A 288,358-nucleotide genomic window follows, 5' to 3' on the forward strand; every position below is an offset into this window, starting at 1 on the left:
TTTCTATTTGATTTATTTTTTTCTCTGATCTTTATTATTTATTTCCTTCTACTGACTTTGGGTTCAGTTTGTTCTTTTTCTAGCTCCTTGGAGCATAATTTTGGGCTATGTTTTGGTGCTATTTCTTCATTTTTAATGTAGGCACTTGTTGCTATCAACTTCCCTCTTAGAACTGCTTTTGCTGTTGCTATATCCCATAGGTTGGGATATGTTGTGCTTCCATTGCCATTTGTCTCAAGAAATTTTCTAAGTTTTCTCTTATTTTTTTCTTTAACCTTGGTTGTTCAGAAGCATGTTGTTTAATTTCCACATATTTGTAAATTTTCCAAGATTCTTCCTGTTACTGATTTCCAGTACGAAACTACAATGGTGCTATTCTGGTTGTAGACAATACTAGATATAATTTCAATATCTTTTAATTTGCTTAGACTTGTTTCGTGGCCTAACATATGGTCTATACTGAAGTACATCTCAGGAATGTTAAAGAAGAATATATATTCTGCTACTGTCAGATGAAAAACTCTATATGTGTCTCTTAGGTCCAATTGGTGTAAAGTTCAGTTCCATTCCAGAATTTCCTTGTGAACCTTCTGTCCAGCTGATATATCCGTTATTGAAAGTGGGATATTAAAGTACCCTAGTATTATTGTATTGTTATCTATTTTTCCCCTCATGTTCATTAAAATTCACTTTATATATTTATGTGCTTTTATGTTGAGTGCATCTACATTTATAATTATGAAAATTGTAAATATTCGGATTACAAATTACAAATTGTCTTCTTGATGAGTTGACTCCTTTATTATTAAATAATGACCCTTTTGTCTGTTATAACAGTTCTTGACTTAATGTCTATTTTAACTGATATAAATAAAACCACCCCAGCTTTTTTCTGGTTACTAGTGGCCTGTAATATCTTCTTCTATCTCACTTTCAAACTGTATTTATCCTTAAAACAAAAATGGCCTCTTGTAAGCACAATATAGTTGCATCGTCTTTTTTTAAATCCATTCAGCCACTTTTTTGTCTCCTAATAAGAGAGTTTAATCTATTTACATTTAAGTTTTTTAATGATAGGTAAGGATTTATTGCTGCCATTTTGTTGATATTGTTAGAACACTCTTCTTTCTTCCTCTCTTATTGTTCACCTTGGTGATTTGGTGATTTTCTGTAGTGCTAATTTTTATTTTTTTTCTCTTTCTTGTTCGTGTATGTGCTGTAGTTTTTTGCTTTGTAGTTATCATGGGGCTTACATAAAATATCTTAAAGTTATAATAAGCTTTTTTAGCTGATAACAACTTAATTTGGGTCACATCAAATATTTTATCCTCCTCATTATGATTTATAATAGGGTTACCACAATTCGCATCCTTTTGTATTGTATATTGCTTAGCAACTTATGATAACTATAGTTACTTATTTTTATCATTTTGACTTTTAACCTTCATACTAGAGATTTGAAAGGTTTATCCACCACAATTTCTGTCACAGAGTATTCTGAATTTGATTATGAATTTACCTCTACCAATGAGGTTTATTTCATACATTTTCATGTTAGTAATTATCATGCTTTCATTTCTGGTTGAAACACTCCCTTAGGCATATCATATAAGGCAGTTCTAGTGGTAATGAATTCTCTCAACTTTTGTTTGTCTAGGAAATACTTTATTTCTCCTTCATTTCTGTAGGACAGTTTTACTAGATAGAGTATTCTTGACTGGCAAATTTTTCTTTCAGCATTTTGAATATATCATCCCATTTTCTCCTGGCCTGAAAAGTTTCTGCTGAGAAATCTGTTGATAGACTAAAGGAGATTTTCTTCTATGTCATTTAATGATTTTCTCTTGCTGCTTTTAAAATTTTCTTTGTCTTTGACTTTTGACATTTTGATTATAATGTGCCTCAATATGGACCTCTTTGAGTTGAACCTGTTTGTGGTTTGAGCCAAATGGATCTGGATACCCAAATCGCTTACAAGACTTGAGAAGTTTTCCATAATTATTTTGTTAAATAATGTTTCTGTGCCCTTCACCATCTCTTTGTACTCTGGAATTCCCATAATGCAAATCTTTGTTTGCTTAATGGTATCCCATAAGTCCTGTAGGCTTTCTTCACTCTTTTTTTAATCTTGTTTTTTTCCATGGATTAGTTGATTTCAAAAGACCTGTCTTCAAGTTCAAAGATTCTTCCTTCTCCTTTATGTAATTTACTACCACTCTCAATTGTATTTTCTATTTCATTCGTAGTGTTCCTGAGCTCCAAGATCTCTGTTAGTTCTTTTCTATAACATCTTTTTGTTGAATTTTTCATTTTTATTATGAATTGTTTTCCTAATTTCATTAAATTGTCTATCTGTATTCTCCTGTATCTTACTGAGTATCCTTAGAGCATTGTTTCAAATTCCTTTTCAAATAATTCATATATTTTCATTTCTTTGAGGTTAGTTACTAGAGCATTATTGTGTTCCTTAAAACAGGGCACAGCTGCAATTTGGGCTCCAAGATACAACAGGGCACAGTGGTAACTCGAGCAACAGGAGAAATTGTCCCACACAGTGGTGACTCTGGACACTGGAGTGGTAGGATACAGCACTGGCTCAAACTTTGTGATGCCAAGCGTGGTGATAGAAAGGACCCAGGAATGGCAGGGTACAGCAGTGACTTGAACTCCAGAGGGTGAGAAGCAGTGTAACTATGGCCTAACTCAACCGCTCAGACTTCAGTGGGATAGTCCAGATTCATGGAAGCAGGCCACAGCAGCTGTTCAGCCCAGAGAGTGGGGTGGCACAGCTCGTCCAAGGCTCTGTTTCCCTGAGTGTAAGGCACCACATCACTCAGGTGCCAGGGGGTGTAGCTGCTCTTCTGGACCAGGCTTTAGATATCTGAGAGGTCTGATGCTATATGGGCTGAAGTGCCAGTGTCACAGCTACTCCCCTGGGCTGAAGCTCCAATTCAGAGAGGCAAGGTACTGGGTTGCTTCAAGTGCTGAGGGCACAGCTACTCTGAAAGGCACGTGCATCTCATTTCCAGGGAACAAGGTTCCTTATGGGCTTGAGTGTCAGGCTTTCAGCTGCTCTCAGGGCCAAAACTGTGATTCCCTGGTGGTGGGGAATCAGATTGGTTAAAGCTGAGGGGCCTTGACTGCTCCACAGGCTTAGGTACAGCTTTTCCACTAGATGAGAACACCTGGTCTCCTAAGGGCAAGGCACAGCATGGGCTTCGATGCTGGGGTCATGGCTGCCTCCCTACGCTGAAGCTCTGATTCCTGGGGAACAGGGAACTGAACTGGTTTAGGCACCTAGAGCACAGTTCCTTTGCTGGGCCTATGGTTTCAAGTAGTAGGTTGAGATGCAGCAGCAATAGGGATGGGGGAGGTAGAGTGATTCCTGGGCAGTATAGCTGGAGAATGTGGGGCAGTACTGTAGGTCTGTGTGAAGCCATAACAGCAGAATCTCTGGGATGGAGGGATGCAATGGCTACTGGTCCCTGGAACAGGGTACACTCTAAGAGGGGCTCTGGTTTCAAAATGGAACCGTGCAGTAGGAGGTTGGAAAACAAGGGGTAGGGCACAATGTGGGCTCCTCCTCTGGAGTAATGCAGCTGTGTGAACTCCAGGCAGCTCCCTAAACTGGACTCAGTGCCTGTGAGGACTGCAGGCTTCTCCAGTAGTGAAGACTGCAAGTGCCTGTGGTGGTGATGAGGGTCTCTCATCACCTTTTCCTTACAGAGAGAAGGCCCTCCTGGTTTCTGAGTTGATCCCAACTGGGGGAATGGGCTGGCAGAAGCCAGGTGTTTCAACCCCTTTTCTATGAAGCCATCTGAGTTTCTGTGCCCCACAGAGTTTCTGCCACTCCCTTGCTATACTTCAGCACTCTCCTTTAGTCACTCTGGTCAAAATGTAGTTATTTGTTTACTGTTTTGGTCCATTTTTGCAAGGAGGGGAATAAGCATCAAGCACCTTCAATCAACCATCTTATTCTTATTGGATAAATTTAAAATTACACATGGACATGATGTTACAAATTTAACCCCTGGGAAATTCTGATGCTGTTTTTAAAATAATAAGATATATAGCATTTTCTTTAATTTAATGTCTCCAATTATTAAATACTCCTGATTTCAGAGAGATTGATTTTTTATAAACATGCATCTTAGAACTGATGAAACTTTTAAATATAATGGCTACATATCAAAAGTGACATAATTTTTTATAGTAGCCATAGCCATTCTGACTGGGGTGAGGTGCTATCTCATAATTTTGATTTGCGTTTACCTGATGATTAGTGATGTTGAGCATTTTTTAATATATCTTGTATTAGTCCATTTTCACACTGCTGATAAAGACATACCCAAGACTGGGAAGAAAAAGAGGTTTAACAGATTTACAGTTCCACATGGCTCAGGAGGCCTCATAATCATGGTGGAAGGCATGGAGGAGCAAGTCACATCATACATGGATGGCTGCAAGCAGAAAAAGAGAGAGCTTGTGTAGGGAAACTCCCATTTTTAAAATCATCTGATCCTGTAAGGTTCATTCACTATCACAAAAACAGAGCAGGAAAGATCTGCCCTAATAATTCAATCAACTCCCACTGGTTCCTCCCATGACTCTTGGGAATTAGGGTAGTTACATTCAAGATGAGATTTGGGTGGGGACATAGCCAAAGCATATCATACCTGTTGTCGATTTGCATGTCTTCTTTAAAGAAACATCTATTTTGATATTTTTTCTTATTTTTAATTTTTTCTTGTTTTTGAGTTCTTTGAATTCCTTGTATATTTTGGACATTAAATTTGCCATATATATAGCTTGCAAATATATTCTCCCATTCTGTTGGCTGTCTCTTGCTCTGTTGATTATTTCCATTGTTGTGTAGAAGGTTTTCAGTTTGATGTAATCTTATTTGCCTATATGTGATTTTGTTTGTCTGTCCTTTTGAGGTTTTCTATTAAAAACATCTTTGCATAGACCAATCTCACAGAGCTTTTCCCTTATGTTTTCCTCTAGCACTTTTGTATTTCTGTGAAGGATGCCATTGGTATTTTGTTAGAGATTGTGTTAAATTAGTATATTGCTTTGAGGTATATGGTCATTTTAAAAATACTAATTCTTCAAGTCCATGAACATGAGATATCTTTTCATTTTCTGTGTGTTTTTTTCAATTAATTTTATTAATGTTCTGTAATTTTCAGTTTAGAGATCTTTCACCTGCTTGGTTAAGTAGTACTATCAAAAAATCAAAAGATGACAAGTGTTGGTGAGGATGTAGAGAAAAAGGAACCTTTACATATTGCTAGTGGAGATATAAATTAGTATGTCCATTATGGAAAGCAGTATCAAAGTTCTTCAAAAAATTCAAAACAGAGCTACCCTATGATACAGCAATCTCACTGCTTGGTATATATCCAAAAGAAGAAAAACAAGTATATCAAAGAGATATCTTCATTTCCATGTTTATCGCAGCATTATTCACAATAGCCAAGATTTGGAATCAACCAAAATGTCTACCAATGGATGAATGGATTAAAAAATGTGGTGTACATACATTTGGCTGGAAGACTATCCAGCCAAAAACAAGACTGAAATCCTGTCATTTGTAGCAACATAGATAAACCTGGAGGACATTAAGTAAAATAAGCCAGGTAAAGAAAGACATTGCATGATCTCATTCATGTATGAATGATAGAAAGTTATTTTCACCTAAGTAAAGAGTAGAATAATGATTACTGTAGGATGAGGAAGAATGAGGTGAGGGGCAATGGTGAGAAACTGAGCAATAGGTATAAAGCTACAGCTAGATAAGAGGATTAAGTTCTGGCATTCTATTGCAGAGTAGGATAGCTAAAATTAAGAATAATGCATTAAACAATTCAAAATAGCTAGAAAAGGTCCTTCACATCCCTTCTAAGTTGGATTCCTAGGTATTTTATTCGCTTTGAAGCAATTGTGAATGGAAGTTCACTCATGATTTGGCTCTCTGTTTGTCTGTTATTGGTATATAAGAATGCTTGTAATTTTTGCACATTGATTTTGTATCCTGAGACTTTGCTGAAGTTGCCTATCAGTTTAAGGAGATTTTGGTCTGAGACGATGGGGTTTTCTAGATATACAATCATGTCATCTGCACACAGGGACAATTTGATTTCCTCTTTTCCTAATTGAATACTCTTTATTTCTTTCTCCTGACTGATCGCCCTGGCCAGAACTTCCAACACTATGTTGAATAGGAGTGGTGAGAGAGGGCATCCCTGTCTTGTGCCAGTTTTCAAAGGGAATGCTTCCAGTTTTTGCCCATTCAGTATGATATTGGCTGTGCGTTTGTCATAGATAGCTCTTATTATTTTGAGATACATTCCATCAATACCTAATTTAGTGAGAGTTTTTAGCATGAAGGGCTGTTGAATTTTGTCAAAGGCCTTTTCTGCATCTATTGAGATAATCATGTGGTTTTTGTCTTTGGTTCTGTTTATATGCTGGATTACGTTTATTGATTTGCGTATGTTGAACCAGCCTTGCATCCCAGGCATGAAGCCCACTTGATCATGGTGGATAAGCTTTTCAATGTGCTGCTGGATTTGGATTGCCAGTATTTTACTGAGGATTTTTGCTTCAATGTTCATCAGGAATACTGGTCTACAATTCTCTTTTTTTGTTGTATCTCTGCCAGGCTTTGGTATCAGGATGATGCTGGCCTCATAAAATGAGTTAGGGAGGATTCCCTCTTTTTCTATTGATTGGAATAATTTCAGAAGGAATGATATCAGCTCCTCCTTGTACCTCTGGCAGAATTTGGCTGTGAATCCATCTGGTCCTGGACTTTTTTTGGTTGGTAAGCTATTAATTATTGCCTCAATATCAGAGCCTGTTATTGGTCTACTAAGAGATTCAACTTCTTCTTGGTTTAGTCTTGGGAGGGTGTATGTGTCAAGGAATTTATCCATTTCTTTTAGATTTTCTAGTTTATTTGCATAGAGGTGTTTATAGTATTCTCTGACGGTAATTTGTATTTCTGTGGGATCGGTGGTGATATCCCCTTTATCATTTTTTATTGCATTTATTTGATTCTTCTCTCTACAAACCACTGCTCAACGAAATAAAAGAGGACACAAACAAATGAAAGAACATTCCATGCTCATGGATAGGAAGAATCAATATCGTGAAAATGGCCATACTGCCCAAGGTAATTTATAGATTCAATGCCATCCCCATCAAGCTACCAATGACTTTCTTCACAGAGTTGGAAAAAACTACTTTAAAGTTCATATGGAACCAAAAAAGAGCCTGCATTGCCAAGACAATCCTAAGCCAAAAGAACAAAGCTGGAGGCATCACGCTACCTGACTTCAAACTATACTACAAGGCTACAGTAACCAAAACAGCATGGTACTGGTACCAAAACAGAGATATAGACCAATGGAACAGAACAGAGTCCTCGGAAATAATACCACACGTCTACAACTATCTGATCTTTGACAAACCTGACAAAAACAAGAAATGGGGAAAGGATTCCCTATTTAACAATTGTGTTGGGAAAACTGGCTAGCCATAAGTAGAAAGCTGAAACTGGATCCCTTCATTACACCTTATACAAAAATTAATTCAAGATGGATTAAAGACTTCAATGTTAGACTTAAAACCATGACAACCCTAGAAGAAAACCTAAGCAATACCATTCAGGACATAGACATGGGCAAGGACTTCATGTCTAAAACACCAAAAGCAATGGTAACAAAAGCCAAAATTGACAAATGGGATCTACTTAAACTAAAGAGCTTCTGCACAGCAAAAGAAACTACCATCAGAGTGAACAGGCAACCTACAGAATGGGAGAAAATTTTTGCAGTCTACTCATCTGACAAAGGGCTAAGATCCAGAATCTACAAAGAACTCCAACAAATTTACAAGAAAAAAACAAACAACCCCATCAACAACTGGGCAAAGGTTATGAACAGACTCTTCTCAAAAGAAGATATTTATGCAGCCAAAAGACACATAAAAAAATGCTCGTCATCACTGGCCATCAGAGAAATGCAAATCAAAACTACAATGAGATACCATCTCACACCAGTTAGAATGGTGATCATTAAAAAGTCAGGAAACAATAGGCGCTGGAGAGGATGTGGAGAAATAGGAACCCTTTTACACTGTTGGTGGGACTGGAAACTAGTTCAACCATTGTGGAAGTCAGTGTGGCGATTCCTCAGGGATCTAGAACTAGAAATACCATTTGACCCAGCCATCCCCTTACTGGGTATATACCCAAAGGATATAAATCATGCTGCTACAAAGACACATGCACACATATGTTTACTGTGGCATTACTCACAATAGCAAAGACTTGGAACCAACCCAAATATCCAACAATGATAGACTAGATTAAGAAAATGTGGCACATATACACCATGGAATACTATGCAGCCATAAAAAATGATGAGTTCACGTGCTTTGTAGGGACATGGATGAAGCTGGAAACCATCATTCTCAGCAAACTATTGCAAGGACCAAAAACCAAACACCGCATGTTCTCACTCATAGGTGGGAATTGAACAATGAGAACACTTGGACACAGGAAGGGGAACGTCGCACACTGGGGCCTGTTGTGGGGTGGGGGAGGGGGAAGGGATAGCATTAGGAGATATACCTAATGTAAATGACGAGTTAATGGGTGCAGCACACCAACATGGCACATGTATACATATGTAACAAACCTGCACGTTGTGCACATGTACCCTAAAACTTAAAGTATAATAAAAAATATATATATAAAAATAAAAAAAATCAGAAAATACGTTTTTGAATTTTCTCATCATGAGAAAATTAAAAATGTTTAAGGTATAGATATGCTAATTATCCTCATTTGATCATTACACAATGTATACATACATTGAAACATCACATTATACCCCATAAATATGTACAATTATGTGCCAATTATAAATTAAAGAAAAAATGATTTATAAGCTCTCAATTACATTATTTAAAACTAACATATTTTTCCCCAGGATTATCTATCTATATGTCTTTTCATATCAAATATATATATATATATACATGGTTTCTGTGTTTATCCCCTGTACATGTTGCCTCTAATACATATCTCGATTCTGTCTACATCTCTTCTTATCCACTCTTATCACCTATACCTGGGTCACAAACCAGTGTCATCTCTGTCTTGAACTATTAGACTGGCTACCTAACTGGTCTCCCTGTTTCCATTTTGCCTCCACAACCCATCTACCATAAAGCAGAAAACCTTAATTGGATCCTTTCAATAATCTCCCATTATCCTTACAATTAAATTTAAATTCCTCTCGATAGCTTACAGAGCTCTGAACAAATTTATATTTACTTGTTTCTCCCACCTTCAATTTGTTCCTCAGCCACTCTCACTCTCTGTATCTCTGCACATCATTTTAGCCTTTTCTTAGCTAATACATCAAGGTTTATCTCCTTAGAACTTTGACCCATGTGACTGACTCCTTTTACTTAGAGGGCTTCTCCACCCAACCTTGTTGGTGGTTGTATTCTCTTGGTCGTTGTATTCTCTTGGTCCTCGGTATCTTGGCTTAGATGTTACTTCCTCAACAAGATTGTCCCTGCCATCCAATTTAAAACAAGTTCTCTTCCAACATTCTGTCTCAGCCCTCTAATTTTCCCTCATAGCACTTTTTTTATAACTGTGAATAATACTTTTATTTATTTACTTACTCCTTATGATCTATCTAAATGGAGCTATATTTTATATACATATATATATAAAATAGATAACTATACTACCTATATGGAGCTTATCTATATGCTCCATATAAGCAGGGCCCAAGGCGATTTTGTTTAGAGCTCTCTACCTAGTACCTAAGAGAGTAGTTTCTCATAAATATTTATAGAGAAATGTATAATTTTGGATGCTATCACTGCTCACATTTAGCACATATATCCTTTTCTCTCACTATATTATACTCATTATTGAGCACCTATTTATCACAGCCAAGAATTGCACTAAAAATTTATATGCATATAGATAGATTCCTTTATTTTAAATAGCTAATATGACACGACTTCTTTTTACTATGTACTACCTTGCAATGAAGATGAGGCCCTACTCAACTTTAAGTGCACATGTGAAAAATGTAGGATAATTATAGCAACATTTGACTCTTTCATTTTCCTCCTGTGTAGTTTTGGATGAAGATCCATTTGGACTGCATTGGTACATGGCCATGGAAGACATGAGAATAGGAAGTAAATGGAAAGAATAAAAGCCCAGAAGTAGACGCTTTGTATTCTAATCTTAGCTCTATCATTATAAGGATTTAAGATTTTGGGAAAATAATCACATTTCTTTGGTTCTCAGTTTGTTCTTTCTAAAATAGGTTTAAAAAAATGTTTTTCAAGTCTCAAAAAGTATTGAAATTCTGAGACTAGTTTCATGAACTTTTCAGTTTGCTAATAATAAAATAATGATTGTCATTGTAGTAAAGGCTAGCATTTATGGAAGATTCATAACATGTCCAGCATGATCTCATTAATCCTCACAACTTTCAGATGACAGTTTTACTACTGGTAATTCTTTTACAAAGATAAAGAAGCACAGAGATGTTGAGTGACTTGCGCAAGTTTTCATATCTCTAAGGGATGGTCAAGCAAGTGGCCTCATCTCGGACCCCATCTTCTTAATCACTGAACTATGGAACATCTTCTGTAACAGTAATTTTACTCGTAATTGTACCCTGCCAAGGGTGTTCCTAGGATGCTCAGAATTAACCTACAGGGTTACTGGTGACCTGCGCTCTCAGAAGTGTCAATTATACGTATGTGTTTATCTTGTTATGTCTCTTCAGAGCCTCAATAAGGGGAGCCTAAGCCCACTTACATCTCTTCTGTTTGTTCTCTGTAGCAGTGGTTGGTTGGTTTATGGATAAACTAGATCACATCTGCCTGGCAGGCCTGCCCAGCAGGTCTGGTCCACCCCAGCTATTTCTCAGATGTCTTTATTGATTTTTGCATTGCTTTTGGCTTGTTTTCAGCACATCCCTTTAGTGTCTTACTTGACAGCCCTGTGGCCTATTCACTATTGAATTGTTGTTCGGGAATGTGCTCACTTTCCCTGCCTACACAATAGAGCTGACTTTCTACAGTGCTCTGATCAGCTTGACACTTTAAAGGGGTGATCATATAAATGTGGTAGAAGTTTCCATGGCCATGATTCAGTAATACCTAGCAAAATGGGTCACAGATTGCATCTAAATTAACCAACCTATTTAGTTCAATTAATAGGTATAATTGAGTATTTACTATCAGGCCACCAGAGAATTAGGAATACAGTGATAGATAGATAGATAGATAGATAGATAGATAGATAGATAGATAGAGATAGATATATATCCCTTAAAGAATGTATAATATTTCATGCGAAAATGTTTATTTAATAAAGATCTTAAATAACTATTAGGACAGTGTAAGTTCAAGTGCTGGAATGAATGTTATAAACAATGTGTGCAGTTGGAATTTTTAAAAAGCGTATGGCCATAAACAGGAGTTGATGGTGAATGCTTAATGGAACATATAAGGATATTTGGCCTACTATAGGAAGTAGTTTAGCACAGGGTTAAAAGCATGAGGCGGCCTAGTCAGAAGCCTAAATTAAAATCTGAATTCCTCTGTTCACTAACTGAATGGGTTTGGACATGTTACCAAATTTCTATAGATTCCAGTTTAATTACTTGTAAAATGAGAATGGTAGTATTTACCTTATAAAGTTGTAATCAAGAATAAGGTGAATAATATATATATACACAATTTAGTGGTGGAATATAGATTTTACCAATTGCCATTGGCTTATATTATAAAGAATGGATAGTATTTGCATAAGAGGAGGGGCTGGGAAAGAATTTCAGAAAAGGGAATAGTATGGATATGGCCAGGAGCTGGGAATGAACACAACAGATGCCCAGGAAGGAGATAAAACCTACTTCACTGGAATCTATAACAGTTGAGTACCCTTAGATTCTCAGATACTCTGTTCCACTATCTGATTTTGGACTAAGAACAACACTAATGCTGCTGTAATTTACCAAGAATTTCACTCTGTCTACAAAAAGAATTAAATACTATTCTTACTTTGAAGCATTGATTTTCGTCTATGTGGCACATTGCTCCATTACCATTCCTGTCAGTCTTCCAAAAGATGCTCTCACTTTCTTAATACAAGTTGTTATCTCCCTGTCAAATGATGCCTCAATGCAAGAACATTCCCAAGTTTCACCAATACAGATACAAGTTTTAGTTTTGGACCATTGATAGGCTAGTAACCCAAAGGCAGGAAAAACTGTAATTTGCCTCTGCCTTTTACCTGGTCTATGGTGCTCTGAATAATTTCTTTTCATTTTCATGAGATTGTCTTTGTGTCCTTTACAGTGCATTTTATCAGCAGCTACAATGAGATGTGCAATGAGAGAGTTAGAATACATTTGAGCCTTTCCATAAAGGCATGGATGAGAAACAGCAGGCTTGCTGCATAAAAGGCAGGGCTGAACTGCAACAAGCTAATCTCTTCATATTGGAAAATTACTCCTTCTTTCTTTTTGGGAACAACGGAAAATTCTTTCAAAATTTCCATGGAGTCTGCAAAATGGAAATACAGTCAGACAGCCTGTAAGAGAAATAGTGTTGATGTTTTCAGAAAGCTAATGTGAACAACTAACCTTTTTATCTGAGAAACTCATAATACCTCCAGAGAGTCACATGGCTAGCAGATCCTTCCAACCAAGCTTTGCTTTAATCCTTTCTAATGCTTGCAGCATCCCTGTTCTGTCAACATTATTCCTCTCTTTTGGTCCAATGCACATAGAATGTGTGGAATCCTCTGTACAGTTTATGTTGCCAGGTATTCCATGCTTCACTGCCCTGCACCACTAAGCAATCTAATTATCCCACACTAGAGGTATTGTGGCAAAGGAAAAAGAAGGGTACTGCAAACTGTGGTGTTTTGGTGTGTACAGGCTTAAAGAGAGAAAGAGGTAGCAAGGTTTAATTGTTCTCACTCATACAATATAGAGCTTCTTGTGAGCACAGATAGTTTATCTGGATGGTACAGAGAGCATTTTGCAACTTCTGACTTAATATTCAAATGCTTAAGACTTGCACATTTTGCCACACATAACTCTGTCTATGCAATAGCAAAACATTTAGAGTAAAAGCAGAATGCAAACAAATCATCTAAAACTCTAGGATTTTGGAGATATGTAACAAAAGAACCATGAGATTAGGTGAAATGTTTACATTCCTTTAGAATGTGTCGGCATCTCACATAGATCCTCTGATGGCTTAGCAGAGTAAAAGACAAAGAGCAGCCACCTTCTTTAGTTTCTAACCGGTAAATGTCTGCCTGCAATTTTTTTTAGGCCTTAGAAGGCCTCAAATAGACAGAGCCAGGGTATGGTGGGCTCCATTTCACTCTCAGGCACTGACAGCGCTCAGCCCACACAGAATATCTTAATGCCACAGCAGTGCTCAAAGACCAGAATGTGATTACAGACAATGGTAGAGAGACAATGGATCACCCTATCTTAATGCCACCCTTGGGAATTAAAATCCCATATTTTTTTAAAAAAACCTCATTTTTAATAAAGCCAAACAGCCCATTGATAATTTCTCTTTTTTGCTTAGAACAGAACAACTTCTCAAATATTCTGTCTACAAGATTGAGAAGGACTGGTCATGCAACTGAACATTTGAGGGCATGTGAATATTGTGTCAGAATCTTTGCTTATGAAAATCTAATCTCTGCTGAGCCTCCAAACATAAAATTTCTGCAGCCAAAGAAGACTTGAAAATGTATAAATCATGACTTTCCTCCTAGATATTTAGCCACAGTGATGAGGTGGTTAGCATCCTATACCACCTGCATCCTAATAGGCTATAAGCTATTTTGGTTTTTCTGAGGCTTCACTGAAAGCAAAGAGGATAGATTAGCAGCATGCTCTATCTTTAGTATTCAGGACTTAGAAGAACTGCACTATAAGCCATCTCTTATGCCTTGCTGCCAGCACAGACTTGCAGGAGGATCCTACTATAATGAATAGCTTTAGAATAGTATCCAAAGTGTTCTTAAAGTAAGAGGTCACAGGCTGGTTAATGCCTGTGGTGCTCTTAACAGTTGTCTCCAGGTTCCTCATTGTTAGGAGTCCTGAGGTGATTGTAACTATGATAGTCATGGATAACACATGGAGCAGGTAGAGCTCATGCATGCCTTTTATGCTTAACAGCCATGCTCTTTGTTCTCAGCCAGTTTTTAACTGTGCCTCAAGATTGTCTACCCCTAGTTAGACATATTTTTTTCTAATGTTGTCTTAGTCCTAGAAGTGTGATAGGGGAAGAGCTGACATCTGGCAGCACAGATCCTTTGGGACTTATAAAACTGATAGATGTCATATGTAAGAAGCCTGCTTTGCATTTGACACCCAGTGATGTTATGAAAAAGTAATTCTTAATGCAAACTGAAAACCAGATTTTTAACATCCTTTTCAAAAACAAGTTGAAATTCTAAAACATCTCTCTTACAACTTCCATAAGAATGCTTGCTACATTCATGCTGCAAATAACATTGAAACATTTGTTGTATATTGAATTCAGAGAAGAGTTCATAGAAAGCAGACTTTGGGTTTTACCTAGAGCTAATCTCTTTTAAATTGATCTTAGAGTTTCTTGCCTTGTTTTAAACAGAACCTAGGGAATGGTTAGTCTGGAAAGAAAAAAATAAGATATAGTTTCTTAATAACCAGTATGACATTTTTATTGTTCACATTCACCCTCAGCTACTTCTTCTTGACACCCACAGGGTAACAGTGCTGTTTCGCAGATTCACAGTGGGGCACAAACAAGCTTGCATGGTTCTAAAGAGACACCTCTCCTTTCTGCTTCCTGGTCAACTCATGTAGGAAGGCCTAGAGCATAATTAGCGCTAATTAAGGAACCTCTCACTGTAGTGAAAACTCTTAATCTCTAGAGAAAGCAGAAGACGCCCTATAAAAATATTTCCTTCTTCCATCATGTGTTAGCTTCGTCTCGGAGCCACTTGACAATGGAGACCAATTGTGCAGAAGTATTAACTATATGTGCACATTTATCATCTAAATCTGCTTTCATTCAGCAAAGATGTATTGAGTGCTTATTATATGCTAAGCATCATTTCTACTACTATGGATAGGGGGAGAAATAAAAAAGAAAAAAATCTCAGCCCTCAGGTAATTTTTATTCCAGTAGAGGAGACAAACTATAAGCAACAAAAATAAGTAAAATGCAAATAATGCTAAATAGTGATAAGGAGAAAAAGAAAAGAGCCAGGCATATGAAAGCAGGAAATGATTATTAAAATTTTAGGTAGGATATTTAGGAAGAATCACTGAGAAAACAATTTTTGAGTAAATAACTAAGGGAAGTGAAGAAGCAGGCTGTATTAGTTCATTCTTGCACTGCTAAAAAGAACGACCTGAGACTGCATAATTTGTAAAGAAAAGAGGTTTAATTGGCTCATGGGTCTGCAGGCTGTACAGGAGGCATGGCTGGGGAGGCTTCGGGAAACTTGCAATCATGGTGGAAGGCAAAGCGGAAGCAAGCACGTCTTACATGGCAGCAGGAGGAAGAGAAAAGGGGGAGGTGCCACACACATTTAAACAACCAGATGTCATGAGAACTCACTATCACAAGAACAGCAAGGGAGAAATCTGACCCCATGATCCAATCACCTCCCACTAGGCCCTTCTTCCAATATTGGGGATTACAATGCAACAGGAGATTTGCGTGGGGATACAAATCCAAACCATATCACAAGCCATGGAATTTATCTGGAGAAAGAGCACTCCAGTCAGAGAAAACAGCAAGTGCAAAATCCCCAGGGCATGGCATATGCCATGCAGTATGTAAAGACAGCAGTATGCACAGGGCAGAGCAAGTGATGGCAGGTTGGGAGGAGAAGAGGTTAGAGGTCAGATTATGTGGGGCCCTCAGATCATTTTAAGAACTTCAACTTTTACTCTAAATGAGATGGGAAACTGGGAGAGGATTTTAAGCAAAGTAGTTACACGATCTTACCTACATTTTAACAATATTACACAGGCTGATGTGCTAAAACCAGACTGTATGATGATCAAGGCTAAGGGAACCAGGTAAGAGGCTAAGATAGAAGCAGAGGGGCCAGGTAAAAGCTTATTGCAATAAGAGATGATGGGTACCAGAGTGTTGATGGTATAGACTTGTGAGACAGGGTTGGATTCTAGATACATGCATATATATGGCTTTAAACAAACTTAATATTAGACCAAGCTAACAATTATCAGAAAGCCCTTTTAGACACTCACAGGACATGCAGGATATATGATGACATCTTCTGCAAACATATGTAGTGAAAAGATCTATATAAATTCATATACATTCCCACACTTATTTACATTCCCTACTCGGGTTGCATATTTATTCTTAGTTATGCCATTAAAAGAAACATCTTAAATCAAACAAATTTGATGACTTAAATTTTGAGTTCCTTAGGAAATGCATATTAGATATACACATAATTTTGGAATACATTTTCATATTTAAGTATAATTACTAAATGGAAATTCACCATTGGCTTCTAATACCCATAGTCTCTATACCATTTCTCTGCCATAATTTGTGGAAAACATAAAACTCTGGTCCTCTTATACCACGCCTGTCTCAGAGTATTAGTTTTTTAGTCTTAAACACAATGTTTTCAGACCTTTGTTTAGAAGTCATTGTTTGCAGAAGTGAGCTGCCTCACATAACATTACATTCCCTCCTCAGGGGACAGCTCACATCCAATGATGTCCATGCAGGGCACAAAGATACAGCCCTTGCTTTGATTCATAACCCTGAAGGGCCATGCCAACTCAAGAGCTCCCCATCGACTTGGCCAAGGCCACTGTTGCAACTGCATCATAGTTTATGTTTTCCTTCCACCTATCTTGCCTCTCTCAATCCCTTCCAGGTGTTGTTTCTAACAGCACATAGCCAATAAACCTACAGCATGCAAATCTCCATCTCAGAGTTTGTTTTCCGGAGACTTAGCCTAAGATATCATGACCTTATTTATACAACTGTTGCTTAATAAAATTGAATATTCAAACCACAGATACAGCCAAAGTATCAGCCACCTAAACATAATAACAATAATATGGACTTATCGAAAGGAACGACTGTTAACTAGTACTACTTAAATTTTAATTCTGATCTAATCTCCAAATTGCTTACTATATCAGTTCACGGTTTACCTTAAGAAAAATACTTTTAAAAATGAGCAACTAATCTTCAAGACAAAATGCTTCACCACTGTAAAAAATATAAGTCCTACTTTGCAGACTACAGCAAACACATATAGAGAAATAAAAAGATACGTGTCTTAGGAGTCAGAAGTATATAACATAATTACCTGAGCATGCACATATCTTGGAAGGATATCAAGACAGTTGTATTTGAAATTATTCTCTAACTTCCACAGCAACTCAACCATTAATGAAATAATGAGTGCTACCAAAGTCTTTTACTGAAAGGAAAAAATGTGTGTGTGTGTGTGTGTGTGTGTGTGTGTGTGTTTCAAGTTCATATCTGCAGGGTGTATCTATTCATAGGTGACTATGCTTTGAAATGCTCTCTTGGCTGGAGATTCTTTCATGAAGTATTTTAAACACAAAGAAATGTTGCCTGCTATTGGAGACCTCTGTATGCCACTGTCAGTTCACCTCCCTGAAAACAGAAGAGAGGTTTATAATATAATACACACTAGTAATGGCAGTAACTGTGATAATATATGACATAGCTATAGCAATTTTAATTATGCATCACAAAATGCTTTATATATGCATAAATAAATAAATGCAAAATTAGAGTATAGTGAGTTAAAATTATCTTTTTTCTCATTTGTTTGCCTAAAAGTACCTCAAGATCAGAAAGTCTCTCTCTCTCTCTCTCTCTGTTTCCCTCTCTCTCTTATTTTGATTTTGAATTTGGAAGTGATTTTTTTTCTTACTGTTTTTCATGAAAACTGGGTAAATATTTTTCTTTCGGAAATTGTATGATCACAATAAATCACTAAGATGAGACACTTTTAACAATTCTGAGAATAACAATGTGGGAACAGTTCATTCTTCCTATAAGATTTATCTTGTCATACTTGGAGCTAAATAATTTTATTTTATACTGTTAGAACGAACTAGAAAGCATCTTTTAAAATCACCTAATACAAATTACTAACTTTTCAGAAGAAAAATTGAGGCCCAACAAGATAAAGTTATTTGTTTAAAGGTTATAGAGCTATTTATGGTAGGATCAAAGCTAGAAATCCAGCAATTCTTCCTTTCAGGATAATAAACTGAGCACAGATTTAGCTTTTTCCCTCACAACATACCACAATGTAAAGGAAGTGATATAAGGAGAAGTATAATTTCATAATTGTTCTAGGAATTCAGAGAGTACATCAGCAGCAGAACAGAAATGTGGAGGAATTTTTAGAAGCTATAACTGGGCTTTTCTGTCGCTTGAATCCATCTGTCTTAATGTCAAGTTTAGCCTCATCTCTCTCCTGCCCTGTGCAATGAGACCACCTAGGAGGATCTTCCTGCTTATAAACAAGGGTGTGATTTTTCATATTATCTGCCTGCTACCCAGTAAAAAAATTCACATAAGAGTAATAAATAGATCATTCTGCCCATTTGCCCTCAGTGAATCCAGGTTTACTAGGTCCATTCAATGAAGCCTCTGAAACCACACTGCTAGGATATGGAACTAGGACTGAACCACACTGCCTACATAGTCCTGAACATAGTATTTGTTTCCATGGACTCAATTTACTTATCTGTAAAGAGCTGATAATAAGAGAACCTATTCTTTCAGCTATAATTATTTGCTGTTTTTATTATTGTCATTTATTTCTCTAAGTCTCTAATACAAACAATAAGCAGAATGTTTTAAATTGATGGGCTCTAATAGATTCTGAAACCAAAGCAAAGAGCTATACATTCTACAAGAGGTGCCAGAGAGGATCAGCAAGTATGAGTCTTGTTCCTCCACATAAAGATACTGAGAAACCCTGCACTAACTATAAAGAATAGGAGTAAAAAATGTAAAGATTATCAGAATAAGTAGTTTAAAAACTGTCAAAAACCCAAGATAGGACCACATATATACCCACATATAATAAGAGCTAACTATGGACTTTGTCTACAGGAAAAATTCAAAGAAGGATTATCTAAATCGGCTGATTTTTTTGTTTGTTTGTTTGTTTTTCCAGAGACGGAGTCTTGCTCTGCCGCCAGGCTGGAGTGCAGCGGCGCGATCTCGGCTCACTGCAACCTTTGACTCCGTGGTTCAAGCAATTCTCCTGCCTCAGCCTCCTGGGTAAGCTGGGATTACAGGCACGTGCCACCACGCCCAGCTAATTTTTTTGTATTTTTAATAGAGACAGGGTTTCTCCATGTTGGCCAGGATAGTCTCGATCTCCTGATCTGCCCTCCTTGGCCTCCCAAAGTGCTGGGATTACAGGTGTGAGCCCCACACCAGGCCAATTGGCTGCTAATTTAAGTGATCTGGGCAAGAGGTAGACACACAAATTTTTACCAGCTCTTTGGGTAAGTCTGAGGTTAAAGACTATTTTCTAAATTAATCATTCTTAAAGTATGGTCCCTGGTTTAGCAGCATCGCCATCATTTAGGAACTAATTAGAAGTGAAAATTATTTGACCTGTGCTAAACATGCTGAATTAGAAATGTTGGATATGGGGCCCATTAACTTGTGTTGTAACAAGCATTTTGGGTAATTCTGATGAATGCTTGTTTGAGAAACACTGCTCTTAGTGATATGGAGGCTCTAACTGGAAAGAGCCCTTATTAATCTGGGGATTTGGGTCAGAGTCTAAATGAAAACAAAACAAACAAAAAAGCTCCTTTGAAATCATTAGAAAAAAATTGAGAAGACTTTATGACCTTGACATAATCAAGAACTTTTTATATAAGACATAAGCAACCTAACCAATGAAAGAAATAGATTGATAAATTTAAAATGTAATAGGACAGAATAAACAGTTGGCAATTTGATTTTCTCACGTGCAACACACATGTCAGAGTCCATAGATACTTCACAAGGTTCCCTTATATTTTGGCTTTCCAGTTCAGAACTAGTTTGATTGATTACAATCTTTTCTTTTAAAAACTTCACTCAGCCAATTAATAGATTAGTGAAAATTTGACTACTATGTAAATAATCAACTCTTCATTATTAATTTAATAATGCTAAGGAAATGTTCTAAACATATCATTTAACTAATAATTGAAAGTGACTAAGTGTTTTGAATGATTTTCTGAATGTCACTTGGGCAAAGAAAAATAGGCCAGAAAATAGAGCAATTCAGGAAGACTAGATTGTTGATATTAATCTTATGAATTATGCAGAGGTTCAAACACTCTGCTACTGTGTGTGTAAAATTTGTACAGTAAATAGACATGAAGTTTACATGCTGTTGAGCTAAGGTGATCTTAGAGGCTAAGAACCAAGGAGACTGGATTTCTTCTTTTTTAGAAAATGAAAAAATATATGAGAAGAAATCAGTATTTACATACCTCATACACAGAATTGATTAATGTTAATGTCACTTTGTTAAAGATTAATAATAATATGGAATAACAAATAAATAAATCATAATAGATGAAGTAGAATTCCTGTTTGTATGGTCCTCCAGTTCTTACCTTCCCAACGTAAAAGCAACCTCTCTGCAAAATTACTGGAGATATGCTGACTATATCTCCAGTATTTATTTTCTTTTACCATTTAATAACATAGATACCCATAAATAATATATAGTATGTAACTGTTAATTTATGTTGCTCTAACAGAATGCCTGAGGTTCTTTCTGTTGCTATAAACAGAATTTATAAAGGAAAAGAGTTTATTTTTGCTCATGGTTCTGGAGGCTGGAAAGTCCAAAAGCATGGTGCTGGCATCAGCTTCTGCTGAAGGCCTCCTTGCTGCTTTATAATGTGGAAGGCACCACTTGGCAACAAAGGAGGCGAAGGAAGACAGAGGAAGGCCAACTCACCTTTATAGCAACTCCCTCTTGTGATAACTAACACCCTTAATTCATTAGCCCCTGCCATGAGAACTAATTAATACCCATGAGATGGGTATTAATCCCTTGATGAGGGCAGAGTCTCCATGACCTAAATACCTCTTAGTGGTCTCACTACTTGTCAACATTGTTACATTGAGGACCAAATTTCCATATGAGTTTACAAACATAGCAGTAACTTTCTGCAACTCATATTTGTAATTCCCTATTATATACTGAAATCCTTTTCATGTTATCCTGATACACTCAACTTTTATATAGCATCCCATTGTTTAAATGTGTCACTCTTTATCAATTACTATTGGTAAATATTTGCTTTATATCCAATTTTTCACAGTGCACACACATTTAATGCTTTAAAAACTGCTGTCAATATCTCTATGCAAGTCTTCTTGTAAATTAGGGAAAATTTTCTCAAAGTTATAGGTTTAAAAATTTAAGCTTGAGTTCTGGGCTATGAGCATTTTCAACTTTACTAGATATTGCTTAAAGGACTACATGGGAAAGTAGGCCCTATACAGTATTGTGAGCAGTGAACATTGGTGCAGTCTTCATGATAATTTGGCAAAATATACCAAAATTGCAAATGCGTGTAACCTTTGGCTGGGAATTCTATGTCTAAAGACACATTTTAACAAAATACTTCCTCATGTGTATATAAATGTGTTTTTAGAACATTATTAAATATAGCACTTTTCTAATAGTGAGTAATTAAAACAATAAAATTAGACATTCTTTGTAAAACTTGCAGGAGTCTGTCTTGCAGACCCCAGCTGCACGATGGATGAGACACGTACTCAGACATGGATATTCAGTGACAGAGCGGGCCAGGGGGCTACCGACACTAGGGGCTGAAGAGAGTTTGCAGCCCCTCCAAGCTGACAGCGCTTGCATTTATTTAGTGCAGATTTAATTGACAAAGGCTTTAAGTCAACACACCTGTGGGTAACTAACCTGGTTGCCCCCACCCCTGAGAGGGCCATCCTGCCCTCTGATCAAAGGTTGATTTTAGGACCACATGAGTAAACAAGCTATTTAGATAAACTACTCTACATTCCTTTGTATCTGTGCCCTAAGCTCTCTGGCTCCTGAAAAGAGAATCTGGCTGCCTTCAGCCAAACTATCTGAAGTTATGCAAAACTCCTCAGCCTTCCAAGAAGGTTTTCTTCTTTCTATTCCTATAATTTCTTCTGCCACACTGGCTGATCTCCCACAATAACTTTTTGTAATAAATACCATAGATAACATTAAAGTGGACAATCCCAGTTCCCTTATGCACCTATAAACACATGCTGAGTTGTTGAAGAAAAAAGACTGGATTTCAGGTCTGGTACTCTGTCTAACATCAATAGTTTCTCTAGTTATCTCAGGCCTTTAGCTAAATGTCCAGTGTTTTAAGTCATCCTCTCTCTACCATATCTACTCAGGATGATATCTGGCATCTGTGGAACTTATTGTGACCTCTTAGAAGGTAAGGGGATGGTGGATAGGGAGTTTTCAATAGGGTAGTTACTTTGGATGCCATTACTCCCCATAGTGAAGTCTCTACTGCATGTCCTGCTGGTAGAATTTAAAGTCCTGTGCTTCACATTTTTACAAAGACCAATTTCCTCTTTTGCTGTGGTGATCAGATGTCAATGCTCCTTGGCCCTGGAAAAACCTTCTGTTCTGTATGCTTTTCTTCCTCTGTCTCTCTTGTCCTAGACCGTATACCTCACAGAATCTATTACAAATCAATTTGCCTCTCTTTATTGAAGGCTTCACAGAGCCCCACTGTCTCTCAGTACAGCTATTCTCAGTCATTGTCAGGGGGCTGTGGGAAGTATGGATCCCATACATACCTGCCCTGCAAAAACTGAGAACGTCTCAGAAATTTCAAGTCTCAGCTTTCTTCTAACTAGACTGCACCATTGAATTTACTTTGATGTAATCACTCTCAGATTGCTAAAGGCATCATTTGAGACAATCTTCTTGCAAGGAACTAAAAAAAAGAATTCTTGGCACTTTTCTCAATTTACCTAAAACTCCTCTGACACTCCAGGTCAAAGTTCAAAGGAAGGGGATTGAGGTCCAAGTGCTTTATTCTCTTCTTCCTCTGCTTTGTAGGATCTTCATTCTCCATTCCATAACCTCTGTGTCCTGGTAGGGTTCTATTTTCTCTTAATTTTCCTGCTCTCCCTCTGTCAATTTCTCTCATTCCCTGGCCATGATAGGTGGCTGCACTATGCAAGACGCCTTATAATCTCAGTCTTTATAATTAGATTCTTGATACAACAAATTTAGAATATTCTCTGTATATAACGCTTGGCTTTCAAAGTAGGTGTTTTATTGTAAAATTCTATTTTGGAAGTCAGAAGCTGAAAATTTTCTCATTGAATTTTGCTGTAACAATTTATTCCACCACTACTCCCACATACACAGCACCAAGATGGGCAGAAGGATGCCTTAAACTGACTGCAGAAAACAGCATGTATGATAAAAGGCAAATGAGAAAAGTATCTTAACATGTTTCCACATATTACATTCATTTCCTCTATATATGCATAACAGCGGGTTAAGTGGGAACTTTCCTATAGCCCTGGAATTGTCTGCTATCATCAAAACTGTGGACGACATGGCTCTAATTACCTCACTTTCTTCACTTTCCAAAAAGAGACACCAATGAGTCAGAAACCTCTCTCGGAGTTTATTGAGGTAACTATGCTCTATTACTGCAACCACCTTACTACCCCCTCCTCAATCCCCCTAATACCAGCCTACACAGTGGAAGAATAAGGGAGAAGGAGCAAAACAAACAAAATTACTGGAGTTGGAAGAGTCATCAGAAGTGCAGACTCCATGGGTAAGAGGGAATGTTTATCCCCTAAGCAAAGTCAATCAATTCTATCTCCTTCTTTCTGGTCCAGAGGTAGACAATGCTCCCATACAAATTGCAAGATATAAGAATGAAAAGGAGGGGTATTTGAGCAGATCACACATCTCTCCCTATGTGGTAAGGGAGCAGAGAAAAGGGAAAGAAGAGCAAAGCCTATTCTTCCCCAATGTCCTCTCTATCTAAAAATTGGTTACAGATGGAGGCAAGAACATGTTTAAATAGGATATAAGATTAAAGTCTTCAACTACAGAGAAGACTGGTCTACTTTTATTTTTGTTTTTCCTTCTCAATATTTAATTTTAAAAATTGGAAATGACTAGAAAGTTTTGGAATCTACACAAGTTTTTATTAAGAAACTTGGCAACATAGTCTAGTTGATTGTTAATAATAGCAGAAAAATTAAACATTTAACATACATACTCTACTAAGCTTGGACTACTTAACGTCTAAATGTGCATAAAACATAAAAGACTAGAAGTAAGTATACCAACATATTAACAGATACTATTTCTTGCTAAAATTATGAGTGATAATTGTTATCTTTTTTTTTTTTCCAGCCGGAGTCTCACTCTGTCGCCTAGGCTGGAGTGCAATGGCGCAATCTGCCTCCCGGGTTCACGCCATTCTCCTGCCTGAGCCTCCTGAGTAGCTGGGACTACAGGCGCCCGCCCTCACGCCCAGCTAATGTTTTGTATTTTTAGTAGAGACGGGACCGTGTTAGCCAGGATGGTCTTGATCTCCTGGCCTCGTGATCCACCCACCTCGGCCTCCCAAAGTGCTAGATTACAGGTGTGAGCCACCGTGCCCAGCCGATAATTGCTATCTTATCTGCCTTTGTGAATCTTACGTAAGTTCCACGATAAAATTTAAAAGTCAGAATAAAGCTCCACTATTTTAAAACGTACAAATGGACAAAAGTGTTTTGAGGGTTTCAAGAGTATTTTTAGGGTATATTGCTTACGGCTTCGTCTTTCATTTAATTCTCAATATACAGAACAACAATAATCACAATTGTCATTATACGTTTAGAAATTAATATTTTCTGAACGAAGTGAAACAAAAGCCATAGGACTGATTAAAACTCCAGGTTATAGAGTAGAAAATTAAGAAGGGCTGCAACCCCTTTCCCTTCTGAGACTTGTGGAAGTTCCTTAAACTTTAAGGTAATATACCTGAAGGGAAACCTGAAGCTCAATAGAGCTTCTGTGACTGCTGGGCACAATTGCACTTTCCTATCTCCCCAAACTCCCATCTCATTCCCACTGCCTTCAAAGCTCTCCCCATCTCGGGCAGGCCTGCTGCCTATGAATAAATGACTCATGCCACCCACATGGCAGACAAAAGCCTCTAGTATCCCCTTTAGGAAGAAGATCATTAGTGCAATGTTTTCATGCAAGTTGATTATTCCCTCAGATCAAAGTGCATTTCTGTTTTAATAACCAAAGGGCTGTCCTTGATATTCTTACTATGGTGGACAGAAAATATGCAGTGATGCCAGGAAAAATTTTGATAATTGTAATTCCAAGGATATTATTTCTTTAATTATTATTATTGGAAGTATAATTATTTTCTGGAATACTGTGTTTCCAGATGGATTATTCTTTATCAAATACTTTTAGTTCATCAACTTTTTCACTTTTAGTAGGTCTTATTACTACCATGAAGGGGAAACAGGATGGAGAGGGAAACTAGATTAATGACTGAATTGTTTTATCTTAAACCCCAAAATCCTTTAGGCAAAGTTCTCAAGAGCACAGGACCAAATTCTTATGTAACTTATTTTTTTCTTCCTTATCTAATATCAATGTCTTTTTCTTTTAGTCACTGTTATTCTATAATAGCAAATTCTGAATCAGTAAATGAAAAAGTAGATTCCTTGCCCCTAATCTTATGAAACATAATTAGATGTTAGAAAGAAAATTCTCATATTATTTTTAAAAGATATAAAAGAGGAAAACACAATTTTGCTAGCATGAGTAGCTTTATTTATTGGGAGACATTTGTTGAATTAACCTCTTCTTTTAATGGACACAATAATTTTCAGTTGGATTATTAGATTGCTTTTGTATTAAGAAGTCCCTTTGAGTGGAGAAGAATTTAAAGTGACATTTTTTTTTCCACCCAATAATGACCCAGTGCAGGGAAGAGCAAAGGAACAGAGACTATGTGTCATTCCTCCTCTCCCACTCCCTGAACACATTCCTGAAGGCCCTGTGGCTTATGATGCCCTCTGACATGTATGTCCAGGCTGCTCCACCTCTTGCTGAGTCAAACTTCAGGCACCTGCAGGGTTACAGAGTTAACACCTGTATTAGTCTGTTCTCGTACTGCTAATAAAGACATACCCAAGACTGGGTAATTTATAAGCCTCACAATCATGGCAGAAAGCAAAGGAGGAGCAAAGTTATGCCTTACATTGCAGCAGTCAAGAGAGTATGTGCAGGGGAACTCCTCTTTATCGGATCTCATTTGACTTATTCACTATCATGAGAACAGCACGGGAAAAACCCACCCCCATAATTCAATTACCTCACACCAGGTCCCTCCCACAACATGTGGGGATTATTACAATTCAAGGTGAGATTTGGGTAGGGACACAGAGCCAAACCATATCAACACCTTAGTTTTAAGGTAGTTTTAAGGAAAGATACAGAGATTATCACTTCATCAGAAGTGGGATCGACAACATCACATCTCAAAACACCAGCCCTGGAAGCCCAGAAGGGGAGAGACCTCTGAACCAACAGCTGCTCCCTCCCTCTCTTGGTCATTCAAAATACTTGCTTAAGTTCTTTTCCCTCTACTTTAAACAAGCATAACAAGACCACAGTCCAGTCCTGGAAGAATTTTCCTGGTTCCTGCTAAACATCCTTTCCTTCAAGCCAGGTTTATCATTGCAAACCTGAAGGCGTATTATGGCAGGAGCATCTGCGTTTTCCTGATAAAGTACAATTTTTCATTTCCCTCGGATTTTATCATCCTTGGAGGTGGGAAAGTGCTGACAATGCAAGTTGATGACTAGAGGTGCTGACACTCTAAGTGCTATTTTTCAGAAGCAAAGAAGACAGAGGTCTAGGAATAAAAAATGTGATAAGGAAGAGCATATGGTCATGGCAAATGATTTGGAGACTAGGGAAGGAAGGAAGGCTTCAAGATGAACCAATATATCCCTATCTAACTAAAGAGAAAGATGAACATGTTTTCCCATTGTGTCTACATTTCTAGGAAAGCCTTGGTGTTTACATCCATCTCTAAGTTGGAGTACTGCACTAGCATTGTTGCTACTACTACTATAAAGCATAAAATAATAGTAGCTTTCATTTACAGAATGTTGATTGGTAGATCAGGTTCTTTACATGTATCATCTCAGTAATCTTTACCCATCACTATGATATAAGGATGACCCATTCCCTGTCTTCAAGAAATGGGCCCAGAAAGATTCAGTAACTTCCGAAAGACCAAAAAGCAAGTAAGTGACAGAGATAGGATCCAACATTACAACTGTCTGAGTTCAAGTCCACTATATGATGCTGCCCAGGCTTAGTATCACCAATATCACCAAACATTATGTAATACTTTGTCCTTCAGGCTTCTGAAAGGCAAAAGAGAATGCAAACCAACTAACAGACCTATCCTCTGTTTGAAACTTGCCACTATTGAATGAACATCAATGTCTTATTCATTTGTTATGGTCAAACCCCCTAAAGTCTGCCCTGCTTATGACTATGGTAATTAAACCTTCAGTCAAGACTTGCAAACTTCATTTAACACAAAACCTCTTTGTCTGGCTATGGCTGAATTACAAAGAACTGCCAGACTTCACTGTGATTTCTAACAGTTCAGTCAGTCCTCTAAAGTCAGTAGGAGTCTGAGTGTAAAAATCTCTCTCCTCCAAGATTTTAATAGTGGCATTGAAATTACAACCCCAGGCACAACCCACTCAAAGACATGAAAACCTGCTTCTCTTTCCCTGTGCTCTCTTTAACAAAAGAGATAAACCAAAGTAAAAACAAAAGAGTTTCATCAAATCACGAGTGAATAAGCCAAGTAATTACTTTTTGGAGAGCAGGATATGGCAAGTTGTGGGCACAATAGTCACATAATGTATTGTTCGAAGTGTAAAGTTCTAGGTTATGTCTATTTTTTAGGGGCATATATTTCAAGTTAAAAGTAAGTAGCAAATATTTTGAGCACTCATTATGTGCAAGATGCTGCACTGGTTTCAGTGAGAAACACAAAGCATAAAATTGTGTTTCCTCCTTCCTATATTTTTCATTTAGTTTTGAACTAATTGAAATAAACATTCCATTGATTTTACCCAAATAAGTCATTTTCATCAAAAAGTATTATTAAAATCCAAATTTAAGTGTATGTGTTAGAGCAAGAAAATAGAAATTGCTTCGTCTTTAATAGCTTTGAGACATGGGGGCAGGCAAAGATTTCTTAGATAGGACCCAGAAAACTTTAGCCAGAAAAGAAAAGAACAATAAATCAGACTTTATCAAAATTTAAAACTTTTGCCTATCAAAAGCACTATTAAGAAAATGGGTGAAAATATTTGCAAAACACATACCTAACCACAGGTTGAAACTACAAAGCATCCCCATAATTCAATAAAACAGACAAACAATCCAGTAAAAAGTAGGCAAAATATTTTAACAGAGACTTCAAAAACGAATATACAAATGGCCAGGGATAACCTAAAAAAGGACTCAACATTGTTAATCATCAGGGAAATGCAAACGAATACCACAGTAAGATAACTACATACTCATTAAGACAAATAAAATGAAGAAACTTGACAAGGCCAGGTGAGGATGTGGACTAGCTGGAACTCTCCTCTATTTCTGGTAGGAATGTAAAATTGTATAAGTGCTTTAGAAATGGGAGACCTGGAGTTTCTTATAAAAGTAAGCATATATTTAGCCTATGACCCAGCCATCTCACTTTTACATTATTTCCCTAAGCGAAATAAAAATGTAAGCCCACAAAAAATTTGCACAAGAATGTTCATAGCAGCTTTATAACAATAGCCTGACACTAGAAATAACCCGGAAGTCCTTTAGTAGGAGAATGGATAAACTGTGTAATATTCATATCATGAAATACTATTTGTCAATAAAAAGATTGAAATATTGATAATGCAACATAAATAAACATCAAAACATGTTGAGTGAAAGAAAATTTACAAAAAAGAACATGTATTTATTTTCTCATTTATAGTAAGTTCTAGAGCTTAAGCCTAGTCTATAATGGAAACAAATAAGGACAGCAGTTGCCTCTGTGACAGTGGTAGAGGGGATTGACTGGGAAGGAGCATGAGAGAACTTTCTGGAATGATAGTAGTATTCTATATTTTGATGATAGTGGTTTGGGTTCTGCAGGTATATGTGTGTCAAAAATCAGGGAGTATGCACTTAAAATATGTTTTTCATTATATGTAGAATTTATCTTGAAATCAAAAGACTATAAACAAATTTGAATTCTAGCTAAAAGATATTCATGCTGAAGTGTTTAATAGGAAGTACACTACTACCTTCAATTTACATTGAAATGCAAATAAAATGGGTTGAGGGTGAATACAGGGATGGATAGATAGGTAGATCTATGAAAAAGTATTATGTGTAATGAGGAAGGAATAATGTGTGTAATGAGAAGGGAAATGTGCATAAGGAGCAAGGAAAGAACAAGAAAAAGTGGTCAAGAAATAACAGCCAGAAGCACATCATTTCCTGTGTATTTAATCTCTCTCATTCAATTGTTATACAGCCTTTGTCATGCATTCAACAGGCATTTAATAGTTTCTTCTATGTAGCAGGCACTGTGCTAGATGAACAAGACACCCTGATTAACTTCAGTAAGTCTAGAGTACAGCGGCATTCATAGATTTAATATATACGAAAATTTTAATCTGTCACTATAACACAGTATTTTCCGTGTTTCTAAACTTGGAATTGTACTAGTACTCGGAGAAAGGCCAGCATTAACCAATAGTACCAATAGTACTATACTGTCAAAAGCAATAGACTTTATGTTGGTATATCTATAATTATAAATATACAATTATACTATAATTTATTATTATTAGGCAAAGAGGCAGGACGTTTTTTAATTGTGATTTTGATAGAATAGTTGGTCTATTTATGGAGGTAATGTGAGAAATATCATGATAAAATCATAAAAATTAAGGTATTTAGGTAATCTCATTTAATCCTACAGCTTCAACTACTATGACTCTTAAATGCATCTTTTTTGCTCAAAGCTCATTTCTAAGTTTCAAAGACTTGAAACTCATGCCCTATTAGACACTTATACCTCAAATACTTCAAATTCAAAAGATTCAAAAATAAACTCAATATGTTCCCCCTAACAGCTGCTTTGCCTTGGTAATTCTTAGTTATCCATTAAAGTCCTAAACTAGAAATGAGAAAGTTAACCTAAACTCCCTCTTTATACTTATTTACTATTAAACCAATAATACCAGTCAATCTCCAGTGCTATTTATTTTGGCTTCTAAAAGTCTTTAGAAGTTTATTTTCTTATAATGAAAATATCACCTATCAAAATTTGGAACATACAGAAAAACAGCAAGAAATGTAATCATTCATTGTAGTGGGTACAATGCTGTGAGTTTCTGCTATTATTTCTGAATATAATGATTTATAGGAGGTTTCTTTTCTCACTTAGCAAAATATAATGTAAATAATTTAGTACGCTAGTACCCTACTTTTTAAAATGTAACATTATATCATCGCTTTCAATCATGCATTTTGGTCTTTATAAACTCTATTTTTCAATGGCTACAAAACATATAATTATCTCATGTTCCAACTATAACCAACTACATTCAAGTTCACATCTCTTTTTTTGCATTATTGTAAAACTTATTTTAACAAGCCTTCTCTAAATTCTATAATCTACAACAGGGTACATTTGGCATTGATATTTAAAAATTATTATGTTGCTTTCATTCTTAAAAACCTACAGTGGGACATCTGCATCTAACCAAGATGGAACAACAAGGACCTACTTTACTGTTCTGCTTGAAAAAAACTAAAAAACTGGAATATGTATGTGTGTGTGTGTATATATATATATACGTGTGTATAAATATATGTGTGTGTATATATATACGTGTGTATATATATGTGTGTGTGTATATATACATGTGTGTATATATGTATGTATGTATATATGTATATATATGTATATATGTGTATATATACACATGCACATGTACTTATTGTAAAATATGTGTATATTATATATACATTTCTAAGATATGTAAAACATATTGTCAAACATTGCACATCAGACAACATAAGACAGTTATGCCAGAGATAGGGAAATCAGAATTTACCCTATGAACGCCTCCCTTTATTGCCTAAAGAGAGTTTCCAGGCTGTGGCACAGGATGGGGAAACCCAAGCAAAGCCTGGTGGTCTTACAAAAGAAAGCAGAGGGAGCTGAGAGTTCAGGGAGGTCAGGGTAACTGGGGTTTACAGAGTGGAGTATTACAGAGGAGAGAGCTGCAAAGAGAGAGGACTCTGGATGTCTGTAGAGGAGCCCCCATGAGTAGTTAGTGTTGTCGTGTTCAGTGTACGCATAGAAAGAAACCATCCGAGGCTATGAAAAGAATGTCTGAAAGGATAAAAGGGGGAAAAATCTTGGGAGCACACCCAGATCTGGGAATAGTTATTGTTTCCATGAGCCATAGTGGAGCAGGTAATAATTCACAGTGTAACAGGTAAAGCATTCCAAATGATTTTGTCTCACTAGTGGAAAATATAATAATAATAGAGTAAACATTAATCTGACCCTGTCTAACAAAGCAATACCCTAAAAATCAAATGTGTTCATATAATTGAATCATTACCCAGAACAAAGTTCAAGAGCATTTTTTATAAGAAAAATTATCCAACACCCAAAATGGTAAAAAGTACAATGTACATTGTCTAGTAATAAATTACCAAACATGAAAATAAACAGAAAAATATTTCCTGCATTGATAAAAACCAATAAATTAAAACATGCATTACAAAAATTATAGAAATTATAGGCAGGGACATTAAAATATTTAGTATAACTATATTCCATGTGTTCTAGAAAGTAAAAAAATGAACATATTAAATAAAGAAAGCAAAGAAACAGAAATATGAAAGATACTCAAATCTAACTTCTAGAGAGGAAAACTACAATGTCTCAGAAAAGAAAAACACTGAATGGGATCAAGAATAGATTAAAGAAAACAACAAATAAATAATAAAAAGAAATCAATAATACTGAAAGGCGGTTCTTTGAAAAGATCAATAAAATTCATAAACTTTTAAACAGAATAATGAGTTAAACAGAGTAAACACAACAGTATTCAAAACTCGAGATGTGACATCACTATAGAGTCTACAGATATTAAAATAAGAAAATAGTATAAACAAATACACACCAAAGAAAAATCAGTAACTTGAATAAAATAGACCAATTTATTTAAAGACACAAATTGCCAAAGTCCACTCAATAAGAATAAAACAATATAAATAGCCCTGTAAGTATTCAGAAAATGAATTTTTAGTTAAAACACTTCCCATAGGAAACTCCAGTCAGGATGGCTTCAGTGGTGGTGTCAAACAAACTTTTAGTCAACCAAACTTCTAAGGAAGATCAATTTTATACAAACAGAGAATTGAAGAGGAAGGAATATTTTCCAATTTATTCTAAAAGGCCAACATTATCCTAATAGAAAAACTGGACAAAGCTACTACAAGGAAAGAAAATTGCAAACCCAAACCTCTCATAAACACAGATCAAAAATTTAATATTTTAGCAAACCTACTTTTCCAATGTATGAAAAGTCAAATACATTATGATCAAATTGAATTTATCTTGGAAGAACAAGGCTAGTTCAACATTTGAAAATAAACGTATTTTACCATATCAACAAGTTAAAGGGGGAGAAAACATGACTATCTCTACAGGTACAGAAGAAAACATTTGACAAAATCTTATGTCTATTCCTCATAAAAACTCTCAGGCAACTAGAAAAGGAAGAGAACTTCCTCAATCCAGTAAAGGGCATCTTATACAGAATAGATCATACACCCTAGTGTTAAACTGGAAAACATAAAACTTCTGGAAAAAACACTGCAGAAAAATTTTGACCTTGGTTTAGGCAAAGACTTCTTAGATATAATATCAAAAGCACAATCCATAAAAGAAAATACTGATAAATTGAACTCAACATTAAGTAATTCTGTTCAAATGACACTGTCAAGAGAATGAAAAGTCACAAATTGGGAGAAAAAATTGCAAACACTTTTCTGATAATAGGTGTGTATCAAGAACATACAAATAACTCTCTAAAGTTAATAGGAAGAAAAAGAAAAGTCAATGAATTAAAGATCTGAACAGAAACTTCACCAAAGAAGATACATCAATGCCAAATAAACACAGGAAAAGATTTTCAACATCACTAGTCATTAGGAAAATATAAATTAAACAAAAATAATATATCACTACACATTTACTAAAATAACTAAAATTTAAAAAGACTGACTGTACCAAGTTTTGTGGGGGATTGTGGAGCAGCTTGAAGTCTCATACACTGCTGGAGAAACCATAAAACAAAACACTTTGGGACCGAGACTGACATTTTCTTAAATCACAAGCATTTATCTATCATATTGTCCATCTGTTTCATTCCTAAGTATTTACCCAAGGGAAATGAAACCATATTTGCACATAAATACTTACATAAGAACATTCATAGAAGTTCTATTTACAATAGCAACAAACTGAAAACAACCCAAATGTCCATAAAGAGGTAAATGGCTAAACAAATTCTGGTATATTCATACAATAGAATGTTATACAATATGGAGGCATATCAAAATACTCACATTCAGTGAAAAGCCAGATCACAAAAAAAAGTCGTAGAATTTCTTTTATATAAATTTCTGGAAAATGCAAACTAAGCCATAGTGAAGTGGATTATAGTGTGGCAAGAGAAGACTTTCAAGGATGTTGAATATGTTCATTATCTTGATTGCGGTGATGGTTTTATGGATATATAAATCTATTAAAATGTATCAAATTGTATATTTTTAAAGTATGTGGTTTTATTATACCTAATAATGATGTAGAAAAAGAGTGAGAGCGAGAAAGGAAAGAAAGAAATATGGAAGAAAGAGAAGGAGGGAGGATAGAGTGAAAGAAGGAACAAAAAAGGGAAGTAGGATGGAAGAGACAGTAGGGGAGAGAGGGAGAAGAGAGAGAGAGAGACAGACAGACCCCAATGCCTCCCAAGAACTTTCACAACAATAGCTAAAATCTTTGAATCACATTTGTGCCCTTTCAGGAAACGGCCTCTGTCTTCCCGTTGTCTCGTGTCTCACAATTATCTAACTCCTATCTATTTTCAATTCCTTTCACCTCATATTCTGTGTTCTAGTTCACATTATCTCAAAGCTTGATATCCCCAGTGACCCCTGCAACTCCCATTGTCTTTGAATGATCAGCGTTAGCTTTCCTTTCCCTGAGCTCCTATTCTAAGGCTGAGTTAATTGCTTCTCACAAATTCATAGCTCTGATAAAACATTCCTCACACAATTTGGTCACTGTTGACTTGTTGGTCTCTCTTTTAATTGAGAAATCCCTGAGGAAGGAAATTGTCTTGTCCACCTCTATTCTCCCAATATTTCATGCAGTACCTAGTACACAGTATGCACTTAACATAATTTGTTGCATAAAGGAATGAATATAATTATGCTAATGTATACTTCATCCCACTGGCGTCCTTTTAGTACCATAGCATATTAGTAGAAAGTCTCAAAAGTAGTCATAGCTATTAACCCAACATTTGTTTCTTTTATACTGGAATAAAAGGGGGAAACATTAAAACAATTTCCAAATGCACGAGACCATTCAAAAATGTTCATCATATCATGGAAAAACATTTCCCCTTCAAGGTTCATACCACCTCATTGTAGATTGATTTCCAAATAAATAGATTTCAAGGTGGTTTTTAAAATGGATGGACTGATTGACTTTTACCTGTTTGCAACAAGCACAGCACTAACAACAATAATTTGGTGGAGAAAACTGCATGAGAAGAGTTAACTGACTGCTTCTTTATTTTGAGTGCGGAGTACTTTCCAGTGAACTCTTGAAATCCAGAATTTAGTCTGGATTCTGAAATCCAGAATTTTGCTGTGAGAAAGTGTCTGGCAATCAAGAAAAAAATTAATCTAGTTCTCCAAACAATCCTCAGTGGGAATTATAGAGGAGTGAGGAGAATTCCTTTAGATGAACAGATGTTTTTATCAGAATGTTTTTCTGTCTCCACTTTGACAGTGCTTATGAACTAGTCACAAAATATGCACTTACTGCAAACAGGTACTTTGTTGCCCATTTATGATTAGGGGCCATGTTTCCTAGAATAGTCTGGAATAAACCCAGTTATACTGTTGCTGTATGATCCAAAATTGAAGATCAATATGAAAAAAGTTCAGAAATCTCATTGGACTGGATGCTAAATGTAGTTCATTGTGAAATGAACCTGATGGTACAGCCACTTAAGATATTGTTCTGTGTCATTTAGGTCAGACAATAGAAACAGAAAAAGAAATGCAAACAAAGAATTTTCCTAACCCTGTCTTTAAAATATAGCTAAGAAAACTGCAGTGACGGGGTGTGAATTTCCAGGCACTCTGGGAAGAGGTGAAAATTAAAATCTAGCTGCTTAATCCCCCCAGAACAGGTTGTTTCCATCTCCTGAAAAACACAAAGAAGAAATCATGCACCACATAAAGTCATATCCCTTTAAAGCTTCTGTTAGTACTAGGTTCATTTATTTTTCCCCGAGCAAGCATCCTTGGATTCAAGTGAAAAGCTTGAGGCATGTTTGGTAGATGATAATGAATGATGAAGAACCTAGCTAGTAAAGTCACAGTGGAAAATCAGAATTGTAAGTTTACTTCTACAAACATTTATTTAATAAGGACATGCACAGAAACCTGAAGGCAAAGTGGTTGATGGGAAACGATTATGATATACCTAGGGGCATCTTTCAACATCTATATCGAACTGATGGGAACTGGGGGAAAAAGGAACAGCAAATGAAATCCTCATCAGTCACTCATAGGAAACATGAAAAGTAGTAACATGAAAATATCAGACACCTCCGCCGTACACATACAGAGATAAAGAGAAGACTTCTTTGTAGAATTTTATTTTCAGTCATGGTAATAAATTTAGAATAACTGAAAAGACAACTTTGCCATCTGAAACAGCCTATTATATCTACCTGTTACCTATTTATGAATAGTTTTTTTAATGTTATAGCAATTCAACTGTTTCATCTATACCAGACATGATTAAAATATATAAATAAGGAACTTAAATTGCCCTGTAACGGAAGCTATGTAAGCTGTCACAGTTAAACTGCATTAAGCAGTAATGGTGTGTGTGTGTGTACCAATTACCACTTCTTTTTATTATGGATCATCTTTGTTCCTGAATTTATGTGTCTCTCAAATTATAGGGGAAAATATTGCAGAAATGACTCATGACATTAGGCTTATGTTCCAACAACCAAAGTTTAGAGGAAAGGTAAAAAATTTTAAATGCTAAAAAGCTTTTCTGCTGTGTCAGTAGCAATTCCAAAAGCCTGTACTTTTTGAAGCACTTATTCTTTGCCCCAAAGGGCATAAAATGGCAAATTCTGAAATAGCAGCACCTTAAAGATATTTTTTAGAAAGTATAGTCTCTCTTTAGTGGCACTATGCCTAGAAACCAGTCTTTCTTTCACCCAAAATCATGAGATTGAGGCAGGAAGGGAATAAAATGCTAGAACAGTCTTCAAACAAATACCATACTCTGAGCACCAGAATCAGCACTTTACATATTATCTTGTTTAATATTTGGAATACCCTAAGTTAAGTTTGATCACCGTTTTACAGGTAAGAGGACTGAGGCTAAGTCCATCTAGCTAAAGTTGACCCACTTGGTAAACAGTGATCTGAGAGAGAAACCCAGTCAGCCTGACCTTAAAACCTAGGGTGCTAACTCTATAGCCCTTAATTGATTCCAGGTCGTTTATGTTTCCAGTGTGGTTTTATTCTGGCAAGGCAATCAACAGATCAACTTCTACAGGAAGCCCTTCCTCACAGCTCCCAGATTGCACCTCTGTCTGCCGCCTCACAGTGCCCTAAGTCAACCTCAATCAAAATATTGACAACATGAAATTACAAAATTAATCCTCTCTAGAATATATAATCCCCTTGGAGGTTGAAATCACAGCTATTTTTGTATCCTACACAATAAGCAGAGTGTCCAGCAAGTAGGAGGAGCTCAACAAATATCTAGTGAATTATAACTGAAGTAAGATGATTGACTTAAATTTTCAAACTGTGTTCCATAGAACCCTAGGAATTATTTAGGACTTGCTTGCTGTGGCGGGCAGGGGGTGGTGGTGGAATTGCAGAGATAGAGTACTGACCAGGCAGGAGTTCTGGTCCTCATCATCAACAGAGCTATAGCCACCCCTGTTGCAACTGGAGCGCCTCTTCTTTAGTATGTTTTTCTATTGAACTTCCACACAATGCGTTTAGTTTGAACAGAGAAATATATGGCTAAAAAATATTTAAGACTATCAGAGTAGATGGTCACACTTTGATTTTCACAGTTCTACCACGGTTTTCTACTTTCCTCTCAAAAGTCCATAGCAAGATTCCAAGTAATCAAATGTATGCCAAGCAGATACGTGACTGAAGTTGTTGTGGGAAATGGGTGTTGCTGAGTGTGGTGTACTTGATTTGTGTAATGTTTCCAGAATCTCAGGAAAGAAAATTGTGGAACAATACAATATATGAAACTCATGAAGGTTTAGAATGTGGTCATTTGAGAAAAAAATTCCTCACCTGACTTTTAGGAATGTTAGAAGCACATCATGATGGAAAGGAGACAGGAGTTACCCCATGTTTGAGGTTAATAATTGTGAATTCTCCTGCAAATCATGGACAAAAATAAACTCTATTAAAGATTATTATGTGAGGAGGCATTCCTAGGATCCTTTCTTACCTTAGGTGGTTGAAATCATGCCAAATGGAATAGTCTTCAGGAGCAACTATCCCTGAATATTAAGATCAGGAGAGGGAAAAATATAGGCAAATAAGGAAATGTTTACCTCACTTTAATGTTAATATTTCTAACTGTGCAGAACTGATTAATCATAAAGGTGAAGAAAGCCCAGAACATGGCTGGAGTTTGACCAGGGAGCAGGGGTCCAACTGGAGCTATGCTGCCCATGAAATGATCTCAGTTGCACTGGCAATGGGAGCCTGCATTATACCCTGAAAATCTATGGCTGTGACATCATGAAGCAAGTGCCAGGCAAATGATGTGAAAGATAATCATAGACAGAGTCAGTTGTGGGCTGCATCTACCCCACAAAATCAGGGAATGGAGGGGATGTGTAGAGAGTTTATTAAAAGGTATGTAACACAGAAAAACAAGAATAAAGTCATGAGGAAGGAATATTTGAGTCAGTGCTGTCAGGAACACTTCTGAGCACAGGACTCCAGCCGATTCACCCACTGAGTCAGGTCAGAGCAGTTCAGCCAATAAGTAATGTTTTACAAATCCATTTTGTAAACTACCTGGAGGAAGCCAAGAACAAGCTAAACATGACCCTTCCTCCTCTAGAGTGTGTGTAATGTCCTGAGACCACAGCAACCTTCCCAGCCTTGGGCTTAAATTGCCCTAGCTGTTCTCACTCTCCCCGAGGGAAAACAGCTGAGATAGGGCCTTCCCCAGAGGCAGGTGTTGAATGAAGATTCATCTACAACATGTTTTTTGAGTACTGACATTTGAACATTGTCATCCACATTTTACACAAGAGTGATCATACAGAGGTTAGCTGACCTGCTCTGTTCCCAGACCAGTTAAGTGATAAACCAGGATGTGAATCTTGTTAGGTTCTGACTCCAGGAGTTAAGCCTCTGTTGATTGTGAAACAGTATCCTTGGATACCACATTGCCTCTCCCTTGTTAAAGTCTTGAGTATGGTTTTGCTTTGTTTGTTTGTTTGTTTGTTTTGAGATGGAGTCTCAGTCTGTCACCCAGGCTGGAGTGCAGTGGCGTGATCTTAGCTCACTGCCATCTCCGCTTCCTGGGTTCAAGCAATTCTCCTGCCTCAGCCTCCCAAGTAGCTGGGACTACAGGCGCCTGCCACCACATCCGGCTAATTTTTTATTTTTAGTAGAGATGGGATTTCACCATGTTGGCCAGGCTGGTCTCAAACTCCTGACCTCAGGTGATCCGCCCACCTCAGCCTCCCAAAGTGCTGGGATTACAGGTGTGAGCCACCGCACCCGGCCAGTTATGCTTTTAAATGATGCAGAAAGCTACAGAGCCAAGAGATACATAGCCCCACCTTTGAAGACTGGACAGCTTTGTGGAAATGATTTGTGCTAATGGAGCACAAGCAAGCTCACAGTGACAAAGCTCATGCCAGCAGAGAGTGAACAGCATAATACTGAACAGTGTTGAGAACATGGGCTTTAGAATCATGCAGATCTGGGCTCAGGTTCTGGTTCTGCCATTTAATCACTGACCTTGAGGGAGTTTCTTCAGTTTTCTTCATCTGTGAAAATGTTACGGGATCGCTATAAGAATTAACTAAACAAATGATGTAAAACTCACGGCACAGTGCCTGGTACATAAAAAGAGCTTTATGAATGCCAGCTATTATTATTAATGTTGCTATTATTGTATTTGCAATCATGTTTCCATATCACACATTTTTTTCTTTTCAAAGAAAACAAATTTTGCCTATTCAGTCCTTTCTTATGATCCCATAGGATGCAACAGAGAGCTTAAATATATTTTACAGATGATTACTTCTCACTAGAGAAGTTGAAATAGAACGCTAGTGAATTAGGAAATTACTTACTGTCATAGATATGTGCATGTACTAAGATATTAATATTCTAGCATAAGAGGAAGGTAAACAGACAAATGCTAATTTTCTTAGGAATGAAAATGATAATGTGGTCATGTAAGAAAATGTCCTCATTCTTAGGGGAAACACATTGAAGTATTTAGGAATGAGGTGTTTTGAGACCTACTCCTACAATATAGTCTCAGTGGGACTCCTGGGTTCTTGAACACCCTGGGAACATAGGCAGTAACAGGGTTTGCTTTTCATATTTTTTCAAGGATATTTGCATAGGGAACAGTCTTGAAAGACAGAGATAATGTCTTCCTCTGGAACAGAAGTCAAGCAGGTTTGTTTGCAGCCCTCTAACAACAGTTTGGGGCTCCTCAACTGTGACATTAAACTTCTGCATGCGCAGCATTCATGTGTGCCTGTTTTTGTAACTCTCCTGTAGAATTTGGAGGACAGGGGGAGCCAATGTGAACCTTAAGTTAGTGCTGCCTGCTGTGCTATAATAACAATTTCTGGTTTTTGACCCAGTAGTCATATGTCTTCCAGTAACATCCATGAAATTCGAGCAGACTAACTTGTGAGTTTTCAAATAAGATAAAATCTCACTCTTCACAGTTCTTAACACATACTTTCAAATGTTTGAGCCAAGTAAATGTGTGTTCATATGTACATATACTATATATAATATATATTTATATTATATAATAATATATAATATATATTTATATTATATAATAATATATAATATATATTTATATTATATAATATATATTTATATTATATAATATTATATAATATATATTTATATTATATAATATTATATAATATATATTTATATTATATAATATTATATAATATATATTTATATTATATAATATTATATAATATATATTTATATTATATAATATTATATAATATATATTTATATTATATAATATTATATAATATATATTTATATTATATAATATTATATAATATATATTTATATTATATAATATTATATAATATATATTTATATTATATAATATTATATAATATATATTTATATTATATAATATTATATAATATATATTTATATTATATAATATTATATAATATAAATATATTAATATTAGTAATATAAATATATTAATAATTAATATAAATATATAAAATAAAAACATATTAATAATTAATATAAATATATAATATATAAACATATTATATATAATATATAATATATAAACATATTATATATAATATATAATATATAAACATATAATATATAATATATAATATATAAACATATTATATATAATATATAATATATAAACATATTATATATAATATATAATATATAGACATATTATATATAATATAATATATAGACATATTATATATAATATATAATATATAGACATATTATATATAATATATAATATATAGACATATTATATATAATATATAATATATAGACATATTATATATAATATATAATATATAAACGTGTTCTATATAATATATAATATATAAACGTGTTCTATATAATATATAATATATAAACGTGTTCTATATAATATATAATATATAAACGTGTTCTATATAATATATAATATATAAACGTGTTCTATATAATATATAATATATAAACGTGTTCTATATAATATATATGAACGTGTTCTATATAATACATAATATATGAACGTGTTCTATATAATAAATACATAATATATGAACGTGTTCTATATAATAAATATATAATATATAAACATTATATATAATACACAATATATAAACATTGTATATAATACACAATATATAAACATATTATATATAACACACAATATATAAACAAACATATATATAATACACAATATATAAACATATTATATATAATACACAATATATAAACATATTATATATAATACACAATATATAAACATATTATATATAATACACAATATATAAACATATTATATATAATACACAATATATAAACATATTATACATAACATACAATATATAAACATATAATATATAATATACAATATACAAACATATAATATATAATATACAATATATAAACATATTATATATAATATACAATATATAAACATATTATATGTAATATATATAAATATAAATATAATATATATAAATATATATATATAGAGAGAGAGAGAGAGACAAGGTCTCACTCTGTCACCCAGGCTGGAGTGCAGTGGTGTGATCTAGGCTCACTGCAGCCTCCACCTCCCCAGCTCAAGGGATCCTCACCTCAGCCTCCCGAGTAGCTGGGACCACAGGTATGCACCACCACGCCCAGTTAATTTTTGTATTTTTTGTAATGACCAGGTTTCTCCTCGTTACCCAGTTTGGTCTCAAACTCCTGGACTCAAGCAGTTCTCCTGCCTGAGCCTCCCGAAGTCCTGGGATTATGGGCATGAGCCACCTGGCCCAGCCAGAACACAGGTATATTAACCTTAGCTATAAATCACTGAATTCTACACTTGAGCACATGGTCCCAAGTGGAAATTGAAAGAAAGTAGGCATCCCTGGAGTTTTGTGGGCTTGCAGGTATTGGGTGGCTTTTTGGGGGATCTCCAGCTGTTGCTTCAAATATGAAATTAAAAGAAAATCCATTCAAGAGGGTTTCAGCAGATATAAAGCAGCTTATAGTCTGGCTCAGCACTTAAAAAACATTCAGATAAGTATTTAACTAGACACATTATTTGCACACTGTTTTACCCTTTTCCTCTTACACAAGCATTCAGCAATATTTCTGAGACATTTAGTAAGGACCTATTTTGTGCCAGGTATCACAATACATCTTATAATAACCCTGTGATAAGTGGGTGGGAATTATTATCAAACCTATTTTGCAGCAGCACAAGGTTTAAGAATTTGCCTGACACTCAGAGTGACAGAGCTGGAATGTGGAATTATAATCAATCTTGACATCTTCCAGCAGTCCATGAATTTTATAAGACATAGATTAGCAAGGTTATTAGGGTCAACTTTATACTCTCTTTCTGAATTAGAAAAATTTAACCTGGAAAATGTTCTTTTTTGAACACTTTTCATGAAAAATGTTATTCATACTGAACTGATGTTTGCACTATTTCCTGATGAGAAATGTTCGTTTAAGGTGTACTGAATATTAATTTACTGAGGTCTGAACAGAGAAGCACTGAATTGTGTCTTTCGAAATGAGAGAGATTGTGGTGTTCATTTGTCTAGTCCAACTATTTTATAATAAACCAGGCTCAGGGACGTTCAATAAAACATTGCATTCAAATTTACATAACTGCATTTCTCTTTTAACAATAAACAATAATTTTCAAGGCATGAGAAAACTTCTGGACTTACAATCAAATGTAACATTTTAATTGTCAAATTCTTTTTATCTTTTTTCCAGCATTATTGAAATATGATTGATAAATAAAAATTGCTTATATCTAAGGTATACAAGCTGATGATTTGATAGGCATATACATTCTGAACTTACAACCACAGTCAAGCTAATTAATATATATCCATCACCTCACCTATTTACCCATTTTTTTTTTGCTGGTGAGAACTTTTAAGATCCATTCTCTTAGCAAGTTTCAAGTATTCAATACATTATTATAAACTATAGTCACCACGCTATACATTAGATCTCCAGAACTTATTCATCTCATAAGAGAAAGTCTGTACCATTTGACAAACATTTCCTCATTATGATCCAGCAATCCCAATTCTGGTATATATCCAAAGGAAATGAAATCAGTATCTCAAAGAGATATTTGTACCCACATATTCATTGAAGCACTAGTTACAACAGACAAAATATGGAAACAATCTGAGTGTCTGTGAGTGAATGAATGAATGAATGAATGGAGAAAATGCAGTAAATATGTACAATGGAATATTATTCAGCTTTAAAAAAAGAAGGAAATCCTGCCATTGAAACAACATTGGTGAATCTCGAAGATGTTATGCTAAGTAAAATAAACCAGACACACACAGACAAATACCACATGGCCTTATTTATATGTGGAATCTTAAAAATTGGCAAACTCATAGAATCAGAGAGTAAAAAAAAATTTATATTATTGATATCTTCTTACTTCAGTAAGATCTATAATCCACTCTATTTTTGCAATGCATTATCTGACTTCATATCCAGATATTTAAAGATTAGTTTATTAATGATTCCTTAGCTAGTATGGACAATCTAAATATGTTCTCATTATTTAACAGTTATTAAGACCTTATTTAAAGTATTAATAGTCTTTATTTATTTAATAGCATATTAATCTTGGGGAAGTTTGTCTAAATTCTAAATCCATAATGATTTGACCAAATTCAGGTTTTCCTTTAAAATGTGAATTTAAGTGACAGCTCAGGTAATGAAATGACTAGCTACACTTAAAATCTTTCAGTTGATTTGGGGAACCCCAAAGAAAGATAAATTGAAAATATACACAGCAAAATCATTATGTTGACAACATGCCGTCTTACAAGTGTTCATATGTAAAACATAGTCAACATAATCTTTTGAGCATCAGATTTTCATGAATATCCAAGTAATATCTCTTTTTAAATTTTTTTATTACTTTTTTTTAAGATTCAGGGTCTCCCTCTGTCAGGCTGAATTGCAATGATGCAATCATGGCTCACTGCAGCCTCAAACTCCTAGACTGAAGTGATTCTCCCACTTCAGTCTCTCAAGTAGTTGTATACACCTGTATTTCCTGTAACCGGTAACAAGGTGTGTACCCAGTTACTTTTTAATTTTTTTTTTTTTTTGTAGAGACAAAGTGGTGTTATATTGCCCATGCTGATCTTGAACTCCTAGCCTCAAGCAATCCTCCCACCTCAGCCTCCCAAAGTATTGGGATTATAGGTATAAGCCACCTCACCTGGCCAATACCTCTCACTGGATACAACTTTTTCATAATCATGAGATTTTTATCTATATACCAAATGTGGCCCTTGATGAATACAGCAAAGTCAAGCTGATCCTAAGCTGGATTTTTTCATAGATTCCCTTAGGTTTTAAAATACATGGTTAACTATTGAGCCATCTGAATCCTTTGGGTCTATCACATAGGTCAAACTGTCTTAAAGAGATAGAATTTATTGTCTGATTTCTGATTGTTTTCATTAAAAAGCAGGAAAACAGTGTCAATAGGTTTTTATGGCATTTAATTATTTTTAAAGCAGAAAATGAAAACTATCAAAAGTGAATATGAGGTAAGAAGAAAACCGAATATGAAGAAGACAAAGAGGTTGTGAAACATACATAATAGTTGTATCTATTCAAACAAGAAAGAAAGAGAAGTAGAGAGGGAGGAAATCTGTTCGGTTAGTCCAATTCTATTTGGATGACACGGTTAATGTCAAAAGCAGAATATAAAAAGCATAATGTTTGTCTCATACTTGTAAAAGTGTTCATTGAAGATTTAGCTACTTTATATCTAAAGGTTTTTTATTTTTAGCAATTTTAACTGAGAGGCAGGGTTCTCAACCATTTTTTAAACTGTAGTTGCTTTGAACAAGCATAGAAATTTTATAAACTCTTAGGAATTTATATATACTTTTTGGGGTGGGTCACCTAAGTCTTAAATGAAAATCAATCTTTTCTATGTATTCCCATCAAGTCAAAAAGATTTTTGTCCAGTTTTAATTGCCATATAAAAACAATAGATATGTATTCCTTTTCAAAATAAAAGGGATATAATATTAATTATGCTTTTCAAACTGCACCTTGATCTTTTTCTTATATATATTTTGATAAACTCTCATATATTGGTATGAATGAAATATTAGGTGCTGTTTAAGAACTGTATAACTCACAGAAATGGGATTTCTGAAAATATAACCAAAGTATGTTTTTAGTGGGTTAATATTTTTATAATTTGTCCATCGGCTATTATTGGATTATTATTATCCAGTATACTGTTAATAAACCAAGTCATTATATTTGGAGAAATACTTTTAAGTAGCTTTGTAAATATTAATAGCATCAATAACATCATTTACCAAGGATCTACTGAGCACCTTGAGATATGTGATGTAGATGAATTGACTAACAAGAAAACAAAATGAAAAGAATTAACCACTAATAGGATGTATTCCATGTTTTATTAATAACACTACACGGTCCATACCATGTTGTAGAAATACAGATATTATGTTCTGGATATAGAACTACAGGTAAAGAGATAGAAGAGATCATAAACTATATAGCCGAATCTACTTAATAATATAGCCGACTGAGGAATCAAGAAATTGTATTAGTTGGGAAAAGTTCTAAAAGAGTCCTCTGAATTTTAGCACCAAAATATATAACACTCAATAGATAAATACAGATACGTGAAGTTTAAAAAAATCTACCTTCTTTCCTTTCACCAAACTGAGGGACAGAAAATAGATGATTATATCCAACCTGAAAATGGACACATGCAATATTCTTCATTATCATTCTTGGCCTTTTTGTGAGCGAAGCACTCAGCAAGTCTTTAATTCACTCTAGTCCTCAGACATTTTATCTGAGGAATAAATCTGGATGATCTTTTCTAGAGTTTTCTTCATACCCTCATATTATTCTGTACTTTCATGAAGGTGCCCAGAATTCAACCTTTTCACTTGCCAAGAATCTTAAAACTATAACGAAATATATCATCTAAACATGATCCACACTTCCCTAATTTTGTCATTGGATCTCAAGTGTTAATTCAAAATTTCACAAGTTATCCTTTCATTTCGTATATTAGCCTGAGTCTATAGATGCAATGAAAAGTTCTTTATAGCTTTTATATTGATCTGGGAATTGAGTCAATTGCTATCACTCCAACTTGGTGTGTACTATATAAATAAATATACCGTATAAATATTTACTCAAATACCGGTTTTAAAGTGTTAACTCTGCCAAATTAAATAGTTTTCTTTGTGCTTGTCAGTGATTTATAGTTTGTCTTATCTTTCTTATCTAAGTATCTATGAAAATGAAAAATAAATGGAGGGAAATATTTTTGAAATTATTATGGTTAAATTATATAAGAGTGGAATATAGATTAGAAAATGTTTTTCTCCTATATATAAAGTATTACAGAATGTTAGTATAGGAAATACCTGGGAAAATGTAACACAGTTAGGGACACCATTTAGCACATATCAACATATTTGTCTCCTCTATTCTATGCCTTCTTCCATTAAGGGTACCCCATACCCAGGTCCTGGTGCACATTAAGGGCCCATGACTGTTTGCTGAGTAAATAATGATCTCTGTCTCTTTTTATATAGATATGGCTAATTGAGGTAGAGAGAAATTACGTCATTTGCTATTTTGCAACAAAACCAAAATTAGAATCTAGGCCTTCTGACTCATACTGCAGTTGTACTTTTTACATTAAACATATATAAGAATTTTAACATTTGTTAGATATATAATAAAAAAGAACTTCCACATATGAGTGTTTTTGTCCAGTCAGGCTGCTATAACAAAATACCTTAGACTAAGTAACTTACAAAATTTCTCACAATAACATAGGTTGGGAAGTTCAAGATCAAGGCAATGGCAGTGCGGGGTGAGGGTCCTCACAGACGGTGATTTCTAGTGGTGTACTTACATATGGAAGGGGCAAAGCAGTTCTTTGGGACCAGTTTTATAAGAGCACAAATCCCATTCATCAGAGATCCATCCTCCCAACCTAATCACCATCTAAAAGACCCCACCTCCCAATACATCTTCTTAAGGATTAAAATTTCAACATATAAATTTTGGGAGGACACAAACATTGACTATAGCAATAATAATTTTCACTTAGAGACTGAAGACCTATTTTAAACTCATTACTTCAATTGGAAATGTAACTGATGGCCTAGTAAAGTGGTCAGGGCTTAAATTGCCAGGTTGACTGCTTAGACCTCATGCGTGCTGCTTCTCTATCTTATGTACTCTGTGGGGATGCAGTCTACATGTTCTGGTAGAGAGCCATGATTTCTAATAGAGTCTCTAAAATTCAGTAGTATTCTAGAATTCTATGTGACCTGGTGGATCTGTTCTAAAACCTCAGAACCGAAAAAGACTTAGAAGTCATCTTACCTAACATCTCACCTAACACATGAATTCTTTGTACAGCCTCTCCTACACCAAGCACCCAGGTGTGACTGGAACTCCTCCAGATAATGTGTACTACCTCACAGGGCAGCTTGAAGGAAAGGAAGTCAGTTTTTATTTTGCGGGGTGTTGGGTTGTTTATTTTTTTTTCTTCTTTTCCCAACTTTATTGACAGTTAAAAATGGTGTATGTTTAGGTTGTACAACTTGATAATTTTATATACATAAACATTGTTAAATACCCTCCATAATCAACCAAATTAACATATCCATCACCTCACCCAGTTACCACTGTGTGGGGTGGGGGGGCGGGGGAGGTTTGAGAGAGAGAAGATGAGGGTGCTTAAGATCTACCCTAAGCTTTGAAACTAAAAGATATGCGTGACTATAGAAAATGTCCTGAACTTTTTCGATTCTCATATTCCGCATTTTTTAAGTGTAGATACTAATATCTACTTCATAGATTATTATGAAGATCAGACAAAATAAATTATATATAGCTCTCTCACACACCAGCACTCAAAATATACTCATTTTCCCCATAGATGCTTTAGCAATAAATTTGGATAACATTTGCTTCTTCTTAGATATATTAGTTTCCCTTTATTTTGTAAGGTCTGTTATAACAAATTATCACAGAGTGGCTTAAAACAAGAGAAATTTATTTTCTCACAGTTCTGGAACCTGAAAATCCTAAATCAACATGTCAGCAAGGCCATGCGCTGTCTGAAGGCTCTAGCCAGAGGCTGTCCCTTGCATCTTCCTAGCTTCTGGTGGTTGCCAATGATATTGGCATTCCTTGAAATGTAGACACATCATTCCACTCTTTGCCTCTATCATCACATGTTATTATCCCTGTGTGTTTGTCGCAAACTCCTCTTCTCTTACAAAGACCCTAGTCCTATTGGATTTAGGGCCCACTCTGACTCAGTGTGACTCATCTTAACTGATTACATCCGCAAATGTCAATTCCCAAATAATGTCACATGCAGAGGTTCCAGGTAGACAAGAATTTTGGGGAGGACATGATTCCACTCGGCACACTAGAGTTGTTATTACAATTAAATAAAATATTATATAAACTGTAAAGTACAAGTAGATTCCACTTCTCACATTTCCAATTGTTAAGTACCTTGGAGATATTGCAGGTTCAGTTTCAGACCACCTCAATGCAGTGAATATTGCAATAAAACAAGCCATTCAAATTGTTTGGTTTCCCAGTGCATATAAAAGTTATGTTTACATTATACTATTGGCTATTAAATGTGTGATAGCTTTATGTCTAAAAAATGTATATACCTTAATTTAAAAATACTTTATTGCTAAAAATGCTAATGATCATCTGAACCTTAAGAGAGTCAAAATCTTTTGCCTGGTGGAGGGTCTTGCCTCCATGTTGGTGGCTGCTGACTTATCGGGATGGTGGTTGCCGAAGGCTGGGGTGGCAGTGGCAATCTTTTAAAATAAGGTGACAATTAAGTTCTCTGCATTGATTGACTCCTTCATGAAAGATTTCTCCTTAGCATATAATGCTGTTTGATAGTATTTTACCCCAGTAAAACTTTCAAAGTTAGAGCCAGTCCTCTCATACCCCACCACTGCTTTATTAACTAAGTTTATAGAATATTCTAAATCCTTTGTTGTCATTTCAACAAGGTTCATAGCACCTTATCAGGAGTAAATTCCATCTCAAGAAGTCATGTCATTTGCTCATCCATAAGAAGCAAATTCTTATTCATTCAAGTTTCATTATGAGATTGCAGCAATTAAGTTCCATCTTCAGGCTCCACTTCTAATTCTACTTCTCTTACTAGTTCCATCACATCTGCAGTTAATTCCTCCATGGAAGTTTTGAACCCCTCCAAGTCATCCCTGAGAGTTGTAATCAACTCCTTCCAGATTCCTATTCATGTTGATATTTTGACCTCTTCTCATAAATCACAAATTTTGTTAATGGTAAGTAGAATGATGAATTTTTTCCAGAAGATTTGTCATTTACTGTGCCCAGATCCATCATGGAAATCACTATCTAGGGCAGCTATAGCCTTATGAGATGTATTTCTTAAACAATATTTGAAATATGTATGTCCTGAAATATGTATTTCTTAAATAATACTTTTAAAAATACTTGATGTATTACTTAACACTTGAATGTCAAAATTACTCTTTGATCCGTGGGCTGCAGAATAAATGCTGTGTTGGCAGGCATAAAAAGAACATTACTATCATGTACATCTCCATTACAGCTCTTAGGTAAGCAGATGCATTGTCAATAAGCAGTAATATTTTGAATAAAATCTTTTATTTTGAGCAGTAGTTCTCACAAATAGGCTTAAAATATTCAGTAAACCATTCTGTAAACAGATGTGTTGTCATTGAGGCTTTGTTACTTCATTTATCAGACACAGGCAGAGTAGATTTAGCGTAATGTATAAGGGCCCTAGGATTTTTTTGAATGGTAAATTTGCATGGGCATCAATATAAGGTCACCAGCTGCATTCGTCTCTAACAAGAGAGTCAGCTTGTCCTTTGAAGTTTTGAAGCCGGGCATTGACTTCTCTTCTCTAGCTATGAAAGTCCTAGAGGCCATCTTCTTCCAATAGAAGGCTGTTTTGTCTACATCAAAAATCCATTGTTTACTGTAGTCACCTTCCTGAATGATCTTAGCTAAGTCTTCTTGGTAACTTCCTCTTTCACCTTACACTTTTGTGAAACATATGGAGATAGCTACTTTCCTTAAACCTCATAAACCAGCTTCCACTAGTTTCAAACTTTTCTTCTGAAGCTTTCTCACATTTCTCAGGTTTTATAAAATTGAAGAGAGTTAGGACCTTGTTCTAGGTTCAGCTTTGGCTTAAATAAATGTGGTCTATACAGACCTCTAAAACTATCTCCATATCAGCAATAAGTCTCTTTTGTCTCCTTATCATTCATATGTTCCCTGGAGAAGCACTTTTAATTTCCTTTGAGAACTTTTTCTTTGCATTTATGATTTGGCTGTTGGGTTCAAGAGGCCTAGCTTTCAGCCTGTCTTGGCTTTTGACATGCCTTCCTTACTAAGCTTAATTATATGTAGCTTTTCATTTAAAGTGAGAAACAGGCTGGGTTCAGTGACTCATGCCTATAATCCCAGCACTTTGGGAGGCCGGGGCAGGAGAATCACTTGAGTAGAAGAGTTCAAGACCAGCCTAAGCAAGATGGTGAGCTCCCATCTCTACAAAAAAAGAAAAGAAAGAAAAAATTGCTTTTAAATAGCCAGACATAGTGGTGCATACCTGTGGTCCCAACTACATGGGAGACTGAGGTGGGAGAATCACTTGAGCCCAGGAAGTCAAGGCTACAGTGAGCCATCTTCATGTCATTGGACTCCAGCCTGGTGACAGAGTGAGACCCTGTCTCAAAAAAATAAAGTGAGAGATGTGTAACTCTTTCTTTCACTTGAACCCTTAGGGGCTATTGTTGGGGTATTAATTGGCTTAATTTCAATATTGTTGTATCTCAGAAAATAGGGAGGCCCGAGGAGAATGAGAGAGGCCAACAGTTGCTCAGTGGAGCAGTCAGAACATACACAACATTGATCAATGAATCTCACTGTCTTATATGGTCATAGTTTATGGTGCCCAAAACAATTATAATAGTTACATCAAAGATTACTCATCACAAATCACCAAAACGGATATAATAATTAAAAAGTTTGAAATATTGTGAGAATTACCAAAATGTGACACAGAGACATAAGGTGAACAAACATTGTTGGAAAAATGGTGCCAACAGACTTGCTTGACAAAGGGTTGCCACAAACCTTCAATGTGTAAAAATGACAATGCCCAATAAAGTGAAGTACAATAAAATGAGGCATGACTCTGTGTGTGTGCGTGTATACATTATACACACATTACGCATTCAATAATTACTATCATAGTAAAGCAAATTATTTACCAGTTAGATAGAGGCAAAATGAGATCATTCCTATCTCCATATAATAAAGTTATAAGAGAATACATAAAAGGGTTTATGTCTTGTATTACATTTCAATATATAACATTAATTCATTTTAGAAAGTCTATAGTCATCAGATGTATGAGGTTAGGAATTCCAATGTGTTGAGCATCAAATTTAATTTTCTATTTGCTCATGTTGATGATTGAATTACATGGATATGAAGGCTATTGTGCCCTTGAGACAAAGTTTAACAGTCCACTTACAGTTTTTTAATAGAAACTTCTAAGGAATATTGATTCTGTCACAATGTAACAGCAGATATATATTTAGTTCAATGATTATCTACATATAAATATTTAAATAAGGGATGGCATCAGTCATCTTTTATAATCCATAAATTGGGTCATATAATGAAATCTTAGAATGGTTCACTTATTCTCAACTTGTGAACATTGTATTAGGATTTAAATTAATATTAGCTGAACAATTGAGTTAGGTGAAGTCTTTTCTTCATAGTAACCTGTAGCAAGTCAATCAGTGTCACTTAAATTGCTGCAGTTGGACTCTCAATAGCATATAATTTTCACTGAGTGGTACTGGGTAAAATACACCTCAAATACTATAATCAATCCTAGGAGAGAACAAAACCAAGACTTATTTTGCAGACAAGATGTGATAACAAGAGTACTTCAAGCTTCCTGCATAGAAATATAGAAATTCATATAAATAGTAGAAGGACTACATTTTTATCATGAGCTATAACACTTTTACTTTGAATTGAAGACACATTGGGGTTGTATTTATGATATAAATATCATATAAGAAAATGAGAACTTTTTTGATTATCTAAAAAGAGACTGAGGAAGACATCTAAAAAAAGTTAAATCTCTTTAAGTTTTCATTCCCTAAAATAAAAGAAACATTTTTATGTTCACAATTCCCTCTCTACAATGAATTTATCAGGCCTGTAAAGCTACACTAATTTAATAGATACAGGTGGTATCATTCGCATGGCCATTTTCCCCAGCCTAAAATTCTTATTACTGTCACCTGAAACTACAATTGATTTCTAACTGTTCTTGCGGCTATAACTTTTCCCCTTTGGAGTCCAAGTTTCAGATTAACCTTCCTCTAGCATGGCTTTCATCATGCCATTCCTTTGAAGAAAAATCTGCTTGTACTCTCATCACATTCAAGTCATCCTTGTCTCATTCCAACACATCTGAAATCTGATCACAGCCAGGCTCTTCAGTTTTATTTCCCATGTCTTCCCCTTAAAACCAGACAATCCGATTTTCCCTTCTCCATAGACAGTCTACACATTCCAATGTCTCTGTCTCTGCTCTGATTATGCTACATGAATTGAGCTTTCCCCATCCAAACCTTTTTCAGACCCATTCAAACGTCCTTTCCTTCATGACACTTACCTGATTCGACTCTCTTCCTTCCAACTCCTTCCAACTACGAGTGTATCTGTTACAGTGTTTAGCACTTTCTGGTTTATCTTTAACTTTACTGCTTATCTTTCTCCCTTACTGATCTTTCTTGTACAGTTCATAAGGAGAAGTCATGTTTGTATCACATTTGAATCATCCCCAGCAAGTAGTGGAACACCTACATGAATTAATTCAAATGAGTTTTTCATGTGATTTTTTTAAAATGAAAATTCCATGGGAGATTACCATCTCAGAGAGAAAACTCATTTAAGAATCCTTCACAGATTATCAGATGAGGATGTGGAATCAAAGAAGTTTGAATTGTTATAAATGTATCTGCTCTCAGGAGACAGATGAAGGGAAATTGTATATGGTAAGTTCTTAAATAAATACTATTGGGAGTTTCTTTAAAATAAAACCTGTATGTTCACCTTCACTGAGTAATCATAGACCATATTTCTGTATCTTCCTTACATTCATTGTTTTCTTTGGCAGATGTTGCGATAAAATACAAAATGAAGTTGAGATTTGGAAAATTTTAGGTTTATTTGATTGGTATCACAAGCTGACTTTCAGGGTGGGAAAAAAAAAAAGAAAGAATCTGCTTTAGATAACATTCCAAATAAGACAATATAAAAAGAAGTAAGAATAACCAATCATTCTCCCATTATTTATTTGTGAGACATAGAGAAGAATCTAAAATAAAGCCAGAGTTAATGAAATGCTTTTAAAGCATGTTGGAATGTTTGAATACAGTCCCTATAAAATACAAGTTGCACTTCTTGTCACCTGGCCTTCACTCAAACACTTCTCATTTTGTTAAACTCTCTTTTCAGCTGAACATCCTGATGATAGAAAATACAACTTTACATTCTGCCAGTGGAATTGCTTGGCACCAGAATTCTAGCTGGATATTCCCCTGTGGGAATCTCACTTTTTGCATGCATTGTTAAGCATCTTACTTTGTATTTAGATAAAGCTTTTATTTCATGACTGCTTCGTTTCTCTTCTTTATGAAATACAGGTAGTGTAAATCAGCTCTTTTGACTTGTACATTTAATTAGAACAGCAGTTAAGAAAAGGTATTAATAAAATCCTCCTTCTATTAAAATAGAGGTCAACAGTGGCATGTTACTATTCCATGGAGAATATAACCAAATTTAAAGTGGGGAGCTGCTTGGCAGATATTAGGCTCTGGAGAACAATCAAACTCCTGTAAACTTCCTTGAAAAAAATCTCATTATATAACAGAAAATGTAGAATGAAAAAGCGTTTTTAGATTTAAACTAATTAGATTATGTCTTAATGTTTGCCACTATTACTCATAAAAATGGTTATCCATAAAAAAACTAATTGCTTTCTTCCTATTGCATCTTATACTATGTATTTGTTTGGAGGATTTTTTAAGAATTTTCTTTCGCTGTTTAGGTACATTTGGTTTCTCTTTAATTACTAGTAGCTGCCCAGGACATTCACATGAAGTCTCTGGCCTCAGGTCAGTGAGTTGCCAACCTGCTACATTACCATCCTTGGAGCAAACACTGGGCAGTTTTAATTCACTCCAAGATCATAAGAGTGAAGTGACTACCAAAAAACAATCAAATTAACTAGAGAATAATGTCCAACCCTAAAGAGATAACATTCTCCTTCGGTCATATCCCAACCTTGGTTTTGCACAGTTCTAGATACCATTTTTTGACTATTAATTCAATAAAGCACCATTGTTTAGCGTTCCTTGTTTCCTATTACTCAGTTCTTCATTCCTGTTCCTTGGGCTCACTCCTCAAAATAATCAGCACCTAATTCCTTGTCTCAAGTTTTCTATTAGGAAGAACTATGCTAAGACAAATACTGAATATGTCACAAGGGGATATTGTGTACTGAACTTTATAATTTATTTTTTCATAAAGCTGTTTTTTTCTTTTGTTGAGACAGGATCTCACTCTGTCGTTCAGGCTAGAGTGCAGTGGTGCAATCATGGCTCACTGCAGCCTCGAACTCCTGAGCTCAAGCACTATTTTTTTTAAAAAAGTCTCATCTCAGGTGTTCCAAAGAATACATTAAGGGAAACAAAGAGCCAGAATGAACTGTTCCAATACAGAATAAAATCCAATTCCTTGTTTTGACTCCTCACAAGAAAATGTGAGGCAGAAATAGACCTCTATAACCTGGTCCCGAGTTCTCTCTTCGAACTCAGACCTTATCCCTCTGTTTCCCACTTCTTTACTCCAGTATTTCTGTTTTTCTTTATCTTTAAACATGCCACACATGTTTCTACCTCTGAATATTTCCCCATCTTGTTCCCTGGACTAGCAACAGATAATTGTCCGGATCATGGCATGACTCATTTTTTCACTTAATTCAGGTCTCCATCTAAATGTCACCTCAGCAGGAATGCCTACCACAGTATCTAAAATATCACCTCCAGTCACTTTCTCTTATACAGTTTTATTTTTGTTCAAAGCCTTTCTCACTATTTGAAAACACTCATTACTCTCTTGTTTATGGGTTGCCTTCCCCCATTAGAATGCGAGCTTCAGAAGGGCAGAGCTTTTCTGTTCACTGCCTATTACCAACACCTGGGAAAATCTGTGTGTCTTTGAAAATGTGTGTGTGCTCTTCCTCATTCTTATTTTTCTCATTTTTTTTATAGAGCAGGGAAAATGCAATCCCAAACCATTTTAGAAAACACTGCTCTCTATTCCTTAGCAATTTCCTTAGCATACCATACTGCCTTCACTTATCTGTTTCTTTGCCTCTTTGGTTTTTCCTCCTCACATTCACCTGGAGAATTCTCAGTCCCACTTCAACACTCGGGTTCAGCATCATCTCTCCATGAAACCACGCCAATGGCCCACCCAGGCAGATGCTCTGCCCTGTGTGTCCTTTGCTCTGTGTGCTCACTTATCTTAAGGCATGTCACTTTATTCTATAAAGGCTTGATTGGCAGGTGCGGTGGCTCATGCCTATAGTCCCAGCCCTTTGTGAGGCCGAGGTGGGTGGATCACCTGAGGTCGGGAGTTCGAGACCAGCCTGACCAACATGGAGAAATCCTGTCTCTACTAAAAATACAAAATTAGCCGGGAGTGGTGGCGCATGCCTGTAATCCCAGCTACTCGGGAGGCTGAGGCAGGAGAATCGCTTGAATCCAGGAGGCAGAGGTTGTGGTGAGCCGAGACCACACCATTGCACTCCAGTCTGGGGAACAAGAGTGAAACTCCGCCTCAAAAAAAAAAAAAAAAAACTTGATTATATGTCTGTGTCCCCTCCTGACTCTGAGTTCCTTGAGGACACTGACTCTGTCCTTTATCACTCACTACATCTTTAGTACTTATCAACCTGAATAAAGACACTAGAAAAAATTAATTCTCAATATGTTGGGTTTACTCGAGAATTAGGAAAAAGTATTATAATCCAGACACCATTACTGGACAAGTGTTCTTCCATACACATCTTATCCGAATTACTGCAGTGCTAAAGAATGTCTAGTGGTAAATTTCATCAAAGCAGAAGATGTGTGAAGGACGTGAAAGGGTTTCTTGAGGGATATTTTACAAGTCCTTGGAAACAGCTCTCATCTCAGATATGCATGAGCCTTCTCTCTTCGTGCCTTCCTGACCCTATTTTGTCTGAATCTCACAAAAGTGATTTCATCCTGGTATATGCAACTTTCACAGTACATAGAACAGTGCCTCCCTCAAATATTTTTCACCACCAACATCCCAGTCTGACACATTGCGTGCTGAGTGGAATATTTTTGAAGCTGCTATGTTTTCTTTCCTTACCAGACTTCCTAAGTTATGTCTCTGTCAAATGCGGTCTGTCTCATAGGATCTTTAATGTTACAATTGTCTTTTTTTTTTAATTCTGTTTTCATACTTTAAGTAAAATGAGCTGTAAATAATACAGCTTATTAATGGATGGACTTAACAGCATTTTTATATGATTACTTTGTGCCACCTCTGGGGTTTCCTTATAGCAGGGACTGTACCAACTCAAAGAAGCTTGCAGTTTTGGAAGCTAGAAGCCTCTCCACTTTGCTCACTGCAGCCAGTGCAGTCTTGTACAAATGTGAATCTGACAGGGTCACCACTCTTACTAGTAACACTGCTTCCCTTCACAGCCTTTGCCAGTGCAATTCTCTTTCTGGAAATGCTCTTTCTTCCCTTGCTTCTTCCCTTGACACATCTCTACTGATTTTCCAATTTCACTCAGTAACTATTACCCCTCTCTTATACACCTTTATAGCACCAGCCACCTGTCTTTCAGGCATACTTTACATTTGTAATTTTACTTTGATCATATGATTAATGTCTGTTTCTCCCTACAAGGTGAGCTCCCAAAGCAAAGAAACTGTTGTTTTTATTCCCCTAGCACAGGGCAAGGCACATATAAGTGGTCAATAAATATTCTTAGCATAAATGAATGAATACCCACACAAAACTGTGTGGGCATTCATAACCTAACCAAGTTTCCAATATACAATGTAAGGGTTGCTAAGGAAAAAGAACCCTTTTCAGTCAGCCTGAGAGGATTTTGGTTTCTAAAGTAGCCTTAAATTCTTATAGAGTTTAAAAAAGGAGTAGCTTTTTGAACCTGATCATTTTTAGAATGCTAGCCTAGGCTGTAAGTCAAAGGGAGAAAGCTTTATGTTCACAAACCCCAAGGGGTTAAGGACACCATCCGGGGAACCTGGAAGAAAAGTCAGCCACTGACGCATGAAAAACCAGGTGTAAAAGAACTTTCAATTCAGGTCCACTTGTTAGGAATTCTAAGTTTTACAGTCCTTGATCCTCCCTGTATCAGATTACTTTGTAACTCAATTGTTTCCTCAACTCAAAAGAACTTGATCTTACTTTTTTTTTTTTATTCAGGTGTTGAGTGAACTGAAAGATAGAGAATAAAGAGATTAATTAAAGTGAGACAGCAATGGTCAAGTTCACTCTCTGCCGAGTGTATCACCCTCATCTTAAATCTTCTTAAACCACACGCAATTAATTTGAAAGCCTGAGGGCACTTGCATGGAAAGGATAATGGGCTGAATCTTTAAATGATATAAAGTTCTTAATCCAAAGTTTCTCTGCTTTATTGGTTTATGTTAACACCTTACTGATTAATCTTGTGATGACTGAAGCTGTTTCTATTCAGGGAAATCAAATTGACGGTTTGATCTATTCTATTTTTAGTCATTTTAAACTCTCAGTCACCACACAATTGATTGAATTGACTGAACTATAATCTAAATCTTAAAACTGCAGAAAATACCAGATTGGTCATGATGTAATCCAATAAATATTACAGAAGTCACTAGCTTCTATAACATTTTCTAAATATTTGTATAAGTAGTTGCAGACAAGATACATAGACAACTGTAGAAGACTAATTTGTAAATTACCCACACGTACAACTATAAGAGACAGATCTGTAAATTATAGCATATCCATACAAGTGCTATTCTGATGCTACCTATAAAATAATGTTTTTAGAGACAAGTTAGTGACATTCTCACACAATAAGGAAAAAGGCAGGTGACAAAACTATATAAAAAATATAAATCCACTTTTTGTGGGAGAAAAAATATATAGGAAATGTATATTTGTATATATTCCTGTGTATAAACACATGCAGGAAATATATGTGTGAAAAGAGACTATACATGTGAAAACAGGAGATACATTTATTATATATGTATGTTTATGTGGGTGTGTATATATTATGTATATGTATATTATGTATAATATATACACACCCACACAAATACACATATATAATATATATATTATACATACCCACACAAATATACATATTTTATATATATATGAAATATGAGGGAATGGTAAAGAGATAATTATAAAGGCATTTTTTTCTTTCATCTTCATACTATTTCCTGTGTTTTCCAAGTAGCCTATACATTTTAATAATTAGAAGAAATCAACATTTTTAAAAATTAGATTTATGGCTTTCAATGAAGAAAATCATCTTCAGAAGTTTCTCATAATTTGGGGTAGTCTTGTTGTAGAGAAATGGGGAGGAAGGAAAAGATATACCACCCACAATCTTCTGCCACTACTAAAATCGTTTCTCTCTCTCCACTCCCCACCACACACACAATGATGCTACTGTAGGCTCAATGCCTTGACATCTAAAAGCTATGCTGTGTCACTATCTTAACTGTAACACTCTAACCATGTATTTTTAGCTGCTGATAACCTAGAACTGATGCATCATTTGAAACTAGCAAAAAGCCCCTTTATTTTTTTTACTGTAAAGGCTTCTAGAAACCAAGACACTGTGGGACCTCCATTAATCGTGAAGAAAAGGCATAGGAGAGAAAATTTAAAAAGACCTGTGTAGCTCCTCACGTAGCAAAGTCTGCCTTATTGTGAAGCCTGCATCTGTGGAAGGGGATTTTCTACAAAGACCATCCTCCCCAAGGATGGGAGAAGCCAGCCTATATGACGTGGCCTGGCACTGTGAGGGTTCACACAGAGAATCTTCTCACTCAGCCTCTTCCCAGGGCTGCAAACACTTTTAGGGAATCCATGATGAATTAAAGAGAAAACTGAATTGATCCTGAGAACATTCTGCAGGGCAGGCTACAACATTTGCATGGCCCAGAATAAAATGAAATTGTGGGTCTTCTTGTTCAAAAGTAGAAAAAAAGTGGTATTAATGATACTAAAGTATAAAGCTTTTTCTTTGCTTCCTTTTCTCTTGGTTCGTCATGGTGTTTTGTTTGCTGTTGAACGTCATTCAGATTTTTTTTAAAAATAAGTTTTCAATTATTAGCATGAATTTTACCATTCTTCTTTATATTGCATAATCCCTATTTCAAACACAAATATATGAGCATTCAAACTCATAGGCAGAATCACCAAAATTACCATAGCTTGTACATGCACAGGCATGTTGTTCTTAGCAAAACAGTGGAAATACTGCACAAAATTAATTCAGCTATTTTTATTTCACTTCTTGATATGTGCACATTCTACCAACACTCTACTTTTAGCTCACTAAGGAGTAGAGACAGAGTGATAGGGAAACTATAAGCTTCCCTATTTCCCATTCCATCTGTGTCGTTTTCAGGCTGTGTGGTTGTCTAACACAGGGATGTAACTCGAGTAAGTAAGGAAATTATAGGGTTCCTTCATTGTTCATGTGTCCTAGAGCACCATTTCCTTCTTTTTACATTTAAAGCAAATTCTGGCTTAAATAGAAAGCTTAGCGTCTTAGGGCTATCAGTTCACCTGCTTGCACAGTCATAGATATAACATGCTTACCTTGTACTCACCTAACATCCACACATTGTGGGCCCACCAGAATTCTGTGCTCATGGGACATCATAAACACTGCATGCAAATACAGTAGCCAGAAAGGTAAGCATATATTTTGTGCTTATCTCCTGTGCCTACACATATACTCCACTGTCCCATCAAACTTATCTTACAGAACACAAGTTTAAAGATAAAACTGTTAAGAATGTCAAAATAACAATGAGCATTAAATCAATTTCAGGGCCCTTCTGATCACAGGTCTTTTTGGCTATACAGACTGCACATCTATGACCCAGCCCCGACATACTGCTTTGGGTTTCAGCCATAGCACTTTCAAGCCTCCTCAGCAGCCTGATGTTTACTTATCTAATTAATGAAATTAAGTTTGCCAGACCCAGGGACAAACAGCAGGACATGTGCACCCTGAAATCTACAAAAAAAGAAAGTGGAACAAACTCACCAAATAAGGAAGCTAACCATAATGATCTGATATTTACATAAGGTTATAAGATTGACTATTCAGCAAAATCCTGCTTTACAATTCACGAATTAAGCCAGTAGTGAAAGAGCGATTAGAAAGCAGCAAAGACGAAAAGTTTGCTCACTGATTATTTCAGATGCAGTTCCTGAGATTGACTGGGACACTAATTGGAGAATCATTAAATGCAAAGGTACAGTCTTATATATATCAATGGTCTGTTTTCTTTCTGGTTGACAAAAACGAACAATTACAGGAATCATGCTGAACACTGTAATCTGATAATTAAGGAAGAGCTCAGTGGAGCAAGGAAAGGAAACAGGAAAATTAAATTTAAAAAGAAGCCGATGAAGAGCCAGGCACCAACTGACACAAAATTGTCCATTTAAGATGTTCTTAAAGAGAAACTGAAAATGCTCTTTATAAACAAGATTTAGTGGTATCAAAAGAGAGCAGCTTTTCTGTAAAATAATACCAATGTTGCCAAGGCAATGCATTCCTTAACCAAGCAAGTTAATATTGCTTCTGCCTACTGCTTGGCTTCAAAACAAGCAAGGCCAGTCTTATACAATGATCAATTCCAGTGCACTTTAAGTGAATTGTGTAGATGTACTCCGTAGCCATCCACATATATAAGGTGACTCTCATATCAATACATTGGTAAAGCAAGATTAACCAGAAGTTTTCTGCTGGATACTGATTTGGTATAATTCCTATAATTTAAAATTTCTACAACTTCTCAGTTTGGCCATTTTTCTAGTGCCCCAATCCTCCTCTAGCCTGAGGTCCCGATAAAAACCAGAGTTTATGGACGCTCTCCTAAAAAACTATCTTCACCTGAGCTGCATTCTGTTACTCATGCCTTCTGGTGTAATCCAATCTCCAATATTCACATGTGGGCCAATCTCCATTGGTCAAACACCACCTGCATGAGTTACAAATTGAACACCACCATATACCTCTAACTATATTTCCATTGCCATTATCACCAGATTAGAACTCTGGATTCAGTTGGCCTAACTCTGAAATCATTCCTGATATTATAACTTGGACAACCCAGCTCGCAATTCTAAAATCATTCTTTATCAACTCCTGTGTTTTCCTCAGACCTTTAATCCACTAGTTATTGTCATTTAAAACTGGCTCATTCTCTTCTGTTGGCACCAAGTTGTTGAGAACTTAGCAAATCTCCAGCTTAAGTTTATCTGAGATGCTAACTTAGTTTCGAGGTCACTCCAATGTGGCACCCCAGCATCTGTCATATAACCCTGTTCCTATCCCAAATCCTAACTCCGGAATTGGGGAGCACGCTCCTCTCTCATAAATACTTCTTGTGCAGTAAACTTCTGTGCCTTTCTATTCCATTGTAAATAGGAAGAGAAAAAATAGTACAACTGTAAGAACTGAGAATTATTAAGAAGGTTCTTTATCTCAAAAATTGTTCCAATCCAAGTGCCAAAATACTTACAATATTGCATTGTAATTAAACTCAATTCAACATAAATTTCTTTAATCACTAACTAAAAAAGACACCATGGATGACTCTACACATATTAAAGACAAATAAGGCATAGTTCCCGCCCTTGAGGAGCTGACAGTTCAGTTAGAAAGAAATAACATATATTAGATTATATTTTGGTTACTTTTACGTATGTGCATAATAGAAATATTGATGAAATGCTATGAAAATATAGATTAAAGATAATTTTCTTTGGGTTAGTCATTGCTCTCTTCCAGACATTATTTTATTCAAATTATTTCAAGAGGTAATATACCAGTCATTAGAGCTATCAAGACCCTCACTCTCCTCCAAGCTGTGTGGTAGAAGGTGATAAGAGTCCTGGGAAATATTAAAGCAAAATAAGAGGCATTCATAAAATATTCATTAATGTATTCATTCATGCATTCAATATTTATAAATCACCAATTCTGTGACAAGTACTCTACAAAATACTGTGCAGGATGAGAAGTTCTTTGAGGCATAGTAAATGTCTTCAAAGGTAACTCATGTTACGTTTTCCTTGATGTTGAGAAACCAAGTTGAGACTTTTGTAATTTAGAGTTTAATAGCTAAAATTTTAATATTTCAGGCCTTCATCCATATTCTATTGTACAACAAATTCTTATAGGTCCAAAAGAGCATTACACATTTTATTCCATTGAGCCAGCTATATTCCTGCTTGTTCCTCCTGTAGTTGCTCAGCTTCATTTCTCCAATAACTTTTTTTTAAAAAAAGAAAAAAAACATTGATTGCTTAGACCTGTATTTCACAAACAGGAGCTACAGCTGCTTACGTCAGAAAGAATCACCTGGGTTACTTATAAAAATGCAGAAAATCTGACTCAGCATCTTTGAGGTTGAAGGCCAGAAATCTGCATTTTTAATAAGTGCACAAATGATTCTGATTAACAGTGAAGTTTGAGAGCTTCTATTCTGATACATCTTTACCTTTGCCTTATACTCTTGAGGACATAGGTCTTTCTATTTTTAAATACTCTTCTCTCTCCTAGACTTCATATCTCAGCTCAACTATCCCTTTGATAAAGAGACTTTCTCTAACCACCCAAAATTAACCAGGTGTCACTTAATATTCTTCTTTTATAAAGCCCAGATCCTTTCTATCAAATAACTGATCACATTATTATACATTTGCAGATATTCTGCTTGAAACACAGTTCTGCCACTCTAAGCTACATAAGGGCAGGGACCATATCTATTTACTTTGCCATTATATATTATCTCTTAGCACAGGGCTTGGTACAGAGTAGACGCCTAATAAATTATTCAGTGAATGAGATAAAAAATGGATAGTAATTACCTTCACACACATGAAGACAGAACAAAAACACTACATAAAATAATATACAGAATATGTAACAACTTAATATATGATCAATTCTATACAAGTCATAAATGCTTTAAGAATTTAGGAGGAAAGAATCAACGTGCGCTGATGTGGTCAGGAAAGTCTTACAAGATGAAATGAAAGCTTAGCTGGGCCCTAGACAGTAATGAAAATCTGCAAAGAGTGAGAGAAAGACAGAATTCATAGACAAAAGTTCAGAGGCCAGAATCACAATGTCTCAGTTAAATTATCCCAAGATTTATTCCAATTCAGCACATTCTGTTTATAGATAAATGTGGTAAGGAATTTTTTTATTTTGATTGATTTCCTTGTCCCTGGAGGAACAGTCCACAGAAAAGCAATATTCTAAATTTCTCAGTGGTTTTATTAATCCCACCACCTATTCCTAGAAATAATAACTCTGTGAGATTCAAAGTATAAAGAGGTTAAAAGAGCATCAAAATGATATCAGATATCCAATCAGACATTACAAAACATGGCAGAAGTGATGTAAATATTGAAACAAAATGTACATCCAATGTATCAGGGAATCAAATCAGAATGTAAAAAAGTTGATGACTCTAATACAAATCAGTAATCTGGATATCAATCTTCCCCAAATTTGAAAAACATGAGTGGCCAGTCTACTTTTATTTCCATTCCCATTGTTTTCCTTTACAAACACAAAGAAAAATGGAATTTCTAAAAAACATTTTCAATTAAATGATCAGTCTACTAAACAGTCTCAACTTGAAGAGATGCAAATATAAAATGGTTTTCTTCTCCTGTTTGTTACCAAACACATTTTATAAGTTCTCCCTTTACATAGTATTTATGTCACTTTCAGACATTAAAAGAAGTCTGTTATCACTGTATGTCCTTTCATACATACATACATATTATTTTTTAACTAGGAAATTATTCGATTTTAGAAAAAAGATAAATTAAAATTGCTCACAAAGCTTCTGCCATATTAAAATCAGTAAGTTGGTCTTGCCCTCCCTCTGTAACAGCCAGAACACTGGTGGGAAGAGAGGATGTATAAAAATGTATAAAACAACTGCTCTAGGGAATTGAACGCTACAATCTCTGCGAGAAGGAAAATATGTTAGATAGGCTTTTCAATCTTCCTGGGTTTTGGCCTGAAGGAACATCATGGCCCGCAGCATATGGTGGGGAAACCGACGGCAGCCTGGGGATCTCACTGAACGCACTAGGCAGAGATCAAGGTTTGGGTTTGCTGTGGCCACCAGAATTTGCCAGGCAAAATACAGAGAGGAATAAGATACAGAGAGGGAGACTTCCAGAAACTTTCATCGGGTTTGGGGGGAGGTCCTAGAATCTGTTTCTAAATACTAAGCTGTGAAACATAGGACTGGATTTCAAAGGCCAAGCAAAAAGCCAATAGAGAGCTATAAAATGAACAATTCCCAGAGATCAAACTGGACTGGAAGGCACTCAAGTATTAATCAGCCAGAATGGAGAAACCTCTTCAGAGCACAGTAGAAGTAAAGCTAAACTAAGAAAGCATACCCTAGATAGAAATGAAAAATTCACTGAACAAACTTAATAGGAGATTCGACAAGGCTAAAAAGAAATCAGTACATATGACCACATAGCAATAGAAAATATCCAAACTGAAGCACAGAGAGGAAATGACTAAAGGGGAAATAAAAAAATCCATGGTGACCTTTGGGACAATTTTAAATGGTCTAACATATGTGTACTTGAAATGATGAAAGGGATATCAGCAGGAAAATACATGTGAAGGAATAATATCCAGAGACTTTCCATATTTTAAGAAAACTATAAACCTTCATATCCAAGAAATTCAGTCATTCAAAAGCAAGAAAAAAATGAAGTATGAAGTAAACTACATCAAGGTAGTATGGCATAATAAAAAAGAGCAAACCTTAAAAGCAGTTACAGAAAAAAAAAGGCACATTCCATGCACATGAAAAAAGACAAGAATGACTAGGGACTTGTTAAAAAATAATGCTAGCCGGAAGAAAATAGAACATCTTCAAAGTGCCATCAAAACAAACAAACAAAAAATTGTTATCATAGAATTTAAAAATCCGCAAAAGAAATATTAAGAAAAAAGTCATTTTCAGACAAATAAAAGCTGAAATATGTGTCACCTGCAAATATGCACTTCAAGGAATGCAAAAAATTTATTTGGAGAGAAAAAATGATGATTTCAAACGGAATTTTTGATCTGCATAAAGCATGAAGAGCTTCAGAAATGTTAATTACGTATGTGAATATAAATGACATCTTATTCACGTTTTAATTTATTTAAAAGATAAATAATGAAGAAATAGCAAACTATTACAGGACTATAATATATGTAGAAATAAAAGGTATGACAACAATTACGTAAAGGATGGAAGATGAAATTAGAAGTAAATTTTCTTAAGGTTCTTACAATATATATGAAGTATTATTTTGAGATAGCTTCTAATAAGATGAAGAAGCTAATTGTAAATCCAAAAACAATTAATTTTTAAAAATGAAATAAAGGCCTGTAACATAGTTCAATAATGAATATATAATGAAATACAAAAACTACTCAATTCAAAAAAGGCAGGAAAATAGGGACAAAGGAGCAACAACAAAAAGCAGTGGTACAAATAGAAAATAAATATTATTGTACACTTAAACTCAGCTGTATCGAATTTTACGCTAAATATAAGTAGACCAAATGCACCAATTAAAAGGTATAAATTATTAGACTGGGTCAAAAGCAAGACCAAGATATTTGCCTGTCTACAAGAAATGCTTTTTAAATACAAAGATATACATAGATTAAAAGTATAAGGGTGAACAAGGATATCCCACAAAAATACTAATCATAAGAAATCAAGAGTGGTTATATTAATGTCAGACAAAGAAAGTTGTTTTTTGTTTTTGAAATGAAGTCTCACTTTGTTGCCCAGGCTGGAGTGTGGTGGCGTGATCTCAGCTCACTGTAACTTCTGTCTCCTGGGTTCAATTGATTCTCGTGGCTTAGCCTCCCAAATAGCTGGCATTACAGGCATGCACCACCACGCCCGGCTAATTTTGTATTTTTAGTAGATACAGGTTTTCGCCATATTGGCCAGGCTGGTCTCGAACTCCTGACCTCACGTGGTCCACCTGCCTCGGCCTCCCAAAGTGCTGGGATTATAGGCATGAGTCACTGCTCCTAGCTAAAAGAAACATTTTAGAACAAAAAAATTTTACCAGGAATAAAAAGAGAAATTCCATAGCAATAAAAGGGGTAGGCAGTTTAGCAAGAGGACATAATTTGTTCCATTTCTGAATGGAAATTTAAACACTTTTTCTCTCAGTAATTGTTAGAAACACTAAATTTTAAAAATCATTAAATACAAAGAAGAATTGATTCACACTTTTAAGTAATGTGACCTAATTGGCATTCCCAGAATATCTTTTCCCAACAATAGTTCAAATACGTATGTAACATTCACCAAGATAGGTCGATCATCTTCTGGACCATAAAAGAAGTTTCAATAAATAAAAAGACTAAACTCACACAGAACAGGTTCTCTAGGTATGATATAATTAAGTGAAAAATCAATGTTTATATTTTCATGGAATAGTGCCAAATACTTTGAAAATTAACAATGTTCTTCCAAATGACCCAGGGGTCAAAGAAGAATTCATAGTTAGAAGATATAAATAAAGCAGTCCTTAGAGGGAAGCCTTTAAATATTTCCATTTAAAGTAAAAAAGGTCTAAAATCAGTTTTCTAAGCTTTAATCCTAAAAAGCTTAGAAAGGAGCAAATCAAGAAAATAAAAATTAAGAAAATAATAATAATAATGGAAAATTAATGAAGTTTATTATTTAGAAAAAATCATTAAAACTGATAAACTTCTAATTAGATAAATCAAGAAGAAATAAGGAAAGCAAAAATGACCCATGGCAGTAATAAAAGGTGGCATATCACTATGGATTTTACAGACATTAAATATAAGGGGAACATTTTGAACAACTTTATGCCAGGTTAGCATAATAAATAAATTCCTTGAAAGATATAATTACCAAAATTGAAACATGAAGATATCAAAGATGTGAATAGCCACATACATTTAAAAAGTTGAAAGAATAGTTAAAATCTTTCCCATAAAGACACTTCAGATTCACAGTTTCACATGTAGTCTATCAAAAATTTGAAGAAAAATATAATAACAATCCTATACAAATTATTTCAGAGAACAGAGGAGAATGGAACACTTCCCAAATACTTTCATGATGTTAGAATTACTCTAATACCAAAACCAGAGAAGAACATTACAAAAAAGAAAATTACAAACCAGTCAGTGTCCTTTTAAAAACATCAAATCGACTGCACAATATATAAAAAAGATACTATATCATGACAAAGTGGCATTTGTTTCAGGAATTGAAAGATGTCTTAACAATTAAAAATTAATGTTTTCCCCATATTAACAAAATAAAATGGGAAAATAGGATGATCTTCATAAATGTATTTCTCCATACTTAACACCCATTTATATAAATTTGGTAGTAATAGCAAACTAAGAATGAAATAAAACTCCCTCAACTTGACACAGGCCATCTACGAAAAGCCTGCGGTTATCGCAGACTTAATAGTGAAAGACTGAACGATTTTCCTCTAAGATAGAGAACAAGGCAATTCGTTTGTTCTCACCACTTTTATTCCACATTCTACTGGTGGTTCTAGTAAATACAATTAAGCAAGAAGAGAAAAAAAAACAGCATATGAAATGGAAAGGGAAGAAAAAACTGTCATTAATCTCAGAAAACAGGGTTGTCTATGTAGAAAGAAAACTATAAAACAGGTACTAAAACTAAACGGATTTACCAAGGTTTTAGTAAACAAATCCAAGAAGCAATTATAACTCTATATGCTGGAAAATAAAATTTTTATTATTTCCTATAGCATTCAGAAACATGAAAATATTTACAGATAATTTTTAAATGCCCAAGACCTCTACACTGAAAACCATAAAACATTGCTGAGATGTACTAAATGAGAACTAAATAAAAGACATACCAATGTATTGGATCAGTATTGTTAAGACTCAACATTGTTAAGATGTCAATTCTAAATAAAACACAAACAGTTTTAAAGAAATTGACAAGCTGGCTTCATAATTTATAAGGAAATCAAAATGACGTAGAATAGTCAAAACATTTTGGAAAAGAAGAATACATTTATGCTACCTGCTTTAAAAACTGAAGAGGATTTGTACCACCTGATTGCAAGACTTACCAAGAAAATATGGCAATGGCATAAGGATTTTTATATTCATCGTTGGAACAAAACAAAGTTCTGAAATATACCCAAATAGCATCCCATTCAACAACAGTTCCAAGGTAATTCAATGGGAAAAGTCTAGTCTTATCAACAAATGATTCTGGAATGAGCCATTCTAAGCATTAATTCAAAATAAATCACACACCTAAAATTGTAAAGCTATAAAGATTTTGGAAGAACATATAGGCATAAGGTAGGCAAACAATGATTAGAACTCATAAAGTACAATGAAAAATGATAAATTGGGATTAATCAAAGTTAAAACCTCCATTCCTCAAAATACAACAGTAAGGAAGTGAAAAAATATTCACAATACATATATCTGATAATGGACTTGTATACAGAATATTTTTAAAACTCTCGAAGCTCAAAAGTAAGTCAATCCAATTCAAAAATAGAGAAAAGATTTGAACAGATTATCATATCACGTGAAAATATTTGAATGGGTAATAAGAACATAAAATGGTACCCAACATGATTAGCCATCAAGGACATGCAAATTAAAACCACCCAAAGATACTATTAACATGGCGAAATGCTAAAATTTTAAAGATTAATGGTATCTATCAAATGTTACAAAGAATGTGGAACAACTATAACTTTCATGTATTGCTGGTTGATGTGTAAACTCGCACACCATTTTTGGCAAATATTTCGACAGTTTTTTATAAAGTTAACCATACACATGACATACGATATTGCTATTCCAGTATATTTACACAGATAAATGAAAGCATATGTTCACAAAACACTTCTATATGAATATTTATGGAAACTTTATTCATAATTGTCCCAAACTGGAAACAACACAAATATCTATCACTAGGTAAATTATTAAATATATTGTGGTATATCTATTCAAAAGACTACTGTTCAGCAATAGAATGGAACAAATACTAAGATAGGCAACAACATTGATGAAGCTGAAAAACATTATGCTAAGCAGAAGTGACAGACACAAAAAAAACACACACTGCGTGATTCCATTTAAATGAAATTTTTGAAGAGAAAAAAAAAAACCTATATTGTCAGAAAGCAAATCAACAGTTGCCCAGGATCTGTAGTAGAGTGAGATTTACCACAAAAACAGATGAGGAAATTTGGAGGATAATGGAAATATTATACATATTGATTGTGGGAGAGATTGTGTGTATGTATTTAGGAAAACTCATCAAATTATATATTTAACATGATGTATTTGTTGTAGATAAGATTTACTTTCATAAAGTTGAATTTTTTAAGCCTCTTAATAACCCCCACAGCACAGCACTCTCCTCCACAGGACTCACTGTTTTAACGTATCTTTCTTTAACCACTATTTCTCTAGTTTTGTCTCCTGGTTATAAGCTAGATGGCATGGCGAGTGACTTTCTCAGAAAAGTTTTTTGCCCTTTAATCAATCCTTGAAGAAATATCTGGCAGCAAGTTTATGTTTTCTACAGATGTACTTATCTCTTCGTCCTTCGTTCGGGAATTTACCTTACTTCTCTTTTACGCATATTTAAACTTATTTCTTAAACATACACCTTGGTATACTTTGTTTAGGAATTCTTTCCAGCATGATCCAGAGGAGGAATCTTAATAATTAGGAGGCATCATTGGCACCCCTGCAATGGCAGCTCTCAGTTCGGTAGCTTATCCAAGAGGGCCAAATCAAGCTCATTGAGAAAGTTAAGTGAATCTGGCTACCTAGAAGAGTTTAAGGAAGCTGCAAGCTTTCTAGATCAAATCACTTACTCTTGGGCAGCATAGGTATGGTAAACCCCCTGATAAAGAAGAGATCAAGGACTTACACTGGTGAGTGGAGGCTACCAAGAGAACCAGAGCCTAGACAGCCTCAAGGGGACATAGTGCCGAAGTCAGCACGGCTGGCCAGAATGGAGAGTTTGTACAGTGTCATTCTTCTCAAACATTTTTACAGAAGTAAAACAGAGCTCAAAGAAGTCTTATACAAGTATAAAAGGCTCTTGATTTATTTTAAAAGTAATTGTGGGCTGAGCACAGTGGCTCACGTCTGTAATCTCAGCAATTCGGGAGGCTGAGGTGGGCGGATCACTTGAGGCGAGGAATTCCAGACCAGCCTTGGCAACATAGTGAAACATGTCTCTACTAAAAATAAAAAAATTAGCTGGGCATGGTGACGCATGACTGTAATTCCAGCTACTTGGGTGACTGAGGCACAAGAATCGCTTGAACCCGGGAGGCGGAGGTTGCAGTGAGCCGAGTGAGACGAGATGGCCCCACTGCATTTCAGCCTGGGTGACAGAGCAAGACCGTCTCAAAAAGTAAAAAAAAAAAAAAAAAAAAAAAAAAAAAAAAAAAAAAAATTAACAAAAAGTCATTATAAAAAAGGGAATGTGTATTAATGTAAAAATGATTTTTAGATTTTTGTTATTGAATAAAAATGACAGTCCAAGAAGATGCACCATGCTTATCCTGTGGCTTTATGTGCTTACTGGTACAGCACCAGATCTGTCATGAATACACATATTGTGCTCATGAGTTTTTCAAAACCTATATGTAACAGTACGAAGTCGAAATGGCTTAGCCCACAGCTAATGAAAATTATTAAGGATTTGATGAAGGTTTTAAAAGTTTTAGAGAGACTTATCTAGTAGAAGGGTGGATTAGAGGGGGAAAAAGTGGGATAAGGGAGATGAAGTAGGAAACTATTGCATTACTTCAGCCAAAACGGGAAAGTCCTTCACTAATATTATTTCTTGAAAATTTGAAAAAGTCTTCCACAGAACAATTTGGGTACCAAGAAAAGACTCACAGATTGTATTGTTGGCTATAGGCAGACACTGCACCATAGGAGCTGTGAAATGTTCCCTTTTTCTTCCATCTTGAAGAGGAATACTCACAGGAATCCCTGACAAAGACAAATGGAAATATGTGAACATCTCTGAAAAGCTAAAAATGTGACTCCCTTTCCACTGGTATTTGAAAATAGATGTTTAATATTTATTTAGTAGTGGCAGTGAGAAACAAATTTTCTTTTAATAAATATCGTACAGTTCCATTTAAATTTAAAATAAGTAATTTATTATATGCATTGAACGTAGAATAGCATTTTAAATATTTGAATTGTCATCAGATTGCAATTTTTCAAAGCAGAGAACATCTTAAGGGGCAGAATAAAGATACTTAAATTAGTAAATACCATAATGCTATGCAATATTCAGCTTCAAATTTTGAGCTAACTATAATCATCAAGGAACTGGCCTCAGGGTTTGGGGAGTACACTATAGTTGTATAGTGTAACTTGCAAGAAGAGTCACAAAAGTACTCCTTAAAGATAAATTGGCACCAGTGATAGTGATTTTTCCCTTGTTTGTTCACTTAAAGGTGATAACTTTCTTAGGAGTAAAACTGTCCACTGTGGAAATCTGAATTAATTGGCAGCATTTTAAAATTATTTCTCTAACGTTTAAGAGCATATCTTAAAATGGCTACTTGATTGCATCACATCTCCAACTGTCCCAACTTTGAGCATCCTTTTGGTCCATTGTGCTATGGCAAAGAGTTCAGTGTGAAAAGAAGTTAAAGCACTTCTGCCTATAACGTCTTTCTTATTAGTGTCTCTTAAATTTTTTTGTCTGTTTGTTTTTGTATTTTTTGGCTTGTTCTTGGGTTCTCTCCCTGCCCTTCTAGGTCACTCCAATGGAAGGATAACAGAGAGCTGGAGTACAGTCTACAGAAAGGGAAGCATCATAAAAAGTACTTAAACTAGACATCAGTTCTTGCCAGAGGCTCCTCCTGGCTCTCCCATCACGGAATCCACTGGTTCACAAACTTTAGTGTGCATCAGAATCACCCGGAGGGATTGTTAAAATACTGATTTCTGAGCTTCTTCTCCAGAGTTTCTGATTCAGTAAGTCTGATATGGAGCTGGAGCTTTCGTGTTTTTAACAAATTCCCATGTGATACTGATGTTGCTGGTAAGGGACCACACTTTGAGAACCAATAATTAACCAACTCATTAGAATTAGATTTCCACAGAGAAATTTAGAGTCGAAATAAAAAATATTTGTAACTTTTTGTTTTGTTTCGTTTTTCCTGCCCTTCTCCTTTGTAATTCTCCTTTTCTTATAAACCTGCAGTGGGGGTAGGATGCTGGTTGAAGAATCATGTAAGAGTTCTAGACACTGCTTTATATCTTTGCACCTTGGAGACATGAGCAACGTTAGGCAATGTGGGTTTTTTGACTCCCCTCATGATAATAATAACTATTATTATTATACAGTATATGTAACATAATACATAATTATTATCATCACTCCTTAACTTCTAAGACACAACATTTGCAGTTGATCATTTTTATTTATTTATTTATTTTTGAGACAGAGTCTCACTCTGTCTCCCAGGCTGGAGTGCAGTGGCTCACTGCAACTTCCGCCTCCCGGGTTTAAGCAATTCTTGTACCTCAGCCTCCTGAGTAACTGGGACTACAGGCGTGCACTACCACACCAGGCTAATTTTGTATTTTCAGTAGAGATGGGTTTTGCCATGTTGCTCAGGCTGGTCTTAAACTCCTGGCCTCAAGTGATCCTCCCGCCTCAGCCTCCCAAAGTGTTGGGATTACAGGCATGAGGCACAGCACCTAGCCATATTGTTTGTTTATTGTTTACTTCTGTGAGTGTTAAGAAGTTGGAATCAGTGATTCCCTTAAGCTCTGTAGAGGAAGAATTCAGTGAACATGGACAAACCTTACATTCTGCCTTGTACAGCAAGAACATCATCAAGATACATTCAGAACAACTTTTGTGCAATTTATACAGGAATAGCTGTCATCATCAGATAAGTATCTAAATGAAAAACAGGAGTTTAATGATATTAACATATTAAAAAGCATAGAGAAAATGAGAAATGAGTCCAAGAAAAATAACTTTAGTCCACAACTGTACACAATATAAACTGGGTGGGGGGAGCCTATTTAGAGAAGGCAATAGATTTGATTAATCAGCTTTAGAAGGCAAATAAGTATGTAAAAATAGAAAACTCTGGAAGATTAAAAAATGTAGAGATTTTAAGAAACATATAGGAGAAGTTAAGCAAAAGGAAAAGTCCTTTGCAAACAACGTCACTACAAAAGGATGATTTTTTGAAGATTAAGACTCAACCCAATCCTGAGTTACTATCAGTGCAGAATCAACCCAATCCTGACATTTACCTCCTACATTTCTACCTACTAAGGAGTAATGATTTGAATTATAATCTTGAAGTACTATGAGATGCTCATTTATAAAAGAAGGGTGAGATTACCTTTATTATATTTTACTAAGCTTAAGTGACTATTAAACTTAGAAAATCATTCTACATACTTTCGGAGCAATTTACAATAACCAGAATTGAACCAAAAGAATATTCTGCTTAACCCATAATTAATCAGACAGGAAGGACATAGAAAGTAGTTCAGAGAGAAGTCACTGAACTCAGACTTCCTGGATGCTTATACACTACCCACTTACTTACAGTTTAATCTAAGACTTAACTTACACATCTCTGAAGTGGAGCTAACAAGTTAGCACCAACTTCAAAATTTTGTTGGAAGATTTAAATTAGATAATTTTTGTGAAATTCTTATGCTGTGAGTGCATGGTGAGTGGTTAATAAATATCAGCTGTTCTATTGCTACTAGTAGTAAGTGTCATATTATTGCGATTAATAAGTGTCTTAGTTTTCTATTGCTGCAGTAGCAAATTACCACAAATTTGGTGGCTTTAAACAACACAGATTTATTATTTATTATCTGCTTGTCTCTTCCACTTATAAAGACTCTTGTAATTTCATTTTAGGCTCTATCTTACCAAGTAGAAAAATTCCACACAGCATTGCCTCTGACCAAGGCACTCACTTTACAGCCAAAGAAGTGTGGCAGTGGGCTCATGCTCATGGAATTCACTGGTCTCGCCATGTTTCCCAATAACCTGAAGCAGCTGGATTGATTGAACTATGGAACTGCCTTTTGAAGTCACAATTACAACACCAACTAGGTGACAATACTTTGGAGGGCTGTGGTAGAGTTCTCCAGAAGGCTGTGGATGCTCTGAATCAGCATCCAATATATGGTACTTTTTCTCCCATAGCCAGGATTCATAGGTCCAGGAACCAAGGGATGGAAGTGGAAGTGGCACCAGTGACCATCATCCCCAGTGACCTACTAGCAAAATTTTTGCTTCCTGTTCTCATGACATTACGTTCTGCTGGCCTAGAGGTCTTAGTTCCAGAAGGAGGAATGCTGCCACCAGGAGACACAACAATGATTCCATTAAGCTGGAAGTTAAGATTGCCACCTGGCCACTTTGGGCTCCTCCTACCTCTAAGTCAACAGGCTAAGAAGGGAGTTACAGTGTTGGCTGGGGTGATTGACCTGGACTATCAAGATGAAATCAGTCTACTACTCCACAATGGAGATAAAGAAGAGTACATGTGGAATACTGGAGATCCCTTAGGGTGTCTCTTAGTATTACCATGTCCTGTGATTAAGGTCAATGGGAAACTACAACAACCCAATCCAGGTAGAACTACAAATGGCCTAGACCCTTCAACAAGGAAGATTGGGTCACTCCACCAGGTAAAAAACCATGACCAGCTGAGGTGCTTGCTGAAGGCAAAGAGAATACAGAATGGGTAGTAGTGGAAGGTATTAATCAATACCAGCTACAACAACGTGACCAGTTGCAGAAACAAGGACTACAATTGTCTCGAGCATTTTCTCCTTATTTTGTTAAGAATGTTTGTGCCTACAAAGGACATGAACTCATCATTTTTTATGGCTGCATAGTATTCCATGGTGTATATGTGCCACGTTTTCTTAATCCAGTCTATCATTTTTGGACATTTGGGTTGTAGGGACATGGATGAAATTGGAAATCATCATTCTCAGTAAACTATCGCAAGAACAAAAAAACCAAACACTGCATATTCTCACTCATAGCTGGGAATTGAACAATGAGAACACATGGACACAGGAAGGGGAACATCACACTTCGGGGACTGTTGTGGGGTGGGGGGAGGGGGGAGGGATAGCATTGGGAGATATACCTAATGCTAGATGACGAGTTGGTGGGTGCAGCGCACCAGCATGGCACATGTATACATATGTAACTTACCTGCACATTGCGCACATGTACCATAGAGCCTAAAGTATAATAATAATATTAATAATAATAAAAAAAGAATGTTTGTGCCTGTATACACTTGCATAAGAAAATATCTTCCTTTTATTTCTTTTCTCTTTCCTTTATCATGTGACATAAGATTTATTGACTTCATATCAGCATTTAAGTAGTGTTAACTTTATGTAATAGCATTTATGTTAAGGATTAGTGAGCTTCCAGTTGTACGATGGATAGCTGTATTATGTTAGGTGTAATTATGACCTTATTATTGTCTTTATTTGGAGATTAAGTGTGATTTCAAGAGATGTGTATGGGTTCAAGTCGACAAGGGATGGACTTGTAATGGTTAATAGTAAGTGTCAACTTGACTGGATTGAACAGTGCAAAGTATTGTTTCTGGGTATGTCTGTGAGGGTGCTGCCAGAAGAGATTAATATTTGAGTCAGTGGACTGGGAGAGGAAGACCCACCCACACCATCCAATCAGCTGCCAGTGTGGCTACAAAAAGCAGGAGGAAGAAGGTGGAATAAGCTAGCTTGCTGAGTCTTCTGGCTTTCATCTTTCTCCCATGCTGGATGCTTCCTGCCCTTCAACATCAGACTCCAGGTTCTTCGGCCTTTGGACTCTTGGACTTACACCAGTGGGTTGCCAGGAGTTCTTGGGCCTTTGGCCACAGACTGAAGGCTGCACTGTCAGCTTCCCTACTTTTGAGGCTTTGGGACTTCGATTGAGCCACCAGTGACTTCCTTGCTCTTCAGCTTGCAGAAGGTCTATCATGAGATTTCACCTTGTGATCATGTGAGTCAATTCTCCCTAATAACTCTCTTTCATATATACATCTATCCTATTAGTTCTTCCCTAGTCTTGTCCTCCTCTGACTCTCTTCTTCTGCCTGCCTCTTCTACTGTAAAAGACCCTTGTCATTTCATTGGGCCTACCCTGATAATCTAAAATAATCACTGCATCCTACGTCTTAATCACATCTGCAAAGTCCCTTTCGCCTGTAAGATAACATATTCTCAGGTTCCAGGAATTAGGGTGTGGAGATAATTAGAGGCCATTATTCCACCTACTGCAATAAGTTACTCAGTACATCCCAATAATCTAGTATTCTAGTTGAGGTTTCATCAAAATTTACAGAGAAGCAATACAGTTATCTAAGCTACTTACATTTCAAATTTAGCCATGACAGATAACTCTAGCCCTCTCTTTCAAAAAAAAAAAATCTACTTTAGGGCATTAATTACTTTCAGCAAACAACTACACAGCCCCAACTTAATTAAAATCTTTCTACTTTTATTTTATTATATGTGGAGTTGTGTTTTTTTAAATTAAAAAAATGTATTCTGTCAAAAATGCAAATTAAGTCATAAATACCAACATTGATTTTACAAGAAATTACTAAATATCTTTCCTTTGATTACAAACCTCAGTAAAGATATTCTGGTTTTAGAAATATTAGTTCACTAATCCCATTCACTCTGGATTTACTGAAAGGAAAACAGAAGTATTTCAAAGGGCTTGCCACTGTGATGGTCATTTCATTTAGCAAGTAGAGAAAGAAACAGATTTTTACGCTTCATGTTGTTCCTATTTATACATTCTTTTTCTTCTATTCTAACTTTTATTTTGGGTTCAGAAGTATATGTGCAGGTTTGTTATATAGGTAAATTGCATGTTGCAGGGGTTTGGTGCACAGATTATCTTGTCACCCAGTTATCAGCATAGTACCCAATATACTGTTTTCTGATCCTCACCCTCCTCCCATCCTCCACCCTCAAGTAGGCCCCGGTGTCTGTTGTTCTTTTCTTTGTGTCCAAGTGCATTCAGTGTTTAGCTCCCACTTATAAATGAGGGCATGTGACATTTGGTTTCTGTTCCTGTGTTAGTTTGCTTAAGACAATTGCCTCCAACTCCATCCATGTTGCAGCAAAGAACATGATCTCATCCTTTTTATGACTGAATAGTATTCCATGTGTATATGCACCACATTTTCCTTATCCAGTCTACCAATGATGGGCATTTAGGTTAATTCCACGTCTTTGCTATTGTGAATTCTGATGTGAGGAACATACATGTACGTGTGTCTTTATGGTAGAACGATTTCTATTCCTTTGGGTATATACCCAATAATGAGATGGCTGGATAGAATGGTAATTTTGTTTTAAGTTCTTTGAGAAATTGTCAAACTTCTTTCCGCAACAGCTGAACTAATTTACATTCCTATCAACAGTCTATAAACATTTCCTTTTCTCTGCAACCTTGTCAGCATCTGTTATTTTTGACTTTCTAATAATGGCCATTCTGACTGGTTTGAGATGGTACCTCATAGTGGTTTTGATTTGCATTTCTCTAATGATTAGTGATGTTGAGCATTTTTTCACATGCTTATTTGCCATGTGTATGCTTTCTTTTGAAAAGTATCTCTTCATGTCCTTTGCCCACTTTTCAATGTGGTTGTTTCTTTGTTTGTAAATTTTCTTAAGTTCCTTATAGATTCCGGATATTAGAACTTTGTCTATAAGATGCATAATTTGCAAATATTTTCAAGCATTCTTTTATTAAACAGTGAAATGTATCTATAAGATATGGCAAAACCACCAAGTAGTAAAACTTGTATGAATTAATCAAGCATTATATAAAAACAAAAAAACCTATTCAAAGATGATCAGGTATCATTACATTAAAAATTAAAATTGGTTCTGTAACCTGATTATACAAATATATTCTTCTAATTAAGGTGATTGATGAAACCCAGGTATTTAGAATGAGTACTCAGAAAAAAAAATGGTTCAATTAATCAACTCACAACAGCTTCCATAGTTCCTTGTACTATTGATTCTTCTTTATGTGAAAAATTACTCATGAACAACTCATATAAAAGAACAGTGGCATTCATAAATATGATAGCAGAATATATATGGTAAAAAATATTCAGCAATTTACTCAAAGGAAAGCTGTTTTATTACTAGTTATTTTATAATAATGTTCTTGGTACCGGACAAAAACAAAACAGAAAAGCATGACCATTTTGCTCTTGATAAATGCTTATTTTTATATCTAATATTCACAAAAAAAGATGAGTATTTGAAATTATGTGTAATTAAATGATAATCCATAATCACTCACCATTAAGTAAAACATATGTTAATTAGAGAGTCTAAACTAATTGCAGGCTGTCAGATACATATGAGTAACACAAATTTCTTATTTTCATAATAGTGTATAATTACATATTTCACAATAGACTAATGGAGTTTCAGGAGCTATCACATTGTATGGTGCCTACTTGTTAACACGATGAATAATTTAGAAAGAACTGTTTCTTCCTTTAGGCTATCAAAAATGAATTAAAGCCAAATAAAATTCAGGTTCAGAAACCATAGTCACCTTATATCAGTAATCTAAAGAAAAAAGAAAGATCAGGGTGATTCTTTGTCAGGATGATTTTTATTTTTTAGTAAATGTGTAGTGTTCAAGGACTGAATATTGGTATGAAGCACATCCCTATTGGAGCCTATCCAATAGGGTTTATTGGTTGAAGTACCAAATATACTGACAAAATCATAAATTCATCAATTTTAGTAGTAATTGCCCAAAATACACTGAAAATCAATTATTGGTTTCTTCCTTACACCATATTTTGCTTCTGAACAGAATTAATGCAAATGAGAAGGGGAAAAGTGTGGAGGAACAAAAATAATGTTGTCACACTTCTATCATAGCTATCTTTGGCATGGGCTTTTTTAGCCTTATATCAGATTTCAAAAGACATTACACTCCATCGGCCATAGACCCTCTCAGCTCAGGGGGCCATGGGATGCAACACTGAATGTGACAAGCTCAGTCCACAGAGTCAGTACTCACACAAGCCAGAGTTCTACTGATGACCCAGAAATCCAAGTTACTTTATAAAAGCCAAAACAGCAACATTGAGTTTTCCATACCCTTGTCATTTTAGTCCTATAATACCATAATAACAAAATAAAACTCAGGCAGTACCCACATTATAAATTAAGATCTTACCTTTAGCCAAAATAGCAGAAGTTAGAGGCCATCATTCTTTTATCAACATTTATTTAGCACTTACTAAGTTTCAGCACTGGGATGATATACTTTCATTTACTATTTAATCTTATCACATGTTATTTCATTTAGCCTTTAAAGGGGAAAGTCTAAGTTATTTTGCAAGTTAAACATACCAACATTTCTGTTTTACAAGGGAAAGTTCAAGTATTTATGTAATTTTTGATTCTTTAATTATTCTAATAATCCCTCCTCATCTCTGGTTTTTATTTTGCCTAGATAAGAATGGTCTATGTTTCACCTAAATTCTCTTAGAGGCAATCATATTTTGTTACTATTGATACTTGTATTGGTTTTAATTGGTAAGTATTAAAATTATCTTTTTTAAGAATAAAAAGTCAAACATAAAAATAAGAAATCAATCCCTTTGGTCTCGACACATTAGTTCTAATTATTAAGTCTGTGAAAATACATCAGCATTTCTTTAATGTAATAACAAATAGAAAATATTTGATATTTTCTGACATGCGAGAGGGAAAGAAAATAGGAAAGGTTGTAATAGAGTATTTTTTTTTCAGCCAATCTCAGCATTAGTTAACTTCCTAGAAAGAAAAAGTAGGCAGAAATAGGGGCGCTATTTAATGATAATTAGATGACAAGCTGGGATTCTCAGCTTCTAACATAAACGAGACCTTTCTCCAAACCATCTGGGAGCAACCAAATTGTCCTTGGTGTTCCTACCACCACGGAGACTTGTTACTTCAAAACAGAGGGGAAGGGCCTGAAAACACATACATGAAAATAGCTCACTGGACTGAGAAATCATGCTGCATGCAGCCTGAGAATTACAGTTAGGTCATTAACAAGGACTTCAAACTGCAGGGGAGGGATCAGCTGTCATTGTGGCTTCCCCTGTAGGGCAATGGCACTCATTAGAATGAGGTGATTGCATTTCTACTGGGCCTTGACAGGCTGTCCTCAGATACCAACCTAAGACTCCCTCTCTTGTTCATCATTGTCAGCAAAAGCATCTGATAGTTTTCCCTCCTTGAGCAGATGTGTAAACTAAAGGAGAATATGGCCTGTCAAAATGACAATGTGCATTGATTCCTCTTATCTTGATGTCTTTGGGAGGACTGCTTATCTCAAATTTACAAAAGAAGGAACTCCGTATCAGTGTTTCTTCTCAGTAAATGACAATGGCAGGCCTGGTTTATAACTAATTGCCTGTTTCCAAAGCAACATTTAAAATGTAATACAAAGTATTCACCCACTATAAACTGATGAGAGACTACATTTGCTTTTCAATAAATAAAGGCACATTATTTAGAAGGGATTAAAAATATTGTTGCTATTGCAAAAGTATAAAAATATGCATAATTTTAAGTAAAATTACAGGATTATAAAATAACTTTAAGATAAATACTAACCTATAAGTTTGTAAAATTATATATTTACACAACTAAATATATTTGTGGGCTACAAGTAATACTAAGATGTATGTTAGCCATGAGGGAAATTTTTTTCTAGACATATATTGGGATTGCTTTAGGATACAGCTCTTAGAAATTCATAACATTTTATTCCTGTACTCTTTACTTTTCCCTATTTTTATTTCTAAATGCATAAAGGTTGGGACAGTATCATATTTTGTATCAAATGTTGAAAGCTCCCTATTATTTTATAATGTAGGTATTTAATAAGAGTGATTGACCAATGAACAAGAGAAGAAGACAAAATTCAACTCACTGCCTACCACCACCTTCCAGCCATCTCCCCTATACCTATTCTAGAATATAGTGTGAACCTGAAAACTGGAGCGGGAAAGTCGTACGCCTGAAAGAAAAAAAATAAAAGTAAGTATTACTTATAACTAATTCCATATTCCCCAAAATGAGCAGCTAAAAATAATACCCTGAGTTATTTTTATTTCTTTCTTTTTTAACTTTTATTTTAAGTTCAAGGGTACATATGCATGTTTGTTACATAAGTAAACTTGTGTCATGAAGATTTGTTATACAGATGATCTCATCACCCAGGTACTAAGCCTAGTGCCCATTAGTTTTTTTTCTTGATCCTCTCCATCCTCCCACCCTCTATCCTCCAATAGGCCCCAGTGTGTGTTTTTCCCTTCTGTGTGTCCATGTGTTCTCATCATTTAGCTCCCACTTATAAATGAGAACATGTAGTATTTGGTTTTCTATGCCTGCATTAGTTTGCTAAGGATAATGGGCTCTAGTTCCATCCATGTCCCTACAAAGCACGTGATCTCGTTCTTTTTTTATGGATGCATAGTAGGATGGTCTGGGTTCACTCTTTCAGCCCTCCTGCATCTTTGAATCCAGTTCTTAAGCTTAGAGCCTAGAAGCAAATAGCTAGAGAGGAATTATCTGTAATTATCTAGTTGTTACATCTGGGGTATCACATCCATTCTGATCTTGAAGTTTGGATCCATGTTGAAATCAGTCTGAACTGTTTGACTCATAGTAATTACTAAGTATGTAACGATGAGCAATCTACAGTATTTAATTTCCCTGTATCTCAGTTTCCTCACCTGTAATATGGGGATAATGGTATCTATCTCCAGTGTTGCTAGGAAAATAAAATGAGATATTCCACATAAACTTCTTGAAACAATGCCTGGTACTTGGTTAGTTTTCAATAAATGACAGCTATCTTTACAGCAAACACTACTAAATTAAATAATGACTAATAACTGTGGTTCAGGCCACTTCTTCAAAATGGACACTACACATCAGGTAAACCCAATCAGTAAATTATTTTCTGGGATTAAAAAAGATAACCCACTGCCGTAAGATTTTGTGCACATCTCCAAATATGATCACTCTGACTTCTATGAAGTCAAATAAATTCTGAGATCCTGGCTGAATTCTATTCAGACAAATCAATTCCTCTGTTTAGATGATGTGTCCTTGAAATGTGTAGCCTCAAAAACAAAAATATTTAGAAAAATGTGGGCTTTGTTGTGATAAGTCTCTTTTACAGAGGAAGGGCTGGAGTACAAGAAATAGATAACTTACTCTAATAGAGTTGATGCATGCTTTGAATTTTGAGTGCTTTATCCCTATTCTTAATATAGATATTGATAGGTATTTCCAAATTTATTTGCTAGCTAGCTGTGTAAATAGAAAAATACTATATTCCTCCAAGAATACCGGATTTTAAAATTAGAAACTCTTCTCCACCTGCTTTCCCACCCAGCCATCCCCCTTCAAAAAAGAAAAAAGAGACCCAAAATTATTACTTCAGTACCTGTCTGTCAACTTCAGAGTGAGGCAAAAGAGGAAGCAATCAATGTGACACCAAGTAAATGGTTCATGCCCCCAAACATCAACCCAGTCCCTCATGTGAGTAACGTATAGCTTAGATTGGCAAATCAGACTTAAACCAGAGTCTTAATGGGTATTAAGTTTTACAATAATTTCAAGGACACAAGTAATCAACGGACTCAGACACAGAAGAAAGATCAAGGGCTTTAAGGGCAGTTCTCCAAGTCCTATCTTCCCATGTGAAACATGGACTTCTGGCCCAGAATAATAGATGAGATCTCTAAAAGTGAAGTCTCCAGGGTTACCTCGTATTGCAGCAGGAGTCTTTAATTGTGAAACATCTCCATTTAATATCCTAGAGAATTGCAGAACTTACATGGCATTCTCCAAGATGACATGCCTTATAGATTCTAAGTTTATTAAATAATTCATTAGCCACGGGACAGTACCACTCTCAGACTCAGCCAAGCAGGTACCCTGACCTAGGACCAGCTCCTCAGGTGGTCCTAGGAGGGCTCTATGCTTTGAAATCCCTTCGCTGAAATGTTCTAAGTCCTCCTCTACAATTTGGTACTGTCTGAAGTTAGCCTCTCAGGCAGGGTACCCTGAAACCTCACACCCCTCCAGCAGAATGCCTTCAAACCTGTTCCTGCATGGATCCTGGTCACCAGAAGGATCTGCCTCAAAATTTTCAGAGTCTCTCTCTGATCACCAGGGCTGGCTTAGACCAACTGTGCTATGTCATCTAGGTGTTACTTCCCAGCACCAGATCCTACATGGGTCATGTTGCCAGAAATACTGTCCTCAAAAATGTCCAAGTTCCCCTCTGGTAGTTGGAACCTCCTGGAGTTGGTAGTGCTTTGTAGTTAGGGTGCCACATGTGCTGTACTTCCCATTTCTTCTCTTTGAGACACTCTCTGATCCTCTATATTACACGTGGAATTGACCAGTTGCCTGGAAGAACTCTGGGACTTGCATCTTTGATATTGCTGTATGGTTCAAGGGCAGGGTTCTAATTCAAGAAAATCAGCATTAAAAGCAGATTACTCCCAATAGAAAGCCCTAAGATTTCTTTTATCAGATCTCATGAGATTCAGCCATAGAATGTGCTTACACACAGATTTTTTTATGGTTCTCACTCATGTCAGACAGAGGACAAGTTCAGGACTCTGGATTTCTGAAAGTTCAACACAAACCCTTGGGGTTAAGCCATTTGTTTGGGCCTGTATTATCAGCTCTCACCTGTGCATGTACTGACAGTGGTGCTCCCTATAGTTTTAGTACCCAAGAGCAGTGGACGTGGTGGTAGGCATCCCTTACCCTGCGTACCTCCCTTCTAGTGCTAGCACTCAAGGCAATCACTCTACCTCTTCTGCAGGCTCCACACTTCCAGGGTGGCCACATCTATCTCTTCTAAGGATTTTTTTCAAGCATTGCTTTGCAACACCAGTGGGCAATTTTAATTAATGACCTGTCTTACCTCCAATTAATGTGGTGATGTCGTGTTCTCCAGGGTCAGCCTTTTTTTTTTTTTTTTTTTTGAGATGGAGTCTTGCTCTGTCACCCAGGCTGGAGTGCAATGGTACAGTGTCGGCTCACTGCAACCTCTGCCTCCCAGGTTCAAGCAATTCTCCCATCTCAGCCTCCTGAGTAGCTGGGACTAAAGGGGCAAGCTACCATGCCTGGCTAATTTTTGTATTTTTTTTTTAGTAGATACGGGGTTTCACCATAATGGTCAGGCTGATTTCAAACTCCTGATCTCAGGTGATTCACCCGCCTCAGCCTCCCAAAGTGCTGGGATTATAGTCGTGAGCCACCGCACCTGGCTTCTCCAGGGTCAGTCTTAAGCAGATCTGGAAAAAGGACAAATATCCCTTGTACAAATAAGATCCTTCTTTTTGCTCTGCCCACGAGTCCCTTGCTTTTTACTTACTGTTGTTGGCGAGTGGAAAGCAGAGATGTGATCAACATTGAAAGACATTACATCATAGGAACGCAGTGATGATTGCCTGAAGAGTTCAACATGGTTGGAATATGTTCTTCTATATTTATGCTATAACATTCTAAATAATACATTTAACATAACCAGCAAATATGTTATTTTTCATATTTTCTTGCATACACTGTGAAAGACTTACATTTGTGGTCATCACCCCAAAAGCACAGTAATAACATTTGAGACAGTCCTTAGAATTCCATATTCATGGGTGGTATGATGCAGAATGCAGCACCCTGAGTAATAACATAATCATCATTAATAAGATGGCATTAGGGAACTATAGAACCAAGATCAGTGATGTTTCAATACAAATCGGTTTGAAGATCCATGACATTGTGAGTAATAACAGTACTGCTACATTTTTCTTGTGATAGAAAATATAAAATTTGCCAAGAAGGACACATTTGACAAGAAAGCACATGAAGAACATGGCTTCTGGAACTGAACAAAAAGAAAAGATGACTGGGCATTATAAAATATTATAATGTGCTCTGATTAGAAAATAAGCAAATATTTAAGTACCACTTCTCTGCTCATTATTATACATTTTCATCAATATATCTCTATATTTTACATATATGTATTAATTTTGTAATACATTATATATTGAATCAAATTGTTTGTACACCCCCAGTGCATCTCCAGAAAATATTTACCTGGGGCTTCAAATGCCCTAGGGGCAGTCCTGTAGGGAATATCCTCATAGGAACACTAAACAGATAAGGTCTCTTTTCCTTGGGTAATATTATTACTCTATATACTCTAGGTTCCAGTTGACAAAGAGATTTGATGGGATCACCTGCCTTTTTTTCTTTCCCCTTGGGGTATCACACAGAATAGAATACAAACAAAACACAGATCAGCTGCTTCAATCCCTTTAATTTTGCAAAGAACCCCTTAAAAGATTGCCTATGTTTGGATTCCCACTTCACTCCTTACTAGCTGCATGACATCAGTTATTTAACCTCTTTAAGTTTCAATGAACAGTACTTACTACATGTAAAGCATTCATATGTTTCACAAATATTTATTGAACACCGACTATATACCACATAATCGTCTAAGTGGTTGAGAAACATCAGTAACAAAAGCAAAGATTCCTATCTTTATGAAAGTTCTTAGGAACTTCTTCCCACCATCATAGCCTTTTTCCTATATGCTTTGTAAGTTTTTTCACCTTTAAAGAAAATTCTGCTTAAAACACAAATATTCTAGATGGAAAATACAGTTACACACACCAGCCAAGAACCTAATTATTAGTAAGTATCCAAGTAAATCTCAGCTGGTAACTAAAACCACAATAATGAGATGCTGGTCAAGTCTCGTCAGGTTGGGGCAGTGGTGCACGAGTAAACTGGCGCAAAAGAAAAGTTTTAATGTGTAGATTTTGCTGATTTCTATGAAATATTCCCAGTGTGGCCATTTTCAGCTTATCAACAGTAGCTTGCCACCAGCTTGCAAAATTCCTGAATTTTTAACAATCAGCTCAACAGTATAAATTGGTCTCAGCTTACCAACTCGGTTGGGAGGAAGTGGGCAGTAGGATCAAAGCAAAGCAGACAGAAAGGAGAGCCAGCAGAAAGGTAGAGATTATGTCAAGGAAATTTTGTCCTATACACAAAAACACATAGACTGGGTTCTGGTCTTCTCAACACCTTTGCATTCCATACACAGATGAGTTTTTATATTTGCTAATAAAAGCCGTCAATGATATTTAGGAAAAATAATAGCTAAAACAATCCGCTGACCTTAGCCTTAACAAAAGCAATAATTAAACCACTTACTAAAATAATTTCAAAAGAAGGTAATATTCATCCAATTTAAATAAAGTTATAATCCTAATGTATTTCAGCACTAGCGAGAGTGTATCTGACATATTTTGACTACTTTGGACATAATATTCATACACAGGTACACACAAATGTATACACACATAGCAAACACCACAAAGCATTTACTATATGCCAGGAACCATCTTAAGAATGAATACAACTTCTATGAGGGCAAGGATATTTATTTTAGCCATTGATGTTTCTCAACCATCTAAAAGACTGTATGATTCATGGTATATAAATATTCAATAAATATTTGGTAAATGAATGCTTCACTTATAATAACTAATCTGAGGCAAAAAAAAAAAAAAGGTTAAAATAACTGTCCAAGTTCATGCGGCTACTAAGAAGGGGAACTGGAATTCAAACACAGGCAGTCTTTTAAGGGGTCTTTGCAAAACTAAAGACTAGAAAGAGGAAGAGAAACAAGCGTGAGTTGCCAGAAATTTAAATGGTAGAACGGTTAGCAGATCTAAGACCATTTAGTTTAGAAGAGACAAAACTCAACTTAGAATTGTTTTGACCTAGTGAAATATTAGTTGTTCTGATAATATTGCCCAGTACCTCAGGGTACTACCTGGAATAGAAAGTGAGACAAAGAGGAATCTAATATAATAGATCCCAGTGAGTCAGAATTTCAATTCAAAATAAGAAGTTTCTGGGAATTATCAGTGTCCAACAATGCAGTAGAACAGAGAACAAATAAGTGACCTAACCTCTCCCGACTCCTTTCATGGAAAAGTATTCGGGCAGGGGACAAAGACATGGTCCTTGCATGAAGTGGGAAGTTAGACTACATGGCCTCTAGAATTTTCCCAGTTCTAAGATTCCTTGTTTTAAATAGGGACAATAATTCAATAAATAAGTCATGAAGCATCTTTGCCATCTCATCTACAACTAAACCACAAATAGGCTTAAATATATGAGAACATTTTGATATATTTGTCTCGTTTGAAAGTGTTCTATTTTTTAAATCAAAATGAAACACAAAAATTAGACATAGACTAATAACTGGAGAGAATAACGTTTGCAAATCAACCCCACCTATAAAGTCTCCAAATCATCGCATATTCAATAGCATCTAAAATTTTAACCCAACTAATATTTCAGGAAGTACATAAATTCAATAAGAAATGTTTTTAATCAGTCATTTATTCATTAACATGTCTCCAAGGTATAGAAATTAGAAGAGGTTTTCTTACAAAGATCAAGGGGTAATATCCCATGGTAGCAGGTCAATGCATACATATGAGTTTCTTATTTCTCAGTGGATCCTTCAGAAAAATGCATTGAGTACCAAGTTGTAATGTAGAGGTTATGCATAAAGCTACTGAAAATGATTCATTATACTCTCAAGCATTAGCCTTGGGGAGCCTGGCATATGATAAATAATAAGAGCATTATATGGAAAAAAACATAGAGCACTTTTTGTAGTCAGAATCTCCTCTGGTGATTTGCTTTTTATTTTTGGATGTTCTTTTGGTACCATTAAGGCCAGGATCTCTGTACCCTTATGCAAGTTAGAAAAAGGTCCCTGTTGGGGAGATCAACTCCAAAACACAACTCTCCTCTGACTATCTTCCCCTTTCCCCTTCCCATGGTCATGACTTGGCAAACAGAGTCTGAAGTGGGTCCTTAAGCCTCAGCCAGGCACTCTTATGAGGGTATGATCTAAATAAGTATTTGTGGAAGCCTAGGTTCTTAGTCTATTTGTGCTGCCATAACAAAATACAGAATGGGTAATTTATAAACAATAGAAATTTATTTCTCATAGTTCTGAAGGCTGGGAAGTCTGAGAGCAAGGTATCAGATGGTGAGAGCCTTGTCTCTCTGCTTCTAAGATGGTGCCTTGTTGCTACATCCTCTGCAGGGAAGGAGCACTATGTCCTAACATGGGAGAAGGGTAAAATGGGGTTCCTCCACCAAACCCTTTTATAAGGGCACCTAATCCCATTCATGAGGGTGGAGCCCTATTCAATCACCAAGCCCTCCTAAAGGCCACACCTCTTAATACTGTTGCATTGGGGATTAAGTTTCCACATGAATTTCAGAGGGAACAAAATCATTCAAACCATAGCATCTAGCTAGATATTTAACCATAGAATGGTTCTGACTCTGAAGAGTAGATTTAAAATAAAAGTTTAAAGAAAAACAGCCTAAACCAATTCATTAACTCTCCTATGCTCACTACCATCACTAGGACCGCCTAACAAATGGGAACATCCCAGAATCTATCAAAATGTTATCACGTATATATCAAAATGTTCTCACATATTTAAGCCTATTTGTGGTTTAGCGGTAGATGAGATGGCAAAGATGCTTCATAACTTATTTATTGAATTCATCCCAGTGAATCTCCAAATAATTATTTTTTGCATTTCATTATCAAACCTAGCACTTCTCACAACTGGTGAAAACTCAAAAATTGGCCAGGTGCAAACTACTTTTGCTCAGGATTAAGCCTACTTCTCCCTTTTAATCACAATAGCTGACTTGCTCTACTGGAGTTGAGGTAATCCGAATTGACTACTGATTTTTTTTATTTTTCTTTCAAACATCATTTTTTGGTCTTTTCTTGATCTTGAGTACTAATGATACTCCAGATATTGTTTGGACCACACCTTCCAGACCTTAACCTTCCTTCATGCTCCTGATAATTAATCAATTATTTAATCTTTCAACCACTATTCATTAAGCATATGTTTGGCACTGGGCTATGTTAGGAACACAAAAATAATTAGCATGAATTTCTTACCCCCCAAAAGCTGACTGTCCAGTAGAGCATTCCTGAAAATAAATATTTTGATAAGTATTAAAATACAGTCTGATAAATTCAAAAATAGAAGTAATTAATCATTCAGAAAATAAAACTGAAGCCCAAAGAGAATTTGGTCACCTGCTGAAGTGACAGAACTGAGGTCAGAACCCAGGTCTCCTGACCCTAATACGGTGCTGTAATCACTACTTTCTGATAGCACAGTTGTTTCTATTTGGTTAATTTACTGATTAAGTGATTCCTTCATTTTCCCAGAAAGTATACTTTCTGAACAAAACTACAGATTATTGTAGCAAGAAAACTATGAAATGAACATAAAAATTGTAAACTCAGAATTTGCAAATTAAATGAGGAAGCACAGAGAGAGAGAGAACAAGGAAAACTAGAAATGTAGAATTAAAATACAATATAACTTTATAAAATGAATGGATCAGATTACATTGCATAAATTTTCCACACCTTTGCCTACAGTTCATGACATTCACAGCATACTATTTACCAGGGTTTTCTATTTGACAGATATTATAATAGGTCATGTTGAGCACCTAAATTTGCACATGCATTTCTTATTTTGACATTAAGTATTTTTCTTTTATGTGCCATGAAGACATAGGAATATTTTGTACATTTTATAATTGTAAACATAGTTCCATTTAAAGGTAACAAAAAGTATCACATTTTTTCAGAGTTGAGTTCTTGCAAAGCACATATTAATTTGAGCCCCTATTTGGTTAATGACCTTTACCTTTTAACTGGTCAACCAAACCGGAAATAGAGAAAACTCATCAGATCATCTCTCGGCACATCTCCAGATATCATCAACTATGTGGATCCCCATTTGAAGCCACCCCCTACACTTCAACTAACACAGCTTTTATGGAATTTTCACCTAGGCTATGGCAACTGCCTCCTAAAATGCCTTTCCACCTCTGGCCTTGAACTCCTCCACTATGTTGCTATAAAGTACAAAACAAGTCTCCAGGACTTAAATCCCTTTATTTGTTTCCACTTGCTAAAACAAACAAAACAAAACAACAACAACAAGAAAAAAAAAACAGTTCAATCTTCTGTATATGTTCTTCTTGACTTTACCTCTCTCTGCTTTTCCAACTTAATCTCCCCCGCTGTCTTCTTGAACTCGATTTCCAGCCATAAAATCTACTTAAATTTCTTCTAAATTTATCATCTTTTAGAACTCATGCTGATTTACATCCTGTTTCTTTTCATTAAAATGACATTCTTAATCTTGCTTTCCCAACAAACATCCATTTTTTCTTGCTTATCTTGGTGTATACCATTATTGTAGCATTCTTTAAATGAATGCCACTTACTTGTTGCCAAATATTTCTTCCCTGTTAGCTTATGAAATTGTAATGCAAGAAATGTGACTTGTGCATCACTGTATTCCCATATTTTAGTATAAGGTATGAAACAGAGCACCCAACCAGTGGTAGTTAAATTCAACAGTCTTCCCTAGAATTAGAGTGATTCTAGGGAAGACTGGACTTTTTAGAGTTTGAGCATTTGAAAAACCATATCAGAGACAGGAAAGAACTAGGTGTTCTGGATTGTCTGTTGACACCCTGATACAACTTCTACTATTCCCACTGAAGTCTGAAAACTTTGTTTCACAAAATTCCTTCCCTGTGTGTTATTAGATTAAAATTTTCCTATGAGAGGACTTCATAAATTATTTGGAAGGCAGAAGTGAAACAGAAGCCATTATTCTAAGGAAACTGTGGAAATCAAACATGATGACTCCAGTCACTGTGGTGCTTCCACAGACCTCTCATGAGCTCCCACCTTGTGGTTTCACAAACGTCCTATAAGCTTTTTTACTCATGCCAGTGCCAGAGTTTAATAATGATGTGATTAATGGAAGTCTCTCTGGTCCTCCAGTTGTAGCCTTCCAGACAAATCTCCACCAGCTACACACAAATTTGTGTACACATTAATTCTTACTTATAAATTTAATTTACACTTTTTTCTGTCATCCTTGTAGTCCCTCAGCTTTTCTGAACAAACCCAGACTGACGTAGCTTTTGGCACTAAAGTGGATCCAGGGGTACAGAATCTTAAAGATGGGAATCTGGAATTGGTTCTATAATGTGATTAGATTTAAAAGCACTAATAACCTCATTGCCAGTGGTAAATAGGATACTTACAGACCATGATATTTGAAAAATAATTTCTTGCATTATCACCTGGAGCTACCTGGAGTTGGATGCCTATGCTTTGGGTGACTATCTTAGTTTAGGCTGCTATAACACAATGCCATAAACTGGGTAGCTTATAAACAACAAGCTTTAATTTCTCACAGTCTGGAGGCTGGGAAGTTTAAGATCAAGGCACAGCAGATTTGATGTCTGGTGAGGGCCACTTCTTCACAGATAGTGCCTCCTTGTTGTGTCCTCACATGGTGGAAAGAGGAAGGGAGCTTTTGGGGGCCACTTTTATGAAGGCATGAATCCCTTTCTGGGGGCTCCAGTCTCATAACCTAATCATTTCCTAAAGCCCCCATCTTCTAATACCATCACCTTGAAGTTAGGAGTTCAACATATGAATTTTGGAGAGACACAAACATTCAGACCATACCAGCGACCTACTGCTACCCACTAATTTTTTTTTTAGACAGAGTTTTGCTCTTGTTGCCCAGGCTAAAATGCAGTGGCGCAATCTTGGCTCACTGCAACCTCTGCCTCCCGAGTTCAAGTGATTCTCCTGCCCCAGCCTCCCAAATAGCTGGGATTACAGGTGCCCACCACCACACCCAGCTAATTTTTTTTTTTTTTTTTTTTTAGTGGAGGCGGGGTTTCGCCGTGTTGGCCAGGCTGGTCTTGAACTCCTGACCTCAGGTGATCCACCCATCTCAGCCTCCCAAAGTGCTGGGATTACAGGTGTGAGCCCATGAGCCACCGCACCCTGCCCACTAATTTTTTAATTTAAAAAGTTATAATCAAAATACAGATTATAAGGACAAAGAGGAAAGAGGGCTGGACACGGTAGCTCACGCCTGTAATCCCAGCACTTTGGGATACTGAGATGGATGGATCACCTGAGGTCAGGAGTTTGAGACCAGCCTGGCCAACATAGTGAAACCCCATCTCTACTAAAAATATAAAAATTCGTCAGGCGTAGTGGTACACACTTGTAATCCCAGTTACTCAGGAGGCTGAGGCAGGAGAATCGCTTAAGCCTGGGAGGCAGAGGTTGCAGTGAGCTGAGACCATACCATTGGACTCCAGCCTGGGCAACAAGAGCAAAACTCCACCTCAAAAAAAAAAAAAAAGAGGAAAGAGATGGTTGCCTGTTTTAACTGTACTAGAAAAAGCAAATGATGAGGTCAGGGCTTTCTATTTCTATCTTGAGTTCTGAGTAATGAAAGTGAAATATCTACGACTATCCTGAAAAAAATACCTCATAACTTTTAGCTGCAGGTTTGAAGGTTTTGAAAACCAAACCCAAAGTCTGATACTACAAGTGATGAATTAAAATGCAAATCAAATGTATGTCTCCTCAGAATCTCTTACAGTACTTTATCTATAACATTGATGGGGAAAGAATGAGACCCTAAAGATTGGGATAGAGCTATTTAGATAAATTGCAATGAACACCCAAATTCCACTCAGTAGAAACCTACCCTGTCAGAGTAAACTCACCTTACCTTACTGAAGAAGCTGTAGACTTATGGAAGAATGCTGACTCTCAAGTGCCACCCCATTACCTCTCTTGCTTCTAAACCTATAACTGAACTCAAACCTGGAAAAAAATACAAAGTCTAATCCTGGAGGATATACTATACACACAAAAGAATTTTAATATTTTGACAATTTATGTTAGTGAAAACTAGAAGAATATCTTTGGGAATTGACTGTAAGAGTGTTAGAACAGGGAGAAAGAAATACACTGTTGGATTCAGCTAGGTTTATTTATATGAGTGCACTAACAAGTAATTTTGGATTCAATATATTATTTTGAATTGTTAGGAATAAGTCTAATAGCCTTGTTTTATTCAGGGTTTCCCAAAGAGACAAAACCCACAGAAGATTGGTAGATATAAAGATTAGATAGATGAATGATTGATAGATAGATGATAGATAGATAGATAGATAGATAGATATAAAATTTATTAGGGGAAATGACTCATGCTGTTATGGATATTAAGTCTCAAGATAATCTGACTGTAAGATGGAGATCCAGGGATGCTGGTAACATGGCTCAGTCCAAGTCCAAAGGCTTCAGAACCAGGGAAGACAATGGTCTCGTTCAGGCTGAGTCCAAAGACCTGAGAACCTAGGGGACCAATGGTGCAAGACGCAGAGTCCAAAGTCCAGAGAACCTGGAGTTTTTATGTCTCAGGGCAGAGGAAGAAGGGTGTCCCAGCTCCAGGAGAGAAAAGGGGATAGAGAGAGAGAGAAGAGAGAAGAGGGAGAGAATTTGCCTTTCCTCTGTCTTTGTGTTCTATCCAGGCACCCAGCCAAACGGATTGTGCCTGCTTTCATTGAGGAGGAAAAATCTTCCTCACTCAGTCCACCAACTCACATTCCATTCTTCTTTGGAAATACCCTCTCAAACACACCCAGAAATAATGCCTTACCAATTATCTACGTATCCCTTAATCCAGTCAAGTTGACACCTAGAATTAACCGTCACAGGCTTGTCAACTGATTGACTGTAACTGAGTCCCTGTGGTGGCCAAAGTGATCTGAAGAAGGCAGTATCCAAAGGCTTAGGGAGACAGGGATGCTAGAGTGGAATTTTTTTGTGTTCCACTACTCATCTACTCCTTCTCAAAGTCTTTCAGAAATACATGCATGAGGATTAAATGAGCAACCTTCAAAGGTTCTTTAATGGCTATTTTTTTTTTTTTTTTTTTTTTTTTGCATGCCAGGAATGACGCTGGGAGAGGTATCAGTGGAACAGACTCCTAGAAGGCAACGAGAATGGTGGGATTGTGAAGTAGGAGGGGCCATCTGATGCAAGTAATAGTTACTGGCACTAATTGCCAAGGTCAAGATGGGCATTGTTATCATAATGCACAACAATCATTGATCTGATAGTAGTCAGATAGTATGACCTACGTAGATCTTTGTGGCTAAATAATTATATTCTTAGGACTAATACAGGTGAACAGCCTACTAAATCAAGTCTACTTTGATTTTTATAAGCAAAATTGTTAGGACTGGTAGATGGAGCCCCGAATTGAATCACTACAATAGAGTCATGCTCCTTAACCACTTCCCAGACTTGAGTCGTTTGTAGACTCAGAGCAGCTTAAATGAAGAGAAGGTTTGAACCCTTTCAGGAAGGATACTGCCACACTGCCAAAAATGTATGTGGTAAAATATCCATTTAGCCTTTTCCAGAAGAACCTGGAACCATTTACCAGGGTGCTTGTGCTTTAGGGAAATAAAAATAACTGAACATCTTAAGGATTGCTAGACACTGGCTTTGAGCTGACACAGATTCTCGGAGACACAAAACAACAAAGTGATTCACCATTCAGAAAGGGGATGTATGAAAGCCAGGCGATTCATGTCATTCTGGCTCAGCCCATCTACAGTGGGTCCCTCAAACCACCTTGTAGTCATGTTCCTAGTTCTAAAATGAAAAGTTGGAATGGATACACTCAGCAATGTGGGCTTCCACTTGCCAAGGTTAATCTGGCTACATCAATATTGAGTGCCCAACCTGCCAACAGTAGAGACAAACTGTGAAGCCCTGATACAATGGCATTCCAAAGAGTGAACAGATAGCCATCTGAAGGCAAGTTGATTACATTAGCAAATTTCTTTCATGAAAAGGGCAGCCATTTGTTCATACCAAAATAGACATGTATGCTGGATCTGATTTTGCCTTCCCTGCCCAACAGTTTTCTGCTGGTATAGAGAGCTTAGTTTCCAATCAAATAAGGCCTCTACAGGGAGTTAAAACAATGGTTACATTAAACTAGAAGCTAAGAATGCCACCTTGTCACTATAAACACCTTTATGCAAATAAACTGGAAAATCTAGAAAAAATGGATAAATTCCTGGACACATACACCCTCCCAAGACTAAACCAGGAAGAAGTGAAATCCCTGGATAGACCAATAACAAGTTCTGAACTTGAGGTAGTAATTGATAGCCTACCAACCAAAAAAAGCCCAGGACCAGAAGGATTCACAGCCAAATTCTAAGAGGTACAAAGAGGAGCTGGTACCATTCCTTCTGAAACTATTCCAAACAATAGAAAAAGAGGGACTCCTCCCTAATTCATTTTATGAGGCCAGCATCATCTTGATACAAAAACCTGGCAGAGGCACAACAAAAAAAGAAAATTTTAGGCCACTATCCCTGATGAACACCAGTGTAAAAATCCTCAATAAAATACTGGCAAGCTGAATCCAGCAGCACATCAAAAAGCTTATTCACCATGATCGAGTCAGCTTCATCCCTGGGATATGAGACTGGTTCAACATACCCAAATCAATAAACGTAATCCATCACATAAACGGAACCAATGACAAAAAACACATGATTATCTCAATAGATGCAAAAAAAAGGCCTTCAATAAAATTCAACACCCCTTCTCACTAAAAACTCTCTATAAACTAGGTATTGATGGAACGTCTCTCAAAATAATAAGAGCTATTTATGACAAACCCACAGCCAATATCATACTGAATGGGCAAAAGCAGGAAGCACTCCCTTTGAAAACCAGCACAAGACAAGGATGCCCTCTCTCACCACTCCTATTCGACATAGTATTGGAAATTCTGGTCAGGGCAATCAGGCAAGAGAAAGAAATAAAGGGTATTCAAATAGGAAGAGAGGAAATCAGATTGTCTCTGTTTGCAGATGACATGATTGTATATTTAGAAAACCACATCGTGTCAGCCCAAAATCTCCTTAAGCTGATAAGCAACTTCAGCAAAAATCACAGGATACAAAATCAGTGTGCAAAAATCGCAGGCATTCCTACACACCAATAATAGACAAACAGAGAGGCAAATCATGAGCAAATTCCCATTCACAATTGCTACAAAGAGAATAAAATACCTAGGAATACAACTTATGAGGGATGTGAAGGACCTCTTCAAGGAGAACTACCAACCACTCCTCAAGGAAATAAAACTGGACACAAACAAATGGAAGAATGTTCCATGCTCAAGGAAAGGAAGAATAAATATCTGAAAATGGCCATACTGCCCAAAGTAATTTATAGATTCAGTGCTATCCCCATCAAGCTACCATTGACTTTCCTCACAGAATTATAAAAAACTACTTGAAATTTCATATGGAACCAAAAAGAGCCTGTATAGCCAAGACAATCCTAAGCAAAAAGAACAAAGCTGGGGGCATCACGCTACCTGATTTCAAACTATACTACAAGGCTACAGTAACCAAAACAGCATGGTACTGATACCAAAAGAGATATCTAGACCAATGGAACAGGACACAGGCCTCAGAAATAATGCCACACATCTACAACCATCTGATCTTTGACAAACCTGGCAAGAACAAGCAATGGGGAAAGGATTCCCTATTTAATAAACGGTTTTGGGAAAACTGGCTAGCCATATGCAGAAAACTGAAACTGGACCCCTTCCTTACATTGTTTTTTTTCTTTAGAGCTTGTATACTCGAATTTTTTTCAAATTACTACTCTAATATATGTTTGAAATCAGTGAATACAAAGGTGTACAAGAAAAAAGTTTATCATTTGTATCATGACACTTCCTCTATTGCACCTTCCTGAGATAAGCCATGTCAACAATATGGTGTGTATCTTTCTAAACATTTCACTTAGTTCATTAAAACTTACACAAGACTTTGCATGCATAGATAGGGCTGTTTTTTTTTAATTCCCTTTGCTTTGTTGCTCATTTTAACATAATAAAATCATACTGCAAATAGGATCTGCAACTTTGGCAAACTATTTATGTAGATATAAGTACATATTATTTTTTACTATTTTCCACAATTGAAATCATATTTGACATACTTTCATACATTCTGCTTTTGTCATTCATAAATTATTTAGATCAATTCCTCCAAGCCAACTGGCATAGCTCTAATTCATTTGTTCATTTAAATAACTGTAAAATCATGGTTTGGATATTTTATAATTTATTTAGGCATTGCCCTAGCACTGAGCAACATATTGCTACATGCCACTAAAACAATGCTAATCAAAACATCCAAAAGAATATCTTTATTTGCTTTCATTTTTGTAGGATAGATATGCAATAGTGACTTGTGAATTGTCTAGTGCTAAGACATTTTATTTTAGTGATTGCTGCCAGGTTGTTTTCCAAAATAGGTGCAACAATTCATATTTCTGTCAGAATATATATGAGTGCCCAAGTTCGTTAATATTAATTTTGAAGGTTTGTTGCTTTTGTTTGCACTTTCCTAACCATTTATTTAATAATTTTTGTGTGTTTATTGGCCATTTGGTTTTTTGTGAATTGATCACATTTCTAGTGCTTTGCTTCTCTTGTCTGTCTTGTCTTTACATTGTCTGTCTGTAAGACTTTTTTGTTTCGTGTGGAAATCGTTATCTCATCTGTCTTTAAATTTTTTTTGCATTGTACAGAAATATACCCCTTACTTCCCATCTAGGCTACAAATAGATAGTTCTGCAATCTGTTTTTTTTCATTGATTTTGTCCGTTGGACTTTTTGCCATACAAAAGTTTTATGTTTTTACATGCTCAAACATTTTCAATCATACAGCTTTCAGTGTAAGCTCCATCATGCAAAGAGCTTGGAAGCCATCACTCCCATTCTTTCAAGAAAAAGCAATACAAATTGAAAATCAACAACTTTTTCTGGATCTGTTAGAGAACTGGAGTTGCAGACAAACCATTACCCCCAAATCTGGAGAGACAGGCCGTGAAAAATATCATAGATCAGAAACTCGAATGTGCATTAAAGGAAGATGGAAGAGGAGGAGGGAGGAGGAGAGGGGAGAAGAAGGAGAGGAGAAGGAGAAGAAATAATAGTGGAGGCAACTATATTTTTATTTTTTCCTTTTTTTTTTTTTTTTTTGAGGCAGGGTCTCATTCTGTCGCCCAGGTTAGAATCCAGTGGAGGGATCATAGGTTATGCAGCCTTGAACTTCTGAGCTCAAGTGATCCTCCCACCTCAGCCTCTGAAGTAGCTGGGGCTACAGATGCTCATCATCACATCCAGCTAAATTTTTAAATATTTTGTAGACATAGGGTCTTGCTATTCTGCCCAAGCTGGTCTCAAATTCCTGGTCTCAAGTGAATTTCCTGCCTCCACTTACTAAAGTGCTGGGATTATAGGTGCAAGCCACTGCACCCAGCCTATTTCTTCTTAATTGATCTAAAAGATACCTATTTGTTTAAATCAATATTAGTAACAACGGGTAACTAAAATAAATAACATTGAGGTGACAAGCGATAAGAGTTACCTGCACTACATCTGAAGTAGTATAACGCTATTGGAGGTGGTCTTTGATTAGTTAAAAATTCATATTGTAAACTCTAGGGCAACCACTAAAAAAAATTTTTTTAAATAAAATTGATATGCTAAAAGAGGAGTTAAAGTAGAATAATATAAAATGCTTCATTACACTCAGAGAAGGCAATAAAAGAGAGGAGAGGGAGAAACAAAGAACAAAAGCAACAAATAGAAAACAAATACAAACCTGATACATAGTAATCAAACTACATCAATCATCACTTCAAAGGTGAATGGTCTAAATATATCAATTAAAAGACAGATTGTCAGAGTGGATAAAAACACAAGACCCAACTATATGCTGCTACAAGAAACCTACTTTAAGTATAAAGATTCTGATAGGTTAAAAGTACAGGGATAGAAAAATATAAACCCTGATAACACTAATTGAAAAAAGCTGGAGTACCTATATTAATTTTGGACAGAACAGACTTCAGGAAAGGGAGATTATCAGAGATAAGGAGAGGCATTACATAATGATAAAGATGTCAATTCTCCAAGAAAACACAACAATCCTAAACAGGTATGCAATAAAAAATATGTGGCACCAACTAATGAAATTAAAAAGAGAAATAGACAAATTTATTTTTTCCAGTTTGAATTTTTCCTGTTTCTGTGCAGAGTATCTACGAAATTTAGATAAGGGGAATATATATAGACATTCTTTAATCCCTACATGAAAGATTTGATGTACACAGTAGTGAGCTGATAAATGTTTAACAACTGGCTTCAGGTGGGGGAGGAGAAGAAACCCTGATTTGTAGAATTTGATGCTGTCTGCAATATAAATCCTCCCACCATGGTCAGTTTCAAGCTATCAACATGATATTCCTGAATATGTTGTTAGGAAGAAATGCACATAATTGTCTCAAATGAGCTGTTATGAAGCAGACTCTATCATGCTACTGAATATCTGAATAACCTGCTAAGATACTTTTCTTTTTTAAAAAATAAAATTGTCATTAAAAATTTCATGAAATTAACTTTTAATATATGATGTGAGATAGAAGCTCAATTTTATTTTCTCCTAAATTAGATATTCACCTGCACCAGCATCAATTACTAAATTAACCATTTTTCTCATATTGAATTGAAATAGCAATTCTGTTATGATAAAAAATTAATATACACTGTGAGCTATTTCTGGATAGTATTTCACTGTTGTACTTTTTAATTTGCTAATTCTTGTTCCAGTCATACCAATTTTATTATAGTAGCTCTATAGTTCTGCTTTTTGGAAAGGCAAGTGTTCTATTATTACTTTTGTTTTAATTATCTTCAAGAATTGATACAAATTGTAAATCATATGATCCAATCATTAAAAATAAAGTTCTAGCTGTAATGCCATTAAATTTACATATAATTTGAATAACAATGACATTTTAATCATATGGTATACGTTTTTGTTAAAAAAAATCTTTATTACATGTAAGTAGTTTATCCTATTTTTATCTTAATTAGGATTCTTACTAGGACTCACTGCTGACTTTTATCAAAGGACTTTTCATGATCTATTGGTATGATTATATTATTTTTCTCCAACAATGGAGTGATAGTTTGCATTATGTTCACAGAAATACTGTTATTAAACCTCCTTTGCATAATTGGATTTTCTTTGATAACATATTTTGCAACTATATTCATCAAAGAGTTTTGTCTATAGTTTTCTTTGGGGCATTACATATATTATTTTTTATATTCAAGTTATTCTGCCTTCATAAAATAATTCAGAACTATTCATCACTTTCACTAGTCTGACATAGTTAAGTAACATGAAATTCATTTTTTTAAATTTAGATACAAATTAGAGGTAACTCCACCTGTCCTCATGTTTCATTTTAATGTTAATCTTTAATCACCTGAATCACTTTTATAATCTCTTTTATGTTAATTCATTTAGTCAAGAATTCTTTCCCTTAGAGGTTACGTTTGATCATTTCCTTTATTTAAAATATCTTGACAGAATGGCAAAGCTTTTTACAATCTACTAAGCATTCGTTTGCTTTGTTACTCTTATTCTTTCTTAATCAGCCTAATATAGCATTTACCCTTTGCCCTTTTTTTCCCCATTGTACTATTATTTTTTCTTCATTTTTGTTTATATTTCACTAATTTCAGCTTTTATATTTATTAGTTTCCTCTTCTAAGTTTCCTTTTGTTTATCTTGTTATGCAATTTACATTTGTTTGAGATAAATAGTAATATTCTATTTAGTCTAATGAAGGCATTTAAACTTATTTTCTTTTGATTAAAGGTTTCTCTCTGTGCTTTATAATTTGGAATGAGATGTTTTCTTTTTTATGACTTTCTTGCTTGTAAGTAATTTCATTTTTATATTTTGTAATGCAAAGGTTGTCTAGAAGCAGGTTTCTTCATTTCTAAGGAGTTAGCATTTTCATTATCATTTATTAAATTTTATTAACTTTACATTTTATTAGATTTTATAAAAAACAACTATGGTTGTAAAAAGTTTTCTAAGTAAAAACATAGTTTTGTAATTGTTCATGGATACATGCAGATGTATATTATCATTTCATACATATGTATAATGTGATCTTTACATCTTAATGAAGTATTATGTAATACATACGTATGATTTCATTTAATTTTTATGCCTTTACCAAAATGTGTATGTTATGTGTTTTTTACTATAAAATGGGTATATTAAAATATCTCATCATAATTTTACTTTGCAAGATAGTCTTATATTCAGACTAGTTTTATTCTCTGTCAATTGTAATGCTTAGAAATATAGAATTGTGTCTGTTATGTCCTCTCCATGAATCACATTTTTATCATTTTCTACTACTTTCTTTGTAATGTTTAGTATTTTTAATTTATGTTGCACACTGTCTAATGTTAATATTGTTATTACTACTTAGCTTTTTATTAGCAGTTGTCTGATATCTCTTTATCCATTTTCTTTATTTTCAGTCTTTCTTTATCACTTATTTTTGAGTGTATTTCCTGTGATGTGTATATTTCTGGGTTCTGGGTTGTAGTCCAAACTGAGTCTCTGATTTAAGGGGATCTGAAGCCATTCATGTTTAGTTTAGTATCTGATATACTTGGTTTTATTTCTTCCATTTTAATTTATGGTTGACTGTTTATTATTATTCATGATTTTCTATTTACAGATCTGTATGTTTGCTGATGTAAAGTCACTATTTCATGTATCTCCTTTGTTTCTTTGAAAGTTCTTTGCTTTTCTACAAAGTGTTAATAATAGGATCCTAATGAAACACATCATTGAGTACTTATTCTCAACTGTTACACGGAAACAACATAGCCACCATTTCTCCTCCAACAATGTGCCTTCCCTCAGGCCCAAAAGGTGAAACTTGAGAAATGTCTTTACTGCTTCACTCTAAATTACCTTTGAAAAAGGTTTTTACTTTTTTATTCCTTTTCCTACCTCAATTTATTGAATTTGACAAAATCTCCTACTTCTTTCGGTCCCAGACTATTTTTAAATTTTTTAATTGCTGCACCATTATTTAACATTATACACTGATTTATCTATTTACATACATATGAGAGGAATTGGTTCATTGCTGATTAGTGTTTTCTCTCTTTTTCCCTCTCTTGAGGTTTTTTGTCACTTGGTAGGAATCCCTTCCAAAGTGTTTTGCTTATAAAAATTGGATGTAATTTTAAAATACTGTGTATCAGCAACTATCTTCCTTTCTCCTTACAAATGCTATCTTGGTTAGAATAATGGATTCTCAGGTTTCAGACCGTCTCACTCATGTCTGTAGTTGTTATTCCATGGTCTTCTAACTTCTAATGTTACAAATGAGATGATTGATTGCAGTCTCCTTCTCTTTTTAAATAACATATTATTTATGTTTGGAGGCTATTTTCCTTTTATTCTTAAAATTCTGAAATTTTGCTAGGATATGCCTGGTGATGCTTACAAATATAGAATTGTTTATTTGTATATAAAAATTGTATATATAAATATAGAATTGTTCTATAGAAATATAGAATTTCACCAGGATATGCCTGGTAAAATTCCTCAATAATTCTCCCTACAAGTAAAATACGTATTTAGGGTCCTTTTTGAGCAGAGAGGATTCTTCTTTAATTATTTATTTGCTTACTGATTACCTTTGCCTCCCTCTTCATTTTTCTTGTGAAACTGCTATTGGTCTAATGACTATGTCTTCCTTGTTTTTAAATTTTACTTTGCATATTCTTGGACATGGTCTGCTCATAAGACACATCGTCACACCTTTGGGTCTACTTTCCCTTCTCAGCACTCCCCAGCGGATTTTGATAGGAATGAAAAAACAAGAAACATGAAAAGAGGCAATATCCACCAAAAATTGATGTTCTCCTTATCCAAATATCCAGATATTGTGAGAAGCATCCATGAGTTCTTGTTGCAAGGTCCTTTCCATTACCTTCTTCCCTGAAGGGAGAGGTATATGTTCCAGTTTGACTACTTATCCCTCAGCTCTCACCCCCAGTGATATATCTTACTATATTTCTCTAGGGGATTATTCCCATCCACGTCAGCAGTCAGCTCTCTTAAATAATATACCTACAAGATGAGTCAAACTCAGCTACTTCTTCCATGCCTGCTTGACTCATGAAGAATTCCTCTACTCATACTACATCAAGCAGTCGGAAAGCAGCCTGCTCTACAGTTCCAATCTATACCCACTGTCTCTCTCCGATTTTCTTTCCATTTCCACATCCGGTAAGATATGCACAGAAAATAGTAGAGTGTATGCTGCATAAGCAGACATGCAAACAGGAAATGAGATGCCAGCCTCCTCTTTTGATAGGCATTTCTAATATCTGCAATCATTCCTCAGAACCTCCCTCACTTAGTTATATGGGAGTTGTGGTGGAAGGGGTTATGGAGCAGGCCCCATCTATGGAGAGAAGGAAAAGACTCCTAGGCTGACCATTTATTGTACTATGGACTTACGCCTCTCAGTGCTGTTTGCTGCTTACAGAAACTAGGAATAGGAATAATATTTGAGGGTAATACAGTGATTTAGCTTCATTACAAGCTTTGAAGGCATCTATGGTCTGAGTTGTTTAGTGCTTACTGGCTCTTTGTCTTCATCTTTGGGTACCAGTTTCCAGAGTCTTATTCAACATTCAATTCTGCTGCTTAGCTTCTATTAATTTAAGGTTGAGACTGTTATATACTGTGAGAAACACATGTCAGCCTTTAAGCTACCTACAAATAAAAGCTGCTGTACTACTTGCACTATTTCTTTCTTTCCTTTTGTGTTTGGATGTTAACAAATTCAAATAAAACCTGGGACAACACCTAACATTCCAGTAGAAAAATTTTCTCCATCCCAAAACTACATAACAGACTTATGAAAAACTAGCACTGATAAAAATGATATACTTTTCTTCATGCAACTAAACTCTGGGCCCTTATTTACTCATGCTACCCAAAACAGATGCTGTCACCTACAAAGACCCATCTCATCAGAATTGAAAATAAATTGGGGTATGGTAAACACTTGCAATAATCACAATTGTGAGTTACTCGTGAAATTCATTTGTTATATATAGCCCAAGAATGTTGTGCCTAATTTTTCAATGTCATCGCTATCACTACAAGAGTTGTCACAGTGCAGTCTTGTATTAGCTCACAAAAATCATCTGTCTTTTCAATGGACTTTAGTTCACAGCAGGGGGTAACCCCATTGTTGTACTGTAATGTGTTGCACTATGAAGCAATCATATAAACCTAATTCTAGGCTTCTGTCTTTATCACATGCAGCAGTAAAACAACTAATTTGCTTAATTCTAGGAAATAGAAGAGGAACATTATGTGTTCAAAGCAAAGAGAGTGGAACTGAATATAGGATAATGAGAAATGATTGAAAAAGCAGGGTATATTTAAGTTGGCAAAAAATAAGACAAGGGAAATAATAATTGTGACAAAATATTTTACAACCACTCTGTAGAAGAGAAAATGAATTTTAATCTGTCTGTGTGGCTCTGGAGGAAGAGATAAAGGTCAAAGAACGGGGGTTACAGAGGTGAGTTTCCCCACAACAAGGACTTGTCCTACAGCTCTCCAGGAGTCCTCAGAAAACTCAGAGTTTGGCCTACAGTAAAGCTGAAACAGAACGGACATTTCTTCCTGGGAAGTTTATTACTGAAATGCATGAATGTTGGACTAAAAGACCCATAATCCCTTTGACTCTTAGCCATGATTTTATGGTTTGCTTTCCCTTCTTTCGTAAAAAATTAGTGTGAATTATTTACAACACACTCCTGTGCTTGCTTATGTCTTAAAATGTAGAGCATTAATAAAGTAGTAGATACCCCCCTGTATGCTTTTATTCTAACACCTTACTTCCCTTCAGAGGAAACCATCATCCTAAATATAAAAGGTATTATTCTCACACTTTGTTTTTACTTTTATTACAGACACAATTATCCTTAAATGATGCTTGGTATTGGACAGCATGTTTCTAAACTTCATGTAGAAAATGTCATACTTCATGTAAATACTATCATACTTTATGTACTCTACTGAAGTTTGTTTTTTTCTTGGCATTTTTTATTAAATTCATCCATACTTGTATAGACAGCTCTATTGCATTTATTTTTACAAATTTATGGAATTCTGTTATATGACTATAGTTTAATTTGTTGTTTATTCCCTTGGTCTATAATTATTTTCAATTTTAGGCATTTTAAGTAATGCTTCCATGAACATTCTTGTCAATGTTGACAAATGCAAGAGCTTTCCATGGGGTATGTCAAAGGGTGATTAATATTTCCTTCCTTGTATTGGTGGGGTGGGCTTATGGATACAGCATATAATTTTCTTCAAGTGTATTGATTTTGGCTCAGAATCTCTTCAGTTTCTCCAATTGTTTCCAAATCTTCCATCTTCTTCTTTTACTTTTTCTTTCTCTTTTTTAACCCTTCTCTCCCTAGTCCCAGTCTTCTGTGTTATGAATAAATAAGATTCCTTTTCTTCTACCTACATTTTCAGGTCACCACCAACCCACCTAAGAATCCCCTTTGCCTTTGGGTGTTTGTGACAATGAAACAATTGGCCTGTGAGATAGGTCAAATTTCTGTGAACTTTATTTCTTTTGCTCTTCTTGCAATATTTACTCTGCATATCATCCAAAAATGCTATTCAAGACTAGATGCCCATGGCTTAAGAGATCTTGTTGGCCAAATGACACTTTATAGAAACATTAAGGTACTATATTTATAGGATTTAAATTATTGTACTTCCAAAGGAAGTCCTTGGGAAGAAAAGATAGAATTCAAATTTTTTGTTCAATTTTTAAATCTGGTTTTTTAAGAGCAAAGACAAAAACAAAAGTAAAGCAAATGTACACTGCATAATTTAAAACAGTTTTTGACATCAAGCTAAATATATCAAACGAAATCCCTATTAGTCTTCCAGAGGGCTTATGTTAATGTCTCTGAGGAAGGCCTAAGGAATTCATAAGCCAACTACTATGTAAAAAGAATACCTGGAGAACAACTCTTAAATCCCATCTAGCAAGTTTCTTGTAGTCTGAAGTACGTAAATAAAAACTTTTTATTTTTTCTTCTTGTATTACAAGTACTCCTCTGAAATATACAACTTTTAATTCAAATGCAAACATGATCAATTAAGTGGACAACTAGATAATAGAATTAATTCAAATGAAGGTTAAATTTCATTCAACTATCTCAATTAAAGGAGATTTCCTTTTATGAGTTTATGGAACTCATTCAGTTTTTTTGTTTGTTTTATTAGAAATTGAACTTGAACTGAATAAACTGAACTTGAATTGATGAAAACTAAAATTTTTATCAATATAAAATAGATAAAATGGAGGAAAGTAGACATGTATTGTTTTGTTTAGGGCCTTCGGTTCCAATAAGGTAGCTAAAGTAATGACTGGATGTGTAGGTTATTAAAGGATGCATGTGGAGTACTGGGTGGGATAGAATTTCATGAGACAGAAACCAGGGTAGACTTGGGCACTCCAGACCCAAAGCAAATCGAGAAATCCCACTAGTAGAGACATGTAGTATTAACTCCTCTTGGTATCTGTCCCAGTCTCTTCTTCTTAACCATAATGCAACCTATACATTACATCTTTTCAAAGTCTCTGTTGAACTAACGGGTTCTTCTCTCTCATCCTTTGATTTCTCATCATTTCTTATATTCCTGTTCTACCTTATGACTTTTGCAATATACTCATTCAGCTTAGTTTCCTCCCTGTTCATGACATTAGTCTCAGAAAACTTCCCATGTAAAATTTCGATGAGGTAGAATATAATTGACCCAGTTACCTATTTGTGTGAGGCCACATGATGGTCTCCTGAGCAGCCTTTTTTTTTTTTTTTTTTTTTTTGAGACAGAGTCTCGTTCTGTCACCAGGCTGGAGTGCAGTGGCATGATCTCGGCTCACTGCAACCTCTGCCTCCCAGGTTCAAGCGATTCTCATGCCTCAGCCTCCAGAGTAGCTGGGATTACAGGCACGCACCACCATGCCCAGCTAATTTTTGTATTTTTAGTAGAGACAGGGTTTCACCATGTTGGCCAAGATGGTCTTGATCTCCTGACCTTGTGATCCACCCGCCTTGGCCTCCCAAAGTGCTAGGATTACAGGTGTGGGCCACCTGAGCAGCCTGTTAAGTGGCTGTCCACCACCAGCCTAATTAGCTGTGGCAGGAAGTAGGGAAAGAGTCATACTGTGGAAAGCAAAGCCATATAGCACTGCCCTTCCCTAGTGCTTAAGTATTAGGTTGGTGCAAAAGTAATTGTGGGCCATTAATGACCAAAATTACTTTTGCACCAACCTAATATCTTAGAAGTATGCAGCCCCTTCTCATGTAACACTGCCCTCCCCTTCAGTTGTGAGGGCAGAACATGATCGGACTTAAAGTTGGGGCAGGATTAGATCCCTACATAGATCAGTTAGAAATGTTTTTACTGAGGTAAACTGTGACCAGTTTGCATTCTGAGGAGCTGACTCCACTGATGTGTCAGCCACTAGTCACAATGGGATGCAATTTTAAAAATGCAACTTATCTCCATCACAAGGAAAAATAAGGTTTAATATAATAACAAACAACAATGCATGTTGCTCATATTGTTGAGCATCTATGGAGTACTGCTTGAGTCAGGCAGATTATCAGCATTTTGCTTGCAGTTTTGATGGTTGATCTGCAGCCCCCGGCAACATGCAGGAAGCATGGCACAATATTTACTCAGTACAGGAGAGAACACTTTCCCCTTTGTCCTTATGCACTCTTTTTTCCTTGGGGATTTTCTCCTCTTTATTTAGCATTTTCCTCCAAATCTCCAGCATCTGCCTTCCCTGATTGATTCAGCCTGCAGACACCTAGATCCAGTTAAAACTCTTTGTGGGAGATAGGAACTATCCCCAACCTTGTATGTCCCTGGAACTAGATTAGGAGCATGTGCAGCTTTTACTTCAGTGCCCTGGGAGTCACAACCTCCCACCACAATCTCCTCATCCTTGAAAAGGACCCCCTGTGGAGAAATAAAAATAGATGGGCCTGTAATTCCCAGCACTTTGGAAGGCCAAGGCAGGTGAATCACCTGGGATGAAGAGTTCAAGACCAGCCTGACCAACATGGTGAAACCCCATCTCTACTAAAAATACAAAAATTATCTGGGCATGGAGGTGGGTGCCTGTAATCCCAGCTGCTCAGGACGCTGAGGCAGGAGAATTGCTTGAACCCAGGAAGAGGAGGTTGTAGTGAGCCAGATGGTGCCACTGCACTCCAGCCTGGATGACACAGCAAGAGTCTGTCTCAAAAAAAGAAAGGGAGGGGAGGGGAGGGGAGAGGAGGGGAGGGGAGGGGAGGGGAGGGGAGGGGAGGGGAGGGGAAGGGAAGGGAAGGGAAGGGAAGGGAAGGGAAGGGAAGGGAAGGGAAGGGAAGGGAAGGGAAGGGAAGGGAAGGGAAGGGAAGGGAAGGGGAGGGAGGAAGGAGGGAAGGAAGAGAGAGAAAGAGAAAGAGGAAGAAAGAAAGAAAGAAGGAAGGAAAGAAAGAAAGAAAAAGAAAGAAAGAAAGAAAGAAAAAGAAAGAAAGAAAGAAAGAAAGAAAGAAAGAAAGAAAGAAAGAAAGAAAGAAAGAAAGAAAGAAAGAAAGGGAAAGAAAGAAAAAGAAAGAAAGAGAGAAAGAGAGAAAGAGAAATGGAGAAGGGAGCCCCTGGAGACTTGTCATCAGGGCAGTATTTAAGTCAGCCACACGGTATGATTGATTGCAAAGGTTATACCTGACCCATGGAGAATGAACAAGGGCTAGATCACTGGATTTCTAAAGTCTCTTGTAAGTGAGAATTGTATTCAATAATATCACCCACTCAGGACATTAGAAAATTTTTGTTATCATTTAAACTAGAAAGAGCCCCTACTAAAAGAACTCCCTGGACCACCCACTAGGGAAATAGGAAACTAGAAAGATAAAGCTGAAGTTTGTTAAATAGAGAGAAAGGAACTTTTTAAAATGCAGGTAATCACTCACTAAAAGAATCTCAAAATGACTGATTTATTTTGAATATTCAAGACCTTTATTTATGTTGATAACAGGCTTAGGCAACAATCACAGGCTCCTTTAATGTATGCCATCACTCAATAACAGCATAATTATGCAATTCAGTATATCCTACCTAATGAAAATACAACTGAACCAGCTTACAGCTCACTGTGATTTTTGCAGTCAGCTCTACACTTGGTGGATTTTGTGGCCGGCTAACCATTTATCTTCTGCTGGCCTCACCACCATACATACAAGGAACAATATTCATAGAAACAGTTACTTAAAGTCTCACCAACAGTGTAAAAGTGTTCCTATTTCTCCACATCCTCTCCAGCACCTGTTGTTTCCTGACTTTTTAATGATTGCCATTCTAACTGGTGTGAGATGGTATCTCATTGTGGTTTTGATTTCCATTTCTCTGATGGCCAGTGATGACCATTTTTTCATGTGTCTTTTGGCTGCATAAATGTCTTCCTTTGAGAAGTGTCTGTTCATATCCTTTGCCCACTTTTTGATGGGGTTGTTTGTTTTTTCTTGTAAATTTGAGTTCATGGTAGATTCTGGATATTAGCCCTTTGTCAGATGAGTAGGTTGCGAAAATTTTCTCCCATTTTGTAGGTTGCCTGTTCACTCTGATGGCAGTTTGTTTTGCTGTGCAGAAGCTCTTCAGTTTTAGATCCCATTTGTAAATTTTGGCTTTTGTTGCCATTGCTTTTGGTGTTTTAGACATGACGTCCTTGCCCATGCCTATGTCCTGAATCGTATTGCTAGGTTTTCTTCTAGGGTTTTTATGGTTTTAGGTCTAACGCTTAAGTCTTTAATCCATCTTGAATTGATTTTTGTATAAGGTGTAAGGAAGGGATCCAGTTTCAGCTTTCTACATATGGCTAGCCAGTTTTCCCAGCACCATTTATTAACTAGTTCAACCATTGTGGAAGTCAGTGTGGCAATTCCTCAGGGATCTAGAACTAGAAATACCATTTGACCCAGCCATCCCATTACTGGGTATATACCCAAAGGATTATAAATCATGCTGCTATAAAGACACATGCACATGTATGTTTATTGCAGCACTATTCACAATAGCAAAGACTTGGAACCAACCCAAATGTCCAACAATGATAGACTGGATTAAGAAAATGTGGCACATATATACCAAGGAATACTATGCAGCCATAAAAAATGATGAGTTTATGTCCTTTGTAGGGACATGGATGAAATTGGAAATCATCATTCTCAGTAAACTATCGCAAGGACAAAAAACAAAACACTGCATGTTCTCATTCATAGATGGGAATTGAACAATGAGAACACACGGACACAGGAAGGGGAACACCACACTCTGGGGACTGTTGTTGGGTGGGGGGAGGGGGGAGGGATAGCTTTAGGAGATATACCTAATGCTAAATGATGAGTTAATGGGTGCAGCACACCAGCATGGCACATGTATACATATGTAACTAACCTGCACATTGTGCACATGTACCCTAAAACTTAAAGTATAATAATAATAATTTAAAAAAAAGAAAAGAAATCATACTAACAAATACCAAAAAAAAAAAGAAACAGTTACTTAAAGTACAAAATCTAAATACTGCTGATGTTTTTTACAAATGTAAATTATAAATTAAAAATTGCTGTTTAGACAATAAATTCATTACTGTAAACAGGCAAACTATGAATAATTACACAAAGAGAACAAAAGCTTAACTTAGGATTTAGATAGTAGAATTCTCTTAAATTAATAAACAATGCAGGGCAGTTCCAAGATGGCCAAATAGGAACAGTTCCAGTCCACAGCTGTCAGCATGAGTGATGCAGAAGACGGATGATTTCTGCATTTCCAACTGAAGTACCGGGTTCATCTCACTGGGGATTGTCGGACAGTGGGTGCAGGACAGTGGGTGCGGTGCACCAAGCGTGAGCTGAAGAAGGGTGAGGCATCGCCTCACCCAGGAAGTGCAAGGGGTCAGGGAATTCCCTTTCCTAGCCAAGGAAAGGGGTGACAGATGGCACCTAGAAAATAGAGTCACTCCCACCATAATACTGCGCTTTTCCAACATTCTTAGCAAACGGCACACCAGGAGTTTATATCCCGCACCTGGCTCAGAGGGTCCAATGCCCAAGGTGCCTCGCTCATTCCTAGCACAGCAGTCTGAGATCAAACTGCAAGGCGGCAGTGAGGCTGGAGAAGGGGCGCCCGCCATTGCTGAGGCTTGAGTAGGTAAGCAAAGTGGCCAGGAAGCTCAAACTGGGTGGAGTCCACCACAGCACAAGGAGGGCTGCCTGCCTCTGTAGACTCCACCTCTGGGGGCAGAGCATAGCCAAACGAAAGGCAGCAGAATCCTCTGCAGACTTAAATGTCCCTGTCTGACAGCATGGAAGACAGTACTGGTTCTCCCAGCACGCAGCTTGAGATATGAGAACGGATAGACTGCCTTCTCAAGTGGGTCCCTGAACCCTGAGTAGCCTAACTGGGAGGCACCCCCCATTAGGGGTAGACTGACACCTCACACGGCCAGGTACCCCTCTGAGACAAAACTTCCAGGGGAACGATCAGGCAGCAACATTTACTGTTCACGAATATTCGCTGTTCTGCAGCCTCTGCTGCTGATACCTAGGCAAACAGGGTCTGGAGTGGACCTCCGGCAAACTCCAATGGACCTGCAGCTGAGGGTCCTGACTGTTAGAAGGAAAACTAACAAACAGAAAGGAAATCCACACCAAAACCCCATCTGTACATCACCATCATCTAAGACCAAAGGTAGATAAAACCACAAAGATGGGGAAAAAACAGAGCAGAAAAACTGAAAATTCTAAAAATCAGAGGGCCTCTCCTCCTCCAAAGGAACGCAGCTCCTCACCAGCAATGGAACAAAGCTGGATGGAGAATTACTTCGATGAGTTGAGAGAAGAAGGCTTCGGAAGATCAAACTTCTCCAAGCTAAAGGAGGAAGTTCAAACCCATGGCAAAGAAGTTAAAAACCCTGAAAAAAGATTAGATGAATGGCTAACTAGAATAAACAATGCAGAGAAGTCCTTAAAGGACCTGATGGAGCTGAAAACCATGGCAGAAGAACTAAATGATGAATGCACAAGCTTCAGTAGCGAATTCAATCAACTGGAAGAAAGGGTATCAGTGATGGAAGACAAAACGAATGAAATAAAGCAAGAAGAGAAGTTTAGAGAAAAAAGAATAAAAAGAAACGAGCAAAGCCTCCAAGAAATATGGAACTATGTGAAAAGACCAAATCTACATCTGATTGGTGTACCTGAAAGTGAGGGGGAGAATGGAACCAAGTTGGAAAACACTCTTCAGGATATTATCCAAGAGAACTTCCCCAGCCTAGCAAGGCATGCCAACATTCAAATTCAGGAAATACAGAGAATGCCACAAAGATACTCCTTGAGAAGAGCAACTCCAAGACACATAACTGTCAGATTCACCAAAGGTGAAATGAGGGAAAAAATGTTAAGGGCAGCCAGAGAGAAAGGTCGGGTTACCCACAAAGGGAAGCCCATAAGACTAACAGCCGATCTCTCGGCAGAAACTCTACAAGCCAGAAGAGAGTGGAGGCCAATATTCAACATTCTTAAAGAAAAGAATTTTCAACCCAGAATTTCATATACAGCCAAACTAAGCTTCATAAGTGAAGGAAAAATAAAATCCTTTACAGACAAGCAAATGCTGAGAAATTTTGTCACCACCAGGCCTGCCATACAAGAGCTCCTGAAGGAAGCACTAAATGTGGAAAGGAACAACCGGTACGAGCCACTGCAAAAACATGCCAAATTATAAAGACCATCGAGGCTAGGAAGAAACTGTATCAACTAACAAGCAAAATAACCAGCTAACATCATAATGACAGGATCAAATTCATACATAACAATATTAACCTTAAATGTAAATGGGATAAATGCTCCAATTAAAAGACACAGACTGGCAAATTGTATAGTTTCAAGACCCATCAGTGTGCTGAATTCAGGAAACCATCTCACGTGCAGAGGCACACATAGGCTCAAAATAAAGGGATGGAAGAAGATCTACCAAGCAAATGGAAAACAAAAAAAAAAGGCAGGGGTTGCAATCCTAGTCTCTGATAAAACAGACTTTAAACCAAAAAGATCAAAAGAGACAAAGAAGGCCATTACATAATGGTAAAGGGATCAATTCAACAAGAAGAGCTAACTATCCTAAATATATATGCACCCAATACAGGAGCACCCAGATTCATAAAGCAAGTCCTTAGAGACCTACAAAGAGACTTAGACTCCCACATGATAATAATGGGAGACTTGAACACCCCACTGTCAACATTAGACAGATCAATGAGACAGAAAGTTAACAAGGATATCCAGGAATTGAACTCAGCTCTGCACCAAGCGGACCTAATAGACATCTACAGAACTCTCCACCCCAAATCAACAGAATATACATTCTCCTCAGCACCACACCACAACTATTCCAAAACTGACCACATAGTTGGAAGTAAAGCACTCCTCAGCAAATGTAAAAGAACAGAAATTATAACAAACTCTCTCTCAGACCACAGTGCAATCAAACTAGAACTCAGGATTAAGAAACTCACTCAAAACTGCTCAACTACATGGAAACTGAACAAACCGCTCCTGAATGACTACTGGGTACATAATGAAATGAAGGCAGAAATAAAAATGTTCTTTGAAACCAACGAGAACAAAGACACAACATACTGGAGTCTCTGAGACACATTTAAAGCAGTGTATAGAGGGAAATTTATAGCACTAAATGCCCACAAGAGAAAGCAGGAAAGATCTAAAATTGACACCCTAACATCACAATTAAAAGAACTAGAGAAGCAAGAGCAAACACATTCAAAAGCTAGCAGAAAGCAAGAAATAACTAAGATCAGAGCAGAACTAAAGGAGATAGAGACCAAAAAAAACCCTCCAAAAAATCAATGAATCCAGGAGCTGGTTTTTTGAAAAGATCAACAAAATTGATAGACTGCTATCAAGACTAATAAAGAAGAAAAGAGAGAAGAATCAAATAGACGCAATAAAAAATGATAAAGGGGATATCACCACCGATCCCACAGAAATAAAAAACTACCATCAGAGAATACTATAAACACCACTATGCAAATAAACTAGAAAATTAGAAGAAATGGATAAATTCCTGGACACATACACCCTCCCAAGACTAAACCAGGAAGAAGTTGAATCTCTGAATAGACCAATAACAGGCTCTGATATTGAGGCAATAATTAATAGTTTACCAACCAAAAATAGTCCAGGACCAGATGGATTCACAGCTGAATTCTACCAGAGGTACAAGGAGGAGATGGTACCATTCCGTCTGAAACTATTCCAATCAATAGAAAAAGAGGGAATCCTCCCTAACTCATTTTATGAGGCCAGCATCATCCTGATACCAAAGCCTGGCAGAGACACAACAAAAAAAGAGAATTTTAGACCAATATCCAGATGAACATTGATGCAAAAATCCTCAATAAAATACTCGCAAACCAAATCCAGCAGCACATCAAAAAGCTTATCCACCATGATCAAGTGGGCTTCATCCCTGAGATGCAAGGCTGGTTCAATATACGAAAATCAATAAACGTAATCCAGCATATAAACAGAACCAATGACAAAAACTACATGATTATCTCAATAGATGCAGAAAAGGCCTTTGACAAAATTCAACAGCCTTTCATGCTAAAAACTGTCAATAAATTAGGTATTGATGGGACATATCTCTAAATAATAAGACCTATTTATGACAAACCCACAGCCAATATCATGCTGAATGGGCAAAAACTGGAAGCATTCCCTTTGAAAACCGGCACAAGACAGGGATGCCTTCTCTCACCACTCCTATTCAACATAGTGTTGGAAGTTCTGGCCAGGGCAATTAGGCAGGAGAAGGAAATAAAGGGTATTCAATTAGGAAAAGAGGAAGTTAAATTGTCCCTGTTTGCACATGACATGATTGTATATCTAGAAAACCCCATTGTCTCAGCCCAAAATCTCCTTAAGCTGATAAGCAACTTCAGCAAAGTCTCAGGATACAAAATCAATGTGCAAAAATCACAGCATGCTTATACACAAATAACAGACAAACAGAGAGCCAAATCATGAGTGAACTCCCATTCACAATTGCTTCAAAGAGAATAAAATACCTAGGAATCCAACTTACAAGGGACATGAAGGATCTCTTCAAGGAAAACTACAAACCACTGCTCAAGGAAATAAAAGAGGATACAAACAAATGGAGGAACATTCCATGTTCATGGGTAGGAAGAATCAATATCGTGAAAATGGCCATATTGCCTAAGGGAATTTATAGATTCAATGCCATCCCCATCAAGCTACCAATGTCTTTCTTCACAGAATTGGAAAAAACTACTTTAAAGTTCATATGGAACCAAAAAAGAGCCCGCATCGCCAAGTCAATCCTAAGCCAAAAGAACAAAGCTGGAGGCATCATGCTACCTGACTTCAAACTATACTACAAGGCTACAGTAACCAAAACAGCATGGTACTGGTACCAAAACAGAGATATAGACCAATGGAACAGAACAGAACCCTCAGAAATAATGCCACACATCTACAACCATCTGATCTTTGACAAACCTGACAAAAACAAGAATTGGGGAAAGGATTCCCTATTTAATAAATGGTGCTGGGAAAACTGGCTAGCCATATGTAGAAAGCTGAAACTGGATCCCTTCTTTACACCTTATACAAAAATTAATTCAAGATGGATTAAAGACTTAAATGTTAGACCTAAAACCATAAACACCCTAGAAGAAAACCTCGGTAATACCATTCAGGACATAGGCATGGGCAAGGACAATGGCAACAAAAGCCAAAATTGACAAATGGGATATCATTAAACTAAAAAGCTCCTGCACAGCAAAAGAAACTACCATCAGAGTGAACAGGCAACCTACAGAATGGGAGAAAATTTTTGCAATCTACTCTTCTGACAAAGGGCTAATATCCAGAATATACAAAGAACTCAAATTTACAAGAAAAAAACAAACAACCCCATCAAAAAGTGGGCGAAGGATATGAACAGACACTTCTCAAAAGAAGACATTTGTGCGGCCAATAGACACATGAAAAAATGCTCATTATCACTGGCCATCAGAGAAATGCAAATCAAAACCACAATGAGATACTATCTCACACCAGTTAGAATGGCGATCATTAAAAATTCAGGAAACAACAGGTGCTGGAGGGGATATGGAGTAGTAGGAACACTTTTACACTGTTGGTGGGACTGGAAACTAGTTCAACCATTGTGGAAGTCAGTGTGGCGATTCCTCAGGGATCTAGAACTAGAAATACCATTTGACCCAGCCATCCCATTACTGGGTATATACCCAAAGGATTATAAATCATGCTGCTATAAAGACACATGCACACATATGTTTATTGCGGCACTACTCACAATAGCAAAGACTTGGAACCAACCCAAATGTCCAACAATGATAGACTGGATTAAGAAAATGTGGCATATATACACCATGGAATACTGTGCAGCCATAAAAAATGGTTAGTTCATGTCCTTTGTAGGGACATGGATGAAGCTGGAAACCATCATTCTCAGCAAACTATCGCAAGGACAAAAAACCAAACACTGCATGTTCTCACTCATAGGTGGGAATTGAACAATGAGAACACATGGACACAGGAAGGGGAACATCACACATCGGGGACTGTTATGGGGTGGGGGGAGGGAGGAGGGATAGCATTAGGAGATACCTAATGTAAATGACGAGTTAATGGGTGCAGCACACCAACATGGCACATGTATACATATGTAACAAACCTGCACGTTGTGCACATGTACCCTAAAACTTAAAGTATACTAAATAAATAGATTAAATAAATAAACAATGGGAGAAATTTTAAAAATGTGAAAAAGTAAAAATGGCTACAGAAAATATTTAACAGAAAATTCTCCCACGAACCTAAACACTTATCTAATGATTAAGTAAAAATAAAATAAAATATAATTAAAAAATCAAAAAGGAGACATCAACTGCAAACATTCAGTACATCACTAAAACCCGAGAGTGTCACAAGACCTATGTGACTTCACAGAGCCCTCTCCGAAATCACTACTGCATATGTAAAACACTATCTTTTTTTACTTTATGGGTAGTTTATTTCTTAAATCAACAATAGTAACATTCTTTGAGTTTATTTGAACGTATACATCCTACATATAAGCTGTAAGATATTTTGCAGAAACAAAAATGTGACCATTTAATTTTTCTCTTCTAAATAAAATGTTGTGCCTTTAGAACAAATTAAAATAGTGAAGACAGCTTTTTGTTCATTACGAAGTGGAATGCACACACAAATACGCACACAGATATGTGCATCCTCCTGGTTCTCCCTAAATTTCTCTCACATTAAACATCCAGTATTGTAGTCACTTCTCAGTTCTGACTTCAAAATACATCCCAAGACCAACCACTTTCTGAACCTTCACAGCTTTCATCCTGGCTTCACCCACAACCATGTTTCCTCCAGACTCCATCCAGAGCCTCCTAATTGTTCTCCCTGTTTCCATTCTGTAGCTCCCACCCCATATCGGCCATAAGGTGATGTTTATAAAATAACCTTCAGGTCATGCTGGTTTTCTATTTGGAACCCTCCAGTGACTTCCTAGCACATTCAAAATAAAATCTGAAATCCTTATCCTAGTCTACAAGACCCTACATAGTGGGATCCCTGCCTACTTCTCCAACCTCATCTCCCACTATTCTCTTGGCTGTGTTTACTCCACCCAGGAAGCCACACAAGGTTTCTTGTTGTTTCTCAATAATACCAATTATGTTCCTGTCTCAGGATCTTTGCACCTGTTACTCCCACTATTTCCTTCAAAAATATAAAAGAGCTTTATTGAGATATAATTCATATACTACACAATTCATCCATATAAAATGTACAATTCAATGTTTTATAGTATATTCACAGGGATGTATAACCATCACCACTATCAATTTTAGAACATTTGTCCCCCTAAAAAGAAATCCCATATTCATTCACAGTCACTCCCTACTTTTCCTAGCCCTAGGCAAGAATAAATCTACTTTCTGTCTCTACATGTTTTCCTATTCTGGATATTTTATTTAAATGGAATTACATAATGTGTAGTCTTTACGACTGGCTTCTTTCCCTTAGCATAATGTTTTCAAGATTTATCCATGCTATAACACATATAATACTTCATTCTTTTTCTTGCTGAGTAATATTCCATCATATGGACATACCACATTATATTTGTCCATGTATTTGCTGATGGATATTTAGATTGTTTCCAATCTTGGGTGGTGTGATTATTTATAATGTTCCTATAAACTGTATGTCCAAATTTCTGTGTGGACATAAGTTATCATTTTTTCTTGGGCATTGTATTAATCTGTTCTCACACTCCCAATAAGGACATACCCAAGACTGGGTAATTTATAAAGGTAAGAAGTTTAATGGATTCACAGTTCCACATGGCTGGGGAGGCCTCACAATCATAGCAGAAGGCAAGGAGGAGCAAGTCATGTCTTACATGGATGGTGGCAGGCAAAAAGAGAGAACCTGTGCAGGGGAACTTCTCTTTATAAAACCATCAGATCTCATGAGACTTGTTCACTATCATAAGAACAACACGGGAAAGACCCACTTCCTTGATTCAGTTACCTCCCACTGGGTCCCTCCCATGACACTTGGGAATTGTGGGAGCTACAATTCAAGATGAGATTTGGGTGGGGACAGAGCCAAACAGTATCATTCTGCCCCTGGCTCCTCCCAAATTTCATATCCTTATATTTCAAAACCAATCATGCCTTCCTAACAGTCCCTCAAAGTCTCAACTCATTTCAGCATTAATTCAGAAGTCCACAGTCCAAATTCTCATCTGAAACAAGGCAAGTCCCTTCCACCTATGAGCCTGTAAAATCGAAAGCAAGTTACTTATTTCCTAGATACAATGGGGGTAAAGGCATTGAGTAAATATATCCATTCCAAATGGGAAAAATTGGCCGAACAAAGGGGCTAAAGGCTCCATGCAAGTCCAAAATCCAGCAGGGCAGTCAAATCTTAAAGCTCTAAAATGATCTCCTTTGACTCCATGTCTCACATCCAGGTCACACTGATGCAAGAGGTGGGTTCCCATGGTCTTGGGCAGCTCCACCCCTGTGGCTTTGAAGGGTACAGCCTCCTTCCTAGCTGCTTTCATGGGCTGGCATTGAGTGTCTGCAGCTTTTCCTACAAGCTTTGAGCCCTATTCTCACAGCTCCACTAGGCAGTGCCCCAGTGGGGCCTTTGTGTGGGGGCTTCAGCCCCACATTTCCATTCCGTACTGTCCTAGCAGAGGTTCTTCATGAGGGCCTGCCCCTGCAGCAAACTTCTGCCTGGACATTCTGGTGTTTTCATACATCCTCTGTGATCTAGGTGGAGGTTCCTAAACCTCAGTTATTGACTTCTGTGCACCTGCAGGCTCAACACCACGCAAAAGCTGCTAAGGCTTGGGGCTTGTACCCTCTGAAACCATTGCCCAAGCTGTACCTTGACCCCTTCTAGCCATGCCTACAGCAGCTTGGATGCAAGGCACCAAGTCCCCAGGTTGCACACAGCAAGGGGGCCCTGGGCCCAGCCCACGAAACCATTTTTTCCTTCTAGGCCTCTGGGCCTGTGATGGGAGGGGCTGCCAGAACAGGTTCTGAAATGCCCTGGAGACATTTTCCCCATTGTCTTGCTGATTAACATTTGGCTTCTTATTACTTATGCATATTTCTGTAGCTGGCTTGAATTTCGCCTCAGAAAATGAGTTTTTCTTTTCTATCTCATTATCAGGTTGCGAATTCTCTGAACTTTTATGCTCTTTTTCCATTTTGAAACTGAATGCCCAGCTTGGCCAACATGGTAAAAGCCTGTCTCTATTAAAAATAGAAAAAAATTAGCCAGGTGTGGTGGCACATGCCTACAATCCCAGCTACTCAGGAGGCTGATGCAGGAGAATCACTTGAACCCAGGAGGTGGAGGTTGCAGTGAGCTGAGATCACATCACTGCACTCCAGCCTGGGTGAGAGAGAAAAACTCTGTCTCAAATATAAAATAAAATAAAACTGAATGCTTTTAACAGCATGCAAGTCACCTCTTGAATGCTTGGCTGCTTAGAAATTTCTTCTGCCATATAACCTAAATCATCTCCCTCAAGTTCAAAGTTCCACAAATCTCTAGGGCAGAGGCAAAATGCCACCAGTCTCTTTTCTGAAACATAGCAAAAGTCACCTTTACTTCACTTCCCAACAAGTTCCTCATCTCCATCTGAGACCACCTCAGCATGGATTTCATTGTCTATATCATTATTAACATTTTGGTTAAAGCCATTCAACAAGTGTCTAGGAAGTTCCAAACTTTCCCACATTTTTCTGTCCTCTTCTGAGCCCGTGAAACTGTTCCAACCTCTTCCTATTACCCAGTCCCAAAGTCGCTTCCATATTTTCAGGAATCTTTACAACAGCACCCCACTCTACTAGTACCAGTTAACTGTCTTCATCCGTTTTCATGCTACTGATAAAGACATACCCAAGACTGGGTAGTTTATAGAGAAAAAGAGGTTTAATGGACTCACCATTTCACATGGCTGAGGAGGCCTCAAAATCATGGTGGAAGGCAAGGAGGAGTGAGTCACATATTACATAGATGGCAGCAGGTGAGGAGAGAGAACTTGTGAGGGGTTTTATAAAGAACTCCTCTTTATAAAACTATCATATCTCATGAGACTTATTCAGTATCAGAAGAACAGCACAGGAAAAACCCACCCCCATGATTCAATTACCTCCTGCTGGATTCCTCCCATGACACATGGGAATTGTCGGAGCTACAATTCAAGATGAGATTTGGTTGGAGACAGATCCAAACCATATCAGGCACATACCAAGTAGAATTGTTGGTTCATATGGTAACTCTATCTTTAACATCTTGCGGAAACACCAAACTGTTGTACAAAGTGGCTGTGCCATTTTACATTCCCACAGGAATAAAATTAAAAAGATTGATAATGCTAAATGTTGACAAATATTTGAAGAAACCTGAACTCTCACACATTGTTAGTAAGATTGTAAAATAGAAATCAACCTGGTAGTGTCTCATAAAGTCAAACATACAACTACCTCTATGATCCAGCAATTCTACTTCTAAGTAATTCTGTAAGATAAATCAAAACGGGTATACCCCCCACCACATACACACATTCCTTTTCATGGGCTCCAAGACTGTACATAACAGTGTCCCTGCCTTCTTCTCCAACCTCATCTTCCACCATTCTCTTGGCTATGTTCACTCCACCCAGAAAGCCACCCAAGGCTTCTTGTTGTTTCTCAATAACACAGATAACACAACACATTGTGTAGGTATGGCGGGGAGAACCTGTTTTTATTTATCTTAGGCAAATGGCTTGTACAAGAATGTTCATAACAGCTTAATTCATGATAACCCAAATATGATAACAGTTTAATTCATGATAACAAATGACTTGTACAAGAATGTTCATAACAGTGTAATTCATGACAAACCAAACCAGAAACAGTATCTATGGCCAACAACAGGAAAATAGATTAAAGAATTATTATATATTCAATATCCATTAATATTAAGAAACAGACATGTATCATGTTACACATTATATGATGAATGACCAACAAGAATAAACCTTAAACACTGGTAAAAGCTATCAGAAATAAAAATACCTATTGTATGAAGTACATCTTAGATGAAGTTCTGTAACAGGGAAAACCAATGTGTGCTGAAAAAAATCACAAGGGTGGTTGCATTTCGGGGGAAGGTTTGACTGGGAAGAGACATGAGGAAACTTCCTGGGATAATGAAAATTTTATGTATCTTGATAGACTGTATGTTCCATATATGTGTATTTGTCAAAACTCATCAAATTATACACTTAAGATCTGTGCATTTCACTAAAAATAAATTATACATCAATTTAAAAATTTAAAATAAACATATGTGTATATGAATAATACCTGGACTGAGAGCAAGAGACCAACGGTAAGTGCCAGGCACTGTGGGCTCCTTGTAGACACTGCTCTGCATCCTAATAGAGCTTACATTCTGCTGGGGGATATATAAAATCATGAAATATCTGATATTCAAACCTCAGTAGAGAATATGAATGAATGACATAATTTTGGTCCTCTAGGAAAAGGAACTGACAACCCTCTTCTTTCATCTATCACCCCATAACATCAGTAAAAATGAGCGTAGATGTAACTGAAGGCAATTCAAAAAAGGAGAGAAAAAAATACATGGTTCTTTTAAACATTCATTTGTCAATCTATAGATAATTGTTTCCTCCAAGTGAGGACTCCTGTAAATGACATCCTCTAAATCTGAGCAAAGCAATTGAAAAAATATTAAAATAAAAGTAAGAAGTAAATGTATGAGCTTAGAATATCATAAATTAGTGGGGAATGAGCAGGCTGAGTTTACTCTTAGAAAATTACACCAGTTCATTTTTAAATCAGTTCATTAAAATGCAAAACATTAGCCCCATAAAATATATTTTATTTCAAAAATATACTCAAGCAATGTTTACTAAGAACACAGCTATGCAGGAATTTTTTAAGTGTCTCAAAGACTAAAAATCAAAGACAGTGATAAATGAGAACTCATCTTTGGGAGATGTGTTCTGATGGGGTACTGCAAGGGTAGTATTCAGTCCAAAACTTTAAAACACTTATTAAGGAAGTGGAAGAGATTAACACAAATTAGATTTGTTTTAATACTAAAGTAGGAAATGTTGAAAACATGAATAAAGACAAGATATTACAACTGGTTGAGGGGGAGTAAGGAACTTAGAGAAAAAATAACAAAGGAATCGTTATTCTGGTTGCTTCTTTTCAATGAAGAATGATGCATACTGAAGATTTAAGAGTAACCATAAATAATTTGTGACAGAGACCTGGGATTCATGTTACTATAAACTTGTAAACAATGGTTGGACTTCTTCCAAGCAATTTCTTTAATAGATTCTTGCTACTCTAGAATTTTCCCTGCATGTGGAATGAAGAAAAGCACTTTGATTTATCTTCTGAAATGGCCATAGATGTAATCATTGCCCTGCACTAGGCGCTAAGTATTCAGTCACATCTCTGAGGGAAAAAATAGGAATAAATAAGTGATGGACAGCACCTGCTATTGCATTCTGAAAAAAAATTGGTGAGTACTTCCACAAATCATCCTGAACAACCCATGCAAGATTCTGGACTTCATCTGGTCTAGGGGACCAGCCTTACCCAAAAGCAATGAGGTGCTGATAAGGTAGAATATTTTTAAAATTATGCCAGATTGATTTATGTGTAGGAGTACTTGAAAAGAGGTTACACAAATGGCATAGTAAGAGAAATTTATAGTGTCCCTGGGGATGTATTGGTATTAAAAATTACACGGATCCACAGAAACCATAGAATCCCATGACTTTCCATGTAGGACAGAATCAAGAGCCAACCCAACCCAATTCCATGAGTTTTATAAGAAAATTGTGCCCCTGCAAAGTGAAGGGACAGACATAAAAGCAGAATCACAATTTAGATATAGATCACTTCCAGCCCAGAGCTCTTCCCATTATCCTCCACTGCTCTCAAATCACAACCACTCCCTTGGATTGGGATTGAGTAGCCATGCTGTCTAAGCTACAGTATCCACTATCTCTGCCTAACTCATATCTGGTCTTGGTATTGAACTATAAACATGAAAAATCTGTTGATCTCAAGAGAATTAGATGAAAATAAAACTAGTAGCACAATAAGAAGCTTAAAAGGAAAAACTCCTCAGATTAATGATGGGTTAAGAAGAAACAAAGGACTGAGTATATAACACGTAAAAAAAATTCCAAAGGTTGAATACTCTGGAACTAAAAGTAAAAGAATAAAATAAGGTTGGAGACATGCATAGTTTTTTCATCCACTAATAGACTGTGCAATAAAATGGTAGAACCAACCCCACTTAACCTATTCAAAATAATTGAATAAACATGGTGATTAATGCTTTGATTATAATAAAAATATTCCTCTGTGCTTGGAATTAAATATGCTATAAAAATACATTGTTAATATTCAGTCAAGTTGTTCTTAAGTAAAAGCTAAGCATCTTCTCATTAAAAATTTTAATATTCAAGTCTTGAATATTTTCATGAAAATTAGCAATATAGGGCATTGGTTGAATCAGGAGACACAATGTTTGTGTCTCCCTAAATTCATATGTTGAAAACATAATCACCAATATGATGGTATTAGGAGGTGGGGTTTTTGGGGGTAATTAGATTATGAGTATGGAGCCCTCATGAATGGATTTAGTGCCCTTATAAAAGGGACCTGAGAAAGCTCTCTCACCCTTTCTGCCATGTGAGGATACAACAAGAAATAGCCATCTGCAACCCAGAAGAGGGCCCGCACTAGAGCTCAACCATGCTGGCACTTCAATCTCACACTTCCAACTTCTAGAACTGTGAGACATAAATTTCTGTTGTCGATAAGCCACCTAGGATACTATTTTGTCATAACAGCTTGAATTCAAACAATGTTTCTACATAATTAATATCTAGAACTATTGGAATTGACTTAATAGCTGTATAACCAGAACAATGGAATTTCATTTTTCTTTAATACTGCCATAATCTGTCTTTGTTATAATATATATTAAAGTGCCTCGGTTCAAAGGTCTCTTCCAGATCATTCTAAGGAAGCTGTGTAGGACTGAGGGTAGTTCATATAATATAGGGATAGGGAGAAAAAAGTTGTTTCCTACTTCCTTCTACCCACTGGAACTCCACCACTCTCATTCTAGTTTGAAAATAAGTAGAAGACAAACTCAACATCTGCTATTGAGGTAGATTATTTTATAACCATTTTATAGATGAGGAAATTGAATTGCAAAACATAAATTATCTTTTCTAAAGTTAGAGTAAGTAAGAGATCTGATCTGATTCTGAAGTGCATGCTCTTCCATTACATAATTATGACTCTCCATAATGCTAAGATGGATGATGGGGGGCAGGAGGTGGTACATTTAAGAGAACTGTGATAACTTTGACTTTGTTCAGTTGAATTATCTGGAAAAAGTATAAGTAAAGGCAACAAATGGCTCAGTGAGAAAAATCATGACCTTTCGAGCCAAGCAGACAAATTTAGAGTCTAGTTCTGCCACTTACTGGCCATGTTAAATGGGGCAAGTATTAATAACTCAACACCTTCTAAAGCCTCTGTTTCACAACCTGTAAGAAGCAGTACTAGCAGCTCTTCCCTCATACCACTGTTGAGACAAATAAATCTAAAACACTTATCACTATGTTTAGTGCTACTCATTCACTAATGGTAAACTACTTCTCACTTTGCTTTTCGGTTAATTGTTTTTAAATCAATATTGCTATAATTCTTGATATATTTTTCACATTTGCAGAAAGCTTGCTCCTTCTAAGCAACATTTTAGATGAGATGGAAATTATTTGACCTATTAGCATAGGGATAAAGTCATCTTCTCCTTTTCTAGATTTTTCCTAAAATACATACGAGTCTCTTAAAAGAAATTTAAGGTCCAGCCATCTACATTTATAACTACAAGCCAAAGCCTCCAACATGATTTAATTTTTACTAATCATAGTCAGAAAAACTATGTAGTAAAGACCCATTATTACTTGAAAGATTAAACTAGATGGTCTTCAAGTTTCTTGCTAATTTTGTGTCTTAGACTTCTGATATACATTGGTACACAATATTGGTTTTTTCCCTTCAGAAAAAAAAAAAGTCTCCAGTAAATGCAATGTATTTTGAGGTGTGGTATCCCAATGGCCATACATGTGTCTGTCATGCAGTAATCCACAAAGTGCAAATGGCATTAAGTAGGCTTTTTGGAAAAATGTATGATTTTTCTGACAATGCAGGAGGCCACATCTCAAAAATTCAAAACTTTGATTCAAGTAGAAAATATCCTGATCCGATCTGACCTCTTATTTCGCCTTTGAACTTAAAATCCTTCTTATATATTACCAAGATATCAGAAATATTTTGCGATTGTAACATTAAAAACAAACCAACACAAAAATCACTAGCCCTTTGATGCTTATACTGAAAGGGATTGCAACAAATTTTAGTAACTTGAAATAATTATGTTATTAAATTTTGTATTAGTCAGTTTATCACAGCAACGCCTGATTTTTCTCAGTAGACTGCAAACTCATAAGGGGAACATCCTCTCTGCTCTGCAGACATTAACAACAGCACTTGGCATATAGACAGATTTCAAGAAAGAATTTTAAATGAATAAATTGATTTTTTTATTTTGCATCCTTTCTATTTTTGTATCTTTTCTATTCTGGGTAGAGGTAAACATGGTGTTCCTCCTGTAGCTATTTTGACCATTCATGTATTTATTTGTGAAACAAACTTGTATCTATAACAAGTTGCAAAAGCTTTACAAGAAATTTTGTGTAAATGATTACTCAACAATTATTAGGCAGATAATAAGTACTCCTATTTAACAGGCTTTGAGAATTAACAAAGTATTTCAAAAAATGCATACGAAAGTATACATATAGTAATAATGAAGGCTACCATTCATTGGGCACTCATTGTGTAATCAGGCCTCGTGAGATGCATTACTAATGAGTCCTACTTTGCTTTTGAGTTTCAAAGAGAGTAAGTGACTTGTTAAAGGAACAAAGTGTTTAATCTGTCTAATGGTTTCTACCTAAAGGTGGAAATTCTGTTTTGTTTTGTTTTGCTTTGTTTTGAGACAGAGTCTTGCTCTGTCGACCAGGCTGAAGTGCAATGGCGCAATCTCGGCTCACTGCAACCTCCACCTTCCTGGTTCAAGTGATTCTCCTGCCTCAGCCTCCTGAGTAGCTAGGATTACAGGCACGTGCCACCACACCTGGCTAATTTTTGTATTTTTAGTAGAGACAGGGTTTCACCATATTGGTCAGACTGGTCTCGAACTCCTGACCTCATGATCTGCCCGCCTCGGCCTCCCAAAGTGCTGGGATTACAGGCGTGAGCCACAACGCCCGGCCAAGGTGGAAATTCTTAAGAGGGTATCTTATATATCTTTCTATCACTAACGATTATCACTCCACCTGGCACACAGTAGATTCTCAATAAATGTTTCTTGACAAAACAAAAAAAAAAAAAAAAAAAAAAAAGAGGGTATCATGGGCACTTTGGGCTGGCCTCGTACATTAAGTCAGGAAGAAACTTTAAAAGTTCCTAACCTGTTCTTTGCTATTTGTAGGTTCCTTTTCTTGAATTCTGTGACTGAATTGTGGGCTATTTTCAGCTTTTGATGGTTCTGATAGTTCAAGCATCTTCTCTCTTTAGATAACACTCATTTGCAGGCTGGTGACCATGTAAACAGGTTCCAATGTGGTTACCTCTGACTGTAGTCCTTCTGGAGCCAGCAGACTTCCAACTTCCCTAGGCCATGTGCTTTCCTTGTGGAACATGGTTAGATTTCCAACTTCAGGGGACCTTGTTGTGCTGTAAAGATCACTAGATTACAATGGCATCTACCTTTTTTCTCTATCAGCTCTGCTTTCATAATGACCCACTGATGTCTTAAATGACATCTAGTGCCTCAGATACCCAGGGCCCAAGTGAAACATTAATCTTTGATACGCAAATGAAATGATAGAAGCATCATCTCAAAGTTAATTGGAGTCACAGCGTGTTACTGTTCTGCTGTATGTCCAACTTTTTTTTAGTGAGATTCATTCTTCTGGGATCCAGCATGAGTGATTGTGTTATAGTGATGACACCGAGGTAACCCATGGAGGCTATCCTTTTTAAGAATCCTGAAAGAATCTAAGAATCTTGGACATGAAGGTATTTTTATCAGTTAAATGTTTGTATATTATTGGGGCAAAAATGCTGAAACTATATCCGCTGTTGAAGTCCTTGCTGACTCCAGATTTAATAGTTTATTTTCCTCTACCCTATAAGCTAGACACGTAATCCCAGGGTCATAAAAATATGAAGATAAGCAAAAATCTCTTTGATCATATCTGATTCAACATATAAACTAGACCCATTGAGCTTAATTAATGCCCAAGGAAGTTCTGGAAATCTAGAACTTTATAAAAACTATGTCTGCATTTCCCTGGAGATATTCCTCAGAGCTTTTGTGAAGGACTTTTAAGGGACTCTTTTCCAGGATTTATTGATTGTTTTATGTTTGTTGTTTTATGAACTCTTAACTCTTGCTGTATAAAATGCTCAGGTTGCTTTTTGTTACCATTTGAGGTTTGGATGATTATAAATATATAGAAAAGAACTCAATGGTCTTAGATGGTGTAGGAGAACTATTTCAATACCACTGCCATACATGCTAAAAACGGATTAGCTGAAAAGTTATAATAAAATAATCATTTATATATTTCATGAGTTAAAAGATATTTTTATATAGGTAGGATCTTGAAGCTTCTAGAAAGTTCAGATCTTATAGGCAGAGAAATCTGCCTGACAGAAAAGTATACCTGGGTGATGGGATGACCTGTGCAGTAAACCACCATGGCACACATTTACCTGTGTTACAAACCTGGACATCCTGCACATGTACCCCTGAACTTAAAAGTTGAAAACAAAAAGAAAGTCTTCTTGTCTAAATGTATATATCTTGTGATATTTTTCAGCTGACAAAGTAAATTAAGTTTCTAGCATTACACAGATGCTAAGTGGCACAAGGTTGGTCAACCAAGATTTTACTGGAGTCCTTAGTGAACTGTTACAATGGAGTGAAGGAAAACAAGTGGAAAAATTACATTATGCTACAGCAAGAATGAGCGGTAAAAAACTAAGCAATGAGTGTAGATTACCATTTTCTAACATAAGTAGCCAGGCCTTAATAACCATTGAAGATGAAATGAGATGACATTAACCTTTTTGTTTTATTTGCTGATTTTTAAAAATTTTATTTTGGAACAATTTCAAATTTACAGAAAACTAAAGAATTATTCCCCCTTTAAATCACATAATAAGTTCCCAATCTGATTATTACACCCTAAACATAAGGTCATTCTCCTATATAACCACAAAACCACCATCAAAATTGGGAAATTAGCATCTATAAGGTACTCCCATCTGACGTTCAAATCCCATTCAACTTTTAGCAAATGCTCCAATAATATCATTTCAAACAAAAAACATCCAGTCGAGGATCACATGTGTTTAACTGTCATTTCTCTTTAGTCTTTGTTTATCTGAAACAATTTGTCTTGCCTTGGCTTTCAAGGACTTGACACTTTTGAAGGTTACAGGCTATTTTTTAGAATGTTCCTCAGTTTGAGTTTATCTTTCTATTTTCTCATGATTCTATTCAGGCTATGCATCTTGGGCAGGTATATCACAGAAGTGATGATGCTGTGCTCTTATTGCATCTGCCAGGTGGTACATGATTTTAATTTTTCCCATCACTGGTGATGTTAACTTTAATCTCTTGATTAAGGTGGTATCCCTCTGGCTTAGCCACAGTGAAATTATTCTTTTATAATCAATCAGTGTTTTACTGGGAGGTATTTTTTGACTATATTATATCCCATTGATGAACACATGTCACTTACTTATATCAATATAAGCTAATGTATTCCTATTTTATTAAATTAGTTATGATTTGTACTACCATCATTTTTTTGGTGCTCAAATTTTGTAATATTTGGCCACTGAGAGCCCCTTGAAGCTGGCTTCTCTGTTCTTTGACATGTCCGTATCATTCTTTGAGCAATTCTTGCTTTCTAACAAAACAAAATCCCCAGGCTCATCGTATACCTTTCTTTCTCCTAGTCCTGGAGACAAACTTTTTCCAGAGTCCTGGTTCCTTTTAGTGAATGGTACGTAGAAACCAGATCATGGTACCCTTTCTATTGTAGTGTTGTTGCTCAGGCTCTTAAACCCTAATTTCCTGTGCCAAGTTATGTCTCTTTCTTGGATAACTGATGGAGGAGCATTTACCAGCTTCAGAGAAAATATCCTGCCCATTCATTGGAGCATAACCTTTCCTTATGGACAATTTATTCAACATCAGTACTTTCTTCATCAATCAAATTTATATCACACTGTGCACTGGACATTAGCCTGGTCTAGTTCCTTCTCTCCACTACCCCTCATGCCAGGGGCACCTGGTACTGATTCCATATTCTTTCTACAGGTGTCTGATTGCCTTGATTACTTATCTTCTTCCCTAACCTCTTGAATGAGAATTCACACAACTCTTCCACAAATAAGCAATACTTTGCAAACGTGGGCATTATACATTTATGTAGGCACCCCCCCCCCACCAAAAAAAAAGTTCTAATCTCTTCCTAACCCATAAACAAACACACACAAAAAATCTCCGAAATGTTATCTGCTCCAGCAATACAGAACAATTTATATTACCAATAGAATGCTTAATTTTTCTGTCTAAAAAAATATCTGATTTGGGTTAATAGTGTTCTTTTCTCCACAAGAGTAATAAATGAATGCTTGCTTTATATATAATAAAAAGGTCCAATTAAACATTTTTTACAGAACAAAAGAACATTCTATTTTGTAGGTAGAGAAATAAAACTGCTTGCAATTTTGAAATAACAGAGCTTCTAGTCTTTATTTTTCAGGTTTTAAAAAACTCTGAAGGCCAACTATCTCTGTCAGGATACCCTACAGCACTTTTATGAATTTTAAACATAAAAAAGGCACAATATTGGCCCATATTTAGTATTCATTCAGGACAGGTTGCATCATTTTAATGTGGCAGAGAACTAAGCATATTTACAGGTTGGGAGGAAGAGCTCATGGTGTGGGAGTGGCTAGGGTACAAAGAAGGAGAGCATGGGTGCTGAAGCAGGTTTCTGCAGAGATGCGAGGGGTGGGATGCAGAAAGTAAGTTGAGAGTTTGGCCCCGGTCCATAGGAAAAAGGCTTCTTAATCTGAAAGGAGAAGGGCAAAGGTGAAGAGAGTAAGAGTAGATGCAACAAAATTTGTGGAGATGATGAAAGGTAAGAGGTTAAAGTATTTCTTCTTGATGGCCCCCAATAAAGGGCAGTTAAGCTTCTCAATAAAGTTGAATGCACGGTTGAGGCATTACAGAAGAGTGGTGAAAATTTTAAATTATGTGAAAAAAAAAATAGGTACCCTAAGCCAGGTACACAAGGTGAAGCTATGGCCCATCCAATTAGAGGCTACAAATTTGTAGAGTACAAATCTGCTCAATTTATAATTTTCTTGGGATGCAGTACAGGTGTCAAAAATACCAAAGTCAAGGTGACTACAGTCAACAACAATGTACTGTACATTTAAAAATAACTAAAAGAGTATAACTGGATTATTTGTAACACAAAGAAAGGATAAATGCTTGAGGTGATAGATATTCCATTTACCCTGATGTGATTATTACATATTGCATGCCTGTATCAAAATATCTTATTCCCCATAAATATAGATACCTACTAGGTATGCACAAAAATTAAAAATAAATAAAATATCAGAGGCAGACAGTTTATTCCAGAACCCAGGTGTTGCAGGGTAGGCACGGTCTTGGATAAGGGTGACTAAAACATTGGATTTGGGTAAATGGGAAAGCAAATGAATTTCTGAATAGCATAATAGATTGGATGAAGGTGTAGTATGTAATCTAAAATCTGGAAATACCAGTAAAAGAAGGTGGATATAATGGGACTAATGGAATGAAAAGCTATGAAGGATTAGGATAGTATACCTTACAATTTCAGTGAGATAGGGGTTATGGCTGATAACCAGGGCCACAGTGAAACAACAGAAATGGATTGGGGATGAAAATTACTAGTGTTAGGAAGGTCAAGAAAGTCTGATGGAAAAAGGTTGGATGAGCTGCTCATTTGGACCTAGACAGATGGTAAGGCTTCGGATGAAGTGAAAGGCTGTGAACCAGGTGTAAAATCTTTGATACATTTGAGGTGACCAAGAGCCCAATATATATGAGTAAACATACAGCAGGGGTAAAACATGCCATAACCCAGTAGCATAAACGTCAGTGAAGGAGTGGTTTTTACAGGAGTGTTGAAGAGAAAGGACTTGTAACAGCATTGTGGAGTTAGGAAAATGCTGAGAAGATGACCCCAGGAAAATGAGCAGCTTTCACAATAGAGATATTCAGAAGAAGCTTTGCCCTTTAGAGAGAGCTGGGTTCCAGGGAAGGCAAGAAGTCAACTGAAGATATTGTGAGTATGTAGGAGTGTCTTCATCACTGATTGAATTTTCCAAAAGGAATGATATGAAAGACTGTGGAGGAATAAACCAGCAAAATGGTAGTTCCAGAAAAAATGAGCACAGGAAATGGAAATAGAATTCTGAAAGAAGAAAGATAAGTAAACAGAGCTACATTTTTGATAGTAGTCAATGATGACAGAATGGCAAGGATATGAGAGAAAGTGCCATTCCGAGACTTAAGCTTCTAAATGTAATTTGGGTATAGCATTTTCCCAGTAGTGATCAAGCTGAGGCACCGGGTAATGTCTGAGGCTTCCTCAAATGAGTGTATACGAGTCTCTGCTCAGACAATCAAAGCAATCCCTAGAGTGTTTTGAAATGGGAAGAGCTCTGGATCCCCTGAACTTGACAGCATGTGAAGATCTTATGTGGTCTATGACTTGCCATTCACTGGTGAATTGCAATTAATCTCCTCCCAATTCCATCCTCAGGCCAATAAAATCTCTTGGAGAACTACATGTTGCCAATAGAAGATTGGGAGTCCATTCTGACATGATTGGATGATTGAAAATAATACCTCTGACAGTAGCAGCTGTGGCTTTAGCAGTAAGACACTCAGTCAAGTAATCCTTTCTCTTGAAACTTTTTCCTTCATTTTCAAATTAACTTTCTCTGCTTACATAATACCTTATACAGATATGGAGTCATGATTTTTTAAGACTTAATGCTTGTCTTAGCTATAAGACAGTTTAGCCAATAAAGAAGGTAGCAAACATTTCATTCCAACTTTGCTGTCTATTGGATTTTATTTATTACAGGTCAAATGACTTACAGGATTAGTGAGAAGGTTGAAGAAACAGACTCTAGTTTGAACTACTAGGAATGGACCATCAGGGTAACTTCTACATTTGCTACAATCAGAAGCTGCCTCTGTAATTAAGATGTTGCCAGGATAGCCACTAGCTCCGGAACCAAACTTATTTTGCCAGGGTTATCCAAGCCTCAACAGATTCCAATTCAAGTCCCATGAAGGTACATCTAATTGGGAGATTTCATGTCACATCCTGAGCCCTAGCATTGAGGGGATTCTTACTTTCCAGCACCTGCAGTACAGATGGCACACACTAGAAATAGAATAAATTGGATATTGAATGGGCCAATATCTACCACAATGTTCTACCCATATTCTGGTAATAAGATTGATGATTATCCCATCAGGAAATATTGTCTCTTTGACCAGTGACTTCCAGAGATCACACTCCCCATTCTTATTGGGGTATTTCCTGAGTAGTAACATGCCCTCCAAATTGGAAAGTGCAAGGAGGAACTTTAAGTTCAAATTTCTTACTCTAGCTCAAGAGATGTTATTTATGCAAGTAAGTGACATGAGAAGGAATTTGCCATTTACCTATGACTCCCATTCCCAGGTAACAGTAAATAGGTTCTGAGAGTTTATTTTTGAGCATAAAGGACCAACTACAACCTTCCTAGCATCTGAAAACTGATGGTCATAAGACTTAGTTCTAAGAGACAATAAAACTACATTTGCCTCAAACAGATAAGCATTAGAAATCAGGCCATTGGCCTAGAAGTGTTCATGTATTCCAAAACCAGTATTTTATTTTTATTTTTATTTGTTTTTGAGACAGAGTCTCGCCTTGTCGCTTGGATACATTGCAGGTGTATATATTCACGGGGTACGTGAGATATTTTAATACATGTATACAAAGCACAATATGATTTCAGTCCCATCCATGTTGTTGCAAATGACAGGATCTCCTTCTTTTATGCCTGAATAGTACTTGACTGTGTATAACTATCATATTTTCTTTATCCATTTGTCTACTGATGGACACTTAAGTTTCTTCCAAATCTTGTATATTGTGAATAGTGCTGCAATAAACATAGGAGTGCAGATATGTCTTGGATATACTAATTTCCTTTGTTTTGGGTATATATCTAGCAGTGAGATTAGATTGCTGGATCATATGGTTGTTCTTAGTTTGTTGAGGAACCTCCAAACTGTTCACCATAGTAGCTGTACCAATTTACATTATCACCAACAGTGTATAAGGATTCTCTTTTCTCTACATCCTCACCAGCATTTGTTATTGCCTGTTTTTTTGGATAGAAGCCACATCTTAACTGGAGTAAAAAGATATCTCACTGCAGTTTTGATTTGAATTTATGTGCTGATCAGTGATGTTGAGCACATTTTTATATGCCTGTTTGCCATTTCTATGTCTTCTTTTGAGAAATGTCTATTCAGATCTTTTGCTCATTTTTAATTGAATTATTAGATCAATTCCTATTGTTTAATCCATTTTGATTTGATTTTTGTATACGGCAAGAGAAAGCAGTCTAGTTTCATTCTTCTGCCTATGGATATCCAGTTTCCTCAGCATCATTTATTGAAAAGACTGTTCTTTATTCAATATACGTTTTTGGCACCTTTGTTGAAAATGAGTGTATGGATTTGTTTCTGGGTCCTCTGTTGTGTTTCATTGGTCTATGTGTCTCTTTTTATGCCAGTATGATACTGTTTTGGTTACTATAGCTCTGTAATATAATTTGAAGTCAGGTAATGTGATTCCTCCAGTTCTCTTCTTTTTGATCAGGAAAGCTTTGGCTATTCTGTGTCTTTTGTGGTTCCATATAAATTTTAGGATTTTTTTTCTATTTCTGTGAAGAATGTCATCGGTATTTTGATAGGGATTGCATTGAATCTATAGATTGCTCGAGTAGTATGGATATTTCAAGAATATCAATTCTTCCAATCCATGAACATGAAACATGGAATATCTTTCCATTTTTAGTGTCCTCTTCAGTTTCTTTCATCAATATTGTATAATTTTCATTATAGAGATGTTTCACTTTTTTAGATTTATTCCTAGGTATCTTCTTTTCTTTCTTTGTAGCTCTGTAAATGGGATTACTTTCTTGACTTCTTTTTCAGATTGTTCACTCTTGGCATATAGAAATGCCACTGATTTTTTTTTTTTTTTTTTTTTTTTGAGTTGGAGTTTCACTCTTGTAGCCCAGGCTAGAGTGCAATGGTGCCATCTCGGCTCACAGCAACCTCAGCCTCCTTGGGTCAAGCAATTTCTCCAGCCTCAGCCTCCCAAGTAGCTGGGATTGCAGGCACCCACCACCACGCCTGGATAATTTTTGTATTTTTAGTAGAGATGGGGTTTCACCATGTTGGCCAGACCTGATAAAAAGTGATCCTCAACAAAATACTAGCAAACCAAATTCAACAGTCTGTAATTTTCTTTCTTTTAACGTGTCTTTGTCTGGTTTTTGGTATCAGGTTGATACTGGCCTTGTAGAATGAGTTTGGAAGTATTCCCTCCTCCTCTTTTTTTTTTTTTTTTTTTTTAGTATAGTTTGAGTAGGATTAGTATTCGTTCTTTAAATGTCTGGCAATTTAAAGCAGTGGTGAGGCCATCAGGTCTTAGACTTTCTTTGCTGGGAGACTTTTTATTAGGACTTTGATCTCATTACTTGTTGTTGGTCTGTTCAGTTTTGGGATTTCTTCATAGTTCAATCTTGGTAGGCAAAGCCAGTCATTTTTCACAAAATTCAGGTTTGAGTATGAAGGTGCTTAGTTTCAGGCACAGTCAATACAGTGCAAATGATTGAAGCTAAAGCCTGAAATATTGAGGGATATAAAAGAAACAACTTCAACACATGTATGTGAAGAGGCTATAAATGGTAACATTTCTGGATCTTGAAGCAGAAATGTGTAAAACAACTCTTATGTACATTTTGGGCTTATTGTATTATATTTTAACATGATGTCCTGATGAGGTCTTAGGGTAAGACCATGACTATGAGTAGCAGTTGGAGCCTTTTTTGAATGGTAGAAACATTCCCAGTATCAATCCTCTTGAAAAGAGATGGACTATCAGACAAGGATATGAAGCTCAGAGAAAATAGTAAAGGAGAGAGCATGTAGTGCTGACCCAAAGGCCAAATTCAGTCAATAAACAGGTTCTATTCAACCAGCCCCATATAGGAGCTCACAGGTTTTTTATTTTTTTGCTTTCTACTCTATAATTTATTTTTTTCACTGAGTTATTAGTTTAGAAACAAACATTTCTAGATTATGATGCTTCATATTTTAAAAGCCTGTTTTCCATCTTTCTTGGAAGTTCTTGCAACCTGGGTCCCACATTCTGTAATGATAACAAAGAGATCTGAGACATTGCTGTCCACAGTTTGCTGGGACCTCACCACTCCTTATAGTCTCTTTACCTGGCACACTTCACTTATTTAGATTTTCTGACAGGTCCCTGTATGCATCTGAGTTGGTGATTTCTTTCTGAAAGTGTCAGCAAAAGGAGGTCCCACCTTTTGTTAAGCTTACTCTCTTGGGCATGGCCTCAAAGGACTGCAGAGTAGAACACCTATCTGGTAGAAGAAGTGAAGCTGACAGAGAGCTCCGCAGGGAGAAAGCCAATACACAGGGCCTGATGGACCGGGGGGCTTAATAAATTTATGTGGAAGGAATTATTACATAAAGCAAATAGAAAAATAAAAATGAGAAAAACAGACATTTTTAGTTGGTTTGTTAACAACTTCACATTCACATTTAAAAGGTGATTAGTTTTTCTTTCAGAATCTGGATTCTGTTCCCATTTGTAGAAAGTTTTATATGTTAATTATTGCCTGTAATAAATAAAGCATTATAATAAGTGTTATGAGAATACACATTTAGATTAAAAAGCACTTCTCCAAGAAGCTTAATCAAAACATATCTATAAAATGGCCAAAATTATCCCTCTTGAACTTTGTAGTAAATAGTAATTAAAAAATAATTCAACAGAGTTCTATTTATGCTACTTTTATTAAGACTAACCATTTGTTGGTTTTAAATTATATGCCTCCTTTTATTAAAATAAATAACATGCTGACATAAATTAAAATGCTTTTGAACATTACAAATATATTTAAATTTCACACTTTTCTGTTTTATGGTAGAAGAATTAGCTGAATCAACTCTTATTTGCACTGATGTGCAAAATGCAGAGTTTTCCTTAATGGAAAAGACAATAAAAATGAAGTAGCATTTTCCAAATATTAATTCCTACTATGATGCTTACATATCCTTGAGATTAATTTGAATTTAATCACAAGCAGTATAGTCGTGGATAAGAGCATAGATTATGAAGTCAAGCTGCCTACCTTGGGTGACTCAAAATGATCCTGAGCAGGTCACTTAATGTCCCAAAGCCCTAGTATCCCTCTGTACAGAGCAGATCAGAATACCTATCTGAGTCATGGTAAAGGTTAAAAAAATGACAAGTAAAGATCTTAGTACTTATTATGTAACCACATAAGTATTCTGTAAAGTTACAAAATACTGATGAAGGTATCAAATAAATATTTCCAGGTCACTGAACAAGCCACCAAAAGTCAGATAAGAGATGCCAAAAATGCCTAACTAGAATCCTCTAAAGTAAGAGTGGTTTTGTTTTTTTCCTGGACAGTTTAGAAAATATAAATATTTTAATGCAATTAAAGAGTTTGTTGGTTTATCTTATTTTACTTTTGCTCTTTAAGATTGGCCTCTGAATTTAATTTTATTTCATAATTAGGTAAAATATGTAGATAGTTCAAAAGTCAAATCTACAAAGGAAAATATATTGAAAGAAGTCAAACTAGCTCTGTCTGCTCCTCACAATGGTATCTATCTCTCCTTCTTTCTTAAACAGTAACACACTGTACACACAGTTTTTCCTGAGGTTTTTTTTTTCTGAAGAATATACCCTGGAGATAGCTGTGTAGCAGTACATGAAGATATTTCTCATTCTATTTCATAGCTGCTTAATACTCCATTGTGTGTATGTAGCAGAGTTTATTCAACCAGTCTCTTGTTAGTGAATATTTGGATTATTTCTACTTTAGCAAATAGTGCTGCGATGAATAGCCTTGAATATACATGAGAGGATCTTAGGTTGGATCTCTAAGATGATTTTTAACTTAACTGAAACTTGAAGACATCCTGTAAAGTTTGAGAATTGAAATGCATGAAATACTGAATTAATACCTAGATAATAGGCCTACTCTTGGCCTTGTAGGTTATTGAGACAGTATAGGAAGCTGTCTTTGCCTGTGCAGAAAATTACGTCATTTGCTGAAGTTTTTTGTTCTTTATCAGCTATTTGTTATTGAAGATAGCTTGCATCTGTCTTTAGTAAGATGCCAGGAAACTTACTTAGCAGAAAGCTGAATACCATGAGCTTATTAAAATAAGTTTACATGGACCGTCATTGTATTTCTCCATTTTAACATACATAAGAAGAAAAATATTTTAAAGATTGTTTATTCCCTACCCCTCCTTTCTTTTTTCAAATTGTTAACCACTTTGGTAAAAGATTCTTTTTTTATATAGCTTTATGAGATATAATTCACATACCATAAACTCCATTCATTTAAAGTCTGTTGTTTAGTGTGTTTTATCATGTATACAGACTTGTACAACCATAACTATAATCTAATTTTAGAACATTTTTGCAACCTCAAAATGAAAACCCCTATCCATCAGTAGTCCCTCTGTATCTCCTACCAGCCCTGGATAGTCATTAACCTACCTTCTGTCTCTATAGATTTGCCTGTTAGAATCAAACAATATGTAGCCTTTGTGACTGACTTCTTTCACTTAGCATAACACTTTCAAGATTCATCAGTATTTAACAAAAATCAACACTTCATTGATTTGTATTGCCAAAAAAATATTCCATTGCATATATATACCACATATCCTCCTACCCCTAGACCCTGGCAAACAATATTCTACTCTTGGTCTCTTATGAGTTCGACTGCTCTAAGTACCTCATATAGGTGAAATGATACCTTTTTTATTTTTTGTCATGTTGTTTTGTTATGTTGCAGAATTTCCTCACGATTCATCCATGTTGTAGCATATGTCAGAATTCCCTTTTTCCTTAAGGCTGAATAATATAGTCCATTGTAAATGTGTGTGTGTGTGTGTGTGTGATATTTTACTTAGCCATTATTTGTCTGTGGACACAGGTTGCTCCCATGTTTCAATTATTGTAAATAATGCTCCTATGAATATGGGTATACAAATATCTCTTTGCAAATCTGCTTTCAATTATTTTGGTTATACACACAGAAGTGGGATTAATGGATCATATGGTAATTCTATTTTTAATTTTTTGAGGAACCACTATACTGTTTTCCACAGTGGCTATAACATTTTGCATTCCAACAACAGTATACAAGGGTTTGCAATTTCTCTACATACCCACCAATATTTGTTATTTTCTTTTTTATATAGTAGTAATCTTAATGGGCTTGAAGTAAAATGCTTTGTCTGCGTCAGTTGAGATGATCATGCATTTTCCCTCTTCATTCTGTTAATGTGGTATAGTACATTTTTAGATTTTTGTATGTTGAAATATCCTTGCATTCAATTCCAAAAATAAATTCCGCATGCTCATGGCATATAATCCTTTTAATACATGGTTGGATTTGGTTTGCTAGTATTTTGTAGAGGACAAACATGGTATCAATGTTGTAAGGGATATTGGTATGTAGTTTTCTTATAGTGTCTGTCTTAGTTCATTCAGGCCGCTATGACAAAATGCCATAAACTGGGTAGCTTATATTAATAAATAGCAATTTATTTCTTACCGTCCTGGAGGCTGGGAAGTCCAAAATGATGATGCTGTCAGATTCAGTGTCTGGTGAGACCCTGCTTTGTGGTTCATAGATGGCACTCACTGTGTCTTCATTTGGTGGAGGTGACAAACTATCTCTCTGTGGTCTCTTTTATAAGGGCACTAATCCCATTCATGAGGGCTCCACCCCATGAACTAATTACCTCCCAAAGGTCCTGACTCTGAATACCACAATCTTGGGGGCTAGAATTTCAATGTACAAATAGGTTGTTAGGTTTTGGTTTCTAGGATTTTGTCCATTTAATCTACGTTCTAAAATTTTTCAGCATGCAATTGCTCATAGTACTCTTGCATAATGAGTATACAAAAATCATAAAGGGGAAACATTACAACTAATTCTACAGAAAAAAAAATTTATTTTTTTATTCTTTAATTTTTATTTCTATAGAATTGGTTGTAATGTCTCTCGTTTGTGATTTTAATAGTTTGAGTCTCTTCCATTTTTCATTAGTTCATCTAGCGAAAGATGTCAACTTTGTTAAATTTTTCAAAAAACCCAACTTTTGGTTTCATGACTTTCTCTATCTTCTTTCTAGTCTACATTTCATTTATCTTTGCTCTAATCTTTATTTCTATTTTTCTGGTAACTTTGAGTGTAGTTTGTTCTTTTTCTGGTACCCTAAGTTGTAAAGTTGGGCTACTGATTTGAGATCTTTTCTATTTTTGAATGTGAGCATTTATAGCTATAAATCTCCCCCTTAGCACTTCTTTTGTTGCATCTCTTTAGTATATTGTGTTTTCATTTTCATTAATCTCTACATATTTTATGATTTCCATTGGTTGTCTTTGATCCATTGGTTGTTTAAGAGTATGTTGTTTAATTTCCTCAATTTTATATGCTTTTATCTCTTTTATTGATTTCTAACTTTGCTTTGTTGTGGTCAGAGAAGATACCATATATAGTATTTATCTTGTAAATATATTGAGATTGAATTTTTGGCCTAACACCTGGTCTATTCGAGAACCCAGTGAACACTTGGGAAAAATGTGTATGCTGCCGTTACTTTGCAGAGTGTTTTGTACATATCTGTTAGATCTAGTGGCTTACTAAGTCCTATGATTTCTTATTTTCTTCTGTCTGGTTGTTCTATCCATCATTAACAATGGGGTGTTGGAGTCTCCAACTATTATGTAGAACTGTCTATTTCTCCCTTCAGTCTGTCAGTTTTTGCTTTATATATATATATGTAAATATATATAATATATATAGGCTTATATTACATACATGTTTATAATTTTTATACCTTCTTACTGTTTTATTAATATATAATATCCTTCATTATGTTTTGTAATCTTTGCTGATTTAAAATCTACCTTGTCTGATGTTGGTATAGCCACTCTTGCTCTCTCGGCTACCAATTGTGCCAAATATCTTTTTCCATTCTTTTACTTTCAATCTATTTATGTCTTTGGATCTAAAATGAATCTCTTGTAGACAAAATATAGTTGGAATATTTTTTATCCATCTTGCCAGTCTGTCTCTTGATTGGAGAGTTTAATCTATTTACATTTAAAGTAATTGCTTATAAGAAGGGACTTACTTCTGTCATTTTGCTATTTGTTTTCTATATGCCTTATAATTTTTGAGGTCACTTTCTAATTTCCCCATGTGTGCAGCTGCTTTTGAATGTCGTAGTCTTTGGTGTCTGATTCTCAGAAAGCAAGAAAAAAAAAAGAAGAAGGAAGTAAAGAGGGCACTGGGCTTAAGTCCCCTGGAAGTCACTGCAGCTAGAGGTGGAGGAGTTTGCAAAAATTACAGGAGGTGCAATAACAATGAGTACCACCTCTTTGACTGTAACTCTTCTGACAAAGTCCTTTTTAGCCACTCGGGCTCTCCCAAGTTGTGTGAAGGTTGCTCTAGGAACATGTATTTGTACAGCTGTTTGCCAAGGGGTTGGAACTAGGAGATGAGTAACTGCTACTGTGCTAAGAGTTGAAATTTGTCCAAAACTAACCACAATTTACCATCCAATTCTTCCCCTGAAAGTTGGAAGGCTTTAATAGACTTTACAGTTCCAAAACAGTTATATCAGATTCTGTCAGTGCAATTGTTGTCTAGGTAAAGAGATGGATTCCTGGTATTTCCTGCTCTGCCTTCTTACCAGAATCCTGCCATATTAAAGTCTACTTTGTATGACTTTTGTATTGCCACTATTAGTTACTGCTTGCATGACATATCTTCTCCCATCACTTTACTTTCAATCTATTCTTGTCTTTGAATCTCAATTTATCTCATGTATTGAATCTCAATCTTTCTTATGTACAACCTATAGTTCAGTCATGTTTTCTTAATCCACTCTTCTGTCTGCCTTTTCACAGAAGGTTTTTGTGTATTCATATTTAATATAATTACTGGTAAAGTAGGATTTATGTCTGCCATTTTGCTATCTGTTTTCTATATATCTTTGTCTTTCTTGCTTCTTCTCTATTAGTTCCCTCTTTAGTTTTTGAAGAAATATTTTTTAGTGCCCTATTCTAATTCCTTTGCTGCTTTTACTATATTTTTTAGTTATTTTTTTAGTAATTTTCCTAGGCATTATAATTAGCATCTTAACTCAATCTAGTTTATACTGATACCTCCATTTTCTCCTCCCTCCTTTTGGTATCATTGCTATACCTGTTACATCTGTATACATAATAAGTCCATCAACACATTTTTATAATTATTGTTTTATGCGGTTGTCTTTTATATCAGATAGGAGAAGAAATGTGTTACCATAAAATATATTTATACTGTTGTTTATATATCCCTACATAGTTACCATTATCAATGCTTTGTACGTCTTCATGTGGACTTGAACTACCATTAAGTGTCCCCCAAGTCTTGACTCCTTTATATTTCCTTTAACTGTTGCTTGAAAATTAAAGATTATTTTTGAACTTTTCCCTCTAAAAGAAACCAGATGTTACTTTCAACATTCTGCTTAAAAATCTCCTGAGCCAAGTCTATCGGTTACTTAGGTATATCTTATATTTTCCACATAACAGCAGGTAACACGTATCTACCACTACATGTAACACTACAAGTAACAGGTATCTACCACCACACACAGCAAAAGTTCCCTTTCCTCTAGCTTTCAATAACATGTTACTCCCCAACAGCCTCCATAAGGACGTCTACCAAGACAATCCCCTTATTATTACAAATATCCATGTAACTTTTGTATTGTTAGTACCAAGTGTATTGGTACCAGGTATTGTTGGCACCAGCAGCAGTGTCAAAGAGAAGTGGCTTATTTATAACAGTCTATGAAATGCAGCATCCCATGTGTGCCAAAATAACTATGCATGTGATCATGGAATAAGGTCTTTTCTAGGGATGGAGACAATAAACCATAAAAATTTGATTTATTACTACTAATGTGACATTAAATGTATCCCCTGGATGGCAAGGAATAGGATACTTACTTTAATAAGTACAATAAATATTGTTTGACTTACAAAGATTCTTCTTTGTTGAGATAAGATATTTAGTTTGTTCTATGGGCCATTATTTCTTCAAATCTTCACAATTATCTTTAACAAAAGTGGTTAAGTTAAGTAATTGAGGAAACTTGAAAAGGAATAGGAAGGCAAACAAAAAAAAAAGAAAAGAAAAAACGAGAGAACCAGACAAGGTAGAGTTGGCACTCCTAGATGGTTTTGCTCAGCAAAGGCACTTTCCAAGGAATCTCTTTATTCAACTCTATTCATAACTGGCTGAAACTTGGATAAATAAAGAAGTCCCAGAAGTTTGAAGAAAGAAAAGTTAAGTAATAGGGAATAGGCTTTTAAAGTAAGTTTCAGTTTATATCTGCAAGAGGAAAGAAGAGCTAGGGAAAAACTCTGGTTCAATTGAGGCCTAGTTTAAAATATACAAGTTTGAGCCTGGAGAGACTGATAACCTGAAAAATAGGAATTTTTCCTTAAATTCTATATTTTAATGTGCATTTTTTATTTCACAACAAAGCACAGAATGCTCCAAAAACGTTACCAAGGAAGGCCTTTAAAATGCCTAGAAAATAAGGCAAACAGGAACCTCTCCTTGGACAGTTCAGAGATGTGGGAGTTAATCATTTCAATCCAAGGAAGTGTCTAAGGAGTATGTTACTGGTTTTTCTCAACTTATCTATCTAGCACTGGACTTATGAGGAAAAATATAATGAAGTCACTCAACAGAAATTATTTTGATCCACTGAAATGTTCCAAGAACCTGGGTCTATTTGAGGATATCAGAGTTTATTTAGGAATGAAATAGACTTGTAAAGACATCATTATAATTCATTCTAATAAGTACCATTATATAAGAATATGCAGTGTTAAGAAATCACACAAAAATGGTAACAGAGCTGCCAAGAGTTTGGCAAAAACATAGACTCAATTTGAACTGAATCCTGACAAATGAGTTCAACTTAAAAAGAAATGAGGCAGATCTATATATATTGACCAGCAACATTTTCCAAGGCATACTGAACAGCATGAAAGGCAAGTTACAGAACAAAATGTGTATTATGTTCTCTCTCCCACAAGAAAAATATTGTACTTCATGTGTACACTTACATAAGTATGTATTTATACATATGGAAATACATTTAGGCATATGTCTAAAATAACATAACCCAACAAGTAATAGTAGTTACTTCTTGAAAGGGGAGGGGAGGGGAGAACATAGGGGCACTATAACAAGATTCCCCTATGCTCCTACATTTACATACAATTAGAAATTTTTTCGGCATATAACTGCACACATTATCTTCATAGCCACCCAGTTTCAGTCTTCCAGGGCTTATCATTCACGTTGAAGTCTAAATGAAGAGCTTGCTTGCAGGGGCTGTGCAGTATATCGTTCACATAAAATACCAAGTGAATGATGCTCCAGGAATTGTGAGACTTGGCCATGGTAAGTGGAGTCACTGTTTTTCAAATTTCAGTGGCCTTAAAAAACAAAGTCTCATCAAGTAGTGAGGATGTAGAAGAGAAGAGGCAGTGAAAATAGCAGGCCCAAAGCACAGCTTACAAAAGAACTGAAGTGTTCTTGAAAGTGAGTAGTGAGGACAGGCAATCACAGAAAATGAATCTCTAAATATAGGTCTGGGTCATATTACGAAGAAATTTCAACTTTTTTGTTTGGGATATGTAATCAAGAAAGTGACGTGGTCTGATTTGATATTCAGAAAGATAGCTGGCAACAATGTGGAGTTTTAGTGGGGAGAAGTGGAGCAAATGTGGTAGACAGAGTGGTTAGAAGGCTGTTGCAATAGGTGAACAAAGATGAGAATAGGGGCACTAAGAAATAGCAGTAGAGATGATTGGGATAAGTCAAATTTAATCAATTTTAATAGATAATTGAATGTAAGAAGTGACAGGGATGTCAAGGATGACTTCAAGACCCCAAATCAAGATTTCAAGCAAGATATCTGAGAAAATGAAAGATCACACTGACTTGCATGCTGAGTCATGGAGTTCCTGACCTAAATCATAACTTGGGTCAGGAATGGTCTCAAAGCCTCAGGTGGGGTCGAGCCTGCCAGTGGGCACTCACTAATTAGTCCCACATTAGATGCACTGAGTCAGATAGGTCATTGCATTGTGTCATAAGCAGCTTACATTTCTCAGTCTTATTCCTAAAAATATTATAACTTGGTCAAATTCCTTACTAAAGTGTGTCTACGGTAGTTCCTTAGTCTGACAGTCATGTAATCCTTTAAAATAAACAGCACATTTCACTTGATTGAACTTATTCTCCATAAACTAATACTGCCTCTTACTAATTGGTTATTTCCAATAACTCAAAACCCATTTAAAACATTTATTAAATCATTTTGCTACATATTTACATTAGGATTCTTACCCCACAATTTTCCAAATTATTATTTTCCTATTAAAAAAAATAGAGCAGCATTTACCTATTTTCTGCCTCTGGAACATTTCTTATTCTTTTTGATTTATCAAATACCAACAATCATATCTCCAGGTTTTCTGAAGATTATGTATATAAGACATCTGCATCCTGAACTTAAGATGCACGAGCGAGATCTTTAGGACTCTTACCTTAATATTCTGCATTCATTCCCTGAGGCAGATATAAATTTAACTTATTTGAAATACAGCATTAGAAAGCCAGTTGTCTGGATTCCAACAAGCAAGCTGGAAAGCAATAGATGATGGGATTAGGGATGGGGAAGGGCCAGATCATGTAGGCAAATTAGCATAAACTGAAAAACTAGGCATATCTAGAGAGCCATCAAACCATTACATCATTTCAGTTCTGTCTGAATAAATGAGCAATCAAGTCAACTCTCAATTTTATACTCCCATGCTGGTTTGCTCACTATGTATATACCTAGCATTAGATAGTAACAATAACATTAAATATTTATAGAGGGTTTTTTTTTTACTAAGTACCAGGTGCTGTTAAGTTGTTTACATATCTAATCTCATTGATTTCTCATAATATGCCTACAAGGCAGTATATTAGCATTCACTTAAAGAACAAACTCCGTTCTAGCTAGTTTAAATGAAGAATTATTTCATTATAGAATATTATATGGCTTGCATAATCATGGTAAGAGTTGAAGAAACAGATTCAGAGTTGAGTTAAAGGGAACAGTTCCAAAAGCCACACCATAAAATCAGTGCTGCCTCTGCTAAGATCAGAAAGCCATTGGCGCCAAAACTAACACTGGTTAGGAAGTCACAACAGCCAGGTGGCTGCCACAATCAGAGAACTTCCATCAACCAGAAGCTGCTATAGCTGCCAGCTTATGAATGTTCCATGCTAGCTACAATCTGCACTAGCAGAATGGATGTTTCACGTCCTGGCTCTTGACCTCTACAAAGCAAATGACTAGACATGGTGAACTCTGCTTAATGCTACCACACAACAAGCTAAATGCGCCTACTACCTCTTTACCAGAAAAAAAAAAAAAAAAAAAGCAAAAGCTGCAAAAACACATCATCTGCCTCACTTTAGCCTTTCAAATCTCAAGACAGTTCGTTGTAACTTATTCGGACCCATAGCTGCAAGAATGAGGGTTGTAGTGTTTTTTAATTAACTTATTAGTATGTAATTACCAGAAAACAAAATTCTCCTATTATAAATGTAGAGTTCAATGACTTTTGAGAAATTACAGTTATGTAGCTAATTTTCAAGATGTATGTAGAACACAGTCAAAACATAGAACATGCTCACTGCCCTAAAATGTTCCCTGGTTGTATTCATCTGTTTTCACGCTGCTAAAAAGACATACCCAGGACTGGGTAACTTATAAAGGAAAGAAGTTTAATTGACTCACAGTTCCACATGGCTGGGGAGGCCTCACAATCATGACAGAAGGTGAAGGGGAAGCAAGACAGTTCGTACACGACAGCAGGCAAGAGACAGCGTGTGCAAGGGCACTCCCCTTTATAAAACCATCAGATCTCATGAGACTTATTCACTAACATGAGAACAGTATGGGGGAAACAGCCCCCATAACTCAATTATCACCACCTGGCCCCACCCTTGACATGTGAGGATTATTACAATTCAAGGTGAGATTTGGGTGGGGACACAGCCAAGCCATGGAAAAAAGGATAATCCTTCCCAGTATTCTTTCCCAATCAATTATTTTTCCTTCCCAGTCAATTATTGCCTGCCATGACATGCCCCAGACAACCATAGATCTACTTTCTATCACTACAGTTTTGGCTTTTCCATAATTTTATATAATACAATTATATCTTACACAGTCTTGTGTCTGGCATTTATTAGCATAAGGCTTTTAAGTTTACATTCTGTTGCATAAATCAATAGAAGTTTGTCTCTTTTTATTGCTGAGTAATATTCAGTCACATGGAAATAACACAATTTATCCATTAACCTAAATGGACATTTAGATTGTTTCCAGTTGGGGCTACCAAGAATATAGTATTATGAACATTCACTTATAAGTCCATAAACATATGTTTTCATTTGTAATGAATGAACTCCTAGAAATAGGATTATGGGGTCACAAGTACACATATGTTTGCATATTTCAATTTATAAAAATTTGTCAAACTATCTTCCAAAGGAGTCATACCAGTTTGCATTTCCATCAGCAATGTATGAGATTTGCAGAAACTCTATATCCTTACCAGAACTTGATATTGTAATTCTTCCCCTATTCAAGCTAGTCACTGTGTGATATGTTCCAGTTTAATTTGCATTTTCCTAATGATTTATGATGATGAATTTTTATGGCATTTTCATATGTCAGTCACATAACTTTTTGTGTGACGTATCTGTTCAAATGTTATGTTCATTTTTATCATGTTATTTGTCTTCCTAGTATTCTTCTGAAAATGTTGATTATATATTCTAGATAGGTGTCCTTTGTTATATAAATGATTGACAAATATTTTGCTCCAGTCTATGGTTTGTCCTTTCATTTTCTTTCAAAGAGCGAAAGTTTGGATGATTTCTCTTTTTTTTTCTTTTATGTTTCATGCTTTTTCTGAGTTCTTTCTAAAAGACCTTAGCCTAACCCAAGGTCACAAAGTTTTATTCATGTTTCCATCTAGGGTTTTATCTCCTATGTTTAAATCTCTGATAAATTTTGAGTTAATTTTTTTTTTTTTTTTTTTTTTTTTGAGATGGAGTCTCACTCTGTACCCAGGCTGGAGTGCCCTGGGGCAATCTCGGCTCACTGCAACCTCCACCTATTGGGTTCAAGCCATTCTCCTGCCTTAGCCTCCCGAGTAGCTGGGACTACAGGTGCGCACCACCACACCCAGCTAATTTTTGTATTTTTAGTAGAGACGGGGTTTCACCATGTTGGCCAGGATGGTCTCTATCTCCTGACCTCGTGATCTGCCCGCCTCAGCTTGAATGTGGTATAAAGGAAAATTTGAGGTTCATTTTTGTGAATATGCTGTCCAACTGTTTTACACCACTTGTTGAAAAGATTATCCTTTTTTTCCATTGAATTGGCTTTGTATCCCTGTTCAAAGTCAGTTGAATATATATATTAATGGGTCTATTTCTTGACTATATTCTGTTCCATTAATCCAGATCAGTGGTTCTCAAAGTGTGGTCTGACTCCCAGAGATCCTTTCAAGTGTCCTTGAACTACAATTTATTTTCATAATAATACTAAAACATTATTTACTTTTTTCTCTCTCATTCTCTCAAATGTTCAATGGATGGACTTTTCTAGAGGATTATGTGTGATATTACAGCAAATGTAATGCAGAAACAGAAATGAGAATCCAGCTGTTAATAAAGAGCTATTTTTAAAATATGCAAAAATATAAAATAATGCTACTTTTCTCACTAAATTGGATGTGCATCTGGGAATTTACAGTCATTTTTATGAAAATATATAGTTCAACAATGAGATTGTAATTATTTTAAAGTGCACATTTAAAATAAATAGATAAAATTCTATGTTTAAAATTTATTTAATTTTTAAAGTTAAATATAAAACGTGGTAGATATCAACATATATAACTCATATAAACAAAAACTTGACACTTCATTGGAGTGTAAAGGGATTCTGAGAGCAAGAATTTGAAGAAACACTGACATTTATTACTCCTATGCCAATATCATTCTGTATTGATTAATCTAGTATCACAGTAAATCTTGAAATCAGATCATGTCAGCCTTCCAAATGTGACATTCTTTTAGAACATGATTATGCTGTTTTTATTGTTTCTTTTTAAAGCAGCTTAAAAATATTAGATAACACAAATTTATCTTACAGTTTTGTAGGGCATAATCAAGTTGTCCACATGGTTGTGTTCCTTGATGGAAACTCTAGGGAAAAAAAAAAACAAAAAACAAAACTATTTCCCATTGGCAAGTTGTTGGCAGAATATAATTCCTTGTAAAGACTGAGGATCCCATTTCCTTGCTGGCTTTCAGTTGAGGGCTGTTCCCAGCTCTCAGAAGCCACATTTATTCTTTGGTTTGTGGTCTCATCCTGCATCTTCAAAACCAGCAAGAGTTGGTTCCCATGTTTCAAATCCCTCCTCCTTTTCATGTCTCATCTATCTGATGCAACATTGAAAGGTCTCCTGCCTTTAAGAACCCATATACACAGAGCCATCTGGATAATCCAAGACAATCTCACCGTCTCAAGGTTCATATCATTAGCCACATTTGCGAAGTTACTTTTGCCCATGTAAGATAATATAGTCACAGGTTCCAGGAATTAGAGGATGGACATCTTTTTTTGGGAAGGTGGTGATGGAAGGTATAATTATGACTACTACAATTAATTATATTATTCTAGATTCTTTGCATTTCCACACAAACTTTAGAAGCAGCTTGTCAATTTCCACCAATAAAAATCTGCTTGGGTTTTTATTGTGATTTTGTTGAATTTCTAAATCAATCTGGAGAGATTTTAGTAGAGGACTCCATTTTTTTACATCTCCTTTATTTTTTCTTAACCATGTTTTATAGCTTCCAGTGTAAAAAATACACAGTTTTTGCAGGTTTTGTTAAATTTTCTCTAAGTATCCCATATTTTTGGATACCATTATAAATGCTATTTTAAAAATTATTCATTGCTAAAATGTCTATTAAAACACTGTTGATTTTTGTGTATTCATTTTATAACCAGTGATCTTACTAAACACTTATTAGTTCCAGTAGCTTTTAGGTAAATTCATTAAGTTTTATTTTAGTCAATTGTTTATCTCCTATTAAAGTCAATTTTATTATCAATCTTTATGTCCTTTATTTCTTTTTCTATTATTTCCATTTTGTCAGTTTTTAGATCACATATTTTGAAACTCTGTTATTAGACAGTGTGCTGGGTAGGCCATTTTTGCATTGCTATAAAGAAACACCAGAGACTGGGTAATTTATAAAGATAAGAGGCTTAATTGTCTCATGGTTCTGCAGGCTTTACAGGAAGCATGGTGTGGGCCTCTGCTCAGCTCCTAGGGAGACCTCAGGAAGCTTATAATCATGGCAGAAGGCAAAGGGGGAACAGGCAAGTCACAAGGCAAAGGCAGGAGCAAGAGAGAGAGTGACGGAGCATGGTAGGGGAAGTGCTACGCACTTTTAAAAAACAGATCTCATCTTGGGAGGACTCACTATAACAAAGACAGGACCAAGTCATGAGGGATCTGCCCCCATGATCCAAACACCTTCCGACAAGCTCCATCTCCAGCACTGGGAATTAGAATTCAACATAAGATTTGGGTGGGGACAAATATCCAAAATATAACAAAAAGTTACACGTTTATATTTAATTGACCCTTTTTAAATTAGGAAATGTCACTTTTTATCTGTGGTAAAATTCCTTGTTCTTAAGTCCATTTTGTTATTACAGGAGATATCTCAGTTTTCTTTTGGCTATGGTTGGCATAATATATCTTTCACCATTATTTTCCTTTTTATCTATTTTTCTCTTTACATTTAAAATGGGCTCCTTTAGATAGAATATAGTTGTCTTACTTTTTTATCCAATCTGACAATCCTTTGTCTATTTTTAATTAGAATGCTGAGACCATTTACTTTTATTATGATTATAAATACAGATATTTTACATGTACTGTTTCACCATTTGTTTTTCTATTTGTCCCATCTGTTCTTTGTTACTTTTTCTCTCTTTTCCTTCTTTTGGATTGTTTGTTTATTATTCTACCTATCTCCATTAGTGGTTTATTTTCTATACATATTTTTGTTCATTTGTTTTAGGGGTTTGTTTTTACTATGTAGTTTAAAATAGGCACCTTTATATTTTTACAGTCTATCTTCAAAAATAACATTGCTATAGTTTATGTCATTATTGCAGTATACTTCTATTTCCTCTCTCTCATTCAATTCTCATTGAAATTGCTGTGGCTTTTTCCACATACACTGGTGCACATGTGTATTCTAACAATGTGTACTGTGCTGTTGTTGGGTGAAGTGTTCCATAAATTTTACTTTTACATGTGTTATAAACCCCACAATACAATCCTATTTTTTTGTATTTTTGTACCGATTAATCTAGTATCACAGTAAATCTTGAAATCAGATCATGTCAGCCTTCCAAATGTGACATTCTTTTAGAATATGATTATGCTGTTTTTATTGTTTCTTTTTAAAGCAGCTTAAAAATATTAGATAACACAAATTTATCTTACAGTTTTGTAGGGCATAATCCCGTTGTCCACATGGTTGTGTTCCTTTATGGAAACTCTAGGGAAAAAAAAAAAAAAAAACTATTTTTGTTTTGCCCAAAAAAAGCAATTCCTATTTTTGCTTTTAATTTTTTATCTTTTAAGAGATTTCTAACATAAACTTAAAACAATCTTTATTTTCATCCACCCAAATTTTATCTGATACCAATTTTCTTCTGCCTGAGAAAATTCCTCTAACATTCATTGAAGTGCAGGTCTGCTAGCAAATAATTCTTTGAGCTTCCAACTGTTTGAAAAAGATCTTTATTTTGCCTTCATTTTACAGTAATATTTGGTATATTTTCTTGCTACTTTTAAGATTTTCCCATTATCACATTTTTTTTAAAAAATTGCTTATTTTGTGCCTTTGTGTAGCCATATGCATTTTTACTACGCTTGGGATTCTTTGAGCTTCTTGGATCCATGAGTTCAAGTTCTCATTATCTTGAAAAGAATTTTGGCTAGTTTTCAAGGGGAATGTTTCCAGCTTTTGCCTATTCAGTATGATGGCAGCTGTGGGTTTGTCATAGATGCCTCTTATTATTTTGAAGTATGTTGCTTCGATGCCTAGTTTGTTGGGGGTTTTAAACATGAAGGAATGTTGAATTTTATTGAAGGTATTTTCTATATCTATCGAGATGATCATGGTTGTTATTGTTTTTAGTTCTGCTTATGGGATAAATCACATTTATTCATTTGTGTATACTGAACCAACCTTGCATCCCAGGAATAAAGCCTGCTTGATCCTGGTGGATTTGCTTTTTTTGTGCTGATGAATTTGATTTGGTAATATTTTGTTGAGCATTTTGCATCTATGTTCATCAGGAATATTGACCTGAAGTTCTCTTTTTTTCTATGTGTCTCATTTGGTATCAGAATGAGGCTGGCCTCATAGAATAAGTTAAGGAGAAGTCCCTCCTTCTCGAGTTTTTGGGCATAATTTCAATAGGATTGGTATCAGCTCTTTTTTTATACATCTGGTAGAATTTGGCTGTGAATCCATTTGGTCCAGGGCTTTTTCTGGTTGGTAGGTTTTTTATTCCTGATTCAATTTCAGATCTCATTATTTGTCTGTTCAGGACTTCAATTTCTTCCTGGTTCAATCTTGGGAGGTTGTATGTTTCCAGGAATTTATCCATTTCTTGTGGGTTTTCTAGTTTGTGGGCATAGAGGTGTCTGTAATAGTTTCCGAGGGTTTTTATATTTCTATGAGGTCAGTGGTAATGTCACCTTTGTGATTTCTGAAACAAGGATGTCCACTCTCACCACTCCTTTTCAAGATAGCACTGAAAAGTCTAGCCAGAGAAATCAGGTAAGAGAAAGAAGTAAAAGGCATCTAAATAGTAATAGAGGAAGTCTAACTATCTCTCTTCACAAACGATATGATTCTATACCTAGAAAATGCCACAGTCTCTGCCTGAAGGGCTCCTAGAACTGATGAACAACTTCAGTAGTTCAAGGATGCAAAATCAATGTCTAAAAATCAGTAGCATTTCTATACACCTACAGCATCAAAGCTGAGAACCAAATCAGGAATGCAATCTCATTCACATTAGTCACCAAAAGAATAAAATGTCTAGCAATACAGCTAACCAGGGATGTGAAAGATCTCTACAAGGAGAACTACAAAACACTGCTGAAGGAAATCAGAGATAACACAAACAAGTGGAAAAACATTCCATGTTCTTCCATGGTTAGGAAGAATCAATATTGTTAAAACAGTCATACAGAACAAAGCAATTACAGATTCAATCCTATTCCTATCAAACTACCAACATCATTTTTCACAGAATTAGAAAAAAAAAATCTAAAATTTATGTGGAACCAAAAAAAAGCAAGCAATTCTAAGCAAAAAGAATAAAGCTGGAGCCATCACAGGAGAGTTCCCTTATTCTCCTCGCAGAATGTGTGATAGAGGTGTGGCTTGCTCTGCTGCTCAAATCCCTAGCGGAAGCATGTGGATGGGCAGATGCAGAAGCTGTGGGGAGTCCTTTTGGGCTCCAGCCCCATGGCTGCATCTGGGGTAGGTGTCTACCATTTCCAAAGCCCCAGTGGGTGTGTGTTACAGCGTGTTCTTTCAGCTTTGCTGTCTGCAGACACCTTGTGTTAATCAGCTCGATAGACCCTCTGTCTTATCGCAAGGGCAGGGGGCCAGTGTGACAGCCTGAGTTCTTGCCCAGTGTACTGGAAGGATTAGATCACATGTGGGCTGGAAGGATGAGTGCAAGGTTTTATTGAGTGATGGAGGTGGCTCTCAGTGAGATGGATAGGGAGCCAGAAGTTGGGGATGGAGTGGGAAGGTAGTCTTCCCCTAGAGTCGGGCCACTCAGCGGCCAGACTCTTCTCTGACTGCCCCCAGCTGAAATCCCCTTGGTACCCAAACACCCTTCCTTTCTCTCTTTCTCTGTCGCATCGTTTCACCATTGCTGGTCTGACAGTCTGCTGGTATCTGCTGCTGTGTTCCTCTGCTCCTCTCCATGTTCAGCTGCTTGTGTGTGTGCCCACTAAGGTCTCAGGATTATATGGGCACAAGATCTGGGGCATGGTGGGCCAGAGTAGTATTGGAAAATGCAACATTTGGGCACGAAAACAGGAATGCATGTTCTCACTTAGGTCCGTAGGCACGGGCCTGAGGGTGGAGCCCTTGACAGGGACGCTGCCCTTCTCTATCCAGCACTTCCCTGGCCCCACTCCCATATCACCAACTTCAAACTATGTTACAAGGATACAGTAACCAAAACAGCATGATACTTGTATGAAAACAGAGATATAGACCAGTGGAAGAGGTCAGAGAACCCAGAGATAAAGCCATACACCTACAACCATCTTATCTTCAACAAAGTTATCTAAAATAGGCAATGGAGAAAGGACTCCCTATTCAATAAATGGTGCTGGGATAACTGGCTAGCCATATCCAGAAGATTGAAACTGAACCCCTTCCATTCAACATATGAAAAATCAACTCAAGATGAGTTAAAGATCTAAATATAAGGCTTAAAACTATGAAATCTCTAGAAGAAAACCTAGGAAATACCATTCTGGACATATCCCTTGGCAAAAAGATTTTATGATAAAGTCTCCAACAGCAATTGCAACAAAAACAAAAATAAACAAGTGGGACCTAATTAAGCTAAAGAGCTTCTGCACAGCAAAAGAAACTATCAACAGAGTAAACAGACAACCTACAGAATAGGGAAAAAAATGCAAACTAAAGGTCTAATATCCAGAATCTATAAGAAACTTAAATCAACAAGCAAAAAACAACTCCATTAAAAAATGGGCAAAGGACATTAACAGACACTTCTCAAAAGAAGACATACATGTGCCCAACATGAATATGAAAAAATGCTCGACATCACTAATCATCAGAAAAATGAAAATTAAAACCACAATGAGATACCATCTCACACCAGCCAGAATGCTATTTTTTGAAAGTCAAAAAATAACAAATGTTGGCGAGGTTGCAGAGAAAAGAAAACGCTCACACACTGCTGATGGGAATGTAAATTAGTTCAGCCACTTTGGAAAGCACTTTGGAGGTTTCTCAAAGAACTTAAAACAGAACTACCGTTTGACTTAGCAACCCCTTTACTGGGTATATACCCAAAGGAATATAAATCATTCTACCAAAAAGACACATGCACTCATATGTTCATCTTAGTAGTATTCACAATAGCAAAGATGTGGAGTCAACCTAGATGCTCATCAACAGTGAACTGAATAAAGAAAATGTGGTATGTGCACCATGGAATGCTACACAGCCATAAAAAAGAACAAAATAATATTCTTTGCAGCAACATGGATGTAGCTGGAGGCCATTATCCTAAGCAAATTAACATAGAAATGAAAAACCAAATACCACATATTCTCATTTATAAGTGGAAGCTAAACATTGAGTACTTACAAACTCAAAATGGAGAACAATAGACACCAGGGCTTGCTGGAGGGTGGAAGGTGGCAGGAAAGTGAGGGTTGAAAAACTACCTATCAGGTAACTATGCTCATTACCTGGGTGACAAAATGATTTGTACACCAAACCCCAGAGACATGTAATTTACCCATGTAACAAACCTGTACATATATCCCCTGAACCTAAAATAAAAGTTAAAGAAAACAAATTTTGGCCAACATTTTCTTCAAATATTACTTCTTCCCTCTGCCCAATCTTTTCCCCTCATTGCCCTTTCTCCTTGAGACTCAAATTAAATGTATGTCAGACACACTGATATTTTCCCACAGGTTGCTGATGTCTTTTAAAATTTTGTTCAATTCCCCATCCCCCATACTTCATTTTCAACTGTGTCTACTGCTATGTTGTCAAATTCACTGGCCATTTTTTTCTGCCCTGTCTAAAGTGCTACTAATACTCTAGTGTATCTTCATTTCAACTGTTGCATTTTCAATGCATTATGTTCTACTGGGGGTCTTCTTCAAATTCTCATTTATTTCTTAATAATGTTTATTTTTTTCCTTTTATATCCTTGAAGAATTTATAAGATAAATAATAGCTGTTTATGGTCCTTTTATGTCAATTTCATCATCTCTGTCACTTCTTGATCTGTTTCTATTGATTTTTCTCTTGGTAATGGGTAATACACTCCTACCTCCTTGCATGCCAGGAAATTTTTTCACTGGATGCCAAAAATAGTGGGGTTTTTTTTGTTTTTTTTTTTTTGAGATGGAATCTTGGTCTGTCACCCAGGCTGGAGTGCAGTGGTGCAATCTTGGCTCACTGCAACCTCTGCCTCAGCGTCCTGAGTAGCTGGGACTACAGGCATGTGCCACCATGCCTGGCAAATTTTTGTATTTTTTTTTTTTTTTTTTAGCAGACACAGGGTTTCACCATGTTGGCCAGGCTGGTCTCAAACTCCTGACCTCAAGTGATCTGCCTGCCTCAGCCTTCCAAAGTGCTAGGACTACAGGCATGAGCCACTGTACCTGGCAGAAATTCTGAATTTAAAGTTATTGAGTTTTACTGTATTGTTTTAAGGACTGTCCAACTTTGTTCTGGCCTATAGTAAAGTGCCTTTCAGTTTTAGATTGGTCTTTTTGTGGCTTTAAGACTTGTTTGTTTTTAATTGCTTATTTTGGGGGTTTTGTTGTTGTTATTGTTTCTCTGGCATTCACATGTCTTCCCTTTGGGATTATATGTCTCCTGAGATCTCTATTCAATGGCTCATGTTTTATGAAGTTTAGTGACCCTGGCTGGAAGAAATGTAGGGTATTCCTAGTCTTATGTACTCCTGGATTTATTTGGCCTACTGTTGCAGGATTTTAGGGTGTCGCTTTTCTAGCCAGAAGGTTCTGTGGCCAGTGGTGCCCTTCCTCAAGTTTTGATCAGGCCCACTGGACTCATTCCACCCACTCAGCCTGGCAAGCTGCACTTAGCTCATGCTACCAGCCTGGATCCCATGCCTGTCAAGGGAGACTGTGTGGAGCAGCAATGGGTGTGTGAGCACATTCTCACTTATAAGTGGAATATAAGTGGGGTCCGGCCACTGTGCAGTCAGACATGCCAGCTGCTGCAATGGGGCGGGCAGCTCCAGGTGTCAGCATGGGCGCTAGCTCTCCACAAGGCTGCCGCTGGACCAGGGGCACCACAAGCAGCTTCCACAGCTGGCACCGGGGAACACAGTGGCACTCAGAAGCTTGGAGATGCCAGGAACCACAGGGCCACAAACAGGGAGTCACAGCCCTGGCTCAGGGAGTTCCCAGGTCTTGGTTCCTTGAAGGGCCACAGCTCCTCTTTCCTTCTCTTCAACCACAATGTGGCAAGCAACGGGCATGTCTCAGCCTTGTTTGTGTTACAGCTCATTTAGTTTTATTCAGTGGGTCCTGAGTTCTTGTCCTGTGCCCAGGAAGAATGAGGTATGCAGACAAGTGGAGGGTGAGCAAGACAAAGAGGAACTTTATTGAGTGACAATAACTCAGAGGAAGCCCTGGAGTAGGTAGCTCCTCTCGGCAGGCAGGTTATCCTGTCATCTCTGCAGCTCTCGGGAGAGAGGAGGCCCTGGAGTGGGTATCTCCTCTCTGCAGCTGGTCATCTGATGTCTGCTGCTCTCAGCAGAGAGGAGGCCCTGGAGTGGGTATCTCCTCTCTGCAGCTGGTCATCCAATGTCTGCTGCTCTCAGCAGAGAGGAGGCCATGGAGTGGGTTGTCTCTCTTGGCAGCCAGTCTTCCCAATGTCTGCTCAGCTCTGGCTGAGCCCAGGGCTTTTGTAGGCCTCAGAGGAGAGGAAGTACGTGCAGATTGGTCCACGGGTGGCCACAGGCAGGCCTGGAAAAGGCATCACAAATTCCCACTCCAGTGCGTGGGACTGACAGCCCAGCCCCCAGCCTTCAGGACCTCCCTGGACTGAAGGTGGAACCTTACTAGGGATCTGCCTTCTTTCACCCAGGAACCTGTCTGCCTTCTGCTGCCATTTATGGCACCCAGGCTGTGGGTGCTAAGGGATGCTTCCAGGCCAGCGCCAAGCTGCCCTCAGCCCTCCATCAGCTTCCCTCGTATGCTCATCAGCACTCAAAATCCGGAGGGGGCCAAGGCAGCAGGGGCTGGTGTGTCAGCACTGCCCCACGTGTGTGCACACCTGGCCAGGCCACGACAGCACCCAGGCTCACTCAGCTCTGACTTTGCTCCAAGATTGGAGTGGGAGCTGAAAGAAGGGGGAAGCCAGGCAACAGGAGCAGGCATTTCCAAACCTGTGAGGGCAGGGGGGCCTTCTCGTTCCCCAAGAGTGCAGGGATGCCTGGGTCCATAGCCTGGTTTGTGTGGCTGCAGCTGGAGTTGGGGTTGGAGCTCCTGCCTGCTCCCTGGAACACGAGGCCTGGGTCTGCAACCATGGTTTAGGCAACTGGATGCACCTGCATCTAGGAGGGTGGGGCTGCTGCCTTCTCCCAGCCCTGAGAGCACGGGGGTGCTTGGGTCCACAGCCATGACTTGGGTGGCTGCAGTGGCAGCTGGGGAGCTCCTGCCCCAGCTGGGAAGGGGCAGGGCTCCTGCTTGTCCCCAGCTCCCGCCAGCTCCATGGAGCACGCAGCCTCGGCTGTGCCTCCCTGCTGCAGTAAGTGTGATGGTGGCAACTGCTCCAGATGGCCCGTCGTCTCCATCATTACTAACTTCCAAGTGTTGGTTTTTTTGTCTTTCAGTCTCATGAAATTTCACCTCATTTTTACACAAATCAGTACTCAGTCAAAAACTAAGGGGACTTCTCTGGATCTTGTGCTTCCTCTGAAAGCTCTAAACACATTCTCCTTTATAGATTTGGCCTTGCAAAGTATAGCTGCCTTTGCCTCCCTGTACCTAACTCTACCTCCTCAACTGGGCAAGGCCACCAGGCCTTCCTTGGTTCCCTTCTGAACACTGTGGCGTGGGAGTCTTGTCAAGCGGTAAGCTAGGGAAATTGTAAGACTCACCCCATTTGCTTTCCTTCTCTTAGAGTCTAAAGTGGCTACTGTCTAAATTAGGAAAACAAGTTTTTTAAATAAGTTTTGTCTATTTTTCTAATTGTTTATGACATAAGAACAATATCTGTAAACATTAATCCTTCATGGAAAGAAGCAAACAAACTCAGAAATACCATTTTTAGTCTTCAACACTATATAAGGCAGATCAGAAGGAGGTTAGAATTATATCTGAGTACCAGTTCACCATATCTATCCACATTATCCCCATGCTGCAAAGAAGAATTCTAGGGCACAATAACTCACAGAGATAGTAAGTGGCAGAATTAGGATTAGAAACACAATCTGATTTCAGAGCCTCTGTCTTCAGTCATTCTTCTCTATTTCTTTCTTAATTCTCAACTATTTTCATCCATCCATGCCTGACTGATTCTTTCCCGTTTTGGATCTACTGCTTGTATATCCAAACCCAGTCTGACAGAGCAGAGGTAAGGCCCTGGAACACTAGACAAATCATAAAACGAATAACCACTCTTATAGATAAATAAGAGAAAAAAATAAATCCATGGTCCTTTATCATCAGGTCAACCTCACACTCAAGGAAATTGCATTCCTCATTGTTGCTCAAGATATAGCCCCTCTAAATGAAGCTCTCAGCATCCCATTCTCCTTTCATTTAACACATTTTCCTTTCATTTGCAATTCTCCTTGACTTAAGATAACCAAATAGTGCTGTCCACATTATTACTTTCAGAATTAATGAATAATTAGAAATAAAACTTCATGCAATTCAATGTCTGGGCTGAGGAACCCTACCCTAGAAAAGTTTTTATATAGCTGGCATATAAAAGTGGCATTTAGTTATTTGTCACTATAGTTTACTTTCCCTCTCCCTCAAACAACCAGTATTACTCAATCTTTGGAATCACGGCTTTATAAATCATGTAAGGCAACACAGATTCTATTTATAAACAACTCTCAAAGGCCATATTGTGTCCCCCGTTCACATGCCAAACTCCCACGGAGATCTAGCCGTGTGCGGATGAAGGTCACACCGTGGATAACATTCTCGCTTTCATCTCCACGTGAGAAACTAGAGTGGAGGCATAAGTCTTTTACATCAGTAAGGTTCAAGCTCCAGTGTAACTGAATAGGGTCCAAGGCCAAACACAAAGGCTGATTTTTAACAGAATTGTTGCCATGGCTTGGTCACCTCCCAAATGCGCATGCATATCAAAGCAACAAGCACAAACTGATTGAGACTGCTCAGATCAGAACTAACGAAAGGATTCACTCATTCAGAATCCAGCAGAATTACTTTCTTGGAGCTGTCAAACAATAGATTATTGATCATCCAGAATCAATAGCTATACTCCTACCTCCCTCTCACTTACCCACTCAGCTCCAAGCTGAGCAGATGCAGGCAACATAATACAGTTTAAGAAAAATAGAAGCCCATGAAATTGCTAGTCTTAAACCTGCTTCCTGCAAAGGTAATTCTCTACAGTGATTCTTATCTTTCAGTGTCTTGGGTAATTACAGGATTTAGAAGCTTTATCCTAATTTGTCCGTTGTTTGTATCAAGCAGTATATTATTTTCTTCTCAAGCTACAAGAATCATAATTTCCATGCCACTGTTGTTTTGAAGATAAAATATATTCTTTATTACCTCAAGCAGCACTTGATGCACTATGTTTAACAAGTATCCAAACAAGTCAAGCAGAGGAGAACCCATGATAATGTGGACGTTTCTGTGCATTACTCACCCAGGTGAAAAGGTGAAGTCAAGTGTACAGTGTCTCTGAATTTATGACAAGATTTCACCACCTCCACTTGAGAAAATACCACACAATCTCATTCTCCTCTTTCAGAGCCAATATTAGAGGTGATGGCCCATTTTCGGTCACAACAACAACAAAATGGTTGCACTGGTTTTAAATAAGTTTGCTAAAGATTACAAGTCAATGTTGTATTGTCCTCATTTTTTTTCTTTTTATTTCAATAGTTTTTTTTTTTTTTTAGCCTCTGCTGTTTAATGCAGGCTGTATGCCAAAACCATCTTAGAAAGTCTGTTATGCCAGATGTCACCCTTTTGCCCTTTCCCTCTATCTGCAGATTTTCTTTTAACAACAGCTGAAGCCCAAGTTAGCAAGCATGCATTTTTTTACAGTAAAAGAGGTATTATGAATAACACCTTTTGTATTTTGGATCACACTCTCAAAGAGCACAGAACTTTGTTCATGCACAACATCTTTCAAAAAGGATTATTCATGGCTCCTTTAGATTTAAAGGGAGAACTTTAAGGTTTTGGCAGTTTAAGATCAGTTTTTTTACCCACAGTAGAAGCTGATAGGTTTGTTTGCCTTGAAACTGATCATTTCTGGAAAAAAGAAAAAAAAAGACACTACTCTATGTAAGCACTTTATGTCTGCACTCTGTTGTCAAAACAGACGTGTAAACAGTGGCACTGCCCTCCAGGAGAGCTAGCTCCCTTGTGAACAGACCTACTCAACAAAGTGTGTCATTCAAACAAAGCATTGGGTGGGTTTTTTGCCACGACAGATAGAAGAGGCCCTCAGGTCAATGATTAATTGAGGCAAGGGGGAGTTTCTGGATAAGTTGTTGGGCCAAGTTCAGCCTCCCATATGTTTGCATACTTTGTCAACTTTCACCTTTGAAAGTTTCTGTTTGGAAGTTGGTCAGCCACTCTAACAGCTAAACGTAATCCAGTCAGAAAGTAAAACATTAGATATTCTATATTTTGGAGAACTTAAAAGATTCCCCCAAAGGAGAGGAAGGGAAATTCAGGGCAAAAGAATTCCTTCTCACAGGAAGAACCTGTTCTAAGTATCCAATTCTGAGTTTCATGAAAATTTACTTCTACCCATCTCCAAATTTATTTTATACAGCAGAAAATCTATTTTATACAGCAGAAGCCTAAGCTATAAAATCACAACATTCAGTATATAAGGTCATAGATATTGCTCTTTTAAAACCGAAAGAGACCTTAGAGATCATCTAGGGTTAACCTGAGAAAGTAACAACACGTATAGAATGAGCTGGTTTACTTTTTTTTTTTTTTTTTTTTTTTTTTTGGAGACAGAGTCTCGCTCTTTCGCCCAGGCCAGACTGCAGTGGCACTATCTCGGCTCACTGCAAGCTCTGCCTTCCGGGTTCACGCCATTCTCCTGCCTCAGCCTCCCAAGTAGCTGGAACTACAGGAGCCCGCCACCATGCCCAGCTAATTTTTTGTATTTTTAGTAGAGATGGGGTTTCGCCGTGTTAGCCAAGATGGTCTCGATCTCCTGACCTCGTGATCTGCCCACTTCGGCCTCCCAGAGTGCTAGGATTACAGGCGTGAGCCACCGCGCCCAGCCTGGCTTACATTTTTTAAAACTACCCAACAGCCATGAGCTAATGCCCTTAACTGGTACAATAAAGCCATACGTGAGCAAGATCTCAATAAAAAAAGAAGAAACACTGAAAAGGAACTAGACTTTTCATTTCACATGTGAGGAACATGAAACCCAGAGATAGGAAATAATCTCCTCAAGGTCGAATAAGTGGTCTCTTCCCTTCTTCCACACTTTTCCCACTATACCACAACTACAGATCATTTTGTGAGGTGGTTCTGGACAATTAGCAGTGCCACTTTGAATCACCCTTCAGAGGTAAGCCAAGAGGTAAGGGACATAAATAGGCTAATGTTTATCTACCACCAAGATACCCTCCACAGAACACTCCTGGGCTAGCAGTATGGCCCTGTACCCAATTCACCTGTGCTATATAGACCCAGATATAAGAGGTAAAAGAATGAATTCTGCTGATTTTTTTATCCGAACAGGAACATTTTCTTTTCAATGCAAGTCTACATATACCCTATTAAGAATCAAATCTCAACTAGATTAACTAGAAACTTACAAAAAGAAAAAAAATGTGAGGCCCAAAAGGAACTTAATTGACTTTAATTAAGCACTTGCAGTTACCTGAGCATTTATAACACTTTTGCTAATCCTAAACCAATCCTCGGATTCCAAAATCTCAGTCACCCATTAAAGCTAAATGCCACAAAATATAGTTTGTTAAGCATATCCAAACCTGTGTTCCTGTCAGTATCTGTGTTTCTTAAACCAGCTGTCTAAGAGAAAGAAGTGCTGTCTTTAATCTGATTCTATTCATGCCGCAGTATCTAATCTCTGCTGAGGCTGAGCAGCTTTACAATGGAGGTGAGAAGTTGATCCACTAAAAGGTCTCTGCTCCTCCCATATACTTTTGCACAGTCACTGGTTCCCAACCCTGGCTAAGTTTTAGAATCACTTGAGGGAGGCTTTAAAACATATAACTTCCCGGCCTGCAACCCCAGAGATCCTTATTTAGTAGGTGTGGGCTGAGAAAGCTTTTTGATTATTTTTAATTAAGTTCTCCAGGTGATTCTTTTGCAGCTAGTCTGGCAACAAGTCTTTGAAAACCAGAACTGTAGCTCTCTCTGAGCAGGAAAGGTGTTTATCCCCACGGAGCTCTTGTTTGTATCCATTCATTTCGTCCTTACCACTTTGTAATTGTGACCATCAGAGAAAGCACCATGCCTCAGAGGGAAAGCAGGGAAAACAAAAGTTGAAAAAGCAACAAACCAATGAAATCATATATTGTAGAACCTGGAAGGCAGTCCAGAGACAATATTCCCCAGAGAATGAAAACTCTTACACCTTCAAACTTTGATTGACTTGCTGTAGGATGTATGTGACTTCTCTGATGACACTGGATTGTTATATCCTGGCCCTATTAGCACAGTGGTGTTACTGCCTGACTTTCCTATAGACAGGGCCCCCAAAATGTACACCTATAGAAGGCGATGTTCACATAGTTGTGCCTCAGGGTTTTCCATTTACATAGACCATAATGTGAATATCAGAACCTGGAGTTGTACTCATCTCATGGCTCTGACCATGTGCATACGAGTTCTTCATTTCTAATCTCGTCCAAGCCTCTTGTGTTTCATGTCTGGAAACTGAAGTCCATAGACACGATGGGACTCACCTAAGATTACAGAGCAATATAGTGTCAGAGTTAGACAAATACTATTTCTTAATTCATAAGAACAGGTACCTGGGTCAATGCAAACACCACACTCAGCAGTCCCAGCTCCAGAGGAAATAAGGACAGTGTTGAGATTAAAGAGTTCACCCCGGGAAGACAAATATCACGCCACAAAAGTCCTGCCGCTGAAGTCTCCACTTCCCAGAGTCCTACAGTCAATCTGAGGGGATCAAAAGCAATGAATTCAGCTCCACTGCAGTAAATGTTCCCATTCCAAGAGATTTGGGTACTTGACAGGGAAGGCAAGGGAGGCAGCCATGTCATTTAGTTAGAAAGAAGAGATGACAGTAACTTGTTCCATAGGTTCCATAGTAACTTGTCCATAGGAAGTTCCTAGGACTTCCACTTGGATGTTTTGGTCTTCATCATCATAGAAGAAAAATACTCATATTATGAAGTCAGAAGTATCTTAGCAGATTCTAAGGGACAATAAAAAAGGATTAACTGATCAATGAAAGAGTAGCCCTCTTGATGTCTTTGGACAAGCTGGATAGGGTGACTGATTATGAGGTACACTGTGTTTCTACTGAAGTATGAGATGTTGAGGGACATTTCTCCATAGGTGTCTGGTGTTATGAGAAGAGGCACTTAGTCCCAAACTATCTTTTCAAGGATATTTGTAGAAATAACACACTTGGAAGATTGTGATAGTATCTCCCTCCAGAGCAAGCAGAAAGTTTATTTACTGCCCTGTATAATAAAGATAATGTCTTCTGGCCAGGTGCGGTGGCTCATGCCTGTAATCTCAGCACTTTGGGAGGCTGAGGCAGGTGGATCACAAGGTCAGGAGATCGAGGCTATCCTGGGTAAAACGGTGAAACCCCATCTCTACTAAAAATACAAAAAAATTAGCCGGGCATAGGTGGTGCACGCCTGTAGTTCCAGCTACTCAGGAGGCTGAGGCAGGAGAATGGCATGAACACGGGAGTTGGAGCTTGCAGTGAGCCAAGATCTCGCCACTGCACTCCAACCTGGGCGACAGAGCGAGACTCCGTCTTAAAAAAAAAAAAGAAAGATGTCCTCCTCTGGGGAAAAGGACAGGCAGGCTTACTGTCCCTTATAAAATATTCAAGTTCCCTAACTCAGGATTCCTCACCTGTGATGCAAGCTCCCTGTGTTTACAGCATTCCTCTGGATCTCTTTGAATTACCTACATGGGACAGGGAGAGGAGAGGAACTGATACAAATAGGATGCTCATTCCACTTGCTATGTTATAAGTAATAGAGTCCTCTGTCTCTGACCACAAATCTCACATCTTCTGCCAGTATCCATGGAACTATAGCAAGCAAACATGTTAGCTTGCAGGTAGGGTAAAATCTCAGACACATCACAGTTCTTGAGACAGGGAAAGTCTTCAAATTCAATACACAAAACTGGATTTTTTTTTTCACTGTTGTATGAAAATAAAAAGACGAATTTCTTTTTATTCACACAGATAGTACTAATAAATAAAATTAACATAGACAAATAGTAAGCTTTTGTTTTCTATTGATATGTCACAAAAATACCAGACTACTTTCTGAGACATACTAGGGCCAGGCTAAAATGTAAGGAAAATAACCAGGACCTGGGTTGGATTCCAGAAAGCCCAATTAGTAGATCAAGGAGTCTAGCTGAGGCAACAAGTAGGTACTTGGTGCAGAGTCAAAAGGGCTACAGAAACCCAGATTATCAGAGGAATAGAGGGGCAGCTGTTTCCTGGCAAGACAACAGGTAGTAGCATTGTAATGTAGAGGACTGGTTTCAAGAAACATAACCTACTCTCTCATCCATAAATTGGGGAACAGGATAGAGATTGGCCAGCAAGAACCAGACTATATTAGTGGAACAACTTCAATTTGGGACCCCAATCCATGACAGTGACTAGAAAACTGAGCAGGCTTACCAGACAGAAACAGATTCGGGGAAAAACTGAAGTTCAATTGTAGAACTGGGCTAAAAAGACACAAGAAAAACATGGAGAATGTTGAGCGATTCAGAAGCTCCATAGCCCTCCGGGCCATCCTTGGCCCACCAGATGTTAGCATGAGACAGATTTCCAGCATCTTTCTACTCCATCCTGAACTGCCTTAGCAATTGACTGAGCCTGGATCTGCTGCTGGGCCTTCTGTAGATTCAGTATGAAGATAAAGACAGAGGGAAAGAGGCAACATACTGAAAAGTAGCATCTGAAAATGGTTGTTGTGTTTTACAAAATATCAGATCACTAAGCCACTTAACAGGCTATCCAATCAGATGAACCATGCCATTTTTGTCACAGGACCAACCACTGTGACACTAAATTGGAAAAATATGTACAAGGTTTAGATTTGACCTATGGAACATATGGCTGTTTAAATGCTGATGGAAGTTGATTTTTGCTTTTTTGTTTTTGTTGTTATTGCCCCAATACAAATTCATTCTTTAGACTTAAAATCCACTGGCCCATAAGTCCTTTGGTAAAAGGCTGGGAGAATCGTTACAACATATATTTGTCACGGTGTTACCAGGTCCTTCCTCTTGGAGACCTAGCCACCACTTCAGTCAATGAATTCTAGGTCTGGAAAATGGCTTAGGTTTGGAAACTGGATACAGAGTATGAATTTTTATTGGGGAATTTTCTCTCAGTCTCTTGCCCATTCATTCTTACTTCCTGCTCATCAAATTCTTTGCTATTATGTATATTCATGAGAACTTATTGGCTATCCATATGTTTTTTTCCCTGAGAACGTCATGTCTATTGATCATCTTTACAATTCTTTGCAGGTCAAGCCCACTTGGCTGCCCCTTCATGACATCTGGAGGTTAAGTGCCACCACCTGGCCTCTATTACTTTAGGGCCCTGTCATTCCCATTGCTATTATCAACAAGCCAATCTCTATAATAGTGTCTCCTACCATCAGTCCTGCTTTCCAGAGGAAAGCCACCACTGAATCTCTTGGTGATGCTTGTTCTGTTATCATCATCACATTCCTGATGACCTTGGTGAGTGGTGTGTCCTCTGGGACTTTCCGTAGAACATAATCCTCTAGCAGGTCTTTTGGCCTCACATATTATAGCCACTCCAATATGCCCACTTCCAGGAACGTTTTAAACCTCTTGCTTTGCCCTTTACTATTGCAACTGAGATATTTCCATTTCACTCAGCATGAATAATGACTTTCTCTAGGTTTTTAGGAGCAACTAAGAAGTAGTTTGCACCATCTTCTGAAGTCCTTGTCAGTGTTGCATGTTGCATCCCAAAAGAGTTCTCTCCAGTCAATAAAGTCTTCCTTATTCAGTCTTATGTTTTGATCCCTGTCGTCCAGCACCCTCAAAATCCAGTCCTGTGGGTTCTCCAGCAGCTTCTTCTAGTACATACTGGCTAATTCTTGCAGTCCTTTGGAGTATAGCTCCATTCTCCTCTTATGAGCCCCAGCATGTTCCTAGCTGGGCTATGCTGCAACTTAACCCCAGCTATTGATTGGGCAGCCAGGAAAAAAAAGTAGGAGCAGATATCAAGAGGGATTCTTGCAGCCTAGAGGGGCAGAGTGTCTTTCCCTGGGAGAGTGGGTTTGGTTCCAGTTGGTTTTCTGTTTTCCTGTAGCAAGAAATACCGGCCTCTTTATAAACTCTACCAAAGAAGGCTTTTGGACTACATAGTTTTTAAGTTGTCAACTGTCCTCAGCTTTTTATTAACACTTTGAAGTTGATCAATAAAACTTAATAACAAGCCAATTCCGCTGACTTTGTATACATTGTTCTCCCCACATAAGTTCCAAGCATGAAAGCCTGAATCATTGCACAACATTGTTGTGTTTGGGCACATTGTTTCTCTTCACTTTCCACTGAACAATTCCTATTTCACATGAGTTTGGTGGCTCCTGGTGGTTGGTTCCCACATGCCTGTACTTTGGGCTCTGGGGTTCTTGGGATTGTGATGATGCCTAGTATTGGTGCCAGTGTTGAACGTGGCTTTTTGCTTTTGTTTTCTAGTCTCTCTGTTTTGTGTGTGTGTGTGTGTGTGTGTGTGTGTGTGTGTGTGTGTGTGTGTGTGATGGAGTTTCGCTCTGTCGCCCAGACTGGAATGCAGTGGTGGGATCTCGGCTCACTGCAACCTCAGCCGCCTGGGTTTAGGCAATTCTCTGCCTCAGCCTCCCGAGTAGCTTGGATTACAGGCATGTGCCACCACACCCCGCTAATTTTTGTATTTTTAGTAGAGATGGGGTTTCACCATCTTGGCCAGGCTGGTCCTGAACTCCTGACCTCGTGATCCACTCACCTCGGCCTCCCAAAGTGCTGGGATTACAGGCATGAGCCACCGTGCCTGGCCATCTCTCTGTTTCTATATGAGGATTCAGATCCAAAAATTATGCTGCCATTGATGCTATCTTCCCAGAATCACGTGTGAATTTTATTTTTTTATCTATATTTTTTAAAAGTAAGATGTAGAATGCAATGAGAAATTTGATATCTGCTTTAGCATTTACGCTGAATCAAGCCACAGAAGGAATGTTATCAGGAAAGAAGATATTTAAAACCGAAAATTAAATCACAAGCTATCATTTTTTTTAAGCCAAGAAAGTGATGTGCCTGAAACTCATTCAAAGAATAATGAAATGACCTTGTGCCTTTTTCTACCTGTCACATTCCACAGCTAATAACAGGAAGTCTGAAAGTCACAAATTACATAGAAATGGGAGACTAAAGAATACATAGAGTGGCAAACAAAAAAAAATTCTGGATTTGCACAAATGTTCATTTTGAAAATGGAAGGAAGTTTATGATTGTTATTTCACACAAATGGACTCACCTAACCATAATTAAAAGCTCTAGCCAATTAAAGGTGTAATAAAACCACAGATAGCTGTAAAATGAATAGAAGAACTCTCCTGAGGGTCTGGAAACTGAGGGTTGCTTAAGGCTCTCTGTCTTCTTCCATTTTTGAGTATTTTCCCCTTTTTAAGCATTTTTCCTTTGTGTTTATGGCATGTACAATCAGACGTGCAGCAACTGTAATTCCCACACAAAATAGGCTTTGGGGACCTGACTTGCCTTTCTTCTCTCAGGTTCTCACTTCCGATAAGCAGTCTTTCAATCTGGGTAAGAATCAGGATGGTTCGGTGGAAGGTGAAGTTTGGCAACACTAAGCAGACCTCTCTTTAAATTTTGACTCCACTCTTTAACAAAGACGCTCTTTAACGGAGAGGAGTTGGGCAAGTGGCTTAACCTCTCTGAGCCTCAGTTTCCTCTTCTGTAAAATTAAGTTTATACAAGTCACCTTGGAGAGATAATGAAATAATTCAAGATAAAGGGGGAATAGATTTAGACTGTGACTCTGAATTTTGGAAATTGTTTGTTTTAGACTGGACATGAAAAGGTTACAAAAAAAAAAAAAAAAAACCGGGGAAAAAAAGTCTTCTGCCCATATTATCTCTTTGAAACATTTGAAGAACAGACTCAGAATTTATATAAAGGAGGAAGAAAACAACAACAACAACAAAAGCTGCAGGTATCTTTTTTTGTTTTTCATTCCTCTGAAATGTAGTCAGCCTCTGTATCTGTGGGTTTCACCACCACAGATCAAAAATGTAGTTAGGCCTAGAATGGTTGGGTCTGTACTGAACATGTACAGACATTTTTTCTTCTTGTCATTAGTCCCTAAACAATACAGTATGACAGCTATTTGCATGGCATTTACATTGTATTTGGTATTATAAGTAATCTAGAGATGATTTAAAGTATATGTGAGGATATACATAGGTTACACTATGCCATTTTATATAAGGGAGTTGAGCATCCATGAATTTTGGTATCCAGGGGTGTTTAGGGTGGGATACAATCTGGAACCAATCCCCTGTGGATACTGAGGGATGACTATAATAACAATTTTATCTAAATGAAACTGACAATCCATGTTTCCACTGAAGCATCCCAACCAAAATGCTCAAATATGTCTATTATTGTTGAAGTTTTGGCTTTCAGTTATTCTTTTTTTTTTACAGAAGTAATTGAACCTCATGATTAAATTAGAAATTTATGTTTAGATTTGCAAGATAGTACACCAATTCAAAATTATTTTATAGAAAGTTCAGGTCTTGTCTGCTGTTGCTACTTTTGTATGTGAGTGTGATATTTTTAAAAGAGAAAGCATTAGAACAGTATTTATCTTGCCAAGAATAAATGTCAAAGTCATATCTGCAAGAAGGATATTGAACTTTTTGTTGAAGGCCAGCTGCCAAATGCAAATTAACACCTACGAAGACATATCTGACAATTTCTTTGAATATTATTACTTTTCCACCAACCTAATAATAAGTATGAACCTAAAGCTTGATAGGTGTTCATATAAGATATAACATATATTTGTGAATGTAATATGGTAGTAAAGATAAGTATCTTTTGTAGATTTTGAGTAAATCCTGTGGATTTTTATATTTTTATTAAATAAGTCAATAAGTAGATATTGAGTCCCCACCCACACTGTGTAATAATTAGAGGTATCTAATGACAAAATGGACGGCTTTTTCAGGCAATAAGTTCATTGAGAGTGAAAAGTTTATTTAAAAGCTGGATGTCAATCTGTTAGGGGACAGATATATCAAATAGATTTCCAGCCCTAATTGAATGGTAGATGTGTTAGTCTGTTTTGTGTTGCAGTAAAGGAATACCTCCAACTGGGTAATTTATAAATAAAAAAAGGTTTATTTGGCTCACGGTTCTACAGACTGTGCAAGCCTGGCACCAGCATCTGCTCAGCTTCTGGTGAGGCCTCAGGAAGCTTTTACTCAGGGTGGAAGACAGAGGAGGAGGAGGCATGGCACATGGCAAGAGAGGGAACAAGAGAAAGACAGGAGGAAGTGCCAGCCTCTTTTAAACAACCCAACTCTGGTTCTAACTAATAGAGCAAGAACTCATTCATTAGGGCACCAACCCATTCATGAGGGATCCACCTCCACAACCCAAACACCTTCCACCAGGCCCCATCTCCAACACTGGGGATCACATTTTAACATGAGATTGGGAGGAGACAAACATCCAAGCTGTATCAGTAGGGACTGCCTAAACCTCAATATGGAGAATAATTCTGATGCTACATCTAGGTTCATAACCTCTTAGCAAAGTATGTACAAGACATGAGAGTGGGGCACGTTATTTATTCACCATTCCTGTGTAGCGCTGATCTAGGTAACCACTGTTAACAATAACAAATGTCATCAATACACGATATTAATAAATTAATACCATATGTATTCTAAGCACTTTACATGTATCATCTTGTTTTATCTTCACAGCCCTCTGAAAGATGTGCTGTTATTATCCCTCTTCTGTATGTAGAGAAACTGAGGAATAGAGACATTAAATAATCCCCCAAGTGTGTATTAAATGGTAGAAGTGTTACAGTGGGTAGCTAGTCAAGCATGAACAGGGCAGGAGAAGGCTCCCACACACACACACACCAGGAGTGTCAGGCAACCATCAGGTGATGGTCGAGCAGTTGTTAACTTTCTCTCTAAGGTAATAATCAGTAGCAGCCAGCGCCAGGGAAAGGCAGTCTCCTAATAGATAGAAAACACCTGAAACTGGTGAGCAGCAGCTTCCCCATAAGATCTCAGGAGTTGGGCTACTGGGCTCAAGCATGTGCATTAAGAGGCAAAATGGCAGAGTTTAACAGGTATATGACCTTCCTCTAGGAATGCTAGACTGATAAGGAAAGAAGGCCTCAAGTGAGCATGCGTACAACTCCAGTAAACACACTGCGCATGCGGCCCCTCCCAAGTGCCCACACACAACTGTGCATGTGGACAGCCCGCTCCAAGGGAAGAGTCAGGAGAGAAGTAACCCAAGACCCTGGAAGTATCCCAACACATAAAACTCCAAGTTGAAAGGTCAAACTGCACACTTGATCTCTCAAGTCACCCACGTGGCCCTCTTCCAAGTGTACTTTACTTCCTTTCACTCCTGCTCTAAAATTTGCCTCGGTCTCTCCTTCTGCCTTATGCCTCTCAGTCAAATTCTTTCTTCTGAGGAGGCAAAAATGGAGGTTGCTGCAGACCCATACAGATACATTCTGCCACTAAGAAAGGTAGGATACGAGTCTTATTCTGCCTGGAATCAAAGCTCTACTCATTAGCCCTCAAAGAAGTCATGTTAGGCCCTGCCTGGCTCCCACACTCATGATAATAGAAGTAAACAGGAAGCTAAGCCCACCAACTACTTGCCCTGTTTCATTAAAAACCAATGTCTAGGAATTCAGGAAACAAACCCAACACTCATCACTGAGCCACATTTGCTATGTTTTATCAGCCTTGGTGTGCAATACTCTTAACCAGACCCCTATCTTTCAAAAAACGTAGGCCCCCTTTCTATTCTAGAATTGGCACTCAGATCCCTCTCCTGTTCCTTGTGCCTAAGTCCCCTAATAAACTGTCTCACATACTAGGCCCTTGCCCTGGTCCTCACCTTCTTCTTGCTAGGTTCTTACCAAGACTGAATCCCTGACCCACACCCAGTGTCTACGGCCACTGCAGCTAGATCTGTGTTCTTGCCATCAACCCAGAGGGTGACAGAGCTCACAGAGCCCCACATGCCTGGTTTGACTACCCCACACAGCAGATAACTCAGCATCCTGGGCTCTGAGCCAAGGTGTGGTGAGATAACCCCTGAAGACACTTCCAACTCTAACTTTCCACCCTGTAAGCCTGAATAGTCAATCATAAGCTAAGAAGATTTTTTTTTAATGTTAAAAAAAAGAAGAAGAAGAAAAATAGGTTTATCTTACAGTCCTAGGTGTACTGAGTCAAGGCCAGGGTATTGTCGTACAACAGAGAGAGTTGACAATTAAATAAACACTAAGAATATCAGGCTTCTCCCCGGGGCCTGGGCAGGGTTAGACAGTGAAATAAGCACAAGCCCTGGCTTGTCAGCCTGGAGCAAGGAGGCATCTGCCTAGAGTTAGCCTAATACTTGCTGAGTAACACCTGCATTCTCTCACCAGGAGGCACAACATCTAGAGACAGCACCAGACAAAACTGAGATGTAAATAGAGATCTTCAAAGTCAGCGAATGTCTACTTCTCTCCACCTTTTGTCCTACTTAGTGAATTATCTGAGATCAGGAGTTAAACAGACTTGGGCTGAAATCCAAACTCTGCTATTTACCTACAATGGACAAGTCATTTAAACTTTTTAAGCCTTAACTTCTCAACCTGTACAATGGATATGATGCCTATCTCACAGCAAAGTTGTAAAGATTAAATGTTACTAGCATGTTTGGCACCCCGCAGGATTTCAGTAAAAGTTATTATAATTCTTTTTTCCTTATCCCCTGCTTCATTCAGCCCAACCCTTTAGTACCAGAGATCTTCCTGCTGTCTTTAGTTACTCAAAGTTTCCCACACAAATTTTCCTCCTGTCACTTTATATCACTTAGATGGACAAACTCCTAAATCACCTCTTTTTCCTCCCTACTTACTACCTGTCAAAATGCTGATTACTTTAATGCTGATGAGTAAACTTTAATAGTAAAAACATTATAGAGAAAACCTCTTATGGTTTTACTGCCTTCCCAAACACTGCCCTAAACTTCAAAGAGTTTAAAGTCCAGAAGGTAGACAAAAGGACCCCAACCCTTAGCAGAGCACTACCACTTTAATCCATCTTATTTATTGCATTTCTGGATTAAGCTTTCATTTAGAATATGTAATAGATTCTCCCCATTTTTAAAAAGTGAAAGAAGAAAAACTCCTGCTTTATAATATTCGGGGGATCTTCAAGTCTCATGAAAATCCTAATTCACATTAAATCTATTTTCTCTAAATCTGGCTTTATTAGAAAAGCCTGTTAGTATCCATTATTGAATAAAGCCATCTCCTTGAATGAATCAAAGAGGGAGAGGCAATATAGAATCTTCTTAAATGTATCAGAAAATAAATCTATTTTCATCAGTCCACTGCAGCTTTCCAGTGGCCCTGTGTGTAGCATGTCAGATGCCTTCATTCTTAGAAGTTTATTATTTTTAGATTGTGCCTAATTTAGATCCTTCTATAAAATTATGACCCACTTCACAATCCATGAATTTTTATTGGGAATGTGCAAATGAGAAGAATAGAAAGGATGGGCATTTAATGATGTGGATATTCAAAATAGGTTGTTGAATGCTTTTTTCTAATTCAAAATGAAGAAAGATTTACAAAAAACAAAACCTGTACTACATATGAACATTAACTGGCTGTCTGCAAAGTCTTCTAGATTCCCTTAGAATAAGAGCCCAATATGGACAAGGGGAAACCATTCTCCGTCAGGTTCATGAGGAATACCTGGGCTCTGATAAGTTCATTCTCAGTGTATGTATGTAAAATTAAGATGATAGAACATGACATTAAAAGGTGATAATTATATATACGACCTCATTAATGAGAAGAAAGGGTTTCTTCACTTTCAGTTAATCATGTTATATTTTATTGCATAATATTATACACATTAGGAAATGCTGAGTCAATATCTTAGATTAATTCCTGATGACAGTAAGAAAGAAAATTGATCAGTTACTCTTAGGCACATACAGTAGTTTTCTCAGTTCACTTGGAAGCAGGTATTAACTTATTACTGCAGTGGATGAAGGAGTAACTTAATGACTGGGAAAAAATACGGTGATAGAGTATTAATAGTAAAGTTACAACATTAATTAAAATGTAAATAGTATATCTAATTATTAATGGTAGTTTACACTAAATTTAGCAACTTCTGTGTGCCTAAAACAAACATAGAAGGGGACATCTAAATTCCTTTTCTTGTCTTTTATACGGAAACTGAAGTCTCCAAAGATTAAGAAACTTGCTAAGGTCACATAGCTAGAAAGTGGTAAGGACACTGTTTCAGCCTGGTCCTTTGTGAATCTAATCTTGTTGCTGTTCTGAGAGCATACACTGCTGTTTCCTGTGCAATCCCTCCTCAAACTGTCCACTATAACTCCGTCCATGGAATCACTCTCTCAGCCATAATATAGTTGGGCCCGTTAAGTAGCCTGAGCCTCTGACCAAAAAATATTCTTGTTAAGTATCTGAGATGTCACTCTGGACCAACCACAAAATCTCACTGGTCTACATGAGGTCTTACTTTTATTCTAAGGGTTTCTGCAAAGGAAATGGTTTCCTTTTCTCCTCTTATTTGGCTCTGTCTTCTCCAGTCTTTCTGTTTACAAACACACCAATCCCACACCATCACCATCACCATCTCACACACACACTAAGTTTAAAAATCTTCCCCTTTCTTGCTATCATCTCAAACTCAAGTTCTATTTTTTTACCCTTGCTACTAACCTTCTTTCCAATACTCTATATTCATTTTTTCTATTCACTCCTAAATCTCTTACATTCTAACTTCTACTCCCAATGCTTTTTCGCACTGTAGTTTCAAAGGCTTCCTTTTTACCAAATTTAAGGGAAGTTTCTTGGAATCCTCATCCGCTTGACATTTTTGTGTCTTGGGTAGACATCTCCTTTTTCTCCAACCCCCTGTTTCTCTGGTTGATTCTCATGAGACTGTGTTAGTAGGTTTATCTTGGTATGTTCTCCTTCCTTGATGGGCCCCACATGAAGATGATCCCCAGAATTATGTTCTCAACCCTCTTTTGTCTCTATACAGTAGCCCATGGTGATGTAATTCCCTACAAAGTCCTTAACTATCACCTCTCAGGAGATGATTCCCAAGCTCATTACATTAGCTTCAGCCTCTCTTCTAAACCTCAGACCTATATTTCCAGCTGCCTTTTGAACATATCTAAGTGATATGTTAATATCCGAACCACAAACTCAGTATGTCATAAATCTAATTCATCTTCTCCGTGAGAAAAACTTAATCTGGCTTTGTAATATTTCCTTCTCAAGGATCAAATTTTGGAGTTACCCTTGACTCTTCTCTTTCCACAATGTCTTGTAAAAATCTGTTTTGCTAAGTCATATAAATTCAATTTTCTCATTGTTTCTCTCTTTCTAGCTTCTGTACTGGCCTTTCTACCATTAGTATATCATATTCCAAATCTACTGTATACATTGCTGTCAGATAAATCTCTCCTAATCACAGCACCAATAACAACATCAATCATAAACATTTAATGATCATCTACTTTGTACAATGAGGAACATCATTATCTTATCAGATTCTCATAACTCCTGGAGGTAGGTACTAAAAATCTTTATTTTTATTGTAGAGAAGAAGATAAATGTTCCAAGAAATATAATCTTGCTCAAGGAAATTCATCACATAAAGAGCAGGCTATGGATTTACATCCATGGTCTATCAGACACCCATGCCCATGTACCAAATCATCTGCCTGTCAAAAGCTATCGGGGCTCTCCTGCCTGTTTTCCCTTCCTGTCACTCCAGTTCTCCATCTGCAAAGTCCCAATAAACCTTCCCAGCCTGGTTTTTCACTGATCCCCTCTAAATAGCCTACAATTGAATCCAATTCTCGTTCAGCACTCCCAACCCTTTCAATTCATTGCAATCTATAATCTCTGCTTAGACTCTACCCAATATAACTCTTTTATCAAGATTCTACCTCTTCTTTAAGACCAATCTCAAAGCCCCATCCTCCAGAAAGCCCTTCCTGGTTCTCTGTGTTAAGTGAAATCTCTCCCTTTCTGACTTTGTGCAGTACTATTTTTGAGAAATTTCTCATTTTGTGCTTTATATTATTTTTACGTCTGCCCCTTTTATATCCTTCAACAAAAGGTAAATTCGTTGAGAACACGGACTCAACCTGACATATCTGGGTGTCCTCTGTAATTATTGCACCAGGGCCTCTGGAAGTGTGCACTAGACAATGCATGTAAGTTCTGTTCAAGCTCTGTTGAATTAAAAACTAGAAGTTCTAGGATTCTGAAGCAAATGGGCATCTGGCCTAGTTCCTGATTTTACTTTAGCTTTCTTTTCATAAAACAATTCTCTGATCTATTTAAAATCTCAATTCTAATTCTACTATTTTTCAGCATTTCTTTTATCCCAAAGGAGACCCCCTTCCTCAATGAATAACATCACTCCAGTCACAGAGTAAAGAACTGGCACTTTTATTCCAAAGCACTGTTTACATAAAGCCCAAAATAACCTTGAACTCTCAATTTGCCATATCATGTTGTGATCCTTTCCAATGCAGTTAGCAAATCAAAGGGAAACCATTTTTTAAATGCTTATCTTTTAGGTTGTTCTCACTTTGATGACAATAAGACACCATGATATATTTTTTTTTTTTACTAGTCATGTTCTTGTTGCAATGCAGAGCCCCCATTGAATTCTTCTGAATATAGTTCAGTTATATCTTTTGCCACTTAACATCATTTATAATCTCTATAAATAATTCTGAATTAAGTATGCAAAGTATATTAAAAATATCACTTTCATCTGCTTCTTACATAATGCAAAACTGTTTCTCCAAACAGTGCAGTGTGTCTTTTACTAGAGCAGTGCTTTGCCTAAATATAAATATGGAATTTAAGAATACTCCTATATGAAATTCCTCATTTTTTTCTACTTTTTATTTATTTTTTAGCACACTCCAGCCTCATATATAAAATTCTTTAGATGACCTGGTTCTTGTGAAAGCAAGAACACACACATCATTCTGCTCATGGCATTTTTATGTAAACCTACTGTGGTGAATCCAGACTGAGTGTTAAAAATGTTACTCAACCCTCAAGCTCTAGCTGTATGTATGAATGGATGGGTCATTTGGCCAGGCTCTCTTATTACTAATATCCACAAGTAAATGGGTTTATTAAGATGATAGGTACTTATTAGTAAATTAAAAAAAATTATCAAACTTATAAATATTACACTTAATTTTTCTTTTTCTTTTTGTAACCCATATTGGAGGATCACTTTCCTTCCATAAAAGTGACGTTTCCTAAAATATTGCATTATATATTTTCATTTCCTAATGCTATTGAATTTACTAATATGATTCATCATTTTTAATCAATGAAATTGTGTTGTGGTTTGGCTAAACGGCAACTAAAGTTTAATTAAGTTTTTAGCTTCTGTGAAGGGAAAATCATCATTCTTATAAGGAAAAGAAAAATTGACCACTTGGGAGATTTTAGGAAATTAAAACATGCAACAATTTGACTGGGCATTATTTCTTTGATAAGCTTTTCCAACATATCAATATAAGAGCATTACATTTTTCAATGTCATGGATATGTTAATATGCAAAGAGGAAACAATGATTGTCCAAATATTTGATGTGCCTAAATGACTCAGTCTCTTAAGCCATGAAAATGAAAAGAACACCTGTTTCACATTTCTGTTGTAAGAATCATGAATGATGTATCAAAATGTTTGTAACTTATAGAGTTCTATAAAAATATGAAAGACATCCTTTTTATCAACCATTCTGTACAAATGAAAGTTCACTATATTTAGATTTTTTTTAAGGCATCAGTTTTTTTTTTTTAATAAATTGCTATTTCCAACAAGACCTTTACCTTTGTACAGACAAAATGAAGAAATACATACTTTTTTCATGGAATTTTGAATAATATTTACTGGTATATTAACAATTATATTTTCTGAAGGACCAATTTCATTAAATGTATATGTCAAGCTGCCTAGCGGAAAATAATTTATATTACCTGGAGAGGTAAAATAAATCAAAAGTCAGGTAGTCCAGTGGTCTACTGGACAGGCTTTTGAGTCAGAGACCCAAGTTCAAATCATTTCTCTAGGACGTATAAGCAGTGTGACATTGGCCAAGTTACTTAATGACTTTAAGCCTGAGTAAATACCTATCCCACAGGATTGTAGCAAGAATTTCTGTAAAGCACTTAGCCCAATACACCCAATAGATTGTAGCTACCATACAATTGTGAAATGCAATGTATTTGTTTCCAACACCATGTTACTTGTTTCTCAAAACACCTCTGTAGAATGCATAAGGCAGGTAGAATACATTGAAGACTTCTACAGCTGGATCAGTAACACAGAAGTCTGCTAATCTCCAGACCTCTGTATCCAATAGGTACAGACCATATCTTCTCAGATATGTTATAAGCTTGTCAAACTCTGCAAGTTAAAGACAAGTTCATTGCATTACTTTAAAATAACCTGCATTCATACCTCTATTTTCTCTTTGTGAATGGTTCCAGTATTCTCCCATCTGGCCCAGATGATTTGGGGAACAGCCTTGACTTCAACTCACTTATCTCAGTGCCAATCCATTCAGTCACCTGGACCTGCCCATCTACCTCCTTAATTTCCGTTAAATAATTTACCTTCTCGTCATCCCACTGCAGCAACCTTAGTTCAGGTCTTCACTGTTCCTCTATTGGCTCCCAGCTGGTCACTCTAACCCGTCTTAGCAACCTCCCCACGCTGCTACAAAAGTAATCTTTCTAAAATGTTCACTAACCCCTTCATGATTTGCTTCACTCTCTTCCTCTACTCACATTCTTTGTTCAAGCTATATGGAGTTCATTTGAACTTCTCCGGATACATTATATTATTTAATGCCTCTGTGACTTCGCACCTACCACTACCTCAATCTAGAATACTCTTCCACCACTTCTCATTAATTCTGTTTGTCTTTCAAATCTCAACTCAGGGACTTTCTCCTTCATGAAGACTTTGCTGACCCCACCGAAGTGTCTTAATTGCCCCTTTGGGCACCAGTTGCCCCTTGGGCATTGTATCTATTATGAAATTCTGCACAGTGCTTACTACTCTATATTATATGCCCTTTAGAGGCAGGCATTGAGGTTTTTTGGGTTGTTTGCTTATTTGTTTGTTTGTTTTGTCTCTGTCTCTAGCCAAGAGTATGACAAATGCATCAATTTTTATATGTCATACATCAAATGTCAAAGGAAGAAAAGAAAACAAGCTAACGAAGTCTAAAATACTAGTGATATCTCATAAAGTATTCCCATCAGTTAGCTCCTATAGGAAAACAACACCAGTATAAAAGAGCCAAGAAATACTTATCTTACAAAATACCCTTTAGATACTTTATTTGGAAAGGTAAAGGGAATTTGGTGGATAAAGTAGAAACCATAATGCAAGATGGGTTAAAAGTGATTCTTTTTTATTGTTTTGATGAGAAAGGTTTTGTTTTTGTTTTTTGTTTTTTTCCCTTTGCATTTGGATAAAACTCTTTAATTTGGGAAAGGTAAAATGCCAAATATCCAATAATGAAATAAAGCTTAATAATAGGGACATAGTCATTAAAACAGTGAATTCTAAATGTAATGCAGAACCTGATGTAAGCATATTTCTCAGATTATTCCAGAGGTTGGAATTTTAAAATACTGTAAGTGGAATGAATACTTTCACACCACATAGGAGGTATCTATTCATTAACTTTAAAAACAGTGACTAGTCATTTGCAATAACTGCACCCTTATGAATTTGTCTTAATTACTAACATTCCTTTGAAATGATGAATATGAAAGAAACATTCTTGAGTAAGATCCTAAAAGCCTACTTAGGTCTTTTAGATAAACAAGACATGATTTTTCATGAGATCTAATATCCACTTTTTTTTTTCTCAGAATGGTAGCACATTGAAATCTGAGCAACCATATAAATTCACACTTATGTTACTTATTACTAAGGCAATGGTGTTTTATGCTTTGTGCTGCAATGTAAAAATAAATTCTTTTCTAAATTTTTGATTGTTTCATAGCTTAATGGAAAGTAGTCTATCTCAAATGTTACTTTTGTTTATCTGGTAGGTTTGTACAGAATAGCAAAAATCATTGGTGTTTCTTTTGCAGAAAAAATCTTTGGTTTCAACCAAAAATAAAACTTTGGGAGTATAGTCTACCAACCAGATTATTTGCTGGCTTTTTTTTGATATGGTAGATGCCACAACACAGCAAGATTCTATTGACATCTAACAGGAATGTAAATAAAAGGGCTTGCCAATCAGAAGCACTGTAGCCCAAGGGGCAGGAACATGTGACTGTGCACACATGTGCATACACACATACCTACATGCATAGCTCTTGACAGCCCAGAAAAAACAAGAGAGCTTCCCAGGTCCCTTTTGATCCCTAACTCTTCCATTGTAAAATCTAGTGAGATACACTGCTAGTCTGCCTACTGTGGACTTCAGCTTTCTGTCTTTTTCTGTGCCCCTTTCCTTAAATCTCTCTATTGTTCACAGTGCAGAATTACGTTGAGGCTCATTCTAAAAACCACTAGAACCCCATCTCTTGAGGATGAAGCTGAAAATATGGGGCGAGGGTATATTATAAAATGTCTGAATATTAATTTTCCACACTAATTCCAATTTTTAATCAATTGCTATGTGCAATCCAATAACTTTGATCCAAGAGTCTTAAGTGCAAGGCACATCTGAGAGACTGTCAGGTCTTGATATATAATGAGAGTCAGTCTGGCCTAATTGGGAAATGAGATTTAAAATGGCACATAGTCTTATACATGGAGACTGTAGAATAAGACAGGAACCCCAATAAATCTAACCCTCAATCACACTTATCTCCAGAAGATTTTCCCTACAAAATCTCATGCCTGCTAGCCTCATGATAGAAGCCACACCTATGGCTGAATCTATGACAATTTCCCCAAGGACAATTAAGTGAGGCTCTAATTAAGGAATCACCTAGACCTGACTTGGGCTCAAGTAACACTCATCTGAAATTGAGGAAACAATAAATTCATACCTTAAAATAGCATAGGATAATTTAATAGTAAAGGTCTAGGGCACTCCATTGAGAACTAGTCAATGTCAGGATTATAGTGTCACTTGGCATTTGGTTAACCTTGAGAAGAGAAGGAGATTTTTTTTTCTATATAATAATCATTAATGGTATTAAAATTATTCAATGCTATGTGTTCAAGCCACTTACTGCTGGGGTTTCTGGGATTCAGACACTTTGTAGGTAGACTAGAATCTGAGGGGAAATTACATGAAACCCCCAAAAAACCTGTGAGTTGTTTTATTAAGGTGACAATAACGGGGTAAGAAAGACAGTAATGAGAGGGTGAAGAGAGAGAGTGTATAAGGTCACCAAACAGGAAGTCAAAAGACTAGAGTTCTAAATAATGGCATGACCTTAGCTAAGGCACTTCGACTTTTGAATATTTATTCACAACTCTTCAGAAAGAGGGGACTGTAACTTCCAGTTCTAGCAAAGGCCATTGAGGAAACTTTCTCTCTACTGGTAAGTGGAGATGCAGGGTAAAATATAACTTATGAATCATGCTTGAGATTTTTTAGAGTGGTGAAAAGAAAGCAAAATTCTCAGATAGCAAGCAAGAAGACAGAGTTGAAAGCTAGAGTGGCAGCTCTGGAGTCTCAGGAATGGCGGGAGGTAACTTTTTACTCCCCCATGGGACACATCAGGAGACCTTGGGTGTTGAGGAGAAGTAGGTATTAAAATCTTGCATAAATCTAGGCCCCTCTGAGAGTTTCAATTCTAGTAAAGAAGGCCTAATACATCCTCAAACCTAAAACTCAAGGAAAAGACAAGGAAACTGCTCTCTATCCTGTCTCCAGATGAAAAATAAAAGCCTTTAGAGAGAATTGTAAACTCTAGTTTTATGTTTCTCATGAGTCTGGAACGCAAATTTACATTAGACATGGGGTGCAGGAAACTCCAAGGCCAGAAATTGATAACAGCAACAACAAAAAAGGCCCTGAAGTGGTGCTACACTCAAGCCTGCCTGTAGCAGAAATACATGCAAAACTGCTGTGGAGGGACCCTTCACCAACCAGCTTTGTAGTCATCCCACAGAGAAAAAACAGTTCTGCATGGCTGAGGAGGCCTCAGGAAGCTTATAATCATGGTGGAAGGTAAAGTGGAAGCATGGCATATCCTACGTGGTAGCAGGAGAGAGAGATGGGGAGGGGGAACTGCCAAACACTTCAAAAGCCATCAGATCTCATGAGAACTCACTCCCTATCACAAGAACAGCATGGGGGAAACTGCCCCCATGATCCAGCTGTTTCCTACTAGGTCCCTCCCTCCACACATGAGGATTACAATTCAAGATGAGATTTGGGTGAGGACAGAAAGCCAAACCATATCACCTACTTTATAACTTTTGAATTGATTTTCTAGGGCTGCTTAACAAAGTAAGAGGCTTAAACAATGGTCATTTATTATTTCACAATTCTGAAGCCTAGTAGTCTGAAAAAAAGGTGTCAGCAGGGTTGGTTCCTTCTGAAAGTTGTGAGGAGGAATCTATCTGCTCGTGCTTTGCTGAAATCTCTGGCCTTCCTTGACTTGTGGAAGCATAGCTCCGGCCTCTGTCTCCATGTTCCTGTGCTGTTCTCCCTATGTGTGTGTCTGACTGTGTCTGAATTTCCTTTTCTTAAAAGAACACCAGTCATATTGGATTAGGTTCCCACTCTTTTCAGTATGACCTTGTCCTAACTAGTCACATTTGCAATGATCCTATTTCCAAATAAGGTCACATTCTAAGATACTTGGAGTTAGGACTTCAACATATGAATTTTGAGGGGGGACACAATCCAATGCATAATTACCTCACTTATATTATGGTTCTAAAATTTGAGATTTTGGGGTACTAATTGCCTGGTTTTTGTGTCTGCTGAGCCCCTTGTTGCAGAAGCCTTCCTTTGGGGCTTTGAAATTTTTGAACGTGAGTTTTCAACGAGGAAAATTGTTTTTTCTCTGTGGGATGACACCCTAAATCATCACTCCTTAGTTCAAACTTCCAAAGATCCCTAGGGTATGGACACAATGTAGCCAAGTTCTTTGTTAAGGCATAACATGGGTGACCTTTGCTCCAGTTCCCAGTAAGTTCCTCATTTCCATCTGACACCCCATCAACGTGGATTTTACTGTCCATATATTACTTTGAATGGCAAAAATCGCAGTTACCTTTGCACCAACCTAATACTATTAGCATTTTGGTCACAACCATTTAACCAGTCTCTAAGAATTTCCAAACTTTCCCTCATCTTCCTATCTTCTTACGAACCTTCCAGCATCTTCTAACCTCTGCATGTTACCCAGTTCCAAAGTCATTTCCACATTATGAGGTACCTTTACAGCAATGCCCCACTCCTCAGTACCAATTTTCTGTGTTAGTCAATTATTGCACCACTGTAAAGAAATACCTGAGAATGGGTTATTTATAAGAAAAGATATTTAACTGGCTTATAGTTCTGCAGGCTATATTGGAAGCATAGCAGCACCTGCTTCTGGGGAGGCCTCAGGAAGCTTCCAATCATCGCAGCAGGCAAAAGGGGAACAGGCACATCACATGGCAAAAGTAGGAGCAGAAGCTGTTCATTGTTGTTGTTAACACTGAGTTACATGGCTTTGTGACCATAGTAAAACTTTCAAGAAATGTTAGCTATCCATTCAGTAAAATAACCAAAATTTATTAAGCATTTATTGTGTGTCCAACATGGCTCTAAACATATTACACACATACTCGTTTATTTCTCATGACACCCTATAGGGTAAGTAAAATTATTATCTCCATTTTACATATGAGAAAACTAAGGCACAAAAAGGTAAGTGATAACAGTCATATAACTAATAAGTGGAAGAGCCAGCGATAGACCCAGTACAGTCTGGCTTCGGATGCAATAGTCTCTATACTACCCTTCTTCTATTTTAACAGATATGGAGTATTGAGTAAATCTACCTCATGAAGCTGTTGCCAGAATTAAGTCAATACCTGTAGTATATTGCATTATTCACTCTAATTCTTCAGCCTTCCCTGTCTCCATGTTCTTTACCACCTGACTTCAGTGTCCTTCTCTACAGGAATAAATTTTTTCCCTATCCCTTAACTTAAGTGGGCCACATGACCTACTTTTGCTAATAGAATTGGGAAAAACTGGTGGTGCCTATTGATATGCTTGTTCTCTGCCATCACCCTGGGAGAAACATGCCCAGAGAAGAGCAGCCCCCTGGTCCCAGGAGGAGGATGACAGAAACATGATACAGAGCTGCCCAAGTGAATGCAGCCTGGATTAGCTAATTCCAGCCAATGCTCAGATAAATGAGGTGAATAAATGCCTATTTTTGTATGTCTCTGAGAGTCTGTCATTGTATATTGCACAGCAGTATAGAATACAATACCTATAAAATTATGTAGACCAATGGCTGGAGTATGGACACTTTCTATAGGCATTAGATATAATTATACTCTGCAGTCTCTTTGTCTTCGTGGTTCTGTTTTATACAAATGATTCCAAAAGGACACATAGTTCATAATTTTGCTTTTTAACTTTGAGATAAGAGCACATAGGTACTGTGTAGCATTTTTTACTAGACTATAACCTCCCTGAGGGCAGGAAATATGGATTTTTAATCTTTTTATTCTCAGTTCCTCAAACAATGCCCAAGGTAAGGGCTCAATAAATGTCTGATGAAAAGACTATTTTTTTCTTTTTCTCAAGTCAAGCTTCTCCAGGGTTAAGCTGCTATTTCGTAGAAAGATAGGACAAGCACTTTGGAACCCAGTTAGCCACATACTCCATCCTATCCATAGTTTCTACAGGATAATCTTTTATGTTAAGTCTATTACAATGAATGTATTTTATTTCTTCAGTAATAAATTTCCAAAGAAAATCAACTTTGGGGTTCTAATCTGTTACTGAAATAGTAACTTGTTGCAAAGAACTAAAAAACACCATTGGATGAGTCTATCGTGCTGCCACCAGTTACAAGGAAACAGACATGCCTCCTAGCCTGCTCACCAAGTTAACAATCTCAAACTACACCACTCTGCCAATCTTTACTCTTTTCAAACACTAATGAAATTATACACTATATCTACTAGCTCTATCTACTATGACTATATCAAGTAGAAATTTACAAATAATTGCTGGAAGCAGCATACCCCCTGCTTCACCATCTGAATTTAGAGCTACCAGAGGAATTACTCTGCCCAGGCCCTTTGAGGTTCCTGGAGGCCCCCTCCTATCTAGACCGTATCTATCCTAGCACTCCCAAGGATTTTTGTTTGCATGCCAAGCTTCCAGTTCCCAAATCCACACTCATTTCTACCTTGTTGGGTCTGCTATGGGTCTCTGATTCTCCATAACTAGTAAATACCTCTAAATACCTGCAATTTAGTAGGGAAAAAGAGCAAAACTTCCCATTTCCTTTCCTTTAGCATTTCTTTTTCTTCTTTTCTCTATTTTTATTTTCCTCCAGGAAACTAAATTTTAAAAATTGTCTTACACTGTTCATGGAAGCCACTAGCAAACACTGCAGTACTCTTTCTGGTGATGATTCTCAGTTCAAATAGTTAATTGTCCCCTTTCACCCCATACACACACAATACAGGCCAATGAATCTCTACAACTATGTTGTGTTACAGAAGTGATGTGAGCTGCCCTGGCAGAGGGACAAGAAAGAAAGTGAATACTGTTTCAGGTACATTTCCTTCCCTAAACCTGTTAAAAGTGTTATGTATAAGACTTTAAAAACTATATGTGTTACTTATTTCACATGTTTATTGCTGATTTTTGTTGCCTTCTCTTAAGCTAAAGTTTTGTCTTATGAGGGAAATCATATAAAGAGTGAAGTTTTAAGAGTTTCTTCTATGAATAAACCCTGTAAAACCACCAAGAAATTAGTGTTACTCAAAATTCTTCCAAATATCAGTATTTTCATCATCCTACTCAACTGTTTAATAAAAAGGTCATATTCAAGAGATACTTAATCAGCATAATATATATATTTAAAACAAGAATAAAATATAAAAGTTCTGGTTTCTTTCTGCATCACTGATTTTTACTGTTTCCTTTACCCTCAACTTTAAGGTATGTTCAGTTCTATATAATTACTTATGTAATATGCATTTATAAAGTGCTTGAACATTTTAAAAGTAAATATCAAGAAACTATCAATGGGAATGTTTTAAAGATGCTAAAAAATTATTTTCACCTAGGCAAACCATATAAACGTCCAGTTTTCTTTAAAAATTTCAATAGGCATCCGTAATTAGGGGTATTTCCTGATTTCCATCCTAAAGGAGATTGCCTTTTTTTTTTTTAGATGGAATCTCACTCTGTCACCAGGCTGGAGTGCAGTGGTGCAATCCCACCTCACTGCAACCTCCGCTTCCCGGGTTCAAGCGATTCTCCTGCCTCAGCCTCCCGAGTAGCTAGGACTGCAGGCGTGCACCACCACGCCCAGCTAATTTGTGTATTTTTAGTAGAGACAGGGTTTCACTATGTTGGCCAGGATGGTCTTGATCTCTTGACCTTGTGATCTGCCCACCTCAGCCTCCCAAAGTGCTGGGATTACAAGAGTGAGCCACTGCGCCCGGCCCAGACTGCCTTTTCAGTGAGAAGAACAACTTTTGGGGTTGAACTACCTGACATCAAATAAGAATTACAGCAGGAGTTAGTTATATAAAAATAGTTTCCCACAAATACTAACATAAGAAATATCAAATACCTTGTCATATTTCTAGTATTAAATTTCTTTTGCTTTTACAGTAAATTGGAGGGTATAAAGTTTACTTCTAAGGAGATAAAAAGCCATTGATGCTTCTTCAAAATAAAAAAGTTGACTCCAGCCATGTTTTTATTTGTTGAGAAATATGCTATATCTACACTATAGGATACAGACTAACAGTTATTTACCTGTCTATTGAGTACTTGTCACCTAGGAGTCATCAGCAAGTTGCATCCATTAAACAAAGAAAAGTCATTCAACCAGCCATCGGGAGACAGCCTGGTAAGCAGAATTCGAAGAAGGCTCCCAGGATTCCTGCATCATGGTATAACATACTCTATATAATGTCCTCCTCTTGAGGGTGGGTGGCACTATTTCCCTATTGATTTTCTGTATAGATGATCTGTCCATTGTTAAAAGTGGAGTACTGAAATGTCCAATGTTATTGTATTATAGTCTACCTTACCCTTCAGATCTATTAATATTCGTTTTATATATTTAAGAGCTCCAATATTGGATACATATATGTTTAAAATTGTTATATCCTCTTGATAAATTGACCCCTTTATTATAATATAATGTCTTTCTTTGTCTCTTTTTATAGTTTTTGACTTATAGTCTATTTTGTTTTATTTAACCATAGCCATGCTTGCTCTCTTTTGGTTACCAGTTTCTCGGAATATTTTTTTCCAAACCTTCATTCAATCATTATGTGTTCTTAAGGCTAAAATAAGTCTCTTTATCCATTTAGCCACTGTTTCTTTTGGAGAATTTAACTTATTTATGTCAAATGTAAGTATTGATAGGTAAGGACTTGCTACTGGCATTTTGTTAATTTTCTACTGACTGTTTTGTAGTTCTTTTGTTCTTCTCTTCCAATTTTGCTGCCTTTATAATTTGTTATATTGTTGTAATACTATGCTTTGATTCTTCTTTATCTTTTTTGTATCTACTAGACTTTTTTGCAGTTTTTATAAGGCATACATAAAACATCTTATGTCCTAATTTAAGCTGATAATACCTTCACTTCAATTGCATACAAAGACTCTACAATTTTACTTCTCACCACCACCATATTTTATGCTATTGATGAAATACTTTATATTTATTTCTATTGTATATCTTTTTACCAATTATTTATAGCTATAGTTATTTTAATACATTTGTTTTTGAACTTTTGTACTAGAGTTAAGAGTGATTTACACAGCACCTTTACAGTATTAGAGTATTTTGAATTTGACTATGCATTTGCTTTTATCAGTGCTTTTATCAACATGTCTTCATGTTGATACTTGTCATCCTTTTGTTTCCACTGTTAAGAGCTCCCTTTCACATTTCTTGTAAGGCCAATCTCATGATGATAAGCTGCCTCATCCTTCTCTTGTTTTCGGATTTCTTTATCTCTCCTTCATTTCTTAAAGACAGTTCTTCAATGTGTAGTATTCTTGGCTGGCAATTTTTTCTTTTAGCATTTTGAATGTGTCATTCCATTCCCTTCTGGCTTGCAAGGTTTCTGTTGAGAAGTCTACTGATAGTCTTATGGGAGATCCTTTATATTTGACAGTTTCTTCTCTCTTGCTGCTTTGAAGATTCTCTCTTTACCTTTGATTTTTGATAATTAGATTATAATGTGTCTCAGAGTTTCCTTTTTAAATTGATATTGGTTAGGGCCTTTTGAGCTTCCTGAATATGTATGTCCATATTTCTCCCAAGAATATGTCCATATTCCTTCCAAGGTGTGTTGATGGGTATGGCTTCCTTCAGGTTTCTGGGAGGGCTCCTGATGGGTCACTGGATGGATCCCTGGGATGTCTGTACTGCTCCAGTTTGTGCCTGAGACAGGCTGTAACTGAATCGCTAGACTCACACAAAGAGATTTTTGTTGTGGGTGGGTGCAGAAGGAGGGAAGATGAGCAGGTGACCTCCTATTCCACCATCTGCCCAAAGTCATCTCTCATTGATTTTTAAATTTGGGCTTTCTGCAAACTCTTTTTCTAAAATTCAGTTCATGTTTCTTTCTGTCTAACACCCCCAAACCTTAATACTCTATCACTTCCCTTTTTCTCCTCTTGTATTATCTATCTCTGTGAACTACCTCCTTCACCACACCCAAACCCTATATCAAGGTAGGAATGTAGGAGCCATCCTAGACTCATTAGTCACCAGAGAAGTGCAAACTAAAACTAACAAGATGTAAAAACACTCGAATGTTTAATCATGCCACTGTTAAGAGAACGTTGGGCAACTGGGACCCCTATACACTGCTGGAAAGCAAATAAAATGGTGAAACCAATTTGGAAAATTATTTGGCAGTTTGTCACAAAGCTAAACACACATTTATTCTATTGCCTAACAGTTCTACTTCTGGATATTTACACAGATAAGATGAAAACACAGATAGACAAAAAGACTTGTACAAGAACGTTCAAGCAGCTTTATTCATAATAAAGTCTGTGTTAGAAATAATTCTAAACCACATACCCATCAACAAAATAGACTTAAAAAAATAGACCTGTTATATTTCCACAATAAAATACTTCTCAGCAATAGAAATGAAAAAAGTATGGCTACACAAAACAACATGGATGAATCTCAAAAACATGTTGAACAAAGAAAGCTAGATACAAAACACTGTATATCATAATGATTCCACTTACATAAAGTTCAAGAATAGATAAAAATTATCTATCATAATAAAAATCTGAAAAGCATTTGCTTCTTGAGAGTGGAAAATTTATTGAACAGAGGGATACTTTCTGAGTTGACGGAAATATTCTACCTCTTGATAGGGGTGTGGGTTAGACAAGTGTACACATTTATCAAAACTCATAGAATTATTCACTTGAGATATATACATTTCACTGTATGTGTATTTTACCTCCAAAAAGTAGTATTTAAAATTACTGACAGAAGTTATTTTCTTTGTTCCTATAAAATATACAACAGTTGGGAAAAGGAAATAGTAAACTGCTCTTGATTATTTTATTCAGAAGGTGATATTTCCCATCTAGGACATCATCATCTTGAACACACTGAGAACTCACAAATTCTATTTAAATGTTTTGAATCAAGCACTTTACTCTCACTTCTTTAGGACAGTAATATTTACCAACCCAGAGTCATTTTTCTTAGTGTCACTGAAAGCTTCTATTTTTAACTTTTGGTTTCTAAGTTCACCAGGGTCCATTAGGGACATATTGAAGAAGCAAAAAAAGGAATAAAGCACCAGATATAGGAAAGAAAATAAAATGCACTGACAGTCTATTTTTTTTTCCTTGGAACTAATACTGCTTTCAATAGCATCAGATGTCAAATAATCTATCAGCCATCAAACATGTAGTCCTGAACCCTTAGAAGTAAAAAATACCAAACATGGGATTGACTAATTGTGGCGACAGCACCTCAGGACATAAATATCCCTCAGTAGAACCTGAAAAAAGGTTGGTTCCCCATGTATCCCCTCCAGATAGACAAGGATTCAGCTGCAATGAATGATGGTCAGAGTTAATGGAGAGTTGTCCATGCTGGAAATTGCTGAGTTTGAGTTTGCAGTTGACTGAATCTGGGCGTAATTGCAAGCCAATTTGTATGAAAGCCAAGCACAAACAAAAAATACCTGGTAATCAGTGATGGCCGATTCAACTTGAATCATATATACCCCAAACCTCGTCACCACTTGTTATTCATTTAAAAAACCATTAAGACTGTAAGGTATGTTTTATTAGTGCCTATATTTGTTCATTCCATGCACCACCATCTTACTCTATTCATTACAATCTCCTCTAAAGCATTGCATATCATTACTAAAAAGAAACTTACTTTCTTGCTCCAAATAACTGCTACCAGAAGCTTATATGTTTTCAATTCCTGGACAAAAACATTTGCCCCTCACCTTAACAAGTGCTTACTTATATAATAAGTGATGAAAGGAAGTAGCACATATTTTGAATCCAATAATACAACATAATTCTGGGACACCACAGAAGAACCAATCTTCAGTTTAGCCTGGAATGCATGACACCATTATTTGGAAGGCCCTCAAAGCACCCTGGAGATGTGGATCTTCGTGCACATAAGCTATAAATATCATATCAACTAAAAACATTAACATTTCTCCAGGAAAATGTGAATTTGGGGATAAAGACTTGAAATTGCCTCTTGTAAGTTCAGGTCAGGATTTTTTTTTTTTTTTTTTTTTTTGAGACAGAGTCTCACTCTGTCACCCAGGCTGGAGTGCAGTAGTGCCATCTCAGCTCACTGCAAGCTCTGTCTCCCAGGTTCATGCCATTCTCCTGCCTTAGCCTCCCGAGTAGCTGGGACTACAGGCGCCCGCCACCACACCCGGCTAATTTTTGTATTTTTAGTAGAGACAGGGTTTCACCATGTTAGCTAAGTGGGTCTCTATATCCAGGTCAGGATTTTTTACAAAAAGAGTTTGCCACGAACATTTAAAAAATCTTTTCACTTTTCAGATATTTTTGAATTTTGGATTTACAAAAAACCTATGCTAGGTATTTGTGTTTGGCTTTTATTCAGATTGGCTTGCACTGTTAACTCCTCATTAACTCTGATCATTATTTTCTTGCTGTAGAATCCTGATATAACTGGAGGCAGCACATAAAAAAAAAACTAGCCTTGTTTCAGATTCTTTTAAAGCTATGAATTTTCATTTTTGTGATCTGATGAAATAACAGGAAACACTAAAACTCACCATAGAGGTGAACAAGAAACTCCTTACACAGAGATTTCCAAATATATTTAGGCTACAATATATTTTAGCATGATAAAGAGCTCCATGGACTCTTACCCTTGTCTGTTTGCTAATATTCTCTCAGCAATTCCTCCTTCTACCAAAAAATGGCAAGAAGAAAGAAAGGAAAGTTTTACCTACATAAAAAAAAAGAAAAGACTGTTATCCTGAGAAGCCATGAGAAGTTAAGTGGCTATACTTAACTTCTCATGCATTCATTCATCAACATTTTATTGAGTACCTCATAGATGCAAGAAACTACTATCCCTAGGAATATTACTATAAGCAAGACAGACAAATACCCTGTGCTCACAATGCTTACCTTATGGGGAGACAGGACAGCGGAGATGAATGAATGGAAAATAAACAGCAAGTAGATAATTACAGACAGTGATAAGCATGAAGGCCATAAAAAGGTTAGTGATAGAATAGAGATTGACAAAGTGGAGGCACACTTTGGATAAGCTGGACGAAGAAAAACAACAGTGTATTAAGACAGACAACAGTGTGCTAAGGATGAAAAATAAACAACAGTGATAAAAGAAGATGGATGAAAGAGAAACAATAGTGTACTACGCCAAGAGCCAAGCTTTCCAAAGAGGGAATTGCAAGTGCAAAGACAAGTATGAAAGAGCTTGATAAATTTAAAGGCCAAAAAGGATGGTCGTGCACCTAAACAGGAGTGAGTTAGGGGGACTGAACTACAAAATATAACCAACAACATAGGTAGGAGTCAGATCATGGCCTTGTCGACAACGTATTTTACTCCAGGTAAAATAGGAACTTGGTAAAATGTTTTAAATAGCAGAGTTCCATAAATCTACATACATTTTTAATCACTGATTTTTGTATGGATATTGGAGGTCATAAAGAATAAAAGGAAGAAAACATGTTAGAAGACTGTTACAGCAGTTTTAGTGAAAGATGATGGTGTTTTAGGGGAGAATGGGATGGTCTGGGGCTGATGCAAGGGGAAGTGGGCAGAGAAGTGGCAGGACTTGCTCACAGATAGATGTAGGTGGTAAGGAAAAGAGAAGAATTGATAGGATTTAGGTTTTAGGATGAGTCATTTAGTGGGATAGTCTTGTCTGTAAACAAAAATCTGTGAGCCATGGGCATAGATAGCTTGCAGAGCCCTAGGATAGAATGACATGAGATAGGAAGAGATAATAAGAAGAAAAGAACCTAGGACAATGCCCACAGGCTCTACAATATTTAATGTTCCTGTTGAGAAAAAGAAGCTAGCAAAAAGACTAAGAAAAAAAGTACAAGTGAGATAGGAGAAAATATGAAAGTGTTATCACAAAAGTCAAGAGAAAAAAAGCACAGACCAAGAACAGAGTGGGAAGTTAAGAAATGGTCCAGTGTCCATTAGATCTGACAAAGTAGCAAATTATTACTTCAGTTAATAATTTAATTATACTCTAACATCACATAAATACTAGCACTAGACCCAAAATTTCCATATTTCTGTAAAACCTCTCTCTCTCTGTGTGCGTGTGTGTATCAGAATCTAAGTCTTCAGAGCCAGAGCACTGGCAATGTCAATGCAAGCAATGCCAATTTCCATCTGAACAGGAGGAAAAAGGACATCTGACCCAACTTTACTACCCAACATCACACATCCTTACTAGAGAGACACAGTGACTCAGCCAGGCTCTGACCTAGGTCTTAAAAGCGGATCAAGGTTGGGATCTACAGAATGGAAAGCAAGAGAAGGAAACCTTCAGGCTATAGAGACAAGCCAAGCATAAAATAAAACCATGCATGACAACCGGTTGGGAGAAGAGAAAGAAAGGGGCACCAAATCAGGACAAGAGAAGGCAGTGATCAAATCAAACAGGTAAACCAGAGAGACTGGATGGAGTGAAGACATGAGAAATGTCTTAGGTTCAGATCAGTCACCTTTCAAAACAACAAAATCTTTGCCTACCCTCAGGGTTGAGTATATGTACATAGAAACACCACCGCTAAGGTGCTGCCATTCTGGTGTCCCCTATCCCCTTGCTGGGCCCAAACTCACCAAAACTCTAGCCTTTCCTCCTTTTTCTCCTTCCCTGGTGCCCGATTCTAGGGAGTTGAAAAGCCTAGGTGAGACAGCTGGACATATGTCCACCAAGGTGCTCCCTGTATGTACAGTGCCTGGTGTCTGTCCTCAGATCACTCTCTAGATAGAAGCATTTTCAGCATGAAAACCTTAAGCAAAATCATGGCCTGAGACAGCCAACCATACTTCTTTCAGAAATTGACGGAAAGCCACTCAGTAGATATTTTTTTTTGGTCTAAACTAACTCTGGGACTGAAAGAAAAGTTTGACATTATAAATACAACTTAATCAAAAAGATTATTTCAAGTTCCCAAGTTTTCACATACACAAATCATATACTTGTTCCTCTAGGAGAATTTATTGCCCTAGTCTAGAAGAAATTTTAATACAGCAGAACCCAGCTCTTCAGCATAATTTGGTATTATCCACGCATCAACCCACTCACAGGCAGCCTCGCCTTGGGTCTCCAGAGCAGACAGCCAGCATAAGGTGGTGCCAATAAGTTAGAACCTTGTTTACTCTCAACAAATATGTTTTCAAAGATGTGTAGTTGATTATGTAAGTTCTGTAGTGTAGTAGTCTCCCCTTATCTGCTGGGTGTATGTCCCAATACCCTCAGTGGATGCCTGAAACCATGGATATTACCGAACCCTATATATACTATGGGTTTTTTTAACCTATACATACATGCTTATAATGAAGAATTATAAATTAGGCACAGTAAGAGATTATCAATAACTAATAATAAAATGGAACAATTATAACTACATACTGTTCATACATAGATTTATTTTTACCAAAGATCTTAGCAACCTCAGCAATTGATTTTTTTTCTTTCCTTATTAAGTTGAGAATGTTCACCTTTTCATTTAAAGGAAGCACTTTACAGCTTTTTGTTGGCAGCTCTGAATTACCAGCATCACTCTCTGGGCTTTCAGGCCATTATTAAGTAAAATAAGGGTAACTTAAACACAAGCACTGCGATATTGTGACAGCTGATATGATTACCTAGACGGCTACTAAGTGACTATTGGCTGGCAGCATAGACAGCATGGATCCGTTAGACAAAGAGATAGTTCACATCCCGGGCAGGACAGAGCAGGGTGGCACATGATTTCATCATGCTACTCAGAATGGCATGCAATCCAATACACAATACACTTATGTATTGTGAATTTCTGGTATTTTTCATTTGATATTTTTGACCATAGTTGACCACGGGTAATTGAAACCACAGATAAGGTTTAGTTCAGATACATGCAAATCATAGTGAAACAAATGTTTAATAGAAAATTTCTTGGGGTAGAGAGTTGTTTGTACTTTAACATCCTGCTGTGGTCACACACTTGTACCACACACATATACAAGTATATTTCTTTCCAAAATGTTTTTTTTTCTGTCTTTTCTTTTACATTATGTGCATAGAGTCCTGGTTTCCCCCAAAAGAAAATCAAGACAAAAAGAAAAGAAAGACGAGGCAAATTAAATGACATTTCCTCTCAGAACCTCCTTCTTTGTGCTTGTCAGTATTTCCTGATTCCAGGTGGACTCTCTCGTGCTCATTTCCCACGAGCACCCAAGTCCCTGAAGATTTATTTTTATCCCAGATCACCTCGTGAGGGAAGAAAAAAAACAGAGGATGATTCTGGAAAGATTTATAAGCTGAGTAACCAGCTCAATTTAAATAAAATGTGTATAAATATTCCCATTCAAGTTTTCATGGTGAACTCTCTATTACATTGGGAGTCATTAAAAATTCCATGGCTTCAAAGCTGACTTTGCTCTAAGGTGCAGTAACCCTGTTCAAAGTGAAGACAAAACCATTAAGAACAGGCAAGCCAGGATGGGCTTCAGAAAGCTTGTTTCAGTTTGGCTGAACACTGCAAGGACTCTGTGTAGTATGAGACGATAATTTATGATAAAATGTAGACTAAAAGGCATGCTGTTAAGAGGTACCAGATGGACTCTGGGTTAACTCTTCAGAGAGCAGTACACACAGCTTGGCAAAGTGAAATTGCTAAAGAAGAAGTAAAAGAGCTACAGAAAATTGTGAGTGCTGTGTTCCTGGAAGAAAGCGACAAAGTGAATCTGGATGTCTTAGTAAGAAAGAAAGAGATGAATAGGGAGAGTCAAAGGAGCAGACCTTTCTGGGGCAGTCTGTCAGGAAAGTAAAAAGACCATCATGAGAAGCGAAGTTACAGAAAAAAATGAGACACCATGTTTTGGGAAATAAGCCCCAAACAACCTACATTTGTTTCTCTAGAAAGGCTTTTGAAAAAATTACATGTCATGACTTGAAAGGGAATCAGCTGTATTTTTAGGAACCTACAATGTGATTCTTTAAAATTTGTAAGTATCTGCTATAAACAAAAGCCATAAAGAATACTCACAAATGTCTGCAGCATAGAAGAGCCAACAGATAGTGTCAAATTTTAACATTTGGCTTATATTTTACTTGTTAATTGGATATAGTATTTGTACATACTCAAAAGGATGCATAAATAATATATTTAACAGAGAAGTAACACTTTTAATTATAATTCAGAATTAAATTCTATTAAAGCAGTAGAAACAATAACATTAGCTACCATTTACCAGGTGCCTTGTTTCAGATATAGGCCTGTATCAGGCATTATGCCAAATGATTTCTACATTATATCATTTCACCTTAAAACTTCCCTGAGAAATGGATATTGTTAGTCCTATTTTAAGTATTAGGGAAATCAGACACAGAAATTTAAAGAGCTTTCTCAAAGTCACACAGCTGTCTAAATCTAAAGACTACATTTAACCATTACATTATACTACCTCCCAATTGTCAAATATTTTAGGCACAATCAAGTTGCTTAAAATGTCAAATTGATGTATTGTTTTAATCCAGGATTTTCTATTCTGTAGGGCCAATGTGATATTCTAATGTAAACATACATACTCATGCATACACAGTATCTTTCACATTTAGTTCAACTGACTTAGTTTATTGGACATATACCATTTTGAAGGAACTATGCTGGCATCTGCAGTGTACATAATGAAAATTAGCAAAAAGTCTCCGTTCTAAAAGAATAATAATAATAACAATAGTATCAGGATGCTGTGTTGGAATTCTATCTCCATTAACTTAGGATAAGACACCAAAGACTAAGAACGAGAAATAGGTGCCAAAGTGCCCACAACCCAAATGCTAGATTACTGATGACAGTAATGGACTGTCCATTCTCAGCAGAGAGAATGGAGCCCAGTTTGTAGCCGTCACTTAATAACTGACTCAGACAAGAAGTTGATGCTAAGACATTTAGATGAATGGTGGATGGGAAACAGGATTTTCACACCATCTAAAGTATAACCACCAGATTACCTATTAATTACAAAAGGAAAGATAACTACACTATAGAGAGATCTGGTAGATACCACCTTACCAAGTGATGTTGTAGAGCTTCCCCAATATTGAAGAAAATTGACATTATATATCCCCTAGTGTGATGCCACAGAAGGGACACACAGTTATCTCTGTAGGACTCTTGACAAAAAAGTTTACTTGGAACTTAACATGAGAAAATAATAAGTCAGATCCAGATAATAGGCCTTCAAAAATGTTAATGTCTTAGAGGAAAAAGGAAGATCAGGAAGCAGGAAAGAAGGGAAACTGTCCTAGAAAGAGAGTAAAGAAGACCAAAGTGACCAGACAACTAAATTTGATGAGTGATTATTTTTATTATTTTCTGAATTTTCTTTTAAAAATATAGCAATGCAGAATATTGTTGGATATTTAGAAATGGAAATATAGGCTGTATATTATGTAATCTTATTATATCACTGTTAAATTTCTTGAGTGTGAAAACGATCAAGGGCATCCTGTAAGAAGAGCATCCTCATAGATAGATATATGCGAGGTATTTAGGACAAAGTGTCATGATACCTGTAAACTACTCTCAAGCAGTTCAACAAGATAAAAATGGAGATAGATGATGTATTATGTAATAAAGATTATATAATACATAGAAATAGATATTTGTATGTATGCCACAAATTATTAACGATACTTTGTATATAACATACAGTGAATAACTATTGAAAATATATTAGTATACATGTAAATTGTATAATATATACTACACAATATATACTAAATAATTCACTAAAAATATAAAGTATATAGCATATACTATATAGTATACTATGCAGAGTAAGATTATAGATTATATAAGTTAATCTATAACTAATATAATAGAGCTTATATGTAAGTTAAATATATCATATCTAGTTGTATATAGCTTAATAGAATATATATTTAAATATATGCCATATTATATACAATGAGACTATGAGATATATTTTATATAGATTATATAAAGACTCCATAGAGATATTATATTGAGATATATATATTAAAAGATTTATAAAGTAGAAATATATAGAGTTTTCAAGTATATATATGTATCTTAAAGAAATATAGTGATATACCATTGGGCTGTTCTTTCTACTTCAAAAGGAGATTCTTTCCTACTCACCTTCATCCAAATGAAGGAGCTTAAAGAGATCCACTGAGATAGGCTGACATATGTTCCTAGGTGTGTAATTCTCTGGGAGACTTTAAACTGGAGTTGTAGATGGAGCAGCATTGAGAATGTACTGACCTAATCACCAATGGTGCAAACATTCGTAGTTCTCTTGGAACAAATTTAGACCTCACAAAGGACCTTAAAGAGGATCAAAAAAGCCCTAACAGAGAGGGTGGACCTACCAGAATCTCAAAATCTCAGATGGATGGTTGTTCTAACGTGGGACTAGAGAAGACATTGCTTGAGTCAAAATAAACAAAAATATACAATGTCTCCGTCCTCATAAGGCTTATAGTCTAGATGAGGAGATGGCCATTGTCTTGTTTGTTTTCTGCTGCTTTAACAGAATACTACAAATTGGGACATTTATAAAGAAATGTGAAAGAAATTTATAAAGAAACCTCTTTATAAATTGTAAATAAACTAAACTATAAATAAAATGTCATTTATAAAGAAAAAAACTTTACTTGGATTATAGTTTTGAAGGATGGGAAATCCAAACAGTAGCACTGGTGTCTGGTGAGGATCACTTCATGGCAGAAGGTAAAAGTGGGCACACAAGACAGAGAGGCACCAGAGACCAAACTCACTTTTCAACAACCCACTCTCATGATAACTATTGCACACTTGAGGTAACATTAATCCATTCATGAAGGCCCTACCCTCATGATCCAATCACCTCTTATTAGGCCCTACCTCCCAACACTGGTGCATTGGGGATTAAATTTCCAACTCATGAACTTTGGAGGGGACACATTTAAAAGGGTACGTTAATTACCAACCTATACCTTTTTTAAGCTCAAAAGCATGTGCCAGTCCTAGAAGATATATATAGTAGTCTTTTGGAAGTGGGGATGTTCTTGTAGAGACCAGATTTGATGTTACTGAAGAGAAAAGGATGAGAAACTGAAAAAAAAAAGAACAAATTGAAATAACATTTTATTCCTGCAACCCTGAATTCTGATGAAAACAGGATGGTAAGTAGCGTAAACAAGGGATAGAAAGCAGGTTCTAAGTGGCCAGCAAATGCAACTTAGATACCCTTTAATCTACAAGGCTCTGTTGTGACCCACAACTGGAAATTAAATTGGTCTTTCATTATTGTGTTAACATATTGTTTCAGAGAATAATCAAAGCTTTAGACTTAGTAATTTCTGATGCAACAATTCCAGGCCTGATAAATATATGTTATATGGCATGTCAAAGAAAAATCGTACCAGGCAGAGTTAAAACAGGCAAGGAAAATTTTATTCAACATTATTACAATAGGGGAAGAGATTGAACTCAACTCCACGGAAACAGGAAAGAGAATTTTTAAGCTCTACGGTGAGTTCGTGGAAAAGCACTGAAGGATGTTAAAGGCAGAGCGAGTCAGCATGATTAGGTCATCTGTGTTTGCCAGTTGGAGCTTCTTGAATTTAGTCTCCTATCTTCCCACAGAGACTGAGAAATGGGAGCATCATCTTTCTTGATGATCACACTTCAAAGGAATGGGTCCCAGGTTCATGAGAAAGACGTTCCTGGGTTGTAGAAGATTTACATCTCAAACTGGGCAGAGAAAAAATTTACAACAGCAGATTTTTTAAAGTAAACACAGTAAGGAAAGAGAGGCCAGAGACCTAGAGTCAGAAAGAAACCTGTCTAAAGTTCGGTGAAGGTGAGGGGAATGGTAAGGCTGTCTTGGTCACTCAGGTGGTGCAGAAGCTCACTGGTGATGGCTGCAGAAGACTCCTGAGCAAGTCTGTCCCTGAAGAGCTTGAAAAACAAATTTAAGAAAAAATGGTTTTCTCAGATTTATTTCTCCAGGCACATTCTTGACATGGCTAGTAGCCAGAGACTAAAAGCCCCCATTCAGCACTTCCACTGACTGAGGCAAAGCTTTTAAACTCTCACTTGGCTCAGTTCAAATGGAGATTGAGCACTGTTGCTTCATACTTCACAAAAATGTAGTCAAGATTAATAGGTAATATTTATAAAAACCTTCCTAGGTATTTTTGATGTGGAAAAAATAGCATTTAAGTACAAATATGTTTCCTATAAATTACAGATGAAAATATTATCAGCATGCTTACAAAGAGCCAAAGTAAATTAAATCTGAAGAAAAAAAGAACCTCAACTAGTATTTTATGAAGACAATATTTGCACAAGAGCTTCATTATATAGAATTTCTCTGTGGTTGTAAATGAAGAACTGTCGTAAGCTTTGTATAAATAACAACAGAAGAGCAGCACTGGATCTTGAGTATTCACATCAGTTCTGTGAAATGGAATTGGCTTTATTTCTAAGGTCTTGTTACATAAAAATTTCCTATATTTTTAATTTGAATGAAGTATACTAGGTTATTTTTCTGTTTTTTAAAAATAATATTTAGCGAATTATAGACAATTTAAAGTTACAGAAATATAGAAGAAAATAAAATATCCAGTTGTCTTGCCACTTTGGAAAATAACCACCCATGGAAGTATTTACTTATAATCTTTTTGCTCTGAAAATATTTCTCCCAGAGTTCTAATCACGTGGCATGATTTTATGTTGGTATACTATAAAATGGTATACATTCACTTTTATACAAAACTCAAAAATAGGAATTTTCAAGAACCTCACTTCACAAATAAGGACTGATAATATTTTTATTAGTTCCGTGTAGATTTTTTTTATCAGAGTCAGCATTGCATTTTTGGTACCATGTATAATGTTCCTTCCCACCCCCACCTTCCATCTACCTCCTCTACCCTTCCCACCCTCAGACTTTCCTTTCTTTAAATGTCCCATCTTTCTGTCATTTTTATCAAGTGAGACCAGAGGGCTTAAATTTAATAAAGTCCCTTTGTTAAGGGAGAGCCTATTTTAAGCCCATGTGCTAGTGCATGTAGCACATTTTACTGATTCTTTTAAAGTATTATTATCTCAAGGACACTTACTGGGCTTAGATAAACTGTGATATGAGGAGGAGTTTGGTCATACAATAAAAATCTGTCACTGGCTTATTTACCACTTTTTATTAATTAAATAGCATGACCCAGGTCATTCAGTCTGTATTTGAAGATGGAGAAAGTCATTATTCAAGGTCTTTCACAATCAAAATGGCCTTTATGTTGTTCCGAACAACTTTTGTGGGAAGAAGAGACACAGTAGTTTGTTTAGTAATTCTGTCTACAGTGTATCATACTGGTAGCCCTTTTGGTGCCTCCAGGAGAATTAGCAAATGGCATCCTTCCTAGGTAAATGAATTACAATGGGACACAGCCCTGGGGCCATAAGACATGGAATTCTGATGAAAAAAGTCACCTCATTGTCTTTCTCCAGGCAGGAACAGCTCTCTGCTAGGGTGTGCCTTGTGAGAGAACCAAGCACCAAATTTCAGTTCCCTCTTAACATTTTAGTCACATGTGTGGAGGCATAACCACTCAACTCTAGGCAGCAACCCTTGTGTTCATGACACCTATAAAAATATGCAGACATTTCTGTATATATTTGTATTTATATACGCTTATCTATTTACATATTTATGTATATATACTGCTGATAGTTAGTTACAACCAAATTATTTTAGGCGATCTTCAAAGAAAGGAAGAGGTTATATCTTAACTATGAAATCAATCACATGACTTAGCACTTAAGGTATAAAAACATGTTCAAAATCCAAAGAGGAATGATTTAGTAAAATATAGACCTCAGATTTGAATACAGATTACAGAGTGATCTGACAACTCCTAATCTGATCATATATCTTAATTTAGTATCAAATAAGAACTCAAGTGAGCTTGATATTCTTATATTGAAGCTATTTAATTTTTGAGTAAGCATTATGTTCAGTGGTCTTTAAGATTATATGGATAATTGTGGATAATATATCTCCCCTCCTCAATCTTTGCATACCTATTGACACTTACTTTTGCCTTTACATATAAAAGACAATCACTATATGTTAAATCATCCCCATTCTCTCCCCCAAATTTAACTTTTTCCAAATATTCTGTTTTATTTATTATTATGCATGTCACATTGCAGAAGAGCAGTCTAAGGTCCACCGGGTTTTTTTGTTACTTTGTAGACAATAATAATCTAACTCAATAAAGCCTTAATTTTTTTCTTAATCTTTCCTAAAAACTTTTAGTGGTATAGGTTTAGAGATGTATCTCTTTCCTTAGATTTTTACATCAATTATGGGAAGTCTTTTAAGTTTGCATCCTCAGATATTTTATTTGGTTCAGTAAAGTTTTTTTTATTATGTTCTTAAATATTGTTTTTATTTTAATTCAGAAATATCTTTACTTTTTAGAATATGTCTTTGTTCTCTGTTATTCTACTATTATGATCTCTATCATGATAATCTCTTTATATTTTTCCCTTATATTCTTGGATAACTTCACTTTTGTTTTATACTGATTGTATTTCCAACAATGCCATTCTACTATACATAAGTTTTAATTCTGCTATTGCATTATTTCTTTGTAACACTTCCTTTGCTAACTATCTCATTTTTTACCTCATTTTGTTCCACTTTTTACAAAAATCTCTCCTTTCCTTCAAATATACTATTGAAGCAGAACATTATTATTGTTTTCTAGTTCCCGTGTGAATTCTAAAAATCAGTCCTTTTCAGTGGCATGTTACTCTTCGAAATAATTAAAATGATATTGCCATTCTCTTTTCTGCAGATCTGTTGTTGTAGTTGCTGTCACTTGTTGTTGCTCTTTTTATAGACTCAAGTTGTTTATTTGTTTGGAATTTTATCCCTATGTAATTACCTGTATACTTTTTAAAAACTCTACCCAAACTTAACATTTGCCAGCAGACAGGATAGACAATGCCTGTGTTCAATATCCATTTAGGTGCTTGTGGAACATCCTCTCTCTGATTTAAAGTCAGAAGACAAATTTATGAGCCCAGGTTGTTTTTCGATTTTCAGTGTTTAGCAGGCATTCATCTATACATTCTACCATGCTAAGTATAATTTTCTCCATGCCAATTTTTTCGATCCCTAAAACCTTGAAATTATGAAATACATGAAAACTCAAATCCTCAGCATACAGTGCTACCAAGATTTTTATTATTTCAGCCCCTACCTACAGCACCATATCTGATGTGGTTACAGCTGCCACGATGCTTAAGGAGTTACCAGTCTCCCCTACTTTCCACCCTATTTGCTGAAATTAATTTCCAAATGGATGTTAGAAATTTGGAGTTATAGAACAGAGAACAATGCCCTGGTTACCTTAAAAAGCAGCATCTTCTCCATTGGCAGCCGTTTGCTCACCTTTTTGCTTGATCCGAACCTGGTCTAAGAATCTAGAAGCTACTATTGAGAAAGAGAAAGGATATTTCTGGCTTCTATTAGGTAAATGGGTTGTTCTCTTTATTAGGCAAAGCCCAGACAGCCATCAGTTGTTTTTCTCTATCCAGTTTTACTGCCCTTATGGTTAGTAGAAATGGAGTGAAGCAATCAATTGCCTGTCAGCTTTCATTTTTTCGATGGTTGTGAGTGTTGATCTTTTCTAAAAATTGGCATTTTATTCCTCTGCTTGTTCCTAATCACCAGTCTTATCATTGCTATAGCTAAGCCTGCATCAAAAGCCTCAGTTAAGTGTCCTTGCTGTTTCCAAGCGTTGCTGATGTTGTCTGAGATTTTTCTAAGGTCAAATGATAATCTACTAACCAGAATCCCCCACAACAGAAAGCTAGGATTGTCAGCAGTTTCATAAATAAATGAGTCACCAGAGCTTATTTCTAATCCTTTTTAAACCTGGAATTCACTTAAATACTACCATATAAAGCTACAATAAATGTAGATAATTAGTGTGGAAGGATACTGTGCACAGGCACATGACCTCATGAACACATACACACACTCTGGTACATGAACACGCACATCTTGTCATGTATGAACACAAGCCAGTCCTTACATGTGAGCGTGTGCATGGTCTCACAAACGAGCAGATCGATAGCCTCATGCATGAACACACAGGAATAAAATGGCTCAGTACTATTATACCACAACTGAGAAAACAACGTAAATCACATCAAAGGCAAATACAAGGTCTAAAATATAACTGAGAGGAAAAACAAAGAAATGACAAGAAATGGATATGTGTGGTGCAGAAGGTAATGAACCCATCATTTTTACACATAACGTTTGTTAACCTCATAATAATCTGACAAGGAAGGTACCAGGAATCAAATCAATTAATTATCTATTCATGAAATGTATCAGTTACCTACTCTATGCTAAGCACTAGCACTGGCACTGAGGCTCAGAAAGGCAATTCAGTGATATTGGTGAGTGCCAAATTCAAGTCTAATGATATTGCCCATGTGTTCTCCACTACCCCACACTAAAGTGCAGGACTGAATTATTCTTATTTTTTCCTAGAACACTATTTTTGCAGAAGCTTTTGTATAGCTAATTTAAATAGAAATATAATATTACTTTACATAGTAAAACTCTGAGTTAGTTCATGATGGAAAGTTTCCATATAGTTTTTCTATATCAGAAATTTTGAGTAAAATGTTTAAAACACTAGCTTGGTGAAGTGATAATAGTGGCAAAGTTTCTGAATATATCTGAGTCCCACCACTCTGCATAATAACTGACAGAACAGCTAGAATAATAAGACCAAAAGCCCAAACACTACTTCCAGAAAAATGTAGCTGCAAGGCATCCTCCAAACCTAAAAACACAAACTGGGAGCTACAAGCTACCAGTTCAACAAGATCCATGTGGCCTCAGCAACTGTAAAAGAAGAAACAGAAAACAAGAGGATTTCAGATGGCCATGAGACCCAGAAAACCAACAGTGCTAACTAGAATGCTCAACAGGCCACGCTAAGTACAGCAGCCAAAAATGGGTGGGAAGTTTATGGGCTCCAATTTGCTGGGTAATGGGATAGAACCACAATAAGGTCAAATGGTGGTGAAGCAGTGTGGGCCTTTTAAACTCTGGAAACTAATCAGCTAAAACTTCCTTTCAGGGCAAAGGTTAACACTGAGGAGAAACTGCTGGAAGTAGAATCCAAATTAAGTAAGAGAGGAAACAGAGACCAGATCCAGGTGAAAGTGGGCCTCCACATTTTGGAAAGTACAGGACCATTCATATATATATATATATATATATATATATAATTTTTTTTTTTTTTGGGGACTGAGTCTCAATCTGTCACCCCGGCTAGAATGCCGTGGCATGATCTCTGCTCACTGCAACCTCTGCCTCCCAGGGTCAAGTAATTCTCCCACCTCAGCCTCCTGAGTAGCTGGGATTACAGGCACGTGCCACCACACCCAGCTAATTTTTGTATTTTTAGTAGAGACAGGGTCTCACCGTGTTGGTCAGGCTGATCTCGAACTCCTGACCTCGTGATCTGCCTGCCTCAGCCTCCCAAAGTGCTGGGATTACAGGCATAAGCCACCGTGCCCAGCCCAGGGCCATATTTTTAACACTGTGAAATAACAGGAGAAGGAATTCTGAAGCTGTCAGGTGAGGAAAATGATTCTGATCCATGTCTCCTTATAAGAATAGAGAAAAAATAATCACCCTGAAACATGGATAACAGAAAAGGATTATAATAATAAACAGTATTCAAAATCTATGTTTCAGAAAAATAGAATAAGATACACAAAAAGATCCTATAAACAAATAAATAAACCTCAGAAAATTTGCCTGAAAACATGAAAATTATAATCTAATACTTAAAAATAAACTATAATAAATTAAGAAAACAATGCAATATTGACAAAAATATGATGCAGAAAAACTTAGAATTTATGTTATTAGAGAAAAGAAAGACTTGAAAAGATAGCTGGGAAAATATAGGAAAGATTTAGAAATAAAAGGAAAAGATTTCCAGATATAAAGAATGAACTAGAAGAAACACAAGAATGAACTTGAGATAATATATTAAGAGAAACAAGATAAAGGGAAAAAATTATGAAAGTTAAAATAAATGAAGATATATACAAGATACAAGAGACAGTGACAGACACAGAATAAGTAAAAGTAAAGAAAATCATACATATATATATGAAGGAAAACGGCAAAATGCAGTAGAACAAATACTAAAAATTTTAATTCTACAAACTTGGAAGTAAACAAAAACCTAACTTGAACAAAAAATTATTGCTTGAAACGGCAACCAGAATGAACAACACAGAGACATATGCTAATAATATGATGAAACTTAAAGAAAAATAAAACGAAATCCACTGGGCGCCAGGCAAAAAAACCAAGTCACTAATAAGGGCGACAGCAGATTGTCAGCTATTTTTTTCCCAGCAACATTTCGTGATGGAAGACAACATAGCAAAGTATTTGAGAAACTCAGGAAGAAAATGTGAGCTAATGATTTTATATGTAGCACAAATGACATCAAGTATAAAAGCCATAACAAAACATTATGAAAATTTAAGAATTCAGAGAATATTGTGCCCATAAACCATTCTTCAGGCATTTAACAAGAATGGGATTCTGACAACCAAAATGGCTAGAATGACAATGATGTTAGGACCAGTGATGAACATTGGATAAATATTTACGTAAAAAACTAAAGCAAAATGGCAATTATAATAGAGAAATTATAATATGTCATGGCTATAGGTTCTTACAGTTACCATCAAAGATGGGCCAGGCACATTGGCTTACGCCTGTAATCCCAACATTTTGGAAGGCCAAGGTGGGAGGACTGCATGAGGCCAGGAGTTTGAAACCAGGGCAACATAAACAAAACGCTGTCTCTTCTAAAAATAAAAATAGGGCCGGGTGCGGTGGCTCACGCCTGTAAGCCTGGCACTTTGGGAGGCTGAGGCGGGTGGATCACAAAGTCAGAAGATCAAGACCATCCTGGCTAACATGGTGAAACCCCATCTGTACTAAAAATACAAAAAATTAGCCAAGTGTGGTGGTGGGCACCTGTATTCCCAGCTACTCGGGAGGCTGAGGCAAGAGAATGGCAAGAACCCGGGAGGCAGAGCTTGCAGTGAGCTGAGATTGCACCACTGCACTCCAGCCTGGGTGGTAGAGCGAGACTCCATCTCAAAAATAAATAAATAGATAAAATAAAAATAAAAATAATTTACCTGGGCATGGTAGCACATACCTGTGGTCCCAGCTACCTGGGATGCCAAGGTGAGAGGATTGCTTGAGCCCAGGAGTTTGAGTTTACAGTGAGCTATGATCATGCCACTGCATTCCAGTCTGGGTGATAGAGAGAGACACTGTCTCTAAAAAAATAATAAAAGTGAAGAATGAAGTATATGAAATTAATGATTAATCAAAATTAATTATCAAAATTAATCATTGTCTTATGTTTATTAACGAAAAAATTAATGCTTTACATCAAATGTTAGGAAAGAATGGGAAGGGAGGAAATAGGCTATTTGCTACTTTTAATATTGTTTGCGATAGGACACTAAAAGACAACATTCAGAAAGAAAAGGATTATGGTTATTGTATAAGAATATTAGTATAAAATAAATGTTAGAACAAAAATACCAACTTTCCTAAATACCAAATAAAATACTTATGGAGAGATCAATAAAATATTTTCAAAGTGGTTATCTATACAGTAGATAAGGAATAGGGCCAAGAGGACAAGACTTTTCTGCACATACCTTGTTTATATATTTGACTTTGGAACAATGAAAATATTGTAAATAACTTTAATATTTTTTAAAAGGAAGTTATAAAAGGTTAAAGCAACACAAAACAAATGAACCCAACTATGTATTGAGTTTGTAGCATAACTTACCCTATGTGTTATTTGTTTTCATATTGCTATGAAGAAATATCTGAGAATGGGTAATTTATAAAGGAAGGGTTTTAATTGATTCACAGTTCTGCATGGCTGGGGAAGCTTCAAGAAAATTACAATCATGGTGGAAGAGGAAGCAAACACCTCCTTCTTCAAATGGCAGCAGGAGAGAGAAGTGCAGAGCAAAGGAGGCAAAAACCCCTTCTAAAACCGTGAGATCTCATGAGAACTCACTATCACAACAACAGCATGGGAGAACTGCCCCCATAAATCGAATCACCTCCCACGAGGTCCCTCCCAATGCTTTGGGATTACAATTCAGATTAAAATTCAAGATGAGATTTGGGTGGGGACACAGACCCAGACCGTATCACCCCGTGAAAACTATTTTAATTGACTTTGAAACACCACAACTCTACTATATATGCTAGGTGAGATGTAAACTAAGTACAAACATAACTGCACATTTTTTTAAACTTTAGTAATTGTATTTTTGATGGCAGTGTTTATGCTTTATTCTGTGTCCATTGTGTGTATATCATGAAATAAAGCAAATGAATGATTATACTGGTTTCTTTGTGAACTGAGATTTTCAGCACAAGACAAAGGAAACACATATCAGATCAATGCAGTTAAGTTAAAAACCTTATAGTATTAAAAGTGAGTAGAATATGTCAATATCAACTTATGATATAATTTACTAACCAAAAAAGCTCAGTTCACTGAAAAACCCTGATGCGATGACCAACCTAATAGCAATAAGTAGCTTATATCACAATAAGCAAATAACAACTCCTACCACTCAGGTTGTTACTTTTAATACTATTTCCAATAATTCTACAGCAATGACTGATTCCAGATCTTTGACATAAAATAGCCTGGCACTTCTTGCCATATAGAAAATTAGAAAGCTACTGAAGAATATTTCGGATGGGTTAAAGGGTCCTAAAAGCCAACTTAAAGAGGCTCCCGCTGGCCAAAGATGGGACTTTTGAATATCAATAAGTTTAATTGCATCTATGGATGAACACATTAAATATATTTAAAATGTGGTAGATAACAACTAAAAAATTCACTGGTCATATTTGAAGTATACTGGGAACCAATTTGTTATTTTGAAAATTGCAAATAAAGAGAAAAATAAAGCAAACTGTATCTGTATACAAACTGTATCTGTATACAAACTGTATATACCTCAGGATATCTAAATAGTTGATGAAGAGATGTATTTCTTTATAGAAGTATCTCAGCTAATAAATTAAGTAGAAGTGATAGAATTTTAATATTTCAACATCATAATTATGTAATATATCTATAATAAATAATAGTCAATAATAAAAAAAGTCAGCCAGGTATCTCATGCTTCTTGACAGATGTACGACATATTACCTGAAATATTCTTGTCAAAATATTAAATCTGATCAAATCTCTAGATCTTACTGCCAATTTACAGGCAATAGGACAATAGAACGTGTTAATCGATGTAAGAGGCAATTAGCAAAATCCAGACTATGGAAAACTGTGCAAGATAAATCAGCTGATTTGTTCAGCAAAGAGACTATTAAAAAAAAAATTGAAGATGGAGAGGATACCTATATGGCAAAAGAGACTTCAAAGTTTTATCGACCAACTATAATGTATAAGCCTCACATGAACACTGATTTAAACTAATAATCTTTTTTAAAATACTGACATAGTCAGAGATTTTGAACACTTATTGGATATCCAATGCTCTTGGAAAATTATTGTTAACTTTTAGGTATGATAATAAGTCTCTGGTCCTGTGTCTTTAATCCTTATCTTATAAAGGTATATACTAAAGTATATGTAGATGAAATCATAAAACATTAAAATAATCTGGGTGGGGACAAAGAAGAGTGAGTAGGGTAGACATAAAACAAACAAGATTGAGCACGACGATAAATGATGAAATTGAGTGATGCATGGAGATTTATCATCTTATCCATTACAGTTTTATATATATATTATACATATCTAATAGATATATAATATATATAATATATAATAGATATATAATATATATAATAGATATAATAGATATATATAATATATTATATAATATATAATATATAATATATTATATTATATAATATATAATAATATAATAATATAATAATATAATAATATATTACATATTATATAAAAAATATAATTCTATATTATATTAAAAAATGTTATTATATAATTATAATATTATTATATAATAATTATATATTCTATATTATACATAATATTATATATTATATAATATATTTATATATAATAGACATATTATATGTATTTATATATTATATATAATATATATCTATTATATATATTATATATATTATATATAATATATCTATTATATATTTATATATTATATATAATATATCTATTATATATTTATATATTATATATAATATATCTATTATATATTTATATATTATATATAATATATCTATTATATATATAAATATATATATCTATTATATATAAATATATATAAATATATATAATATGTCTATTATATATAAATATATAAATATATATAATATATCTATTATATATAAATATATAAATATATATAATAGATATATAAATCTCATATATATTATATATAATATATAAAATATATATAATATATTATATATTATATATATTATACAGAAATATATATAATATATAATATATTTATATATATTTATATATAAAATATATTTATATATTTATATTATATATATAATATATAATATAATTATATATAAAATATAAATATATTTATATATTACATATATAAATATATAAATATATTATATATTATATATATTATATATTATATATTATATATAAATATATAAATATATTTATATAATATATAATATATTATATAAAATATATATAATATATATTATATATATTTTATATAATATATTATATATATATGAGATTTTGCATTAGTATCTTTTCAGTTAGAAAAGAAAATCAAAAATAATACCTAGTTTTGGAGGGGAGTATGAATCTCCATATTAAACTAAAATGAATGTTTTGTTTTTCAACTGATATTTCAGTGTTTGAGTAAAAATATTATGAAGCTTTAAAATGTTTGAAAAGAACAGCCTTAGGTTTAATTATAGAAAATTTAAAATGGAAATTCTTAGATCTGTAACTGGTCATTTACTTATTTTATTTTGTTTGGGGATTTTTCTTCCAGTCATTTAAAATCAAACACTTTCTTTAAGACATACATACAGAAATATACCTAACTAGAAAGCTCATGGCTTATAATTTTAACAAACATCTTTTACCCAGAGAAGAAAATTTCTTAAGTATTATACATTTTCTCTTCAAAAGCTTGAACAGCCTCAAATAAGTTACATCGAGATGAAAATTGATTTTTTTACATATAATTGGCTTTTGCCCCCACCTCCACATTACGTTATAGGTTTTTTTACTTCAAAAAATAAACATAAAAACATTAAGAATGAATTTTTAAACAAGACTCGATTTCAACATCTCTGAATTGGAATTGAAATACATCAGATATATGGTAACAAATTAAATTAATTTAAAAGCAAGAAAAATAATCATAAACTCAGAAGGCTCTATATTTTATGCATTCCTGGAAGATTTAACCCACAATTACTAAAAATTGAGTAAATGCTCATTTATGAGTGTATTACACTGTCTTGAGGAGTCATTAACTTAGCTCGGTACAGCAATGTGTTATGATATGACTGAAACTGTGATCACAGTGCTTGATGGAAATAAAAGAATCATTATACTCTCCAGGAGCTATTTATTGCTAATGTAAACAAGATTAAGAATACACATGCAATAGAGAAGACAGTAAATGATAGGCAACTATCTAATTTAACTATAACATTTTCCTGAGAGAATGCTGACTCAGAATTCAAGAAACAGCTCGTAAAAAAAAGAGCAAAAGTTTTCAGCCATTTCACATATAACCAAATATGAGGGGGAAAGATTAGTCGTAAATATGAACTGATTATATGGATAATCTCCAGTCTCCTCTCTAACCCAATGACTACATAGCTCAGAGAATCCAAGTCATGCTGTCTTGTCAAGTTTCTCTTGTGATGGAAGCTTTTAGAAGACTTAAAGTGTTGAATGTCAATTCTATAATCATTTAATACAGCATGGGTGCTCCCTTGGTAGAATATAAAAACTAAAAACATACCACTTTAGATCCAATCTCAAACCTTTTAGGGAAGACTGTGTGCGTAGTAGGTATTGTGACGTGCCACCCAGATCCCACTGCAGCAATAGGGTCTTGTTCTCTCAGCTTCTGGGATTGCTCCTTGGGCAGCCAGCCCTCTTGGGGAGATGTCTTGGATAGAGACAGTCACCTCACCCAAGCCCATGCCCTATTCCTGGGACAGCCCTCATCCAATGATGGATCAACATGGGGACATACCAGCCTGGGGCCACATTGCCCTAACTCAGGACAACTCTGAAAGACCCATCCCACTTCAGAGCTCCCTTTGGGCTGGCTGAGACCTCCAATGAGGCCTCATGATAGCCCAACTTCTCCCTCTGACCAATCTTGCTTTCTTTCCATCCCTCCCTGTATCAAGTATGGCCCCAAAAGAATTTCCTAATAAACTTCCTGTACCCCAATCTCTGAATCACAGTCTGCTTCTCAGGAATCTGAGATGGTTGGCATCAAAAACTCGAGGGGGGAGAGGACAAAATGCAGACAAGACAACAACATTCTGTAAGACTAAGTGGTTACTGAGTTGAGATATGTCCAAGGTGTCATTTACACAGCATTGCAGCTTTGAAGGCCAAAGATGTGGGTGACTAGATAAATTTTATTCAGAATGGAAGTCAAAAAAGTAAATCGGTTTCGTGGCTGAGTAGCCCCACCATGCTATACAGTTTCTTTGTCACTGGTCATACAAACATAAAGACAGAACTTCTATTCTCAAAGAGGTATAGTTCAACCTAATGTATGACTATGTATTAAGATCAATATATTATGATACTCTTTAGATTGGGAAACTTTTAAGGAAGTTTGGTTACTCAACATAAAATACTGAATTTGCAAAATACCACTGGTTAATCCAATTGTGTTGGCAGAAGATTAAAGGTACTTTTTTTTTCTATTTTCTAGGTCTCCACTTGGATTACTATAACTATTGAAAATATCAGCTGATATGTACCAATATACAACTGAAGACTTGCTATGACACAGGAACTCTGGGAAGCATGTTATGTAATTGCATCTGCCTTCCTTGCTGGACTCTAAGCTACTTGAGGACAAAGATGTATCCATTGTGTCCACTTCTACATTCTCCAAGCCAAGCAGAGGACCAAGAACTAAGTGCTCAAAAACATGTGTTGAATGAATTAAGAATATCACAAGGAGTCCTCTGAAAAACCCAGAGATAAGTGCCATCATCATCCTTATTTTATAGATGACAAACCTGAAATTTGAGTCAAGAACACAGAGCCTGCGAGTGACAAACAACAATCCAAACCAACAATCAGATTCCCAAACTTGAAAACTCATCTACTCTGCCTCACTGATCAGTTTGTTTGCCCAGTTTCACCATAAAAGAGTAGGGAAGATGGGGAGTGAGGAGAGAGACACAAGGAAAAATATCCCTTGCTTGAGACACCCTCTTCTTTCTTACTCACTTGCCACACATTCTTTAAGGCTTATTTCCAGCCCAAAATTCTCCAAGAAATCTTTTTGGACCATACAGCTCTTTTTGTTTCTTCTGAATACCAGCAGCCCTTAATATCCATTGAAAAGAATTAAAAAGGTACCCCAGCTCTCCTGCATAGCTCATTCTTGTTAAGTGTATGGAGTCCTCTGAATTTCCCAAAAGAATGATAAGGTCCTGGGGCAAGGTACCCAATTATTTTCCCCGTTTGCGGAACAGCACACAGCACAAAACTGAACACATGCTTTAGGTTCTTTGTAACTACCTAAGGTCAGATCAGCTAGAATGACTAGTTAATGATATACATAATACCAGTATCAAACCAGAAATATCCTTCCTCCTCTCATTTATAAAATTCTTTCAAATATCACCCATTAAAACTGTGGACTTCTTCACCCTTTTTGTGTTCATTTATCTAAAGTGCTGGACAAGCCAGGAGAATGCCCTGGCCAAAGAAAATTAGAGCAAGAAAAGGTTATGAGCTTTTTGCTTCCTCCCATGCACACTTTGCTTAATTCAGGGAGCATTTGGTTTTTATTCCGTGAGAGACCAAGGACTCCCACTTCAAAAACAACACAATGATCATGGCCAGCAAAATTCCTATAAAAGAGAACATAAAGAAGCTTCAGAGACATTTAATTGATCTACAGTAAGAATGGGCCAGGATTTTTACACTCTGGAAGAATTAGGTAGAACTGTAGTTAAAATTATTTATTTCATTACAAGAATAGTACAAGGCTGTCTTTATGCCAGAGCAATTATCCAATTAATTGCCCTAGAATGAGTATAACCCAGTTTCCAGATACATAACACACATTTTGCCAAATGTGACTTGACTTATGCCAGCAGCCTGCAACAGTTTTAATCTCAAAAGTTGCCAGGGAAGTTAAAGGACACCCACGGGAGCCTGGGGCAGGCCCAAGACTGCACAGCAGGAAGCACATGGAAGGGGAAGGAAAAAAAGGAATGACTGCCAGCTGCTGGGACCAAGAAGTTCAGGAAAGTAGAATAAGGAAGGGATGTGAGCAGAGGAAAAGAGAGAGGAAAACAAGTAGAAGAAAGGAAAAAATAAGTAAATGTGGTGAAGAACAATGGCCTTGTTGGCATTAACAGAATAAAATATGTTTTGGGCATCATAGATGTTACTGCTCTTTTTTGAGAATTAAATGAAGTATATAATGAGCTAGGCAAAGTGCCAGACATATAGTAATAATGTTAGGATGTTAGGTCTTTTTAATCCCCCAAAGGGATGTTTGTTTGTGGGGGTTTTTTGTTTTGTTTTGTTTTGTTTTTTGTTTATTTTTTGAGACAGAGTCTGGCTCTTATCGCCAAGGATGGAGTGCATTGGCGCGATCTCGGCTCACTGCAACCGCCGTCTCCCAGGTTCAAGCAATTCTCCTGCCTCAGCCTCCCAAGTAGCTGGGATTACAGGTGCCCACCACCACACCCAGCTAATTTTTATATTTTTAGTAGAGACAGGTTTCACCATGCTGGGCAGGCTGATCTCAAACTCCTGCCCTCAGGTGATCCTCCTGCCTTGGCCTCCCAAAGGTGTGTTTTTTATAAGTATACAATTTGGCCAATTAGGCAAACAATACTGACAATGTTTCTTTAATTACTGGGAAAGTCTTGACTTAGTCTGTTTCCAGGAAAAGGCTTGTACTAGTAGATATATAAAATACTCCATCTGCTATCGTAAGACATGCTGGCACTTCATGTATGGGAATTAGTTTTTAGTCGTGTACCAAATGAATTTGGAAATCAAGGTTACCCATGCAAAGTCCCTTGATTTATATAAGATTATACATCCCTAATTCCAACTAGACTCTTGTTTATCTTACAGCCATTTCCTGCCTCTAAGTTGCAATAGTACATACAAAATAAATGGAAAAATAAGTTCTCAAACTTCATCAAAATATTAAATACATTTCCAAATTTCACTGGAATCGCAAGGTTTTAGCCCTTTCATCTGAGTCCTTTTTATCAGAGTTATTACCAAGGAGTTCAATGGACTTCACTGAGTTCCTATCTATGTAATTTCTCCAGTCTGAGATAAATATATCAATGAGTGCTTAAATGGCCCAAAAGTGAGCAGCAGAAGGAAAGGGAAAAAATCAGAAAGTCCCAGGCTTTATCAGCTATATAAGCAATCACTAAATAATTGAGAATTAAAATAAGACAGTTACTGATAAACATATGCTAGTGTTAAACGGGAGTTAAAATGGCACCAAAATTTGCCCATCTTGTGGCTTTAAGCATAGAATTTAGAAACTCAACTCACTCACCGTACAAACAGAGGAACCGCTGGTGAAGTGACATTCTGCAATACCGCCACAGGTTCTTAGTGACCGAACCAGTACTAGCGATGGTCTCCTAACTTGCGGGGTTGAATTCTCCCTTCCATTACACCACAGCTCTCTCAGAGGTCTTGAGGCAGGAGAATAGAGTCTGGAGGCAGGGAATTGAAAGCCAATTCCCACTAATTTCCTAAAGCTAGATGATAAAAACGAAAATACCTAGGTCTGGGGGCAGGTAGCCTAAGGCTAATTTGTGCTAACTTCCTAAAGCTGGATCAAAAAACACCTGGGTCTGGGGGCAGGGAACCTAAGGCCAATTTGTGCTAACTTCCTAAAGCTGGATCAAAAAAGAAAAAAAAACCATTTCCCTACTCCCCAGTAACAAGGGATCAAAGGCTACTCCCCTACAACCCTCCCTGCCCACTATGCCTCAGATGGAAAGTGAAAGTGCCTCATATGTGGGAGGGGAGGAGGAAGCGTGGACCACCCCTTGATGTGCATAGGGCCCCAATCCGCTCCAGCCTGTAATTGGCCATGGGCTAAATCCTTCACTCACAGGAGTAGCCAATTGAGACGTCAAAAGGGGGTACTTAAATGCCAGAAAACTTTGTAACCAGGGCCCTTGAGCCACTCGCTGGGCGTGCTCCCACCAGGTGGAGTGTTTTCTTTCTTCAATACATCTTTACTTTCGCTGTTTCATTCCTTTATTTCCATCCTTTGTTACTTTGTGTGTTTTGTTCAGTTCTTTGTTCAACGTGCCAAGAAACTGCACATCTCACACTCAAGGCATGCCTTCCAATAGCGGTCTGAAGTAATCGCTCCTAATCAATTCATTATTGATTTTTTTTTTTAAGAATGTAAATATCTAACACAGCCTCTGGAACTTCAATGGCAGTCAGTACACGTTAGGTCTCTGGTGACCCTTTTCCATTCATGCCAGTGGCATCTATGATGTGTGAGAGAAGAAATTGTCCCTAGAATTGTTCTGTATCTTGAGGAAGCTCCCTGTGTCTACCCCAGAAAGCAGGAGCAAGGCTTACCTCTTTATTATTTCGCCAAAGCAGAGAACCATTCATTGGTACAGAGTTGTGTTCACTTTCCACTCAGAGAGAGAGAGAGACAATTAAGAAAAGGGATTTGCATGAGGGATGTCAATTATCTGTTTCTTATTGTCAGCTTCTGTACCTTTTTCTCTCTTTTTCCAGTGCTTGTTTAATGCCATATGTAGGCAAATTACAAATAAACAAAACCAAGAAGAAAGATGTAAGCTGTGGGCTGATGACATTGCTTAGCAAAAAATGAGTCTCACGTACAGGCGGCTGCACTCCAGACTTCAATTTAATTCACTTTCCACCAGCAACAAGAGCAAGAATAATATGCTTTAATGAAGGGAGGTCAGAGAAGAGAAGCTTCACTGCATTTTGAGACCGAGAATGACTGAATCAGATGGCAGTGGTGGCAGCCACTGCTCATTGCAAGATGGAGAAAGGCTGGAAAATGAAATGGAAGTTGAAAGTGGTTGTTGTGAGCCAGGCTCCGACTATGGTGACCCGTCTTGCTGTGAGAATACACATGGAAACCAGCCTCCCACAGAGCCAAACATAGACATGTCTGTAATCTCTGGACACTAAGAAATAAGCTTCTTACAGGCAGAATCTGGAAAGATGTCTGCCAAGAGTGGGGATGCAGGGACTAGAAAACAAAAGCAAAGCCCATCTTTCACTGGAGCATGTCTGCACAAACGTTCTGCTAACTGACGATAGACATACAAGTTGTGAATACACCTAAAAATGTATGAGTGTGAAAAGTGTCTACATACAATTATTATCTATTATTTATTATCTATTATTTACTTGTTATTTATTATTTACTGAAATCCTACTTTGTCAGGCATCAGGATAACTGCCTTATTACATTATGTGATTCATTTTCCATAATAACCCTTTGATGTAGAAACTATCATTTTCACAATTTTTCATATGGGGAAACCAAGGCCTAGAAAAGAAAAGTTCTTCCTTGGCAAGTAACCATTTTTAAAGAGAAAAGAATGTTATCCCAGAAGAAAACATTTTATCTCTGTTCATGTGAATGAAATATACACATATATTTATATTTATATCAGAGGTGAGTAAAACTGTTTATGAAAAATAAAGTTAGGCTTTTCAAGCAGTTTGGCAGGATTCATTTAGATGCTTTCGGTAAAGTTTACGTGCTATATCAATTTCTGTACCTAGAAAAGGAACAAAATGTTTTTATTTTCCTTCCATTGATTAAAACAAAACAACAAACAAAAAACACAACTGAACCTAGACTGTTCATCCGCTAGGACCTAATCTGAGCTTGAAAAAAAAAATTCAGAAAAATCAACTTATTCCACCACATCATTTGTGCCAACTACAGTGTTAGGATTATCCCTGGAAACTTCAAGGAGAAAAGTGTGCTCCTCCCTCAGCTACCATTTGCAGAAGTCACTCATCTATCGATTCCTGAGGTTGCTGGTTTTAGCAAGATAAGACTCCTAATCCATACACTGAATGTTACTCTGCCAGAGATGAAATATCTTTAATGCCAACAAAGATTACTGTGATGTTAGACTGGAGAAGATTGTGTTGTTGGAACTACAGCATCCCCAGGAATACTTGCCATCTTGTGTAAATACTATATTGAAGCCAAACATTGACTCTGCCTCTCATTCTATTCAGAAATCTAAGGGCAGAGCAATCATATTTGTGTGCTTAACTCTGGTAAAAGGACTTTGTTCCCATTATAAACTATGGTGATTTTCTTTCAACTAGCCTTTACCTCATATAAATAATGTATTTAGTTGTTCCTAAGATGCTATCAATTGTAAAATGCATGATCCATCAGCTTTTTTCAATATAGCTTCGCAGAAGAAGAAATGCTACATTAAATATACACATCCATATAAGAAGTACACTAGTGTCAGAAAACATTTTAATGTATAAAATATGCATTGTAGAATTGAGGTGTATTGTGTATATATCTGTATTTATCTACATACATATGTGTATATATATTGTCACAGATATATATAAACCTACATTTATATATACATAAATATATGAATACATATAAACAAGCAGAAGGAAAAGGAACATCATGGAAATCTTATATTTATGCCAATGTAAACACACATTCCAGTTAATTTTTACTTATTTGACGTTACATAGAGACCATGGCGTCTGGAGAATTGAAGTGTAACCTGTACTCTGCCTTAAGTAGAAAGAAGATGGAAAGCCATCTGCTCACAATACTAGTTACTGTTACTAATTATTAAGAGAATATTATTTTGTTTGTTTTTACAAAAAAAGTGACAACACTGGGATCAGAATTTTTTTTCCTTGTATATCATATACTGAGACCTCAGAACAAGCAATGCTAGGGCAGATCCAGAATGTTTTAGGTAAGTCAAGACACAGGAAAGAGCTCCCCTCAACACTCAGCAGGAAATATCTAGTGTAGAAAGCAAGGCAACAACAGAACGGGCACACCCAGCCAGGCAAGACGTGGAAGCATACACTCTTTAGCATACAGCAGAAGGAGCTGGGACCTAATCACACCAGGGAAATGTTTGTTTGCAGTGACCTTCCTCACATTGCATTCCATGTGTCCTCTTTGCCAGTTGCTCTCAAGTGTATCCTCGGGCCTCCTCAAAGTTATAGGATGTTGTATGAGTCTGTTTTCAAACCCTTGTAAAGAACTGCCTGAGATTAGGTAATTCATAAGGAAAAGAGGTTTAATTGTTTCACAGTTCAGCATTGCTAGGGAGTCCTCAGGAAACTTACAATAATGGTAGATGGTGAAGAGGAAGCAAGGCACCTACTTTACAAGGCGGCAAGAATGAGAAGTGCTGAGTGAAGGGCAAAGAGCCCCTTATAAAACCATCAGATCTCATGAGAACTCACTATCATGAGAACAGCATGGGAGAAACCACCCCCTATGATTCAATTACCTTTACCTGGTCTCTCTTGACACGTGGGAATTATGGGGATTATGAGGATTACAATTCAAGATGAGATTTGGGTGGGAACACAAAGCCTAACCATATCAGATGTCAAATATAATTTATGCAAAATACAAAGATAAGTAAGATACCCATTACTGCCACAAGAAGTTTACATTATGTCTGTGTGGATAAAGTAGATATACAATCAAGATGATCCATGAAAAGGAAAACTAGAGTCTAAGGCAGTTCACCTTAGGAAAGTATTACAATCTGTGGGAAAGATCAGGCATCTCTTCTTTCTTGGGACGAAACTTGAAGATCATGAAATAATATGGAAGGAGAGCATTAGAGGCAAAAAGAGCAGCCTAAATGTTATACCATAGGAAGAGAACCACACAGAGCGTGTCCTGGGAATGGTGCTTAGAAACATGCACACAAACAGTGGGACATAAAGTGGGACAATAGAGCTGTTCATAAGTGACTTTCAACGCACCTTGGTGGTCAAGAACACAGACCATATTTTAGTGGTTAGTAAGTCAAGACTATCCTTACTACCAACTTCTTGATGGCAATTAACTGTCCTAAAGAGTCAAAGTATTGAACCAAGTGAAGATTAGAAAATATTTACTAGCCCAGGCATGGTGGCTCACACCTGTAATCCCAACACTTTGGAAGGCCAAGGCAGGTGGATCACTTGAGCTCAGGAGTTCAAGACCAGCCTGGGCAACATGGCGAAACCCCATCTCTACAAAATAAATACAAAAAAATTAGCTGGAGGTGGTGGTGTGTGCCTGTGATCCCAGCTACTTGGGAGGCTGAGGCAGGAGAATCACTTGAGCCTGGGAGGCGGAGGTTGCAGCGAGCCAAGATTGTGCCATTGCACTTCAGCTTGGGTAACAGGAGTAAAGCCTATATCAAAAAAAAAAAAGAAAGAAAGAAAGAAAAGAAAAGAATTTATATTTATTTACTAGAGAGCTACCTTTCTTTTGAAGAATTCTGGCCAGAATCAGCGGTCTTACTTGATTTTATTATTGAACCTTTCCTCTCTTAAAAAAAATAGCATCTGATGCCATAGGCAAAAATTGCTATACTTGGCACTCATACATTCAGGACAACCTCTAGAAGAAAAACTGTAGGGAATTAGGAAAAGCCACTTCTTTTGTAGTAAAAAAGGGAAAAGTATCCTTTTAAAATGTTTTAAAGGAAAAGTACCCTTTTAAATTTTTTAAAGAAAAATTATCAGATTCAGTAACGGAATTTATCTGACAGCTAAACAGGTAAAATATGAAGAAAACTGGAGACTTAAGTCAGAGGTTCTTTAATTGAGCCTAATTGAGTCTGTTTTCTTTTTCTTTTTCTTTACTAATCCCATCTCTCCTTTTAAATGAATTTAGTCAATGGAGCATAAACACAAAGAGGGGTATTATTCATTCATTTAATGAATTGCTATGTATAATCACCTTCTGCAGAAAGTCCTTTAAGTTAGATTTATGTTCCAATGGGGTCCTTATAGTTGTCAACACCCCCTGTATAGAAAGGTAGGTTGATCTTTGAAGTGAAGAGGGCAGTAATGTGGAAGTCAGAGAAATCTGGGTCTTAAATTCCAACATGACACTCTTGTGTTTTAGCAGGTAACTTTATTTCTCTAAGTCTTAGGCCCCTCATCTGTAAAACAGAAATAATACGGTCTCTTTCATAGCATCATTTGAGGAATAAATGAGGATGTTGATAAGTGTACCCTAGAGCACCTAAAACATTGCTTGGCTTGTAAAAGGAGATACTTGCTGAAAAACAACTCATAATACGGTGTCAGGAGACAATTTTCCATGGGTGTTGTGCATTTCTGCATGTCTTCCACACAGAGGCACTAATTGCCCTTCTGTTATGACTACCTTGCAAGGATATTTATATAGTGAACAGCTTGGAAGATAGAGATGGTGTCTTCCTGCAGAGCAAAGGGCGGGTTTGCCTAACATCCAGTATCATAAACAGAATGTTTCCCTCTGGGACAAAGTTTGGGCAGATTATCTTGAGACCATCATGAAAGATTTGGGCTCCCTAAGCTCAACATACCTCTCCTGATGCACAGCCTATCAGTGTGCAGGCATCACCAGGTCATTTTTGCATCATCCTGTGGGAACTGGGCTGTAGGAAGTGGCAAAAGAAAATGATGATACTCTGGCAACTGCTATTCCTGTGAGCATTACTATAAGATCTATCATATAACCTTGCCTTTTATATCTGATCTAGGAGTCTTGCGCTTGTGTGAAACTGTCTTGCAAGAAGGATGAAATCTAAGACTATAAAGAGTTTTTAACACAAAAGACTCAAAACCTAATCTAGCTCCAAAATATTTCCCCATAGATTCACCCTGTGGACAGTAATTACTACCACCACATCCAATATTTTGATTTAGAAAAGTTCTCATAAATTTGTACATATATTAGCTCTAAGAGCTTCCGCAGTGAGTCATTAATGCTTAATTGCTAATTGGCTCATTGTTTAGTTTGTGAAACACTTAGCAAATTCCAGATGTAATAGAAAATAGGAGGGTAAATTTGAATAGGCATTCTAGAACTGATAGGCCAGAGAGATTTCATCCTGGAAAATAGCACTTCTTTCTGGTGCACTTCTGGGGAGAAGAAGAAGGGAAATGGAGGAAGAGATACATTTCTACTTTTCCTCAAGCTTCATTGTATCCCACAGAAATAAAATATAAAATCGATTTTAAATTTTAAATATAGAATCATATAAAAATGGTAGTTTTTTTCTGTACTTTCATTCATAAGTTTTACTTGGCATTTGTTAAATGTGTCATAGTAATTTGTATTATCCCTTACTCCCCTACAACAATGTGCAAACTCCACCAGCAGGAAATAGAACATACTGATTTTGCATCCTTCCTACTCAACCCTTGGTGACCCATACTCCCAGCTTCTTCCCTTCCGAGTCTATCCCAGAACTCTACAAATACATTAAAGGTACTCAGTAAATACTGTGTAAGTTGTATTCTCCTCTGTTCAAAGAAAATACACAAAATTATGAATTTATACTATGGCTGTCAGATAACTTGAGGAAATCAGAATCTCATAAGCAGCATGAAAACTGAGCCAAATAATTTCAGGCTATGTGGAACATTTAAAAATCTTATGTGTAGTATTCACAATGTTAAATGAATTTATTCAACAAGCATTTTATTAATGGCTATTTAGCACTTTTAAACTACCTTGCATTAATCACTTTCTAAGCCAGTCCCTGTGAAGAAAAACATGACTGTTTCATTTCAATTATTGCTTTATTTAGATAGTAATTATGTAGTTTCTCTTTTTAGCTTAACCACGTGATAGGTTGAGAAGAAGAATTTTTTTAAAAACCATGCTAATTCTCTTATTACAGAAGAATTTAAGAGTCAACACACAACATCCAAACTTACAAATAGTCAGATTAGATGGTGGCTGTTCAAATAAATAATATAATGTGTGCAATGCTTTTAGCATGTGGAAGGGAGTCTATAACTAGTAGCAATTATTATTTTGCCAAGAAAAGCCAATCCCCAAGGCCTCTTTATATTAAGAGTTTCAACTCATATTGAAAAAAAATCCATTTTTAAAAATTAAATACTCAAAACCTCTTCATTAACCTATCAAATATTTAAAGTAGACTGTACTTAATAGTTGAAGGCATTTGAGCTCATAAAAACAAAGATTTCATGAATTAAACACAGTGAAGATTTGGGGGAAATACTGATAACTATGCCCAGGCAATCATGCAGAATTAAATGTGTTTGTCTGGAAAATATGGATGAATTAAAATATGGCCTACCCCCAAGTTATACTAAGTGAACATTTGAGATAAGAAGATGAAAATGCTGACTTTCTGTCCCTCAGGTAGGCCCCCTATGCTGCTTTGGGTGTTTTGGTCCTAGGAGTGTAACATTTTATTTTTAACAAAACTAATCTTCCAAGGCCCCCCAATTCTTTTCAAGCATTATATGTACATCTCCAACTTCACCCTGTGCAATTATATCAACCCAGTAAGCAAAGCTACACACTACAAAGCTTGTTTGCTTTTAATTGCATTAAATACTCAAACCAGCCATCCTAACAAGAAAAGAAAAAATTATTTTCCTGCATAAGCATTTTTTGAAAACCTTCAGATATCAGAATTAAACGTAAATGCCTGTACAGTCCATTAGTACTGCTTAATTGCTTTTCCATAATGAGCAACAGAAGATTATTGCTCACCTGAGACTAATATGAATTGCAACTGATAGATTCATAAGTTGGACTAAAGCAGGTGATGCCCACCCCAACATCATAAAATCCAAAAGACAAGAGAGAGAGAGAAAGCAAACACTTATAATATCTTTTCAATTCACAGAGTTTGTCTCATTTAACAAAAGAAAAATCAAGATCATGGGTTATAAAGTTACCCAATCTCTCCGTTCTTTGCCACATATAACTGCCTCTTCAGTCAATATCCCGTCCGTCCATCCATCCATTCATCCATCTAAAGAAAAGTCTGTTTGCCCAGGCTAAGCTGTCCATCTGTCCTCTGCATTCTGTCCCCTTTCTCTTGTACACATTAGTCCCATCAATTATATTTCATATTTTCTGTACTTTCAAATCCTTCATCCCCACCAGCTGCCTCCTTTAAACCCACAAGTATGTTAAAAATTCCTTCACATATGCTTCTTTCTCCCTTCAAGTTAAGATAGGTCCTACAGCAACTATACCACCCTCTCTTCCTTACCCACTTTCAAGTCCAAACTTCATAAATGGCATACAAATCTATACTTCTCCAACTTCATCTCCCTCTAGAATTTATTACAATTTGATTTATCCCACGCCAGATTCTGAAATTTCTTTGAAATGATTTTGTATTTATCAAACTCAATGTACAATGGTCTATTTTTAGTCCAGAAACTTAATGGACTTATTAAAGCATTTACCATGTTAACTCCTTTCTCCTTAAAAATGTGTCTATTTTGGCTTCTATCCTTGCTTTTGTCCCTTCTGACTGCTTCTTCGAGCTCCTGTCATCATGCCTTTAATATTGGCCTTTCTCAGCAAACCATTCTTCACCCAATTTCTCTTTTTATTCAAATCATCCACTATGGGTATTTAATATTACCACCCATAAACTACTCCTTCAGCTTCCTCTCTCCATCCATTGTATCACCGTCTTTCCAATCAGTTAAATTTGAGATCTCAGTGGCACCTTCAGCTTCTCCATTGACATCAACCTTTCACATCCAATATGACACAAAACATAGTGGTGTTTGAAGTCAGAAAGACCTGAGTCTGAATTACAGTCTGCCTTCAAGGAGTTTAGAATTCTGTGTCTTGTGTGTGAAGGCATGCAAACATACATGGAATTAACTTATACACTAATGGGTGGGTACTCACAAATTAAAGTGGGAGCCCAGGAAAAATTATGCTTCAATCTGCCTGCGAAGGGAGGCATCAGGGATATTTACCATGGAAATGTCTAATTTGGATTGAAATTTAAAGACTGCTAAGGGGTCGGATAAATGGAAGAAAGAATGAGACAACTGAGAGAAAAGCAGAAGTAAAGTCTAAAGTCTGGGAGGGGAATGCTGCCATTAGGGGAGGGAGGCAGAAGAGACTGGAACCTCTGGCAGAGATCATACTGTGATGAGCCTAATACACCAAGGGTGATGTCATTGCTGTGGTTGCTGGGAAGCCACAGAGATTTCTGAGGCAGAAGACGGTCCCATTTGCATGCCCAGAAAACCTTCATGGCTGCATATAGTTTGGATTGGAGACAATAAAGACCAGAGTAAGAGAGTTAAATCATAATATTGATTTATTCAAATAATATTAATTTATCCAGTGATATTAACGGATATCACTGGAGATAAACTCAAGGTAGGGATGAAAAAAATTAAAGTAGAAACAGGGTCTTCTCATGGCTTTGATTTTATGTAAATACTGAAGATTCTATTATTTCAACACTTTGAATAAGCATATAATTCACTGCCTCTGTCTTTCTGTTGCTTATAAGAAAGCTGCAAAAGTAAAATGTGGAAGCAAAGCAAGAGAGAGGGAGGAAATAAAGAGGGAAGAGAAATAATAGGAGGAAAGAACATGAACAAAATGTGCAGTGGACAAATATAGGATGCAAAACAGGGGAAAAATGGAGACGGGGGAGAGTATTCCTTTTAAATAACTGAAAAAATTTAAAAAAAAAGTTTCCCCCCAAGATTTTGTGAAAAATACAGCTTAATGTCATTCATGATTTCAATACAGTTGCTTTCATCAGCCTACGTGTTATTGACATAGATACTATAAATATGTTTTCATTTTACAAGATAAGACAATAAATTCATGGGTCTGGCAGTCATGATGATTTATCCCTCAGGTTAGTTTTGGTCTTCTTTGATCATGCCACAATTGCTTAATCAACCTGCAGTCAAAAGGTTTTTAGGAAAAAATGTTCATTGTGGAAAAAATTTTCTACCTTCCAAAAAATATTCAAATTACCAGTGAGAGTAGAAGCTTTCTATGAAAAGCATAAGTGCCATATTAAGTATTAATGTGTTAGATGGACCACATGTGAAGGCACTGCGTTAATAGCATCACTTAACCTGAATACTTTATTCCACTACTTTAACCTTGATACTAACAGACTTAATATATTCAGCTTTTGTTTTCAATTATCTGTATGTCCTGCAATGGGTTTATTGGAGACACTGTGAAAACCATTATGACCCCTCAAAGACATAAGGCAATTTTCTTCTCACCAGGATATTTTGAACAAATTACTCTCAGTTTTAACATGAATAAGTCTATGAATTTTAGTTTCTTAGATTTGAAATAATGGAATTCAGTTATAATTCCAATTACAATTATCATATCATGTCAATAAATTGAGATAAAATCCTACAGATGTGAAAGCTTTCTGTCTTTGTATGGTTTTACTTTCTCCCTTTTGCTTTTTTCCTTTTTTGGCCCCAAGCCTAGGGAGCACTTTGAAGTGTAATTGTTTTGTAGGGTACTTGAAATAGTTCTACCCTTTGAAAAGAGTGTGGTAGCATATCGTCTGTGCTAGCATTACAAGGCATTGCTACAGCTTGCAATAATTAAAGGCTGTTACCGTTAAGAATTTTATGATTAGTCCTATTATGGCTCATTGAGTTTAAGTTTTGAAATTTTGTACTGAGTCCAAGATTAAAATGTTTCTTAGTCATAAAATGCATTTTAAAGATTAATTTGGACATCTCTCAAAGTCCTTTTGTTTGTTTTCCCCATCCTGGGATAACATAATGTCTTTTCACGGCGTGGTTAATGGTAATGCCAAAGGTTTAAGCCCAGTATAAGCAAATTAACTTCTCTATTCTCATGTGAACTCCTCCTCCCACCCCAAGATGTTCCCAGGAAAGGAACCTCTTCATAAAGTAAGCTTTAGACTCAACTCAACTGCCAAAGCAGGGCCATAAGTATAGTGACTCCAATACTAGAAGGCCAGTTCTGGAAGTCACTGCTTCTAGAAGTCTTTTGGCTGAGAGGTATCCAAACTAAGTTGTGCTGTTACTCTGAGAAAATATAAAAAGATGTATTCAAAGAGAGTGGGCAAGATAAAAGAGACTAGGCTCTTTTTATTTCGTATGATTCTTTTCTTTCTTTACCGCTTGTTTTAAATTAGATTTTTGTATTTTTATATGTACTAAAAATGAGTTATGGGAATTGTAGAACTATAGATAAGAAAACTGGGGCTTAGAAAAATAAAGTAGCTTAACCATGGCCACAAGGCCAGTGACAGGCCAAATGAGTATGACACAGGCCTATGGCTTTGCATCCCCTGATGTTAAAACCACTCAATCAGGCAGAAAGTCCCGTCTTTCCCTCCTGGATGACTCCCTGCTTCCCGACTCACGCCCTCCAGGATCTTTTCTACACAGTGCAGAGCTCTTTCTAAAGCCCACCTCTGAAAATCTTACTCCCCTGATTTTAACCTGAGACTCCCAAATTAAGAATGCAGATTAACCACTTGTGTTTATTTTCTCTCCTTGCAGATCCAATTAAAATTCAGTAGTGAAACAAAACACCATAAACCAACAAAGACAGTAAGAGAGGGACCTTCGGCAGATGAGAAATACCCACAAGTTCCTGAAAGATGGAAACGGGGCACAGAGGTGGTAACTGATAATAGCCTAAAGCATTAGCCAAATTACCTTATAAGACCCCAGCTCACAGACCACTTAAGGATTGGGACATCCTAAAAATGTGAGAATGCTAAAGTAGAAAAAAGCAAAAAGAGTAGAATGCTCTTTAAAGAAGGAAATATTCTTACAGTCAGGATTTGGTTGTATAATGAATCTGTACATATTCTTCATGTTGTAAACATAATTGACATCATCGAAGATGATTTTATTATTGGAAAGGTAGAGCATGATGGAAGAGATCTACATTCTTCCTATTGTTAAAGAAAAATAAAAGTGAAGGCCACAGTTTAGACATAATTCAAGGCCAACAGCCCAATAACCACACCACCAAAACTGAAGTCATCCTAATTTCCCCCAAATGCTAGCTCTAATCATAAATGAAACACAAAACATAAGCTCTATGTCCTTGTCAGCATGATTCAGTAAAATTAAACCAATCAACTATAGAAAAATAAGCTTAAACAGCTCTGCTTGCCTTAAAAAGAATATTAATGCATAACAGCCAATCACAAAAAAGGTCAAGATACTTCCTCCTTTATGCTCCATAAACTGAGCTGGAACTGCTGGAAGGCCATCTTCCTACCACTTGGATTGAAGTCTCCCTCATCATGATCTTTACCTTCTCTTTTTGTATAACAATAAACTTTAAAAATTCTTCTAATTTGATGTGATTTTATTTTTGACACTATCATAGCAGGAAGGTCATTGATGTCAAAATTTACAAGTCAAGAAATGGCGATAAAAGCATATTATTTAGAGACGTCGAGGTAACTATCAAAGAACAACTGGGACTGAAGGATAGTGAGAGAGTTAACTTTTATTATAATCCTTTAACATTATTGGATTTTTTTTTTTTAAGACAGAGTTTCGCTCCTGTTGCCCAGGCTGGAGTGCAATGTCGCCATCTGGGCTCATGGCAAACTCCACCTCCCGGGTTCAAGTGATTCTCCTGCCTCAGCCTCTTGAGTAGCTGGGATTACAGACATGTGCCACGACGCCTGGCTAATTCTGTGTTTGTAGTAGAGACGGGGTTTCTCCATGTTGGTCAGGCTGGTCTCGAACTCCTGACCTCAGGTGATCCGCCTGCCTTGGCCTCCCAAAGTGCTGGGATTACAGGTGTCAGCCACCACGCCTGGCCTTATTATTGCACTTTCAAAACCAAGACACTGTTACTTCTAAAACAAAAATAAAAGCTAAGAAAAATTTTTAAAAAGCTCATGTTCTTCACAGGCACTATAGCAGATGCCTGAGAAATAAAGCAAGTCCTACATGAAAGACTCATTTGCGTTTCCTCCCATTCTTCCCAGATTTCACTCCTGTGTTCAACTATGCCAGAAACAGAAAACTAATGTTCTGGGACACAAAACTCAAAACTCCTGCTGCTATGATTGTTTTGTTGTTTTTTTCTTTTGTAGTTATGATAAAATGTGAGAACATAAAATCACAGCCCTCAATAAAACACTACATGAAGGTAAACAAAATATTTCAGTATGAGTAGATGGACATTACATCTAAATTCATTTGTTGCAAACTTTATTCTTTCCATCAAGATGTTAAAAGTCCAATAGGATGATCGAGAGAAGAGCAGAAGATAAAGGACAGGTAGGAAAGGAGGGTGGGGAATGAAAATACAGCCAGTCTGGAAGGGAAGAGCCCAAAATCCTGTGCTTTAAGAAGAGAGTAGGGTGGAAGTGGAGAGCCACATGCAGCTCTGGGACCCTAAGAGAATGGGCACGATCATAAAGCTGGCACAATTCTTGCCCCCCCCCCAAAAGAAGAGAGAGACAGTTACATGAGGAGTATTCTATTTCTTCCTTCTTTTTATCAGCTTTATACTTGAAATTTGCTAGGAGGGAGCTCAGTTTCTTAAAACAGGGTCTAACTCCCTCACATATAGGAGGCTCATAGAATAGCCATTCAAGTTCCTAGGCTTCAGAGTCAGTAGAACTGAGTTTAGACCATTCCTTCACTTACTGTCCCTCTGAAAATTTTAAGTGACCTTGGGAGATACTCTCTGTGACTATCATGGGCAAATATTTTTCTCAAAACCTCATGTTTTTCTTCTATAAAATGAAGAGATAATAATAATATCTACATCATACAACTGCCCCACTATCTTGCCAATCAGATCCAGATACACTAATTGAATTCTTGTATCAAAAATATTATCAGAGAGCTTAATTTCTGTGGAGCTGAACCTAGATTGGGTTATAAAATTAGTTTGTTTTGAAGACTGTGTTAACACTTTCAGGTCTGTAAAATGTTTGCTAGTATCTAGCAAAGAATAGCACAATGGTCATCATGTCAAAATTATTTTTAGAGCTGGAAGCAGAGGCTCACACTTATAATCCCAGCACTTTAGGAGGCTGAGGAGGGAGGATCGTTTAAGCCCAGGAGTTCAAGACCTACCTGGGCAACACAGAGAGGCCTCATCTCTACAAAAGTTTAAAAAAAAAAAATAGCCAGGCATGGTGGCATGTGCCTGTGGTCTCAGCTACTCAGGAGGCTGAGGTGGGAGGATTGCCAGGAGGTCAAGGCTGCAGTGAGTTGTAATTGCACCACTGCACTCCACTTGGGCAACAGAGTGAGACCCTGTCTCAAAACAAACAAAAAACCTTCTTTTTAGAAGGTCTATGAAATTTAAAATCCATACTAACAGGCAATATGAGCCTGAACTTATATACAACCCCTATCAGAAAAGAAGAGAAACATGGAGAGAGAAAGATTGAGAGAGATGGAAAGACACAAAGCTTGTCTATTAAAGCAGTGACTACTATCAAAACAGTTCTATTGCCGATCACCAGGGAAGGTTGAGCAGCTGGCCCTGCTTAGCCTCTGTAGTGAATTAAATCTATCTGATAGAGCTCTAACTAGCTTGACGAGATTTTAGACTCTTTCTATCCCACTACCACCCCTGTAATTCATACTGATCAAATTCCCAATCGAAAAATTATGAATTCATACCAGCTGACATTCAGAATTCAAATACTATAAAAAGTTATTTATTCTGGCTTCAAGACAAAAGACTAAATAAGGCTTAGAATGTTATAATTATATTTCAAATGTGATTTTTAGATATACAGAAAAGTAGTCTTTCTTAGAGTGGTTAATGCACCAAACCAGGCTATACTCCATGACATTTTATGTAAATTGTGACAAGAAAACAAGAGAGATGGATGACACTCTAAAACACTGTTGAAACTGTATCAATAAAAAACATATCAAAGAAATTATATTTTCTGCCAAACATATGAAGATAGTAGCACCCCACTAATTAGACCATATAAACTTGAAGAATTCTTCCAGATATAAAAGGCTCTTATCTGTACATAATGACATTTTTAGCTGAGGGGCCCAGTGGGTTTCTCTGGTCATTAATCCAGAGTAGAGCTAGAATAAGCCTCAGCAAATGAGTCTTCTGCAACACCCTTATGTTCAATCAGATCTGAAACTTTTAGAATTATATGTTATATCGGGATGATGGTATTATCTTTGCCGAGACCAGTTGCCTAAAAATCTTATAAATGGGGTTTAAATATTTAATGTTAAAAGCCCAGGGATAAATGGAATCCTTAAGCATCCTAGAAGATCTGGTCTGCAAAATAAAATGTTGAGCTTTTGTATAGACTAGGGTCATGGAGGGTAAAATACGTGAAAAAGAAAAGAAGACAATATACATGAAGATCTAAAAAATCAGTGCAATTATTCTCTTTATAGGTAGAGAAACATAAAAAATTATAGTCAGGTCTTCAAGGGAGTCATATATACAATGAGTTCACTCAGCACAAATGGTCAAGAAAAGAATAATTTTCATGCTCTCTGTATTTAGAAAATGGGTTGGCTATATTCCAGTACCAAAAATCAAGCAGGCCAGGCACGGTGGCTCATGCCTGTAATCCCAGCAGTTTAGGAGGCCGAGGCAGGCAGATCACGAGGTCAGGAGATTGAGACCATCTTGGCCAACATGGTGAAACCCCGTCTCTACTAAAAATACAAAAATCAGCTGGACATGGTGGCGTGTGCCTGTAATCCCAGCTACTTGGGAGGCTGAGGCAGGAGAATTGCTTGAATCTGGGAGGCTGAGTTTGCAGTGAGCTGAGATCATGCCCTTGCACTCCAGCCTGGTGACATAGCAAGACTCCGTCCAAAAAAAAAAAAAAAAAAAAAATTTACACCTAAACAAATAAGCCAAAGAAGCACACATTAGCAACCAAAGACAAGCTTGTCAAATTCAAGAAGAAATTTGGTATTTAAATATGGGGATAAGTATGACTAAGGTATGAGCTAAAACCATGGTTGGTAGTCTAGGTCTGTTGTTAGCAATAAATTTAGTTTCATGTTATTTGTGGGAATGCTGGGCATTAAAAATGCACCTCTCATTGCTCAAAGGCTTTTCAAACTACATGAAGACCAATTCAATTTTCTTGAGATCATGATGAGTCCCATGCAGTGTATAGCTCATTTGTCCCTCCCTTTAGAGCCCTTAAAAGTCACTTCCAAAAATCATTTTTCTTTTGAATATTTACAAATCTATATGTTAATCAACCTCCATATGTTTTTCTTCATGCATAAATTTATTAGAGACCAAAAATTTCTTTCAAAATTTGATATAAACTCCCAATCTTCTTTAAAATCCTGGTTAGATAACCAACTTCCTTAAAATTTGGTGGCAGGTATAGTAATAATCAACTTTGCTCTCTTTGTTCCCAAATCAGCCCTCATTTATCAGCAAAGAGGTTGTCCTCTGTGGGCCTTTGTCAGCTGCACTCTCACCCCAGCAGAAATGGGTCTTTCCCTCTAGCTCCATCATCAATTGCTCACCCTTATTTTCTGGCACACCCACATCCCTCTACATGCAGTATCCATCACTCGCCTGCTTGAAGCTCAGACTGATACTCTGTCCTTCCCCAGCTCTGCCTTGCCAAGCAGGGACACTGCATCGCCCCTCCCCCCCGCACCTCCACTCTCTCTTCCACTGGCTTCCGGGTAGGCTCAGCCAGTGGAAGACACTGGAGAATGACTGGAGTGTGGGAGAGGGGAGAGGCCAGGGCATTGCTCCCTCTGCCTCAGGGAAGGGTGGCAAGCCCTCCACAGCAGCTGCATCTTCTCTGTGTTCACACAGTTAGTTGGATGGCTTCTCCCTCCCTACATGGCTAAGCACCTTTCAGACAGCCCTCACCATGGGTGCAACTCCGTTAAACTGCTGTAATTGTGGGTTCTGTTACATCACCTCCTTCCTGTGTCTCTCGCTTCGTAGTAGTGGTAGTGCTTCCTATTGTTGCTAAACTGTAGGTTGCCTTACCGTTTCATGTTTGGCTTTCCAGCTCTTCTAACACCCATGTAAATAGCTTTCTTCATTGAATCCCCTCTGTTAGAAATACTTAGAATGGTTTCTGGTTTCCTGACTGTATCCTGTCTGACACGTGAAGCTATGTTTCCCTTCTTGGCTGTGAGCTCCTAGAAGCCAGTGGCTTTACTAATGTCTTTGACTTGCCATTCTGTCTCCAGTATGATCTCCCTATAATCTGTTTGCACAGAGATACCAGTATTATCTTTCTAAAGTAAAGATATTATCAATTAATAATTTTTAAGAAATCTTCACTGGTTCCCTATTGACCATGACATTTTTCAAAATATTTTTCCTGTTTCTCAACCTGTTCTGTAATGAATTATAAACTGACAAAATATATTTTTAAAAAGAGAAAAAATATGACTATAAATTAATCATCACTATAGAAAAAGCAAATACATGGATTACAGTAGACAGAAAGTTGGGATGCAGACATACAGCTACAAAATTTGGCTCCACTTTGGCAGCCATAAAAGAGAGACAATCAATTACATGACTGTCTTTCAGAGGGCCAGCAAAGTGTTCTTGGCTGCTTGGCACTTCCCTGATGGAAACTGCTCAGCTTATCAGAAGTAAGGGGAAGTCAAGCAAATAGGACTTAAAAATTTCATGTAAAGAATGGGTTCAAAGTTATTTGAAAATCACAGTTCATGAGGGTGGATGAATTGCTTACTATTCAAACAGTCTTTCATAGTTTCTATTGGTCTCTAAAATTTTAACTAACGTGAACAGAGAAAAGTTGACTTGGCATAGTTACTAATGTTAAGAACAGATGCATGTTGTTTAAAGACAGAATAAACAGATAAGGCTCAATGACATTACTTGATTTAAAATGGGGCATTTGACTATGACTCCCTCCTGAATATGTGGTCTTTCCATATCGTCACTGAAATGGCCAAAGGAATGCCTTCAGGCAAGACCAAGATATTCCCCCCAAATTAACAAATACAGTACACAAAAAGAGTCCTGGCCAGGTGCAGTGGCTCACGTCTATAATCCCAGGGCTTTGGGAGGCTGAGGCAGGAGGATCACTTGAGGCCAAGAGCTGGAGACCAGACTGAGCAACATAGCAAGACCTCGTCTCTACAGAAATCAAAAAGTTAGCCAGGCATGACGGCATGTGCCTGCAATCCTAGCTACTCGGCAGGCTTAGGCTGGAGGATCACTTGAGCCCAGGGGTTCAAGGCTGCGGTAATCAATGATCACACTACTCCACTCCAGCCTGGGTGACAGAGCAAGACCCAGTCTCTAAAAAGAAATAATAAATAAATAATTTAAAAAGAGTCTTAGGTCTGTTCTAGCCATGAAGAAATAATTGATGAAATTCTCAAAACTCCGTTCTACAGTGAGTAGCCCACAAGATTATCCAAGTAGGATTAATAAATTTTCTGCTAACACCATAGAAAATAAGTCTCACATTTTCTTCAATAAATATCTACTTAGGTGAGAAAATTTCCTGTTGAAATTCTAGGAAGAATTAACAAGAAAATATACTTCTTAACAAGCAAACCAAATGATTTGCTATATTTAGGGTTTTATTTATTTTTAATATAAATTGATTAAATTGTAGAGACATCTGCCAAATATAATGTACCCAGCTTTAGAATAATGGATTTTAAGCCATTCCTCCTAAAAACTGTGTTATAGTAAAATCCATTGTGTTGAATCTAATTCTGGCTTGAAAAGTAAAAAATAAAAGCATAAGAGAATCTTTTAATTGCCCAAAGTTAATGAGTGTGTTCGGAAAAGAACACTTTCATATCCAACTGGTAGACATGACAGTAATAAAACCTCTCTGCTGGGTTATTTATCATTGGATATCAGAAGTCTTAATATACATATGTACCTTTTGATTGAATAAGATCAATTCTAGGAATTTGTTCTAGGGAAATACTTATGGAATTGTACAACATTTCTACACAGATGTTCATCACAGCATTGCTTCCAGAACTAACATTTTGGAAATGAGCCAAAATAAAGTTATTAAATAAATGATCATATATTCCCACAATAGAATGTAATGTAGCTTTTAAAGTTACATAGTGAAATAATTGAATCCTATTGAAACTAGCTCTCAGTACATTACAGAAAGACACTTTTGATAAAGAGACTTCCAGTAAAAAATGGCAGTGGCAGATTGAACACTACATTTGAATCCACTCTTTGTTGAAAGTTTAATACAATAGTAAAGGAGTTTTTTAAAGGAATGAACCCACAAAGACAAAGGCAAGATGAAAGGAAACAGGAACAACGTTAGTTTAAATGTCAGAAAGCAGATGGACATGTAGCCATTGACTTAGAAGATCCAAGAAAAGCTGAGCTCTAAGTCAGCAATGGGAAGAACCAATAAGCAACTTGCTTTCCATTCTATTCCAGAACTTGTAAAAGCCTCAGAAATTAATGGCATCAGGTACTTAAGAAAATGGTTGTAAAGGAGACATTAAACATAAAGTTTGAAAGTTGAGTTAAGAAGCAGTTAGGGAAAAATGTTTAATAACAAAGTAGAAAAGGGAAGCAATCAGAGGCAAAGCACCAAGCTTTATAAAGTTGCAAACTTTTTTCTAAAATTTTTTTATTCCTTTTATTTTTCTTCTAAAAGAAGCTAAAAATATGCATTTTAAAAAAAGTATTAGAAGTCATTAGATATCTAGAGACTATTTCAGATCCATGCAGCTAGCAACTACTCTTCTCCTACCCAAGAGAGGACTGGGGACTTATCCTCTGGAGAGTAAACAACATCTCTGGCACAGTTGAGGGTAAGGGAACTATATTGAAAAGATTAAGTGAAGGTTTATATAATGAACACAGAAATTAAGCCTAAAACTTATAAGAAAGTACAAGGAAGCCCAAATACCTAAAACAATCTTTAAGAACAAAGTTGTGGGACTCACACTTTCTGATTTCAAAACTTATTACAAAGCTACAGTAATCAACACACACACATGCACACATATATATTTGTGTATATATAATTGAGAATCAATGTATCTATTGTCAATCAGTTTTCAACAAGGGTACCAAGATCGTCTCCTGGAGAAAGAATAGTCTTTGGGAAAATGGTGCTGGGCTAACTGAAACTCTACATTCAAAAGAATGAATTTGGACTCTTACCTTACACCACATGAAAAAATTAATTCAAACTGGATTAAAGATCCAGATGTAAGTGCCAAAGCTATGAAACCCTTAGAAAAGTTAACACAGGTGTAAATTTTCTTATCTTGAATAAGGCAACATTTTCTTAAATATGACACCAAAAACATAAGCAACCAAAGGAAAAAATAAATAAATTGAACTGCCTCAAAATAAAAACTTTTGTATTTCAAGGGGCACAATCAAGAAAGTGAAAATTCAGTCCACTGAAAATATTTGAAAATCATATATCTGTTAAGGGACTTGTATCTAGAATACATAAAGAACTCTTACAACTCAGTAATAAAAAGATAAATAACCCAATTCAAAAATGGGCAAAGGATCTGAATAGAGATTTCTTCAAAGATGACATAGGAATGGCCAAGAGGAATGTGAAAAATGTTATTCAACATCAATAGTCGTTAGGGAAAAGTAAATCAAAGCCATAAGGAGATGCAACTTCCCATAAACTGGGATGCTTAAATAAATTTTAAGAAAGCATGATGGTGCTTATTTAAACAAGTTTCATAAACAAGTGTCTGTGAGGATGTGGAGAAATTAGAACCCTTACACATTGCTGGTGGGGATGTAAAATGTTACAACCACCATGGAAAACAGTAGTTTCTTGTGGCGCTACATATGCAATTACTATGTGACTTAGTAATTGCACTCTTGGGCATTTCTCCCAGAGAAATGACAATTATGTTCATACAAAAACACATACCTGGGTCTTCAAAGCAGCTTCATTCATGAAAGCCCAAAACTGAAATCATCCCAGATGTTCCTCAATAAGGAAGTAGTTAAACAAACTGTGGTACATACATACCATGATATCTTACTAAGCAACCAAAAGGAAGCAACTATTGATACATGCAGCAACAACTTGGATGGATCTCTAAGTAATTATGCTGAGTGAAACAAACTTACCCCAAAGGTTACCTATTATATGACTCCATATTTATATAACGGTTTTGAAATGACAAAATTTTAGAAATGGAGAACAGGCAGGTGGTTGCCGAGGGTAAGGAAGAACAGGTAGGACGGGCAGGAGGAAGTGGGTGTGGTTATAAAAGGTGTTTATATAATCATCATAATAGAAATATTAAATTGATATAATCAAAATTAAAATATACCTAACTCAAAAGGACGGAGGAATGGAAACTGTGGATATTTACTAGGGGGTGGGAAAGAGTGAAAGAAAACTGAATCCCCAGATTTGAGGGGGATTAGTTATTTCTGTGATATTAGCCTCCATTTTCAGTAAATGTTAAGCAAGCATCTCTACCTTGTCAGGCAACATGGTAGGCTCTGGGGACATTAAGAAAAATTAGATTGGCCTCTGCCCGTAGAAGCACATTAACTACTCTTCAAATGAAGAATATTTAAATACCTTCAATAAAATGTTGAATCAACCTTTGCTCATGATTACAAATGGTTCCTTCTTGTAGGAAGTGCAGCTACAAATGTTCCAAGGGATAAAGGAGAAGATATAGCTGGGAAACAGATAGCTGTGGTTTTTTGATGTCCCTGTAGACTTCACAAAGAGGAGGTTTCCAAATTATTTCAGGCAGGATATATTTCTGGTCTTAAAAAGAGAAAGTCTTTCTCCTCCTAGAGACAGAGAAACAACACTGTCATAAAACACTGAGAACACATTACTTCTTGTTCACCGTAGAAGCACTGAAACAAAGTTTTTCTGACTATATAGGTTAAACTAAAATGACCTATTCTTCTATTTCAAATGCGAAATAATAAACGACCGATAATCGAGGTCTCAGCCAATAACCTCTTTTCAAATCAAAAGTTGATATATAATGGATCTTTAGTCTCCTCAGCATATTAATAATGACTATATTACCAACATTACAATTAACATTGTTATATTAATAATAACTAACAATGATAAGGACATGTACCATAAAATGTTTTTAAATCCTATTCTTTTCTAGATTAATTTCCTTTTTTCTCTTAGGGTCTAAATCAACTCCTCATGAATCATACCCTGCCCCACTGTCGTATCAGCAATTTTAACTTAAACAGAAAATTATATTAATTGCTTTGGATCAGATCAAGCATTACATTCTCCCATTTATATACTCTCCTTTGACTTCTCTGATAGTGATGCTCTCAATGAATCCTTTTCATATATAATAATAGGGCTTCCTCAGCTGAGGGCATAATGCCTCCTGGACCTGCCTGACTGACAGATGAAAGTTTGGCATGTTCTTAAGAGGAAATAGACACATTAATTAGCACACTTACTCACAAGTGCTTTGGAAACAATGCCCTAAAATTGATGACTATACTAAACGTTGATGGGAGATTCTTAGTCTTAGAGTAAGGAGACTCTTTGAGTCATGGCACTTCTTATTAGAAATGGGGAAGTCATGTAAAAGCCCTAAATCCTTCAACCCAAGAATCTCAAATCACAGATTTTTAAGCTTTTATTTCCCACTCTGGGCCTGAAAGCTGTTAAACCAGCTGGGTATTGCAAAGGCAATTTAGTGGAGAAAGGATCGTTTTTTCAAGAAATGGTGCTGGAACGAACGGAAATTCATATACAAAAAAAAAAGTACATCAGTCCATACCTCACGCCATATAAAAATTAACTAAAAAATAGACCGTAGACAAAAATGCAATACGTAAAACTATAGACTTCCAGAAGAAAACGAAGAAAAAATATCGCTACTTTAGGCAGAGCTTTCTTAGATACAATATGAAAAGAGAAAGGAAAGGTGAGATTTGTCAATCTACATAATATATTGAAAGGTGGTAACAGAATAAACATTGAACAAAATGATGTAAAATTGCAACATACTGTCAGCATCCTATCAGCAAACATATCTTTCTAATTATAAAAAATCCCAAATGACAAAACCATGGTTGTTGATGCTGTAATTCATTTAAATTCTCTTTGATGGCTGAAAGCTCTGTAAGCTACAATATGGACATAAGAAATCTATCACTACTCTGGAATATCTCAGAGGGGAATGGATGATGCCACTTCCTATCACCAAGTTAAAAAAAAAAAAACAAACTTGTAGTGCCTTTTTAGTTGAAGCAAAATTCTGATGAAAGCCAGCTGTTAAGTAATTTTCAAAATAAATGACTGCTAAACTAGTGAAAAAAAAAAAAGTGTGATCCATAAAGAAATAAATCGATAAATTGGGCTTAAAAATAAAAACTTCTGTGTCTTAAAAATCGTTGTTGAGAAAATAAAAATGCAAGCTACCGACTGGAAAAAATATTTTCAAAACATCTCCATCAAAGAACTCGTATATAGAATATATAAAGAACTCTGGCAACTCAATAATAACATGGAGAAAATCTTAGTTTAAATATAGGCAAAGGATTTCAACAGGTATTTCAACAAAGAATGTATGTGGATTGCGGAGAAACACATGAAAAAAATGCTCAACATCATTATTCATTAGAGAAATGTAAGTTAGAACCACAATAAGATACAATTGTACATACACTAGAGTGGCTAAAAGAAAAAGATTGACCATAAGAAGTTTTAGTAAGAATGCAGAGAAATTGGCTGTCTCATACACTGCTGGTGGGAGTGTGTCATGGAATAGCCACTTTAGAAAACAGTCTGATAGTTTCCTGAAATTTAACCATACACCTACCATAGCTATTCCCCTCCTAGGTATTTACCTAAGAGAAAAGAAAGCATAAGTCTCTACAAAGACTTATACATGAATGTTCATGGCAGATTTACTTGTAAGAGCCAAAAACTGTTAACAACTCAAATGTCTATCAACAAGTACATAAATAAACAAACTATGGTATATATATATATACAATGGAATACAACTCAACTGTTGGTTTTTATTATGATTTTTAATTGACATGATAGTTGTACATATTTATGGGGTACAGTGTGGTATTTTGATACATGTATACAACGTGTAATAATCAAATCAGGGTAATTAGCATATTCATCACTGCAAATGTTCACCATATTTTGTGTTGGGAACATTCAAAATCTTCTAGCTATTTGAAAATACATAATAAATTGTTGTTAATTATAGTCACCCTACAGTTCTATAAAATACTATTCTATCTAGCTGTAATTTTGTATCCATTAATCAACCTCTCACTATCCCCTCCTCCACTCTATGATTCCCAGCCTTTAGTAAACACTCTTCTACTCTCCACTTCTCTGAGAACAACATCGGTAGCTTGCGCATATGAGTGAGAACACTCAATACTTTATGTGCCTGACTTATTTCACTTCACATAAAATGCTCGGCCAGGCACAGTGGCTCAGGCTTGTAATCCCAGCATTTTTGGAGGCTGAGGCAGGCAGATCACGAGGTCAGGAGTTCGAGACCAGCCTGACCAACACAGTGAAACCCCATCTCTACTAACAAAAAAAAAATACAAAAATTAGCTGGGTGTGGTGGCTGGTGCCTGTAATCCCAGCTACTGGGGAGGCTGAGTCAGGAGAATCACTTGAACCTGAGAGGCAGAGGTTGCAGTGAGCCAAGAATGCACCACTGCACTCCAGCCTGGGCGACAGAGCAAAACTCTCAAAAAAAAAAAAAGAAAAAAAATCCTCTAAGCTCATTCATGTTCCTGCAAATGACAAAATTTCATCTTCTTGTAGCAGAACAGTATTATATTGTGTATATATACCACATTTTCTTTATCCATTGATGAACACTTAGTTTGATTCCATATCCTAGCTATTGTGAATAGTGCTGCAATAAACATGGGAGTGCAGATACCTCTTTGACATACCGATTTTATCTCCTTTGGATATAAACCTAGTAGGGGTCTTGAGGGATCATGTGATAATTATATTTTTTGTGTTTTGAGGAAACTCCATACTGTTTTCCATAATGGCTATACTAATTTAAATTTCCACTAACAGTGTAAAAGAGTTCCCCTTTTTCTGCATGCTGAGCAGGATTTGTTATTTTTTGTCTTTTTGATAATAGGCAGTCTACCTGGATGCTATGATATCTCATTGTGGTCTCGATTTGCATTTATTTCCCTGATGATTAGTGATGGCAAGCACTTTTTCATGAACCTGTTGGCCATTCCTATGTCTTCTTTTGCAAAATGTATATCCATCTCATTTGCCCATTTTTTAAAAACTGGATTATTTGATTTTTTGTTGTTGTTGTTGTTATTTTGTTGTTGTTTGAGTTCCCTGTGTACTCAGGATATTAATACCTTGTTGGATGAATAGTTTGCAAATATTTTCTCTTATTCTACTGGCTGTCTTTTCATTCTGCTGATTGTTCCCTTTCCTGTGCAGAAGTTTTTAGTTTGATGTAATCCTGTTTGTTTAGTTTTGCTTTTGGTGCCTGTGCTTTTGATATTTTATCCATAAAATCTTTTACCCAGAACAATATCCTGAAGACTTTCTCCCATGTGTTCTTCTGGTAGTTTTATAGTTTCAAGTCTTCCATTTTAGTCTAATTCACTCTGAGTTGATTTTTGTATGTGGTGAGAGAAAGGGGTCTAGTTTCATTCTTTTGTGTATGTATATCCAGTTTTCCCAGCACCATTTATTGAAGAGACTGCCTTTTCCCCAGTGAGTACTCTTGGGTGTCTTTGTTAAATATCAGTTCCCTATAAATAGGTAAATTTATTTCTGGGTTCTGTACTGTGTACCATCGGTCTATGTGTCTGTTTTTATGCCAGTACCATGTTGTTTTGGTTCTATAGCTTTGTAGTATATTTTGAAGTCAGATAGTGTGATGTCTATAGCTTTGTCCTTTTTGCTCTGGATTACCTTGGCTATTCAGGGTCTTTTGTTATTGCATATGAATTTTAGGATTTTTTATCCTTTTCTGTGAAGAATGTCATTTGTATTTTGATAGGAATTGCGCTGAATCTATAGATCACTTTTGGTAGTACAGTCATTTTCACAATATTAAATTCTCCAATTCATGAACATTAGGTGTATTTCCATTTGTGACCTCTTCAATTTCTTTCATCACTGTTTTATCGTTTTTCTCATAGAAATCTTTTACCTCCTTGGTAAATTTATTCCTAGGATTTTTTTGTAGCAATTGTAAATGGGATTGCTTTCTTGATTTCTTTTTCAGCGAGTTCATTGTTGGTGCCTAGAAATGCTACTGATTTTTGTATGTTGATTTTACATCCCACAACTTTACTGAATTTATCAATTCTAAGACTTTTTTGATAGAACTTTTAGGGTTTTCTCTATATCTGATTATGTTATCTAAAAAGTGGGACAATTTGACTTCCTCCTTTCAAATTAGATGTCCTTTCTTTCTTTCTTTTGCCTAATTGCTCTGGCTAGGACTTCCAGTACTATGTTGAGTAAGAGCGGTGAGAATCATTGCCTTGTCTTGTTTCAGTTCTTAAAGGGAAAACTCACCTTTTTGCCATTCAGTATGATACTTACTTTATTGTGTTGAGGTATGCTCTTTCTGTATTTACTTTGTTGAGAGCATTTATCATGAGGGGAAGTTAAATTTTATCAAATGTTTTTCCTGCATCTATTGAGATGATCACATAGATTTTGTCTTTCATTCTGTTGATATGATTTATCCCATTTTTTGATTTGCTTATGTTGAACTATCCTTCTATCCCTGGGCCAAATCCTACTTGAGCATGGTGAATGACTTTTTTAATTTTTATTTATTTATTTATTTATTTTTGAGATGGAGTTTCGCTCTGTTGCCCAGGGTGGAGTTCAGTGGTGCTATCTCAGCTCACTGCAACCTCTGCTTCCAGGGTTCAAGTGATTCTCCTGCCTCAGCCTCCCCAGTAGCTGGGAATACAGGTATGTGCCACCACACCTGGCTAATTTTTGTATTTTTGATAGAGATGGGGTTTCACCATGTTGGCCAGGCTGGTCTCGAGCTCATGACCTCACATGATCTGCCTGCCTTGGCCTCCTAAAGTGCTGAGATTACAGGCATGAGCCACTGGGCCTGGCCATGAAGGACATTTTTAATGTACTACTGGATTTGATTTGCTAGTATTCTGTTGAGAATTTTTGTGTTCATCAGGGATATTGACCTGTTGTTTTCTTTTGTGTGTGTGTTCTCTTCTCTAGTTTTGATAGCAGGGTATTGCTAGCCTCATATGAGTTTGGAAGAATTCTCTCCTTTTTAATTTTCTGGTAAAGTTTGCAAAGCACTGATACTAGTTTCTTAAATGTTTGGTAGAATTCAGCAATGAAGCCATCAACTGTAAGGAGGCTTTTCGTTACTGATTGAATCTCATTACCAGTAACTGGTCTGTTCTATTTTTCTTCTTCTTTTTATGGAAAATTTTGGGAAATGTGAACTAATATACAATGACAGAAATCAGATCAGTAGTTACCTGGAGATGGGTGGTGGGATGGTACAGGAGGTAATCAGTGGTTACATGGAGATGGGTGTTGGGGTTGTATAGGAGGGTCCGGTGGGGGGGATTATGAAGGGGAACAAGGAAACTTTGGGAAATAATGGATATGTTCACTACCCTTATCAAGGTGATTGTTTCACTGATTTACACATGTGTCAAAATTCATCAAATTGCAGACTCTACATAGGTACAGTTTATTATATGTCAACTATACCTCAATAAAGCTATTTAAATAAATTAAGTTCACCTTTTACTAATTGTGACTGAGAGTACTTGGGCTCTCTGGAATTTACTTTCTTTATTTGTGAATGACAATAATAATTGAGTCCCATGTACCCTTAAGGTTACTAGAGGGATCAACTGAGATGATTTTAAAATGATTTGCAAATTGCAAAGAGCCATCCATACAAAATATACTATTTCTGTTGACATGATTATTATTAATTTCAAAAACCCTAGATGATCAACTAGCAAATCAGTGATTTCTGGTGGAAAAGAGGCATGTGGAAAAATGTAAAAGGCCTGAGAAGCAGAGAATTCAGTCTGGCACACTTGAATTCTGAAGAGAGCCAGTTACCCCACCAACCTTTGACTCATATTAGTGATTTTCTGTCCTCAACTGCCAACATTAGTCCTTGTCACTTTAGCTCATTTCGATTCAAACATAAACTGCATTTTCATTTACTTCATTTCTCTTGTCTTTCTTCCAGGAGAAGTGTATAGAAGGAGTGGCCAAGACAGTTATGACAAGCAGTGAAACCCAAGTGGCCTCTACGTCCTCCCTACTAACCTGAGCCAAGTCAGTTTAGCTGAAGACCTCTGCTCTTTCAACAGCTCTCTGGCTGATACAAATTCAGAGCACTCATCAAGACTTTTGTAAATTCTCTCACAAAATCCATGCTCATGGGCTCCCCTGGCTTCCGGACCCTGACAAGTGGATGTAGTGTTTCTATTTATAACAACATCTCTTGAGATATTAAAGTCCTATCACTGGTTTCCACTAAAAACATAGATCTATAGGTCATGAGTTTTGTAGCTCTTATTGGAGAATTGAAGGTGGATCACAGCAATTACTTTACAGACCGTAAAGCCTTTGTTGTCTATCTGTACCTCATACTTTCTCCTTGCTGTACGGTTCTGGCAGCTCCAAAAACTTCTTTTCTAGGCAGAATAATTCTCCCTCAGAAGCCTCAAGACTCGCACATGCTGAGGTCTGTGGACATTTCTCCTACCACAGGCATAGATTGAGGAATTTTTCTAGTAAAGACAATTCCCTCCTAAGAGAATTCTGGTACCAGCTATTAAGAAAATAACTATTTTTAAATTTCAATTGTTACTGTAGGATGTTGAGGCAATTCAGAGTTAGAAATTATACAATAATGTTCCCTAGAAACATATTCAAAACAGCCTTAAACCAAATAGAAGGATTTGAAGTTCTTTGCCCTTTTACTTACAAAGCATGGCCCCTTTCCTTTTTCCAGGTATATTTCCCTTTCCTTCTAATCTATGTGCATTTCTTAACTCTCATTATTTTTCTCAGAAATGTTTAACTGAGTCTTTCACGTCTCGGGTAAGGAAGGGTAACAATTATTTAAGGTGTGACAGGTCCCATCTATATTTTTAAAGGATAATTGTGTAGAATTGGCTGCAGAGTGTTTGGCATTTTTTGGGCAAGGTACCACTCTTTCATGGGATCTGAGATTATGACTATAATTATATGAGAAATTTACCGCTTTATAGATGTAAAAAACACAATGAATTGCAAGCAGCATTTTATTAGAATCACATGTAAGCCAGTTTCACTCAATTATCACGTAAAAATATATGGTCAGAAAAAGGGTCATTGATGTGCATATCTTCTGTATTTAGATAAAGTCATATGTCTTATGACTTAAAATCAAATTAAAATATAATACCTAAAGAAAAAGGCACATTTTCCCCTAGGTACTAGCATCCGAAGATAGGTTAGATGAATTTAAGGTGAATGAAGTTGGTATTTATTTATAGAAATGAATACGATTTCATATTTAAGGTTATATAATAGTTTTAGAGCTAGTATTACGGTCCATAGTCTGAGGTCTGGCATTAGCAGTGAGTTTGGTCTTACGTTACTTGTTGTTTGAAGTGCGCCTGTAATTTCTCAATGCCAGTGAGCTATATGAAGGTTACATAATCTCTATTTTCCAATTACAGAAACAAAAGTTTCAGGTTTGGTTGTAGAACTTCTCTTGAAAGTGAGCTCACACTCAACACCAGGCCACAGAACCAGAAATCAGAGGTCACTTCCCAAAGCCATTTTCTTTTGAATATTTGCAAATCTTGATTCAATTCATTAATACTTTCCATATTATAACTTCCATACACTTCTTCATACATAAATTACATTACAGACTTTACAATCTCCTTCAAAGTCTAAATATTTGAGTTTTAGATTCTGCAAGACAAGCAAACTACTTAAAATTTAGTAATAGCTATAGTTATAATCAATTTTGCTTTCTTTGTTCCCGAATCAGCCCTCATTCATCAGTAAAGAGGTTGTCCTCTGTGGGTCTTTATCAGCTGCACTCTCACTCCAGCAAAAACGGGGCTTTCCTTCTGGCTCCCTCATCAATTGCTCATTCTCATTTTCTGGCACATCCACATCCCTTTACATGCCGTTTCCATCACTTGCCTGCTTGAGGCTCAGACTTATATTCTGTCCTTCCCCAGCTCTGCCCTGCCAAGTAGGGACACTGCGTTGCCCCCACTCCCTTGTTCGCTGGCTTCCAAGTAGGCTCAGCCAGTGGGAGATACTGGAGAATGACTGGAGTGTGGGAGAGGGGAGAAGCCAGGGCATTGCTTTCTCCCTTGCTCTGCCTCAAGGCAGGGTGGCAAGCTCACCACAGCAGCAGCATATTCTCTGCAGTCACACAATTAGTCGGACGGCTTCTCCCTCCCTATATGGCTAAGCACCTTCCAGACAGCCCTTACGGTGGGTGAAGCTCCAGCTAAATTGTCCCAGTTTCTAGGCTCTGGTAAACCCATGAGTAAATGAGTATCGGAGTACATAGCCCCGAGGTTTGAACAAATAGGAATCTCTCAAAAATGAATGCTTAAAGTTAATATCATCAGTTATGTCTTGTTAATAGCATATACCCTTGGTAGGGGGTGATGAGAATGGTACTTTACTCATGTGGTCTTTCTCCTCCAAACCTACAGCCCCAGTCTAATCATGAGAAAAACATCATACATGCCCAGTTTGGAGGACATTCTACAAAATACTTGAGCAGTACTTCTCCCAAAGTAATGATCTAAATATTTTTGCAATAATATTTCCTATTTTATTCCTTAAAAACAGTGAGAATGTAATAAAGGCTTAGTTATAGTGAAAATTGAAAGATGTGTTGAAAATACTATACTAAATATCTTAAAGTCTTGTTGATTTGGACCTCACTAATACATACAAACACTTATACCCATGTAACATACATAAATTATACCTATGTGTGTTTTGGGGTAGGACTACTTTGTTTCTGCTTTCAAAAGCCAAATAAAATATCATGTGTAGTTTGATCTCAACACAACATAAATAATACAACATTTCAACAATATAATATTCAATAATATAATAAAAATAATATTAATTATATATATCTTTTATTCCACCCTATTATATATTTTCCCCCAACTTAATTCTCCTCCAAACTACAACTAACAAACTATTCAAAAGACAAATCGCATGTATTACTTCCATATCTTTACTCCCCACTCATCTCAACCTTTAGCACCTAAGATGGAAGCCACATTTTTTTATAATGTAATCTTAGAACTGGCATCCCACCACTTTCACCATATGCCATTGGTCACACAGATCAACCTTGATACAACTGGGGATGGGGGAGCTACAGGAAGTCAGGATCACTGGGGATCACCTGTGAGGCTGGCTACCTTGGAACAATAAGCTATTAATATTGGACTCTTTCTTCCTCCTCACTTACACATAGCACCCTGAATCCATGTGCAGTAACTGATGAGAATGGATATTTGTTCCATCACTGGAAAGAAAAGGGGATTTTTTCTTTTTGATGAGGCAGAGGGAGGAGAGAGATGAGGAAACTGGAAGAAAAAATTTGTTTCTTTGGTCGATCTAGAGTCCTGGACTGAATGTGGGCCACTAGGAAGGAATTTCACACATAGGACGCAATTTCACACAATGGAAGAACCCAGTTTTGAGAAAATCTTTGTGTAGTTCAGCCTAGAAGCTGAAAGAATTTCTAGCCCCTTTGTGAAATTCCATACAAAAGAAGAAATGCATTAAGGTCTAGAGGACAAAGAATAGCAGAAGTTTGACATAAAACTGGCTCTCACCTGTGGAACTAGGGCCACTCCAGTCTCTGAGCCTCTGGGATCAGAAGATTTGGCATTGTGTGTGATTCCTCCTTCAGAGACTCCCAGAAAACACTCCCATAGTGATCCCCATTTAAGAGAAAGAGATAAGTCTCTGTAACAAAGACATAAATGTAAATGTGAATTGATTTTGTAGGCTCAGGTAGGTGAGGTCAAGCTACCAATCTCTATCTTGGGACTCTCATTTACTTTGTAAAATTCCAGACTATATGTATACAGGTGACTTTTGAATATGTATCTTTAGTCTTAGTCTGTCTTTTAATCCTCAGAGCAGCATATCAAAAAGCTGGACATTTGTGTCTACTTCCCAGTGGCCCCTCAAACACATGACAAGAATCAATATTTGCTTCTCTTCCTAACATTTTTATTTCTATTAATAATACTTTTACTCTCCTAGTCAATTTTAAAACTTTAACCTATTACTACTCCCTTTCTACCCAAACTCCCTTGGATCCATAAGGGTGATTCTGGCTGTTAGGAACAGAAACTGTGTCCAAAATGGACTCAAACCACAGGAAATGGTTATCTTGCCTAACTGCAAGACCAGAGGCAGTATGGAAGCTAAGAGAGAAGAAGGAAGGAGGAGTTTCTAATCAACAGACCAATGCCGTCAACTATGGCTTGGGTTATTTCAACCCCTGTGCTCTGCTGTTTCTTCCTAAGTCTAGGTCTCTTTATGGTCACATGATGCTTAAAGTGACAATTAGGACAACACTCCTAGTTCCAGCCGGAGGAAGAAATCATGTTCCCATTGGATTATAAATACTTCCCTTCCATCTGACTGGGCCAATTTTGCTTGCAAGATTGCCTATGAATTCTAAAGAGTTTTCAGGTAAAGGCTATGCAGTGGTTTACTTAAACTAATGAAAATCCATCCCAGGAGAAGACAGGTAGAGTCATTTTCTCTCTAAGCTGTGTAAGAGACACTTGGATGCCTAAATACAGTCATGCTTCTATGAGGAAAAAGATGTGAATGGATCCCAACTCAACCAGAATGATCAACAGGATGACAGATATCATAGTCAGATTGACCTCACATTATCTCCCTAAAGTGCAAATCTGATAATGTCACTATGATTCTTTGTTGTCTTATAAACAACAGTTAAAATGATTTTATATGAATATACATTTTCTTTATACTGTGGTCCTAACACAGCCTTAAAGCTATGGCAGTAGCTCTCAAAAGTAGCTAGATATTATAATCACCTGGGAGATTTTTAAAAATTACCTATGCCTGGGATCCATAGAGTTTCTGATTTAATTGATCTGGGGAAGGGCAAAGACACTATTTTTTGTTTGTTTTGTTGTGTTTTGAGTTTTTAAATTTTGGTTTTTGATTTAAACCTCTCAAGGTGATTCTAATGTTCAGCCAGGATTGAGGACTACTGCTCCAGAACAATGAATCATCCTCCCACACACACAGCTGAAGGTAAATCTCTTCTGCTCTTACGCCTCTGCAGTATTTGCATCACTCTCTCTTACTGACTTGTGTTGTAGTTACATGTGTGCCTCACTCAACAATGTTCCCAGATTGTATGCAAATTATTTGGGGACAAGGTCCCTGCAATATTACCTACCACATGGTCTAGCATATAGTAGGTAATAAAAATCAATTCATGAAAACATAAGTACAAAAACACAGAAATATTTAAAATAAAATAACACTTTTCAATAATAGAATAAAGATGTACACTTTGTACCATGCAATGTTTTGTCAGACTGTCAGAAATTCAAAATAATTTGTCACCACCTCTGGGACCTCACTAAAGAATAATAATGATGAGAGGGACTTTGCTGATATATACAAATTAAGCCTTGCTTAACTGTTGTCACACTCAATAGAATCCGTAGATCCAAAATGACTTCTAACTTCAAACCATAAGAACCAATTCTCATCAGTATATCCACCTAAACATAGTTTTTTTTAATCCAAAGAAACACAAAGTATTAAATATTCACTCTGTGTTCAGTTCTTTGCAAATCCCTTTCAAACATTATCTCATTTAATTCTCAGAACAATCTTATGAGGGATGTAATATCATCACTTGGTTCACAAATGGGGAAATTGAAAAGATAAGAAATGTGCATAGGGTTACACAGTTGGTAAATGGCAGACTTGGGATTCAAACCCAAGTCTGTCTGATTCCAAAACCCAAACCCTACTTTCTCCACCAGAAAATGCTCCTGAATGTTCAAAATTCTTCATGTGAAACACAAGCTCTTCTGAACAACTTATCAGTCTTTTTTATTTTTTTTCAAAATGACCTATAATGACAAACCAATTATCTCTGATACAAATGACTTCTTAAAACAAAGACTTGATATCCAATAATTTTTGAATTCAGGAAAAGAATTCTAGAAGCCAATCTCCATAATAGAATCCCTTCTCTCTCCCAAAATGTAATTGTGACAGTGCATTGATAGACCCAGTGAGAAGGACTCGGCCTTCAAGAATCTTCTATCAAAAGAGTAATATAGAAAAGAGCTAATGGATAAGAACTACCTATCACTCTTAATATTGGTAATCCTCTTTAGGATTAGTTTGCACCCATAAAGTTCTCAAGACTTCAAACTGGGAAAAGCTTATTGAACTTTCATTTAATATATATTTTAAATAAAAATAAATCAGGTTCAGATGATAGCTCCATGCCACCAAAGAACGAACTTTTTTTTACATAAAACCCTTGTTATATGAGATTCATGAACTCCATTCTCTTTGATAACCACCAGCATATTTAGATAATTGATCATGGTGCTGCCCTTGGGTTCCTAGTGATTGTCAATTAAGTTTGTTCTTAATGTTGCTGCATGGAAATGGCTACAAGCAAAGACAGACAACACTGCTGCTTTAGGGTGATAGGATTTGAAAAATATCATGACAAATGCTTCTGGCAACTCAACAGCAGAATATTCAGATGTAAACTCCACTTTACATCAACAGTGTCATATTTATATTTGACAGCCCTGATTGCCTACTAGGGAGGTCCTTTTTAGAGATTAGGTTGAATAAAATGCTGGCTTTTAAATTAAAATATTAATCATTAGGAATGGCAGCAGTTACTTGATTACTTCATTGAAGTTTTGTGGAAGGTTTTTTTTTTTTTAAGGAAAGTAAGTTGATTTGAAAGAAGCAGAATGATAGTGACAGACATGTTGTCTTTTTGGATTTAAGGATACCTGAAAGTGGTAGCCACTTCATTATTTTATTGAGTTGTCGCCTTATTAATGGGATGTATCTATCATGTCTCTTCCTGTTTCAAGTGACTGAATCCCCAAGTGAATGAACTAAAGTAGACAATGGGAAATTTATTGGCTCATATAACCCATCTGCTGAAAAGGCAGAAGTGGACCTGACCTCTGGGGCTGAAACCAAGGACTCAAACCCCTTTATCTGAACGCTCAACCTCTTGCATTTTCTCGTCAGCTTCCTTTCCTCAGATCATATTCTCCATGCAGCAAAAGACATCACTCTGGGTTTATCTGGGTTCACACCCCTAGGACATATGACCAGAGAAGAAAAAAAGGCTCTCTTTTCACATCTTGAATTTGAAAAGTCCCCACATAAGAATTGGATTGTCCCGGGTTGGATGACCTGCCCATCACTTAGATCAGTCACAAGAACGAGGACTAAAAAGTTTTGTAGACCCTTCCCACCACCAGTAGCTAGGAAAAGAGTTTCTGTTGTCAGAACAGAGAGAGGTCTGGATAGACAAAACAAGAGCTATTCTGTAGAATAAAGATGATCGAGGCAGTGCAAAAAAAAAATCTTACCATCTTGCCATATTGCTTATGATCATGCTGAACAAATTTTTTGATATAGTAATAGGCTTTTTTTTTCTTTGTTGGTGCTTATGTTAAATTGAGTTGAGTGATTTACAAGTTCATTCTTGCCTATCTTAAGTGAGGGACACTACTTTTAGGTAAGCTAAAGGAATATAGGATCTTCAGTTTTTCCTTCTTGAACGTAATGTGTATTCGAGATTACTGTTGCCCTAATTAGAATTATTTTCCAACCAACAAGAGAAAACTACCATCTTAACAACTTCATAATGGTTACTTTTCCATCCACGGGGCGCCACATTAAAATTTTAAAGATATTCTTTGTACAGATTGTAGCCAGGTTGCATGCATTAAACTACTGCTCAGGCAAGTAACACGTGTTTGGGATAATTACGCTGTTTTCCCTATTTATTTATGAAGTGTCACATTAAAGTTTAAACCAAGATTTATCATTGAGTGTAGATATCCCATGCATAGCAAACAGCAGTCGCCTCTTCTGTCTGGTTGTTGAGTGTTAAATTCAGCTTTCAAAACCAGCTGTTTAGTATTTAAAGAGAAAGTAAACCAAATTAAACATCAAAGAGCTTGAAATGAATATAACATACTCAGGCAAACGGTCAGCTTGAGGCATGCTATTTCATTGAATAGTTAATAGAAGAATTGCATAAATTATTCATGATAAAAAGTAGACTCTGCTTTCACTGTATTTCTACATCTTAGCGTTTCTAATGCTGATTTTTCTAATGCAAACTTTCTGGGTGGCTGGATTCTGCAATAATTCTTGAATCCACTGACATATCAGTTTGTAAAATTATGTGAAAATGAAGAGTAAAAAACAATTCAAAATTTAGATCCTTAAGATGCCAAAATACTCTATTTCATCCTTCACTAAATCTGCCATATCACCTGTTTCTCTTGGTCAAAACATGCGATATGTGCAAAACTAAGCCGGCTCCTTAGAAAATCAAGCTAGAAAGAAAGAGGAGGTATCTGGAGTTGGATCAGGTTTCAGGGAAGGGAAGTGAGTCTTGATTCTCCTCCCCAGCGGGAGGGATGTTTTGAAAGTGCAGGTAATCATGCAAGCTCACGATGCAAGGGAACACGGGGTACCACACACAGGTTTGGCCCAGGAAGATGCTATCCAAATGTGAATTTGAACTTACAGCTGCAACTTGCCTCCCAAGTTCCAGGCTCATTTATTCAACTGCTTGCTTCTTTCAACAAGTATGTACTGAGGATGAGCAATGTGCCAAGAGGACGTGAGGGTGAAGAAAACAGACCCACAGGATGCTGAGGGTCTAGCAGGAGCAAGATAGATGAATCAAAATAGTCACATAAATGTCAGAAGGGCTCTGAAGAAAAACAACAAAACAAAACAAAATGGGATAGTGAGGGAGCACTGAACAAAAGCACCTGGGCAGAGTGGCCAGACAAGGAAAGCATCCCTGAGAAGGGATTTCAGCTGAGAACCAAAAGATGAGGAAGAATTCCCAAGGCTAAGTGGGAGGGAAAAGAAAGATCACTCTTGTGAGAGGAAGGAGAGAACAGAGCACTTTGAGGGAGTCCAGATGCCACCAGTGTGACTATGGCATCCCCTGGGAAGAACAATGTTAAATGAGAATATGGAGAGAGCTTCCAGGGTTGGACCACACTGGTTCTGTAAGATTTTAATCTTCGTTCTAAGAGCAAGGGGAAGCTGTTCAAGCCTTTCAAGATGGGGATGGAGGTGAGAGAGGGAGGAGAATGGCAACACAATTAGATGTGCATTTTGAAAAAAGTGGCTTTGGTTGCCTCCTCAGTACTTTTCAATTATTAACAGATGCCCCATACATCCTGCTACCCAACCCAGAAGCTGAAAATCACCTCCAACCTCCACCTTTGGACTCCCTAGTTTTGGAGTCTACCTTCCAGAGAGTTGGAGTTAGTCCACTGTTCTTCCTCAGTACCCAATCCTCCTTTGCTCATGACCTCATTCCTTCTTGCCTGGATTACAAAAATGCCTCCAAAGTGGCTTCCCTGCCTTCAGCTCAGCCTCTGCCTGACTTCCTTGTTCGTTCTTTAACATAAATCTGATCAAGTTGCTTCCCTGCTTAAAATTCTTCATTGAGTCTGGTTCCCCTTGCGTTCAGCAAAGTTCAAATACCTTACTATGGCATACACATCTCCGTGGTGATCCTGCCCATGTTTACTCTGCTAAAATATCAGTTCCCTAAAACCTCCTTGCTAGTCCATGCCTCCACACATTTGCTTTTCTGTTTTCTCTGTTAGAAAGGTGCTGCCGGCCCAGGTTCCCTCCCCACGCGAAACAAACACACACCCTCACGTGGTTAACTCCCATGTGACCTTCACAACTCCACTCAAGTTCTCACAGTCACTTATTGAGCAAATATTAAGGGTGCTCCTTATGTGTGTGGTGATTCTATTGTGAACAGAGTTAACCAGCTCTTCCCTTCACATGGGCTTACAGTCTAGACCAGCATGGTACAAGAGAAATGTAATATGAAATATAAATTCAAGTTGCATATGTAATTTTAAATTTTTTTAGTAACTACATTTAAAAAACAAAAAGAAACAGGTCAAATTAATTTAATGATATATTTTGTTTAACCCTCTAGATCCAAAATGGCATTATTTCTACATGCATTCAGTACTCAAAATCATTAATGAGATGTTTTATATATTTTTTGCACTATGTCTTTGAATTTATATTTTACAGTTACTGCACATTTCAATTCAGACCAGCCACACTTCAAGTGCTCAAGTGGCTAGTGGCAACCAGACTGGACAGCATAGCCCTAGACAAAGAAATACACAATTACAACCTGAGCTAAGTCCTCGGGAGGTCAAGGCCAGAGATTATAAAGGTAGGGGAAGTGAATATAAATTGGAGAGAGAGAGAGCAGAGCTCCTTTTGAAAATAACACTCCAGCTGAAACCTCAAGAATGGCTGAAAATTAATCTGGTGGAGTAGGCACCTCCCCATTGCTTTTAGAAGAAAGACTAACATCCTACGGGGCCAGTGTGGTCCAGCCCCGGAAGTTCTCTCCATAGCCTCATTTTGCGTTGTTCTTCCAGGAGATGCCCTAGTCACATGACCATGTCTGGGCTCCTTCAATGTGCTCTGTTCCTTCCCTCCTTTCACAGGAATGATCTTTCTTGTCCCTTCCACTTTGGCTTTGGGAATCCTTCCTTCCTCATCCTTTGGTTCTCAGCTGAAGTCACTTTCTCAGACGTTTCCCTGTCTGACCTCCCTGCCCCCAGAATTTTCCCTGCTGAGGGAGCAGCATGTGCAACAGCCCTGAGATAGGAAAGAGCTCAGTGAATCACAGAAACTGGGAGAGGACTGGCCAGGCAGGGATCTACCAGATGAGGAAAGATTGTGGGGGGCCTCGAGTGTCACCCAACAGGTTGAGATTATATGCCGGATGCAGTTGGAAGCCAGAGAGAGGACTTTAGCAAGTTCACATCACTTTCATCACATCCCTTCTTTATGACCCTACCACACCAGCTACACAATCCAAGTCATGTCCCTCTCTTCTGGCTTCTGTATTAACCACGTTTTTGGATTCTGTATTGACTATTTGACATCCCTTATTCCTAATCTTTCCATGAGTATGCTGCATCACAGGACCAGACTAACAACATGAGTTGTTCACATCTTCACTGAAAGCTAACTTTCACGGGTTCACAAAAAGCATGTTACAATTCCCCCAACTATTCACCATGATCTGTTTCCCCTTAGTACCTGATATGGTTTGGATTTATGTCCCTGCCCAAATCTCATGTGGAATTGTAACCTCCACTGTTGGAGGAGGGGCCTAGTGGGACGTGATTAGATCATGGGGGTGAATTTCCCCCTTGCTCTTCTCATGATAGAGTTCTCATGAGATCTGGTTGTTTGAAAGTGTGTACCATCTCCCCAGCTCTCTCTTTTTCTCCTTCTTCAGCCATGTGAAGTGCTGGCTCCCTCTTCACCTTCCACCATAATTCTAAGTTTCCTGAGGCCTCCTCAGATGCCAGCATTATGCTTCCTGTACAGCCTCTGGATCAGTGAGCTAATTAAACCTCTTTTCTTTATACATTACCCAGTCTCAGGTATTACTTTATAGCAGTGCGTGAATGGAGTAATACAGAAAATTTATACCAAGGAGTGGGGCGGAAAGTAGGGATGTCTCTACCTAGTTGCTTCCCACCACTACAATCATAAAGGCACTATCCCAGTTTCTCTATCTGCTTCCAGCCCCTGAGTGTGACACCCAGGCTTGTGGCCCTGTGTGGTGTGCTGTGCCTGTCATTTCTGAGAGAACTGTATTAAAAACTTTCTCGATATCATTGCTCAGCTACCATTATAAATTAAGACGCAGGCCCAATTCAGTCTCCCATAGCTTCTCTACTGATACTAATTAGCATATGGCAATTAATTGGCTTGGTGTTGGTTTAATGTCTGTCTTCCTTACTGGTCTCTAACCTTCGTGAGACAGGAATGGCATGTTTTATCACTATTTCTCCAGCGTGTAGCACAATGGGTGTTGGGTTAGGGCAGCTGGATGTCCTTCATCAGAAGAGCTCTTCCCCATTCTGTCCAGGGGAGAGCGATCACAAGCCCATGCAGTGTGGCAGGCCTGCAAAGTTGAAGAGGGCTAGGCAGGGAAACTGAGGTTAAGACTCAGTTATGTGGACTGGACCACAGACAGGTCATGAGTAAGGCAGGCTGCCTTTCAGTGAACATTCACATGCCCAGGGCCTATCACAATTGCTTGGATACTGGTTCTATAGAAAGAAGAAAAACTACCAACTACACCTGCTACCTCACTGTCCTGCCTCAGTAAGCATGGGCTCAATTGAGGCAGCAGCTGCAGACAAAATCGTCAGTGATGCCAGCAAGAATAGGCTAGGAAAGGTTTGGGACAGGGGTGCACACAGAGTCAATCTCATTCCTCTCTCTCTCTCCCTCCCTTCCTCACACAAAGTCAATTTCATTCCTCTCTCTCTCCGTCCTTCCCTTCTTCTCATCTTTCCTCACCTTTCTGATATTCAGAGGAGACAAGGATGCATTTAAAGGAAGGTATAGCAACAAGACTCTACTTACATGATACCTAGAACAAATAAATTTGACCAATTCCTACACAACCAGCTATTTTATCTCCAAAACTAAAGTAAGGAGAGAGGGTGACAATGGAAATATTCGACTCTTGAACAACTGTTTAAATGTTTATGGGTCATAAATGTTTCATATATTTAGAACGTAGAGGACTTGGTTTTGGGGCTTTCAGTTTATCTACATAGGAGATGAACTTGATGAAAATCTAAAATAACAACACCCCACTTCAAAAGACCTAAAGTTGGCCTACTATTTTGAAACATGGTTTTCTTCTACTAGCAAAATTAATTTTTCAGAATATACTATGCAACAAAACATCACAGTGTACATAATGAATAAACAGTGTCACTACTGGACTAACTACCCAAAGGCATAGTAGGATTTATAATTAGAGCTTCACTTTAACAAAGAAGTTCAGAGGCTAGAGACACTAAAAGTACCACATTGTTTGATTTTAGATTTAAACAATGAATTATTTGAAGCTATGACAATCTCATTTATATATATGGTCCCTTCAGATCATAATTTGCTAGATCGCAATATTTAAGCAGCATTCTCCTGACTGTATATCATAATTTGTTTACCTCTTTTATGTATCTAAACTTTCATTACTATGCCAGTCTCACTTTTTAAATTTAATATATAATTTCAAAGCAGAAAATCAAATCTAGTTTCTGTATTAATTATGGGAATTATCCAATTCCTTCCTAAGCATTGACAAGGCCTGAAATATACTAAACCTCTGGATGAACTCTTATCAACTTTGATTGTAATGAAAGGCTATGGTTTTCCCCTGGTAGCTAATTAGTTTTACTCAAATAGCCAACTTTCGTTCACGGAACTAAAAAAGAAAGGAAATGTGTTTGAACCTATGTAAGGGCAGGGTAAGAGCTTCCTGTAAAGACATTATTTTCTGGGTTCTTTTAATGGAATATTAGATGAAGAGTTAGAAGCATATCCCTCTAAAAATTTATTTCTTCCATCTCTTTAAAAATGTTTTGAATCTAAATTCTGACATGAACTAGATTCACTGAATTATGCTCCATTCTTATTTGTCAGTTTCCATTTTCCTTTTTTAGAATATGATTATTAAATAAAACTAGTATGTATACCTAGGAACTAAAAGAAACTGCCAGGGTAGTCAGCAGTGTGTTCAGCATCTCTCATGTATCACAAGACATGGAATCTCATTGCTTTTTCCCCTGACATCTCTTTACACTCAGCACCTATTTATCTATCTTTCAAAAGAATTCATATGTGTGTATGTATATAGATATACACACACGTATATATGTATATACACCCACATATAAACATACACACATATGAACAGTGATTCTTCTGCAGATACAGCAGTTGAATGGATAAGATAAATAAAACTGTGTGGAAACTATATTCCTTCACAAGGGTGTCTGAATGCAAAAAACCCACCCACTTCTGGCTATTGTTTTGCCAACAGCCACCATTCATACGCCATTGCTTTTCACAGAGGACACTTGAACCCCAACACTTCCCCCAGTGGCCTTAAAATGGCTAAGAATCATTTTAAAGGACTAGAAGGAAACTTGAAATATAATCAGATCCAACCTTCTTGAATCATGCTTAAACCATAGCAGATAAGAAGATATTCTTTGACAGAGACTGCCAAAGAAATAGGGCACAGCCTCCACTAGCAAATCATTCTCATTTGTGATAACACAAATGCTCAAGAAATTCTCCTCTGTAACTCTTTCCAAACCTTCATACCTTAATGTCAACTCATGTTCCACTCGGGACTTAAGTGTGGAATAAAAACAACCAGACACTGCTCAAACTGTTAACAAATTCCCTATTGGCCAGTGACTTTTTCTCCTATAAATAATAAATGTTCCTCTTTAAAGGAGCGACTTTGCCTTATCTTCTGGACAGTTCTAAAAATACTGGAATATTTTGTAGGCTCTTATCTGTCAGACATTTGGTATTGGATCTTTCTCCCCTACTCCTGGCTTTTCTTAAAGTCAGCATCTGTGTAGCTTCCTCTCATCTCATTGATAAATCTGGTTATTCTTTTATCTCTCCTCATGTGGGCATTTGAGAATGGTTGAAGACAGTAGTCTCCTTATCCTAACTTCCCTGCATTTCCTTTCACTGAGCAGGAGCTGAAACATCTCAAACAGAAGCATATAGAACATTTTTAAGGAAGTGAATATGCATTCCACATAGTTATATTTTTCCCAGTCAGAAGAGAAGAAGTGTCCACTTTGTCCTAAGGAAGAGAGAAAACAGCAGCTTTCCAAAAGTTATTCCAACCACCAACTTCTGGCCACTGTAGCTGTTACCAACATGTAAATCCAACACGTTTCTTGGACAGCTGAGGTTGGCTTTAGCCACCTCTATTGTTTAAGGCTTTCCTCTTTCAGTTTCTTTCTGAAAGAGTTTGTCTCACGATAGTCTGACTCTGACTTGTTAATTAGTAATAGTCTACTATAGAGTTTGTACTGGCTGCCTATTCAACAGCCATTTACTGTCTATTACAAAGCAATTTACTCCCTCTTTTGCTACCAAAATTTGCACAACTGTTTAGATTCCTGGGGGCCCGTTTTATAGGCCTGTCCCCAGACATAGAAGATGAATGGTCATTGTGGTTATATCATAGCTCTTCTTCTAGTCTCCCTGCCAATGACTGGTCTAACATGGGTATGTGACACATCTTTCACCAATGAAACAGAAGGGAAAGAGTTCTGTGGGGACTCAGGGATAGATTTCCATCCTAGGTTTAATGAGAGAGAGAGATTCATATACTGAATGTGTCCTTCTGCTCCTTGGTGGAATTATATACTGGTGTCATCTTGAGATGACACGCACCAAATTTAACATGCTAGTTGTATTAGCGTTCTCTAGAGGGACAGCAATAATGGAATATATATATATATAAAGGGGAGTTTAATAAGTATTAACTCACATGATCACAAGGTCCCACAATAGGCCACCTGCAGGCTGACGAGCAAGGAGAGCCAGTCTGAGTTCCAAAATCGAAGAGAACTTGGAGTTCAATGTTCGAGAGCAGGAAGCATCCAGCACAGGAGAAAGATGTAGGCTGGGAGGCTAGGCCCATCTCTCTTTTCACATTTTTCACATTTTTCTAGCCATGCTGGCAGCTGATCAGATGGTGCCCACCCAGATTAAGGGTGGGTCTGCCTTTCCCAGCCCACTGACTCAAATGTTAATCTCTTTTGGCAACACCCTCACAGGCACACCCAGGATCAATACTTTGTATCCTTCAATCCAATCAAGTTGACACTCAGTGTTAATCGTCACACTAGTGGTCACAGAGTAGAAAAATGGAAAGAAAACAAGTCCTTGATGGCATCATTGCATTGCTGAATTAACTGATCCCTGAAATGCCTCTAGATTTCTTATTATGTAGGATAATAAATTGCTTTTTATTTAAAACACTTTTAGTGCGGCTTTCCTTTACTGCAGCTTAAATCTCTCTAATTAATACAAAGGCATTTGCTTTTAAAAAATACAAGTTCAATTCAAACCAAACAGAAATAATATTGTGGCTGTGCTTCTAGAATGTGATTTAAAGGAACATTTCTAGAGCACCTACGATGCTCCAGGTATACAGCTACCCTCCCACTTTCCATCTTCGCAAGAGCCCTCTGACACCAGTTATTTAATGTACAAGGAAACTGAGCAACAAAGTGATTGAGTAACTTGCTCAAAACAACACAGCTTGGAAATGGAGGCACTGGGAACCCAAGGCTGCCTGACTCAGAGCCTGACCTTCTCTCATAAACCATTTGCTTCCAAATAAACCAAAAGTTTTCTTGATGGGTATAAAATGGCCAAAATAGTACTGCAAACCTGTTTTCCACAGGCCAATATTTTAACAAAGACCAAACAAGTGTCTGCCAGAGGCATGCAGAGCCCCTGAATGTTGCTCAGTCTCTCCTGGCAGTCCGTATCCAGCTCATTCTTGTCTTCTAGAAGTTTGCAATAAAAGCAGGACTGCTTCTCCTAAGTCAGCCCCGTAACTACCATCCTACCTACGTGCCCACAGCTGCCTGCCACTCACAAACACTCTCTTCCTGAGCTTCAGGCTACCACTGGTGTGCAGCTTCCAAGGAATTAACGTGACTGTTGTTGAGAACCCCTGGATCCCACACGGAAGCCACTGAGCCAGGCCAATATTTTTGAGAATACATATTTTCTTGGCTCCCAACAGTCACAGGATCCCTGCCTGAAGTTTAAAAAAAAAAGTCTAAACATTTTTTTAGACAAAAGGATATATTTTGTCTGAAAAAATAAAGGCAAAGGATACATTTCCTGGGACTAGAAAAACAAAATTCCAGTGGAAGATAATGTTCAAATTCAATTCAAATTCTGTCTGACAAGGATTGAATTATAACAAAGACTTTACTACCTCTCAGCTGCCATCTTTTAATTAGAATTGTGCCCTCAAAAGATATGTACGTGGTCCTCCATTTAGATGATTGGAATAATATTTTGACACACTTGCAAAAATCATGTGGATAGACAGTACCAGGAAGGGGGTTAATTTTAATTATCTATCAACTGCAAATTACTATAATATAGGATACATGTTTCTACCTCCATTATGTATTTTTAGAAATTCATTATTATTAACTCCTGGACAGAAGGACTCCTGAAATGCTGAGCAATGGGCGCTATATAAAACTTCTCATTGCACATTCATAGCCCTGAGGGAGTGTTGGTGTTGGTATTGTTGATTTTTTACTGCAGAGTGAAGAATCTGAGTTGTAGGTAAGTTTTGTAACTTACTGGTAATGGGCCCCTAACCCCTAATGTGATGGTATTTAGAGGTGGGCCTTTAGGAGGTAATTAGGTTTAGATGAGGTTAATATGAGGGTGGGTCCCTTATGATGGGATTAGTGCCCTTCTAAGGGGAAGACAGAGAACACACAGCAAGAAGTCCACTGCTGTCTGCAAGCCAGGAAGCAGGCCCTCACCAGGGCCTGTGCTACCAACTTGATCTTGGACTTCCCAGCCTCCAGAGCTACTTGTTGTTTAAGCCACCCAGTCTATGTTATTTTATTATAACATCCTGAGCCAAGACATTGCTCAACTTTTTCCAGAACTTAATTAGTAGCCAGGCTCTTTAACAGCAAATATACACCAGTTCAAAAGTACCATACTGCTTTATGTTCCACATACCATATTGGTTAACCATAATGCACTAGGCAATGGCATCTGAAGGACATTGGCCTATCTTGAGATATCTTTATAGATTAGGAAAAAAAAATGTTTAAAAATAAGGGCTGAAAAACTGTGCTGTTGGTAGAGCCTTAGATAGTCAAATAGCCTTAACCAAAGTTTCTGATCAGTTCACCAGTGTCAGCTGAAAGAGACTTACTTTTCTGTCTACTAAACTATAAGGCATTTGAGGGTAGGACCCATCAAATGTAATAACATATGCCAGTTACTTAATATTTAGTGGCTGCAAAGTGTTGTTCTAAGTGGTTTGCATGTATAAAGTCATTTAATCCTGACAACTCCATTAGATTTTTAATTGAAAATTAGATTATCAATTAATTGTTACCATTATTATTCTTGTTTAATAGATGGGGAAACTGCAACAGAAATATTAAATAATGGCTAGAGGAACGAGTAAGAGACAAGGCTGGGGATGAATGAAAGTAGCCTGGCCCCAGAGCTCCATCTCAACCCTCTGTCTCATTCACTGCTAAATCCCTAGTGCTCAGCCCAGAGCCCAAGAGTTGGCTTCACTAAGTGTGCATTGAACGCATACCTAATAGCCATTATTATTAGATGAATGCCAAAATCAGTCACGTAAACTTATTATGCATTAAAACAAGAAAGTATCCAGGAAATGGGGCTGAAATCTTGTCATTTAGGAACAGAGGAGGGAACTGGTAGAGGAGTGAAGGTTTGCTGGGGGTGGACTGGCTGCAATGCAGGAGGAAATAGCATTACTGCATTTTGGTGTTATTTCTTGTAAGACTGATCTACCAGTATTACCACTAGCATTTTATGATTTTTAAGTGTCAGAATTTATTTTTGTAAAAGTCAGAGAATCCATGTTCTTAAGGCATTTCAAATATGAAATGTATGAAGTCTGTCAGACATCCCTCTGGCCTCCACTGGCTCCTGTGACTTTGGTACCCAGTTCCCACGGGCTTCTAAGCTACAGGCTCCAATGCAGCTGGTCCCATGGGACGCCAGCCCCTTCCTGCCAAGCATAGCTCCATCAAGGGAGCCTTTAGAGCCACTACCTCTGGGAAGCTCCTCTACTCTCACTGGGGCTGGCGGCCCTAAGACACAGCAGTTTTGATTTCTCTCCCTCACATGGAAGGTGGCTAACACTTGGCCCGATGCCCACTTGTCCCCATGACATATCCACCAGCCTCAGAGGAGCTACCTGTCAGGCCCAAGCTCTTGTTTGTTTGCAGAGAAGGTGCAACTGGGGACAAGAAAAGGTGGGAGCTGTAGGAGTAGAAAGGTCTGGAACAGTGGATGGTAAGAGCAGTAGGCAGGGAAGGAAAAGGGGGAAGGATTAGAGAGATCAAATGAGATTAAATGAAGCCACCAACCTAAGTCAGATATAAGGAATTACAGTCATAAAAGTATCATATGTGATAATTAAAAAAACCCACAATGTATAGGAATATACAGGAAACTTGCTACTAAAGGAAAGACCTTGAACTACATGTAAAAAAAATTGTCACCACCTCTTAGAAAAAGAAATAGATCATATTTCTTTATTTCAGACGGCAGAAGAAATTGCACAGAGAAAAATTTTAGATCAATGTAAGGAAAATTGTCAAACAAATAATCCTATCTTAAATTTAATGGGCTGTCTATATGACAACACATTTTCCATCACTTGGGCATTTAAACAAAGCTTAGGTAATTACTTCTCAGGGATGATATATATTGATAAAGACTTCTAAATTCCTTAAATCAAATGTCCAGTATTTTTCCCCTCAATTCCAATAACTGTAAAGATGACCTTTCTGCAATCCCTCATAGCAAGAGAATTTTAAGTTGAAGGACTAAAAACCTTTATGAGATAAATAATGTTAGAAGAACTAAGGGCATAAAAGGGAATCTTAAAGTATTTTAAATATCAGCAAAAACGGAGACAACAAAGACCCACATACAAAGCAAATAAAGATGCTATCTTTAATTTTTATATAACTTAAATAGTAAGAATGGGCTCTGAGATGAAATTTTCAGACCATCCATTCCTCAGGATCTCACTTTTTATTCATTGTCAAAGACATGCTTAAAATCAATTGTGCTCTGTTTGAGGAAAGCATTGCATTGTGAGAGGCATTTTCTCTCATCTTACCCTCTCCCGTCTTTTCTTCCCTCCAAGAGGTCAATGCCTTTTGGATTTTATGAATCAGAGTTATGAGCTTGGACTCCCAAGTCCAACTCTACTGCATGGCTGCAGGATGATGAACACTTCAGATAACATGCTACTGTTGCCTTATTTAGCATGTCTGCTCTAGCAGCAAATGAGTGTTTTCAAATCTCTAAACACAGGATATTCACCAGGAGATTCTAGACTGTGGCAGGATTCTTGGACTTGGCTCCTCAGCCTGTTTTTGAGGACTCCTTCCTTACTTCTGCTCCTCTCACTATACAGGAAGGCCATTCTGAGACCCAAATTACTCACCTTCTGCCTTCCTTTTGCTCTCTGAAAACCACAGCAATAAACCTCTACTCCTAGTTTTCCGTGTGCTCAATCCCCATTTTCTTCTCCCAAATCCCCAATCCTCCCTTTTCTATTATTTCCCATAGTGGGCAGTTAATATTTGCTTATTCTCAGAACAAAATTCTCTTGATTGCTAAATAGGTATAGAAAAGTAAATTTGACTATGCTAGAATTTTGCTTCAGGGAAACTCATGGTCAGAAAGAAGTCATATACTGTATGTACTTTCCCAAAGAGACACATTTCAATTACGTTCTTCATTATGGTAAAAACGTAATGATAATTCACTGCAAATTATAATTAACTCTTTAGAACAGGAGAATTTCTTCTCTTTAAAAGAAAAGCTTTAATATGAACTTTTAAATAATAGCACACAGTTATTTCTATAAATTAATTAAGAATAAGTGACCAATAGAAAAAATATATACTCATGAGCTGGACCCAAGTTTAAAGGTTATATTTAATGAAGGTAAGGGGGCAAGAGAGGGACAAGATTTTTTGAGGAAAACAAATCTTTCCTTTCAGTTTCATGTTAAAAAATTACCATCAGAATTGTTTGTTAATATTACTAAATAAACTTTAAAAATGCACGTATATGTTCATTATTACAAGGGCAGGGATATGTAAACACACAGGGGCAAAGAGAGAGACGCATGGAGGACAGGGAGGCGTGCAGGACAGGGTAGTGCCATGCTCTGGGGTTAAAGAGAACAAAGGAGTGAGGAAGGAGGTTGAAAAAGAGGAAGAACTACGTTTCTGAGAAAAGTAAGACAGGTGTGCCAATGAAAAAAAGAATAGCATGAGGGAACAAGAAGATCAACATCTTCTACTGGCCATAATGACACACAAAAAAAATGATTACCAGCTGTTATGAGTGATTCCTTCAGGCAGGTTCAAAAACTGGTAGCTCATTCACCAATTTGGCATCATAAGGGTGTTTATATTTTTTAACTGGATTTGAATACCGTTAGATTCAGCATTTCTTCCCCAGTTTACCACTAGCCTAAACACGTCTTAGCATCTAAAATTTTAGGAGGAATTTAAAAAAGGGTATTGGATTTCTCCTAGAATAGAGGACTCAGGTTCGAATCTTGATATTACAGGGCAGAGACCACAGCCCTAGTTACTCCTTCTCCAGGCTTCTGCTTGTGTCAATCAATCCCCAAATCCCCACCCTCCCTGTAGTTTGCCAAGGCAACTTGCCTCAAATTCTTGTTTTAGGAGATTTCAGTTTCTAAGGATCTTGCTCTCCTGAAGCAATCCCTATCTTTCTTTTCAACTCCTGTCTGCAGAGTCTCTGCCTCCTAGGAGCCCCACTGCTAGATAAACAAATGGTTAAAAACAAAAGTCTTAATGTCCTTTCCAATTTTGAGTGACCTGCCAAAATTCTCCCTTCTAGAACTTTTCCTCATCCTGTCTTGGGTCTAGCCTACTCAAAGGCCCACAAGTGCCCCATCCTCCATGCTCATAAAGTCTGGAGTCTACACTCAAAATCAGCATCACTGTCTAGAACTTAATCCCAAGTTCTGCTCTCTCCCTATGGAAAGTACTGTGTTTCCCTGCCTCTGAATGGAGAGACTCCTCTGTTTAGTATTTCCATCATTGTCTTAGCTCCAGAACTCTCCTCAGATGAGCAGAAAATTGATTTTATTAATTTTAATATAAGGGGTAAGAAGACCTCATAGCATTGCCTGCTTAGTTGAGTAGGCATGGCACAGGGAGTAAACAGTCTTGGAACACAACTCATCTCCTTGTTGTTTCAGCTCAGAAAATGAAAAGCCCAATTCCTTCTCTGAACCCCTCAGGCTGGGTATGTTTAGGAAGTAAAAAAAATATTTTTTAGAATCTAAAATCTCAAAATAGAGTAGTATGAAGCTTATAGTACATATTACAGAATCCCTCTCTCACCTCCAGGGGATCAAAAGCAGTATTGTAGAAGTGCACTAAGGCGCTATCATGAAACGTGCAAGATTCACACCAAGTTGAAGAAATAAAGTCTCCAAATAGTCTTCTATGAATTCAAGCCAGGTTTTGCCCTCAAATGTGTTCAGGTCAGGCCGGGAGAGTTTTACTGCCAAATAGGCAGGTAAAAAAATCAACCAACAAACCAATCAAGCAAACAAATAAGAAACCTCTCAATTTTCAGGACATTTTGGATTTCAGAACTGTGGAGAAGACATTGAGAACCAGCAGCATAAAGAGGGTAATATACAGAGAGGCAGGAAAAGCTTCTTACAAAAAATAAGGGAAGCAAACAGAAACAAATCTGGCAAAGGCGCCGGTTGCATGAAGAATGAACGACTGAATGATCATCATCCACGTGAAAGAGGAAAGTGCGGTAAGGCAAGGAGGAGGGCACCACACATAGTGGGGCTGTTTCATCCACACACGGGCAGGTATTATGTCAGGCAGGAAGGACACGGATGCAGAGGCCCTGGAGACTGAAGAGCAGCCTAGGGCCCCAGAGTGCTGGAGGGGCAGGGGGCGGGGGGCGGTTGGGGGTGGGGAAATTTAAGCCCTATGTCAAGGGCAGGCAACTGGAGCCAAGAGGAAGCTGGTCCAGAAACTCTCCCACCACTTCCACAACCAGGAAAAAGAAAAGGGACAATTTTAAAACGGTAATCTTAGTGACAGGAGAAATTTCAGTATCCCTATTTGATCTGTTAACTTAGACGCCCTTATATGCTAGTAAATGTCTATCTTTTCGTCTATAAAATCTATTTATCTCACTGTCAGGTTTTTCATAGTCATCTTTATTACTTTTATTCCGAATGCACACAGGAGGTATTTATTCTGGGTCAGAGACAGGTTTCTTATTACCTCACAGTAAATACTAACTGCATTGCCTGCCTTTTTCCCCAGTCTTTACCCCTGGAACCAGGCAATAAGAGCCAGGTCAATTGCCCTTCATGAGTAGCTGGATGCTCCGTAGGTAAGGGATGAGGACAAATGATTTTTCTCTGCTTATAAAGGGAAAGATGTCTCAGGAAGCTAGGGCTTTTTACAAAAGCACCAGGAGACCCAGGGAAGTTTTCTTTTTCCACACTTACATGGTTTGAGTGAGCATTAAATGAGAATTATGGAAGATATTAATGCAAAGTCTGGTGCATTTTATTCTATATGATATTCTAATTAATCTTGTAGTAAGGGTAAGTAGAACAAATATTGTCAGTCTTGTATAACAGGTATTCCAGGAAAGTCAAGACAATGATGTAATATTCTTGGAGGCTATCTTGAAGACTTAAAAAGATAGTGCCCTGACCTAGATGTTATACTGTATTTCTTTAAGAAATTATGTACAAGTTAATGAGACACATTGGGCTAGAGGTGCCCTGTCTCTGACTTAACATGTTGAAGCTGCCATAGTGCATTTCACTTGCTCCGTGAGGTTAAATCACAAGGGTGCTCTTGGTGATCTGAATGTGGTTAATGCAACTGCAATGTAAGAAATTGGGTAATTTCTATTAAGACCAACCTAAACATTACATCTAAATAGAGTTTGTTTTATTTTTAGTAATTAGATCTAAGGAAAACATGCAACTCTAAGATAAATATCTTTTAAAAAAAGTTATAGAATGACAGAAAGACAAAGCAATTTTACATTAGTGTTTCTGCTAATTAGTATATACTTATTATATAGCAGAATATTTAATTGAGTCTAATAGAAATGTTAGAAGTGCTAATTGCTTTGCCATTATATTGCTTTATGTATTTCCAGTGCTTTCTGATGAAAATATAATACCATAAAGAAAAGCATATTTATTATTCATTTTATGAGTGGGTTATTAAAAATAAAAATTTTCCTTGGGAGATTGGAGAAATGCAGCTATGTACAGAATGTAAGTTATAAACGGATCTTCAAAAATGGATTGATGTTGGTTTACTGCTTCTCTTGTTCTTCCACTTTCCAAGCTGCAACGGTGAAGAAAGCAGCAGTGCACCGAGTCAGGCCAGTGAGGTCAAGTGTGGCTCTGCTTCAGCCATCCTATGGCCTCGGGCCTCAGTTTCTCTAACACTAAGCCATATCACACATCTTTGGGCAGTATGATAGAAGATTATTCAGAGAAAAAATTATGAAGATATCTATCTTATTAATCTTTGTAACCCCAATTGATGGTGCAGAGTTGGTTTCCGGTATACATTTGCTTAGTAAATGAAAAAGGAATAAAGGAAGGAAGGAAGGAAAGAAAGAGGGATAGAGGGAAGAAAGGAAGGAAGGAGGCTGTATCTGTGTGACAAAGAGCCCTATGGGAATATAGGTAACTTTAATGTTTGTCTGACTTCTTTAATGTTTGTCTGACTTCTGTGTCTTTTATGCTTGGGTCTATCTAAATCAATTGGCCCACCACCTGTTTTTGTAAATAAGGCTTTATTCAAACACAGCCACATCTATTCAGTCATGAACTGTATACGGCTGCTTTCATGCTATAACGAGAGCTCCAAGAGTTGAGTAGCTGTGAAAGAGATCATACAGCCACCAAACTGAAAATATTTACTATCTAGCCCTCTACAAAAAAAAAAAAAAAATGTTTGCCAACTCTTTATCTAAATATTCCACATAGCTCTGGCCTGCCCTAAAGGATGCATTTAAGGAATGATTTATAATAACAGAAGACTTCACCACTAATTTGGATACAGAGCTTCGGCATAATGAAGGGCACTCCTTGAAAGGCAGTTGCATAGGGAGACTTTTGAAACTACTACCAACCTTTAAAAACCCAGTTCCTGAAAATTCTGAAAATGTGAGTCTTTGAAAAGAGCCAGGATATGTTGTGCAGAGGAGAAATGTCCTAACCATTGCTATCAAACAGTTAATGCTAACTCACAACACATTTTTCCAAAAAGTTAATGTGATCGTACATCTGTATTAACTCAGAAGAGGTGCAAATTTCCACCTATACTCCCAGCATAATTATTAAGAGTGCCCCTTTTCATGATGAAATGTCCTGATTTAGACAATCTATTATATGGCCATGATTTGCATACTTGATCCTAAATTTATTGTGTTTGCTCTTGTCGGACCAGACTCTTCTTTTGTTGTCAGTTTTAGAGTTTCTCGCTGAGCCTCAGGGTACTTGATTCATCTTTGTTGTTTTTAATCATGATTTTTGCCTTATATTCTGAAGCAGCCTTTGCTAAAAGGCCACAGCTTTTGAATTTTGACTCTGTTTTTGAGAAAATTACCTCACAAAAATTTGTATCTGAATGTTCTCCATGTATGACTTTCTCCCAACAAAGATAAAAATCGAATTCTCTTGAAAATACGGTCTAACTACTAGGCTGAAATATTTCTTCCTCATTTTCTATAAGAGCATTGACGTCTGTGGAATTAAAATCATTTAACTTCTCTTCTCTTACGGCTGTGTTTAAGAATCATCTCCAATTATTCTTTGAAGCCATATCTGAGAATCAGTGATCATTAAGATGCTCAAAATGTCTCCCCTGAAAATGGTAGCTTGAGTCATAGGAGGACCAATCCACATCTGATACATTGCCTTTGCTAACCTTCATGGGAAAGTGGTTGAAACCTATTACCAGGTGTGTTAGTCAGCTCCACGTAGACTATTAAAAAAAAATTAATGACTGTGGATAGAGTTTAACCTGAAGTTAATTTTACAACTTATATAGGCTGACAGATTGTCTGTCAAAACTGTTTTAAGCATCCTGGTGGCCATGAAAACTTTCTCTTGTCCCTAGGAAATATTTTGATCAGCAATGGTCTGTGCTGTCTAGTACCAAGAACTATTAGCCACTACTACTTAAATTTTAATTAATTAAAATTAAGGAAAATCAAACATTTAGTTCCTCAGTTGCACCAGCCACATTTTAAGTGCTCAACGACCACACAAGGTTAGTGATGACAGTATTGAACAGTGCAGACATAGAACATTTCCCTACCGCATAAAGTTCTATTGTTCAGCACTGGATAGATGCATGGAGAGAGATGATTAGGCTAGGTCAGTTAACATATCTATAACAATACATTATCTTTCTTCTATTTAGCAAATGTTATGCTGTAAAGCAGAAGTATTAAACTTTTATTGTATTGGAATTCATTTTATTTATTAAGCAACTGTCATATGACAGGCCATGTGTTGTTTGTTGTGAAGAATTAAAGAAAAATGTTGCCATTGAGGATAGCCAACCTGAAGAACCAGCTGTGGACAAGCTATGTTTTGGTTAGTGGGATGAGTAGGAACAGCCAAGCATAAAAAGAACAGCACAACCATGTGCAGAATATCAGAGAGTATAAACCATATCCAATCAGCCACACTGCTGGGAGATACCTTAAAAGAACAAAATATTTATTCATTCATGCTTCTGCAACAAGCCTGTGAGGAGCAAAGCGTCTCTCAGCGTCTCTCAGTTTCATAGGATGTGGTCAGCGTCTTACCAATCAGCAGTGGTGTTACCAGCATAAGAGCAGGGCTCCCAGTTGGGCGCCATTTCTATTTTATTGCAACCCTATAACCTAGAAGTTTTAGACATAGAATAAGGGAACGAACTGTAAATGGCAATAGAAAAACATTAGCTTTATAGAGTACATTTTCATTAAAGTGAGAAAGGTCTACTAAGGATACAGCTTGAAGTTTCAATTTTCTTCTATTCTAAAATTTCCATTAAATCTAAACATTTAGGGGAAAATATTATTTCCAAAATTGTTCATGATGTTTCTATAAGTAATGCAGTTAAGAAAACGAGGTACATTTATGGACTAGTACTGCATATGTTCCACGGTAAGAAATCAAAAGGCTTACACTGATTCGGGTCCTCACCTAGAAAAGGGGACATATTTAGAGGCATCGTCATTTGGGGGCTGTTCTTCTCAGCCTATGGCTGCTCTGTCCTTCTGATCACAGAGGGCAGCCTAAGGTTTAGCATCACTGTGTACATTTTTATAAGGTTCTGGATAGTGTCACCTTTTAAAGACTTTACTTAATCTGATAGAGAATGAAAGAAGAAAACAGATGTTGTAAATGCATATTTGTGGTAATGTAATTTCTTTTGAAGGGCATTAGGCTATTTCTGTCTTAAAGGTTAAAGTAATTTTAAAGCATAAACATTTGAGTGTCAAGTACAAAAGCAGAATAAGAGTTCATTATCCTAATATCTAACAATATACCACAAACCAAAATGACTTTCTTCACCATAAAAGACTCTTCAGTTGGCTTTCTGGTGAAGACTCTGTAGTAACAGTTCTGTAGTTCTGGTTTATAGCTTCAGGGTCTCTTTTTTAGTGCTTTATCTTTTCCCTCCAGGCTGACATATTTCCACCCTCACATATAAAGCAGAAAACAGTGGCCTTGAAATTGACTTCACAAAGGGACTATAGATCTCTACAAAGGGGAGAAAGAGAAAACTAAAGTCTTGGTCAATAGAGGAGAAAAAGGAGGTAATTAATATGCACTTGTAGAAATGCTAACATCATTCATGTTTGGAAACAAGGATTCTTCTAGCATGTATAACTGGGTCATGCTCTTGGATTGGCATTAAAGCTCAGAAAAGAGGAGACCAGCTTGGGCAACCCTGTCTCTACTAAAAATACAAAAAATTAGCCAGGCGTGGCGGCATGCACCTGTAGTCCCAGCCACTTGGGAGGCTGAGGCAGGAAAATTGCTAGAACCCTAGAACCCAGGAGGCAGAGGTTGAAGTGAGCTGAGATTGTACCAGCCTGGGCGACAGAGCTTGAAGTGAGCTGAGATTGTACCAGCCTGGGCGACAGAGCGAGACTCCATCTCAAAAAAAAAAAAAAAAAAAAAAGAGCAGAAAACTAGTTTATCCATATGGGACGATTGTGAAGATCACCTGTGAACCTGTGATATATAATGACAATATTCATGTTGACAAGTGTATATAAATTTATGTAAAGTTGACCTATTCTGATTGTGTAGATTGTAATAGTTTAGGAACCTATGCTTACTCTAAAATAAGCCTGAGCATTGCTGGGACAGAAATTGAACCCATTTTACTAAATCCAGCACTTGAGAGGCTTAACTTTTTATCCTTACAGGGCACCTTTATGAGGCAGGCACTAAGGAATAAGAGTCACATATTCAGTTGATGTCTGAACACAATTACGTGAGTCCCTGCTGATAGGGGTTCTAGAGCCCCAGATTTTTGAAGACTGTGGTTATCTTTTCCATTAGCTCTCAGACTATCAATGATAAGGAAATCTCATTATCTTTTGAAACAGTGCTTTGTCTTTAAGCTTATCCAAAGTCCTTAAGTGCTGCCTATTCCTGATTTATTCTTCAGGAGCATTTTTATTTTTAGCTTTGCTTCTTGCAGCTAAAAAGTTTAGCTCATTCCCCAAGGAAATGTAACAGCCCTTTTCCTGGGAAGGAAACCTAGAAACATTTGTCCTGAGTGATATGCCTCCTGTTTGGGGTTTGCACACAGATTCTACCGGACATTTCCAGGGCATTGTTTGACATTCAGAGGTAACATGTAAAATTGAGTATATGGTACCTCTGTCACACATTAAAGTGATGTGAGCCATGCTTGAGCTAAGAGACACAAGAGTTTTGATTTCTCCCATAGCAAGAAATTATATCCTGTAACATGTGCTTGGTAATTACAAATCTTTGAACGGGCATCAGTGCCATATGCATAATATACCCCGGTGGCACCATTTCAAGGTTGCAGAGTCACATTTTGTCAACGAATCATTTATAATCACCACTGCTACTGCAGCATTGTCTGTCACACTTTGCTCTGTATGCATGATTCTATAATGAATTTTAGCGTTGCTAAGTGATTTCTTTAAAACCACAAGTTAATGCTAGTGTATTTGAGATATTTCTTAAGGACTATGATAAAATGTCATCATGTATCTTGGAAAAGGAGTAGGATAAGAAAGAAAAAGAATGGTAACCAAACCTTCATTGATCGCTTATCATAACAGTAGAATAATCTTATAACAGTAGTAAGGACACATGAACATTTGCATACTTTTTTATCAAGGCTGCTTACCTTTTTGAATTATGAAAAATATGATTAAATGACAGAGCTTAGATATGTTCATTTCTGTATACAACTTGCTCACATGAAAAGATACATGCATTCATACTTTCTTCTATTTTTTAAATTGATCTTCACTTCAACTTTGGAAAGTGTGTATTATACTGAAAATAGAATATCAAGTGGTTAAGAGCATAGGCTCTCAGAGATTGAGAGTTTGACAGGCATAGGTTAAAATCCTGGTTCCATTAGTCTTTAGTTAAGGGACATCCACCCCACCCAAGGTCAATTAACTTTTGTTTACCTTGGTTTCTCCAACTGTAGAATGAGGACAATGACATAATCTCCTCATTGAGTTGTTGTTGTGGTTAAATAATTAATATAAATATCCACTAAATAATAAGTATTCAATATTAGCCATTACTTCCATTATAGTCATTTTACAGATGAAATGATAGTTTTAGCGAGATAATGTAATTTGCTCCCAGATTTACATTGCTAGCGAGTGGTTGACCTGGGATTTGAATCCTCTCTAGCCAATACGAATAAGAATCCCATGATCATCTATATTTTTAGAAAATTATCTCTGACAGTCAGGAGCCTGTCGCAATGATTCAAGTTGACAAACCATTAAGATAAAGAAAAGACAATATCTATTAGGTTGGTATAAAAGTAATTGCAGCTTTGCAATTAAAAGTAATGGCAAAAATCTCAATTACTTTTGCACCAAACTAATACTTTTAGAACCAGATAGACACTAGATTCTCATCTTACTCCTACCGCTTACTAGCTATGTGACCCTGGGCAAATCATTTAACTTCTTGGATACTCAGCCTTCCCAACTTTATATTAGGAATACCGTCTACCTTTAAGTAAATATTGTTGGGAAAACTAAATATGATTAAATATGATATTTGCAAATCACTTAGCACAGTGTCTGATACATGGGAGGTATTCAAAAAATAACAGCTATAGTCATTGTCATTATCAGAACTTTACTGCCCAGAGTTGCTCCCTGGAAGTTGCCACTACAGAGCACTGTAATGTCATGCAGAATGAACAAATATTAGATGCCCAACTCCTGTTCATTATGCTCCACTACTGAGATAATTGGGAAAACCAGACTGATTGGGTGACTATAAGAGAATTCCGTAGAAGATAAAGCAACACTTTAGCAAATCTCAGTACTTTTTTTCTCAAAGGGAAAATGAGAAGCAATGAGAAACCAAAAATTCAGATGTTAAAACTCAAAAATATTTAAATTATCCATTAGACATATGTCAAGCCATCATATACTTTCAGCAATTTGATATCATTTAGGAGGTTTAATGACCTTATTTTAAAAATCATATGAAAATTAAATTCAATAAAAATCAATGTATACTCATATCTACCTAACTTAATGAGAAAAATTAAGTTTAGTTGTAAAGATCTCCAAATTTGATTTAAAGTATATGTGGCTGCCACAGGAAAATGGAGAAGATGTAAAAAACCTCTTGATCTTAGAAAGAGCTAGGCACTTAAATTCAGAGACTAAATGAGAGCTAAGGGAAATCCATTTCTTTAATTATAACCTCATCAAAAGTATGTTAATCAAATGATAGCGATACATGAAGGTTTTAGATCTATAAATGCCAAAATACAGGATTAATACATATAATCACAGGATTCTTGAGTAACAACTTGTGTGAATACAATATCAGCTGGTGATCAAACAAGAGCTATAAAGAATTTTTTGAAGGGAAAAGTAAAATCCACCTGTCATTTGTTTCATTTATTATTAATATAAGGATATTGAATATTCAGATGATCATGCAAAGTAATCCCCTAAAATGTAAATTTCAATTGGATTCAAAATGTTTAACTGTCATTCAATTAGAAACTAAACAACCAGAGATTTAAAAGAGAAATTGCAGACTGACTGGCAGTGAAGACTTCAGAGAAGAACACACCATAACACAATCTTTCAGTGGTTTAAGCTTGAAAATCAAAACGGAAATCTCTGAAGCACCCATGTTTTACAACTTGGTGATGAGAATATGAAGATAAGTGAGCAAACATAAGTTACCTGATGTTTGAATTTTCATATTCTAAAATATAAAATCAAGAATAAATGACTGTCAAGTGTATTCTGTCATGATATATAACCCAGAGTAAATTTATATGTATTATTAGTTCATACTTCTGCCAGTTACTTTATTTTTGCAATATACTGTCAAGGAAGACTAACTTATTAAGCAGGAGCCCTTAGTAAGTCCCCAAAAACTTTATCTAACTTTTATGGTAGACAATCTCTATTAAAAATTCTTTCTTTAGTGGATTTAGTTGAAATAATGTTCTCAGAAATATAAAGACTACACACAATGTTATGTAGCTTAGACTGTAATACAAGTATCAGAGTAGGTTCTGACACAAACTTTATGTAAGTATTTTACTGCAATTAAAAATGTACAAAAAACTATGGCTTAGTTTTTCTTTAGGCTTAAAACTATGGACATTTAGACTTGTAAAAAAAAAGGAAAATACTATAAATTGGCACGAAGCCTACTTAACATGATGAGAATGGAATTGATAATGTAGCAATCTCTGAAAATAAATGGAAGCTGACTAGATGAATAATAATTGGAGTGCAACATGAGGCAAGATGATGCAAGTACAATAGTTCATCGTATAATAAAAATAGGGAGAGAAAAGCAGCTTACCTCTAAGTGTTCTTGTGAGCCTATGTGTATTGAAATGAATTACATTTGCGAGGACTGCTGGGAAGGGGCTGAAGTGAAAGTGTCAGGACTGCTGTCCAACTAGTCTTATACTCAGCATTATTTTTTCTACAAACCAATAGATTCCAGTACACATTCCCTTTTTGTTAACAGATTCTCTGTGATTTATCTCAATTTATGTTACATTTGTTTATTTAATTTGTAAGAAGTTTGATGTTCAATTTATAGAATCTAAGAAATGTTGGTCATTTTAAAATAAAATAAAAATTTAAAAATACATTTGGTATCTGTTCATGGAAAAGCAAAATTGTATACACTATTATTTAATATTTGTATTTTCTCATTGAGCATAGTCTGAAAGCACTAACTTCCACATTCCCCCCCACTACAAAAACAAAACAAAACAAAAACCCGGAAACTGTGTTCTGAAATTTTCATTTAGTAAATGATATACATGATTCTCTGTTTACTATTAGAAAAGAATGAACAAATTGGGATAAGCAACATAAAAGGTGAAGCTGGTTTATAAATAAATAATCACTCAACCCTTTGAACCCAGTCTCCTCTCCCCACTATGTCCACTCTACATTTAGTAGGAATGTGGTAAAAAGAAACAACAGATAAGAACTGCTATTTATGATGCAAATTTAAAATATTAAATATTAGTTTTAGTATCCACCTTCCTGTATCTCTCCTGAACATTTATCCCAGTGGTTTTAACCATCCACTATCTAGTAGACTTTCTGGTATATAATAAGGATTCACATGTAAGTTGAATAAATGACCACTTGATCTAATTTCACATAAAACCAAAGAGATGTGGACCAGAATCAAGTACAAACTTAAAATGGGTATCTGGCAAATATGATTCTGTTATCTGATGTGATATAAAAAATATATAGACATCTAGTAATTTGAACACCAAATTACATCTAAATTTATATTGTTCTTACAATGTAACAAGCAACATGTATTAAAGATAAGATTCCAAAATATTCTTCTGAAATGGACAATTCTAAAAAGAAGTTCTAAAATGTGATGCCAAAACATTTACCCCTTCCACCTTTTTCCATAGCCCACATAATGCCTATATAAATCATACAAGATTCTAGATCTTACAATAGTAGAGAATTATCTTTGGACCTACTTTCCTGCCTATTACAACTAGAAATCTGGGCAATTTATCTGAGTGAGTCTTACCAATAACTTCTAAGATCAAGATTCTAGACGTAAGAGAAATTGAGATGTGTATCACTGTCAGCTCACTCTTTCTCTTAAGGTATTTGCCCATGTGAATGCAGTAGCAAAGAGGCTTAAAAACTAATAGGTTTGGCAGGCTCAAAAAGGAGGAGGATCTCTGGTAAACATTATAGCATGAGACCCCAAATGGTTACATCTTGGGAGGGTGAAGACAAAATAGAAATCCTCATTGGTAGAAGTTAATATTTATTGAATTATTTCAAATATTATCTCTAAATAGTTTCTAATTATCTCTAAAATTTTTCAAATGTGATTTTTCAAAATGAATTAAAAATGTATAAGCATATAAAATTGCAAGAACTGACCAAACCCCAGAAAAAAAAAATAGAAACAAACATATGAGAAATTCAAAAATCAAAGTGATCATGTAGTTTAAGATAATAATTATTAATATGTTTAAGAAATAGATGATAAAATTAGGAATTTAGGCAGAAAAATAGGAACTATAAAGAGAATCGAATGGAAATTCTAGGAATGAAAAATATAACAGTCAAACTTAGGAACTCAATGGGTGATTTAACAACCATTTAGACACAACTGCATGGAAATGCAGGAAAAAATAGTAAATATGTGAGTAAATTTTTAAAATATTGACATATTAAACAATAATAATACATTGTGGTGTTTAAAATATACGCAATTTTTTTAAATGACAAAGATGGCACAAAAGGCAAGGGTTATTAAATAGACTTAAAGTGATGTGAGGTCCTAACATTGTCTATATTAGGAATATGCTATGGTCTGAATGTTTTTCTCCTCTAAAATTCATAAGTTGAAATCCTGACTCCCCAGTGCAATAGTATTAGGAAGTGAGGAGTGTGGCAGGTCATTAGATCAGGGGTGGAGGCCTGTTGAACAGCATTAATGCCCTATAAAGAGACCTGGAGGAGGTGGCTTGCCCCTTCTTCCGTGCAAGTTTACATTGGGAAGACATCTAGGAAGGAAGAGGGGCCTCGTCAGAGAGCAAATCTGCTGGCACCTTGATCTTGGACTTCCTGAGTTCTAAAACTGAGAAATAAGCTTCTCTTGTTTATGAGTTATCTAATCTATTTTGCTGTAGCAGCCTGAATGGACAAAATCAGAATTATTTATTTTCATTAAATTATGGTTAGAAAATGTAGACTTCTATTTTGATTAAAATTAGGATTTTCTACTTGGCTTAATATTCAATAGACTCTTGTGAATATGTAACATTGCAGATATTATTTGTTTATGTGTAGTATGCTATTTTTACCTTTTTGGTCCCCTTAGTAATATACGTTTAATATATATGTACACATATTTATATAAATAATTTTTGTTTAAGGGTGGGGTGTAAGGAATTTAGGACATCTTAGTAAGCTTGTCTCATGATTTTTCCCTGGCAGGTCTCTTTTTGTCCTCTTAGTAATATATGTGTAATATATATGTATACATATTTATATAAATAATTTTTGTTTAAGGGTGGGGAGTTTGTAAGGAGTTTAGGACATATTAGTAAGCTTGTCTCATTATGAATTTTCCCTGGCAGATCTCTAATTTTGGTCAATTGTTGCTTACTAAAAATAAAAATAAAAACATTAAATAAATCATTCAAGATAGAGTATATTTTTTTTTCTTTCTTTTTTTTTTTTCTTTTATTATTATTATTATTATTATTATTATACTTTAGGTTTTATGGTACATGTGCCCAATGTGCAGGTAAGTTACATATGTATACATGTGCCCTGCTGGTGCGCTGCACCCACCAACTCGTCATCTAGCATTAGGTATATCTCCCAATGCTATCCCTCCCCCCTCCCCCCACCCCACAACAGTCCCCAGAGTGTGATGTTCCCCTTCCTGTGTCCATGTGTTCTCATTGTTCAATTCCCACCTATGAGTGAGAATATGCGGTGTTTGGTTTTTTGTTCTTGCGATAGTTTACTGAGAATGATGATTTCCAATTTCATCCATGTCCCTACAAAGGACGTGAACTCATCATTTTTTATGGCTGCATAGTATTCCATGGTGTATATGTGCCACATTTTCTTAATCCAGTCTATCATTGTTGGACATTTGGGTTGGTTCCAAGTCTTTGCTATTGTGAATAATGCCGCAATAAACATACGTGTGCATGTGTCTTTATAGCAGCATGATTTATAGTCCTTTGGGTATATACCCAGTAATGGGATGGCTGGGTCGAATGGAATTTCTAGTTCTAGATCCCTGAGGAATCGCCACACTGACTTCCACAAGGGTTGAACAAGTTTACAGTCCCACCAACAGTGTAAAAGTGTTCCTATTTCTCCACATCCTCTCCAGCACCTGTTGTTTCCTGACTTTTTAATGATTGCCATTCTAACTGGTGTGAGATGGTATCTCATTGTGGTTTTGATTTGCATTTCTCTGATGGCCAGTGATGGTGAGCATTTTTTCATGTGTTTTTTGGCTGCATAAATGTCTTCTTTTGAGAAGTGTCTGTTCATGTCCTTCGCCCACTTTTTGATGGGGTTGTTTGTTTTTTTCTTGTAAATTTGTTGGAGTCCATTGTAGATTCTGGATATTAGCCCTTTGTCAGATGAGTAGGTTGCGAAAATTTTCTCCCATTTTGTAGGTTGCCTGTTCACTCTGATGGTGGTTTCTTTTGCTGTGCAGAAGCTCTTGAGTTTAATTAGATCCCATTTGTCAATTTTGGCTTTTGTTGCCATTGCTTTTGGTGTTTTAGACATGAAGTCCTTGCCCATGCCTATGTCCTGAATGGTAATGCCTAGGTTTTCTTCTAGGGTTTTTATGGTTTTAGGTCTAACATTTAAGTCTTTAATCCATCTTGAATTGATTTTTGTATAAGGTGTAAGGAAGGGATCCAGTTTCAGCTTTCTACATATGGCTAGCCAGTTTTCCCAGCACCATTTATTAAATAGGGAATCCTTTCCCCATTTCTTGTTTTTGTCAGGTTTGTCAAAGATCAGATACTTGTAGATATGTGGCATTATTTCTGACGGCTCTGTTCTGTTCCATTGATCTATATCTCTGTTTTGGTACCAGTACCATGCTGTTTTGGTTACTGTAGCCTTGTAGTATAGTTTGAAGTCAGGTAGTGTGATGCCTCCAGCTTTGTTCTTTTGGCTTAGGATTGACTTGGCGATGCGGGCTCTTTTTTGGTTCCATAGGAACTTTAAAGTAGTTTTTTCCAATTCTGTGAAGAAAGTCATTGGTAGCTTGATGGGGATGGCATTGAATCTGTAAATTACCTTGGGAAGGATGGCCATTTTCATGATATTGATTCTTCCTACCCATGAGCATGGAATGTTCTTCCATTTGTTTGTATCCTCTTTTATTTCCTTGAGCAGTGGTTTGTAGTTCTCCTTGAAGAGGCCTTTCACATCCCTTGTAAGTTGGATTCCTAGGTATTTTATTCTCTTTGAAGCAATTATGAATTGGAGTTCACTCATGATTTGGCTCTCTGTTTGTCTGTTATTGATGTATAAGAATGCTTGTGATTTTTGCACATTGATTTTGTATCCTGAGACTTTGCTGAAGTTGCTTATCAGCTTAAGGAGATTTTGGGCTGAGACAATGGGGTTTTCTAGATATACTATCATGTCATCTGCAAACAGGGACAATTTGACTTCCTCTTTTCCTAATTGAATACCCTTGATTTCCTTCTCCTGCCTAATTGCCCTGGCCAGAACTTCCAACACTATGTTGAATAGAAGTGGTGAGAGAGGGCATCCCTGTCTTGTGCCAGTTTTCAAAGGGAATGCTTCCAGTTTTTGCCCATTCAGTATGATATTGGCTGTGGGTTTGTCATAAATAGCTCTTATATTTTGAGATATGTCCCATCAATTCCTAATTTATTGAGAGTTTTTAGCATGAAGGGTTGTTGAATTTTGTCAAAGGCCTTTTCTGCATCTATTGAGATAATCATGTGGTTTTTGTCTTTGGTTCTGTTTATATGCTGGATTACATTTATTGATTTGCGTATATTGAACCAGCCTTGCATCCCAGGGATGAAGCCCACTTGATCATGGTGGATAAGCTTTTTGATGTGCTGCTGGATTCTGTTTGCCAGTATTTTCTTGAGGATTTTTGCATCAATGTTCATCAAGGATATTGGTCTAAAATTCTCTTTTTTGGTTGTGTCTCTGCCAGGCTTTGGTATCAGGATGATGCTGGCCTCATAAAATGAGTTAGGGAGGATTCCCTCTTTTTCTATTGATTGGAATAGTTTCAGAAGGAATGGTACCAGCTCCTCCTTGTACCTCTGGTAGAATTCGGCTGTGAATCCATCTGGACCTGGACTTTTTTTGGTTGGTAAGCTATTGATTATTGCCACAATTTCGGCTCCTGTTATTGGTCTATTCAGAGATTCAACTTCTTCCTGGTTTAGTCTTGGGAGGGTGTATGTGTTGAGGAATTTATCCATTTCTTCTAGATTTTCTAGTTTATTTGCATAGAGGTGTTTGTAATATTCTCTGATGGTAGTTTGTATTTCTGTGGGATCGGTGGTGATATCCCCTTTATCATTTTTTATTGCATCTATTTGATTCTTCTCTCTTTTTTTCTTTATTAATCTTGCTAGCGGTCTATCAATTTTGTTGATCCTTTCGAAAAACCAGCTCCTGGATTCATTTATTTTATGAAGGGTTTTTTGTGTCTCTATTTCCTTCAGTTCTGCTCTGATTTTAGTTATTTCTTGCCTTCTGCTAGCTTTTGAATGTGTTTGCTCTTGCTTTTCTAGTTCTTTTAATTGTGATGTTAGGGTGTCAATTTTGGATCTTTCCTGCTTTCTCTTGTGGGCATTTAGTGCTATAAATTTCCCTCTACACACTGCTTTGAATGCATCCCAGAGATTCTGGTATGTTGTGTCTTGGTTCTCATTGGTTTCAAAGAACATCTTTATTTCTGCCTTCATTTCGTTATGTACCCAGTAGTCATTCAGGAGCAGGTTGTTCAGTTTCCACGTAGTTGAGCGGTTTTGAGTGAGATTCTTAATCCTGAGTTCTAGCTTGATTGCACTGTGATCTGAGAGACAGTTTGTTACAATTTCTGTTCTTTTACATTTATTGAGGAGAGCTTTACTTCCAAGTATATGGTCAATTTTGGAATAGGTGTGGTGTGGTGCTGAAAAAAATGTATATTCTGTTGATTTGGGGTGGAGAGTTCTGTAGAAGTCTATTAGGTCCACTTGGTGCAGAGCTGAGTTCAATTCCTGGGTATCCTTGTTGACTTTCTGTCTCGTTGATCTGTCTAATGTTGATAGTGGGGTGTTAAAGTCTCCCATTATTAATGTGTGGGAGTCTAAGTCTCTTTGTAGGTCACTCAGGACTTGCTTTATGAATCTGGGTGCTCCTGTATTGGGTGCATATATATTTAGGATAGTTAGCTCTTCTTGTTGAATTAATCCCTTTACCATTATGTAATGGCCTTCTTTGTCTCTTTTGATCTTTGTTGGTTTAAAGTCTGTTTTATCAGAGACTAGGATTGCAACCCCTGCCTTTTTTTGTTTTCCGTTTGCTTGGTAGATCTTCCTCCATCCTTTTATTTTGAGCCTATGTGTGTCTCTGCACATGAGATGGGTTTCCTGAATACAGCACACTGATGGGTCTTGAGTCTTTATCCAGTTTGCCAGTCTGTGTCTTTTAATTGGAGCATTTAGTCCATTTACATTTAAAGTTAATATTGTTATGTGTGAATTTGATCCTGTCATTATGATGTTAGCTGGATATTTTGCTCGTTAGTTGATGCAGTCTCTTCCTAGTCTCGATGGTCTTTACATTTCGGTATGATTTTGTAGTGGCTGGTACCGGTTGTGCCTTTCCATGTTTAGCGCTTCCTTCAGGAGCTCTTTTAGGGCAGGCCTGGTGGTGACAAAATCTCTCAGCATTTGCTTGTCTGTAAAGTATTTTATTTCTCCTTCACTTATGAAGCTTAGTTTGGCAGGATATGAAATTCTGGGTTGAAAATTCTTTTCTTTAAGAATGTTGAATATTGGCCCCCACTCTCTTCTGGCTTGTAGGGTTTCTGCCGAGAGATCCGCTGTTAGTCTGATGGGCTTCCCTTTGATGGTAACCCGACCTTTCTCTCTGGCTGCCCTTAACATTTTTTCCTTCATTTCAACTTTGGTGAATCTGACAATTATGTGTCTTGGAGTTGCTCTTCTCGAGGAGTATCTTTGTGGCGTTCTCTGTATTTCCTGAATCTGAATGTTGGCCTGCCTTGCTGTATTGGGGAAGTTCTCCTGGATAATATCCTGCAGAGTGTTTTCCAACTTGTTTCCATTCTCCCCGTCACTTTCAGGTACACCAATCAGACGTAGATTTGGTCTTTTCACATAGTCCCACATCTCTTGGAGGCTTTGCTCGTTTCTTTTTATTCTTTTTTCTCTAAACTTCCCTTCTCGCTTCATTTCATTCATTTCATCTTCCAGGGCTGATACCCTTTCTTCCATTTGATCGCATCGGCTCCTGAGGCTTCTGCATTCTTCACGTAGTTCTCGAGCCTTGGTTTTCAGCTCCATCAGCTCCTTTAAGCACTTCTCTGTATTGGTTATAAGAGCAACCAAGTCCACTCTGGTTCTAATCAGAGGTGTTTTGTAGAGATGAGATATAAGCCCTGACTCTACGGTTAGCCAGTGCTTCAGTTCTAGATTCAGGAAAGGATATCTACCAGTACCTGAGTTATGGCCACTGCAGTTAAAAAGCTATGCTACTAGCTTGAAACTCCCCAGCTCCAGAATGGGTAGAAATTGGTGTTTACAGAGACACCTGGTTTCTGAACAGCAGCACAGATAGATCAGCAATCACAGTCAAGTGATGATAAAAAAAATGCAATGTAAGACACTGAAAAATTTCTGTAACATATTTTTAAAAATCATGCCAAAGGGCTTGAAATAATTTTTTCCATAAAGTAAGGTCACTACTTTAAAAAAAGAGAATTTTAGAAACCAAATATTTTCTCTCCTCAATGTGCATGTGTATGTTACATCTACCCTGTAAGAGAGGGCAAAATAAAAAGAATAAAAGTAAATGAAATATGCAAGAAAATAAAATTAATGTTGGAAATAGCAAAATGTACATTCATATATCAGAAAACTAAATTAGTGATAGGAAAGATAAATTTGACAAACATATCCAGAATGCAGAATAAATTATGAAACAAGAAACAAAAATAATTTAAAAGAATATTACAGACATGGAATAAAGAACTGGAAAAGGCTGGGTGCAGTGGCTCACGCCTGTAATCCTAGCACTTTGGGAGGCCGAGGTGGGTGGATTGACTGAGTTCAGGAGTTTGAGAGCAGCCTAGCTAACACAGTGAAACCCCATCTCTACTAAAAATACAAAAACAAAATTAGCTGGGCGTGGTGGCGCACGGCCTGTAGTCCCAGCCACTTGGGAGCCCGAGGCATGAAAACCTCTTGAATCTGGAAACCCAGGAGGCAGAAGTTGCAGTGAGCTGAGATCACGCCACTGCACTCCAGCCTGGGCAACAGAGCGAGTCTCTGTCTCCAAAGGAAAAAAAAAAAAGAAATGTAAATCCAAAAATGAGAATAGTAAGAAAAGTTCAATGACAGTAATAAAACAACAGTAATACAAGAAAGATAATATGATGTGAGTGTGATAGTATTGATGAAGACACATCAGACACTTTCATAGTCATTGGAATATAGTGCTGAACAACACAGATTACATGCATTTTACATTCCAGTTGGCACAGTATCAACAAATAACATAATATCACAACAGTGAGAGGGCTATCAAGGAAATGCAACAGCCTAGGTGGATAGAAAGTGACAAAGGGGCAGTGGCTGCTTTAGAAAGGATGACCAGAGAGGTTCCATGAGGAGGCAATTTTGAGTAGACCTGAGAAAGGTTCAGGAGGAAATCACCAGGTATATAGAGGTGAATATGGTTTAGGAAGGAATAGAGAAAATGTTTTTATGCTGTAGACTAATATTATTGAGGGTAAAACTTCAAAAAAATTCCAATTGTGACTACAGTTGATTACGTAAACTGTAACTTAAAGAATATTAAAATATTTTCCGAGTTCCATTTCCAAAGGCCAGTCTCCACTCTCTCTCACAAAAATGTGTGCCAGTGAAGTTTTATAACTGTAGCATAAATAAATTTAAAATTTTTTT

This window comes from Pongo abelii, chromosome 6 (assembly GCF_028885655.2).
Source record: "Pongo abelii isolate AG06213 chromosome 6, NHGRI_mPonAbe1-v2.0_pri, whole genome shotgun sequence".
NCBI classification, from domain to species: domain Eukaryota; kingdom Metazoa; phylum Chordata; class Mammalia; order Primates; family Hominidae; genus Pongo; species Pongo abelii.